This window comes from Rhinatrema bivittatum, chromosome 6 (assembly GCF_901001135.1).
Source record: "Rhinatrema bivittatum chromosome 6, aRhiBiv1.1, whole genome shotgun sequence".
NCBI lineage: Eukaryota > Metazoa > Chordata > Amphibia > Gymnophiona > Rhinatrematidae > Rhinatrema > Rhinatrema bivittatum.
The window spans coordinates 148,396,333-148,684,690 of NC_042620.1; the positions used below are offsets into that span (position 1 = coordinate 148,396,333).

At 46.3% G+C, this 288,358-nt stretch overlaps 3 protein-coding genes across 4 annotated transcripts; 1 reads left to right on the forward strand and 2 right to left on the reverse strand.

Moving 5' to 3' along the window:
* Window positions 1-763: 763 nt before the first annotated feature.
* LOC115093790 (MOB-like protein phocein) lies at window positions 764-77,338 on the reverse strand. Of its 2 annotated transcripts, XM_029606049.1 has the most exons (8): window positions 61,413-61,605; window positions 46,992-47,054; window positions 33,027-33,127; window positions 25,803-25,845; window positions 25,262-25,348; window positions 14,223-14,302; window positions 6,483-6,594; window positions 764-2,006 (listed from the first exon to the last, which is right to left on the reverse strand). In XM_029606049.1, exons 1-8 carry the CDS (start codon window positions 61,470-61,472, stop codon window positions 1,875-1,877), a joined length of 678 nt encoding a protein of 225 aa, XP_029461909.1. In that variant the 5' UTR covers window positions 61,473-61,605; the 3' UTR covers window positions 764-1,874. The 2 variants fall into 2 exon arrangements, with proteins under 2 accessions (XP_029461909.1, XP_029461910.1); XM_029606050.1 differs by lacking the exons at window positions 764-2,006; window positions 6,483-6,594; window positions 14,223-14,302; ... (3 more) ...; window positions 46,992-47,054; window positions 61,413-61,605 and adding exons at window positions 72,530-72,695; window positions 72,783-72,872; window positions 75,024-75,188; window positions 77,185-77,338.
* A 278-nt stretch (window positions 77,339-77,616) lies between these two features.
* Window positions 77,617-160,780, forward strand: HSPD1 (heat shock protein family D (Hsp60) member 1). Its single transcript, XM_029606048.1, has 12 exons — window positions 77,617-77,934; window positions 78,649-78,824; window positions 87,897-88,149; window positions 96,934-97,016; window positions 110,497-110,592; window positions 112,222-112,315; window positions 123,591-123,759; window positions 124,234-124,333; window positions 130,852-131,097; window positions 151,326-151,500; window positions 159,539-159,717; window positions 159,823-160,780. Exons 1-12 carry the CDS (start codon window positions 77,790-77,792, stop codon window positions 159,976-159,978), a joined length of 1,872 nt encoding a protein of 623 aa, XP_029461908.1. The 5' UTR covers window positions 77,617-77,789; the 3' UTR covers window positions 159,979-160,780.
* A 1,393-nt stretch (window positions 160,781-162,173) lies between these two features.
* COQ10B (coenzyme Q10B) lies at window positions 162,174-241,735 on the reverse strand. Its single transcript, XM_029606051.1, has 5 exons — window positions 241,584-241,735; window positions 198,180-198,326; window positions 196,512-196,704; window positions 180,998-181,099; window positions 162,174-169,708 (listed from the first exon to the last, which is right to left on the reverse strand). The coding sequence occupies exons 1-5, from the start codon at window positions 241,679-241,681 to the stop codon at window positions 169,541-169,543; spliced, it is 708 nt and encodes a 235-aa protein (XP_029461911.1). The 5' UTR covers window positions 241,682-241,735; the 3' UTR covers window positions 162,174-169,540.
* Between the last annotated feature and the right edge of the window lie 46,623 nt (window positions 241,736-288,358).

Below are 288,358 nucleotides of genomic sequence, written 5' to 3' on the forward strand. Positions count from 1 at the left end.
GTAGAGAATCCAGAAGGAGAGAAGAGGGAGGAGGAGAAGGGGGAAGACAGACAAGACTCCTCTTATTAAAAAATAGTTTAAAATCTGCCAACTCAAACCCTTCAAACTCAACCAAACCCCTTCTGGGGCTGGGAACCTTCTGAACAGGCCCGCTACCTTGGTATTAGAAAACCAGAAGTGTAGCACTAGGACACCAGAGAATCCTCTGCCTTACTCCAGACTCAAGGGCTAGGCATGCCTTGTCTCAAAAAAATCCTGCTGCACCACTAGTACATCCTACCATGTACTGGAAGTAGAGAATACTGAGGAATGTTTCTGAACTGCACCACATGTAAGTAGTGGTGATGACATCACAGAGAAAGCTTGGCTCTCTACCTCCCTCTGCTGGTAGGGAGGAACAAGCCACCTGTCTGGACTGGTGTAGCAGTCAAGCAGGGAGTAAGTCCTTTCATTCTACACTTTCTTGGCATGTTTAACTACAAAGGCTGTAGGAATGTATTTCCCTAGTACTGTATATTTAAAATGACAATACTTGAAAAAAAAATCTGATAATGTAATTGGCAGTTAAAACAAAATCCTGAAATTCTCCCTTTTCTTTCTGATCCCTATATTAAGGGTCTTTTTTATTTTTTTTTCAAAGCTCTCTTTCACTATTACGAATAAGTAAATTAGGTTGACATTGGCATCAACCCTATAAAAAAAAAAATAAACCTAGCATGAGAGAGGACTCGGAGGAAAGAAAAACCCATAACACAAGCTACGGTCACATTAAGAGATGCACACCTTTTATTCCAAAAGAGTGTCCAAAACATAAGCAATAAAGGTATATGGACAAAAAGAAAAGGAGACCTATGATCAGACCCATAGAGGAAGCAATAAAGCCAGGAAACAGGCAAACAGCGGTTTTGATAATCCAGTTTGTACAGTACTAGTGCTTGAATTCAACGGCATCCCCCGCTAGTGATGCATCCTCCCAGTTCTTTGCCTAGTTTATACATGTATACCAAGAAAATAAATCGTTAAAAAAAATTAAATAGCAATTTCCTTTTCTTTGCTAACGTGGCTAGAGTTGCTAAGATTTTTCGCCTTCCGTGTACAAGTATTTTAGAAGCCACTACTAAAAACTCTATGCAGGGAGACTTCTCTGTACAGTCTCTATCACGCCATTGTCACTGAAAAGCGTGGGAAGAAAACTAAAAGTAAATTAAAAAAATGAAAAGGGAGTATGCCCTTGAGGTACATAGCCACAGAATATACTTTTCAGCAGAGAACTGTTATCCTTTTAACATGCTCGACTTTTGCTTTAATGTGGACAGAGCGAAATCAAGTACACACACACCCATGACCATAAATATAATTCCATATCCTACAAAAAAACCACATAAGCGCTTAAAAATATAATCAATATAAAACAAAGACAGAGCCACTTTCAATGGAGTTTCTGAAACCTTCTTAACGTAATTATCTGTTTAATGCAAGACACCTCTGCTTCCTGGAGCACACGGATTTTATGAAACCGTGCTCTTCCCAATTACTTTTCCGGAGACAGATTCATTTTTCAAAGGATTGTGATCAAATGATTGTTTAGCAGCAACCTTACACAACTGTCAATAGTTTTATTAACAGGCATTATAAACAGATAATACTAATCTTATTTAAAAACCATGAGTGCCACACTGCTGAATATACAGTCCATGAATAACTTAAAAGCACTTCCCATTTTTAAAGGTAATGCATGCGGTATACAAAACCTACACTAATGAAGAAGCAGTAATACGGGTACATGATTGAGGTGGTCTAGATTTCTATATACAGTACGTAGTTCTGGTTAATTCCGTGCTCCATACAGTCGAGTTTATGTACTACATCCCCCATCATGCCTCGCTTTCCCCAGTCACTGAATTCTGCACCTCCTCTTCCAAAATCGGTACGATCAGGTTATCCTTGGACATCAGGTTATATTTCATCACAAATTTAGTGAAGCGGTGACACAAGAAGGTCTCATTCTGGGGAAAAGAAGACAAGAAATGCATCTTAATCCAGTTTTAAAGCAAACAAACATTTGCAAAGAATATCAAATCAGAATACAAACAGATTCAAAAAATTATTATTTTTTTAATGACATACAATACAATGTTGTACATACCAATGTTTTTGGATCCATTTGCACAGTATGTGCAACTTACAAAATAAAGGCACCCTCCTACAAATGTAGCATCTCAAAAGATGATGACTCAGTACTCACATTTTCAGATCTACCTTTGCTATTAAGGTCAAATGATACTCAATGAATGCTAGGGGAAAACCCCCTCCAAACTATTATAATGGATTTTGTATCTAAGAATTTCTTTGCTTCGGTGTTTACTGAAGAGGATGTTGGGGAGGTACCCGTAATGGAGAACGTTTTCATGGGTAATGATTCAGATGGACTGAACCAAATCATGGTGAACCTAGAAGATGTGGTAGACCTGATTGACAAACTGAAGATCACCTGGGCTGGATGGTAATCACCCCAGAGTTCTGAAGGAACTAAAAAATGAAATTTCAGACCTATTAGCAAAAATTTGTAACTTATCATTAAAATCATCCTTTGTACCTGAAGACTGGAGGATAGCAAATGTAACCCCAATATTTAAAAAGGGCTCCAGGGGCGATCCGGGAAACTACAGACCGGTTAGCCTGACTTCAGTGCCAGGAAAAATAGTGGAAAGTGTTCTAATCACAGAACATATAGAAAGACATGATTTAATGGAACAAAGTCAGCATGGCTTTACCCAAGGCAAGTCTTGCCTCACAAATCTGCTTCACGTTTTTGAAGGAGTTAATAAACATTTGGATAAAGGTGAACCGGTAGATGTAGTATACTTGGATTTTCAGAAGGCGTTTGACAAAGTTCCTCATGAGAGGCTTCTAGGAAAAGTAAAAATTCATGGGATAGGTGGCGATGTCCTTTCGTGGATTGCAAACTGGCTAAAAGACAGGAAACAGAGAGTAGGATTAAATGGACAATTTTCTTAGTGGAAAGGAGTGGGCAGTGGAGTGCCTCAGGGATCTGTATTGGGACCCTTACTTTTCAATATATTTATAAATGATCTGGAAAGAAATACGACGAGTGAGGTAATCAGATTTGCAGATGACACAAAATTGTTCAGAGTAGTTAAATCACAAGCAGAGATCTAGGCATCATAGTGGATAACACATTGAAATCGTCGGTTCAGTGTGCTATGGCAGTCAAAAAAGCAAACAGAATGTTGGGAATTATTAGAAAGGGAATGGTGAATAAAAAGGAAAATGTCATAATGCCTCTGTATCGCTCCATGTTGAGACCACACCTTGAATACTGTGTACAATTCTGGTCGCCGCATCTCAAAAAAGATATAATTGCGATGGAGAAGGTACAGAGAAGGGCGACCAAAATGATAAGGGGAATGGAACAGCTCCCCTATGAGGAAAGACTAAAGAGGTTAGGACTTTTCAGCTTGGAGAAGAGACGACTGAGGGGGGATATGATAGAGATGTTTAAAATCATGAGAGGTCTAGAACGGGTAAATGTGAATCTGTTATTTACTCTTTCGGATAATAGAAAGACTAGGAGGCACTCCATCAAGTTAGCATGGGGCACATTTAAAACTAATCAGAGAAAGTTCTTTTTTACTCAACGCACAATTAAGCTCTGGAATTTGTTGCCAGAGGATGTGGTTAGTGCAGTTAATGTAGCTGTGTTTAAAAAAAGATTGGATAAGTTCTTGGAAGAAAAGTCCATTACCTGCTATTAAGTTCACTTAGGGGCGGATTTTAAGAGCCCTGCTCGCCTAAATCCGGGCGGATTTAGGCGAGCAGGGCCCTGCGCGCCGGTGCGCCTATTTTACATAGGCCTACCGGCGCGCGCAGAGCCCCGGGACTCGCGTAAGTCCCGGGGTTTTCTGAGGGGGGCGTGTCGGGGGCGGGCCCGATCCGCGCGGCGTTTTCGGGGCGTGTCGGGAGCGTTTCGGGGGCAGGCCCGGGGGCGTGGTTACGGCCTGGGGCGGTCCGGGGGCGTGGCCGCGCCCTCCGGACCCGCCCCCAGGTCGCGTCCCAGCGAGCTAGCGGCCCGCTGGCGCGCGGGGATTTACGTCTCCCTCCGGGAGGCGTAAATCCCCCGACAAAGGTAAGGGGGGGGTTTAGACAGGGCCGGGCGGGTGGGTTAGGTAGGGGAAGGGAGGGGAAGGGAGGGGAAGGTGAGGGGAGGGCAAAAGAAAGTTCCCTCCGAGGCCGCTCCGATTTCGGAGCGGCCTCGGAGAGAACGGGGGTAGGCTGCGCTGCTCGGCGTGCGCCGGCTATACGGAATCGATAGCCTTGCGCGCGCCGATCCAGGATTTGCGCGGCTACGCGTGTATCTACTAAAAGTACGCCAAATCGCGCGGTTTGAAAATCTACCCCTTAGGGAATAGCCACTGCCATTAGCAATGGTTACATGGAATAGACTTAGTTTTTGGGTACTTGCCAGGTTCTTATGGCCTGGATTGGCCACTGTTGGAAACAGGATGCTGGGCTTGATGGACCCTTGGTCTGACCCAGTATGGCATGTTCTTATGTTCTTATGTTCTTAAGTGTTTTGGAAAAACCAGAACTTAGTTTCATGCAGGCAGGGTCCCATCACCCTGAATTTCCAAAGTGATTTTATGCACTTAAAATCACTCTGCAAATGCTCGGGCAAAAATCCCCTAAGTTCGCCCAGCTTACATGCAGACATTAAGCCCAGCTGGAAGCACGTGTAAGTCCTCTGCCTTTCCCCCCAGAATGTCTACCATCGGTTTACATGCAAGTCCGCTGGGCAATTTTCAAAGGGTTTTATGCACCTAAGGGGCTTTTAAAATTACCTCCCCTCATTAGCTGCTTCATTAGCACTAGCAAATACGTTCATTCCAAACGTAGGCTGCGTCTCAGCTCAATATAATATTCTGAACCTCCCACTTTACTGGTTTTGTTTTATTGGGGGGGGGGGGGGGGTGTAACAGTTCCTCCTTTCTTTTTTCTTTCAGCTCAAATCAGAGCCAGGGCTGAGATCTCCTCCCATGCCAGGGATTCTTCCCCTATTTTAATAGAGACCCCCGCCCTCTGACTCTTCCTAGTCTGGTCATGCGCCAGGTCTCCTTCAGGAAGCCTGCATCATGGGATCTTCCACACGGCAGTGCACAGCCACCGGGCTGGCCAGCTTCGGCTTTGCAAGCCTATATTTCTGGAAATATTGCCATTCAAATGTGTCTGGCTCTCTAACATATGCAGAGAATACCAAATATCGCTTTTCAGCATTATTGTCAGCATTTAACCAAATACTTGGGTTTGCAGATTCTCTCCCCCGAAATGGCTCCTTTTGGGGGTGGGGAGAGCAGAAATTTACAAATCAATCAGAACCAGGGCTGGATCTGGATCCATGAGTCTTCATTTGCAAGTACCTGGAAATGTTTACTCCCTTTTATGGTCCCCGCCAAACTCACCTAGCCCAGTCATAGCAGTGACAGCATTCAGTGGAATCCATGCACCAGGACTCCTTCAGGAGCCCTGCAATCATGGAGCCTGAATCTGGCCACTAAATGTCGCCATTAAGCAAAGACTAGGCCTCCTGCCTCGGCAGTATGCCCAGCTCTGGCACAGCTGAGGGGTGGGAAGAACAGAAGACTTCACCCAGTTCTTCCAGGCAGGCCTTCTTTTTTGCCTTTCAAAGAAATGGGAAGGGTTTGCCTCATTGCTCAGGCTGTACTACTCCCACAGACTGTCTCCTTTCTGACAGGGCCAGTCAAGGTCCTGGGAGGGAGAGACCACAGCTGCCGCTACAGGGACCCCTGCCAGTGAGAAGCAGCACTGGGGGTAAAGTCTCAGACATGACTTCCCTCCAGCCTGTCCATGACATGGCCATGCTAGAGGGAAAAGAACCGTGGCAGCGAGCGTCAGCAAACGCAGGGCTATCGCTGCAATCCGTGCACCCCACCACCAGCAGCACAGAAAGTGGCGATGCACTACCTCAGGCCAGCTTCCGGCTGTGTGTGCCTCATAGCAAGGTAGAGGGGAATAAAAAACTCCTCACAAAACCATGGGTGCAGGTTGGGGCTGTCACAGCCACCCTGACAATACATAAGCAAATCAGCAAAGGAACAAAAAACTGGCCGAGATTTCTAAAGAGATGCTTAGTGTTTTACACTGTCCTTGCTAGGTACTTCCTAGGCGCATATATCACCCAGAAAGAGAAGATTCACTAACCAGACAAGGCTGATCTAAACTGTGCAGTGCAGCTTTCTCCAACACACAAATCTCCTCCACGAAGGGAATATGCTTCAGGCCAATGAAGTGTATTTTAGCTCAATGTGAACACTCAAGGAAAAGACAATTTATACATTTTTAACCCCCAGACCAAGCGAGGACCCTCATTCCAAATGTTAGGTCTTCCCGTATAAAGCAAATGAAAAACATGGATGATTATAAACACAAGTGAATTCAGAGCTCACCTCATATTCATCGAATATCTGTCGGTGATGAAAATAGGCATGTGAAAATATTCTGTAAATCCTACGGCACACAGAGCCAAGTTTGGCTACTGACGACTCCTTTATGCTAACCCTGCAAGGAAAAAGTCAGTCCTTAAAGACAGCTCGACTGAGTGAGGACACAGACAGACAGACAGAAGGGGCAGACTAAAGAGGTACGAAATGCGGCAGTGCATCTCAGCCTACAAAAACAAGATGGGTTTCTTTAACTACTAATTCCCGGATGTTTTAATTCATTTAGTTCTTTAATGTCACCCTGCTCAGGGCCTCTCAACATTTTAAAACAAACTGACCACGGCAGTATAGCATAAAGTGCTAAGTCAACAGAAAACATGGCATGGGGGGATATAATAGAGGTCTTTAAGCTCATGAGAGGTCTTGAACGAGCAGATGTAAATCAGTTATTTACACTTTCAGATAATAGAAGGACTAGGGGGCATTCCATGAAGTTAGCAAGTAGCACATTTAAGACTAATCGGAGAAAATTCTTTCACTCAACGCACAATTAAGCTCTGGAATTTGTTGCCAGAGGATGTGGTTAGTGCAGTTAGTGTAGCTGGGTTCAAAAAAGGTTTGGATAAGTTCATTAACTGCTATTAATCACGTTTACTTAGGTAATAGCCACTGCTATTAATTGCATCAGTAGCATGGGATCTTCTTGGTGTTCGAGTACTTGCCAGGTTCTTGTGACCTGGTTTGGCCTCTGTTGGAAACAGGATGCTGGGCTTGATGGACCCTGGTCTGACCCAGTATGGCAATTTCTTATATTCTAATGCTCATACAATGGAATAAAAGTTTTTTTAAATCTGCTTTCTGACACATCATTTAAGAAAAGAATGGACATGGCAAACATCAAAAAGAAACAAGGATGAGAAAAGGGAGAGGCCTGAGAGTGTTATGTTTCTCTGAGAGGTAGAAACAGGGGAAAGAGTGTGCTGGGATGGAAGAGAGGCATTTTACTATAAACAATGAGTTAACACTCAATTTAATTATTGCTTCTCTGCAGACCATGGGGAGTATTGAGAAATTACTACTTACCTGATAATTTCCTTTTCCCTAATGAAGACAGGTTAATCCACAACCAGTGGGTCATGCACCTCTACCGGCAGATGGAGACTGAGCAAAGCTGACGTCATGGTATGTATACCCTTGCTCTGACATCAGCCTGCCAGTATACTCAGCAAAAGCCAACTGTGGACAAACTAACAATACTTGATTATAAGCATTAAAAGACAGCTGCTCAAGTACTTAGCAACAGAAAACACTGATCCTAGCCAAAGAGTGTAACATCACTAATCTAGGGTCTAAAACTGACACTTACCAGCCACTTAGGACAACAGAACTATAAACCGGTAGCCAAGGGCGGGAAGGTGGATTAACCTGTCTTTGTTAGAGAAAAGGAAATTATCAGGTAAGTAGTAATTTCTCATTTCTCAGCATTCAGACAGGTTAATCCACAACCAGTGGGATGTACCAAAGCTACTCCTGAACAGTCCACATACACAGAGGTGCGACCTCCTGAGCCTGCACATCCAGGTGGTAATACCTGGGAAAAGTGTGTAAGGAGGAGCATGTCACAGCTCAGCAAATCTGGACAGGAGAGTACTGCCTGAGCTCTAGTGGGGTGAGCCCTAACCTCTTTAGGCAACAGCTGCTCAGCATCCACATACGCGGCCGTGATAACCTCCTTAACCCAATGGGCTAATGCAGCCCACTACGCCGACTCCCACTGTTTACCTCCACCGTTGAGAACAAACAGGCAGTTTTATTAACCTCCAATACTGCATGAGAGGCTCCTGACTTCCAAGATCTTCAACAGAGGATATTCATCCACATCTCTCCTCCCTGTCCAGCAATGGCAAGGAAATTGATTGATTCAAATGAAAATCCAAGGCCACTTTTGGCAAAAAAGACGGAAAAGTCAGAGTTGGACTGCCCCTGGAGACATCTTCAGGAATGGCTCCTGGCAAAAAAGAGCCCACAGCTCAGACCTGAAGCGTGGAACAATTCACCATGAGAAACATAATCTTCAAGACTTTAACCCTCAAGGAGAGGTTACACAGAGCCCGAAAGGTGGAATCTGCCAAAATTCTCAAACTAGATTGAGGCTCCATGAGGGCACTGGCAACCGCAAGAAGAAGCCTCACCCCCTACAAAACAGAGCCACATCCGGATGAGTCAACAAGAGCCCACCACTCACCTGAGCCTTGAAAACAGGCAAAAGCTATCACTTGCACTTTCAAGAATTTAAGGACCTCGCCCTTAAGGGATCCATCCATCTTAACCAAACAAGGAAGCACGCCCCCTTCCTCACACCAAACTTCAATACTCTCCAGCCCGAATGTAATCTAAAGAGGGGAAGAACTTTTGTGCTCGAAACAAAGTGAAAAACACAGCAGTGGAGATTCCATGCTTCAGCAACCGAGCCCTTTCAAGGACCACACCGAAAGACAAAATTGAGACGAACCTACACCAAGAATAGGTTCCTGTCATAGCAGGCCCCTGTGAACTGGTAACCAAAAAGGCGAGTCCATCAGGAGCCTCTGCAAATCTGCATACCACAGCCTCCTGGGCCAGTCTGGAACCACCAGAAGCACCAGTTCTGTGTGTCCTTCAATCTTCCAATCACTCTGCTCCACATGGACAGGGGAAAAGACATACCGAAGCTTGCCTTCCAATCAGGAGAGAGTCGATGTCCAGGATTTCAAATACCCCCTTCAAATGAGGAAGGGGAGGAAACTTCACACTGAGCGATGACACCAATAAGTCTATTAACGGTAGGGCCCAGCGGTCCATTATGAGCTGGAATGCTTCGCCCAACAATTCTCATTCTCTTGGATCCAGACTGTCTTCTGAAAAAAAAAAAATCAGCTCTTACATTATCTTTTCCACAATGTGGGAGGTGTAACTTTTCTGAAGATGTACTTTCACCTATTCCAAGAGCTGGACTATTTCCTGCAACACTTGCAGGCTCCTGGTGTCTTCTTGGCTATTGATGCATGTCACTGTCATTGTAGCTTATGACATTACTCAGAGTGCTTGACCCTGCCAGCAGTCAACGAACCTCAAGCATGCCAACTGTACGGCACATGCTTCCAGATGATTGAAGCTCCAGAGAGACTTCTCTGCAGTCCAGTTCCCCTGTGCCATCAACTCCTGACAGTGAGCCCCCCAACCATGAAGGCTCGCATCAGTCATGAGTACCAGTCAGTCAGGTGTTCATAGGGAAATGACCTTCCTTAGATAATTCACTTTCAGCCACTACCACAATTAAGATGCTAGTCTTCACCGGGAACTGAAGCCGCATCGAGAAGTCCTAACTGTGGACTCAATCATGCCAGCAGTGTACGCTGAGGACACTGCATATGTGCACTAGCCCCCAGAAGCACTTCTAGGGTGGCTAATGTCAACCGAACACCTGTAGGTAAGACCATACCGCCAGGCGAATTGCTTCTGTCAACAATAGCACCTGCTCTATTCATTTCTGAATACGGTTTCCAGCAGGAACACCCTGCTTAGCTTCGTGTCAAAACGAACGCCAAGACACTCCAGTGTCTGAGGTGACTGTAACTTGCTCTTGGTCAAGTTCACCACCCAACCTAGAAACCACAGCAAGGAAACCACCTTGTGCAAGGCCTGAAGACTCTCTCCATGCCCTTGGCCCAAATTATCCAAATGTCTAGGGTGAACCAGAATACCATCTTGTCTTGACACTGTCGCTACCACCACCAGAACCTTGGAAAAGGTCCTGGGCGTGGAGGCCCAACTGAAAGGTAGCACTTGAAAACTGACAATGTCACCCCAAAACATCGAGCCACCAAAGCAATGATGCTCCAGATGAATGGGAATATGTTAATACACCTCTGATAGAGACATCAGAAACTCCCCCGACAGTACTACCATTATCACTGAGCTTAAGATTTCCATGTGTAAACAAGCCACTTGCAAAGACTCTTGACTTCCTTTAGGACCAGGATAGGCGAAAGGAAACCTCCTTCTTGTGCACAATGAAATAAATGGAATAACGACCCGTACTTTCTTGTGACTTAAGAACTGGCACCATGGGGGACCTCGACAATGTAACCTTCACTGCCAGCCTCCTTTCTGGAGAGTTGCAGAGAGACTCTATGAAGTTGTCCCGAGATGCAGAACTCCAGAGCATGGCCATTCCTTATCACCTCCAGAACCCACTGGTCTGACATAAGCTTGACCCACCCCCGTTAAGAGGAGACAGGTGAACCCCTAACTCCAGTTCTAGGAGGTGGGTCAGCACCCCTTCGTTGGAGGGGGGTGTTAAGAAGCATCTGCCATCCGAGCCTACGCCCTGTCTGGGCTACCTGGGCCGAAAGTACTGAGACCTACTCAGAGGTCGAGCCCTCTGAGAAGATGCTTCTCTGTAGGGTTGAAAATGTTAGAAACCCCTACCACAGCCCCTTGTGCTGAAAGAGTGTGGCGCCTGCTTTAAATCCTCTGGTAAACGAACTTGGGACTCACCTTGCCTAATGGCATTTACTCTAACTCACTCCCAGAGCAAAGTGTGATCCTATAAGACAATTTCATAAGATTATACTTTGAAATTGTAGCAGCTGACCAATCTCAGCCACAGTTGACGTGTGGCTGCTAATACCAAAGCCACCTCTCTGGAAGAGAGAGACAGAGACCAAGGCACAGCCCGCATCTGCCAAAAAGGCAGCAGCCAGTTCCATCACTGCCCTAGTATTCTAACCAATCTCACTGACTTCCTGTCTCATCGACTTCTTGAGATAGAAGCAAACGAGCGCGAGCCACCAGGGAGCCGCAAGAGGCTAACTGTAATTCATTGCCACCGCCTCCAGGCGTGCTTAAGGATAGCCACAACTCTCCTATCCTGTGCATCTCTGATGCCACTCCCCCTTCTGCAGGAAAGGTCATCTGCTTGGAGACTGCACACCCCAGAGCATCCACTTTCGGAAAACGCAACTTCTTTCTCTAGCTGCCAGATCCAGGGGGTACAGTCCTATCTAGGCTCATCCCCCTTTAACATTAGATTCCGAAGCGTCCCATTCAAGGCCAATCAAGGCACTACAACGGGAATCTTCTTTGGCTCAGATGTGGAACCAACACCTGGCACTCCCAGCATTGTCAGTGGCTGGGAGCTCAGAGCTGGCGACCCATCTATATAACTCCAAACCTGGAGGAAGTTCTCTATCCTCCAGGAAGTAAGGGTCGCCCTCGTCAGTGGGGGAAGCTGGGTCCCCAACAGTGGAACCCGCAGCAGGGCGGGGCATACTCTGATGCTTATCTGCAGCACCAGACTTGGGGAGATTCTGCAGCCTGCACTCCTGAACTTCCAGGTTCCGCTGAACAGTAGGAGGGACTGCAGCCCTTGAAAAAAAATTCCAAAACCAGGGAACATCAGAGAAGCATCCCCCGAGAAGCCTTCCCCTGCTGAATTCTAGTTAGGGGAGCCTCAAAACCAGGTGAAATTTCTGACAGATCCCCCTCCGGTCCCATTCTCGCATCCTGCTGGGAAGGGCTGGGCTCAGCCAAATCCGCAGGAGACAACGCTCCCTGAACCTTCAAGCAGCGCTGATAAGATTAGAGATGATGCCTTGCTAATATGCCCGAATAAGGCAAGCAGTGCAAATCGCAAGGCGCTTAGGATTCCTGCTACCAGCGCCATGGATAAGACGTCCACTAGCAACACGTTTACAAACAAGCATCTGACAAATGTGCATCCAATTGTGCATCCTGTTCTAGGCAAGCCTGGACATAGGTAGGCGCGTAAATGCCACTGTGGACTATCACGTGGCATCTCAAAACAGCCCGAGAGCAAGGCCTAGCCAAAAGGCTGCTCAACCTGCCAAAACTCCCACAATTCCCAAGCCCCTCACAGAGGGGGGAACGAACGTTGGATTGACACACTGAGGCTCAGAGACCAGACCAGAAGAGGGGGAGAGGAATTCCTTTCACTCGTGTATTTACTAATTATTATTTATTATTTTACATCCCCTTTCCTGAGCTCAGCCCATCTTGGACAAAAACAGAGTTGGTCTCCAGCCACATGGGAAAAGGGCTAATGCCTTCACCACCGCACCCGGCTTCCTGTACCCACTAGCCTCTCAGCTGATTCTCTCCTGGCAGCTAAATCCATGCTGGAAAACCAACTACCGGACCCAGGCACTCAACTGAGGGAGGGATCATGAGATATCACCTCAGGAGAAGTGGGGTGTGTGATTAATCTCCTCCTCCTTTTCTCTTTCTTTTTCCTTTTTAAAAAAAAAAAAATAAATAAAACATAAAACAAGCATGTCCACCATCTGCTGGAGACGGAGAATACAGGTGGGCTGATATCAAGGCAAGGGTATATATATACCGTGATGTCAGCTTTGCTACGTCTCCATCTGCTGGTAGAGGCGCATAATCCACTGGTTGTGGATTAACCTGTCTGAATGCTGAGCAATGTCCATTTCAGCCTTTTGCTGAAAGAAGAATGTTTTGCTCACTTCTTATTAGCCAAGATAACAGACAGCAGTCTAGATTTTCTACATTTTTTTCTCTTGAATTTGTCATAAAAATGTTAAGTGTGACTCCCAGCGATCCACGTTTAACGCTATGCTTGCTAAAATGAGATGAAAGTACCTTTCCAGCCATGTTTCCCATCAAAAACTAAACAAAAACTACTCCAAAGCCTAAAAAATGAAGTTACAAGAAAAGCCATCCTTGTTGGCTAATATCAGAGGTGCACAGCCGTGGCTCTCAGGTTTGGGCTGCTATCACATCTTGTTTTCCAGGTACTCCAAGCATGCAGATTAATCTGCATCTCTGAATAAGTGCACAATATGCCCAACAGTGGATATTCTGAAAAGCAAGTCTTGCTGTGGCCCTCGATGTCCAAGGTTGTAAACATTAACCCTGTACATACAATGCCCACTGACATTAAAGCGTGATGATTTCATACAAATCAGAATCTCCACCGAAAGTCAGTCTGTTTTTAGGGGCTTAGAAAAAGGCATAACTCCCATCTATGTCATGGCAAATTTATTAGAGGCCAGTATTCAAAAGCCACTTAGACGGATAACTGAAAACCTATCCATCTAAATAGGTTAGCCACAATATTAAAAAACTTGTCCGGCTATATTCTAGCAGGGTAACTCATTGTTTGGTTAGAATATAGCCGGATAAGACAGGGGCATTCTGTGGGCGAGCAGGAGCGAGGGAGGCGTTCTAGGGAGGAGTGGAGTTAGCTGGTTAAGTTAACCTAACTGGCTAACTCTAGTCGTGCTGTAGGACTTTCCTAAAATTAGCCAGATATACTTATCCGGCTAACTTTAAGATAGTTGGATATATTCAGCGGCGCTGCCATGCCACTGAATATCCCAGCTAAGTTAGCCAGATAAGTGTATCCGGCTAACTTACTGAGCCGCCCAGCAACTGAATATCGACCTCCACAGAGTTTTACTCACTATGATCCCTTCATAAATTTCAATGCATTACCATTTATGAGGGTCCTCCCTGCCTCCAAGCATAACCAAAGAAAATGAATTTCATGCTGTCAAAAAGACCCCATGATCACTTTTAAAAGACGTTAAGAGAAACCAAATTATCCAGCTAGCACTCCCCAGGGAGAAGCCCCATCACAATCCGATCATATATCAAACCCGGGACATTCTCGACTTAACACAGCATTTTGAACATCAGAAAAGTCAGTGAAAGCTTTACCTGCTGGGGAAATATTTATTGCTATTCAGAAGACATGCAGCTCCATCCAGCGTGTGTCTAGTGTAGTCTATAGCAGGACACTGCCAAAACAAAAAAAGAGGGGGGTGGAGGGAGACGTTTGAGTACCACGTTCCTAAACCAGTCAGTAGTTTAAACAAATTTCTGCATTATACACGCCAGAAGTCACCTTGGAGTCCCATATCACAGGAGTCTAGCACACACGTTTGTAAGCTGAACTCTAGTTACAGTGTTAGGACTTTCTGCAACCTCTTGCTTACCACATGTAACAAGTTTGGGCTTCAGATCTAAGTACTTATTGGAAATTTCTTGTAAACCACATCCTCGATCTAACAAAGGGAGCCTCAAAGCAGTGGAAACACAATCCCTACCTCGAAAGAGTTTGGAGAGAGGTAAATTGTTTCATGTGAAAAGGGCACCGCATGCCACAGGATGATCACTACTACAAGCGGAAGCCCACAAAGCCCTGGGAGTAATTTTGGTGAAATATGCCAAGTGTTTAAAAAAAAAGAATATAGACGTAACTACAGGGTGGCCCATGGAAACGTAGCCTGCCCCCGATACCGGCGCACTGAATCGTAGCCCGCCCCCGATACCGGCGCACTGAATCGTAGCCCGCCCCCGATACCGGCGCACTGAATCGTAGCCCGCCCCCGATACCGGCGCACTGAATCGTAGCCCGCCCCCGATACCGGCGCAATGAATCGTAGCCCGCCCCCGATACCGGCGCACTGAAACGTAGCCCGCCTCCGATACCGGCGCACTGAAACGTAGCCCGCCTACTTTTCCATGGGCCACCCTGTATAATAAAGAGGAAAGTTATCCCGCACCTGTGTATAAATGCAAATGAGCTCCTCTGCTATCCACCCCCCCTCCCCCCTGCATTGCCATGAGTGACAACAGGAGAGGTACAAGCAGAGCAGCCTTAGGAGCTGCAGTGGAGGAGAAGAGGCTGCAGAGCCAGCAGGCCCCCACCCTCCGCCCGCATGGGAGACACAGAGACCTGCGGCAGCACTGGAGAGGTCGGAGGACGGCTGGGCCCGCACCCCGAAGCGGCAGAGGAGATAGAAACCCAGAGTGGCGCTGGAGGTGACGGTGAGAGCCCCCACCCCATGCTGATAGAAGATGGAGAAACACCCGTGGAGGTGCTGCAGAGGCTGGCGCGATGGCAGGGCCTCAACTCCCCACTGGCAGACGATGGAGACCAGCCCCCCATCTCCCCGCTAGCGGAAGGGACAGAGATCCCCGGCTGCTGAAGACAGGACCACCAAATATGGGGAGGGAGGTGACAGGAAACTGTAAGGAAACAGAGGTGACAGAAGGGAGGAAGAAGAGGAAAAAGGAGGGTGAGAGAGCTCAGACTGCCCTGTTTTTGCACAGGTTTAGTACTAGTAAATATATAATGTTTTTAACCACTCTGTTTTATTATTTGGAAGCTTCCTGCTGTTCAGTGTGGGTGCTGGGTCCCAGCAACCCTTGTGAGCACTGTAAGCCTTCATTCGCTGTGGTTTATTTGCCCGGTTTAATCTACCCCCACATCCTCAGCCTACTCATTACAACTGCAGTCCTTAGCCAAGAGGTACAGATCACAGCTCTTGTACCAACTAAGCGTCCTTCCTTCCCTGGGGGATGGTTACCCCCAGCTCCAGCTGGTCTCCGGATCAACAGTCTATGCTTAGGAAGTGAAGCTGGAGAGCCCATTCAGTAGCCCTCCGTCCTGCCCTAAAATGTAAAGCTCTAAAATAAGCTGGAAATTGTGCTGGCGGCCATACAACTGCTTAAAAGGCCTATAACAAGAGCCTTCAACATGATGAAAGTCTAACCAGGACCTATAAAGGTTTGTATAGAAGTTTTTTTAATTAAACAAGTCTAGGCATTATTAAGCAGTACACTAAGGCTTTTATTCCATTCTCTGTCTAAGAGAAAAGACCTTGTAGTTCACAAAAAAAAAAAAAAAAAGAAAATGCAGTAGACCTAGAAATCAAAACACACAATCTATAATTGCTCCTTAAGATATTGTTACACTCTAGAGGACCATGTAAGAATGTGAGCTTGGTAAGCCCCAATCAAAAAGTGATCCACTGGCTTCTGTTGGGGGCTATCCAGCTCTACAAAAGGCAAAACGAGGGAGAAGAATGGAAAAAGCCACCACACGCTGGGGGCAAACTACCCCACAGCTCAGTGAACCAGGCTCATGAAATGCTTTTCTCCGCATCATGAAAAGTTGCTGGTGGTCAGTGCTGTGGAAATCCTAAAGGTGCTCCCCAGTGGTCCAAGTGTCCAGAAGCCATGGAATACCACGGCAGAAGAACCAGGGTTTATCCAAACTGTGCGCTTCAACTACTTCCAGCTGCTTCCTCCACACACCAGCATTTACACAAATACCTCACATTTAGGATGCACAAGCATCTAAGGCGTTTCTTATACATTAGTGACTTATATCTGCTTGAACGGTGTGGACCCTACAAGATGACCCAGGCTCAAAATATCCTATGGACAATCCAAAGACTGGGGAGCAATATCAATGCACTGCAAACCAGCAACAAAGAAAGCATCAAAAGTACTCTCAGAAAATGGTAAAGTTTAGGTATCCTACATGTGTGTAGCACGCCACGACAAGTCAGCCCTCATACACTTGCATAATTACGTATCGCAGGCCATCTATATCAAGTTTTTTTTTAATTGCTATTTTTACTCTTTTTGTAGTGAAACTTGCACAAAATGAGATCCAAAAACCCACACATCCGACAACGGCCGCATTTCAGCACTCCCGTGCGTGGCTCAGGAGATCCTCGTTATCCACGTCACTACCTCTCTCCCAAGGCTACTTAAAAAGTCCTCATAATCCATACGAGTATTTACAATTCACCAAACTTTAATCTGGACAGAAACGTCTCAGTCACGTGACCCTAATAAGCAATCATCCCACGCCATAGCAAGACAACTGCTGATTTATTGGCTAGGACGATTCGAAAGGTAAAAGCACCATTCAGCAAGCGATCTTAGGCCAGAGCTCAGTTCATTCATGAAACTCCATGAAAGAGCTCTTGATGGTCTCATCAGGTTTAACAGTATTTTCTTCTTCCTTAAATCAAGCAACAAATCTCCTAGTGTGACCACCGTGCTCAAGGAAATTATTTCTGTGAGTAATACACAGAAACAGATCTGAACTCACTGCTCTCCCATCAACATCCATACAATTATTAATGAGAATCCAAATGCTTTAATGTATTTGCCAGCTCTTATAATTCACTATTCAAGAAAGCATGTTGCTCTCAGAAAGGAATAAAAAAATTTTCTATAGGAGAATTCTCATCTTCCATTAGGAGTCACTGTAGGTAACACGGTAAATTCATTTTTGTTTACTCGGTAAAAACAAGGGTTCAGGGTCTCTGGTGCACCATATAACCTAGACACTACCAATTATGGGACACGAGAGCTCTTCAGAATAATGAGCTTTCTTTATACAATGACTTACTACAAGGCTCTGTCTTATTGGGACAGAGAGAACATCAATATCCCAATGTGAGTCTCACATGAAAAGCAGGGGAATATGTAGAGGCTGATGGGGAAAAAGCAGATTTGCTTAACACGTTTTTCTATTCAGTGTTCACTGAAGAAAGGCCAGGAGCAGGACCACATAATAAAAATAAATAAACACAAATAAGATTGGAAGCGAGATAAACCGCAAACAATTTTGAGAAAAGAACTAGCTAGATCAAGCCACGAGGTCAGGGAGGATACATCCGAGGATATTAAGGGCCACCGCACACTCTCTGTTCTGACTTCAGCTTTATCCACCAATCGTGCAGGTAAAGGTGACCCAAAATGCCTTCCTTCCACAGCATCACTGCCACCATTACTATTACCTTCAAAAAAAGGTTCTTGGTGCCATTGGCAGTCCAAACGGCACCAATTGGAAATGCTCCCCCAGCACTGCAAACTAAAGGAACTGCTGGTGATCTCGCTTTCTAGGGATCTGCTTCCGTCAGATTCAGAGAGGGCAGGAACTCACCTTGCCTCACTGCCAGAATGACAAACTTTAAAGTTTCCATTTGAAATGAGACACACACAGGAACTTGTGGGCAAGCTTCGGATCCAGAATTGCTCCAGAATGCTCCGTCCTTTTTGGGCACCCCCTCTTGGGCTTTTGGAATCAGAATCACTGCCTTCAAGCAGAGAAGCCAATTCAAAGTTGCTCTTATAGCCTCCTGCTTTAGCGTGCAATGACAAGGGGAACTCATGAAAGCATTGAAACCGAATAATCTCAAGCACCCAGTGACTGGAAGTGATTTGAGCCCAGCTCTGACAGGTGGGCAGGTGTCAAATTTCTCTCTCTTGAATCGGAGACTAAGCCACCAGGTTTTCATTGGGAATCTCTAGCAGCACCTTGACCTCCTTTCTTGGCTACACAAAAGGACGGATACCTTCCAAACATCGTGAATCTCCAAGACCCCGACAACCGCCCTTGCTTAAATCTTCTAGAGTCCTGAAACTTATTACAGGCTGGGAGAGACCAGGAGTAACGAATGGGTCTGTCCTCCCGGAGTCTAGATAACTTGGACTTAACCCAAGCCTTGGCCATCTTCTCAAGCTCCTCTCCAAACAAAAGTTGTCCTTTGAAAGGCAGGTTGGTCCAATTAGTTTTAATTTTGCAGTCACAGGAGCCTTTTTGCTGCCACTATCACCTCTAGTCTCCTGGCCACCTCTTGCACCAAATCAAAGGAGATGTCCACCAGGTAAAGCAGCCCCTGATTCTAACTGGAGAGACTCTTCCGCCAGTCCCTCCCGAGCGCGCTGCACCAGACAGAAACCTGACCTTGCCACAGTGTAGGTACAAGCCACTCTGGGTAACGCTAAGCTGGCTGCTTCAAAGGCCTGCTTTAAGACAAACTAGCTTTTTATTTGGTGCATCCTTTAGAGCCGGTCCACCTTCCACTGGTACAGTAATTTGCTTTGTGACCGAATAAACCAGTGTGTCACCCTTCAGACAGCAAAGCCTGAACCAAAGGATACAATTTGGCCAGAGAGCGACCTCCTTTAAAGTTAGCCTCTGGAGAAACCCATTCCAGATCAATCAGATTGTTCTCAGTCTGACGCAAGGGAAAACCTTTGGAAGGCTTCCTAATACGGACTATAACAGGATCCTCTGTCACACTAAGAATGCCATAATATGCAGCGTACATAAAGATTGTGCAATGAAAGTAACAATTCCTCCCTATGCAATGCTATCCTTTCTTTCAGGAGGATACGCCCATTCCTCCAGGTCCTCTGAAGAGGCAGCATCTGGCAAATTCTTGAAAACATCCAGAGAATCCTCTGCCTCAGATAATTTGTCCTAGTCTAAATCTCTGAAGTCATCCTCTCTGGGCTTTTTATTTTTTTTTTTCCCTCAAGCTTCCCACTTCGAACGGTTTGGAAAACCTGAAGCAGATCCAGAGATGCGCCCTGTGCCATACCAAAGGCTTGCTGGAAACATTTAAAAAATTCTCAAGAGGACGAGGACCAGCAGCTGCACCCATCAAAGCTGCTGCCGAACAGGCAGCCGTTGCAGACTCTCTCAGGGTTTGTTCTTCAGCATTGAGAGAAGGCAGGCCCAGGTCCCCGTCGCTCCCACGCGGATCCAAAATGACCACTGTACGGGTCTCCGACCTCCAATCTCCCCAGATCTATAGCACTCATTTGTCTGCCTGTCCCCTACAGTGGATCCCAGCCCTGCAGTTCTCCTCCCTCACTGATAAAGCCGCGGCACCGTTTCACTACTCCCCTGGAAGGCAGCCTTCTTACTTCACACCCAGAACAGAGCACGGTGTTCTTTTTGGGTTCTGCTGCTGCCACAATGGCTTGCCTGCTCCCTCACTACACCACCACAGCTGTTGAAAAGAACAGACTCCAGCTACTCATCCAGCCTGATCTCTTTGATGTAACTGCAATTGAGTTGCCAGGGAACGTTAACTTCACGTCTCCTGAGTCCCGAGACCTTCCTCAGTGTGTATCTTTCAATAAAAAAAATAAAATAAAATAAATTTAAGGACCAGCAATAAGGAAATTCAAAAAGAGAGCAGGAGGGACAATGTGGTCAGTGAAGAGGAAGAGAGGGAAGGAAGGACAAGATCTCAGATAAGACTGGAAGCCCCTCTGGCCCGGCTCTAATCAGGCTTCAGTCCACCACATGAGATGCGCACCTGTACCATCTGCTGGAGACAGAGAATAGTGGCAGGCCAGAGGCCGGGGTCAGCATGGATACACATAAAGGGATCATCAGCCATCCTGGTTTTCCTTTGTCTCCATCTGCTAATCGGGGTGCACAGCCCACTCAATCTGGACCAGTTTGACTGGATGAAGAGGAAAGTGCAGATTTTGGAATCCAATGGATTACAGGATCTGGTTTTAACAGAGGTAGGTCATCTCAGACAAATCTAATCAATTTATTTGCCTGGGAAACCAGAGAGTTGTATCAGGGGAGAGTGCCAAGTGTGATGTGCTTTGATTTCTGTAAGGCCTTTGATACGGTTCCACATAGGCGACTTATAAATAAATTGCGCGCTCTCAGTATGGGCCCTAAGTGACTGACTGGGTTAGAAACTGGTTGAGTGAGAAGTGACAAAACAAGGAGCTCACTCCAAAGAGTGGAGAGTTAATAATGGTCTACCACAGGGATTTGTCCTTGGACTGGGTTCTTTTCAACATTTTTGAAAATGATATTTCAGAATCACTAGCGGGAAAGGTTTGTCTTTTTGTGGAAGATACCAAAATCTACAACAGGGTAGACATTCAGGTGTGGAAAGCACACGGAGGGATCTAGGCAAGCATGATGAATGGTCTAGAGTTTGGAAGCTAAGATTTAATGCTAAAAAATGCAGAGTCAAAAATTTGGGCTGCAGAAATCCAAGGGAGCAGTACAGTCTAGGGAGTAAAATTTGTGCATGCGCAAAACAAGAGCAGGATCGAGGAGTAATCATAACAGGTGGATAAGGTGACAACAAAAGCCAGAAAGATGCATGGGTGCATAGGGAGAGGAAGGGTCAGCAGAAAAAGGGAGGCGATATTGCCCCTGTATAGGTCCCTGGTGAGACCTCGCTTGGAACACTGTGTTCAATTCTAGAAACCACACCTTCAAAAGGATACGAACAGGACGCAGTCAGTCCAGTTATCTTCAGTGTAAAACATATCTAAACATGTACACCCTAGGGGAGATATGATTGAGACACTTAAATACCTCAGGTATCAATGCACAGAAAATCCGGAAGGAGGGGTTATGAGATGAAGATGAAAAGGGGTAAACTTAGGAGTAACCTAAGGAAAACTCTTCTTTACAGAGAGAAACGTGGATGCATGCAGCAGCCTCCCAGCAGAAGTGGTGGAAACCAGGACAGTATCTAAATTCAATAAAGCATGGGACCAGCACAGGGGATCTCCAAGGGAGTGTTAGGGATTGTAAAGCTGAGATGTTGGAACCGACGAGAGAGGGAGCAATTTTAGATCTAATTCTCAGTGGAGCACAGGACTTGGTGAGAGAGGTGACGGTGGTGGGGCCGCTTGGCAATAGTGATCATAATATGATCAAATTTGATTTAATGACTGGAAAAGGAACAGTGTGCAAATCCAAGGCTCTCGTGCTAAACTTTCAAAAGGGAAACTTTGATAAAATGAGAAAAATAGTTAGAAAAAAACTGAAAGGAGCAGCAACAAAAGTAAAAAATGTCAAAGAGGCATGGTCATTGTTACAAAATACCATTCTAGAAGCACAGTCCAGATGTATTCCACACATTAAGAAAGGTGGAAAGAAGGCAAAACGATTACCGGCATGGTTAAAAGGGGAGGTGTAAGAAGCTATTTTAGCCAAAAGATCTTCATTCAAAAATTGGAAGAAGGATCCAACAGAAGAAAATAGGATAAAGCATAAACATTGGCAAGTTAAATGTAAGTCATTGATAAGACAGGCTAAGAGAGAATTTGAAAAGAAGTTGGCTATAGAGGCAAAAACTCACAGTAAAAACTTTTTAAAATATATCCGAAGCAGAAAGCCTGTGAGGGAGTCAGTTGGACCGTTAGATGATCGAGGGGTTAAAGGGGCACTTAGAGAAGATAAGGCCATCGCGGAAAGATTAAATGATTTCTTTGCTTCGGTGTTTACTGAAGAGGATGTTGGGGAGGTACCCGTAATGGAGAAGGTTTTCATGGGTAATGATTCAGATGGACTGAATCAAATCACAGTGAACCTAGAAGATGTGGTAGGCCTGATTGACAAACTGAAGAGTAGTAAATCACCTTGACCGGATGGTATACACCCCAGAGTTCTGAAGGAACTAAAAAATGAAATTTCAGACCTATTAGTAAAAATTTGTAACTTATCATTAAAATCATCCATTGTACCTGAAGACTGGAGGATAGCAAATGTAACCCCAATATTTAAAAAGGGCTCCAGGGGCGATCCGGGAAACTACAGACCGGTTAGCCTGACTTCAGTGCCAGGAAAAATAGTGGAAAGTGTTCTAAACATCAAAATCACAGAACATATAGAAAGACATGGTTTAATGGAACAAAGTCAGCATGGCTTTACCCAGGGCAAGTCTTGCCTCACAAATCTGCTTCACTTTTTTGAAGGAGTTAATAAACATGTGGATAAAGGTGAACCGGTAGATATAGTATACTTGGATTTTCAGAAGGCGTTTGACAAAGTTCCTCATGAGAGGCTTCTAGGAAAAGTAAAAAGTCATGGGATAGGTGGCGATGTCCTTTCGTGGATTGCAAACTGGCTAAAAGACAGAAAACAGAGAGTAGGATTAAATGGGCAATTTTCTCAGTGGAAGGGAGTGGACAGTGGAGTGCCTCAGGGATCTGTATTGGGACCCTTACTGTTCAATATATTTATAAATGATCTAGAAAGAAATACGACGAGTGAGATAATCAAATTTGCAGATGACACAAAATTGTTCAGAGTAGTTAAATCACAAGCAGATTGTGATAAATTGCAGGAAGACCTTGTGAGACTGGAAAATTGGGCATCCAAATGGCAGATGAAATTTAATGTGGATAAGTGCAAGGTGATGCATATGGGGAAAAATAACCCATGCTATAATTACACGATGTTGGGTTCCATATTAGGTGCTACAATCCAAGAAAGAGTTCTAAGTGTCATAGTGGATAACACATTGAAATCGTCGGTGCAGTGTGCTGCGGCAGTCAAAAAAGCCAACAGAATGTTGGGAATTATTAGAAAAGGAATGATGAATAAAACGGAAAATGTCATAATGCCTCTGTATCGCTCCTGGTGAGACCGCACCTTGAATACTGTGTACAATTCTGGTCGCCGCATCTCAAAAAAGATATAATTGCGATGGAGAAGGTACAGAGAAGGGCTACCAAAATGATAAGGGGAATGGAACAACTCCCCTATGAGGAAAGACTAAAGAGGTTAGGACTTTTCAGCTTGGAGAAGAGACGACTGAGGGGGGATATGATAGAGGTGTTTAAAATCATGAGAGGTCTAGAACGGGTAGATGTGAATCGGTTATTTACTCTTTCGGATAGTAGAAAGACTAGGGGGCACTCTATGAAGTTAGCATGGGGCACATTTAAAACTAATCGGAGAAAGTTCTTTTTTACTCAACGCACAATTAAACTCTGGAATTTGTTGCCAGAGAATGTGGTTAGTGCAGTTAGTATAGCTGTGTTTAAAAAAGGATTGGATAAGTTCTTGGAGGAGAAGTCCATTACCTGCTATTAAGTTCACTTAGAGAATAGCCACTGCCATTAGCAATGGTAACATGGAATAGACTTAGTTTTTGGGTACTTGCCAGGTTCTTATGGCCTGGATTGGCCACTGTTGGAAACAGGATGCTGGGCTTGATGGACCCTTGGTCTGACCCAGTATGGCATTTTCTTATGTTCTTATGTTCTTAATGGGCAAACTGGATGGGCCACAGGGTCTTTTGTGCCTTCCTTTTTCTCCGTTTCTATATAACCTTTTGTGCAGGACCTCTTTTAGTTTTTCCCAACATATAAGCGATAAGGATATAAAATAATCCACAATACCCAAAGAGTTACAGTGGGGGAAAAACGTGCCCCTTAAGTGATTGGAGCAAGGACAGAGTCCATATAATCTGGCAATACCACCTCCTCCCAGGTGGCTTACTACTAATGCAAACTATCTATTTCCAGCCACCAAGAGGATGGGACAAAGTACATAACACTTATTATATTTCCAGCACTTATACTTTTTTTTTTATATATATTTATATTTTATTGGATTTTAAACAGAGAACACATAACATTGCAATACATTAATACCATATTGTATGTAAAACACGGTACATCGTAGCAAGATTCATAGAGAGAGCATGAAATCTTCTTGTCAACAAACCGTGGGCAGACATGAACATAGCATATTACAAAAATGCAAAAGTGTAATAATGCAATAAGTGAACTCGCTAAGTTACAAACATCACGCAATAAACTAATGTATTTAAACCATGCTATTGTAGTCTCAATTTCTTATGCTCACATATCCTGTTCCCCTGGTATAATCCCCCACCCATTCCCTGCTCCCCCCCCCCCCAGCATTCTACCAACATGTCAAACTCGCCCGCTCCACATCTGGCGTGTCATTGAGAGAAACAGAATAGTGGCAGTTAAAGAGCGTGGGGTAAGTGAATTATGAGAATGTGGGATAATAACATTGCAATCTCTGAAACGATTGACTCCTAGAAAGCCTTTGTCGGCTTTTCGGACTTCGCCCCCCCTTTCATTAAATAGTGGTCTTTCCCGTCAAATATGGTTCCCATATTTTTTGGACTTTAGATAGCTGATCATTGCGGATAGCCGAGAGGTGGCTTAGATGCTAAACTTTGTCCAACCTGGCAAGCACATCGCCTAATGCAGGTGTCTCAGATTTCTTCCACCAGTATGCAATTTCGCACTGGGTTGCTAAGCACTTGTACTTCTAGTTAAGACAGGCCATACAAGGTGTCAGTCACACCAGCAGATTCTCGCTACAGAGTCATTAGAGCAGCTCTCACCTCCTTTGGAGTTTTATGGGCTGCACAAAGGAAAATCCATTGTTCGGTTGCTGTCATCTGAGTACACGTGTCTGGGTGGCATTCATTCTGTTTAGAGATAATTACAACAGCTTTATTTCCCACTATTTGAACACAGTCACAAAACTATTTCATTACAATGTTCACAAGCCCAGATAAAATACTGAAAGGGGTTTTATTGACAGCCAAGTGGTCTGGCAGTGCATCACGTGCCAAAGTGGAAGATCCGGGTGAAATGCTGCTGAAACAGCCCTTCCCACCTACAAGGCTCTCTACCGCTCTAAAGGAAGGGTGTATCTACCCCTGCTCACAGGAGACTGCCAGTGTGCGAGATGGCAGGCGGAGAAGAGAGGCCAGGTATGGGGAGAGGAGGAGATGGGATGAGTCTCAGGTCCCTAGGGTTTTTGACTTGTATCTAGTACAAACATCTGAAAAATGTTTTGCAACTAAAGATCTTCACTGAGTGAAAAGGACCAAAGGTTTGAAGGTACAATAATGAAAGAAAGTTCAACCAGAAAATTACCTGAAGTTTGACAGCAAGTCCATTCAACTCAAGGCAGAACTGTCTGAAACAAAAATATGTGACTGTCACCATTTATCCACATTAAAACTAAGGCTCTCAAAGGTTTTCAGGCTTCTCAATAGTCTCTACTGACATGTGGAAGCTCAAATAAAATATTAAGATGAGAAAAAAGAAGAACATCCAGCCTGGAGATTTATTTATTTCAGATACCCAGCAAGCACTGGAACCCATCTGAAGACAGCAGGCCCAAATCCGTGGCAGTGCTGCGCCCTGGCATGCAGAGGCCTGGGCCCGATGGCTGAGCCCAGCTTCATTTCCTCAGCTTGGCCAGGACTGGGGGTGTTGTGGAGGCAGAGCTCACAGCCGCTGCAGGGGGAGGGGGGCAGGGAATCTGTTGGGGTACCGGGGTCCCAAAGCAGTCCCAGAACGTGGTGATGGTGATGACTGGACTAGACAAGAGGAGGGAGAGGGTTATAAATGAGGAAGATTCCAGACTCATGGCATCATAGCCCCAGTAGAGGCAAGTCCTGACTGAGTTGGAAGTACAGAGGAGCAGGAGAAAACTACCAGGCCAAAAAAAGAAAAAAAAATAGATTAGACAACCCTCTGACACCACATTTCTTGTCTCTACAAATGTAGCTCTTGCTTGGTGGCAGAATGAAATTCTTCATAATTGCTTCCTATACCAAACCGTGCACAAGAAATAAAATACAGTTCTAGAGAAAGTGAGAAAACAAGCAAGTATCCCCCTTCAGTTTATCGAGGAAAGCAAAAACAAGGGAGTCCGTCATAGACAGGCGAGGGTTCAGGAACCCGCTTCAACTCTCCCTTTTCTCTTTAAACACAAGGACACCTCTCAAAAGCTGGGCACAGATCTATTAAGCAAGAACAATAAAAGGTATCACCTACACCTTATCCAAAGGGACTAACATGGCAACCGCAGCTCTTTAAAAAGAAAATTATTGCTTACCTGCTAATTTTCGTTCCTGTAGTACCATGGATCAGTCCAGACAGTGGGTTATGTCCCCAATCCAGCAGATGGAGTCAGCACAAGCTTTGAGGGGGCGTATCCATATATACTACTACCCCCTCTGCAGGAGTTCAGTATCGAGTATATCAAAGCCAGAGTAGAAACCCCCGAAGGATCAAGTTTGTGGAAACAGATAATGAAAACAATTGTAACCGCAACAAGTAACTGCAAACATCCTACCAACTTGTAGGGAGCTGTGGAAAACAGCGAAAAGAAACGACTGTGAAGACACAGAACACTGCGAGCAAGAAGTAGCGCAGAGCTGAGCAGGATCAAGAACCCAAACGCGGTGGGCGTCTGGACTGATCCATGGTACTACAGGAACGAAAATTAGCAGGTAAGCAATAATTTTCTTTTCCCTGTACGTACCTGGATCAGTCCAGACAGTGGGATGTACCCAAGCTTCCCTAAATCGGGTGGGGTCCTGCGAGGCCTGCTCGGAGAACCTGCTCGCCAAAGTGTCCAGAGACCGAAGAGGCGAGGTGCAGACGATAGTGCCTCGAGAACGTGTGTAACGATTTCCAGGTGGCTGCCCTACAAATTTCCTGCGAGGATACCGAGCGAACCTCCGCCCAGGAAGCCGCCTGAGAATGTGTAGAATGCGCTACGATTCCAGGTGGGGGAGTCCGACCCGCCCCAATGTAGGAAGCAGCAATGCCGGCCTTCAGCCATCTGGCAATGGTAGTCTTCGAGGCCTGAGACCCCTTCTTAGGACCGGCCCAGAGTACGAAGAGATGGTCAGAGGTCCGGAACTCATTTGTAGCCTCCAGATAGAGGCGCAGAGTGCGCTTGACATTCAAGAGACGGAGAGACTTCGGCGCTGAGGAAGAGAAGGACGGCAACTCCACCGTCTGGTTCACATGGAATGCATGAAACCACCTTCGGAAGGAAGGAGGGAACGGTGCGAAGCGAAACTCCAGAGTCGGAGAAACGGAGATAGGGCTCTCTACACGACAGAGCCTGCAGCTCCGAGATGCGTCGAGCGGAACAGATGGCCACAAGAAATACAGTCTTGAGAGTGAGATCCTTTATCGTTGCATTGCGCAGCGGCTCGAACGGTGGTCCCGACAGGGAGCGAAGCACAAGGTTAAGACTCCAGGAGGGACAAGGGTCCTGTAACGGAGGACGCATATGCTTGACACCCTTGAGAAAACGAGCAATGTCAGGATACTGTAGAAGAGAGCCCCCATCGCTCAACAGTGAACCAAGGGCGGCCACCTAAACCCGTAGTGAATTATAGGCGAGCCCTTTTTCTACCCCCGCCTGTAGAAACTGAAGGATCTGAGGTACAGAAGCCTTAGCGGGTCTCGTGGCCTGGCTGGTACATCACAGCTCGAACACATTCCAGACTCGAACATAGGCCGCCGACGTCGATGTCTTTCATGCCCGCAATAGCGTGGATACTACCCGCCTCCGGGTAGCCCCGACGCCGGAGGCGGCGCCTCTCAAAAGCCAGGCCGCAAGACAGAAGAGTTCTGCCTGCTCGAAAAATACCGGGCCCTGATGTAGAAGCTGGGGGAGGTGCCCCAGCCTGATTGGCCCGTCGATCACCAGCTGTAGCAGGTCCGCAAACCAGGGTCGCCTGGGCCATTCTGGGGCGACGAAAACCATGGTCCCCTGATGGCTTTCTATTCTGCGGAGCATCCTGCCCACCAGGGGCCATGGTGGAAAAGCGTAGCGCAGAAGATGTGGCGGCCACGGGAGGACCAGGGCATCCACTCCCTCTGCGCCGCGCTCTCTCCGGCGACTGAAGAAGCGTGGAGCCTTGACGTTGAGAGCGGACGCCATCAGATCCAAGTGGGGGTCCCCCACCGATGGACGAGAAGTTGCATCGCTTTGTCGGAGAGAGACCACTCTCCGGGGTCCAGCAGTTGACGACTGAGGAAGTCCGCCTGGACGTTGTCCACACCAGCGATGTGCGAGGCCGCTAGCCGGACGAGATGACGCTCTGCCCATTGCATCAGCAGCGCCGCCTCGAGCGCGACCTGCGGGCTGCGCGTGCCTCCTTGTCAGTTGATGTAGGCCACGGTGGTAGCGTTGTCCGATAGGATTCTGACTTCCCGGTTCCGAAGAAGCGGGAGGAAATGTCGCAGAGCTAGCCGGACCACTCTGGTTTCCAGACGGTTGATTGACCACTTCGCCTCCACCGTGGACCACGTCCCCTGCGTGGCGCTTCGATCGCAGACTGCACCCCAGCCTGCTAGACTGGCATCGGTGGTCACCACCACCCAATTTGGCAGATTGAGGGACACGCCACGGGCCAGGTTCGGCGGATCCAACCACCAGCCCAGACTGTCCCTGGAATTCTGCGGGAGCGGGAGTATCATCTGGTAGTCCTGCGATACTGGTTTCCAACGGGAGAGGAGCGCCCACTGTAAGGTCCTGAGGTGCGCGAAAGCCCAAGGTACAAGGTCGATGGTGGACCCTATCACTCCCAGGAGTTGCAGGTAGTCCCAGGAGGTGGGCTCTGGTGACGCAGAGAACCGTCGTGTGTGATCCCGCAAGGATTGAGCTTTGTCCTGGCGCAGAAAAACTTTGCCCAGTAGGGTGTCGAAGGTCGCCCCCAAAAAAAACCCAAGCGTTGCGAGGGCATGAGGGAGCTCTTGGAGAAGTTCACTACCCATCCCAGGGAATGTAGAAACCGTACTACTCGAGTCACCGCTGAGCGTCCATGATCGAATGACTTCGCCCGGAGGAGTCAATCGTCCAGATAAGGATGAACCAGGATGCCTTCCTTCCGGAGAGCCGCCGCCACGACTACCATGATTTTGGTGAAGGTGCGCGGCGCCGTCGCCAATCCGAACGGGAGAGCCGTGAACTGAAAATGCTGGTCCAGAATTTTGAAACGAAGGAAACGGTGGTGGTCCGGGCGGATGGGAATGTGCAGGTAGGCCTCCGTTAAGTCCAGGGAGGCGAGGAACTCCCCCCGATGCACCGCCGCAATCACTGACCGGAGCGTTTCCATGCGGAACCGAACGACTGTAGGGATTTGTTGACTTCCTTGAGGTCTAGGATAGGCCGGAAGGAGCCGTCCTTCTTTGGTACGACGAAATAGATGGAATAGTGGCCCGAGCCCACCTCTCCGAAGGGCACGGGCGCAATAGCGCCTATCTCCCGGAGTCTGTCCAGAGTTAGCTGCACCGCTCCTCTCTTGAGGTCCGAGCCACAGGGGGAAAAGATGAACCTTCCCTGCGGGGGGGCGGACAAATTCCAATGCGTAGCCGTGTTTTATGGTATCCAGGACCCACTGGTCCGAGGTGATCTGTGCCCACTCCGCGTAGAAATACGTTAGTCGGTCCAGGGGAGTGGGCGAGACTGGCATCATTGTGAAGACTTGGTATAGGGGTTCCCGGTTCCGGGAGTAGTGCGTGTGGGCCGACGCCCGCGAAAGGAGCGCGACCAGGGCTGAGACCTGGGGGCGGATGACCGGGAGCCCGCCTGTCTGTATCCCCTGTAGCGCCGTTGCGCTCTGGCTCTGGTCCGAGAAGAAGAAAAATGCTCTGGATGGTCGAAACCTATCCTCCGGCAGCCGATATGAACAGCGTTCTCCCCCAGGGACTTGATGATCTGGTCCAAATCCTCCCCGAAGAGGAACTTGCCCCTGAAGGGAAGAGAGCCCAGACTCGACTTAGAGGACGTATCAGCCGCCCAATTGCGTAGCCACAGTAGTCGTCGTGCTGCCACTACCGAAACCATGGATCTTGCGAGGACCCGAAAAAGGTCGTACGAGGCGTCCGCCCCATACGCCACTGCGGCTTCTAGCCGATCTGCCTGGGCAGCCTCATCGGACGGCAGGTTCTGAGACGTGAGGAGTTGTTGCACCCAAAGGAGGACTAGCCCGCTGGGCAAGCGAACTGCACATCACCGCCCGCATACCCAGAGCGGAGACCTCGAAAACCCGCTTAAGGAAAACTTCCAACTTACGATCCTGTGTGTCCCGCAACGCCGCACCTCCCGTCACTGGGATAGTCGTCCTCTTCGTGACCGCCGACACTGCGGAGTCCACCATTTGGGACCTTGATGAGGTCCAGAAAATCTTCAGGGAGCGGGTACAGCTTTTCCATAGCCCGGCTGCTCTTCAGGGAGGCCTCCGGGGTGTCCCATTCCCTGGTGAGAAGTTGTAAAAACGAGTCATGAATGGGAAAAGCCCACGCCCTCGGCCGGAGTGCCGCCCAGGACAGGATCTCCCTTCTTGAAGAAGTGACGACAGCGGGAGGCTACTGGGGCAGGCGGGTCTGGTGGCGGGTCCAAATCTAATTCTTGGATGATCTGCGGGATGAGGTCGTCCAGCTCTTCCCTCTGGAAGAGGCGTAGGGTTACGCGGATCATCCCCCTCCTGCGTGCCGTCCCCTTGTCCCCTGTCCGGGAGGTCAAGTCCATGTCCCGCTGGGTCTGACACCGCCCCCCACTGCCGCGGGCATGGATCGGACCCGGGTAGGAAGGCGGGAGGCCCCCACTCCTGGAGGGTCGGGGGGGGGCCGGCGTCGAGGGCAACATCCGAGGGATCTTAGGAGGGGGGGGGGGGTCCCACAGGTGCTTCCAGCCCCTGCAGATAAGCGGTATGCATGAGCAGGATAAACTCCGGAGAGAACCCCGGCCTGCTCGGGTGCGCTTCGGGGGCGGCGTGGTTCCTGCTCCCTGGCTCTGGGTGCTTGGTTCCTGCACCAAAATCGGGGGAACACCCCCGCTGGTAGAGTCCTCCAGGGATCCGTTCTCCCTCGTGGCCTGCACCTCAGGGCGCTCAGAATGTAAAATGGCCGCCGTTCCCGCCAAAAATGGCGGAGTGGCCGGCCCGCGCCGCCCCGGGCAAAAAAGAGAAATCAGTCAGGGACTGTGAGGTACCTTCCCCCCTGGGAAGGCATCGTGCACAGATGCCCTCCCGGGAAATCCGAGACCCCGGGTCTCCACAGGCCGCACAGCGGGATGGCCGCGGCATCAGGATCGCTGTAGGAGAAAAGAAAAAGCCACGGGGGGGGCCACGCGCACAAAAGCGCCGCTGCGGGGGGGCCCGGTCGGCCCGCACTGCCCGCTGTCCGAAAATAGAGGAGGGTGCCGCGGGGGGGCTTTCCCGGCCACACGACCCGCCCCAGACATCTTTCCCCTAAATGGCTCAGCAGCCCATGAGGAGCTGTAAATGGCCGCGGGTGAGGGAGTAAAGAGCGAAGAGGCCGGCTCCACCGGCTTTCGCGGGCACCGGGGGCTGAGCTGTGAAGGAAAAAAAAAAAAAAAAAAAACTACAAAGGAAAAACAAACTTACCCCTGGCTGCAACGAGAAATAAACAGCAAGGCCGCAGAGAAGAGACAAGGAAGATAAGCCACTCCCCAGAAGTTGAAAGAACTCTGCCTTATTATTATTTTTTTTTTTTTTAAACTTAATACAAACTTGATACAAACTTGATCCACAGAAAAAGCCAAACAACAAGCCATAATCAAGCAAGAAGTGAAGAAAAAGGAAAAGGAGGGGAAGCCTGATTCCCCTACTCGCATCTGCTGGAGTCAGAAGATACTGAACTCCTGCAGAGGGGTAGTAGAGTATATATGGATACGCCCCCTCAAAGCTTGTGCTGACTCCATCTGCTGGATTGGGGACATAACCCACTGTCTGGACTGATTCCAGGTACGTACAGGGAACACCACATTTGGGCCAAACTTTATATATTTTGCGGCAGCCGCCGATGAGGCTCTGCTGCGTTACAGGACCGTGGTCAGCCTTCGCACACAGTGTGAACCTAGGTGGTCCATTTTAACGAAAGCTGGCAGGAGATGGACTTGCCGCATCAGTGCTTTTCTTATTTCTGAACTAAGTAAAGCTGCTAATTAATTCATTTGATTAGTTTTCATATATTTTTCATGCTCTTAACGTCACAATCCATGACCATACTCAACTCCAGCTTTACAATTCTTTTGTAATTTGGTTTCAGGTATCTATTCATTTTATACAAATATAGGCACCAACTAGCATCTGACAGTGGCATTTGCAACAGACCCAGTAATGCTTGCTTCTCGGTCACAGGATGGTCATTGCAGTGAACAGACAGGGTGGGAGGGGGGTGAGAGAATACAAATGGAAGTGGGGCAGAAACACGGCATGGGTGAATGTCCACTCAAGGAGTTAGGGCACTTAAAGAAGCAGGAAGTAACTGCTGCGCAAAACCGAACTAAATGCACGCATGGAGCTGTACAACACTCCCTACCTAAGATGCTCATACTTCCATACACCTTCGTCTTGGCCTTCTGGGGGTTCGAGGATTTTATCAATGTTCGAACAGTCTGCTCGTATGTTTTGTTGGATGTACTGGAGAGAGAAAATAAACATGGCGCATTATTCAATCTGCAGAGAGGAGACATTTCTTTAAAAAAAGTAAGTCATTGGATGGAGCTGCAATGGTAGAGGTCACATGTACTGCCTGTAACCCATCACTGGGTTTCTATGCCATCACTATCTTCAAGAAATAATTCTAATATGTTATCCTTGAGAAATTGTTGCTGTTCATAAACATCCCAAGAATGGGCTTTTTTTTTGGCAGGGAGGGGCAAGCAGAAAATCATTTTAGGTTGAGAGGTCCCCCCAGCCAAACAAACTCCACCCCCTCATCACCTGCTCCCTCTGGTCTTGGTCTCTCTCTCTCCCTCACTCCTTCGCTTCTCTTGCCTCTACCCCCTTCTTGCTCTCTCTTACTTTCTCCCCCTCCCCCTTATCAAGCTAATCAGCAGTAGGAAGAGACCAGCGGTGCTTTGGACCATGTCCTTCTCCCTCTGCTGCCTGACCCGATGGCTGCTTTGAACTGCACTGCGGTACTGACTCCTCCGAGGTCAAAAGTAGCGGTTGGGCTCACAGATGGAGGGCATAGCCGATGCACCACTGCTCTCCTCCTGCTGCCTGTCCGACCCACTCCTAGATCTCTAGCAGCCGTGGCCCACCCCATTCCTACATCTCTGTGGGCAGGCATCTCCTTTCATGCAGATAGTGCATGACATACATATCCCCAGACTGAGCAGATATTTTTAAACGTTATAATGCTGGGTGTCTGACTTTTTACGAGATTGTAAATGAGTTTAGTCAAGGAATTGCTTTTATTTTATATTTTATTATATTTGATTTTGTTTTATTCTTACAGTTTTAAATTATTCTATTTTTATTGTTTGTAATGGAAGGAAGTGCGGAGGGGTAATGGGGATTGGTTATTTTGTTGTAAGTTTTTATTTGTTTAAGTGTTATTGTATAATTTTTGCTATACCTCACCCAGGTGCCTAGGTGATTGGGTGAGGAGAAATTTAATCTTACATTTTAAATTAATCCTGCTAGACCAGTCTAGATGTGTGGGTTTATACCTCCCTACCAGTAGATGGAGATAGAGGACACAACCATTTTCAGTGACATCATCACTGATATACAGGATGGTGCAGTGCAGGAAAGTACTCTGTCTCCATCAGATGGTAACATGTTCTGGACTGGTACAGTAGGATCCCCAGCAACCAGGTTTTGGTCTATGCCCGGTAAAAGACTTTTAACCTCACTCCTAAAGCAATAGCTTCTGCCATTTCCCTGGAAATGTTCCAGAAAAGATTGTGTCCTCTGTCTCCATCTGGTGGTAGGGTGATATAAACCCACGCAGGTCTGGTCTAGCAGAATAAGGAAATATATATCAATCCTAACTTTCAGAAAATACAATACAATGCAAGGTATGACAAACAGTGAAAAAAATACTAAAATGCTGCAGATGTATTTATTTGTCTGCTGCTTCTTTTTCATATATCCAGGATATCCTACTTTGAACCAGCTCTTTCCTATGCAAACTTTAGTTAACACTCTACATAGCTGTGGAGAGGACCAAGAGTCACATACATGAAGTTCATGTCAATCAAATAAGTGAATGGGACACACAAGTGTTTGGGATGTCAATGGCTACATCTATTGGTGGCAGAAACAAAGCAAAAGCCACTATTATCTAGCGATAGAAGTTGAAATTTATACTTACCAGATAATTTCCTTTCCTTTAATTCTAGCAGACCAGTCCATACCTGCTTGCCAGTAGGTGGAGGCAGAAACCTTTTTTTTTTTTTTTTTTGCTTATGTCATTCACACTTTATATCCTGGGATAGCTGGGAGGTCTCCTCAATAGCCTCTTGCCCTAGCCTATTAGGCTGATGTCCTGCATTTCTCTTCTTTTTTTTTTTTTTTTTTTTTTTTTTAAACTCCCTCCCCTTTTGTTTTCCCCCTTCGGGAGGGTACTAGGACTAAAGGAAAGGAAATTATCTGGTAAGTATAAATTTCACCTTCCTTTTCATCCTGCAGACCAGTCCACACCTGCAGGATGTACCTGTCAGTAACTAATTCGGGTGGGCTGAGGCCTTAGAGGCCCCCAACACTACTTTGCTAAACTTTAGATCCTCTTCTGCCTGCAGGTCTAGCTTATAATGATTTTGTGAAAGTATCCCAGGACCACCACGTGGCTGCCCTACAAATATCCTGAGGCACTGCAGCCCTACTCTCTGCCCATGAGGTTGCTTGAGCTCTAGTAGAATGGGTGCATCAGGCCCTCGGGGCTGCTTCCCTGTGCAATATATGCTACCCACTATCGTTTCCCTAATCCAGCATGTTAATTGAGGGCTTAGAAGCTGCCTGGCCCCTTCTTGTGGCCTTCCAACAGGACAAACAATCTGTCTGAATTCCTGAATTCATTGGTGAACCTTTAAATAATGAAGCAGCATCCTCCAGACATCTAGCGAGTGAGGACTGCCCCCCTGCTTGGCCACCCTCTGTCTTCCTCAGAGCTGGTTAAAACAATCTCCTGATTTGCATGAAACTCTGACAGCACCTTAGGTAAGAAGGATGGGATAGGATGAATAACTACCCTGTCTCTGTGAAACGACAGGTAGGGCTCCCTACAGGATAACGCCTGGATCTCTGAGACCCTTCGGGCTGAGCATATCGCCAATAGAGAGACTGCCTTTAAAGTGAGGTCCTTTAATGTTGCTCCTGTACATGGTTCAAAGGGTGCCATGGACAAGGCCCTAAGGATCAAATTAAGATCCCATGTGGGTATTACCTGGCATTTCGGAGGCCGTATGTGTTTTACTGCCCTCAAAAAATGTGCTATGTCAGGGTGACTCCCTAGGGAGCTTCCTTGCACTTGGCCCCTAAAACAGGCTAATGCTGTCACCTACACATTGAGAGAGTTTAGGGCTGATCCGATCTCTAGACCATCCTGCAGGAACTGCAAGATTTTCCTTGCTTTCGCTGTTTCTGGGGAGACATTTCTTCTCTTGCACCACTCCTCAAAAACCTTCCAGACCCTACCATACACCTGGAAGGCAGAGTAGCTCCTAGATCTTAACAAGGTGGCTACTACTGCCCTTGAATAGCTTTTTTTCTCCAACCTGTCCCTCTCAAGAGCCAGGCTGTAAGTTAATAACAATCTGACTTTCCCGACTTAACTGGGCCCTGCCTGAGCAGGCTCTCGGCTTTCCCTAGCTTTAGAGGTGCATCCCTGCTGAGCCTCAATAGTTCCACATACCACGACCTTCTGGGCCAGTCTGGGGCCACCAGAATGATCCAGCACCCGTGATCTGATGCTTTCCTCAGTACCCTCGCTATTAAGGGCCATGGCGGAAATACGTACAGCAGCTGGTCCACCAACCACGGCTAGACTAGGGCATCTACTCCTTTTGAACCTTGCTCCTGGTGCCTGCTGAAAATTCTGCCTTAGCATTCCTCCTTGTTACCATCAAGTCCAATTCTGGCCTTCCCCATCTATCTACCACTCTTGAAAACACTTCCTCCATTAATTCTCATTCTCCATGGTCTAGTGCATGCCTGTTGAGGTAGTCTGCCTGTGTGATCTCCTTCTCTGCTATGTAACTGGCTGTTAACCCGCCAGGTTCTTTTCTGCCCAACTCATTAACCGTTCTGCTTCTTCCCCTAACTGCCAACTTCATGTCCCCCTTGCCTGTTTATTTAGGAAACTGCTGTGATGCTGTCGGAAAGGACTGTTAACGGCTTTGCTCTGACCCTGGGCTTAGCTTTAGTATTTGAGCATCAGCCTTACTGCTCTCGAGCTCCAACTGGTTCGTTGAGGCCTCCCTCTCCTTGGTTGACCATCTGTCCTGTACCACCTGTTTTTCGCAATGCGCCCCCTCCACCAGCCTAACCTGCTTGGAGTCTGTCGCTAATGTCACCCAGTCCGGGAGGAACTAGCTGACCCCTGCTAACAAGTTGCTTTCAACTAGCCACCAACATAGGCTGGCTCTGGCCTTGGAGGTGAGCCTGAGCCTCTCTCCATATCTTCGCATGCTGGGGTTCCATCTTAAGAGCAATGCTCTCTGTAGTGGGCGTGTATGAGCCTTTGCCCATTGGACTACCTCTATGGTCGCTGCCATCGACCCCAGCACCTTCAGGTAATCTCTTGCTGCCGGTTTCCTGGACCCTGTAAGTTTCCTCACCTGGTAACTCAGTTTGTCTGCCCTCTTTTTTGTTAAAAACACCTTTGCCTGCTCAGTGTCGAACTGGGCTCCCAGGTTCACTAATCTTTGGGAAGGCTATAACCTGCTTTTGGCCTCCTCGAGGAGCTCCCTCACCCTCCTTTTGAAGCTGCTGCTCTCCTCCTCTGACCTGGTTCTTATAGGAAAATTGGTTCTTACCTACTAATTTTCGTTGCTATAGTACCACGGATCAGTCCAGACACCTGGGTTCATCTCCCCCTATCAGCAGATGGAGACAGAGAAAAACAACCTCGCTGACACCATTTCTAAGCAACCGTGCCACCTGCAGTTCATCAGTATATATCTATATCAAAGCAGATAATGGCAAAAAAATATGGAACCATTAAACAACAATTAACAAGAACATGGAATGCAACAGAGAACAATCTTACAGCTGAGCGGATGACTCTCCCCTTAATATAACTCCCTTCTAATTGGGAAGGCTCTGGACTGATCCGAGGTACTACAGAACGAAAATTAGCAGGTAAGAACCAATTTTCTTTTCCCTGTATGTACCCAGGTCAGTCCAGACACCTGGGATGAACCAAAGCTCTTACCCAGGATGGGACCTGGAGAGTCCCACTCGCAAAACACTCTCGCCAAAGGAAGGGTTTGCCGGAGCCCCGACATCTAAGTGATAATGCCTTGCAAAAGTATGCGGCGACTTCCAAGTCGCTGCTCTGCAGATTTCCTGTGGGGAAACAAGTTGAGATTCCGCCCACGAGGCTGCTTGCAAACGTGTGGAGTGAGCACGCAAGCCTTCTGGAACTGGATGACCCCGTGTAATATACGCGGAAGAAATAGCTTCCTTCGACCATCATGCAATACAGGCTTTAGAAGCCTTGAGCCTCTATTAGGACCACTCACAGGCACGAAGAGAGGTGATCAGACATCCTAAAGTCATTGGTAATGTCGAGATAACGCAATAAGCTCTCTGAACATCTAGAAGTTTGAGCTCCCTCGCATTAGGATCTGACACGGTAAGTTAGGAAAAGCCGGAAGTTCACTGACTGATTGACATGGAACGCTGAAACCACCTTTGGTAAAAGGAAGGATCATCCGTAAAGAAACTCCGGATTCCGAAATCTGAAGGAAAGGATCTTGACAAGATAATGCCTGTAACTCAGAAATTCTTCTAGCCGAACAAATCGGCGAGGAGAAAAATTACCCTTACGTTTCAAATCCTTTAACGTGGCCCTTCGATGTGCACGAAGGGAGGTTCACACAGAGCTTTAACGAACTAGATTAAGGTTCCAGGATGGACAAGATTTCCGAACTGGAGGACGAATATTTATCGTACCTCTAAGAAATGAAACACGTCCAGATGAGAATGAAATAGAGGACCTTCAATTTTTGCCATGGAGAGAGCACAGTGTTGCTACCTGCACTTTAAGAGAACTAAGAGATAAGACCTTGGTGAAGCCATCCTATAAGAAAGATAATATTTTAGGAATAAAGGCCCTAAGAGGGCGAATTCCCCTGACGAAACACCAGGACTAAAAAATGTTCCATACCCGAACATAAGAGAGGTTAGTAGACTTCCTTCTAGACTTCCTTCTAGACTGTAACAATGTGGTGACTACCGAGTCTGGGTAACCTTTCCTTTTCAAATGCCTCCTCTCAAAAGCCATGCCGCTAGACAAAAGCAAGCAGCCTGGTCGAAAAATATAGGACCCTATCCAAGAAGACACGTCAGGTGGCTGAAGTGGGCCGCCCACCGCCAGGTTGACCAGATCTGCAAACCACGGATGCCGAGGCCACTCCGGAGCCACCAGAATCACCTCTCCACAATGCTTTTCTATGCGATGTAGAACCTTGCCCACCAGCGGGCCACAGAGGAAAAACATATAGTAGACCTCCCTGAGGCCATTTTAGAACCAGACGTTGATCCCTTCGGCCCCTACTGTCTTCAGCGACAAGAATTGGAAGGCCTTGGAATTCTGAGAGGTCGCCATAAGGTCGACGTGAGGTAGACCCCAATGATCTCGAATTAACTGCCTGGCTATCTCTGAGAGTTCCCACTCACCTGGATCCAAGTGTGTGCGACTCAAGAAATCTGCCTGAACATTCTTTGTTCCTGTGATGTGGGATGCCGCTAATCTCTCTAGATATGTCGTTCCGCCCAGAGCAACAACCTCTGGCCTCCAAAGCCACTGCCTTGCCTTTTGGTTCCACCCTGCCGATTTATATATCCTACTGTTGTCACGTTGTCCGACAGAACTCGAACTGGACGATACAGTAGTAACAGCAGAAACTCCTTCAAGGCCAAGCGAACCGCCCTAGTCTGTAGACGGTTGATAGACCACACAGACTGTCTCGTGGACCAGGATCCCTGAACTGAATGGGACTGACAAACTACTCCCCATCCAGAGAGACTGGCATCGGTAGTAACCACCATCCAATCGGGAACTTCGAGGGCCATTCCCCGACTGAGATTGGAAGTCTGAAGCCACCATGACAGACTGTCTCTTGGCAAACCCTCGAGAGGTAAGCGGATATGATATTCTTCCTATACTTGCTTCCAGCGGGACAACAATGCCTTCTGAAGTGGTCTCATATGAGAAAATGCCCAGGGAACCAAGTCCAGTGTGGAGGCCATTCAGCCGAGTATCTGTAAGTAGTCCCAGACCTTGGGTACCTGCAACCGCAAAAACTAGCGGATCTAGGCCTGAAGTTTCAAGATTCCATCTTGAGAGAGAAAGACTCTGCCTATAAGAGTGTCGAACCGAGCTCCTAAATACTCCAAAGTTTGTATTGGTGATAGCTGACTTTTGTCATAATTCACTACCCAACCTAGGGACTGTAGGACTTCGAGAACTCGATGAAACGACTTGTGGCATAGAGATTCTGACTTGGCTCTGATCAACCAATCGTCCAAATATGGGTGAACTAGAATACCCTCCTTTTGAAGGAAAGCTGCTACCACCACCATCACCTCGGTGAAAGTCTGGGGAGCTGTGGCGAGACCAAACGGAAGAAGAGCCTGAAACTGAAAATGTTTGACCCAGAATATCATGAAGTGGAGAAAAATACCGAGAATCCTGATGGATGGTAATATGTAGATAAGCCTCCATGAGATCCAAGGAAGCCAGGAATTCTCCTTTGTGTACAGCTGCTATGACCGACCGAGGGTTTCCATCCTGAAGCGTGGCACCTTGAGTTTTGCATTGACCTTCTTTAAAATCGAGTATCGGCCGAAATGAGCCCTACTTTTTGGGACCAGAAATAAATGGAGTATCTCCCCTGATGGAGCTCCGCTCTGGGAACTGGTACTACCGCACTTAACCGACATAACCGGTCTAGAGTCAGTTGTACAGCCGCTCGCTTGACCGGATAGCTGCATGGGGAAATTAGAAAAAGTTCCCGTACGGGACAAGCAAATTCTAAAATGTAACAGTTTCTTATCACATTGAGAACCCACTGGTCCTGAGTGATCTCGGCCCACTTGTCATAAAAGTGCTGTAAGCAACCTCTTATAATAGGAACGATGGAATGGACCAGCCTGGCATCATTGGGTAGACTTACCTCCTGCCGAGAAGCCACCAGAGGATCCCCTAAAGGACTTCTGGCTCCATGAAAGGATTGTTCCCATGCTTGCCCCGTGAAAAATATCGTCTCTATGGTCCATGGGTAGGCCGCGATCTTCTGTCGGACCGAAAACAAGACCATGATTGAAAAAATCTCTTACCCTTAGGTTTAGCCTCGGGTAGCCTGAGGACTTTGTCTCCAAGAGACTGGATCAGCTGCTCTAGATCCTCGTCAGACAAGAACTTACCTTTGAAAGGCAAGGATGCCAATTATGTATTAGAGGAAACATCCGCCGCCCAATTGCGAAGCCAAAGCAACCTTCGGGCGGCCACAGCTGATGCCATTACTCTGGAGGAAGTATGCACCAAATCATAGAGGGCACTCGCACCGTAAGCCACAGCTGCTTCCACACGCTCAGCCGTATCCGCGTCCACACCTGATTGAGACAAATTACCTTGAAAACTGCTGTACCCACCAGAGACAAGCATGCTGCAAGAAACTTGAACAAAGCGCTGCACGCAAACCCAGGAACGCCACTTCAAAAATCCTTTTAAGGTGTAACTCCATCTTAGGATCTTGTACATCTTTTAAAGCTGCCAAACTAATAATCGGAATCATGGTGCGCTTAGTCACAGCAGACACCGGCCACATCTACTTTCAGGAGAGAAAAAATTCTAAATCCTGTTCTGGTAGAGGGTAAAGTTTCCCTATGGCTCTGCCAACCTTTAAACCAGAATCAGGAGGTCCCCCATTCCTCTTCTACTAACTTCCTAACCGACTTGTGGTAAGGGAAAGAAGTTGGAGGATCTCGGATGGCACCTAGTACTGGGTCCTTGCCGTCCAAATCCTGGTTCTCCTGAGGCATTTTAACCCCAAGAACCTGGTAAGCCAAAGGAAGCAAAGCCTCCAGCTCTTCCCTTTTAAAAAGGCAGACTACCTTAGGATCCTCCACCTCATGAATAAGAGAGTCCAGGTCATCCCCTTGACCCGCATCCTCGGTAGCCGGAATAACCGGAGCCAACAGGGGAGCTTGGCCAGACCCCGAACTAGTACCACCAAGAGCTATTATAGCGTCCTCCAGATCAACCACCCCAGCTGCATCACCCTGCGGGCGAAAAATTGAACCCTGTGCTGAGGGAACCCTATTACTGGGCATAGGAGACCTCCTGGGACCCCCCCCCCCCGAAGGACCCTCAGTGGACTGGACTGGTGGAATCCGTGGCTGTGTAGTCCCCCAAGCTGCCTTCTGTCTAGCCATATAGGCATCATGAAGTAACAAAACAAAGTCTTTGGAGAAAAGCCTCAATGCACCAAACCAGCATGGTCTGGTTGAAAAACAGGCAAACCAGAGCTTTCCTCCCCTTCTAGCCCTCCTTGCCCGTTCCCCAACCCGGAATGGACCGGAAACAGAGATAGAGAACCCTCCCCCAGCCCTCCCCAGAGACGCGGGAACTACCACAGAAAAATCGAAAATGGCCACCATTCCTGCGCCAGCCGGGTGAGGTAAAAAAGAAGTTGCAGCCGGTCCAAAAGACAATGATACTCGACGGTGTTTAGCGGGAGAAGGAGCCATAGACGAACCCTCCCCACCGTCGGCACGGTTAGCGCATAACCCCGACCTATTAAGCCGGGAAGAATCAGAGCCGCATGAATGGCATGCCCTGCCGCGAGCCATAAGATAGGATTTTCATTTTATCTCTTTCTCTGAAGGTACTCACCAAGACAGAAGAAAAGGTCCCCCAAACAAACAGCTCCTACCTAAGGGGAGGAAGTTGCTCTGGTGCAAACACAGTTTTGATTTGTTTTTTTTTAATTAGCTTTAGTTAAAAATGAACAACTTGTCCTGAAAAAATAGGCAAAAATAGCCAAAAAATCTTGTAAAGAAGTATTGTAAAGAGCCTGCAGCCGCCTCAGCAGCCTCGTGAAGGGAGGGATCTGGACAACCAGATTTACACCTCACGGGCGCCCAGACCAAGCACATACAAGGGTACCAACCCCCAGCTCGGCCGCCTCAACCGGACAAGGAAGAACCCTAAGGATTCTAAAAAAATAAAGAAACCCCTGGGAGGAAGGCTCAAAAGAAAAAAATTTGCTGGAAAAAAAAAAAAAAAATCAGTCAACTGCAGAACTGCAGGATTAACAACCTCTGCCATCTGCTGGAGACAGAGAAATACTGAGAACTGCAGGTGGCACAGTTGCTTAGATACGGTGTCAGCGAGGTTTTTTTTCTCTGTCTCCTTCTGCTGATAGGGGGAGATGAACCCAGGTGTCTGGGCTGATCCGGGTACATACAGGGAACAGCCAATCGTGCTGCTGCCACCATCACCTTCTTGGTGCTGTGGCTAGACCAAACGGCAGTGCTTTGAACTGATAATGGTTCCCCAGGACTGCAAACCTCAGGTATCTGCAATGCGATTCTCTGATGGGGATATGAAAATATGCTTCTGCTAGGTCCAGCGCAGTCAGAACTTCCCCCTTTCTGACTGCCCCAATGTTTCCATTCTGAACCCTCTCACCCTGAGGGCTCTGTTCACCCTTTTCAAGTCTAATACCGGGCAAAACGCCACTTCTTTTTTGGGTACTACAAAAGTATAGGGAGTAACAACCTGTGCCCCTCTCTGGGACTGGAACTGGTACTATTGCTTCTAGTGCCACCAGTTTGTCTAGGGGAGAACTGATTGCCTCTCTTTTCTCTTGCGATCTGCAGGGGGACTCCAAAAGGAATTCTGGAACTGTGGTAGCCAAATCCAGTGAGTACCCTAGGCACTTCCAGCACCCACCTGTCCCTGCTGACTCGGGCCCACTCCTTCAAAAATAGTGTTAGGCAATTGCCCACTCTAGGAGGTTCGGGGTGGGCCCCCTGATCATCACTTAGCCCCATTAAAACTCCTCTGGAGCTCTGGGGGCTTTCTCTATAACCCAGCTCTGTGTCGCTCAAAATGGCTCTCTCAGCTGGGGCCTAACTCCCTCACAACCCGGTACTCTCACTTGCCTAAACCCTCTAAATTCCTTGATCTTTTGTTTAGAGGGCCTTAAGAGACCTTTGGGACTATCCTCTGGGAGTCTCTGTGGCTTTGAGACTACCAGACTCTTCATTAGGGTGTCCTAAGAGGAGACGCCCTTTGAAGGGCAGGACGCGTAATCCTGCTTTCGAAGGTGCATCCGCCACCCAATGTCTGAGCCACATAAACCTCTTTGCCGCCACCACCACTGATGCCATTTGTTTGGCTGAAAGTCTAATGAGATCATACAGTGTGTGTCTGCCAGAAAGGCCGTCCCTGACTCTATTCTGGCCATCCTATCCCCTGGCCTTTCTCCTATCCCTAACGTTTCTTCCAGGAGCTGCTGGAACCATTTGATTAATGCCCTGGCTACGTAGCCCCTACACACCGCTGCTTGTATAGACAAACTGACTATCTCAAACGCTTTCTTTAAAAAGGCTTCTACCTTTCTATCCCGTGCGTCTCTTAAGGAGGCACCCTCTTCTACTGGTATATAGTTACACTGCTGCTACTGGGGCCTTTACCTTTGAGACTTTAAGTGACCTATCTACCTCCCCTTGTTGTAGTGAGTAAAGGGAGGTCATTAAGGATCTTGCGCAACCCATTTTACTGTATAGGCGCTGTATAAAACGCCTATACAGTAAAATGGGTTGCGCGGGCCTAACGCTTCACGGACGCTTCTTGGACGCGGCTTGCATTTGCAAGCTATTTAAATACAGTATCGAGCGGTAGGTGAGCCGGACTGTGCGTGCGGCAAACGCAGGTGCGCCCGGCACTAATGCAGCTCTTCCTACCGCTCCTTACTGTACCGGCCTGTTTCTTTGCCTGACTCCTGCATAACCTTTACTGTGAGGAGGCTCAGTTCTTCCTTCCTAAACAATCTCACTGCTACATCTCCCCCTTCACTCCCCTCCTCCTCCACAGGAGCTTCCTCTGGGAGTTCCAAATCCCCTTCATCATTCTCCCAACCACCAGGAAAGGGCAGCGGGAGCGGCAAAGGGGTTCCCTCTGTCCTAGGCATCGTTAAACCTGGCGTGCGCTGGGAGCCCAAGAGGGAACTGCATCCCAGGGAACCTTCTAATGTAGCAGGTTTGGCTTTCATTTTTTTTTTTTTATAGACCTGGTTCATTAGCAAGATAAATTCTGTGGCAAACTCAATTTCCTGCGCTAGGCCTTGCTTTCTACCCTCTAGGACTTCTCTCTCTAACGCAGGGCCTGCCTGCACTAAGGTTGCATCCCCCCATGATGGGCCATCTGACCGATCAAGCTGCTCTCGCGGCTCCCTCTGAGTCGGCGTTGGCGGGTGCATCTGCTTGCAGCCCACTCCTTCTCTCCTCACTTGCTCTCCACTGTCTGTTTTCTGGCGATTCACAGACATCACAGTGGGGGCAAAAGGAGCCCACGATGGAGCTCCTCCTTCTAGTCCCACATTGCATGGCATTTCCGGCCCCTCTTGGCCTTGCGTCTTGCCACTGAAGAGGGAGAAGCCTGCGTTCCCCGCCGCTGTGGCTAAGGTGTGTGCCTCCCCCTCCTGGAACTGCTCTCTGCAGACCATGGCTTGCTTAGGACTATTCCTTCAAAAGGTGAGGAAGGGTTCCCCCGGAGTATAACTACCTCGCCCTATTACTACTTCTCTCTATGGTTTTTTTTTTTTTTATAGTTCTAGCTATCCCAGCACACCTCCCACCTAATTGGAGGCAGAGAATGAGGAACCTCCCAGCTATCCCAGGATATATAGTGTGAGAGAATTAAGCAAAAAACAGAACTTGGAAAAAATGTCTCTGCCTCCACCTACTGGCAAGTAGGGGAATCCCGCAGGTGTGGATTGGTGGGCAGGATGAAAAGGAAAAAGCATTTATAAAACTCAGTGTCCAAACAAACAGTTTTTTGGAGCCAAGGAAATGTAACTTTTTTTTCCCTCTTCACAGTTTGCTCTTTATTTTATTGTCTATTTTAGGGGTTTCCCCTTTTATCTCCCCTTCCCTCTCCTCCATCCAGGGATTCCTTCCTCCGTTCTTCCACTGCTTCCAGGAATTCTCACCCCTTACTTTCCAAGCATACTTCTCACTCCCTCCTCCTCCCCCCTCCAAGCATTTCTAGCTCTCTTCCTCCTTCTAAGCACCCCACTTCCCCTCCCCCCAGAAACTCTCCTACGCGTTCCACCTCTCTCCCCCTCCCTCTTCTTCCCCTGGGCACAGCAATAGGGCCCTGGCACCCACCCTAACTCTCCTAGGCCACACTGTCAGCTGCCACCATGGTTCCCTCCAGCCCGGGCCCCACACCTCTCAAAGAGATTTCAGGCCCTGAATTTTAGGTGCCGGGGATTTTTCCAGCCCTGCCAATATCTGAAGTGTAAACTAAAGAATCCTACTCCAAATATTCCATATGTACTGTCACCAAAAAGAGCAATTCAAAAGCAAAGATGGTTAGTCTGAAGTCACATTTTCATCACAAAAATGTACCTTTGTTTTTCACTTCTACAAAGTATTCCACTTGTAAGTTTGAGCGTGCCTTCGTTGACATAGAATTCATTTGTAAAAGTTCATACTGAACTGTGCAGAAAATAGTTAGTCTTGGATTTGTCTGCCCGAATGCTATTTGTTTTTTACTTTAGGAATGCAGTACCATGCACACAGACCACGGATACAGACAGATGCTAAGAAGCCTGTAAGTTCAGTTGTCTCGGGTTTCCAAAATAACCATCTGGTGGATGGGTGTATTAGGATGAGGGGGGACGGAAGGACCGATGAGGGAAATATGACCACCTACTCTTTGGGTTAGATGAGGGGCACCACCACTCAGACTGGTTTAGAACAATTAGCTCCTAGTCTGTTACTTTCTATCCAAAGATTTCTCTCCTCCTTCTCTTTCCTAGACTGCTCCTGTTGAAATGCAGAACTTCAAGATTAAGTGGTCAAATTCTTTGGTCTCTTATGTTTAGCCTATACAACAAAACTGTAGATTCAAACCAAAGGCCAGCTTCCTTTCTTGGCTTACAGCTTTTATCTAAAGAAACACAAACTGGAGGTTCTTGTTGCCTTAAAAAGAAACTGATGGTACAGTGAGTCATGCTGTCCAAAGAGTTATTAAAACACTAAAGCATAAATGCACACTCTGGCATAGGGATTCTTAACAGGAGATTCTCACCTGCTGGACAGCAAGCGTGCTGTCCATTTCTTCAAAAGACTCATCGGGCCAATTATAGAAATCCTGAAAAAATTAAAACAGGGTTAAAAGTAAAACCACAATGTACAGGAAGGCTGACATCCCTCTAACCTCTGCATTTTCATTTTAAAAGAGAGAGGCGGCAAATTGCTCCACTTTAGGTGGGAGTGGAACCTTAGGCGTTTCCTCTTGACCCTTGGGGCTTCCAGATCAAGAAGACTCACTATACCATGACTCTTCATTTCCTGCTGCCCTTCACCTCCCTTCCCTCGCCCACCCCAATCATAATTCTTAGCTGAGGTCACAGACCACGGCTCCTTCCGAAACCCAGTAACATCACAAAGGCACTAACCTACATGCACATCAGAACAGTCTGAAATAATCACCCGGAGGTCAAGATACATGTTTTGAAACAAAATACCATTTATCATGGCATAAACTGTATTGAAGGCTTCTTTCTACTGTTCACCCAAGAATCACGCCTCTCATAAGCAAACAATCCCCGTCTCTGTTTATAACACAGATCAGAAAATGTCCAATTGTCCAGGAACGTGTGAAAGTAAATAGCCTTAAGCCTTCCTTGCTGAATCCCAAATGAACAAAATGCGTCCATTACTGGCTGAAACACACTAGGGTTTGGAGAACATTATTTTATTTGTATTTAGATTTATATATTCCGCTTTTCACACTTTTTTTCAGCACTTCAAAGCAGATTACATTCAGGTACTTTAGGTATTTCCCTATCCCCAGAGGGTAGTATAAACATGAGCTTTCTGCCTGAACTGATTCCTCAACTACTAAAACATGGATCCAGTCAGCAAAATATTTCCTCATGATCACTTGGGCCAGTTAATCAGTTCTCAACAGCCAACAGGGCCAGACATAAATCGTTCCCATAAAATGTAAACCAATAGAAACAGCCGCTTTATGACTGCTCTAAGTATAACTGTACATTTAATATATGCGACTTTAAATCCAGTATCTTTCTTTTGTACTATACGCATATTTTGGATATTATTCAAGTTGTGCCATTTTGTATTTGCGTCACGCGGATAACATTCTTAATCAACTCAGATTCACAATAAATACACTGAAACCTCAGGGATGCAAGGCACATCCCCTCCCACCATGTTTGTACGGCACCCTAAGGCAGTCACATCCATCTTTCTTAGCAACACAGAAACATAGAAAAAGACGGCAGAAAAGGACCAAACGGTCCATCCAGTCTGCCCAGCAAGCTTATGGAGTTGCATCAACAGTATGAAGGCTTATTGGTTAAGGGTAGTAACCCAATAATAAGAAAAAGAGCCCAGAATCTCCACCAACACCAATAGGGAATACTAAAAAGGAAATCCCCAACAGCCATCAAATTACCACGTTCGTCTTGCAAAAATAATTGAATGAATGCATCAGCAAGCCTGATTTTTAAATGCATAAGAAAAAAAAATGTATTTAAAAAAAAAAAAAAAAACCAGACTGTCGCAAATGATGGAGCTGTCCGGGCGGCCCATTGAGTGAGAGGGCACGCCGTCAGGCTTGCTGATGCGTTCATTCAATTATTTTTGCAAGACAAACGTGGTAATTTGATGGCTGCTGGGGATTTCCTTTTTGGTATTCACTAAGGGGCGGATTTTAAAAGGAGCGCGAATAGCCTACTTTTGTTTGCGCTCCAGGCGCAAACAAAAGTACGCTGGATTTTAGTAGATACGCGCGGAGCCGCGCGTATCTGCTAAAAACCTGGATCGGCGCGCGCAAGGCTATGGATTTTGTATAGCCGGCGCGCGCCGAGCCGCGCAGCCTACCCCCGTTCCCTCCAAGGCCGCTCCGAAATCGGAGCGGCCTCGGAGGGAACTTTCCTTTGCCCTCCCCTCACCTTCCCCTCCCTTCCCCTACCTAACCCCCCCCTTACCTTTGTCGGGGGATTTACGCCTCCCTCTGGGAGGCGTAAATCCCCGCGCGCCAGCGGGCCTCTTGCGCGCCGGGCCGCGACCTGGGGGCGGGTACGGAGGGCGCAGCCACGCCCCCGGACCGCCCCGGGCCATAGCCACGCCCCCCATACCCGCCCCCAAAACGCTGCCGACACGCCCCCGAAACGCCGCGACGACCGGGCCCGCCCCCCCCCCCGACACGCCCCCCTCGGAGAACCCCGGGACTTACGCGAGTCCCGGGGCTCTGCGCGCGCCGGTAGGCCTATGTAAAATAGGCTTCCCGGCGCGCAGGGCCCTGCGCGCCTAAATCCGCCCGGTTTTGGGCGGATTTAGGCGAGCAGGGCTCTGAAAATCCGCCCCTAAGGGTAGTAACCACCACACCAGCAAGTTACCCCCATGCATTTGTTTCTTGATTTCCATCCTCTAGCCTTTAGGGCTCCACAGTGTTTATCCCATGCCCCTTTGAAATCTTTCACCGTTTTTGTCTTCACCACCTCTTTTGGAAGGGCATTCCAGGCATCCACCTCCCTCTCCATGAAGAAATATTTCTTGACATTGGTTCTGAGTCGTCCTGCCTGGAGTTTCATTACGTGATCCCTAGTTCTACTAATTTCTTTCCAACGGAAAAGGTTTGTCAATTGTGCATCATTAAAACCTTTCAAGTACCTGAAGGTCTGTATCCATCTCCCCTGCACCTCCTCTCCTCCGGGTTCAACCTCTCCTCATAAATCATTTGATATAGACCCCCCACCATTTTAGTCGCCCATCTCTGGACTGCCTCCATCCTATCTCTTTCCCTTTTGAGATACGATCTCCAGAAGTGAACAATATTCCAGGTGAGGCCTTACCAAGGACCGGTATAAGGGGACTATCTCTTCCTTTTTCTTACTGGTTATTCCTCTCTCTATGCAGCCCAGCATTCTTCTGGCTTTAGCTGTCGCCGTGTCACATTTCTTCACCAACTTCAGATCGCTAGACACTATCACCCCAAAGGTCCCTCTCTTACTCCATGCACAACAGCTCTTCACCCCCCAAGCCACAGTCTTTTGGATTACCACATCCCAGATGCATGACTCTGCACTTCTTGCATTGAATCCCAGCTGCCATATCTTTGAACACCGTTCAAGCTTCCATAAATCACGTCTCATTCTCTCTACTCCTTCTGGCGTGTCCATTCTGTTGCAGATCTTAGTATCATCCACAAAAAGACAAACTTTACTTTCTATCCCTTCTGCAAAGTCACTCACAAAGATGTTGAACAGGACTGGTCCCAACACCGATCCCTGTGGCACTCCACTTAACACTGCTCTCTCTTCAGAGTGGGTTCCACTTACCATCACACACTGTCTTCTATTCATCAACCAGTTTATAATCCAGGCTACCACCATGGTGCTCATTCCCAAGCTTCTCATTTTAATCACAAGCCTTCTATGTGGAACCATATCAAAAGCTTTGCTGAATTCCAAGTAGATGACATCGAGCGCTCTTCCTTGATCTAATTCCCTAGTCACCCAATCAAAAAAGTCAATCAGATTGGTCTGACAGGACCTTCCTCTGGTGAATCCATGCTGCCTCTGGTCCAGCAATTCTTCTGACTGTAGATAGTTCACGATTCTTTCTTTCAGCAGTGACTCCATTACTTTTCCTACCACCGAGATGAGGCTAACTGGCCTGTAGTTTCCAGCCTCCACTCTGCTCCCACTCTTGTGAAGCGGGATCACAACCGCTCTTCTTCAATCACTCGGCACCACTCCCATTTCTAGGCATCTATTGAACAGGTCACACAGCGGACCGGCCAGCACATCTCTGAGCTCCCTCAGTATCCTGGGATGAACCTCATCAGGCCCTGTGGCTTTGTCCACTTTCAGTTTTCCTAGCTCTTCCCATACATTCTCTTCTGTAAACGGTGTTTCATCTACTCCCTCCCCCACCAATATCTTAACTAGCAGTTAACTTCTCCAGGGTCTTCTTTAGTGAACATCAAACTGAAATATTTGTTTAATATTTCTGCCCTTTCTTTGTCTCTCTCCACACGTTGATTCTTTTCACCTTTCAATTTCAATATACTACTTTGAACCTTTCTCTGATGTATCTGAAAATTAATTTGTCACCTCGCTTTACCTCTTTGGCAATCCTTTCTTCATCTTGACTTTTTGCTTTCTTGATTACTTTCTTCATCTCCCTCAGTTTCACCAGATATTCTTCCTTGTGTTCCTCCCTTTGGCATCCTTTATATTTCTTGAATGCTGTTCTTTTTGCCTTTATTTTTAATCAGCCACTTCCTTTTAGTTTGTCCCACCATCGTCATTTTCTCCCAGACTTCTAGTTCTCCCTCTAGGTACTTCCCCATTTCAACAAAGTCCGTATTTTTGAAAAGCAAAACTTGGGTCTTTTGAGTGACTTCTCCATATCCTATTTGCGATATCAAACCATACGGTTTGATGATCACTAGTGCTGAGGTAGGCCCCCCCCCAGACATTATCCCTGTTAGTGAGCACTAAATCGAGTATAGCTCCCTCCCTCGTGGGTTCCATTGCCATTTGTTTGAACAGAGCCCCTTGCAGGGCATCCACTATCTCTCTACTTCTGGTAGATTCTGCAGAAGGGATTCTCCAGTCTACATCCAGCAGATTAAAATCTCCAACACTTCTCCCTTCTTTCCCACCTTTTGGATGTCTTCAACCAGATCTCTGTCCAGTTCTTCCATTTGAGTTGGAGGCCTGTAAACCACTCCAGTAAAAATGGATGCACCATCATGTTTTTTAGGATGGCCCATGATGCTTCTTCTCTACCCCACATTCCTTGCAGGTCAGTTGCTTGGATATTGTTTTTGACATAAAGAGCTACTCCTCCCCCTTTTCTGTCCTCTCTGTCTTTCCTTAACAAGTTATAGCCCAGTATGGCCATATCCGAATCACGAGAGTCCGTGAACCATGTCTCCATAACAGCAACAATGTCCAAGACTGCCTCCATCATTAGGGCTTGCAGGTCTGGGATCTTATTGCCCAGACTACGAGCATTTGTGCTCATAGCTTTCCAGTTTTTCTTGTTAGGGTTACTGCTTTTCAATGGAATCTGTATCTGCTATTGAGTTTGAACTGCCCCTCCCCCAGATAACCTGACTACCTAGAAAATAGAGAAATTACAGGGCTTGCACTTCAGAAAAGCAGAAGAATATCACCAAGAAAGCAGTCTAAAACAAGGCTAACTTTAACTTTTTATTTAACTGGCCACAAGAATCTGTAGTTATGGCTGTCTCCTTGCAATCCAAATCAGACTGAGGAATTCTTTTTTTTTTTTTTATAATGTAAAGTTTATTGAACAGTTCGAACAACAATGCAACCATTACAATTGTGTATATGAACAACGCCAGACTAAGCGCACACTGATACAATACTAAAACAATCTTATACCATACAAAAAAGGCAGTTACTGATAAGCTCCTCAATAACACATAGAATGTAGACCACTGTACATTGGAAAGCTAAACATATAGCGGATGCGTAGGTAACGCTACCATCCAGACCCCCAGTGTAAAATGCAAAAGGAAACATATGCATGTGACTTGGAAACTAGAGAACGTACCAGATCTCAGTGTTGTATGAGCGTCTCCCATCAGGAAGACCCACGTACCTAAAGCTCAGGAATGTACTTACTGCTTGAATACAAAGAAAAGAGATAACCAGAAGACAACAAATTGGCGTAGAAATTAAAGAAACACATCTGGGGAACAAAAATCAGCATTGAGAGGCAGGTGACCCAGCCGTTGCCAACATTGACTCCCTCCAGGTAAGATACGGTTGCCACACCCTTTGAAACCGTAAAAGCTGACTTCGCTTTTGGGCTGTAATCTTGTATAGGGAACACATAGCATCGAGTTTCTGATAAAGAACTTCCTTATCAGGGACTCTGTCCTGCTTCCAGGAAGCCGCCAGGGTACATCGCACTGCTATACAATATTGATTAATTAACAGGCACTCATATTTTGAACCATCAACCGACATATTGAGTAATCCCTGAACAGGGGTTAAAATGATCCGTTGGTGCAAAGTACAAAAAATGGTATCCATAACATCCTTCCACAGTCTCTGAACATGAACACATTCCCACCATACATGGATAAAAGTTCCTACTGAGCCACACCCCTTCCAACATTGGGCATCAGAACTAAGACCTGCTTTGTGCAATCTATGAGGTGTCAGGTGCCAGCGAAATAGTACCTTGTATCCGTTTTCTGTAAGGGAAGTTGCAACGGAACTGCGTTTAGTATTGGAAAATATCTGATCCCACTCTTCAGGTGCCAATGACCGACCGAGTTCCATCTCCCACTTGTGGGCATATGCGGGTTTCCCTGGCAATGCACCCTGCAATACCATGTAGAGCTTGGACAATCCACCCTTGATACGGTCAGCTAGATCACACCAACCCTCAAATTGGGACTTACCCCTGCGAAGTTCCACCAGTATATGCTCTTCAGTCAAAAAGTGCCGAATTTGGTGGTAATAATAAAGGGTAGAATGTGGAATAGAGTATAGCTCCTGGAGGTGTGAAAAAGACAGTACCCCATCCCCATCACATAACTGCCCCACGGTGTGCAGGCCCCTCTCCCTCCAATAACGAGCTGAGGTTGAATCCCAACAGGGAGAAAATCGAGTGTGGTAATAGAAATGGGTGTGGCAAGAATAGTGTCTGTGCCCTATGATAAGATGTTTCCACTTTCCCCAGCATTGAAGAGTCGTTTGTAGAGGGTCAGTAATGCTGCCCCCTATCTTCAAGGTCGATCTAGGTTGCCAAAGAAGGGCTTGTAATGGTATGTCGGTATAGAAAAATGTTAAATAAATAAATAAATGTTGCCCACTAAAGATTGTTCGATGGCCACCCAGCCAGGCCTCTCAGCTTTTTTATACCAAGACAGAATACATCCTAGTTGAGCAGCAGCATGGTACCACTGTAAATTGGGGACCCCCATCCCTCCCCTCAATTTATGTCTGTACAGTGTCGCCCGTGCTACCCGAGGTGGTCTCCGTTTCCAGAGGAAGGCAAAGAAACGTCTCTGCCAGCGTTTTAGTAGGTTTGTCGGGACGGGAATAGGTAAGGACTGAAATAGATAATTAAATTTGGGTAGAATGGACATCTTCAATATAGCTATGCGTCCAGTCCAGGTAACTGGTAGACCATCCCAGATATCCAAATCCCGAAACACTTTAGCCACCAATGGGGTATAATTCAAGCGAAACAAGTCCGCCAGTTTAGGTCCTATAAAGATTCCTAGATATTTGAGTTTGGCACCCGCCCACTTAAAAGGAAACTGTTGTTTTAACGGAGCCACTTGGTCTGGGGGCATAGAAACATTCAACACCTCCGATTTAGCAAGGTTTAGTCTAAAACCGGAAACCAAACTAAATTCCCGAAGATGGGCCACTACCCCATGTAATGACTGCTCCGGGTTAGACAAGGTAAATAGAATGTCGTCCGCAAAAAGTGACAACTTATGATCCATCGCTCCCACACGGACTCCCATAATAGTCCCCGCTTCCCGAACTTTAGCAGTAAAGGGCTCTAAAAACAACGCGAATAATAAAGGGGACAACGGACAACCCTGTCTCGTTCCTCTCTCAATTGGAAAAGGGTCCGAATATACTCCATTAACTTTAACCCTGGCTCTTGGCCGATCATAGAGTTTAAAAAGTCAATTGAGAAATTTGGGGCCAAAATTCATTTTCTCAGACTGAGGAATTCTTAATGGCCCTCTGCAATGCACTATGAGTCACCTGCCCCAAAGGAGAAAAGCCCAATACTTTTTTTTGTTTTATTTGCTATAGAGGCATGTTATGTTTGCTAAGGAGGCAGTTCATGCAAATTTATCTCATGCATATTCATGGTGGATATCCTGAAAACCTAACTGGCTGGGGGCCCTCTAGGACAGGTTTGGGAACCACTGGTCTAATATTCAAAAGTAAATGTATGACATCAATGCACTTTTACATTATAGCAAAGATTGTTTTCTTTTTTAAACATCCCCTTGGACAGCCTTCCCTTGGTGGGAAGCAGGAGGAGAGTAGCTGCACAGCAAACCAGTGTTTATTATTCTTCAGATTGTCTTTCTGAAGTTACATAGAAACATAGAAATGACGGCAGAAGAAGACCAAATGGCCCATCCAGTCTGCCCAGCAAGCTTCACACATTTTTTTCTCTCATACTTATCTGTTTCTCTTAGCTCTTGGTTCTATTTCCCTTCCACCCCCACCATTAATGTAGAGAGCAGTGATGGAGCTGCATCCAAGTGAAATATCTAGCTTGATTAGTTAGGGGTAGTAGGGGTAGTAACCGCCGCAATAAGCAAGCTACACCCATGCTTATTTGTTTTACCCAGACTGTGTTGTACAGCCCTTGTTGGTTGTTTTTTCTTCTCCCCTGCCGTTGAAGCAGGGAGCTATGCTGGATATGCATGAAGTATTAGTTTTTCTTCTCTCCTGCCGTTGAAGCAGAGAGCCATGCTGGATATGCATTTAAAGTGAAGTATCAGGCACATTTGGTTTGGGGTAGTAACCGCCGTAACAAGCCAGCTACTCCCCGCTTTGTGATTGCGAATCCTTTTTTCTTCTCCCCTGCCGTTGAAGCTATGCTGGATATGCGTGAAGCATCAGTTTTTTCTTTTCCCCTGCTGTAGAAGCAGAGAGCTATGCTGGAAATGCGTGATGTATCAGTCTTTCTCCCATGCCGTTGAAGCAAAGAGCTCTGCTGGATGTGTGAAGTATCAGTTATTCTTCTCCCCTGCCGTTGAAGCAAAGAGCTCTGCTGGATGTGTGAAGTATCAGTTATTCTTCTCCCCTGCCGTTGAAGCAGAGAGCTCTGCTGGATGTGTGAAGTATCAGTTATTCTTCTCCCCTGCCGTTGAAGCAGAGAGCTATGCTGTATATGCATTGAAAGTGAAGTATCAGGCATATTTGGTTTGGGGTAGTAACCGCCGTAACAAGCCAGCTACTCCCTCTTTGTAAGTGCAAATCCTTTTTTTCACATTTCCTCTTGCTGTTGAAGCTTAGAGCGATGTTGGAGTCACAGTAAGCATGTGTATGTTTATTGAATAAGGGTATTGTGTCCAGGCAGTAGCCATCATTCTGGCGAGTCACCCACTCTTCATTGGCGGCCTCTTGACTTTATGGATCCACAGTGTTTATCCCACGCCCCTTTGAAGTCCTTCACAGTTCTGGTCTTCACCACTTCCTCCGGAAGGGCATTCCAGGCATCCACCACCCTCTCCGTGAAGAAATACTTCCTGACATTGGTTCTGAATCTTCCTCCCTGGAGCCTCAAATCGTGACCCCTGGTTCTGCTGATTTTTTTCCTACGGAAAAGGTTTGTCGTTGTCTTTGGATCATTAAAACCTTTCAAGTATCTGAAAGTCTGTATCATATCTCCTCTGCTCCTCCTTTCCTCCAGGGTGTACATATTTAGATTCTTCAATCTCTCCTCGTACGTCATCCGATGAAGATCCTCCACCTTCCTGGTCGCCCTTCTCTGTACCGCTTCCATCTTGTCTTTGTCTTTTTGTAGATACGGTCTCCAGAACTGAACACAGTACTCCAGGTGAGGCCTCACCAAGGACCTGTACAAGGGAATAATCACTTCCCTTTTCTTACTCGATATTCCTCTCTCTATGCAGCCCAGCATTCTTCTGGCTTTTGCTATCGCCTTGTCGCATTGTTTCGCAGACTTCATATCATTAGACACTATCACCCCAAGGTCCTCATGATGTAAACGTGCACTCACTGCATAGCGTTACAGGGCAACCAGCCAGGAACCCAACCACCCTGGGATTTTGAGCAAACCATTTTTATAATAGTCTCTAATATAATTTTCTACATTTGTATGTCACTCGCACTCCAAAAATTATCTGCATTGCCTTTTTGAGACAGTTAATGAAAGATTTGGTTTCCTTTGGGTGTACTTTTGGTATCTTACCAAAAATTGTGCCTTAGTAATCCTAACTGAAAGATGAAATACAATAAAACATTTCTGTGCTTTTCATGTAGATAAAAGCACTATTAACCTGCATAAATCGGCATTCTGCTCATCGCTCAGCTTCTGTGCAAGTAAAAGCATGCATATGTACTTTTTACCTTCTGGGAGAAGCGCGCCAGTTCAAGCAGCAAACATTCTTCTATATAACAGAGCATGTCCTTTCAGCTGCCAAGGGGACGAAAGGGGGAGCATGGGAGGTGACTGTACATATGTGGGTCTTTTTCTCGGTGGTTCTTGCATACTTTATATACAATTGTGCTCATAGGTTTACATACCCCTGGCAGAAATTGTAAGATGTGTACCATTTTAAGAAACATAAAGGGCAGGCAGAGTAAATAGCACACACATGTAGAGAAAATACAGTATAAATAATATGTGGCACACAATGTCAACTAGAATATATATATGAACAAACAGACTTTATTGTAAATACAGTCACATCAGTGGTACAAATTCAAAAGCGCAAATAATGATATATGGTTTCAGAGCAAGGACCCCGTCACGGCCGTGTTTCACATCAGGGCTGCATCGGGGGGACTGGAATCTCAAAAAAGATAAGGTTGCAATGGAGAAGGTACAGAGAAGGGCGACCAAAATGATAAGGGGAATGGAACAGCTCCTCTATGAGGAAAGACTAAAGAGGTTAGGACTTTTCAGCTTGGAGAAGAGACGGCTGAGGAGGGTGGGGGGATGTGATAGAAGTGTTTAAAATCATGAGAGGTCTAGAACAGGTAGATGTGAATTGGTTATTTACTCTTTCAGATAATAGAAAGACTAGGGGGCACTCCATGAAGTTAGCATGTGGCACATTTAAAACTAATCGGAGAAAGTTCTTTTTCACTCAACGCACAATTAAACTCTGGAATTTGTTGCCAGAGGATGTGGTTAGTGCAGTTAGTGTAGCTGGGTTTAAAAAAGGATTGGATAAGTTCTTGGAGGAGAAGTCCATTACCTGCTATTAATTAAGTTGACTTAGAAAATAGCCACTGCTATTACTAGCAACAGTAACATGGAATAGACATATTTTTTGGGTACTTGCCAGGTTCTTATAGCCTGGATTGGCCACTGTTGGAAACAGGATGCTGGGCTTGATGGACCCTTGGTCTAGCTCAGTATGGCATGTTCTTATGTTCTTAATTACTGAAGCGTTTCAATGTAAAATGACCAAATAGTTGACACTACAACTAAGGAGATGTGCAAGGGTTCAAACACAACTCTGTAAGTTCTGAGGTCACTGTCACAACCAGGACCATACAGTGGATTCCAACATCGGAAAACAATGAGGTGGTTAAAGAACCTTTGCCCCGGATTGACAGAGAAAGGACCGCCACTGCACGAGACAGACAGTAGATTAGGCTAAGAAAAGCAGCAGTAAACGTGAATCAGTTGAAAACACCAAACTGAGCTGGACTATGAACAGCAGGGGATTTTTTAAATTAGAAGGTATCAGCCTGAACTCAGGCAGTGACAAAATCTTAGTGATTTAATCGTTCAGGAGGGAGATCCTTATGAAGCTTTATGGCAATAAAGGGTTGGTAGCCACCCTGTGCCTTATTTAATTGTAATTAGTGTCTGTGAATAAATAGTCAATGAGTTTCTTAGCTCTTGCGAAACTCTTGTGCATTTCATCCAGGGCTGCACTAACTTTGGTGATTACTGAAGCTTGGGGACAGCAAAAGAACTGTCAAAGGATCTGCGAGCAAAAGACGTTCAACTTTATAAATCAGGAAAAGAATATAAAAAGATATCCAAAGATCTGAACACGCCAATCAGTTCTGTTCACTCTGATCAAGAAGTGGAGAATTATGGATTCTGTTAATACCAAGGTAGATCAAGAAAGATTTCAGACACAACTGCCAGGAATATTTGTTGGGATGGAAAGTAAAACCCACAAGCAACTTCTACTGAAATACAGGCTTCGCTGAAGCAAAGTGGTGTGGCTGTTTCAGCAATAAGGATATTCTTGAACAAAAATGGGCTGCATAGTAGAGCTGCCAGAAAAAAAGCCACTGCTGCACCAATGGCACAAAACAGCCCACTTACAATATGCCAAACAGCACCTAGAGAAGCCTCAAAACTTCTGGAACAAAATAATTTGGAGTGATGAGACCAAAACTGAACTTTATGATCACAACCATAAATACTATGAAGAGAATCACACCATCCTTACCGTGAAGCATGGAGGTGAATCTCTGCTGTTTTGGGGGTGTGTGAGCTACAGTGGCACAGGGAATTTAGTGAAAATTGATGGCAGGATGAATGCATCATCTTATCAGAAAGGATTGGAGGAGAATTTGCATTCCTCAGCCAGGAAGCTGTGCATGGGGCGCACTTGGACTTTCCAACAGGACAATGATCTGAAACCTAAGGCAAGCTGACCATTCAGTGGCTGCAGCAGAAGAAAGTGAAGGTTCTGGAGTGGCCATCACAGTCTCCTGATCTCAACATCATTTGGCCACTTTGGGAAGAACTCAAAATTGCAGTTCATGCTAGATGACCAAAGAATTTACAGGATCTGGAGGCTTTTTGCCAAGAGGACTGGCAGCTTTACCACATAAGAAAATAAAAGGCCTCATTCTCAACTATCATAAAAGACTGCAAGCCATCATTGATGCAAAAGGGGGCAATACACGATATTAAGAATTAATGGTATGCAAACTTTTAAACAGGACCATTTTATTATTTCTTTTATTGCTATGGTTTGTTTAATGATTGTGCTATTCTGTGATGCATAATAGTTTAATTTGAAATGCATTAAAAATTACAGACATGTTTTGTCTGATCACTCATGTTTTCTTAAAATGCTAACATCTTACAAATTCTGCCAGGTGTATGTAAACTTATGAGCACAACCCTATATGTGCATATACACACTCAGATCTCAGTGAATCTGAACATAGTCATCTTCAACTACCATCCCATAATTCAAGAAACAGAACACTTGCTTAAATTAATCAATAGAATAATATAAAACTTGCAAGCCATGTGTAGAAAGTTCACACAATAATCTATCATGTGGGCAGAAAAATACTTAAGATAGGCTGTGAGGTGACTCAAAGAGAAGTTAAAGAAGGAAAAAGAATTTAGGATGAGCAGCCTAGTGCAATTTGGCTTGTAAATCCTTCAGGACTGCTCTTAATAAAAAGTACACCATACAAAACTTATACCTTCCAGAAACTTTTTTTTTTTACTTTTTCTTTTTTCTATTTTCTCTTTTTAATTTTCTTGAATTAAAAAAAAAAGTAGACATTTTCTCTGAAGACAGTTGTTTCCCCAATCACATGGATCAGAACAGACACCTCAGCAAGCATCTCTGATGGTGACATCCCTGGCAATGTACCACTGTCCTTTGCTTGCACCCAAGAAACCACAAAGATCCCTCACTTCTAACCTAAATCATTAAGAGACTTACACATACCCATGATGAGTTTTCCATGGACATCTATTAGACAATCTTTAAAAATTTCACAATCTGTCAAACATCCAGTAATTAGATAGCTAATGGCAACCACAAAAAAAAAAACTATACCAACCAGCAGTTTTCATTTGCAAATAGTTATCCAAGTGTCAGAGAAGTTTCTGTCACAGTGTTGTGGCCTGGCTCATGGGGTGCAGTGAAGAACAAATCACCACTCCTATCACAATTTGAAGCAATATTTCATGAATTCTAAATACAGATTTTCTTTCACAACCATTTATTTAGATCCAAAAATGTAACCCTTGGGGTACCATCTGATGGCCCCATCACAGGCACAAAATTAAAGTAAAAGCTCTCTTTATAACAGCAGCACCCATCTTCTGTCACTGAGGGGCTGCAGTTATAATTCGTTTCTGGCATATCAGGTGAGAGGGGACCTGGCCACGGATGCGGGGGGATTTCACAATTACTGGGGGCGAGGGAGAGAAGATTATTTATTTTTTATTTATGTATTTATTACTGAAATGAACCTGAATAGCACTTCACTGACTCAAGAACGACTCATCGGATGACTCGGGTGTGTTAGGTACCAGCCCTCCAACTCGCTCATTCACTCTCAAAGGGCGATTCCGCAGATTGTTATGGTTTGTTTGTTTGTTTGTTGTTTTTTTTTTGGGGGGGGGGGTATAAAATCTGCCCAGTCGGGATGGAGGAGGCCGAGATCTGATCACCGGGGATTTAAGGAAGACTGTCACCAGTCTTAAAGAGACACACTGCACAGAGACCATGGGACTGGACTCTCCCAAGGCCTGCTCACTGCAAGTGCCCCCCACCCCTCATCCGGCCGGGCCTTCCTGATCCCGGGAGAGCGCTTCCCTCGCCGGGACGAGGCCTCACTGTCTCCTCCGCAGCGGCCCCGGGCCCGATCACCGCCGATCGGGAAAGGAGGTCGCCCGGGGCGGCCAGCTACCGGCCGGAGGAACGAGCGGAGGTGGGGAAAGGAGGCCGGGAGTGGTGTGGGGGAGTCCCGCTTACCTGCGCCTTGGTGCCCGGCCTGTTCCTCCTCAGCACTGCAGTCCCCTCCGCCATGACCATAGTGACAGTGTGCGGCGCAAGACCCGGATGTGCGGCTCGCGCTGCCGCAGCCGCCGGAGGAAGAAGGGGAGGGGCGGAGAGCCGCGAGACCGAGGAGCTAAGCCCGCCTCCTGGCCGGCAGCGCGCAGCCACGGCCTTGGGTTGGGAGGAGGCGAGCAAATAGAGAGCCGGCATCGGATCGCTGCAAATTTCACCTAAATCTGGTTATAGTAGCGACCCATGGATGGATTTGTTTTCAGTGAGAATTAGAAGATTTTGCATCACACATATACGTATTTACGTGCAGGATTTTATGATTTAATGAAAGAAAATGTTCTGGATTTTTTTTTAGTTTTTATTGGTGCAAAAATATCACTGATATAGCGAGTTTGGTTGTAAGAAATGTAGAAGACAAGTTTTTCAGTCGGTTGTTTAATTAGAGACTGATGCTTTTCTAACTAGCAGAAGTCTTTATTTACTATACGAGAGGAAAGCCCGGTATAAATGACAGAATGTCAGCGTTTGTAGTCCACAGGCAAGCAGGCCATGCCCGCTAAGGCTTGACGAGGCGTGCGCCGTGGAGTACAAGCAGTTTCCAAAGGCATCCTGCTGTTCCTGCTCAATTATTAGGTCTTTTCCCCCTTTATCGTTCAGTCCTCCCCACCGACCCTCAAACATCCCCTCCTTGGTGCCGCCTGTCCAGAGGAAAATTGTAAGCGTTTGCTGTGCCAGTAGGTGGTGCTCGGAGAAAGGAAGCAAGGCATTACTGGGAAAAGCTGGTAGATTTGTTTTTGTTTGTAGAGTGCTGCGTATATCGTTATAACAATGTTAAATAATAGTAGTAAAAGTCTCTGTCTTACTAAACCGCCTTCGCTCTCTTCTGTGAATGGATGATGTTATATATTGCCTCATATTATGTACATAGTTTCTCCTCACATTATTTACGATATGATTTGTTTACTGTACTTTCTTCCTTTCAGTTCAATGTAAGCCGGTATGATGTGCCTTACGAATGTCGGCAAAGAAAAGCCAATAAATAAATAAATGCCCCCCTTAGTTTATCATCCCCCTCGAATTTAATTCCAATCCTCCATCCCCTCCCACTGCTCATTCTCTTTTCTCAACAAAATGGGTTGACAGACCTACTCCCAGCTTCAACTGTTTCCACCCCCCAGTTACCACAAGTCTCAGTTCCTATGCTTGTAGGTATAGCTCCTTTCTACAAAGGGAACAGAAATTGGGGCTTTGAGCTGCTAGCTAGCAATCAGGCAGCCATCCGAGGACTGATCAGGGAGAGACTTTATTATATCAGCCTTCCTTTGTAGATGAGTGACAGAAATCAGGTTTTAGTGTAGGATGAGTATGTGACTGCTGAAGCTTACATGCTGCTTCTGATGTGTCCCTTAAATTTGTTCCCCCTGCAACTGATGTGACAACCTGTATTTTCCTCCCTGTAGCTTTTTTTGCATGTTACTACATCTTTGCTTTTAATAAAACACATTATTTCTCTTTCTTTCTGAAGTGGAAATCATTTCTTGACTGGGGCTTGAAGTTACAGGCACATGCCCTACTTGCAGCACCTGCTTGAAGCACGTTGAAAACATTTTGCAAACTGCTCAGTCCTTCTGACTCAGAAAAAGTTCTATTTTATCAGTATAAAAACCCCAAACTTTTCACTCCTTAGTGTGCCAGCCTCTCTACAAGATGGCATAAGCACCTTTCAGAAGATCTTGACTAATCTAACCCTGCAGCAATCAATATTAGCATCAGAGTACAGAACTCCTACTACGAATGGATGTGTATCCATAAATTGTTGAATACTCCTCCTATAGTTGCAATTCCAAACTTAGGTGTTTAACACAGAATACTCCTAGATCCATATATCTTTGGATTCTTAGTCCAATTCCAGCTATTGATTGGCCGAGACTGAATCCACCAAGGCAAAAATGTTTTCTCCATGTTCCATCACAAAAAGAGTTGCTTTGAAGGTGTTAAGGACATTGGTGCAACCTAAGATTTTTATTGTGACCATGTAGTTGCTACATCTGCCTCCATCTGATTTTGCTACTGCAACAGAGGAGATATTATGGTCTCCAAAATAGCTAGGAGCCAATGCAACAATCTTGGCACTCATAAAATGCACACTGGTTTTCAGCATGTTTTAATGCCAAGATTTTTTTTTTTTTTAGCTACTGCATCAGGAGTTAAAAAAAAACTAACTAAAACCTTTAAAATGTTTGGCACAGGCCACGTGTACATTTTAATTCAGAAAGGGAGAGGGGAATCATCCCCGACAGGCAATCCTGGAGGTGGCAGAAGCCACAGTGATCACTCAGCCAGATATTAATTTATTCATCCATCTGGCAATGGGAAGAAGGGCAGATAACATACCCAGCTAAGTTTCGGTGTTTTGCACCAGATAGGTACAGCCCCCATCAGGCTATATGGTAGCTGCTTCCCTCTGCCCGATGGATAAATCAGTATTTATCTGGATGAGTGGCAGCGACAGTACTTATGGGAGTAAGTGCCAATAGCTGCTACCACTGCTGGCACTTAAAAATGGTTACAGAAGATTTTTTGCTTTACTGTTTTTTCCTTAGCACTGGAAACTGCAGCTCTGACCCAGAGTTAAGTTCCAGCACTAAAGAAGGTGCGCTATCAAGATGCAGTCTCTCTACCTCAGGGAGTACTACTTAATGCCCTCATTTTTCATGGGATTTCCATGTAAGGATGCCAAGCAGTACTTCTGTTAAGGAACATGCATTTTCTGCATACAAAACTCCCTGCTGCAGTGAGTAAATTTTGCAGCCAGAAAAGGGATGCTCAAGTGCAAGAAACAAAGTACATTGAAATGAACACACCTTTCTGCATTGGCCTGCTAGTGAACTGTTGCATTCAATGCATAGAGCAGCCTTAGCACAAATGGAAAATTGCATGCTTTTATGCCAATTGATCCATCCATAAGTGATACACCAAACTCCAGCAATAGTGGTAGTCTTTGAAAAGTCCTCATTTCTTCTGTAAAGGCTTTAGTGAATTTATTACATAGGGCTTTGACTAGAGCCTTCTGTAGCTCATGAATTTCTAATTAATTTCTTTTATTGATTTTTTAAAATCACCTTGCCATAAAAATACTGGCTTTTCAGAAGGCATTTGACAAAGTTCCTCATACAAGACTCCGCAGAAAATTAAAAAGGCATGGGATTAGAGACAATGTCCTATTGCAGATTGGGCACTGGATAAAAGGCAGGAAACAAAGTAGGACTAAATGGACAGTTTTTTTAAATGGATAAAGTTTAAAATGAAGTCGCAGGGATCTTTACTGGAATCTGTGCTTTTTAACATATGTATAAATGATCAGGCATAGGGAACAAGTGATGTGAGCAAAGTTGAAGTAAGACTATTAAAGTTAAATCAGAACTGAATTGTGAGAAACTGCAGCAGGAACTTGAGCCTGGGCATCCACATGACAGATGAAATTTAATGCGACAAGTACAAAGTGATACAGATAGAGAAAGGGAATTATAGTTAAACAGGTAGAAAAGTGGTTGATGGCTGATATTTTGGACAATATGGAGACCTTACTACTCAGGTATGTCTCTTGTAAGAAGAAAGGTTTGGATAACTTCAGCAGGCCATGTTAACCAAGAGATGGAGGGAAATTTCAGACAGAGCCTTTACAAAAGGAACTGTCTCATTCCCCCCCACCCCCAACTCCTTCATGCCAGAAACCTCTCTCTTTGGTCCTGACCACTCTGCAGTCTCTCTGTAAAAGCATGACAGGTTTTTCCAGAACTTTCTACATGTGCCAGCACAGGCATTTGGAAAATATTTGCAGTGCCAGCACAAGATGAGATTGCAAACCAGAAAAGTGCAAAAAGGAATGGGCTCCCACAGCTTAGGGTAGATGAGGGGGGACATGAGCACCGCTGGTGATGCCCCCATAATCACCCTTGTACTGCTTCTGCCACACTATATACAGGTCATATGCAGAGGAGGGTGTGGATGTAGTTGTAATATGTAGACTCCAGCAGAACATAAGAAAATGCCATACTGGGTCAGACCAAGGGTCCATCAAGCCCAGTATCCTGTTTCCAACAGTGGCCAATCCAGGCCATAAGTACCCAAAAACCAAGTCTATTCCATGTTACCATTGCTAATGGCAGTGGCTATTCTCTAAGTGAACTTAATAGCAGGTAATGGACTTCTCCTCCATCAAAGTGGCAAACAGGTTGCTTTTGTTAAAAAGTAGGGCTGGGGAAGGGGAGATGACGACCATGGCTCTCCCACTTTTAGAAGTAGAGGGGGGGGGGGTGCGCATAGAAATGCCTCTCCCCACACTAACCTCACTTTTAGGGTTACTAGCATCAGGGCCTTCTTTTAACAAAGGAATTTTCAATACTAGTTTATTACATACTTCTGAGGTTAAGAGAGTAACTATCAATGTGGAGAGAAGAAAGAAGCAATCTATGACAGGAATTTGTAATAGTAGTGCTCAAGCCCTAGCAAGAAGGTCATTGAGTGCAGATGTTAAGGTAACATTTATTTTGTGCATCTAACACTAAGATAAATAAGGCAATATGCAGCAACCTGAAACTGGGACTGGGGTAGCAGGTGCAATTTCAGTTTTGTATATATTTGAGGAAAAAAATGGAGTCATTACTTACCTGTTAATTTCATTTTCCTTAGTGTAGACAGATGGACTCAGGACCAATGGCTATAAGTGTACTCCTGATAGCAGTTGGAGACAGATCAGATTTCAATCTGACTTCAGCCCTAGTACATATACCCCTGTAGGAAGTGCAGCTCTTCAGTATATCCACAATGCTTTCCGAGAAGAATACATGTGACTGACTAATTTGAATAACTTGATTAACGTGGACCAGTTGAATTGGCTATAGCAGGAGACCACCACTGCCCTCAACCGGGAAATGTCAACAGCTGGTAGGATGGGCGTCCTACATGAAGGAAAGCATGGCTTACCCTTGAATCACTCACTCACAGGGACGTCCCCTGAGAATTCCATGAGTAACGGCAGCCGTGGGTTGGGTGCAGAGTCCATCTGTCTACACTAAGGAAAACAAAATTATCAGGTAAGTAAATTCTCCATTTCCTAGCATGTAGCAGGTGGACTCAGGACCAATGGGATGTATAAAAGCTACTCCCGAACCGGGTGGGGGGCTGCCTGGGACCCACTTCGTACTGCCCTTGCAAATGCTGTGTCCTCCCACGCCTGAACATCCAAGCTGTAAAGCCTAGAGGTGTGGATGGAGGACCATGTCGCCACCCTGCAGATCTCGGCGAGTGACAGCAACTTTGTTTCTACCCAGGACATGCCTGGGCTCTAGTAGACTGGACCATGATTAGTAGAGGCAGCAGCTTGCCTGCTTCTACATAGACCACCTTGATGCCTTCTTTGAGCCAGCGGGCTATGATTGCTCATGAGGCCGCTTCCCCTTGCCTCTGCCTGCTGTGAAAGCGAATAGGTGGTCCGTTTTTCGTACGGGTTCTGACATTTCCAGGTATCTGGATAGGAGTCTGCCGATGAGGTGGCATAGACTTCGAGCCTCTTCCGAATGCTTATGCTCATTCAGCGATGGTAGCGAGATGGTTTGGTTGATATGAAGTGAGACACCACTTTGGGGAGGAATGAGGGGACCGTGCAAAGCTGGATGGTTCCCCGGGTGAGGCTGAGGAATGGCTCATGGCAGGACAGTGCTTGTAGTTCTGATATACGACGGGCTGAACAAACTGCCAGCAGGAATGCTGTCTTCAAAGTTAATAGTCTGAGACAGGCCACGGCGAGGTCTGAAAGAGGCTCCTGCTAAGAAATCCAGGACCAGGTTGAGGTTCCAAAGAGGTTCCGGCCACTTTAGGAGTCAAGCACATCCGCCCACCCCTTTCAGGAAGCGTGAAACATCCAGGTGACAGGCTATGCTGTCGCACTTGCACTTGGTTCCGTAGCATGACAATGTGGCCACTTGTACCTTGATGGAGGTCAGGGACAATCCCTTCTCTAGGACTTCCAAGACAGCAGGAATTTTGACTGAGTGTGGTATGATGTCGTGGTCCTCACACCAGGCTTCGAATACTCTCCAAATCCTTATGTAAGTTAGAGATGTGGAGAACTTGCGTGCTCTGAGTAGGGTGTCGATTACAGCCCCCAAGTATCCGCTCTCTCAGGCGAGCCCTCTCAATGGCCAGACCGTAAGAAAGAATAGAGCTAGATCCTTGTGGAGGATCGGCCTTTGTTGGATCATGTCTCTGTGTGGAGGTAGTGGCAGGGGGGTCCCTGTCAATAGTCTTCGCATGTTTGCGTACCACGGTCTTCTTGGCCAGTCCAGGGCCACCAGCAGTACTGGTCCCGTGTAGTTCTATCTTGTGAATGATTGCTCCTACTAGGGGCCACGACGGGAAGGCGTATAACAAGGGCTCCTGTGGCCAGGTCTGTAACAGGGTATCAATCCCCTGGGACTGAGGTTCGCGCCTGTGGCTGAAGTAATCAGGTACTTGGGCGTTGGACCGGTTTGCCAGAAGGGCCATGGTTGGTGTTTTAATGGCTCACTATTAGTTGGAACACTGCGGCTGACAGCTTCCATGCACCTGGGTCTAGACTTTCTCTGCTGAGGTAATCCGCTGTGATGTTGTCTTTCCCGGCGATGTGGACTGCCAAGATCTCCTGGAGATTCACTTCCACCCACGACATTAAGGGGTCTATTTCCAGAGACACCTGCTGGCTTCTGGTTCTCCCTGCCGGTTGATGTAGGCTACTGTTGTGGCATTGTCCGACATTACTCTGACCGCTTTGTCTCAGAGTCTGAGACCAAACCGTAGGCAGGCTAGTCTGACTGCCCGAGTTTCTAGGTGGTTGATGTTCCATCCTGACTCTTCTGTGTTCCACTGCCCTTGGGCGGTTAGCTCTTTGCAGTGTGCTCCCCATCCTCGTAGGCTGGCTTCCATGGTGAGCAGGATCCAGGTCGGTGAGGATAGTCTTGTTCCCTGGCTCAGGTGGCCGTCTTGTAGCCACCATCGTAGTTGGGTCCGAACTCTGCCCGGAAGCTGAAGATGTATGGCGAAGCTCTGGGACAGTGGGTTCCATCGCCATAGGAGTGAGCGCTGTAGGGGTCTCATGTGAGCTCGTGCTCAAGGAACTACCTCCACTATGGATGCCATGAGACCGAGAACTTGTAGGTAATACCATGCTGTGGGGCAGGGTTCGCTCAGCAGGGTTTGCAACTGGTTCATCAGTTTGAATTGCCTCGTCTGTGAGAGGCTGACCTTGTCTTCTTTGGTGTTGAATTGGACTCCCAAGTATTCCAGAGATGGTGAGGGGTGCAGACAGCTTTTGTTTGTGTTGACCACCCATCCAAGGCTCTCTTGTAGAGTTTTGACTGTTGGTTGCCTGGTGACATTCCTCTGGGGATTTCGCCCTGATCAGCCAATCATCTAGGTAAGTGTGTACGAGGATTCCTTCCTTCCTCAGTGTTGCCGCCACCGCCGCCACCACCACCACTATGATCTTGGTGAACGTCCGGGGTGCTGTGGCTAACCCGAAGGGTAGTGCCCAGAACTGGCAGTGACGGTCCAGGATTTTGAAGTGTAGGAAGCATTGATGTTCTTGATGGATCGGAATGTGTAGGTAGGCTTAGACAGATCCAGGGATGTGAGGAACTCTCCCAGTTGTATCACCCTTATTATAGAGTGTAGTGTTTCCATGCAGAAGCGGGGAATCCTCAGGTGACGGTTGACATACTTGAGGTCCAGGATGGGCCTGAACGTCCCCTTTCTTGGAGATGATAAAATAGATGGAATAATGCCCAGTATTTATTTGTTGTGGAGGCACTGGGGTGGGTTATGGCCCCGAGGGCCAGTAATCTGGGCACTGTAGCTTCCACTGCCACCCGCTTGGAGGGGCCGTGGCAGGGGGATTCCACGAACTTGTCTGGAGGGGTTCAGAGGAAATCCAGGTAGTACCCCTCTCGAATGATGGTTAGGATCTACTTGTCCTAAGTTATCTCAACCCATCTTTGGTAGAATAGGGCCAGTCTGCCCCCTATGGCTTCTTCCTTTGGACAGGTCGGCTGATTCTCATTGTGGAGTGTGGCTGGGGCCTGGACCACAGCTGGTTCCCCTTTTGTTGTGCTTATTCTGAAAGGACTAATTCCTGCCTGTAGGATGAGGCACTTGCTAAGTGTTTCTGTATGGATTGAAGCGCTGTGAACCTCTGTCCCTGGAGGGTCGGGGAAGGGTCATTGGTTTCTCTTATTCCTGTCCTCCGGTAGCCGCAGCAGTGGGGACTTGCCCCATTTGTGAGCCAGTTTCTCTAGTTTGCTGCCGAACAGGAGGGATCCCTTGAAGGGCATCCTTGTGAGTCTCGTTTTGGAAGATGCGTCAGCCGACCAGCTTCGGAGCCAGAGTTGCCTCCTGGCTGCCACAGCTGATGACACTCCTCTAGCTGTTGTGCGCACCAGATTGGAAGCAGCATCCACGAGGAATGATACTGCTGGTTCCATGGCTTCCCCATGAGTGTTGTTCCTGGTCTGTGATAGGCAGGCACGTGTCACCACAGTGCAGCAGGCCGCTATTTCTAGGGACATAGCAGTGATGTCAAAGGACCGTTTAAGGACGGATTCCAGACGTCTGTCTTGAGCATCTTTGAGTGCTGCGCCTCCCTCCACTGGGACAGTAGTACACTTCGAGACCACGCAGACCATGGCATCCACTTTTGGGCATGTCAGAAGGTCTTTGGCCGCCAGGTCCAGAGGATACATGGCTGCCATAGCCCGTCCCCCTTTGAATGTAGACTCTGGAGCAATCGATTCCAGGTCAATTAGCTGTTGAACGGCTTGTAACAGAGGGAAATGGCGGGAGGTCTGACAGAGTCCCTTCTAGCAGGGGATTCATCTTAGATTCCCCCCTCCCCCCGAGGCACTTGTGCCTGGGATAGCAAGCTCCTTCAGGCTGTGGGTGACAAGGTCTGGAAGTTCGTCCTTGGTGAAGAAGTGTCTCATGGTCCGGTGAGGCTCTGTCCCCGGAGGGGGGAGTTCCCCCTCCAGGGGCTCTGATTCCTCCTCAGAGTTGTCAGTGTCCCCGTAGGTGGGGCTTCTGAGCGGTGGATTCACTTCTCTGGGCCTAGAGGGGCCCAGGGCATAAAGGTCCTCTGGTGAAGGCTGTGACCGTGTTCTCAGAGGCTCCGTCTGCATATGAACAAAGGTGTGTAGGCCTTTGAAGAATTCCACCCAGGAGACAGATTCTGGGTCCAAGCTAGAAAGCGATGTCCCTGGGGGGCCCCGTTTGGGGGGGGGGTATCCCACTGGAATTTGCTAGGTCCGGGGTACTTATTGAGGAGCTAGCACTCAGTCCTGGATGGGGCTGGATCCCCCAGGGCCTCCTCACACTGGATACACAAGGCGCTGGCCTCTTCATGTTGTGCGGCTCTGATGAGGCATGCTGGGCAGAGGCCCCGAGCTCCTTTCCTGGTGGTGCCATTGATGTAGGCGCGTAAAATCTGTTATGCGCTCCGGTGCGTAGACTATGCGCACGTGGAATGGTTGTGTGCGCACAAGTCGCAGATATCTGCCCGGCCCACAGTAAGCACGTGTTATGCCCGTAACTTGTGCATGCAATGTTGTGCGCATAAGTAATTTGTGCGCCCGGATCGAGGCGGCGGACAGGGTAGTGAACAGGGCCAAATGGCGACGGCGACCACCTCGGAGGGTCTCCACATGGGAGGACCCTTGGATCTAATCAGGGCCTAGCCCTGCTAGGGCAGATCAACCCGGTGGCACTGGTCCTGGCTGACAACCTGTGTGACTCCTCAAGCTTCGGCGACCGGAGTCTTTAAAGAAGATTTCTACCTTACCTTGTGTCGGTGCTTCCCGGTGGTCTCCGGCTGCGGGGGGGAAGAGGGGAAATATCTTCACCACCACGCTCGAGGTTGCACCCGCTGCCTCAGCCACGCCCGAAATCGGGGTTTATGTCCCCACCCAGGCTCACCTCCTCGGGATCATGAAAATCACCTCGGGAATTCTCAACTGGGGAAGGGACACGAGGGTTTCACCGCAGGAGAGCAGGGCTCGTCTGTAGACATAAGATTTCTTCTTGTTTCGGGTTTTCTCCGTTAAATTTACACTAACACCGTGAGAGCGTGCAGGTAGTCCCTAACTGCTATGGAGACAGAAAATACTGAAGAGCTGCACTTCCTGCAGGGCTGACATCAGATTGAAATCTGATCCGTCTCCAACTGCTATCAGGAGTACACTCTACCCACTGGTCCTGAGTCCATCTGCTACACGCTAGGAAAGTATGTTTATTGTCACATATCGTGTACTGTCTACATTCTGGAGGCATGGTCAGAGGTTTGCAGAGGCACTGCCTTATTTAGCAAATTAAAAAATTCAAAGCCTTAGGTGACCATTCGGAATAAGTTTACCAAATACACTATGCCAGAATCTATTAAGTACAAGCAGTTTCTACCACCATACAAACTACTGGGTAAAGGAAGCAGAATGCAGTTAAATAAAACATGGTGTGGAAACAGCTGACTTATAGCTTAGTTCTCTCAACAATGTTCTGTAACCTTGACCCCCAGACATCATTGGCCAGTGCTCAACTATAAATCATAATTTGTAACAGAGAGCTTAGGATCATATCAATGAACAGCTACAACCACTATTAAAGGTTTAAGCTCTTAGCCGTCTGTAATTTTTAAAAAAGGTTTTGCAGTATGGTTCAGACCTATTAAAAGGAAGATGGCAGACATCTAGTACAGTGCATAGCAGTCAATTTCTCCTCCTCCCCTGAAAGAGCTGTAACACACTGGCTACACTCCATTTGCCACGAGTATTAGCTATACTTTAGTAAAGATATTTAAGAGCCCTTCTAGTTTTCTACTTTACACCTCACCCTCCATCCCAACTACATAAGTGTTGTATGCAAACTCACATGACAACAGAAGACTGTCTACATCAATTAACAGCATGAACACAAGTTGTCTTCATACACATCATTAATTTTAAACTAATCATAAAAATAGTACTGTATGATATAAGTTCAGCAACCTCGCAGGAAACTAGGAATACAGACTCACAGGATATCTTTATTATACCAAATAGGAACAAATTATTTACATAATGATTCAAGAGACTTGTTTCTGGAATGGCAACTTCATAATTCCACAGCAGTATCAGCTATTCAGTCCACATATTTTCCAAGTATATCACCATCCCTAAATAAGTAGTATTCCTGCAAATAAAAGGGGAAGATTACATTGTGGCACAGTTATGAAATTTAAAAAGATAAATATAAAAATTTACTTTAAAATCAACCAACCTCATCTTCCAGAACTACTTTAGTACCTCCATATTCAGGCAAAAGGATTATCTCACCAACTTTTACACTTACTGGTACAGTCTCTCCATTCTGTAAGACAACAGAAAATTCACTAGCTATTTACTGTATTTTAGTAAAACAAGCCATATATTAGAAAATGAGGAGCTGTTCAGCCAATCAAAATGCAAAATTAGTTAATTTATACATTTTAAAAACATTTAAAGATGCAAGCTTTTAGGACAGGACCCTGCTGATCCTGGAAAAAACCCCAAAACTTACATCTTGATACATTTAATCTTTAAAACACATCCATATTCTCTACTCAATTACTTCATTGGTTAACGAGTACATACGTAAAGTATTTTAAAAGCCAATAGCCCACATTAGCTGAAGGTTTTCCCTACTAGAGATAAATAGTTGAAGCAGTAGTCAAGCAAATTCCAAATGACAACCTGAGCTACACATTATTTGGTCACTACTACCACACAGAGCATAGGAGAACATTTACATACACATGGTAAGCAAATACATCTAATACAGAGTCTGTACATATTCTGAAAACTAGACTGATCATTGGGTCCTAAAGACTGTAGCTGTGAACCACTCGTACAGCTCTGTTCTACACAGATTAGATAAGAAGTCCCAACTCTATTAACAAATCCAGGCACTATTATAACATATACAAAGTTTCGCTCATTAGAAACAAGATAAAATAAAATAAAAGACCACTCCTTGCAAACATGACAGGTAATAAGATTGTCACATGACTTTCCACTTCTCTAACACCCATCAGAGGTTGAATCCATGGCCATCTGAAGATCCCAGTAGTGCGCACCTGCTCCTCTTGGAAGTCAACCATCCACCCACCAACTGGGGTTCCACTTGCTTTTGGCCAAGTACCCCACCCACAAAGCAATTCCCTGATAGATTTTTCTGTGGACAATAACTCCACAAATCTGGGGGTGCCACAATTACCAGAGAAGTGCTCATAGACCACATATTCAAAATTATACAATCACCCAGGTTCTCATTTACCTGGACTTCAGTCAGTCACAAGAACAGCAGCAATAAACTAAAGAGTTTATTTAAAAAAATGAGGCACAGTGAATATATCATCACAAACCTGCATTGCAGCAGACAGAGGGAAAGGAAGAGGGATTCCATAGTAACATTTGCTTTCTATTGAACCCAAATGCAGAACTAAGCACTGCTCCTATCTTAGTTAAAGGTTACTTAGAGCTGTTGCTGTTAACCGTCCAACCCCAACTATATTTCTTGCTTTGATTGCTACCAACTATCATGCTCTTCAGACAGCAACAGTGAAATTAGCAGCTGAGATTAATCACTTCAGCTCCTAGTGGTTACAGCAGCAGGGTTCAAACCACACTGCTGCTCCTAGTGCCCCTGGGCAAGTCACTTCACCTGCCATTGCCTCAGGCACATAACATTGTAAGCCTTTTGAAGACTGGGAAATACTGCCTGTACTTGAATGATATATATATATATATATACACACACACACACAAATATCTAGGCTCCTGTGTGATGATTCTCTAGCAGCACTATTTTGACTCTGGCCACCAAAAGGGCAGTCAGCTATACAGCACATCTGTTTAAGCATGCACTGTTTGTTCTCAATGCATGTACTTTACAAAGAACATGTACCGCAGGGAGCCATAAACTGCAACCACGCAGCTGGATGAGCAGCTAACATGGAAAACAATTGCAGCTGGAGACACAAGAGGAGAGAAAGGGGAGCCAAAGATTCCCCACTGAATTTTCAAAGGTCGTAGCTGTTTTGAATTAATTTTCTATTAGTTCAAAAACTAAGTAGGGTGTAAGAAGTTTTCATTTGATGACTTAGCTACTGTAAACACACCAAGAACTTTTAGTCTCCAAACTCACTCAATTGCTGCTGCTGCCACCACTAGCAAGCCCAGGAATAGACTCAACATGAACACCCTCTTCGTGCTTCTAGAAAGGTAAACTTTATGGAGCAGGAATGATGTGAAGATAGATAACAATGCATTTGATCTGTTAAAGTAGTGGCCCTGGCCCTCCTATTTTTTTAAAAACAGGTACAGGTGTTGGTATCTGTGAGGGTAGGCAGGGGGCATGGCAACTTGGCTCTCTTATTTGAGCACTGATGCACTAAACCCCATGAACTTGATGATCTTATATGCAAATAAGATTTTGGCATACTATAGGAGAAAAATTAAAAGCAGGAAGTCTTGTGGTTACCTTCCCTCTAGATCCTGATCCAACTGCCATCACTGTTGCTTGCAGGACTTTTCCCTGGGATTTTTCCGGAAGCATGATGCCTCCCTTTGTCACAGTCTCAGGTGCTAACCGTTTAACCAAGACACGGTCAAGGAGTGGAAGAAGCGTCTTAAATGCCTTGCCTGCCTATTTAAAATAAAAATAAAGAAAGCCTAGTATTGAAATTACACTTTTCCTACTTTAACAAAATCTGATTTAATATATAAAAACATAATTCTAAGTACAAAACAAATTTGCTTAATGTTTAAAAGCTTAATTTTCCTAAACTACGAACCAAGAAAAAAAAAAAGAGCCAACTTCTATTTGTCAACCTTTATTTCATTTTTTACTAAACAGACTAGTTGAATCCAAGATATACAATTAAGCCGGTTGGTGTAAACAGACAAGATGGAAATAAATGCTAATGTTTCATATTAACAAAGGCTTTATCTTATATCCAGTTGAGAAGGGAGCTTCTTTGTGGGTAGAATACAAATTACTAACACACAGCACACTCTCCTCACTGCAAATGCAAAGTGTTCAGCAAATAAAAAGGTTATAGGAACTTTAACTTATATACCTACCAGTCAATTTAGAAGTAAACTGAAAACCTTGATGTTTTGTTTTATTTATGGAGTTCAGAAAAATGCTGATATGCTTCACTCACATGTTTTCTACATGTCATACTTCAGGGAATTTCCAAACTCCATCAAGATACCAGATGAATATTCATAATACATTTGCATATATTTACTCTTAAACCCCCACCCCCCACTATGACGACATACATATTGTCACCCTGAAAACAAAATATGGTCAAGGATCCAGATGAATACGTTTGTAGAATCCTAAGCCACCAACTAGGTGCTTTAAAAGGAACAGAGGGCAGCTAGTTGCTGTGGCTGGCAGCATCCTGCATCCCAATCAATTCAAGAAAGCTTTTTTAAAAATATTTCTAGATTATGCAAATCAAAAATATTTTCTATGCATTCCAGAAGATTAACACTGGCAATGAACTACTTTACTCATTTCTGAAAGTAAGCTCTATGCATAACACAAAAGCAAGATACATAACATTTCTTCTCCCATTTCATGACCTGGCAGAGTTCCCAACACGTGCTGAAAATTATTTTTCAATACCTGCAGTCTTTCTGAAGCTATTAATTTTTTTATTTTTTTTTTTAAGTATAACCCTTGCAACTTCGGCACAGGTCATTACATCATGCCTCCAACAGGGTCAGATGGGAGAGCATTATCTCCACACAAACACACACTACAGGTTCTTAGCCAAAAGAAATCATCCTTAGTTCCTAATTCTGACCCCACACTTAGATCTTGTCCAGAAACCCAAGGCATGATGAAAGGAGAGCACTCTAAGATTGGGGTGATCAACTTGGATCCTCAAGAGTGACAAAAGGTCTGGTTTTTAGATATCCGCAATATACGTGCATGAACTCCCTTTTCTACAAATATACAAATTGATTGCGGATATCCTGAAAACCAGACCTATTTGTGGTTCTTGAAAACCATAATTGGTCATATGTCAAATGACTTTGTGAGTGGGTACCAAGCAAGGTCGTTTACGGACCATCAAGCTTGAGTTCTTTAGAATGTTTAAAAAAAAAAAAAAAACACCCCACGAAATCACTAAAGCCACACAGTTGCACAGTATACTCTGCAATAGTGTATCTCATTGTAAGAAAACTCGAGATAAAAGCAAGAAGTCGATCTGACTTAAAGGACCTTTTTGCATGCAACGTCACACAAAAGACCCTTTCCAAACCATTTCCTCGCTTTTCTTTCCTCATTACACAGTAGTTTTAAAGCAACTAACACCCCACCAAGTTCACCGTTTGCGAAAAAAGCGATGCTTTTGCTTCTTTCAGCCCTTCTGAGGTTTTGGGTTTTCTTTTTTTTTAATGCAGTTATTTTATCAGGTTTAGCTTCAACCCAAACTACGTTTTTATGCAATAATAGTTTTAGAAGGCAGTATGGGAGCCGCAAGTTCAACAGCGCTGCCTGTACCACGGGATTTTCCCCTTCTGCAGACGCACGTGGGGCGCCTCTCATAACGGGCCGGTTAGCTCCGTGCCAGAAAGGAGCCGCCCCACTCTCCCATCCGGATAGCAGACAAACTACTTACCATCCCTCCACCATTCACTCCTCTCTCCCCGCGTGTCTAACCTCAAGTGCGACCCCGACCTCGCTCTCACGCCAATACTAAGCGACCGTCCCGCGCATGCGCGACCCCTCTACCGCAACCACCCCCTCTTCCTCCACCCTGCCGTTTGTGTCCGGCGGGTAAAGAACTAGCATTCTACCCACTCCTATTTATCGCCCCACACAAGCATTTTATTTCTCCTACTCCTTCCCCTCAACTCCCGTTCGACCCCGAACCGGGAAAACAAACATATAGGGAGCCATCGGTCTCCGCGCTTAAAGATGACATTTCACAACGCCCCAGAAGTTGCGCAACATTACCTCTGACCTTGGCAACGTGATGCGTTTCCAGAACGTTCTGGAAATGGAACCCCGGACTAGGCATAGCGCATAACACGTGACCGCGCGATGATAGGAACGGAGCGGTGTCCCTATAAACGTTATTGCCTTTTCGCAAGACTCTCTTTTTGACTCCACGCCCGTCCCTCCTCCTTGACCAGTACGAAGAAGGGAGGGGGTCTTTTTCGGTAAGCGGTACCGGCCGCTAGCCGGAGGAGGGGCGGAGCTTCCTGGCTCCTGCACGAAGCTATGCTGGTTGCGGGGCCCCAGTTACCCGGATGTGGCTGTCCATGTGCGCGCGCGAGTGAGCATAGAAGAACAGAAGACCGGAACGAGCTCCTTGCAGTCCACCGCGTGACAGTGCCTCGCGTGCGCCTCCCTAGCAGCAAATACGGTGGGTACTGTTCCATGTACTGGGATCTCCAAGCCAGCGCAGACCGGCGATCCCCGTCATTTGGGGGGGGGGGGATAAAGTAGAGATAGTGGTGCTATGTGCGTGGTTGCACACCTAGTCTCTTCCCTGGCTTGGGGAATTCTCTTTGCGTCCAGGCTCGCAGTGACCTTGCTTTGTGTCTCTGGATGGAGACGCACATGGGTAGAGGCCTGCACACCCGTCTAGACAAGTTAGATGCACGATCAGACAGCTGCACTTTTAGTCTGATTCTGTGCTACTTTAGTTCTTTTTTTAACTTAGTGTAATGTTCTGGTTTTCAAAACTTAAACACAAGTAGTCTTAAAGGTGTCGTAAGTCTATTTGCAAGGTTTTTTTTCTGTTCCGATGTTTTAAGAGCTAGCTGTTCGTTTAAAAAATCTCGGCTCATGATGCTATGTTAGTAAGTTAGAACGAATTGTAGAAAAAGCTGATAAATAACTGATTGCTTGAGCGATTGTTCTATTTTTATTTTTTTTTTAGAAATCTGTTGTACAACATTTCTAAGTGTTTTAGTGATGAATTAGTTTCTGATCGTTGGGGAATTATGATTTTTACTGAAAGTTTAGATATTAAGCTTGAGTTTATTTGCATCTTATGTCAGCAGGTGGCAGCTTTGCATTGCACTAATCATTCCCTTCTTGGTTTCAGCTCTACTCTTGGGTTTTTCTCTTTCAGCCATGCTTCGTTTGCCTACAGTCCTGCGTCAGATCAGGCCGGTGTCTAGGGCACTGGCCCCTCATCTCACTCGATCCTACGCAAAAGATGTCAAATTTGGAGCTGATGCCAGAGCCCTCATGCTGCAGGGTGTGGATCTCTTGGCGGATGCTGTGGCACTCACCATGGGACCGAAGGTAGTGTTCTAATTTTGTGGTAAACGTTTGACAACAATAGTTTATATACCTACCAAATAGAGAAGGAGTACAGCGAAAATAGAACTGGGGTCCCCCAGTTTGCTTCCAGTATAGGCAAACTATGCAACTCTTCCCTTTTAACATTTTTTCATGATAGCCTAAAGTAAAAGGATTAAAAACGCAGCTGAAGTTTTGGCCTTATTTCAAAATTTCATTGCTATGATATTCAGGATGTCTTGAAGGATCCCATTCCTGGCATAAAGTTCTTGAAATTTGCCCATAATTTTGTTTTATAGCTCTTTGCTATAAATCAAATCTCTGTACTTTCCATCAATATTCCTTAACATTTGTACGGAATGAAAGATGGGAACCTTTAATTCTTTTTTAACTTTTTATTTAGCCAACAGCATATCAACAGTATTATATATGAATAGATCAGCTGACAATTAGGCAATTGAGAGCATATCAAAGAAAAAAATACAAAAATCAGGTACAATAATAATGAGACAAATACAAATTTAAGTTTTCAGACATTCAGTGCTTAATTGGCATGAGTCACATTATATTTCTAAAAACAGTCCCAGAGAGAATCCTGCTTGGATCTGTGTCTGGACAAATCTCTTTGATATCAGTAATGGCCCTAATATAACACCTTCAGTGTTTTAAATTAGAATTTACTTTTCCACATAGGGGCTATTGTGAACTGCTAACAGCAGCTGTGATACCAAGATCCTATACTTGACAGAAACACCTGAACCTGTCCACCAAACCAACAGTACTAGTGCTCTAGAAAGCTGGAAAGTACAATCTATAATGCTGGAAATTTTTCTTTTCATAGCTCTCAAAAATTGATTGACCTATACACACCACATGTGTATATAAGGTCCAATCTCCCTACATCTCCAGCAGCTGGCATCTGTATCCACATAAACATTAGCAAAATAACCAAGGGTATAGTAACTTAACCATTAATTCGACTCTCCTAGCGGATAGATATTATTTTAGGCACAGCAATCTATACATTTTTTCAGTGAGTGAAATATGTATGTACTTGTTCCATTTATTAAGTGTATATCTGTACCTGACCCAAATTTAGCCTGCAATAATCCTTGATAAATAACTGAAATACCGTGTGCTGTGGAATCCAAATCTGCAAGAAACTATTATCTTCCACTAAGGGTCTGGAGAGTAACAGAAATATTTACCAAGTGTACTAGCTCCCTTCATAATTCAAAATATGTCAGCGAATTTTCTTCCAAATGAACATCTTTCTTCAGGGTAGTAAAGGAGTTAAACCTAGTATCATCCTATGATTGAACAATAAAAAAAACAATCCCAAAAACTAAGTCTATTCCATGCCAACTTACTTAATAGCAGGTAATGAACTTCTCCTCAAGAATGTATCCAATCCTTTTTTAAACACAGCTATACTAACTGCACTAACCACATCCTCTGGCAACAAATTCCAGAGTTTAATTGTGTGTTGAGTGAAAAATTGGAGACAGTGGTGGGAGTTTTTTATCCGAAAGACCCCCAAAACTGAGTAACAGCCCATCATGCCCTAATAGTATGTGCAAGTATTGGATTATGACGAGACTATTCTAGTCTGGGGGGGAGATTCTGGGGTAAAAAAATGAAGGCCAAGATTTCCATCAGGATATCCATGGGGATCCACTCCCAGGTTGAACCATGACTTAAGACATATCAATCTAGAAGCCCAGTAGTAAATATGCAGGTTTGGAAGGGCCATTCCTCCTTGGTTCTTGGGCTCTACAGAGTATTTAATTTAATTCTGGCTTGCTTGTGTTGCCAGATAAATGTAGCCATAATTCTGTGCAAGTCATCAAATATTAAAGCTGGGATATTACAAGGCAATTGTTGAAAAAAGTACAACTAGCAGGGAAGAACTTAATTTTCAGCAAAATTTTCTTACCAGACCACTTAGAGAGATCGACCTTAATTTTAGTAATTATGGGATGACAATTAACTTTAAAGAAGTCTTTTTTAGAATGAACAACCTGAATGCCCAGGTATGTAAAACCACCCAGGGCAAATTTTAAAGTAGGACAACACTGGGAGAACCTTCCTTCTAGGACCTAACAGAAGAAGCTCAGATTTGGTACAGGTTATACTGTAAATTATACGAAATCTGAGCTCGCTCTCTCTCTCTCTCTCTCAATATCGGCATATAGAGAAATTGTTCAATAATGTGAATAGCCATCATAAGAGGGCTCAATAGCAAGGTCAAAGGGGATAGCAGGCAACCTTGGTAGGTACCACACTGTATGTCAGAAAAGGAAGACAGATTCATTAATGAGCAAAGGAGCCATCTGCCTAGTATACAGGGCTTTAATCCATGCAGCAAATCTTTCAGGAAGGCCAAAGCTCTCCAATGTTGCAAACAAGAATGGCCAATACAGCCGGTTAAGCCTTTTCTGCATCCAGAGAAACTATCATCCCAGGAGAACTTTTACCCCTCCCCCCACTGTCACAGAATAAACGTCTTACGTTAGCTGTTGAGGTCCTCCCTTTTATAAAGCCAGTCTAATCATTCTTAAAGTAGGCATAATATCCTCTAAACAGTGTTCAAGACCTTAGCTAAGATTTTCATGTCAGAACTTATCAAGAAATTGAGGCAACAGCTACATTCAGGACTATTTTTGCTATTCTTGTGTATAAGGGAATAGTTGGATCTGTTAAATCACTAGGATGAAAACTGTCATCCCCTGCAGAATTAAACAAAGCTATAAGGAAAGGGGCAATGTCAGCTAGCAATGTTTTATAAGAATCAATATGATACCCATCTGGGCCTGGTCAGTTTCCCCTAGGGGGAGCCAAGACAGCAGATTGTATTTCAGAAAGTGAAATAGGAGAGAATCTCTTAAGGTTCAGCTCTCCCAGAAGTAGCATACAAAGTGGCTTAATGATTAACAAAAGCTCTTTATAACTTGGCAAATATATGTGCTATGTGGCCAGTCTGGCCCCGAATAGAGGTAATAATCACATTACTAGAACTTAACTGCTCTGGCCATAAAAACACCTTTGTTCCTATGCATGTGGAACTTTAATCTGGTAAAACCTAAGAACCCGCTCAATTCTATCAACCTCAAGGGATGTTAGCTCAGCTTGTACCTTTTCAGAAGCATGGACGATTTTAGCAGAGTAGTACAACTTATGTTTGGTCTCCAGATCTTTAATTTTTTGGATTTAAGAGCTCTTAGCCATATGTTTTTTATGCAAATGACTGGCAAATGAGCTAATTTGTCCCCTGAAGTACACCTTAAGATTACCACCACAGAGTTGAATTATAATCTGATTCTGGGTGGAAATCCTCAATCTGCAACTGCTTTAGGCACCATTTCCTGAAAACTACTACCACCCCCACCCCCTTCCAAACAGTGATGTATTCAAACACCATGTACAGACATGAGATTGTACCCTGGGAGGGTCCAGTGAAAACCAGAATGAGGGATAATCGGACTGCAGGATACTAGTAATCCTACTAATCAAGGGACTCGAGTCAGCAGAAAAAAGTGAGAAATCCATTCTACTGTAACTTTGGGCATTATGTTCCCTCTAGATATCCATCAACCTAAAGGTTTCTATTAAGCCTTTCAACCCAGGGGTTGGAGGAGCCATCCCATGAATGGAAGATGACATGCCTCACTGCGTATTGGGGCATATGTTCCCTCCTACGATCAATGAAATAGGGCATATGTTCCCTCCTACGATCAATGAAATAGGGCCAAGAGCTGGTCCCTAAGAAAGATGCAAAATTCGGTTTGATTAGCATTTAGGCCATAAACATATCTGCCTTCAGGGTTAAGAATAGAGTGAGCGACCAGCAGTGGAAAATGGTTATTCCCTGTACGTATCCAGATCAGTCCAGATTCCTGGGTTTTGCCTGCCTGCCAGCAGATGGAGACAGAGTTTCACTGACACTGTACATAACCCAGTGTGCTACCTGAAGTCCCTCAGTATTTCTCTGTCTCAAGCAGATGGTAGATGTGCAATCCCGCCATCCCACTACCACCACTACGTGAATTATAGGAAGCATAGTTGCAGTTTCTCACCTTCCGGTTTGGTAAGGTGTGTATGTATGTATTTTATTTCTTTCTTTATTTATTTAAGGGTTTCTTATATACCGAGGCACGTTTGCAAAACATCACCTCGGTTCACAATGTAACATAACTTAGCAACAAGCTTTACAATAATAATAATAATAATAACTTAGAACAAGCTTTACAATAATAACATTAACAGGTAGCGGTTTATAGGGCAGGGGATGATAATACGAGATATATATATACAAATGTACATGTTAGTTTTAACAATAACGTTATATAAAGCAATCAGGAAAATCAGTAGGGTGAAGTGAACGATGGGGGGGGGGAAGATGAGGAGAAGACCTAAAGAGGTTGGGAGGAGGGGGGAGAGGATAGCGAGGGTGAGGGTCAATTGGGTAGGGAGAGAAAAAGAAAGGGCGAGGGTCAGGTGGGCGGTCGGTTGGGCAGTCAAGTCATATCTTAAGTGAGAGATATGACTTGACTTTTATTTATTTGATATGATTTTATTTATTCATAATAGAAACAAGCACCCAAAGAAATTTTTTGGGGAGTTGCAATATACAATCCAATTCACATTCAAAAACCCCCTTTATGAATTATTTTCAATAAAATCTTTAAACACTCAATGGGTCATAAACTGTGAATCTTGTCATTCAAAATTCCAATGCTATTCATACAGGAGGCTGTCGGATCTGTGTATTGACCCAAACTGGCCTCACTGTTTAAATTGGAAAAAAAATTTTGAGAGATGGAGGGCAGGTTTCATATATATGAGTTTAAAACCCCAACCAGGGTGAACTCAAATTTGTACATCTACCTTATAAATGGGCTCTGACCGACGGCCCACAAATGCGCAGTAGAGAGCAGCTCTACCGCGCATGTGCGGGCGAGCACGTCGGTCAGAGCAGTGCGTGCCCGAAAAAAAAAAATGGCGGTGGGGCCGCAGGAGCGGCGGCGAGGGGTGAAAAGCTGGAGTGGCGGCGGCCGCAAAGCAGGAGCGGGAGGAGAAGCAGCGGCGCGCGCGGGAGGGACCCCCCCGAGATCTGCCGGTTGTGGATGATCAGAGAGGGGAGGGGATTGAGAGAGGGGGAGTGACTGAGGAGAGGGAGGGAAGGTGAGAGAGAGGGGGAGGGGGGTGAGAGAGAGGGGGAGGGAGGGGAGGTGAGAGGGAGGTGGGGGAGGGAGGGGAGGTGAGAGAGAGGGGGAGGGAGGGGGAGGGAGGGGTGAGAGGGGGGGTGAGGGGGAGGGGGGTGAGAGAGAGGGGGAGGGAGGTGAGAGAGAGGGGGAGGGGAGAGAGGGGGAGGGGGGAGAATGAGGGGGAGGGAGTGGGAAGGAAACGGACCGAGCCCGTTGTTACGGGCTTAACGGCTAGTATAATCATAAACCAGACCTCCTCCATCCAATTTTTTAAGAAATGTGCAACCAGTTCAAACACCTATATCCATTTTCTTAGTGTGATTTTTCATTTTTTTCTTTTTTCTTTTTAAATATCATAAACAGCTGACTTCATGAAATAATTTTGAAAGTCCCGACTTATCTGGTAATAGTTGACAACCCAACGTAGCCACGTTTCTGGTCCGCGAACAGACCTTTCTTCAGGGGATGTTGTCCTGTTTCATAATCAGTCGGTGTACCAAGAGTCCTCTGTTAGTGTTACATTCTTTCTTCAAAAAGACGCCATCACGCGTTCAATGTTGTTGAACATTGAACGCGTGATGGCGTTTAGGGAGAGGACATTATGGCTAGTCTCTCTCTCCCTCCCAGATGGCTAGCCTAGTGCTCTGGGAACTTCACGCCTACTACAACAGGCCTTTCAGGAGACATAGCAAAATGCGCTAACACCTTACTGCCCCATAACGCAAGCTATCGCAAAGCTTAACGCTACTGAAAAAGGTGTAGCTAAAATCGGCGTTAAGTCCGTGCGGTAGGACTTTGCAAACTGGTAAACCCAGCCCACTCCCACCCCTAACTCCTCTTCCTCCTCTTTTTCGGATTTGCATCGCATCATACGATATGGTGCTTATTGCATGCGTCAGGGGCTTATCGCATGCATTAACGGGGCTTAGCGCATTTTGATAAATGACCCTTAAGTTGGAATCTGTATTCAACAGGCTCGCAGGAGAACCACTTGCAACCTACTAGCACTGCACAGGCTCTTTCTGGGGTGGGGGAACCTGTTCTTTTGGAATCTTTGGCAAGGACACAAACTTTCAATTCCCCAGTGATATCTTCCTCTGGAATTCATCCTAGTTTGCCCGAGATCCCAAGGCAGATTACTATGGAAATGTTGTAGACTGCCATTAAGGGATTAGAAATATCCCTTGGGACCAAATTGAAAATATCTCTAAGGCTGTTAGTTTTATCCAACCTCAGCTCATGGGTCACGATGAAAACATTAAGAATAATATAGAGCATATTATAAAACTGGAAAAACAATGTGACACATTAAGAAAATCTGATATAGCTTTGATTAAAGGGCAAGAACTTAACCAACGTAGGTTAGAAGCTTTAGAAAATAATTCAAGGAGATTGAATTTGAGGATAATAAATTTTCCTAAGTCCTCCACTATTTCACCTATGGAGATGCTCAGGACATTTTATGTGGAAGTACCCAAGGTTCCACAGGATACTATTTCCCCTATTACGGTACTAAGGTTTTTTATATTTCCTCTAGACCTGTTGAACCCTTAAGTACAACCTAATGTATTGGATAATTTAACAGCGTTACTTAATGATTTACAGATTGATATCGAGGGTTGTACTACTCTTTTGGTTGTATTTGTCCTGGAGTCTGATAGAATTTGGACTATGAAAATGTTTTTTCATACCCCAGATAAAAGGTTTTGTGGACAACAGCTTGCTATTTTTCCTGATTTAGCAAAAACCACCCAGACGAGACGGAAAGCTTTTCTGCAAAAAAGACAGCGCGGTTAGATATTGGTGCCACATTTCTTCTTTACTATCCATGTAAATGTTTACTTAAAATGGGTAGCACTAAGTGTTTTTCGAACCCGATCAGTTAGAGAGGTTTCTGCAAAATAGAGAGGGTCCCGCACCTATTCCTACTTTAATATTAATAAGTGTTCATGAAACAGTGGAATTATACATTTTTCTGGTCTTATTTCCTCTTGTATTTTCATTAGTAGTGCAGCACCCCACTATGGAGGTCTCACTAGAACACATGGCTTTTATGTTCTCTGTATAACAGTAATTCATTACTTTGTTTTGGGTTTTTTTTTTTTATTTCTTCTTATTGTTTGATATTTCATAAATGTCAAGATTTGACTATTTTTAAAAATTTTGAAAATAAAGAATTAAAAAAAAACAAAAACCCAACCTCATAGTGGCTTCTTTTCCTCTTTACTTTTAGTTTCCTAACAAAAAGGTTTCATTTTAATGTCTCCTTTTTTTAGTTTTTGCCCACTGCTTTTCTGCTTCCCCTTAAATTTTCCCATCCAGCTAACGACTCCTTGAGATATTCCCTCTCCCCCACTCCAGGAGAGAGGGGGTGCCAGCATGGCCATTTGGCTGGGGCCTACTTTTGTTGGGCTAAATATATCTATTTCTAACATGTATAAATAAAAATTTCAATAGTAATTGAAGAATTTGCTAACAAAAAAGCTTGTAAAGCCTTCTTAAATAAATAAAAATTATTTGGGAAATTTAGAAACAGATTTCTCTTAAGTATCACATCAGAACCTTACGTAGGGGCCTACTTTTCTTAGTTGGCATGGGCCTAATTCTGCTCTCTCCAGTCCTGCTCTCCCCACACACATTTTAAGAATTAATTTTCCTGAAGTCTAAATATCTCCCCCGTTCCACCAGTTGACCAAACATTTCTACTGCAGCCAGGATGACCCAGTCAACATCTGGTAGCAATAGTATCTCCCCCTTTCTTAGCAATTTTGTGAATATCCGCCATTAAATCTGTCGCATTTTTTCTGACTGCACATCCAGTGTAAATGGATGTGCCTGAATTGTGTATTAGGAAGCAGGCCCCCCACTGTATGTTACTAATGTTCGTGGGCACGCTCTCTCTCCCAGGCACATATACAGCTGAGTTGGGCAGTAGTGTTTAAGGGGCTGTGATGTCGACAAACCTGAAGGCAGAGGAAATTGCATAGCAAATGTAAAAACTCTGTTGCGCTGTAACAGTTTTTTTGTACCACTCCAATCTAGATTAAATACAATGTATTTAGGAGCTTTTAAGGGCAGATCCCTGAGCCTATATGACACTGTGCAAACTGAACTAGTTCAGTGCTGCCCCCCACAGCAGACTTTCCTGTGCAAGGGTGCTGACAATTTCAGAGGATGAAAAGGCATGCAAATGGTCGGCAGGTATCCGAAGGGTTAAGAACGAGTTAGTGAAGTGGGGCAGGAAATGACATCTGACCAGCCTGAAATTGTCCTTTGTGCTGAAGTTGGTTTTGATGGTCTCTGGTTGTCCTGCAGGGGAGGTGAGCATCCTGGCGCGTGAAGTCTGTTTATGCTGAAGCGGCTGCTGTCTGAGGCTATGGGCAGGAGTTGGACAGGATCCTGCTAAAGTTCAGGCTGAGAGGAGGCGTTGGCAGCTTTGTTCTCCAGATTGCATGGGCAGACTCACCATAGGAGCTTTTTTTTTTTTTTTTTTGGGGGGGGGGTGCATATGTTGGTTGCAGCCAAGCATTATTGATATAGGCTTGAGAATGCATTTAAGGATATGCACAGAAGCAGACAAACTACCAGTTACAGTACATCTGTATTGCAATTATGTAAATGCTGGGCTTGGGCCAATTTTATGTCCTTTTTGGGGTGTGGCCATGTCTGATGCTTTTTAAATAACACTCACTGGAAAACTGCATTCTCTTCCACTGGGTTCTTTTGACTTCTGATCCTGAACAGAAGTAAAAAAAAAAAACTGTACTGTTTTCTTCTTGAAGAGTAGTGTTCAAGAACTGAATGTGAAAGTATTGTCTTCTATTGGTAGACAGCCCCATCTAATCCTGATGTTCTTTCATGATTCCAGGGAAGGACTGTCATCATTGAACAAAGCTGGGGAAGTCCCAAAGTGACAAAAGACGGTGTCACTGTGGCTAAATCAATTGACTTAAAAGACAAGTACAAAAACATCGGTGCCAAGCTAGTGCAGGATGTGGCCAACAATACAAATGAAGAAGCGGGAGATGGTACCACTACTGCAACAGTGCTGGCACGGGCAATTGCCAAGGAAGGCTTTGAGAAAATCAGCAAAGGAGCAAATCCGGTGGAGATCAGGAGAGGTATGAATTCAAGCAACTCGTTCAGCTGGGAACCCTGACTTTTGTGAGCCATGGCTAGTATCTTCCCTACTCAGTCACCTGCCACCCCTAGAGAAATCTGCATGTAGCATGTCCACAAGGGTGCATGCTTTCTCCTTGATCCTGGCATGTTTACTGTATGCATTTCTGTAGGGGATGGTGTACCTGCTCCAGCGATGGATGGAGCTTGGAGTCTGTTATCTGAACTGTATGCCATTAAAAATATATACAAGTGTTCTTGATTCCAGCTAGTCTGGTAATTCTTATTTATATTCCGCATTCAGGTACTATAGGTATTTCCCTTTCCCCAGAGGGCTTACAATTGTGGCTCTGAGTTCTTTAGCAGCTCTTTAACAATCCTGTTCAGTACAGAATTGCTATAATCCATATTTTTATACTAAAATAGAACAGTTCTGCAGAGTTTATAGGTTGAGCAAATCATCAGCTTAAAATGCCTCAGGACTTAGTTTCTGCTACTGAAATACACACATTTTAAACTAACCTTTCTCTTGTTTAAAAAAAAAAAAATGGTGACTGATGGGTGTTGAGGAGGCAGGGCTAATGGCAACATTTGTTTTGAGAGATTAATGGCATGTCCAGAGCTGCACAAGTTGTTCTAGTTTTGGGGGAGGGTGGCTATAAGCCTGCCCCCATTGCTACTGCTATCTTGGATACAGTGTTTCTTATGACTGTTGCTCGCACAGCTGTTCTACCTCTGCTGGCCAGCAGCTGACACCAGGCAGGTAGCAGTTACTGGCAGTTAGAAGTGAAGTGGTTGTGGGTTCCTTAGGGTGGCGGGTACGTGGGAACTGTTACTCAGATGGTCTTTTGGAGAGAGAGAACAAGGAATGGTCGGCATTCACAGCCACACCTACCCCAGTCACTGCACAGTGATGCCTCCTGCTGATTAGTAGTGTAAGGGTATGCACGACACGAGTTCTTGAGCAGGTCTGGTCCTGGGGGGAAACTGGATTTCAAGATATACACAATGAATATGCATAAAAGGGATTCATATATTGTATGAATTCATCGTGGGTATCCTGAACACCAAACAGGTTTCTGGTCTACCACTCTTTCAGAGGGTACTGCAGTCTGTGACCCTGAGCAAAGGTGCTGCTGTGATAGCCAGGCTGTATGGTTGGGACCAGGTAAGAGGGCAGGTAGCCGCAATTGAAGGCTTGTGATATCATAAGCCCTATTAGAATTGGTTTTAACTGAATTAAAAAGCCCAGAGGAAGCTGCTGGGTCAGAAGAGAAGTTCTGGTGCCCTATGGCCCTCCTTCCAATAAGGGATTTAAAATAAAAGATGTGTAAACTGACTTTGTTCTGTCTGCTTGGTTATCTGATGCTAGATGAAAGGAGGCAGGGGAAAGTCCAGCACAGTACTATAATTTTGTTGGTCTGAGTTAATATATAACTTTTTTGTAGCAGTTTTGTGTCCCTTCAGGGGAGTTCTTTGAGTACCTTGACCTGTGGGAGACTGCAGAATTTTGTTTGAAATAGAACTTTTCAGGGGCAGTAGTCCTGTTCCCTGGAAATTTTTCTTCAGTTCTAACAGCAGAGGGACACTTAAGACACTAGCGGGGTTTGATCTAAAGACTTTGATTTAGGTATCAGTTTTTCTGTAGTGCTATTTCTGTGGTCACATTTGTGGTGATTTAAGGCCGTTTAAAGTGACCAGTAGATGTGGCAGAATGCAGTGTTCTGTCTGGGGGTTCGCAGTCTGTATGGACAGATCGTGTCTCAAAAGTGGGTTACACGGTTGGGTTTCCAGGTGCTCCTGATCATATCGGTAAACCATAAGAGCAACAATGCATTTTGGTTCTGCAGTTTTGATGGTCTTCTGTACAATAATACATAAGATAAAGGTATTAGAATGCTTTGAAATGCGAGTGAGGGGTCTTTTAAAGAACAGCTGATAGAGAACTCTGTACTATAGACAGAATCGGGGTGAAAGGAGACACAGTAAGGGAAGAGGTGCTTCCCAAACAATTTGTATTAAGTCCAGACATTTCAAGAATATTTCTTTCAAAGATCTTTATTCTTGATGCATTGCTGTTTACAAGATGAGATGGAGTACGATTCCCTTGTCAGAGAATAGTGTTTTGCAAAATGCTGCGTCTGAGAGGGTGTACATCTTGATCAGAATAAAAATTCATAAAGAATCTTCCCTTGTCAGAGGACTGGACTCCTTCAGTTAGGGGTCCTGACTTTTGTGATCCATGGCTGGTGTTTTCCCTGCTCAAACACTTGCCATCCCCTCGAGAAATCTGAATGTAGCACATCTATATGGGTGCTGCTTTCTCCTTGATCCTTTTGGCATGTTTCAAATCTTTATGCTGATCAGGATGTAAATCCTTCCCCCGATGCAGCATTTTGGGAAAACTCCATCTCATCTTGTAAACAGCGATGCATTAAGAATAACTATCAGGCCGATTAAAGTAAAGTCCACGGGAGAGCAGGCGAACGCCCGCTCTCCCAGTGTGCGCACTGGCCACTCGCCGGTGCGTGCGATGCAGTATTTAAATTAGGTCCGGCGGTAGATCCAGGCAAAAGGAGGCGCAAGGGACACTAGCGCGTCCCTAGCACCTCCTTTTTGACAGGAATGGCGGCTGTCAGCGGGTTTGACAGCCGACGCTCAATTTTGCCGGCATCAGTTCTCGAGCCCGCTGACAGCCACGGGCTCGGAAACCGGACGCCAGCAAAATTGAGTGTCCAGTTTTCAGCCTGACAGTCGCGGGCCGAATTCAAAATTTTTTTTTAAGTCGGAGGCTGCACAGAAAAGCAGTTTTTACTTTGGGTCGGCGCTAATTTTTGAAAGTAAAATGTGCGGCTTGGCTGCACATTTTACTTTCTGTATCCCGCGCGCATAGCTAATAGGGCCGTCAACATGCATTTGCATTTGAGGGCGCTATTGGTGCCGCGAGTTGGACGCACGTTTTCCTCCCCTTACTGAATAAGGGGTAAGGGAAAACGCGTGTCCAAGAGCAGGCTAACAGTGCGCTGTACTGTATTGGCCTGTATATTTGAAAGAAATATTCCTAGAAGAAACATCCTTAATCTTGACTAGACTTATACAATGCATATTTAGAAACTCTGTACAATACCATAACTTAATGTGAACGCTTGTGCACCCCTAGTGCCTCCTTGCTAATGAGAACCCGATCGGTGTCTGCCGTCCGCTAGTTAGGAAACAGATGCCAAGTTTATAGACATCAGTTTTCCTAAATGCTGCACAGCCAGAGGTTCAGGAAACGGATGCTTGGCAGTTGAGTATCATTGCGATATTAAGTAGGAGGTAGTACAGAGAAGCGCACTTTTTTTTTTTGCATCGGGGTGAATACCTAATAGCGCTCATCACATGTGAATGAGGCTTTTAGATTCACTCCGTTGTAGAGGTGCTTAGTGTATAAGGGGCTTAGTTAGCGCCTATACAACCCGCATTCAACTGCGGGTTAACAATGCGCTTGGCAGAGCACACTGTATTGCATTTGAGTGTTTGATGGCAATTTGAATTGGTGGTGACGTGTTAGGCTGTGGAACTGTTAGTCCGTAAAACACTTACATCTAGACTTTTTTGTGTGTTCCTTCAGCAAGTAACTCACCGTGTCTGAAGTCAAACTTGAATTGTGAGCTACAGGGAATAAAGACTGTTAACCCTATAACTTTGTATGGTACCATGCAAATTGGCATAGTATGTTTACTGTGTCAAACAATACATAGTCCCTCTTCTAGTTCTTTGACCTCTCCTGCTAGGGAGTCTGTTATTGAATCCCAAGCACATGGTGCAGTAATGGTGTGTTTCAGCATGTTACATCAGCTCATTTTTCTACTTATTTAGCATAGATCTATTTTGGGTTTAGCTCAGGCCTTTTCATTCATAGCTTAAGGTGAGTTACATTCTGGTACAGTAGGTAACTTCCCTGTCCCCAGAGGGCTTATAATAGAAGGTGACATGATTTGCCCAAGGTCACAAGGAGTGTTGGCAGTATTTGAGCTCTGGCTTTTCTGGTTAGAGCAGCAGGCTGAGAACCATGTTAGTCTGATTTTTTTTTTTTTTTTTTTTGACAGTTGATGTACATAGGTAACAGACTTTCTTAGCATTCAGACAGGTTAATCCACACCATGGGTTATGCATCTCTACCAGCAGATGGAGACTGAGCAAAACTGATGTCATGGTATATATACTCCTGTCTGCCAGTATTCTCCATCTCCAGCGGATGGTGGACATGCATCTCCCTACTGGGGATTGCTTAAAAAAAAATTGTAATTTGCCCCGCTCTCCTGTGGTGATACCTTTATGGTCCCTCACTCAGTTGAGTTTTCCTGTGGTGATATCTGCAGATCCCTCCCTCAGCAGAGTGCCTAGGTCCGGTAGCTGGTTTTCCAGCGTTGACTTAGCTATAAGAGAGAAATAGTTGAGAAGCTAGTGGGTGCAGGAAGTAAAGCATAGCGGTGAAAGCATTTGCCTTCTCCACCCCACAGCAGAGACTGACTCTATTCTCTGCCAGGATGGCCTGAGCTCAGGTTAAGAATATAAAAAAAAAAAAAGGGTTTCCATTCCCCTTCTGGTCTCCAAGCCTCGGTGCGTTGATCCAATGTACATTCCCATCTCAGGGGGAGTTTGAGTCGTGATTGAGCAGCCTTTTGGCTAGGTCCCATTCTCAGAATTTGCTTAGACGCCATGGTAGGCCGTGGCAGCGTTCATGCACTTTTCTGCACACAAGTCTGCTACGAAAGCCTTAATGTCTGTTCACGCTTGTGCACCTGGGTATGTGCTTAGGTGGACACTCAGGCAGGTGCCTAACTTGACTGCGTATTGTGTGCCTCTATTTTGGACGCCTATTGGATACATCTTGTTTTTGGGTGCCCTGTCCATGCCTGCACAAGTGAGCGTGCAGCTGGATGCACAATTGTCAGATTTCTTGGGTGTGTGCTACTAGCACCTTTATGCTGTTTGCCATATTCAGGCATCTCAGCTTGGTGTTCCCCCACCGTAACTTGTCAGCACTGCTTGGAGGCTCAGGGAGAGCTATCTCTGGCTGCTTTTACTGAGCCCGCCCTTCCCAGCATATGTGAATGGGATTGGAGGGGGATTTGTCAAGAGGTTTTGCTTGGGTTTGAGGCTCCCCTAACTGGTTCATCAGTGGAGGAAGGCTACTCAGTGGGTGCAGGACAGATGCCCCCTGACTTTGGTGTGGACAGTAGTCATTCATGTGCTTTTCTACACACCAGTCTGCCACAAAACAGTTTGGTTTCAGCAGCCTTTTGGCTAGGCCCCGCTTGCAGGTTTTGTTCAGTCGCCGACGTGATAGGCCTAAGAGTTCAGGATTGCAAACTGCAGATTCACTGATGCCTGGTGCCACAGGTAAGTGTTGGGAGTACGACTACACCTGCTGCAGGCCATGCTGATAGAGACCCAGGTGGCATGGATGATGAAGGTGACCTTACTCCCTAGAAGATGGGAAATTCCTCCGGGCTTGGATCCATGGAGCACAATGTTGCGTTTCTTCCATAGAGATGAGTTGCCAGCTTGGATCACCCAGGCACCAAAGATACTGGGGGTGCTGGGTGCTGATTCCATGTCTGAGCCAAACCAGAATCCATTTAGATTCCTTACGTAAAGCATTATGGATGCTATTCAAGAATTGCATGATCTTGATGGGGTGCCCCGGAAGCTAATTTTAAAGGGGGAATAGCCTTGGTAGCGCTGCATCCCTGGATCTGGTAGAGAGAGCAGTTGCACTTTCCGAAAGTGGATGTGCTGTCATGTGCCATCACCAAGCAGACTGTCATCCCTGTGGAAGGGGGGGGAGGGGGAGTGGCTTGAAGGAGGCACAGGATAGAATTGAGGCTATCCTTAAGCAGGCCTTGAGAGGGGTGGCAATGAATTGCAGATGGCCTCTTGCTGCTCCTTGGTAGATTCCTCTTGCTTGTTCTCTGTCTCTCAGGAAGTCTGAGTCTGGTTTGAATTTCAGTTCAATGCTCTATAACATCACCACCCAGGATGCACCTGATCTCAGAAGCTAAGCAGGGTTGAGCGTCAGCTATGGCTGATAAATTGGTGCCAAGACAATTTCAGAGTCTAATCTTATGAATTGACCTATTAAAGGATCACTCTGGTTTGGGAGTGAGTTAAAAAAAAAAAAAAAAAAAAAAGGCTAAGTGGGATGAGTCCCAGGTTCCTCAGTAACCAGAAGATTGAAAGCAGGCACCACACTCGTTTGGCTTGAGAGGTTGTGCTTAGGGTTTTTAAATGTTTGACCCCCATGAAGGAACTGCTTCTCAAAGGGCTTGACCTTTGAGTAGGTCTCAGTCCTTTGCCCCAGTCAGCCCAGACTGGATGTGGGCTCGAGTGGCTGTGACCCCGTCAGTGAGGGGTGTGCAGACCCACTCCTGGGGACAAGAGAGGGGGTCGACTGGCTCTCCTTTTTTTTATCGGAGGTGGGTCGAGGTCGCATCATACCAGTGAGTTCTGGAGGTGATAAGAGATGGCTATGCTCTGCGGTTTCTCAGCATTCCTTGTGACATTTTCATGGTGTTTCCCTGCAGCTGTCTGCAGAAGACGGTGGAGTGTATGTTATCAAGACTTCTCAGCCTGTGGGCTGTGATCCCAGTATCCATATGTCAAGAAAATACGGGCCGATTATTTCATTGTACCCGACAAGGAGGGTTCCTTTCACCCTGTCCTGGATCTCAAGGGAATCAACCAGCTTTTGCAAGTGGCTCGTTCCTGCATGGAAACTTTACACTCAGTGATAATGGTAGTACAGTTGGGAGTTAAGTCTCTGGATTGTCTGGCGTATCAACAATTTTCTGCATTTTGCTGTTTTGGGGCGACAACAGTTTTTGAGCCCTACCCTTTGGTTTGGCCACTGTACCCAGGACCACCTTTAAGGTCATGGTGGTAGTAGCAGCAGTGTTGAGAGAGGATGGCATTCTGATCCACCCATATTTTGACTGGTTAATTCGGGCCAAGAGCCATGAAAGTTTTCAGGTGTCACGCAAGATAATCTCCTTGCTACAGGAGCTAGGTTGGATGATGAACTTGGCCAAGAGCAATCTGCAGCCATCCCAGACACTAGTATCTCTATTTATTTTCAACACAAAGCAGGAACAGGGTCTTGCCGGAGGTCCGCATTCAGAAATTGATGGTGCAGGTGTATCATAGGTGGATATTAGATGGTTGTCTCCCGAATGAGATTTGCCAAGCTGCTACGTGGTCTTTCTTATGCAACTTCCAGGCATTATCACTTGGATGGGCAAGCCCGGGTGGACGAGGCCTTTGTGCATGCGATGTTTTTGGTCCATGGGCAGCCTCCCATCCTCTTCAGGACTAGTTTTGGTACATCCTACTGGTATGGATGTACCTGTCTGAATGTTAAAAGAGAAATTACTACTTACCTGATATTTTCTTTTCTTTAATGAAGACAGGCTAATCCACTTTCCCGCCCTTGGCTTCCGGATTTGGTGCTATTGTCCTCCTGATTGGCTGCGTTTCTGGGGATTACTAGTAAGTGTCAGATCAGTCCCTAGATTAGTGATATTACACTCCTTGTCTGAGCTCAGTGTTTTCCTGTTAACTGAGTTCTTGAATGATTGTCTGTTAATAGTTGTGTTCATGTATTGTTTAGTTGGCTTTTGCAGAGAATACTGACTTGCTGGCTGATGTCAATTCAGGGGTAGATATACTGTGACATCAGCTTTACTTCGTCTCCATCTGCTGGTGAAGGTGCATAATGCCTCTGTATCGCTCCATGGTGAGACCGCACCTTGAATACTGTGTACAATTCTGGTCTCCGCATCTCAAAAAAAGATATAATTGCGATGGAGGAGGTACAGAGAAGGGCTACCAAAATGATAAGGGGAATGGAACAGCTCCCCTATGAGGAAAGACTAAAGAGATTAGGACTTTTCAGCTTGGAGAAGAGACGGCTAAGGGGGGATATGATAGAGATGTTTAAAATCATGAGAGGTCTAGAACGGGTAGATGTGAATCGGTTATTTACTCTTTCGGATAATAGACTAGGGGGCACTCCATGAAGTTAGATGGGGCACATTTAAAACTAATCAGAGAAAGTTCTTTTTTACTCAATGCACAATTAAACTCTGGAATTTGTTGCCAGAGGATGTGGTTAGTGCAGTAAGTATAGCTGTGTTTTAAAAAAGGATTGGATGAGTTCTTGGAGGAGAAGTCCACTACCTGCTATTAAGTTCACTTAGGGAATAGCCACTGCCATTAGCAATGGTAACATGGAATAGACTTAGTTTTTTGGGTACTTGCCAGGTTCTTATGGCCTGGATTGGCCACTGTTGGAAACAGGATGCTGGGCTTGATGGACCCTTGGTCTGACCCATTATGGCATTTTCTTATGTTCTTAAAACCCACTGGTGTGGTTTAGGCTGTCTTCAATAAAGAAAAGGAAATCATCAGGTAAGAAGTAGTTTCTCCTTTCTTTTTTCATTAACATCAGAAGAAAATTCACAGTTTCGGGTGCTCTTCTTTTCAGCCAGAGGTGGGATGCGCTGGGCATAGTCTCCTCCTGTAATGTGAAGTGCCTATGAAACTGACAAATATCCTGTTTCCATGTAAGGTGCAGTTTTATTCATTGGTTACTCTGACTCTTCCTAAACATGGTTGTAATTCTATAGGTCTTACGTGCACTTCCTTTCCTTTTGGGATCATGTGCAGTAGGCGTTTTTTGTTAAATGCAGTTGGATGTTTCTAGTAGCAGGATCATTAAAATGTTCTCCCTTCTTCACTAGGTGTAATGCTGGCTGTAGATGCTGTCATAACAGAGTTAAAGAAACAGTCCAAGCCTGTCACCACTCCAGAAGAAATTGCTCAGGTACTGTTGAATGCTTTGTAAACATTAGGAAAGCATACTTTTTATTCTCCAATTTTGTGTCAAAGTGGGAATGGATTTAAAAAACTTTAAAATTGTCGCCTTTTTAGGCATTGAATGAGCTTCAATTCAACACCAATGTATTTTTCATTGTGACCACTACACGGTGGAAAAATATTTAGAAAACGATTGGGATTTTTTTCCTTTGCATTTTCATCTTTTATGTGTGTGCTCAGGTTTTTTGTTTCTTTATTTTTAAAACTAGGAGATACTCACAAAACCATTTTGTGGAGGAATTCTGTGCCCCTCCCCTCCTTCAGTCTGTCTGCACTGATGTGCCTGGTGGCTCCATCCACTGAGGCAAATTTGTCAATTGAGCTGTTTCAGGAGTGAGTGCTAACCAGTGACCTATTGTAGGCTGCTGTCCTGGGGCAATGCTGCCAGCAGTGCACAGACTGGAGGCGGACGCCTGACCTCCTGGAGCTATGCAGACGTGCAGCTCCGCGGGGTGTGCAAATGCTTTTATATGGAGAGTAGCTGAGAGCCTGGAAAATTTTTACCAGAGGTGGTGGTTACGTTTTCAAGCCTGGCTCCATCACTTCCATTTCATGCAGGCCCATTCTTTTCCTTCCTCTGGCCTATCTGAACACAGCCTTCACCAGCTACAAGTTCCTATACCTGTCTCCAGACTTGCAGCCCTGTGGCTTTGCAAAGAGCTGCACTGGCACACACACTGCACACGGCCAGAGCCGCACCAGCAGTCCGCAACAGATGCCACCTAAGCTTGTTACAGGTTTTGCTCTTCTTTGCTTTCTTCACCCTCCTAGGAGCCATCACCACCTCACTGCTTCCTGAGACATTAATATAGGAGTTAAGAATAGGGGGTAGTTCTTGACTATGTTGCTTTGTTCTGGGCCCTGTCTGCAACTTTGTGGTGTGGTGGCAGCAGATTCTCCGTCAGGACTAGGCTTCTAACAGCAGTGGTGTTTTGGCTTAAGCTAGACTCTTAATATTGTCTCTTCTGTGCGGTGTGTGCAGGAACTCTGAGCTCAATTTTAGTCATTCAGATAACTAGGTTCTCTGGAGTTTTTTTCAGCCCTTCTGTACCTTTCACAAACTGAGTGACTTCTTAATAAATGCAACGAGTGAGTTCCAGTGATCTCCTTTTGCTAGCATGGATCATTTCGGGACAGTGGGCTAATAGGAATGGTTGGGAGCTAAATGGGGAATTAAGCATCTCTGTTGCTAGTTTCTACTCTGTAAACGGTCTTCTAGGTTAAGCAAACATTTTTCTCCAGTTGGATCCATTGGAGAGCTGTGAATCCCAGAAATACCACTGGCAGGTAATGCCTTTGCCACCTCTAATGCCCATTTAGGATTAACCCTGTGGACACTTGGAGGGTCCTGCCTAATACTGCCATGGTAGGGGCACATGCTCTCATGGGTCTTTGAGATAAGCTGTGGTCCCCTATATGTACCCGGATCAGTCCAGACAGTGGGTTAAGAACATAAGAAAATGCCATACTGGGTCAGACCAAGGGTCCATCAAGCCCAGCATCCTGTTTCCAACAGTGGCCAATCCAGGCCATAAGAACCTGGCAAGTACCCAAAAACTAAGTCTTCCAGCAGATGGAGTCAGAGAAAAGCTTGAAGGGTGCTCTCTTATAGCCTGGAGCGCCCTCTTGCGTCCTTCAGTATTTCTCTGACTCCAGCAGATGAAGGTTGCAGAACATGCGGTTCCCCAATTCAGCTACAGCAGGATAGAAGTTTAGATGTCTCCCATTCCTTCTTAAATTCTTTCACTGTCTGGATAGATCAAGTTTAAAAAAAAAAAAAAAAAAAAAAAAAAGGGTTTCTGGCTTCTTAGTCACTTCCAAACTTGCAGGCAGAACTGGTAGCAGTATTACCTGGCATTTTTCAGAGTAGATTTGGTAAGTTTTTGTACTTTTTCCTTCTCAGGCTTCTCTGACTTCCAGGGGTGAATGTTGGTGGTCCAACCTCGCTGCCCGGAGATGCCGCCTTCCTCGGGGCGGCGCTAGCAGAGGGGCAACATTCCTCTGCTTTTTGTAAAAAGCCAAGTCGTCATCTTCTGAGCGGAGGTTCTCTTACCTGCTCCTGCAAGGCTCCGGGGGTGTTTCTCATTTATTTCCAGACTTTCCCTTCCCCCATGCCGTGCTCAGCGCGATGTGCTGCCTGCAGAGAGCTCAGGATGCAGCTTTCCTGCGAAGGCATTTGTTCGAGGTGCCTCCCCAAGGGGGAGGGTCCCTCGAGGCCGGCTGGACATTCATCTTTGCACTCCCAGATGCGACTGCTCAATGGGGGACCGGCCCTGATTCAGTCTAGTGCGGGAACGGCAGCCATTTTGTTTTTAGAGCCGGGTGCTCCTAGGCAGCCAAATGAGGATTCAGACTGCGGTTTTTCTCCTTCCCCCACCGGTTTTTAACTCCACTTAACCCCCTGGGCCAGGGGGGCAATGCCAGGGGACCTTCCTGCCATTCCTCACTCGGGACCTCCACCCGCCAGCCTTTTTTCAGCGGATTTTGTGCTGCTTTGCACAATGCTTATTTGGCCAGAACAGAACCAGGATGCATCTTCAGGCCCCCCCCACCCCCTAAGGTGATTAGATTGACAGATCCTCTGCAGTCTGCGGCAGTTCCTCAGGGGTCCACTGCATCTCCTCAGGGATCCTCCTGAGTCAGAGTGGTTCCCCATCTGGATCCTTCTCCCCAGGGTGCTCTGGGACCGGACTAGGATGATCTGATTATGCACATGGAAGAGGATGAACTTGATCCTCTCATCCCCCATGTCCTAGCAGAGTTGGTTATTGAGGCTTCACAGGATCCACCTGGCACCAGTACGGGGGCCATGCAAAAACGTTTGTTTCATCTTATGCTCCTTCAATTGCTATCCAGAGAATGGGATTCACCAGAGTCTAGTCTGAGATTAGGAAGGGCTATGGACAAGCTCTATTCTCTCCCAGAGGAATTCCTAGAACTCCTCAAAGGTAGACGCGTCAGTAACAGCGGTCACAAAAAGTACTACCATCCCAGTCACAGGTGGAGCCGCCCTCAGAGACCTCCAAAATTGGAAGCTCGAAGTCTACCTCAAAAGGATTTTTGAGGTATCAGCCTTGGGGTTAAGAGCCACAGTGTGCAGCCCTTTAATGCAGCATGCAGGTCTCAGATGGGTCCAACAGCTGCTCAGTGCTCAAGACCTACCACAAGAGGAAGCGCAACAGGCGGAACGCCTAGAGGCGGTAATAGCTTATGGAGCGGATGCGCTATATGACTTACTGCACGTCCTGGCCAGATCAATGATATCAGCAGTCTCTGCCAGGCGTCTTCTCTGGCTCCATAATTGGCTGATTCTTCATCTTAGACTCAGCTGGGATCTCTCCCCTTCAAAGGCAAATTACTGTTTGATGATCTTGAACAACTCATCAAATCCCTGGGAGAGAACAAGGTGCATAAGCTGCTGGAGGATCATCCTCGGACCTCCAGGACATTCAATTCTACTAGAAGCCGATTCCAGGGTCAGCGGCATTTTCGACAGTCAAGACCGGCCTCTCAAAGACCAGCTCGAGACAGCCTCCCTCAGGGGGCCTCTTCCAAGTCTTCCCAATAAAGAATTGCCAGTCCACTCCTACCTGGATGACTGGCTCATTCGAGTGAAGTCCCTGGACCTTTGCCAGTGGGCGGTCGACAGTCTTGCAGCTTCTCCACTCTCTCGGATGGGTTGTCAATTTTGCCAAGAGCAGCCTTACTCCCTCTTAGATGCTCGACTTCTTAGGAGCAAGGTTCGATACCAATTTGGGCAAAGTCTTGCTGCATCAGGACCGTGCTCGGTAGCTTATTTCTCAGGTACAGTGCTTCCGTTGCCTCTCACTCCCCATAGCATGGGACTATCTCCAGGTCCTGGGCTTGATGGCTTCAACTATAGATTCGGTTCCTTGGGCCTTTTGTGCATATGTGTCCTTTGCAGAGGGCGTTACTTTCCTGCTGGAAGCCAGGAGTTCCAGCAATCCTTCCAATGCAGGAAGTTGCCAAAGACAGCCTGAGCTGGTGGCTCAGTCTGGATCACTTGCTGCAGGGAGTGGACTTGGAGGTCCCACAGTGGGTGATCATCACCATGGATGCCAGCCTCTCCGGATGGGGAGTTGTGTGTCAAACGCAGTCTGCACAGGGACAATGGACGTCAGTGCAAGCGACATGGCCAATCAATAGTCTCGAAACCAGAGCGGTTCGTCTTGCTTTGAAGCATTTCTTCCCCCTAGTTCATCGCCAAGCCGTAAGGATACTCTCCGTCAATGCCACTATAAGAACGTAAGAAAATGCCATACTGGGTCAGTCCAAGGGTCCATCAAGCCCAGCATCCTGTTTCCAAAAGTGGCCAATCCAGGCCATAAGAACCTGGCAAGTACCCAAAAACTAAGTCTATTCCATGGTACCATTGCTAATGGCAGTGGCTATTCTCTAAGTGAACTTAATAGCAGGTAATGGACTGCAGGTAGGCATGTTACCAGGCAATCCTCACGGCCACCAGCCACCCAGCTATCTAAATTCCTAATAATTGAATCACCAACTACGACGGCCGCCCTAACCCTTCCCTTCCCTCCTGGGCAGTAGGCCTTGGGGTAGTGTACATCAAGGAGGAACAAAGAGCCGCCATGTCTCTCGGGAGATGGACAAGTTAATGGCATGGACGGCACTTCACCTCTCCCGTCTGGCGTCCCACATAGCAGAAGTGGACAATGTCCAAGCGGATTTCTTAAGCCATCAACACATAGATCCTGGAGAGTGGGAACTCTCTGAGAAAGCAGTGGCTCTCCTCTTCGCCTGGTGGGTAACTCCCCGTGTGGATCTGATGGCCACTCAAAAAGAATGCGAAGGCTCCGTGATTCTTCAGTCGCAGTAGGGAGTGTGGAAGGAGTGGATGCCCTAGTCCTCTCATGGCCGCGAAACCTCCTACTTTACGTGTTCCCGCCATGGCCCCTGGTGGGAAAGGTGCTTTGAAGAATAGAGATTCACCAAGGTCCTGTAATTCTAGTGGTGCCAGAATGACCACAAAGAACGTGGTTTGCAGACCTAGTCAACCTTGCGGTGGACGGACCTCTCCGCCTGGGACATCTTCCCAACCTTCTGCATCAGGGTCCTGTATTTTTCGACCAGGCAGATCGTGTCTGTCTTGCAGCCTGGCTTTTGAGAGGCGCAGGTTGAAGAGACTGGGCTACCCGGAGGATGTTATTTCAACCCTCCTGAAGGCTAGGAAGACTCCACTTCAACCTCCTATGTGTGGGTGTGGAAAGTCTTTGAGGCCTGGTGTGAATCCACAGGTGTATCTCCACTTTGCGCTTTAGTAGTCCAGATACTATCCTCCTTACAGCAAGGCCTGGAGAAGGGGTTGGCATATAATTCCCTGAGGGTTCAGGTGGCAGCCCTTGGTTCCTTCGTCCGTCACCTGGATGGAGCTCCTCTTTTGTCACATTCTGATATAGTCCAGTTTCTAAAGGAGTTCGGATTCTAGGTGGTCCTTCTTTCGAGCCGCTGAGAAGAGCTACCCTCAAAGACCTCACTCTGCAGACAGTTTTCCTGGTGTCCATCTGTTCTGCCAGCCGGATCTCGGAGCTTCAAGCTTTGTCGTGCAGGGAGCCGTCCCTCTGTTTCACAGATTCGGAAGTATCCTTGAGCACAGTTCCATGTTTCCTGCCAAAGGTGGACTCGGCCTTTCATTTGAATCAATCTGTGGAACTATCGTCCTTCCCTGACGAGGATCCCAGAGAACTTAGACGGCTTGATGTTAAGCGAGTCTTACTTCGATATCTGGATGTTAAGAATGAATTTGGCCTATTAGACCATCTCTTTATCCTGTAGAGCAGACCCAAAAGGGGGAACAAGGCTTCTAAAAGCACAATTGCTCGCTAGTTAAAAGAAGCAATCTCTTCAGCATACGTTGGTGCTGGTCGGCCACCTCCAGAGGGCATGAAGGCTCATTCGCTCTGTGCTCAAGCAGCTTTCTGGGCAGAAAGCCAGGCAGTCTTGCTGCAGGACATATGCAGAGCAGCTACCTGGAAATTGTTGCACACCTTTGCACGTCACTATCGCTTAAATCTCCAATCACCAGGTTTTGGCTCCTTTGACGCTCAGGTCATTCGAGCAGGGCTATCCGGGGCCCACCCTACGTAGGGAAGCTTTGGTACATCCTACTGTCTGGACTGATCCGGGTACGTACAGAGAAGAAAATTATTCCTTACCTGCTAATTTTCGTTCCTGTAGTACCGCGGATCAGTCCAGACGCCCACCCTAAGAGTAGATATGAGTTTTGGGATTGTCTACACAGTACTTTTGAATATCAGCTCAAATGATTAACAGTATGAGGACTGTTTTGTGTATTGCCAATGGTTCCTTTTGCAAGTTTGTACTCACTACAATTTCTAATCAAAACATTCTTGTACATAGTTACAGTTTGAGGTTGGTTTACTTGATCCATTCCATGGTTTCTTCTTGCTTTGATATACTCAATACTGAAGGGATGCAGAGGGCGCTCCAGGTTATAAGTGAGCACCCTTCAAGCTTTTCTCTGACTCCATCTGCTGGAAGGGAGACACAACCCACTGTCTGGATTGATCTGCGGTACTACAGGAACAAAAATTAGCAGGTAAGGAATAAGAAAATTATTTCCCCTGGTCAACCTTAATGGTTATCGACCCTTTCCTCCAGGAACTTGCTCAAACCTTGTTTAAATGTAGCTACACTAACAGATTTTACCACATGGTCTGGCAACAAATTCCAGAGTTTAATTATGATTTGAATAAACAAACTTTAAGACAACTAGGAGAAAATATAACCTAATAACTTCATTGCATGCCCCTTAGTGTTTGTACTTTTTGAAAGAAAAAAATGATTTGTTTACCCATTCTACCCATCTCATTTTATAGACCGCTATCATAACTCCCCTCAAACATCTTCCCTAACCTCTTTAACATTTCCTCATAGGTATGGCGGAACGATTCCCTTATCAAGTTGGTTGTCCTTCTCTGTACCTGTTCTAATTCTTTTTTGAGATGAGGTGACCAGAATTATACACAATACTTAAGTTAGTCTCTCCATGCAGCGATAAGAGGCATTTCTTAATTCCTAGCATTCTATTTGTTTTCTTGGCCGCTGCCCCAACACACTGCCTCCACAGTGATGCCTAGATCCTTTTCCCGGGTGATGACTCCCGAAGTGGAACCTTGCATTGTGTAGCTATAATTTGGATTGCTCTTCCCTACATGTATCACTTTGCACATTTCCGCATTAAATGTCATCCGCCATTTAGATACCCAGCCTCGCAAGGTCCTCTTGCAGTTGTAGCAGCACCATAGAGGAAAATACACACAACTTCCAAAATGATCCTATCACTGTCTGAGCAAGGAGTTGCTGTTGAAATAATTTACACTTTCCTAGCGTGTAGCCAGATAGACTCAGGACCAATGGGTATTGTGCTCTTCTGCTAGCAGATGGGAGTCTGAGTCAGATTTCAAAGCTGACGTTACTCTAGATATACCCCTGCAGTAACCTCAGCTCTTCAGTATCTCTCCGTCTCCTAGCAGATGCGGACACTATCCCACACATTAGAATAGTGTTAAGAATTACAGCAAAGAAGAAACCAATTTACCTTAAGGAAGATAGAGCCTCTCTCTCCTGCGGTGATACCTAAGGGTCTTTTCCCCCAGTCGAGAATTCCTGAGGTTGATCTCAGATATCCCTCAGAGATGTGCCTTGGTCAGGTAGCCGGTTCCCGGCGTGGACTTAGCCCCCCTGTGTGGCTGAAAGGCAGCGGGTGCAGAAACGAGCGCAGTGGTGAAGGTAATCCCCTCTCCCCCTGCAGCTGGAGACCGTCCGGCACATGATCGATAAGTGCCGAGACCAGGTAAGAAAAAATCTTTAAATTCAGGTCTCCGGTCTCCACAGCTCAGATTGCCTTACCGAATCCGTCCCGGTGAGGTTAGAAGGGAGCACCGATCGGGTTGAGCAGCCTTGGTTAGGCTAGGCCCCGATCCGGTGCAAGGGTCCACACACGTGGAGACCCTAGTGGGCGCCATCTTCCCTTCTCGCCAGCGGTACACACAGGGGCAGCTGGGCTCCTAACTTGTGCGCGTGTCCAATACAGATGCTCGCATAGCTACATGCACAGCCGCGTTTACAACTGCACGTGCGTAAACACATAGAAACAATGGCACCGGTGCCCAAGAAGGCCAGAAGGCACTCTTTGCATTGCCTGCCACATAAGAGCCGCGCAGCCTGAATTGGAGTCTTGCCTGTGTCAACATTGTGAAGAAGCCCAGGGGGAGCCAAGGCCAGTCCCTTACTGTCGGGGGAAATGGTTCCAGAACTACTGAAAATAGCTCCCCGGACCTTTGCATCTCCCCGGACCTTTGCATTAATAATCAGGCATTATGTAATGCCTGATTATTAATGTTTTGATGTTATTTTTATATTAGTTTATAACATGCCTTGTTGTAATGTAACGCCTTAGCCGCAATTGTTCTGTTTTAATGGAAACCGATTTGATTTGATATTTTATCAAGAATGTCGGTATAAAAGAATTTTAAATAAATAAATAAATCTCCGAGATGACTTCCCCACAGGAGGGCACCTCTGGCGCCCCTACTCCGACTCCCCCTGGGATTAATATGGACCCAGGGACCTTCTCCTGGTTGGAATTTTTCCAAGAGCTGCAAGCCTTTGTTCAGGCGCAATCAGCCCCAGCTGCACCCCAGACTCAACCTCTGCCAGAAGCACAAGATCCTCCCGGTCCTGCTCGGATGCCTCGAGACATGCCTCACCTAACCAAGAACTTCCCTAACAGGGACCTAGACACCTAGGATGATGAGTGACTCCCTGGAAGAAGGAGAAATTCCTCCAGGAATGGAACCATACCGAACCATGCTTCACTTCTTCCACAAGGACGAATTACCAGCCCTTGTTTCCCAGACTCTGAAGACGCTGGGTATTCCTGGCACAGACCCTATGGCGGAACCAAAGTAGAACGCCATCTTGGTGTCCCTTCTTAAGGCCTAATGCTACTTTCCAATGATGGAAGCCATCGAGGAACTGATTGACCTGGAATGGGATGCCCCGGAGGCCAGCTTCAAAGGGGGTCTGGCCTTGGAAGCCCTATACTCTCTAGAACCAGCGACCAAAGAACGCCTGCATTTCCCGAAAGTGGACACTATGGTCTGTGCCGTCTCAAAGTGAACAAAAATTCCCGTTGAGGGAGGGGCTGCATTGAAGGACATTCAGGACAGACGATTGGAATCCATCCTTAAGCGGGCCTTCGACACAATAGCAATGATGCTGCAGATTGCTTCCTGCTGCTCACTGGTGGCATGTTTCTGCTTGCTCCTCTCGAGAGAGAGGCAAATAACTAACATACCGGTGAGATGATGGAACCTGCAGCAGCCTTCCTCACGGACGCAAGCTCAGACCTGGTACGCACCTCAGCCAGGGGTGTTGCCTCGGTAGTGGCAGCCAGAAGACAACTATGGCTATGGAATTGGCCTGCGGACGCGACATCTAAGTGAATCTCACAAGAATGCCTTTTAAAGGATCTCTTGTTCGGAAGCGAATTGGAGAAGTTAGCCAGCAAATGGGGTGAATCCCCAGTACCTCAGCTACCGGAAGATAGGAGCAAAAGATCTTAGCGTCCCTCCCCCAGAAGAACCAAGGGCAGAGGATTGCCGCGTTTTAGACCCTACAGGTTCTCGCAGTTCCAGGCACTTCGTCCCTCCGGAAGGTCCCAGCCCTTTTGGAACAGACAGACCAAGCGAGGAGCATGCCCGGGGGCAGGCTCCAGCCGTGCTCCACCATGAGAATGGGCCGACCCATCCACAGGAAGAGGATATAGGGGGTCAACTTGCCCTCTTCTACCAAAGATGGATCGAGATAACGTCAGACAAATGGGTTCTAAACATCATTCGAGAAGGTTACTCTCTAGAGTTCTGCAGCATCCCTCGAAACAAATTGGTCACTCTGCCACTACCATTCCAAGAGACTGGCCGTAGAAACCACTCTAACAAGACTACTCAGTCTGAAGGCAATAACGCCGGTTCCCACGCCCCAACAAAATATGGGGCACTATTCCAACTATTTTATCGTTCCCAAGAAGGAAGGATCTTTCCGGCGCATCTTGGACCTCAAGAACGTCAAGTCATCAGCGGGTTCTACACTTCCGCATGGAAACTCTTCGCTCTGTAATAATGGCAGTACAACTGGGAGAGTTCCTAACCTCCCTGGACCTTTCCGAAGCCTACCTTCACATCCCAGTCCATCAGGATCACAAGCACTTCCTGTGCTTTGCGATACTGGGTCACCATTACCAGTTCCGAGCACTACCCTTCGACCTAGCAACCGCCCCCAGAACCTTCACCAAAATCATGGTGGTCGTGGCGGCAACACTGAGGAAGGAAGGGATCTTGGTACACCCTTACCTGGATGATTGGCTAATCAGAGCAAAGTCTTCGGAAGAGAACCGGCAAATGACCAGCAGAGTCAAGAGCCTAGTGCAGGAACTCGGTTGGGTCGTGAACACTGGCAAGAGCAGTCTGCAGCCCTCTCAATCACTAGAGTACCTGGGGGCCTGTTTCGACACCAAACAGAACAAAGTCTTCCTCCCTCCCCCGAGGAGAAGAAAACTGATGGAACAATTACAACAATTGATGACCAATGCACGCCCCAAGGTATGGGACTATCTTCAAGTCCTCTGCCTCATGGCATCAATCCTGGAAGTCGTCCCTAGGGCAAGGAGCCCATATGCGACCGCTCCAGTGCTCCTTACTGTCACGATGGAACCCACTGTCCCAGGATTACTCAATTCGCCTCCAACTACCAGCAGAGGTACATTCTAAGCTCCAGTGGTGGTTACAGAAAGACCACGTAAGCAGAGGAGTAAGCCTATCCCCACCGAACTGGATCTTGCTCACCACGGATGCGAGCCTGCAAGGGTGGGGAGCCCACTGTCAGGAACTGACAGCCCAGGGACAATGAAACATAAACCACCTGGAAGCTCGAGCAGTCAGATTAGCGTGCCTGCAATTCAGCCACAAACTCAGAGGCAAAGCAATTCGCGTAATGTCTGACAATGCTACAACGATTGTTTATACCGCCAGGGAGGAACCAAGAGCCAGCAGGTGTCTCTGGAGATAGACCCCCTCATAGTATGGGCAGAGATAAACCTACAAGGGATCTCAGCCTCCAACATCACAGGAAAAGACAACGTCTCAGCAGACTTCCTCAGCAGAGAGAGCCTGGACCTGGAGGAATGGACGCTGTCGACCACAGCCTTCCAGCCATGAACCTACTGGCCACCCGTCTCAGTGCCCAAGTCCCCAGGTTCTTCAGCCGCAGACAAGAGCCACAATCCCAAGGAATCGATGCTCTTGTCCAGACTTGGCTAGAGGAAGACTTACTGTCTGCCTTCTCCTCCGCCCCCCCCCCCACCCCATGGCCACTACTGGGCAGGGTCATCCTCAAAATAGAACATCACAGGGGACTATTTCTGCTAGTGGCCCCGGCTTGGCCAAGATGACCATGGTACGCAGACATGCAAAGATTCCTTGTGGGGAACCCCCTGTGCCCACCCTCTCCGGCAGGGCCCAATTCTCCACAAAGATCCGTCTCTATTCTCTCTTAGGTCTGAGAGAGGACTCTCCTGAAGGAACGCGGGTACTCAAAGGCCGAAATTGACACCCTGCTCCGAGCATGCAAGTTCTCCACATCCCTGTCATACATACGGATCTGGAGAGTATTCGAAGCCTGGTGCGAGGACCGAAGGATACTCCTGCGGACGGCCAAGATCCCCATGATTCTGGAGTTCCTACAGGATGGTATGAAAAAAGCGTTGTCACTCAACTCCCTCAAGGTCCGAGTAGCAGCCCTCTCCTGCTTGAGCCAAAGTGAACAGAATCAGTCTATCAGCTCATCCGGATTTGACCAGTTTCCTAAAGGGGTTAAGCAATTTCGGCCACCCCTAAAGTGGCCATTGCCCCTATGGAACCTAGCGGGGGCTTCCTTCAGACCAACGCATGGTCTGTCACTACGCCTCTTAACATTGAAGATGGTATTCCTGGTGGCAATATGTTCAGCTCGTCGCATCGCCAAACTACAGGCACTATCCTGTCGGGAACCATTCTTTATGTTCACTCCTGAAAACATACAGCTGCGCACCGTCCCCTCCTTCCTACCAAAAGTGGTTTCTGAGTTTCATTTGAACCAAGCCATCTCCGAATGAACATAAGGACACTGAAGACTCACGCCTTCTTCGCCATCTAAATATCGGCAGACTCCTGGTGCGATACCTGGAAAGATCGGAACTGGTGTGCAAAACGGATCACTTGTTTTTTCTCCACAGCAGGAAGAATCAAGGAGAAATGGCCTTGCGGGCGACCATAGCTCTCTGGATCAAGGAAGTAATCAAGGCAGCCTACATAGAGGCAGGAAAGCCCTTACCACTGCAGGTTAAGGTTCATTCTACAAGGGCCCAGGCAGTCTCCTGGGCAGAAACCAAGCTGCTGTCGCCCGCCGAGATCTGTCGGGCGGTGACGTGGTCCTTTATACACACCTTCTCCAGGTTCTACCGCCTGGATGTTCAGGCCCGGGAAGACGCAGCCTTCACAAGAGCAGTATTAAGTGGGCCACAGGCAGCCTCCCGCCCTGGCCGGGAGTAGCTTTTGTATATCCCACTGGTCCTGAGTCTATCTGGCTACACGCTAGGAAATGAAGAAATTACTTACCTGATAATTTCGTTTTCCTTAGTGTAGACAGATGGACTCAGCATCCCGCCCACGGCTGCCCCGGAGAAGGAGGACCTCTGAAAGCGAACCTTGAGACTAAGCAAATACAGGTAAGCCGTTGCCTACCTCTAGTTCAAGACACCCGCAGTTTGTCCGGTGTCTGCGTTAATTGGTTGAGTGCACTGGTGGTCTCCAGTTTTTTGAATCAGTTGAATCAGTTTAATCAAGTTTAATCAGTTTTAATCAAGTTATTTAAGCAAATATATATCCACAATGGCTTTTCGAAGAGAATACTGAAGAGCTAAGCTCATTGCAGGGGTATATCTAGGGTGACGTCAGCTTTGAAATCTGACTCTGTCTCCTATCTGCTAGCAGAAGAGCACATAACCCACTGGTCCTGAGTCCATCTGTCTACACTAAGGAAAACGAAATTATCAGGTAAGTAATTTCTCCATTCTAAACAGTTTAAGGGGCTGTAAATGTAGTTTAGACATTTTTGTGATGTTTGTTTTACCAGCCCTGACAGTGTCCATGTAAAGGTGGTCATGCTGTGACCATGGCTTCTGACCCCCAGTAAATAAGCTGCTGTTTTAATGGTAGCACTGGAAAATAATTGTCTATTTTTGGTCTTACAAATACTTCCTGACCATAAGTAGGCATACTAATAGTGGGTATGAATACATTATAAAATAAACTTGTATCTTCTTGCAGGTAGCTACGATTTCAGCAAATGGTGATCAAGAAATTGGTAACATTATCTCAGATGCCATGAAGAAAGTTGGGCGCAAGGGAGTCATTACAGTGAAGGCAAGTTCTCTGTTCATAAAGTAAACCAACAAAGGGTTAAGACCAGGAGAAGCATTTTTCTTGGTCATCCCAAGGCTACTGGGATGGAATGAACAGCATCATACAATGCTTTCTCAATCGCTAGAGTACCTATCCATCAAGCCATGTAATGTCCATCTCCCCATTTAGATGTATGTAATGGGTCAGCTAGGCCTTTCCTGTCCTTGTGACTTGCCAGCAAAGTTTGAATCTTCCTCTTGAACACTTTGATTTTGAAATCTGTTGCCATGTTGAATGGCTTTCATCACCCTCTTATTTCTGGTAACTTCTGCATTAGTTAGGAATTTCCCTAGGGCATCCTATAAAAAACTTTTTTCAGTAAGCATTAAAGGATTACTGAGAATTTTGTCCCTAAAAATATTACTGTAAGTGAACATTAATCCCTCTAGATTTTTTTTTTTTTTTTTTTTTTTTTTATCTGTTCTGTTGCATACCCTGATAGTATGAACTTACTTCCTGATGTCACTGCAGCAGGGAGCCACATTCTGCAGTGGCAGCAGATGCCAATAGGCAGTGCCCTGGTAAATATACAGAAAAACTCTTGGGGAAAGCAGGCACTGTATGTAAAACAGTGGCCATGTACATTTTAAGTAATATTTTCAGTAAACTGTAGCAAAAAGTCAGTTTCTCTCCTTTTTTTAAAAAATTCAAAATCAGGCAGCATATATAACAAGGGTGTACAATTCTGGTCACCGCATTTCATAAAAGATATAGTTGCGATGGAGAAGGTACAGAGAAGGGCAACCAAAATGATAAAGGGGATGGACAGCTCCCCTATGAGGAAAGGCTGAAGAGGTTAGGGCTGTTCAGCTTTGAGAAGAGACGGCTGAGGGGGGATATGATAGAGGTCTTTAAGATCATGAGAGGTCTTGAACGAGTAGATGTGACTCGGTTATTTACACTTTCGAATAATAGAAGGACTAGGGGGCATTCCATGAAGTTAGACTAATCGGAGAAAATTATTTTTCACTCAACGCGCAATAAAGCTCTGGAATTTGTTGCCAGAGGAGGTGGTTAGTGCAGTTAGTGTAGCTGGGTTCAAAAAAGGTTTGGATAAGTTCTTGGAGGAGAAGTCCATTAATGACTATTAAATCAATTATACTTAGGGAAAAGCCACTGCTATTAATTGCATCAGTAGCATGGGATCTTCTTAGTGTTTGGGTAATTGCCAGGTTCTTATGGCCTGGATTGGCCACTGTTGGAAACAGGATGCTGGGCTTGATGGACCCTTGGTCTGACCCAGCATGGCAATTTCTTATGTGATTTCTGCTCAGACCTGAATGAAAACCTCATTAAGTATTCCATAATGTGGGATTTTCAAGAATGTATTGAAAACAACTCCAAAAAGAAAAGACATGTTTCAGTGTGGGATGGACATGTGAGACATAGTTTTTGTCGTACTATCTTATTTGTATTTAACACTAGGCCAATCACACAACGGACACTGGCATAAAAAAAGAAAATGAGGGCATGAAAGTTGAAGCACTTTCTTTGCCTTTATAATTGGCCAAAAATATGAATTGGAAGTCAACTGTGCATGATTTTTAAAATGTTAAAAATGAATAGTATTAACTTCACAATGTATTGCAGGATGGAAAGACACTTCACGATGAGCTGGAAATTATTGAAGGCATGAAGTTTGACAGAGGCTACATCTCTCCATACTTCATTAACACTGCTAAAGGTGAATAAACAAAAGTCTTATTGCAGGTGCTGGTCGCCCTGCAGATAGCATTGTAACATGATATGAAGGAAGGGAAATGCACTGGTGTAGGTTCCTTCAAAAAAATAGATTGCAGCTAAGCAGTCCAGAGACCAAGGACAAGTAAAAAGTTAAACACCCTAAAAGGGTCTGGTTCTCTGGTTGACCTTCCTTTTTTTTTTTTTTAAATACAAAAGTGAAAAGGAAATCATAAAGATGGGAAAAATTCTATTCATAATAGTTACAAGATATTCCTGCATAAATGCTAATTTGTAGATGATGAAGCAAGTTTCCTTACGGTAAATGGTGTTCTCCATGGACAGCAGGATGAATTAGACATGATGTGGGTGATGTCATGTGGCGACACTGAACAGACCATAAAAAACAAAAACATGGCTCAGTGCTGATTTTAGTGATAACATCAGTATACAGTGTTACCCAGTGATCTGACGGTGGCCTTTTGAAACAAAACTTCTCAAAAGATTAAATGATCAGGGTATTGCAAATGGTTAGACATGGTCCACATTTCGCCACACAGGCTTCCCCATGGAGACTTAGCAGAGACAACCATTTATTTCAAAAAGTTATAAACGCTATACATTTTCCTAGCATGTGGACAGATGGACTTAGGACCAGTGGGTTTATGCTCCCCTGCCAGCAGATGGAGATGGAGCAAGTTAATGTCACAGTATATATAACCCTGCAGTGATCCCAGCCTGCCAGTATTCTCCATCTCCAGCAGATGGTGGACATGCATCTCCCTATGGGGATTGCTTTGAGCTTTTTGAAAGCAGAAATTTGAAATTCTAACTTCAGAAAGAGAGCCCCGCTCTGCTGGGGTGATACCTAAAGGTCCCTCCCCCAGTTGAGAAATCCTGAGGTGATTTCTGTGCTCCCTCAGATGTGTGCATTGGTCCAGTAGCTGAGTTTCCTGGCATGGACATAGCTGCTAATTCAGCTGACAGTCAGGAGGTGCAGGAGACCGAGCACGGCAGTGATGGCATATGCCCTCTTCCCCCTGCAGCCGAAGACCACCTCTGTACTCAGCCAGTAAGCACTGAGCTCAGGTAAGATTTAAAAAAAAAAAAAAAAAAAAAGTTTTATCTTTAAATTAGAGGAGGGGTTATAGGACTTCCTCCAGTCTCTGTCCTCGGTGTGCTGGTCCGACACTCGTTCCCGCTCCCGTTGGTGTTGGGGGAACTGGGCAGCCTGGTGGGTTGAGCAGACCCCAGTGGGCTAGGCCCTCACTTAAGCTTTTTTTCTTGCACACCGCATGGTAGGCTGCGATGGCGTCTTTTGTGCTCTGCTGCCCTCTACAGGCCGTCAGCTCTGTGCACGTGTTGTGCGCTCAGTTTTTGGGTACACTTTTTTTTTTACGTGCACAAATTATACACTGTTCACACACTTAGCTTGACGCATAAGTTGTGCGTGTGCCTCACCACACCTTCTTCTAGGTACCTATTTTTTATGTACATTCCCCTTTGAGCGTGAGCTGTTCAAATGCACGGTTACCGCTGCGATGGCACCAGTAAGCAAGAAGCCTAGGCGTTTTCCTATTTGTGTTGCTTGTCATATTAGGGCTTCTCAGCCTGACCTGGCTTCTAACCTGTGTCAGCGCTGCACAGATGCACAGGGAGAGTAGTCTTCCTTGGATTTTGCTAATCCTGGTTCCTCCCGTTCTGATGATGGGCTGGTCACGGCCTTGACTGGAGGGATGCCAGACCTTGGTTCTCCCTTGACTGGCTCCTTCGCAGGCGAGGGCAGTTCTGTGGGACCAGCTCCAGTTCCTTCTGGACTTGGTCTAGACCCGGCTGCTTGTTCTTGGGTAAAAAAAATTTTCAAGGCTTACAAGCTTTTCTTCAGGTGCAGGCCTCTGCTTCCCTCATACCTGTCTGGTCTGACCCTCATCACAATGAACCTAGAAGATGTGGTAGGCCTGATTGACAAACTGAAGAGTAGTAAATCACCTGGACCAGTTGGTATACACCCCAGGGTTCTGAAGGAACTCCAAAATTAAATTTCAGACCTATTAGTAAAAATTTGTAACCTGTCATTAAAATCATATTGTACCTGAAGACTGGAGGATGGCTAATGTAACCCCAATATTTAAAAAGGGTTCCAGAGGCAATCCGGGAAACTACAGACCAGTTAGCCTGACTTCAGTGCCAGGAAAAATAGTGGAAAGTGTTTGAAATATCAAAATCACAGAACATATAGAAAGACATGGTTTAATGGAACAAAGTCAGGTTGGCTTTACCCAAGGCAAGTCTTGCCTCACAAATCTGCTTCACTTTTTTGAAGGAGTTAATAAACATGTGGATAAAGGTAGATGTAGTATACTTGGATTTTCAGAAGGCGTTTGACAAAGTTCCTCATGAGAGGCTTCTAGGAAAAGTAAAAAGTCATGGGATAGGTGGCAATGTCCTTTCATGGATTACAAACTGGTTAAAAGACAGGAAATAGAGTAGGATTAAAGGGACAATTTTCTCAGTGGAAGGGAGTGGGCAGTGGAGTGTCTCAGGGATCTGTATTGGGACCCGTACTGTTCAATATATTTATAAATGATCTGGAAAGAAATATGAAGAGTGAGGTAATCAGATTTGCAGATGATACAAAATTTATTCAGAGTAGTTAAATCACAAGCAGATTGTGATAAATTGCAGGAAGACCTTGTGAGACTAGAAAATTGGGCTTCCAAATGGCAGATGAAATTTAATGTGGATAAGTGCAAGGTGAATCATATAGGAAAAAATAACCCATGCTATATTTACACAATGTTAGGTTCCATATTAGGAGCTATTACCCAAGAAAGAGATCTAGGTGTCATAGTGGATAACATATTGAAATTGTCAATTCACTGCTGCAGCAATCAAAAAAGCAAACCGAAAGGGAATGGTGAATAAAACGGAAAATGTCATAATGCCTCTGTATCGCTCCATGATAAGACTGCACCTTGATTATTGTGTACAATTCTGATCACCGCATCTCAAAAAAGATATAGTTGCGATGGAGAAGGTACAGAGAAGGGCGACCAAAATGATAAGGGGAATGGAACAGCTCCCCTATGAGAAAAGAGGTTAGGACTTTTCAGCTTGGAGAAGAGACGGCTGAGGGGGGATATGATAGAAGTCTTTAAAATCATGAGAGGTCTAGAATAGGTAAATGTGAATCGGTTATTTACTCTTTTGGATAATAGAGAGACTAGGGGGCACTCCATGAAGTTAGCAAGTAGCACATTTAAAACTAATCAGAGAAAGTTCTTTTTCACTCAAAGCACAATTAAACTCTGGAGTTTGTTGCCAGGGGATGTGGTTAGTGCAGTTAGTATAGCTGGGTTTAAAAAAGGATTGGATAAATTGTTGGAGAAGTCATTACCTGCTATTAATTAAGTTTACTTAGAAAATAGCCGCTTCTATTACTAGCAACAGTAACATGGGATATACTTAGTTTTTGGGAACTTGCCAGGTTCTTATGGCCTGGATTGGCCACTGTTGGAGACAGGATGCTGGGCTTGATGGACCCTTGATCTGACCCAGTATGGCATGTTCTTATGTTCAAGGAAGAATCCCATAATCTAGTGTCCTTACGTAAAACCTGTTTCTTCCCTGTGGATGCCATTTAGGAATTGATTGATCTGGAATGAGATACCCCAGAGGCAAATTTTAAAGGGGGGCGGACTTTGGAAGGCCTGTACCCCCTGGATCCAGCTGAGAGAGAGCATTTGTGTTTTCCCAAAGTGAATGCACTTGTATGTGCCGTCTCTAAGCAAATGACTATCCTCGTAGAGGAAGGAACGTCCTTGAAGGATGTACATGATAGGATTGAGGTTATTCTTAAGCAAGCCTTTGAGGCGGTGGCGATGACTTTACAGATTGCACCACAAATTCGCAACAGGAAGCAATCTTGTCTGCTTCTCTCTCAGGATGTTAAGTTTGGAGGGAATTCCAGAGCGGTTATGGAGCCTGCTGTCGACTTTTTAGCAGTCGCAGTCTGTTATTTGGTCTGTACCTTGGCCAGAAGAGTGGCTTCGGTGATAATGGCCAGGCATTAGCTCTGGTTGTGAAATTGGTCAGCTGACGCAGCTTCCAAAGCTAATCTTACCAAGATACAGTTTAAAGGCTCGCTCTTGTTTGGGGGAGAGTTGGAGAAACTGGCCACTAAGTGGGGAGAGTCTCCGGTTCCTTGGTTGCTGGAGGATAAGAAGCAGTTACAGCACCCCTTTGGTATGAGGGGATCGTCTCCAGGGTTCCAGGTGGCTTCATCCCTACAGAGGGTCAAACTTTCAGCAGACTCGGTCATTCAGTAGGTCTCTGTTCTTTCGTACCTGACAGCCTAATAGAGGAGTGAGCTCAGGTGGTGGACTTTCCTGATCTTCCCAATGAAGACTAGCCGACCCACCTTCCAAAACAAGAGAAACAGGACGTCTCTCTCTTCTGTTGGTGGTGGGTCGAGATCACATTAGACCAGTGGGTCCTGGAGGTGATACGAGAAAGATATGTGTTGGAATTTTGCAGTATTCCTCTGGATGTGTTCATGGAGTCTCCTTGCCACTCTCTGCAGAAGAAGCAGGCAGTGGAGTTCAAGCTTCAAACTTTGAGCTATGTCTATTCCTGGCCCTAAAGTCTGTAATTCGCTTTACTCCAACTTAAGACTGAAAAAAGACTTTCTTCGTTTTAAAAAGAACTTAGACCTAGCAATTTGAACATGCTTCTGAGTGTTATATAACGAAAACAGATTACAGTTTACGTGTCATGGCAATGACAAAAAATAAGAGATTGAGGTGCTATAATTGTTTTTATTTAAACAAATAATGGTGGTACAATCAGGAATTTCTGACCTCCTTGGATCTGTTGGGCTTACTTTCCTATTCCCATCCGATTGGAACACCGCTTTCTATGCTTTGCGGTGTTTGAGGCACCATTATCAGTTTCGGGTGCTGCCCTTTGGTCTAGCCACCACTCCCAGAACATTTTCCAAGGTTGTGGTGGTAGTAGCAGCAGCCTTGCAAAAAGAAGGGATCCTGATGCACACTAATTTGGTTGACTGCCTGATTCGAGCCAATTCTCAGGAAAGAACTTCCTGGTGACATGCAAGGTGATCTCCTTATTGCAGGAGCTGGGTTGTTGGAGTATCTGGGGGTCCGGTTTGACATGAGGCAGGTCAGAGTTTTCCTACCGGAAATTCAGATCCAGAGATTGATGTCCCAAGTGCGTCAGTTGGTGAACACCATACACCTGTGGTCCTACCTGCAGGTGCTCGACTTGATGGCAGCTACCCTGGAAGCGGCGCATATAGACCTCTTCAGTGCTCTTTGCTGTCTCATTGGAACCCGCAGTCTCGGGACTATACATTTCAGCTCCACTTGCCAATGGAAATCTGCTCCCGCCTCCAGTGGTGGTGTGGGAGGATCATCTGAGAAAGGGAGTTCCCTTGTCCTCACTGACCTGGTTGATATAACAGAGGTGAATCTCCACAGTTGGGGGGGGCTCACTGTCTGGCATTCCAGCGCTCCTGGGCCGGTAACACCAAAGACTCCCCATTGGAACATCAGTTGCCTGGAAGCTTGGGCGGTACAGTTGTCATGCTTGCAGTTCAGCCAGAAGCTGTGGGATCAAGCGGTTTGCATGATGTCAGACATCGTGACGATGATGGCCTGTATCGATCGCCAAGGAGGAACCAAGAGCCAGCAAGTCCTCCCCAGCCCTATTAGCATGTCTCAGGACCTGCCTTGCCCTCACCAAGGGTATCCCTGACAGGGGCGTAGACACCACGGACAACGAAGGGGATGCAGTTTCATTGGAAGATGGGAAATCCCTCCAGGCCTGGAGCCATACCGGACATTCTATGGTTTTTCCACAGATTAATTGCCGGCCCTGGTCTCCCAGACCCTGAAGACTCAGGGTCCGTGCCGGGAACTCCCAGTGTCTGAACCAAAGATCCCCATCCTGGTGTCCCTATAGAAAGCCTCTTGCTATCTCCCGGTGCTGGAAGCCATTCAGGAGTTGATTGAACTGGAGTGGGATGCCCCAGAAGCCAGCTTTTAAAGGATGCTGGGCATTGGAGGTCTGTACCCAGAGGCCAAAGAACGTCTGCGTTTCCTGAAAGTGGATGCCCTGGACTGCGCCATTTCAAAGCAAACTATCCCAGTAGGGTGAGGAGTGACCTTGAAGGATGCGCATGATAGGCGGCTGGAGTCCATCCTTAAGCAAGCCTTTGACGTGATAACAATGACGCTGCAGATCACTTCCTGTTGTGCCCTGGTGGCTCGCTTGTGTCTGCTTCTCGAGAGAGAGGCAGATAGTTCAGGGACGAATTCCAGAGAGGCGAGCTCAGGGACGAATTCCAGAGAGGCGATGGAGCCCGCTGCGGCCTTTCTAGCGGATGCAAGCTCTGACCTAGTGCGTAACTCAGCCACAGGGGTAGCCTCAGTGGTGGCGACCAGACCGCAGCTATGGCTGTGAAATTGGTCAGCGGAAGCAACCTCTAAGGCAAACCTCACAAAGGTGCCCTTTTAAGGGATCCCTCCTGTTGGGAAGCAAATTGGAAAAGTTGGCCAGTAAATAGAGTAAATCTCCAGTACCATGGCTACCAGAAGATAAGAAAATGAGGTCGCAGCATCCCTTGCCTATGAGGGGTCGAATCAGGGGCTCCCAGCGTTTTCAGCCCTACAGAAACTTGCCATTTCAGACTTCTCGACTTTCAGGAAGATCTCAGTCCTTTCAGAGCTCTCAACCAAAGAGGAACTGATTCGGGCTCAGGTTCGACCCGAACTTCCCAATGAAGTTTGGCCGACCTATCCACGGGATGAGGAGACTGAAGAGGGATAGTCTGCCCCCTATCAGCGGTGGATAGAGAACGTCTGACAAATGGGTACTGGACATCATACAAGAATTTCACAGCATCCCTCAGGACATGTTCATGATGTCTCCTTGCCACTCCCAGCATAAGAAACTGGCAGTGGAATCTATAACTCTGGTAGCTATACCCCAGTAAAATACGGGGCATTATTCCATCTATTTCATTGTACCCAAGAAGGAGGGTTCCTTTCGCCCCATTCTGGACCTCAAGAGCGTCAATTGTCATTTGCGGATAATTCACTTCTGCATGGAAACTCTTCACTCAGTCATAAAGGCTGTACAACTGGGAGAGTTCTTAACCTCTCTGAGGCCTACCTTCCTATTCCAATCCGCCAAGACCAGCGTTTCCTATGTTTTGTGGGACTGGGCCGCCTTTACCAGTTCTGGCGTTGCCCTTCGGCCTGGCAACCACCCCCAAAACATTCTCCAAAATTACGGTGGTGGTGGCAGTGGCTCTGAGGAAAGAAGGGATCCTGGTGCACCCTTATCTAGACGTCGGGCTGATTCGGGCAAAGTCGTTGGAAGAGAGCCTCCAAGTGACCCGCAGAGTCCCGTCCCTGCTTCAGGAACTTGTCTGGGTTGTGAACATGGACAAGAGCAGCCTCACGTCTCCCAGTCCTTAGAGTACATGGGAGTCCAGTTCGACACCAAGCAGGACAGTCTTCCTCCCCCCCCCCCCCTCCCTCGATGATAAGGAAGCTGATGGGCCAAGTGCGCCAGTTGACAAACCCAATTCGCCCCCAGGGTGTGGAGCTATCTCTAGGTCCTTGGCCTGATGGCATCAACCCTAGAGGTAGTGCTGAGGGCGAGGGCATACATGTGGCCACTCCAACGTTCCCTGCTGTCATGTGGAAACTCACTGTCGTAAGACTACTCATTTCGCCTCCACCTACTGAAGGAAGTATGTTCTCTGCTCCTCTGGTGGCTACAGGAAGTTCACCTAAGCAAGGGTGTAAGCTGAACTGGCTAGTCCTCATGATGGACACAAGCCTCCGAGGAGGGGGGGGGAGCTCACTGTCAGGAATTGACAACCATGGGGCGCTGGAATATAAACCGCCTGGAAGCACGAGCTGTCACACTAGCATGTCTGCATTTCAGCCACAGACTCTAGGGCCAGGCGGTCCGCGTGGTGTCAGACAACTCAACAACTGTAGCCTACATCAACCGCCAGGAAGGAACCAAAAGCCACCAAGTGTCTCTGGAAATAGACCCACTTATGGAATGGGTAGAGTTAAATCTACAAGGGATCTCAGTCTCCCACATCGCGGGAAAAGACAGTGTCTGAGCAGACTTTCTTAGCAGGGAGAGTCTGTCCAGGAGAATGTGCATTGTCGACCAGAGCCTTCCAGCTCCTGATAGATCACTGGGGTTGCCCATTCATCGACCTATTGGGCACATTGCACAATGCGAAAGTTCCCCGAGTCTTCAGTTACAGAAGAGATCAGTGCTCCCAAGGGATAGATACCCTGGTCCAGACCTGCCAGAGGTGGACTTTACTGCATGCCTTCCCTCCATGGCTAAGATCATTTGCAAGATCGAGTGCCACAGAGGATTGGTCCTTCTGGTGGCCCCGAATTGGCCCAGACGCCCGTGATATGCAGACATGCAGAGGCTTCTGGTGGAGAACCCCCTTTACCTCCCTCCGTAACAGGGTCCTTCTCCATCAAGGTCCAATCCTTCTCGAGGCCCCAACTCTGTTTTGTATTACGGTTTGGCCCTTGAGAGGGCTTGCCTGACAAAGTGTGGATGTTCGGCAGCAGTAATTGCCGCCTTGCTCTGTGCACAAGTTCTCAACATCCTTGGCATACATGCGGATCTGGAGAATATTTGAGGCCTAGTGTGAGAAACGTGGGCTCTGTCCTCTGTCGAGCCCTCATGATTCTGAAATTCTTACAGGACGGCCTGAACAAGGGGCTGTCCCTCAACTCCTTGAAGGTCCAGGTGGAGGCTCTCTCCTGTTTCAGAGGCGAGGTGAACGGAGCCCTCCTGTCAATACATCCAGACTTGGCCAGTTTCCTAAAAGGGGTTAAATACCTCCGACCACCTTAGTGGCCAGTTCCCCTATGGAACCTCAATCTAGTATTGGACTTCATAGCAGGGCTTTCCTTTTGGCCACTGCGTACTCTGTCTCTATGCCTTTTAACACTGAAGACTGTAATCTTTGTGACAATATGCTCAGCTAGTCGCATTTCTGAACTACAGGTGCTGTCATGTTGGGAGCCCTTCCTCTGTTTGACTCCAGGAATGTTGCAGCTTCTCACCATCCCTTCCTTCTTGCCAAAGGTAGTCTCGGAATTTCACCTGAACCAGCCCATTTCCTTACCATACCTAGATAGACGCAAGGACTCTGTAGACTACCGCCTCCTACGCCACTTTAACATCAGTAGGCTTTTAGTACGGTATCTAGAACATACAGAACCGGTGCACAAGATGGACCGCTTGTTTGTTCTTCACAGTGGAAGGAAACAAGACGAGGCAGCTTCACGAGCTACCATAACTCGCTGGTTAAGGAGATGATCACGGGAACTTACGTAGAGGTGGGGAAGCAGTTATCCTTTCAGGTTAAAGCTCATTCCACTACGGCCCAGGCAGTATCCTGAGCAGAAGCTAAGCTACAGTCTCCCATCAATATCCTCCGAGCGGTGACTTGGTCTTCCTTGCACGGCTTATCCGGGTTCTATTGCCTGGACGTTCGGGCCCAAGAGGAAACAGCCTTTGCAAGGGTGGTGCTAACCGGACTGCGGGCAGCCTCTTGCCCGGTCCAGGATTAGCTTTTGTACATCCTATTGGTCCTGGGTCCATCCAGCTTCACGCTAGGAAATGGAGAAATTACTTACCTGATAATTTAATTTTTCTTAGTGTAGACAGATGGATTCTGTATCCCACCCACGACTGCCCAAGTATGGTGCCAGGGAATCACCCATGAGGTGAATCTCGATTCCAGGAGGTTATGGGTAAGCAGTTACCCAATCTCTAGATAAGGACATCTATAATCTTGCTGGGATGCAGCGCTTATGTTTAAGTATTTATTTATTTATTTATTTTTAGATTTTTATATACCGGTGTTCCTATATGAAATAAAGATCACATCGGTTTACATTGAAACAGAACATGAAAATTGCCAAAAGGCATTACATAGAACAAGGTTATGAAACTTGGAACAGAGTACATAAGTTCAAAATTTAACAATAACGTTGTAACATTGATGACCAAAAGATAAAGGAAAGAAAAGAAAAAGACTTAAACAATTAAGTTGACAGGTCTTATTGAGCATAAAAATTATAACGTATAAGTGAGAAAGTCTCAAGTGTCCTGCAGCAAGAGATTAGATACCGAAGTAGGTAGTGGTATGGAAAATGGGGGTTTGTGAAGAAGATATGCTCTTGCTGGTTGGAGGGGAAAAAATGATGATCATGGTCCTGGAAAAGCTTGGCTAAAGAGCCAGGTTTTAAGTTTTTTTTTGAATGAAGAGTGGCAGAGCTCAAGCCGAATGTCTGGTAGGAGCGCATTCCATTGAATGGGGCCTGCTGTAGATATGGCACGTTTATAATGCGAGGATTTTGTTGAAGGTACATAGAGTGTGCCTTTATATGCTCCTCTGATGGGTCTAGAGGAGGAGTGAGGGCGTAGTTGGTTACATAATTGAAGAGGAGAGATATTGTGAATGGATTTATGAATTACGGTGAGTACTTTATATAGGATCCTTTGCTTTATAGGCAGCCAGTGGAGGAGCTTGAGAATGGGGGTGATGTGATCTCTTTTATTCGTATTGGTAAGGATTCTGGCTGCAGAGTTCTGTAGCATTTGGAGGGGTTTGGATGAATATGGAAGGCCAAAGAGAAGCGAATTGCAATAGTCGACTTTTGATAGAATAATGGCTTGTAGGACCATCCGAAAATCATTGAAATAAAGAAGAGGCTTCAATTTTTTTAAGACTTGTAACTTATAAAAACAGTCTTTGGTGAAAGACAAAGTACAGTTAGTTATTCATTTTTAATCAAATTTTAATAAGGTTTTTCAGTAGTATGTCCACAATGGCTTTTTGAAGAGAATACTGGAGAATACTGGAGGGCTGAGGTCACTGCAGGGGTGTATCTAAGGTGACATCAGATTTGAAACCCGACTCAGTCTCCATCTGCTAGCGGTGGAGCACAAAACCCATTGGTCCTGTGTCCATCTGTCTACACTAAGGAAAATTAAATTATCAGGTAAGTAATTTCTTCATTTGAGAACCTTATGCTACCACTGCTGTCTCTCCTGTTGGTTAAGCTGCAAATTTTAAGACTAGATTGTTTGTTTGTTTTTTTCTAAAACCTGTCTCGTATTGTCAGTATAGTAATAAAAATACAGAACCATAGGATAACGGATAAAAAACATAAACCTTTCTTTGAACTCTGCAGGTCAGAAGTGTGAGTTTCAGGATGCATACGTTTTGCTGAGCGAGAAGAAAATTTCCAGCATTCAGTCCATTGTTCCTGCCCTCGAAATCGCAAATGCTAACCGTAAACCTCTGATCATCATTGCTGAAGATGTTGATGGGGAAGCACTCAGCACTCTGGTCCTCAACAGGCAAGTCTTTGTAGCGGTGCACCTAATCGAGTCCTCCTAGGATGAGGCTACTCTGGTATATGATGGGAATTGGACAGGCAAGATAAATTGGAGGGATAGGTAGACTCAATGGGCCATATGGTCTTTCTGCTGTCCACGTTTCTATGTTTTCAAAAGCCATTCTAATTGGACCTCTCATAACTTTAGAAAGGTGTAAAGAAATGAGTAAACAGGCTGGTTGAGGGTTCCAAGGCTGCTTTCAGTTTAAAATGAACTGCCACAATAGATTTAATCCTTGGCATGGAGAGTTCCCCAGTAGAGTGCAGTGACTTAGGGTGGGGGAGTGCAAGTTGGGCACAAGGTGGTCCTAAATTAAGAGAGATCCTGACTTGAGTGGCTCCCCTTACTGTATCATAGTACATGGTTAGCAAGTAGAAGCATTTTTATCAAATATTGGCTATTTCACTTGTGCGTGTTCTTGTCTGTTTTTTTTAGATTGAAGGTTGGTCTGCAGGTGGTTGCTGTGAAAGCACCAGGCTTTGGAGACAACAGGAAGAACCAGCTGAAGGACATGGCTATTGCTTCTGGGGGTGTAGTAAGTATCTGGTTTTGATCAGCATGCCTGTGTACCTTTTATCACTTAATACTTCAGATGCTGTCATTAGTCTTGGATGAAAAGCCTAGCTAATACTTCTGATGCCCTATCCATATGAAAAATGCTAAAGAGGTGAGGGTATAGAGACCCGTGGTGGTGCTATACAATTTTTGAATTAAGAAGTAGCAGTTTGGCTCTGGTTCAGTGTATTCCTCTTGTAAGAGTGTACTTGATAACAGATAATCTCTTAAAACCAGAATTAATTGCTTGCTTGCTTGCTTGCTTGCTTCCATAAAGAAGTGACAAATGATTTTGAAGACTCCTTTGTGAGTGGAATTCACTGTGCTAGGATTTTTGATAGCATTTCCTCATTAGTCCTGTTTCCTAGATTAGTTTTTGTTTAAAGTATGCCTCTGCCAAGCCAACTTGTAAATTTACTGCTCAAATTTGGCTATGTTATGGTTCATATTAACTTCATTTACTTTGCAGTTTCTGTGATTGCACAGTAAATTGCACTAGGAAAGGATACTTTTTGAGGTGGTGTCATTAACAGTATCCATCAGCTCCTTTAAAGAAAATCTCCCTGAGCTTCTGTTGCATGGATTGTGATTGGAGCAGTGATTCCCTAACCTATCCTGAGGGAATGGCAGCCGTTCGGGATTTCAGGGTATCCGCTGTGAATATGCATGAGACAGATTTATGTGCACTGCTTGTATGGCATATTCACTGAGGATCTCTTGAAAATCTGACTGGTTTGGAGAAATGGACATCATCTCTAAGAGGTGAGAATATCCAAGTTACAGATGCCATTTCATTCTATTAAATGGAGTGCTAGAGACTTAGCCTCAAGACCACAGAAGAATAGGTAGGAAATCTGATGCCATTGCTCATGCAAAGTGAAAGAAGAACCAAGCCTGGATTTCTGCACTGGCACACTTTAAAGTGGCAAAAAGATCTAAGGGCAGCAACGGGGACAACATTTTGTTGTCTCTTGCTGCTCTGGATAGGCCACTGCAGATGTGTGACTGTGCTGCTGCCCCCCACCCCTGTCTCCACCTCCTGCCAATATTTCCTGCAGGGACTGAAGACCTTAGATTGGCCACCCACAGCAACTCCTTTCCCCCACCCCCCAGCATGGATAACTCACCTCTGCTGATCTGGGTTGACAGGAGAAAAGTGGTGATGCCTCAGATTGCATGCTCCTCTAACACCCCTACCATATGACTTCAACCACACGGGACATGATGCTGCTGCATGGTTCAAAGCGGAGATTGAGCCACAAGCTGCAGAGGGGGCCTGAGACAGGTTTCACGACTGTTGTCCCACTGGCTCAGATCAGCATCAGTGAGAGTTATGGCCTGGTGAGGGGGTGGGTGAGGGTGCAAAAGAGGGAAGGGATGTGTGTGAAGGGATAAACCCTGGGGAGGGGGCATAGTCAGATGAGAGGGAGTAGGGCTACAACTGTAGTAGGAACTCCTCCCTCCCCAGATCCTGGAAAATTCTGTTTTTCTCTTTCTCTCTCCATTTATGGCTTGTGTACCTTTTTGGTATATGCTGCATCATATTTTATATTTGTTATAAAATGGTTTTAAAAATTGGTTGCCCTGCTAGTTCACTTAGAAACGTAAAGATGAAGTAAACAAACAAGTTGTAATGGATACCTTTTTTTTTTATTTTATTTTTTATAGTCGCCTAATCTAATACATGCGACTAGTTTGGTTTTTTTTTTAATGAGACTGCACTGACCCAACAAAGCTTTTGAGCCATGCTCCCTAACTATAAATGTACCACCTATAAGATGCTTGGATTGTTTCAACTTTTATTTCTGCCTATATACGATATTGAAATCTTCAGGCAAAGCAGCAGTACTAGCTAGATCATTCAAAATAACTATCTCTGAGGACAAGGAGAATGTCACCATGGGTGACATCATCAGATGGAGCCCCGATGTGGAAAACTTATATCAAAGTTTTTAGAACTTTGACTAGCCACACTGAGCATGCCCTATAGCACACGTCCACGTGGGGTCAGTCTTCAGTCTTTTTTCCGCGGAGCTGTAAACCTTGCAGTCTGATCTCACCTTGGCTGTTTGTGACCTAGTGGAAAACCTAATTTTATTTTTTTTTTCACTGTGGTTTTTCACGGTTTTCGATATTGTTCCATCACCGGGTCCTTTTCAATGCCTTCCTGTAGTGTACTAGTCAGGGTTTTCGGCATTTCTGGTAAGTTTCTTTTCGCAGTCTATTTTCTCCCATGGCAGCGGTGCTCGCCGACCATTGCTGCTGCCATTATCGTTTAGTGCAGTGGTTCCTAACCCTGTCCTGGGGATCCCCCAGCCAGTCGGGTTTTCAGGATATCCACAATGACTATGCATGCAAATTTTCAGACCGACAGTCAGGTAGCTTTGTGGTATCTGAACAAACAGGGGGGAACTGGGTCCTTCACCCTCTGTCAGGAGGCAGTCCACATCTTTCATGGGCCATCAACAGTATCCTCCTCAGGGCAGTGTACCTCTCAGGGGTGGACAATGCCCTGTGGACTCCCTGAGCCATGCCTTCCACCCTCACAAGTGGTCCCTCAATCAAGAGGTAGCAGTCAGGATCTTTCGCTCATGAGGGACCCTGGACATAGACCTCTTTGCTTCCTTGGAGAACAGGAAGGTGGAGGCCGGAGGAGCAGCAGATAGATTGCAGATGCCTTTTTGATTCACTGGAACACCAGGAGGATGTATGCTTACCCTCCCCTTCCTTTCATCTCGAACGATCCAGAAGCTTCAGCGGGATCAGGGCACCATGATCCTGATTTGCCCCCTTTTGGCCCCATCAGGTCTGGTTTCTCGTGCTCCCCAGTTGGGGACGGCTCCGGTGTTAGTCTCTCAGGACCAGGGCAGGCTCCGCCATCCTAACTTCCAAGCCATGGTTCTCAAGGCTTGGATGTTGACTGGGTGACTGTACATTCCCTGGGCTTTTTGGAAGGGGTATCATGAGTCCTACTGGAGTCCAGGAAACCCTCCAACAGGAAATCTTAAAAATTGAAATGGAAGAGGTTTTCGGCTTGGTGCGGGGAATGCAGTCTGGATCCCTTCCTTTGTTCCCCACCGACGCTCTTAGACTACCTGTTTCTCTCAGAATCTGGCCTGCAGATCACTTCGGTGAGGATTCACCTGAGTGCCATTGGGGCATGGATGGTACCACGATCTCTTCCCATCCGCTTGTGGGGCAGTTCATGAAGGGCTTGTTACAACTAAAGCCCCCCCCCCCACTCACCCACCAGCAGTTTCCTGGAATCTCAACATGGTCCTGTCACAACTCATGGAGTCTGCGTTTGAACCATTGCGATCTTGCAACCTGAAGTACCTTTCCTGGAAGATCATATTCCTGGTCACTGTTACATCAGCTTGCAGGGTCATAGGAATATAAGAAATTATGATACTGGGTCAGACCAAGGGTCCATCAAGCCCAGCATCCTGTTTCCAACAGTGGCCAAACCTGGCAAGTACCCAAACACTAAGAAGATCCCATGCTGCAGCGGCCATTCCGTAAGTCAACTTGATTAATAGCAGTTAATGAACTTCTCCAAGAACTTATCAAAACCATTTTTAAACCCAGCTACACTGACTGGAATTTGTTGCCAGAGGATGTGGTTAGTGCAGAGTTTAATTGTGCTTTGAGTGAAAAATAATTTTCTCAGATTAGTTTTAAATGTGCTACTTGCTAAATTCATGGAGTGCCACCTAGTCCTTCTATTATCCGAAAAAGTAAATAACCGAGTCACATTTTCCTATTCTAGACTTCTCATGAATTTAAAGACCTCTATCATATCCCCCCTCAGCCATCTCTTCTCCAAGCTGAAAAGTCCTAACCTCTTTAGCCTTTCCTCATAAGGGAGCCGTTCCATCCCCTTTATCATTTTGTTCATTGTCCTCTGTACCTTCTCCATCGCAACTATATCTTTTTTGAGATGCGGCAACCAGAATTGTACACAGTATTCAAAGTGTGGTCTCACCATGGAGCGATACAGAGGCATTGACATTTTCCGTTTTATTCACCATTTCCTTTCTAATAATTCCCAACGTTCTGTTTGCTTTTTTGACTGCCGCAGCACAATGAACCAACTGTTTCAATGTGTTATCCACTGTAACGCCTAGATCTTTCTTGGGTGGTAGCTCCTAATATGGAACCTAACATTGTGTAACTATTGCATGGGTTATTTTTCCCTGTATGCATCACCTTGCACTTATCCACATTAAGTTTTATCTGCCATTTGGATGCCCACTTTTCCAGTCTCACAAGGTCTTCCTGCAATTTATCACAATCTGCTTGTGATTTGACTACTCTGAATAATTTTGAATCATCTGCAAATTTGATTACCTCACTCATAGTCTTCCTTCCAGATCATTTATAAATATATTGAAAAGCATGGGTCCCAATACAGATCCCTGAGGCACTCCACTGCCCACTCCCCTCCACTGAGAAAATTGTCCATTTAATCCTACTCTGTTTCTTGTCTTTTAGCCAGTTTGTAATCCACGAAAGGACATTGCCACTTATCCCATGACTTTTTTCTTTTTCTAGAAGTCTCTCATGAGGAATTTGTCAAATGCCTTCTGAAAATCCAAGTACACTACATCTATCGGTTCACCTTTATCCACATGTTTGTTAACCCCTTCAAAAATGTGAAGCAGATTTGTGAGGCAATACTTGCCTTGGGTAAAGCCATGCTGACTTTGTTCTATTAAACCATGTCTTTCTATATGTTCTGTGATTTTGATGTTTAGAACACTTTTCACTATTTTTCCTGGCATTGAAGTCAGGCTAACCGGTCTGTAGTTTCCCGGATCTCCCCTGGAGCCCTTTTAAAATATTGGGGTTACATTAGCCACCCTCCAATCTTCAGGGACAATGAATGATTTTTAATGATAGGTTACACATTTTTACTAATAGGTCTGAAATTTCATTTTGGAGTTCCTTCAGAACCCTGGGGTGTATACCATCCGGTCCAGGTGATTTACTACTCTTCAGTTTGTCAATCAGGCCTACCACATCATCTAGATTCACTGTGATTTGGTTCAGCCCATCTGAATCATGAAAACCTTCTCCGGAACGAGTATCTCCCCAACATCCTCATCAGTAAACACCGAAGCAAAAAAATCATTTAATCTTTCCGCGATGGCCTTATCTTCTCTAAGTGCCCCTTTAACCCCTCGATCATCTACAGTCCAACTGACTCCCTCGCAGGCTTTCTGCTTCGAATATATTTTAAAAAGTTTTTACTGTGAGTTTTTGCCTCTACGGCCAAATTCTTTTCAAATTCTCTCTTTGCCTGTCTTATCGATGTCTTACTTAACTTGTCAATGCTTATGCTTTGTCCTATTTTCTTCTGTTGGATCTTTCATCCAATTTTTGAATGAAGATCTTGTGCCTAAAATAGCTTCTTTCACCTACCTTTTAACCATACCGGTAATCGTTTTGCCTTCCTTCCACCTTAATATGAGGAATACATCTGGACTGTGCTTCTAGGATGGTATTTTTTAACAATGTCCACGCCTCTTGCTCACTTTTTTTACCTTTGTAGCTGCTCCTTCCAGTTTTTTTCTAACTATTTTTCTCATTTTACCTAAGTTTCCCTTTTGAAAGTTTAGCACTAGTGCCGTGGATTTCCCCCTTCCAGTCATTAATTCAAATTTGATCACTATTGCCAAGCGGCCCCACCACAGTTACCTCTCCCACCAAATCCTGTGCTCCACTGAGAATTAGATTTAAAATTGCTCCCTCTCTTGTCTGTTCCTGAACCAATTCCATCCAGAAATTTTATCTCTAGCATGTCCCGATGATACATTTACTCGGTCAATATTGGGGGTAATTGAAATCTAAGTCAATGGTGCAAGTACAAATCTTCAGTTCCACCAATTTTCAAATCCAAGTTAATGTTTATTTATTTTAAATTGTATAACTGGCAACTCCACAGATAACAAAGCAGTAACTTATCAGAGTCCCCCGACACGGTCCCATGTTTCACTGTGGCTGCATCGGGAGGAACCAAAGGTTTCAATAAAATCTTTCATACCAGTCACGGAGCGCTCCATGCTCCGTTAAATTTAAGAAGAAATTAAAAACCTGGTTATTCAAACGTGCCTACCCAGAATAGGACCTTGTTTACTTGCGCCCCCCCCCTGGTCTGCTTCCCCAAGATACTGCACATTAAGCTTCTACTTAAGTCTCTTCTGAGTTACCTCTTGTTGTTTTAACTATTCCTTCCATTCTGTTCTCAATTTATCCCCCCTCCTAGTTACGCTCCCTTGTTATTATGTAATTTCAATTCTGCTGTTTATTGTGAACCGGCATGATGTCCCTACTAATACCGGTATATAAAAGATGTTAAATAAAATAAATAATTAGCCTGCTTTTCAAACTATCATTTAGGACAGAGTATCTTATGAGATAACAGGTTTACAGTTTTAGTGTTGAGCAGTACATCAAAACACTAGAAGCTAACGTTTACAAACTGGACTTTTTCAGGTCTTCGGAGAAGAAGGGCTGAGTCTAAATATTGAAGACATCCAGACCCATGACTTTGGCAAAGTAGGAGAGGTCATTGTCACTAAAGATGACACCATGCTTCTGAAGGGGAAGGGTGAAAAGTCGAACATTGAGAAAAGGATTCAGGAAATCCTGGAACAGTTAGATGTTACCAACAGTGAATATGAGAAAGAGAAACTGAATGAGAGACTGGCCAAGCTCTCTGATGGAGTAGCTGTACTTAAGGTAAGACCTATCTGGTGTAAGGGGCAGCCATTTTTTTTTTGTCTCAAATCTTAATCATGGTGCAACTTTTTCCCCTCTGTTATACTTTGTGCAGCAATGGCTATATCTCAGTGTAAGGGTTTAAAAAAAAAAAAGTTTCCTGTCACAGTTGCTATCAAACTTTTTTGTATTCTAAAAGCTTAAAGCAATGTTCCTGTTCATACCCCAGATCAGTTCACACATGGTTTTTCATCTCTACCAGCAGATAGAGACAGAAGAAAAGCTTTACTGACACCATGCTACCTTCAGTCCCTGAGTATCTGTTTCCAGCAGATGGTAGAGGTGCAAGCCTACAGTGTGTCAAAGCGAAAATAAAATAGTACAGTTTAGGGAAAGAAGATCAGAGGTGTTAGGTACCTTTTGTGGGCCATCCCTCTGGTTGAAGGCAAGCAGAGGGTTGGATAGCCCCAGCCAGACTCTACCCTTAATTCCAGAGGAAGGGAAAGCCAGGGATCCTGGTTCCCTCTTTCCCCCTGAGGGCCTCCCACTCAAGCTGGTCTTTTGTAGCGTCCTGGAGCCCCAGAAGCAGGAGAGTATACCTTTTTGACTTTTCCTCTGAGGGGCTGGGGAGGCTGGATGTCTTTTAAGGGCTGTCGGTGAGTGTTTCTCCTTTCTGATGCTGTCAGCTCTGCATCAGGGTGAAGAGGGACTTGTGCGGCTCCTGCTGTCCATTCAGCACCTGGAGTCCGGATAGTGATGCAGCTGCGGCAGCTTTATTTTTTCTCCTCTTTATTTTTAGCTGCGAGCCGTGTCGTGTGTTCCATGCTGCCTCCTGCTGAACACAGGATATCCTGTCAGGCCTGCGGGTAGAGGCACTCTTGCCTCAGTGCAGCCTAACTCTACCCTGGCTGTGTCTCTGGAGGTGAGGGAGCCTTGACAAAGACTTCCAGGAGCAGACACTGCACTTGGGCTGCAGGAGATGTGCAGGAGGCCCGGGGGGGGGGGGGCAGCAAAGACAGGGGCCATTTTGTCTCCATGTGGCAGGAGTCCTGCCTTGTATAAGGAGGGCAGATACTCCCCTCCTCTGCTTTCTCCTGTGCTTCAGGAATTTATCCGACATTATCCGAAAGAGTAAATAACTGATTCACATCTACCTGTTCTAGACCTCTCATCATTTTAAGAACATAAGAAATTGCCATGCTGGGACAGACCAAGGGTCCATCAAGCCCAGCATCCTGTTTCCAACAGAGGCCAAAAACCAGGCCACAAGAACCTGGCAATTACCCAAACACTAAGAAGAACCCATGCTACTGATGCAATTAATAGCAGTGGCTATTCCCTAAGTATAATTGATTAATAGCCATTAATGGACTTCTCCTCCAAGAACTTATCCAAACCTTTTTTGAACCCAGCTACACTAACTGCACTAACTACCTTCTCTGGCAACAAATTCCAGAGCTTTATTGTGCGTTGAGTGAAAAAGAATTTTCTCCGATTAGTCTTAAATGTGTTACTTGCTAACTTCATGGAATGACCCCTAGTCCTTCTATTATTCGAAAGTGTAAATAACCGAGTCACATCTACTCGTTCAAGACCTCTCATGATCTTAAAGACCTCTATCATATCCCCCCTCAGCCGTCTCTTCTCCAAGCTGAACAGCCCTAACCTCTTCAGCCTTTCCTCATAGGGGAGCTGTTCCATCCCCTTTATCATTTTGGTTGCCCTTCTCTGTACCTTCTCCATCGCAACTATATCTTTTTTGAGATGTGGCAACCAGAATTGTACACATCTCTATCATATCCCCCCTCAGCCGTCTCTTCTCCAAGCTGAAAAGTCTTAACCTCTTTAGTCTTTTCTCATAGGGGAGCTGTTCCATTCCCCTTATCATTTTGGTTGCCCTTCTCTGTACCTTCTCAGTCGCAATTATATATATATATTTATTTATTTTTGTAAGTCTTCATAGACTGGAAGTGCCCCCTACCCTTAACCAGAAGGCTTGGAAGTAGTCTGCATGTGTTATTAGCTGCTACAACCCTAATTAAAAAAAAAAATTCCTTTCATGTAGACAGATGGACTGAGGACCAATGGGTTTATGCTCCCCTGCCTGCATATGGAGACTGAGCAAGCTGTCGTCACAGTATATATAACCCTGCAGTGATCCCAGCCTGCCAGTATTCCCTGTCTCCAGCAGATGGTGGATGTGCATTTCCCTATGGGGATTGCTTTGAGCTTTTTGAAAAGAGACATTTTGAAATTCTAAATTCAGGAACAGAAAGCCCTGCTCTCCTGCAGTGATACCTAAAGGTCCCTTCCCCAGTTGAAAATTCCTGAGGTGATTTCCGTGGTCCCTCAGAGGTGTACCTTGGGCCGGTAGCTGGGTTTCCCAGCATGGACTTAGCTGCTAATTCAGCTGAAAAGCAGCGCATGCAGGAGGCAGAGTGAGGCAGTGACCACAGATGCCATTTTCTCTCCTGCAGCTGGAGACAGTCTCTGTACTCATTTATTTATTTAATGTATTTAAAGGCTTTTATATACCGATGTTCATGCACTAGTACATATTGTGTACATATGAGTAAGCATATGTACTAGTACATATGCTTAGTCATCTGGTAAGCACTGAGCCCAGTTAAATAAACGTAGGACTCCTCAGATTCAGAGACTTGGAAGGGCTCTGGTAAATTTTCCTCCAATCTCTTGCTCAGCGAGCTGTACCAACAACATTCCCAATCCCATTGAGGCAAGGGAAGGGGATTTCCTAGCAGGTTGAGTGGCCTTCCAATGGGCTAGGCCCCACTTCAGGCTTGGGCATTCCACGTGGCAGGCCGCGGTGGCGCCATCTTGCGTGCAGATGTGTGGCTACATTTTTCCCCCATAGCTGCGTCAGGGTGGATTTGTGCATGCTTGAATCAAAGTGCTAGCCGGCTCAATGCACAAGCTACACTGAACTATGGCTCCGGCAACAAAGAAGCACAAGTAACACTCTTTGTGCTGCCTGCCATATCAGGGCTGCTGTTGCGTCAGTCGCTGCTCGACGCCCTCACTCTGCCCTCTTTACCTCTGTGGCGACTCCCTCCAGGTCTGACAGACGGTTAGCTGCCGCAGCGTCTTCTTGCTGTCTCCTTCCGGTGTCCCCGAACCATCTCGACGCTGCGAATCTGCCATGTTGCCTGATGTAAGGCGAGCGCACTCTGATTGATGTACCAGCAAGGGCACGAACCTCGGGGGCATCCCCCTGAGATGACGTCATCCGCTTCCAATATAAAAGGTCTCAGTATTCGCTAACGAATCGAGTTAGCAAGGGGATTGCTTCGGCTTTACTCCCAAGCTACTCTGCCTCCTCAGACTTACCAGGGGTACCCGCTCCTCAGGGGCCTCGCTCTTTTCTTTATTTCAGATTGCAGCTAGGAACAGATACTCGCTCCTCGAGGGCCTAACCCTTTCCAGCTACTGAGCTTCCTTAAGACCTTATGTGAGTTTTGTCATCCAGTTCTGACTATGAATACAACATACCTTGTCTACTCGCTATCTATAGTTTCTCTACAGCTCAGCAACCCTGAGGACTTCAGCCCTGCCGGGCATATCAGCTCACTACTGCCACCTCTGGTGGTTCTACTAACCTGTCTAATAAAAGAATTATCTGTGTCTGTCTCCATACCCAAGCCTAGCTGGTGGTCCCTCTCAGGATATCCTCCTGGGGGCACAGTCATCTGCCATCAGCCCAAGGATCCACCTATCCACATTCTTCTACAGCTGAGTGCCCTCTCCAAGCACTCCGCTGGTAAAAGATTGCTACTCCTTCCCCATCAGGAGTCTTCAGCAACAGATTCATAACAGACTGTTTACTACTCCCTCAACAGGAGCTGATCATAACAGATTAACTCCTCCCTTCTTGAGCAGTAGAGCACAAGAGATTGCTAACTCCTCCCTTCACAGGAGCCGATTCATAACAGCTGCACAGTCTGACCTGGAATCCTTTGTGTCATCACTGTGAGGAGGCCCAGGGAGGGCTGGACTCTCAGAACTTCTCCAAGCCCGGCTCCTCCCAGTCAGAGGACGGGTCAGCCACGACCTTATCCAGTAGCACCCTGGATTTAAGCAATCCTGGGGTTGCGTCGTCCTCATGAGACAGCAGTTCAGCAGTGCCTACCCCAGTTCCTCCTGGGCTAGGTATGGACCCGGCAACCTTTTCTTGGGTGGAATTCTTTCAGGGCCTTCAAACCTTTGTTCAGGCACTGCCCGGACTGAGCCCCAGCTAGGAAGACCTTGTCCTCCCAGCCCTATTAGCAAGCCTCAGGACATGTCTCGCCTCACCAACGGTATCCCTGACAGGGACCCAGATACCACGAACGATGAAGGGGATGCAGACTCATTGGAGGACAGGGAAATCCCTCCAGGCTTGGAGCCATACCGGACCATATTACGATTTTTCCACAGAGATGAATTGCCGGCCCCGGTTTCCCAGACCCTGAAGACTCTGGTAGTTCCCAGCAAGGACTCCATGATGGAACCAAAGAAGAATCCCATCCTGGAGTCTCTACGGAAAGCCTCTTACTATTTCCCGATGCTGGAAGCCATCCAGGAGTTGATTGACCTGGCGTGGGATGCTGTGGAAGCCAGCTTTTAAAGGAGGTCTGGCATTGGAGGCACTGTACCTGCTGGACCCAGCGCCAGAGAACGCCTGCGTTTCCCAAAAGTGGACGCCCTGGTCTGCGCCACTTTGAAGCGAACTGTCCCAGTAGAGGGAGGAATGGCTTTGAAGGATGCACACAATTGGTGGTTGGAGTCCATCCTTAAGCAAGCCTTTGATGCAACAGCAGTGACACTGGATCACTTCTTGTTGTGCCCTGGTGGCTCACTCATGTCTGCTTCTCTCTCAAGAGGTAGATAGCTCAGGGGCGCATTCCAGAGAGGCGATGGAGTCCGCCGTGGCCTTCCTAGCGGATGCAAGCTCTGACCTAGTGTGTACCTCAGCCAGAGGAGTAGCCTTGGAAGTGGCAGCTAGAAGACAGCTATGGCTGCGAAATCGGTCAGTGGACACTACCTCTAAGGCAAACCTCACAAAGATGCACGCACTTTGGCAAAAGTTGGCAAAATTGGCCAGTAAGTGGGGTGAATCTCCAGTGCCGTGACTACTGGAAGATAAGAAAGAGGTTGTAGCACCCCTCGCCCATGAGGGGTCTGACCAGGGGCTACCAGCGCTTTTGGCCTACTGAAACTCATCATGTCAGACATCTCGACCTTCGGGGAAAGTCTCAGTTCTTTCGGATCCGACAACCAAAAAGAGGAACTGGTTCTGGTTCAGGTTCAAATCGAACTTCCCAATGAAGTTTGGCCGACCCATCCACAGGTTGGGGAGATAGGGGGCTGACTATACCTCTTCTATCAGCGGTGGGTTGAGATCATGTCTGACAAATGGGTACAGGACATACGAGAAAGATTCGCTCTGGAATTTTGCAGCACCTCTTAGGACATGTTCATGATGTCAAACCGTCACTCCCAGCACAAGAAACTGGGAGTGGAATCTATGTTGATAAGGCTCCTCAGTTTGAGAGCTCTAACTCCAGTACCTACACCCCAGGAAAATACAGGGCGTTGTTCCATCTATTTCATTGTACCCAAGAAGGAGAGTTCATTTCACCCCATCCTGGACCTAAAGGGTGTCAATCATCTGCGAATAATTCACTTCCGCATGGAAACTCTTCGCTTCATCATAATGGCTGTACAACCGGGAAAGTTCTTAATCTCCCTGGACCTCTGAGGCCTACATTCATATTCCAATCCGTCAAGACCACCAGCATTTCCTATTCATTGCCCTTTGGCCTGGCAACCGCCCCCCAGAACATTCTCCAAAATGATGGTGATCGTGGTGGCGGCACTGAGGAAAGAAGGGATCCTGGTGCACCCTTTCTTAAACGACTGGCTGATCCGAGCAAAGTTGTTGGAAGATTAGCCTCCAGATGACCAGCAGAGTCACGTCCCTGCTTCAGGAACTTGGTTGGGTTGTGAACATGGTCAAGAGCAGCCTCAAGTCCTCCCAGTCCTTAGAGTAGCTGGAAGTCTGGTTCGACACCAAGCAGGACAAAGTCTTCCTCCCTCCAGGATAAGGAAGCAGATGTGCCAAGTGCGTTGGTTGGTGAACACAATGCACCCCAGGGTGTGGAATCTTCCCCAGGTCCTCGGCCTGATGGCGTCAACCCTGGAGGTAGTACCATGGGCAAGGGCACACATGCTGCCGCTCCAATGTTCCCTGCAGTCATGTTGGAACCCAATGTCTCAAGATTACTCGATCTGCCTCCACCTACCAATGGAAGTATGTTCTCAGCTCAGTTTGGTGCATAACTGTGATATGCCCGGTGGGTCTGGGGTTTTCCACCGGGCTGCAATCAGCAGACGGGCAGCTGTCGTAAAGAATATGAATATTTTCTGTCTCTCGTAGTCTAAGTCCTGGTATGGGAGCCTTAAAAGCCAATAATCTGCCTGTAGGGGGACCTGAACTCCTAACGCTTCATCAGACATTTGTTGGCATGAGGTCCAGAACCGTTGTATCCTGGGGCACTGCCACCACATATGCCAACACAAGCCAATTTGGGAACACTGCCTCCATCAAAGGAGGGATCGCCCTGGTAGCCATTGCGCCACTTTCACTACAGAATAGTGCTACCGATACAAAAGTTTATATCTGTTTTCCATCATGGATGCGGACATCGAAAACCATCCTGGCGTCCAGAAACACTCCTCCCATTTTTCCCCTCTCCACTGGGTTCCTAAGTCTCGTTCCCATGCCACTAAGTGTGCGGCTCTCCTTTCTTCACTATTGATAAGCAGTTGATAGACCTTAGATATACCCTTCTGTAGCTGTCCTGCCAGTATGCAATATCCTTCAAATATCGATCAAGGGTGTTGTAGGTCCTGACAGGGGACCCTTGGTACCCATAAAATGTCTTTATTTGTGTATAGGCTATAAAGTCCTCCTTTGATAATTGGAACGTATTTTGTAGATCCAAAAAGGGAACCATCCCCTGTCGCCTAAGTTAGTCAAGCCCCGGTCCTCCCATCTCTGAAAGGCTGGATTCCTCTGACCCATAGGGAATTCCCTAAGATATCGAATAGATGACAAAGCGGAATATTGCTTCGTACCTATTAATTTAGATTTCCATCATTTCCAGATGGTGAGTGTAGTTTGGAGACTTGGGGGGAATGAAGTCCATTCCCGCGGTGTGCAGGACATTGGCCAGTACAGAGCCTACGCAGTTTTGCTCTAACAATACCCATTGCTTAGAGCAGAGCTTCTCAACTGGTGTGTCGCGTGCTATCGGTCTCCTACTGCTCTTCCCCCCCCCCCCCCCCCCTTCCTTCACTGAGCAAGAGGCAAGCAATCTTCCACTGCTGCCATTGCCGCCCGGGCTATCAGCACGTTCAAGCTTGGATGGGAAAGGCGGCGGTATTAGTGGAGGCTGGCAACTGCAGCCGGGCCTTTTCTTCTTACCACACCTGCCCCCACCCTGGCCCGGAACAGGGCGTTGTGTGCAGTGGGGTGCGCGGGAAGAAGAAAGAGCCATGCTGCATGAAAAAGTAGCAGCGGCAGCCCCAAGCAGTAGTGTGGGCCTGAAACAAAATCAGAAGCAGCCAGAAATCGGCACAGGAGACAGCAGAATTAGCCTCCCGTAGCCGATGGGATTCTTCTTTCTTGGCCTGCGGGGGCTAGAGGTGGAGGCTGCTGCAGCTACCATTTGTGCTTGGGGTGGGAGGGGGCGGGAAATGAGACAGCCAGCCTGTCTATAAGTGTGAGAATGTATGTGTGATTGAGAGTGTGCATGTGTAACTGTGAATGAGAGCCTGTGTGTAAGTGAGAGCATTTAATTGAGATCATCTGTGTAAAGTGTGTGAGAGAGCATGTGTGTGACTGAGAGAAACTGGTCAGAGAGGTGGTGTGTGTGTGTGTATAGGAGAGACAATGGAAGTGACTGGTCAGGGAGATGACTGGAGTGTGTGTGTGTGTGTGTGAGAGAGAGAGAAAGTGATATTGGGAATGAGAGAGCTAGCATAGGAGTGAGAAACATGTGTGTGTGTGAGACACAGCATGGGAATGAGAAGCCTGTATATGTAAGATAGAACATGGGAGTGGGAAGCCTGTGTGTGCATGAGAGAGAGAGACTGTTCAGGGAGGTGACTGCTGTGTGTGTGTGTAAGAGAGACTGGTCAGGAGATGATTGTATGAGAGACAGAAACTGGTATGTGAGTGTGACTGGTATATGTGGGTGTGAGAGAGAAAGTGATTATGGGCATGAGAAGCCTTTGCATGTGGAGAGAGCTAGCATGGGAGTGAGAAGCCTGTATATGTAAGATAGAGCATGGGAGTAGGGTGTGTGTGTGCGCATATGAGAGAGACTGATCGGGAGGGTGACTGGTGTGTATGTAAGAGAGAGACTGGTCGGGAGATGATTGGTGTGTGAAAGGCAGAAACTAGTCATGGGGGTGTGTCAGTGTGTGTCTATGTCAGAGAGACTGGTTGTGGGCACTAAGGAAGAGGACCATGAGTACAGAGTTTGTCACTATTGCTTTTGGTGTGTGCTACTGGCCTGCATAGAAGAAGAGGAGTAGGGGAGCTGCTGGAGGGGGTTAGTAAAGGTGGTTTTTTAAGTTTATTTTTCTTGATTGACTGCCATTTTAATTACTGAATATTATGTGATGTGTCTGCTGTTTTGAAATATTTTATTGGTGTTTGGAGAATTTTAAATAATTTTTATGAGTTTTTAATTGTTGGATATTATTCTGTTCATAGTTGTTGTGAAACATTTATTCTGCTTATTAGTATAGTTATACAATTATTTCTGTGTTGGGATCTATAGCTGCTTGGCTAGTTCTGTTTTCCTAATAGGAGGTATATTGGTGTTTAGGGCCTGATATAATATTTGTAGGGTTGTTACTGTTTGAGTGCATTCCATAATACAAGTGTAACTGTGTGCGGATTAGTTTATGTGCATTACTGCAGATCCTGGGAGTATGTTAGGTCTGTTCTGTGTATGTGACTGAAGTGAGGTATTTACTGTATGTCTTATTTGTTGTATTTTCTCAAGAGGACATGTATTAGTGATAAACTGCTGTCTTTTCATAAGTAGGGCTATTGAGCCTGGTAGTAGGAGTTTTGTGTTGCTGTTACTGAGATGGCACTAGAATCAGAATATATTTTTTGTAAGGTGAGTTGGTCATGTGTTCAATCTGTCTATTATGAATTTTGATTGGGAAGCTACATAATACTGGAGCAAGGATGGCAGTCCAAGTCCCCCTGGCCTCCGTGACTTTTATAATACCTGCTGAGATACCCGTGGAGGTCGTCTGTGCCAAACAAAGTAAAATGTGCGGCCAAGCTGCACATTTTACTTTCAGAAATTAGTGCCTACCCAAAGGTAGGTGTTAATTTCTGCCGGCGCCGGGGAAGTGCACAGAAAAGCAGTAAAAACTGCTTTTCTGTGCACCCTCTGACTTAATATCATGGTGATATTAAGTCAGAGGTCCCGAAAGTTTAAAAAAAAAAAGTGAAAAAAAAATTTGAAATAGGCCTGCGGGTTGAAAACCAGGCGCTCAATTTTGCCGGCGTCCGGTTTCCGAACCCGTGACTGTCAGTGGGCTCGAGAACAGACGCCGGCAAAATTGAGCGTCTGCTATCCAACCCACTGACAGCTGCCGCTCCTGTTCGAAAAGAGGCGCTAGGGACACGCTAGTACCGCTGGCCCTAATTTAAATAAATTAAATTACTGTATCGCGTGCACAAGAGAGTGTTTTTACTGTATCGGCCTGATAGAAAGAATCTTAAAAAAAATTGAGTTCCCTTTCCCTTACCTGCCCTTTTACTACCCATTCTCGCCATTTCCTCGTGATTATACAGACCCCTCGGTACAGCTGAAAATGTTTTATTTGTGTAACTGGCTTCCCCACTACCTCATGTCTGCCCGCCCACCCTAACTGTGGACCCCTAACTGAGGAATGCCCTTCTGCCTCCTCCGCTTCCCATCTCCAACTTGCCCATGTTCTCTGTATTCAGTAACTCTATGTTCCCAAACTGGGTTCACTCAAGTCCCCCTCTCTCCCCCCAGGTTGAATGTTACAGAAACAGCTTAAACTGACAAACAACTTTATCAACTAAATGGTATTGGGAGCAGAAGTAGGAGCTTATCACGTCTCTATAGGTATTTCTGCTTCCCAGCTTGTTCTCCCCCATGGTGTCCATAATATTCTCTAGCCCGTCTCGGGGCAGCGATGTTGTCGAATCTTAATACCATATCCCGGAGGGTAGTCACCACATGAGTCCCACTCCAGCCGTTGTCCGGTGCCGGTCAAACTCGGGCCTCTATGTTCAGGAAGGCATCCCCAAATCGGCACTATCCGGTCCCACTGTGTATTCTAGTGAAGCGCCGGCCACCCTCCCCCCCCGCCCCCCCCCCACGATGTCACTGCGGTTGACTTTGGGCATTAGCTTTTAGTGAAGGTTTGTCCTTATATTTCCATGCCCGCTGCTTGTAGAATGGGGACCGCCTCTGCCACAGATTTTACTTGCGACATGACGCCATGAATTGTAAAGGCCAGGCCCCAGGGGTAGACCCATCTATATCGGATGTTTTCTTTCCTAAGTATCGCGGTCAGTGGTTGCACTTCTCTCTGACGGCACAGTGTAGCCGGGGCTAAATCGTTAGAGTTGGAGCTCATATCCTTCCCAACTGAAAGGAGACACCCGCCTGGCACATCGCAGCAGATCCTCTTTGATTAGATAACGCTGCAGGCAAGCGATATCATCTTTGGGTGCGTTGCGTGGGGCATTTCCCAGAGCCCGGTGGGTTCTCTCCACTACCACCTCAGTTCGTCTTGGAGTACCCCCCTGCTCCAGGTCCAACGCCAGCAGCGCCATGCAGATTTTCCGCGTGACCTCCATCGCGTTTGCAAAATCGGGGGTCTCTGATAGGCCTCTGATCCGAAATGTTGGACCGAGAACTATTCTCGGGCTTCCAACTTTAGGAGTGTTTCTTCATGTTTCCACTGGAGATCGGCAACGTCCATGGAAATCGCCGCTACTTTCAGCACCTGTCCTTCCATTATTTCCTTGGCATCCTCTGCACGACAGCCCAGATTACGCATTTCCACGCAGAGATTTTCCATATTTGCATTGACGTCCTCCTTTAAAGATTTGGATATCTTTTTATTTCTGCAAACCAGTTGTCAAAATCTTTCTTTGTGAGGGAATTCATGTTTGCATCCCGGTCTTGTGCATCTGGTGGTAACAGCTCGGGCTGTTCCTCGCTGTTGTGCCCAGCTGACTATGCTCCCAAGGCCACAAATCGGGATCCAGCAGCATCGTAGGAATATTGGGCTAGATCAACCTTCTTTTTCCTGCTAGTCATGTCTATTAAAGTCCTTTACAGCAGATGCAATGTTTTCGGGAGGGGATCGCCAAGTTAGATGGATAACGACGCTATAAAAGTGCTGCGGAGGAGGCAGAGAAACAGGGCTAGACGTCCATGCTGTTCAGTGACGTCATTTCCTCCCTCTCCTCCGCCTCCTTGATACCAGGGAAAGACCAAGCCGAGCACCATGGGAGATCCCATGGTGCTCGGCTGGAGCTATGCACTGACCAACGTCGGATAGACGTTGGTCGGTGCATAGCTCCAGTTCTGGCATGGCACTGGCGGCAGCGATACAAGTGTTCCCCACAGGTGCTGGGCAAAGTGCCAATTCGGAGACCCGAGGAAGAGCCACTGACGCCTCATCTCCTTCCCCCTCCCCCCCCCCCCCCTTCAGTCCTGGCCTCACCGGACTTTCAGGAGGAGCTGGATGCAGGGTTCAGACCTCCGTGCTCAGAACTCTTCACAGTGTCAAGCCTCCTGTGCCATTGGACCCCCAAGCCAGTGCCTGAGCCTCCATCTGTCCTAGCACCCCCTGCTTGAGCATCTGGACATCCTTTTAGGCACCCTACCGATGCAACAGATGCCCGAGGGCCCTTCGGTCCCCCAATGGCCACTGATGCCGATCATCAGATCCTCCTCCGAGGAAGATGCAGCCGGTGCCACGTTCCCAAGGCCTCTGTTCTCTGAGCTTTTACTGGCCTTCTGTGGCCGTCTATTCCCGCAGTGCCCTAGGATCCCAGGGCTGATACCCCTATAGGCTTCGCTCGCATCATGCTGGCTCTAGTGAGGAGGAAAGGCCTTATGACCATGGGATGATTCTTCGGAGTCTTCCTCTGATTACTAGGACGATCCTCTCTCAGAGCCTTCCCCGCCTGAGGAAAGGCATCAGTCTCTCCCCGAGGATATGTCCTTTGCAGGGTTTGTAAGGGCCATGGCCGAGGCTATCACCTTCCAACTGCTCTCAGAGGAGGATGCACGACACAAGATGCTGGAAGTACTCCGGTTTGTCGACACTCCTAAGGAGATTGTGGCGGTTCCCATCCAAGACATCTTCAAAGACCTCCTCCTTCGGATGTGGGATTACCTGATCTCTACCTCCTCTGTCAATAGGAAAGCGGATGCCACCTATTTGGTGCAGCAAGCCATGGGTTTGAGAAGTGGCACCTCCCCCACCAGTTGATGGTTGTAGAGTCCGCCCTCAAGAAAGCCTGTCAATCCTGTACTCAAGCCTCTGCCCCTCTGGGGCGAGAATATAGGGAGCTCGATGCTTTGGGCTGCAAAGTCTTCTAGGGTGCTATGCTTATCGCCCGGATTTCCGCTACCAGTTGTACATGACTCAATATAACCAGAACCTATGGAAGCGAGTTTAGAGTCTCTTGCAGAGACCCTACTACAGCAGCAACGGGAGGCACTCTCCGCTGTTGTCCTGCAGGGCTTCGAGGCTGGTGAGCACAAACAGTCCACCTATGACGTCTTTGAAACTGCAGCTCATATAGCTGCCATGGGCATCGGTGCCTGTAGGATGGCCTGACTCAGGGCTTCTGATCTCCGTCCAGAGGTGCAGGAGAAACTAGCTGACCTCCCCTGCACAGGTGACAACCTCTTTGGGGATAAGGTCCAAGATGCGGTGGCCTAAATGAAGGACTAGTATGACACCCTTCAACAGCTCTCCGCTAGTGCTTCTGACATCCCTTCCTCTGCCAGGAAATCTTCCAAGCCCAGTTTGAGGAAGCCCTCTTACAGGCAGAGGAAATATTACCCTCTGGCCTCCCGAGCTCACATGCCATGAACTAGCTTTAAGGGCCGCCCTCGCCAACAGCAAGCACCCAGACCTCAGCCAGCGCCCTGGCTACAGGGTTTTGAATGGCGGCGAGGGAGTACGAGTCAACTGAGCATACCCCTGACGCCAGATCCTCCTGTGGTAAGCAGGCTCCTCCCATAGCTGGGAGGAGATCACCTTGGACTGATGGGTCCTTACCATAGTTCATCAGGGATACTGACTCAACTTCAGCCGGCTCCCAAGGACCTCTCCCCCATGTTCATCATGGGGTTCGTCCTCTCAGCAGGATATACTTTGGACAGAACGCTCCGCCCTTCTCGCAGCAGGAGCGGTGGAGCCCGTTCCTTACCCTCCTTACCCACCATACATGAGGTATTTCCTTATACTTAAGAGGAGCAGGGGCTTGCACCTCATTCTCGACCTCATGGCGTTGAACAAGTTTCTCTGAAGAGCAAAATTCAAGAAGGTCTTTCTGGGGACGCTGATACCTCTCCTTAGAAGAGGAGACTGGCTCTGCTCCCTTGATCTCATGGAGGCTTACGCTCACATAGCCATCTTCCCCAGCCACAGAAAATACCTCCATTTCGTGGTGGGGAAGGCGTACTACCAGTACAAGGTGTTGCCTTTCTGGCTGGCTTACGCTCCTTACATCTTCACCAAATGTCTAGCAGTGGTGACTGCGTATCTCCGGCATCGTGCAGTTCACATCTACCCATACCTGGACAACTGGTTGGTCGAGTGATTCCGTCATGGGGGACCTGTGTGTTCTGACCCTAACAGTGTGAACACTGCAATCCTTGGGGTTTGTGATAAACTACCCCAAGTCTCAACTCTGTCCGTCTCCTCAGCTGGACTTCATAGGAGCCAGGTTGTACATGGTGCAGGCAAAGACGTTCTTGCCCCGTGACCAGGCTTTTGCCCTCACCTTACTGACAACCTTTATGCACAGCAGCCAGTGTGTGACTACCCGCCTCCTCAGATTGTTGGGCCACATGGCGGCCTCAGTCCGTTTATCCCTCTTGCTGGATTTGTGCATCCGCAGAGCGCAATGGCATCATGCCTCCCAGGATCTTGAGACTTCTCTCTTGGTCACAGAACCTTTTGAACATCTCTTTTTCCTTGTGGGAGAACATCTCCAACCTGCAGCGGGGAGCTCTTCTCCAAGCAGCTCCACCTCAGGTGGTACTCAACAACCGATGCCTCTCCTCAGCACTGGGGCGCCCATGTGGATGGCTTCCACATGCAGGATCTCTGGACAGCCCACTGCCAGATAAACTTTCTGGAACTCTGGGCAATTCGCTACGCTCTGTGGGTATTCAGAGACCGGTTGTCCCACCAAAGTCCTGATCTGGATTGACAACTAGGTAGCAATGTGGTATATCAACAAACAGGGAGGCATGGGCTTGTTCGTCCAATGTCACGAGGAGGTGCAGGTGTGGACCTGGGCCCTGTCGCAGGGGATGTTGCGTGCAACATACCTGCCCAAGTCTCTGAATGTGCTGGCAGACCGACTGAGTCGCTCCTTCCGGCCATACGAATGGTCCCTCAATCTGGAGGGAGCAGCCAATCTGTTTTATCGGTGGAGTACTCAAGATGTTCAATGTTAATTAATATGTTCAATGTTCAATGTAAACCGCTAAATGAAGCGATAGTTCTTGTTTCTTGTAAACCGGGGTGATATGTATTTTATACAGGAACCTCCGGTATATAAACCCTATAAATAAATAAATAAATAAATGTGGACCTCTTTGCCTCCTCGCACAATCACAAGGTGAGCAGGTTCTGCTCCCTGTCGGGGGAGGGGGGGGGGGGCAGACATCTGGCCTGCAATGCCTTCTCCCTCTACTGAGGGAGCGGTCTGTGTATGTGTGCCTTCCTCTTCCGCTCCTCTTGAAGACCCTGCTGAAGCTTCAACAAGACAGAGGGACCATGGGCTCGACAGGCCTGGTTCCCTCTCCTGCAGGACCTGTCGATCCGGTCCCCCCCCCATCCGACTAGGGACTGTGCCCGATCTGATCACACAGAACCAGGGCACTCTGCACCATCCGAACCTCCAGGTGTTGGTCCTAACGGCTTGGATGTTGCGCGTTTAGTCCTTCAGCCCTTGGCCTTCTCAGACAGTGTCTCCCAGGTGCTGGTGGCTTCTAGGAAACCTTCAACCTGGAAGTCCTACAGTTTGACGTGGAGACTATTCTCTGTCTGTTGTGCGGGGCATGGCTTAGATCCATTCACATGCCCCTTTCCCCAGCTGCTGGACTACATGTGGCACCTTTCAGAGTCTGGGCTTCAAACCAGCTCAGTCAGGGACCATCTCAGCGCTGTGAATACGTACCATCGAGGCATTGCTGGTACACCCGTATCAGTGTAGCCTTTAGTGGGTCACTTTGAGGGGCTTGCTCCAGCTGAAGCACCTTCTTCGGCCTCCTGTTGTATCCTGGGACCTCAACATTGTCCTGGCGCAGCTCATGCATCCTCCCTTTGAGCCACTGCGTTCCTGCGACATGAAGTTCCTCACCTAGAAAGTTTTATATTCCTGGTGGCATTTACTTTGGTTCGTAGAGTCAGTGAGCTTCAGGCCCTGGTTACATACCCGCCATACATGAGGTTTTTTTCATGATTGTGTGATCTTGTGTACGCACCCTAAGATTGTGACTGATTTCCACCTTAATCAGTCCATTGTTTTCCCCACCTTTCTTAGGCCTAATTCCTACTCAGGGGAATGGGCTCTTCATACTCTGGACTGTAAGAGGGCCTTAGCTTTCTATTTAGATCGCACTGCCTGTCACAGGCAGTCCACTCAGCTCTTTCTGTCCTTCTATTCAAACCAGATGGGGAGTGGTGGTGGGTAAACAAACGGGCTGGCAGATTGCCTCACCTTCTGCTATGCGCAAGCAGGCCTTCCGCTGGCTGGCAGAGTAAAGGCTCACTCTATGCGGGCAATGGCGACATCGGTGGCTCATATGCGAGCAGTCCGTCGTCGAAATTTGCTGGGCTGGAACGTGGAATTCTCTTCACACGTTTGCAGCTCGCTGCTTCCTGGACAAGGATGGGCGTCAGGAGAGTGCCTTTCGTCAATTCGTCCTGTGCAATCTGTTCCAGACCTGAACCCAACTCTTCCTGCCTAGTGCCCCTGGTGGGAGCCAGGCAGTCCCCTGCCGACCAACAGCACTGCAGTTGTTGTGCCCGTTGGCACTTTCTTCAGTAACTGTTTGTCTCACCTGCTAACAGGGACAGCCTGGATCTTAGTATTTACCCACATGTGAGGACTACCATCCTGCTTATCTTAGGAATAGCCACTGCTATTAATTGCATCAGTAGCATGGGATCTTCTTAGTGTTTGGGTAATTGCCAGGTTCTTGTGGCCTGGTTTGGCCTCTGTTGGAAACAGGATGCTGGGCTTGGAGCGCACTATACTGTATGGGCCAGCATGGCAATTTCTTATGTTCTTATGAGACAGCATGGTTGCTTACCTGTAACAGGTGTTCTAGGACAGCAGGATGTTAGTCCTCAGGAATCCCACCCGCCTCCCCATGGAGTTGGGTTCTCCTTCCGTTTTGGTTTTAAATTTTTTTTTTTTTTTTTTTTTTGCACACATTTTTATATTATGAGACTGAAGGGGGAACTCGAATGGACACACAGATGGTGGCAAGCTGGGCATGCTCAGTGTGCTGGTCAAAGCTTCTAGAAATTTTGACAAGTTTTCTGTGCTGTCCTAGTAAAAACACCTGTTAGTTAAGTAACTGCTCTGATCCTATTCACAGGTTTAGAGTTGGGGGGGGGGGGACGACAACTCATGTAATTTCATTATATGCGGATGACATATTATTTCTGTCACAACCTAGTCTTTCTGTTCTGCCTTTATCACTGTTAAGGGAACTTGGCAATGTAGCTGATCACAAACAGGCCGATACAGTAAAAACGCTGGAGAGCGGGTGAACGCCCGCTCTCCTGTGCATGCGATACAGTATCTTAATTTATTTAAATTAGGCCCGGTGGTAAAAAGAGGCGGCTGTCAGCGTGTTTGACAGCCGATGCTCAATTTTGCCGGCGTATGTTCTCGAGCCCGCTGACAGGCATGGGCTCAGAAACCAGACACCAGCAAAATTGAGCGTCCGGTTTTCCACCCAACAGCCGTGGGTCCATTTAAAAAAAAAATTTTTTTTTACTTCTTTAAACTTTCAGGACCTCCGACTTAATATCACCATGATATTAAGTCGGAGGGTGCACAGAAAAGCAGTTTTTACTGCTTTTCTGTGCACTTTCCCGGTGCCCGGAGAAATTAGCGCCTACCTTTGGGTAGGCGCTAATTTCTGAAAGCAAAATGTGCAGCTTGGCTGCACATTTTGCTTTCTGAATCGCGCGGGAATACCTAATAGGGCCATCAATATGCATTTGCATGTTGCAGGCACTATTAGGTTCGGGGGGGTTGCACGCACCTTTTGGACACGTTATTACCCCTTACTGAATAAGGGATAAAGCTAGCGCATCCTAATGCTGGCTAACAGTGCGCTCCAACGGAGCGCACTATACTGTATGGGCCCGAAAGTGAATTTTGCTAAATCTGAAGCTTTTTCCATTGGAGAAAGTGCCAACTCCAATCCTTGACAGCCACAAACAGGCCAGGTTTTCAAGATATCCACAATGAATATGCATGAGGTAGGTTTGTCTGCGCTGCCTTCATTGTATGCAAATTGCTCTCATGCAGGATTTTGCAGATCTTTATAAGCTTAACTATGCACCTGTGTTCACTCAAGTTCAGAGGGACCTGAGCTGTTGGGTCAGACACTATTGTTTCATGGGCTGGAAGAATTAAAGTCCTTAAAATGAACGTGTTATCGTGCCTCTTGTATCTGTTTCAGCATGAACTGGGCTACCTCCCCAGCCACTTTTTTACAAATCTTAATAGATTGCTTCTTCGATTCATTTGGCACAATAAACTTGCCAGAGTCAAACTGAAAACCTTATGGTGTCCAGAAGAGGCTGGAGGAATGGCGATCCCAAATTTGTAAGCCTGTTACTGGGCAGTGAGGTTGGCAGGGGTTTACACGTGGCCTCATAGGGATCTCAGTCCCTTGGTTCTCATTAGAAACTGCCCTGGCTGATGGCGTCAAGTTTGCCACACCTGTTAATGCAAACTAGGCAGGTTATGCAGGAGAGGGGAGGGCCTGTCATGCTTCTCTTCTTTTTGCCTGTGCCATCAAAGTGTGGCAGGCAATGTGCAAAAGCCCAGGGATCCATATACATTTCTTCTTGTCTTTCACCTCTTTTTTGGAAAACCCCCCAAAATCTCCACCCATATTTCCAGTGCAGAGGCCAAGGAATGATTAGGTTTGGTACTTCGTTTTTTGGGACAGTTGTATGAGGAAGGATATCTGAAATCCTTTAATACATTGCAGTCAGATCGAAGTGCCTGAATACTCACAACCATGCACAGGCATGTTACTGAAGGATGGACATGCACCCATCTTTCTGACGTGGAAGTGGTGTTCACAATGGAAGACCTCCTCCCTTTAAGTACCAGTTCCCAAATTCATAAAGCTATTGTGCAGACAGGACTGGCGAGAGAAGCTTTGCTCCCACTGGACCCAAGACCTGGGAGTACAGCCTGGGCCAGAGGGCTGGAAGTGAATCTGGAGGAATGACCACAGGGTGTCAACCATGAGCTCAGAGCAGCTTATACTGATTATGTAGAGAGAGCCATTGTTTTATTCCAGATTCAATCCATCCTCTTCCAAATTTTGTTGTAAGTGTTTGGGACCATATATGCACATATGGTGGCAGTGCCCCTTGGTCTTTTGATTTTGGGATAGAATACAAAAGGTGGTCTGCATGGCTTTGGAGGTGGTGATTTGAATGCCAGAACTGTTAGGCTGGTGGGGAAGTCATGTTATTGACAAATATAAAAAGGGGCTGTTCCAGCATTTTCTCCATGATGCCCAGCTTACTCTAGCCACAAAATGGAAGTCTGTGCCCATAATAGAACATTCCTCTGCATTCAGGAAGGAAAGAGTGCTGGGTACAGAACTTTCCTCATGTCGGTCTGTTTGAAGGTATTTATTATGCTGTGTACTGTGCATTGGACTCTTTGCAGATGGTAATGTTGACCAAATTGCTGTTGTGATCCAGATTTTATTAAAAACTTTGTTTGTTTTTAAGAATGTGTTTTTAGATGTATTTGGGAGTAGATGATTTTTCCAAGAGGACAGTCCAGACCTTACCCCCCACCCCTCCCCATCCCAAAACAAACTGCTCGACCCCCTCCTACAAGCACGACAGGGATGAAATGTCCCAGATTTATGCTCCAGAAACCTGGTAACCTTTCTCTAATCTCCTTCCCTCCCTATGGCAGGTGGAGAGCAGCTCAGTGCTTCTTACCAGTGTCCTCTGCCAGATTCAATCATATCTGTAGGCTTGGGGCCCTGTAATGTCACTGGCCCGCTAGTTCAGAATGAAGACGGCAGAATAAGCTGCACATGGGTTAAAAAGTGCTGTTCTCCTCCAGATGGAAGGGAAGAGAGGGAGTAATTGTGCAAAATTTGGTTCAGAGTGCCGTGAAAGTTGAGCAAACATGAAAATGTACCATGAAACAAAGGCTGAAACACTGGCCTAATTGATTGACTATGCTTTTTGCTTTCATTTTTTCAGAACTGAATGGGCAAAATATCCTCTCCTCTTCAAGGCAATTTTTGATAAATTAGATCAATGGTAGCAGTATCAGTGGTCAAAATTTTAAGATTAATGGCTTTTTTATGTTTTATGTTTTAACACCACCTCATCTGTAGCTGTTAATATAACATTTCACAGGTACTGGTCAAACTTAATTTAATTAGACAGCCCAAACCATTCAAAATGTAATTGTCTAGAAATGGTTTTTCTATAGCTAACTGTAGCCTAGAATTTAGCTCTGGCTGCTTGTCTCATCTTATAGTGGAACCAAAAAGCCAGTTCCTTACTTAGATCTGTAGAAAACAGTTTTATGAGATGTTTCGTTAGAACTGTACATGAAATAGATTCCTGTATGTTCAGTGCTTGCTGTTGTATGTCTTTGGTTTCATGATTTGAATTGTTGGCAGGTGGGTGGCACGAGTGACATTGAAGTGAATGAGAAGAAAGACAGAGTTACGGATGCACTTAATGCCACCCGTGCAGCTGTAGAAGAAGGCATTGTGCTTGGTGGTGGTTGTGCCTTGCTTCGATGTATTCCAGCGTTAGATGCCTTAGTCCCAGCCAATGAAGACCAAAAAATTGGTAAGTTAGATAATTCATATCCATTTTATGTGCAATTTGGGCGTTTGTATGTACTTAAAGTAGGTTACGTGATGCCAACAAAATAACTCAAAACATGCATTCCTAAATTGGAGAACCTTAATCTTTGCCAAATTTGATGGGTATGAAGGGGATGCATTCACTTTACTGATTTGATTACCAAAACAAATCTAGAATTGTAACTTTATAGTGTTTTCTAACCTTTGACCTTTATGTGCAATCTTGCAGTTGCCCTGTTGGCAGGGACTGGGGGCTCCCATAACCAGTTTCCTCTCTATAGCTAATGGGGCCCCACTGCTCTAGTACTTAGTTTAACTTTGCCTGTTGCCACTCTCCATCTGATGTGAATATCATAAATGGACAGGCAAAACCAAAACGATGAGCACGTTTCTAAAAATATGCTAAAAACCTCAAAATACTCAGGCAACTTATTGGAACAGAAGCTGCTTTAACATTTTAATACATATTTCTCAAAGGTAGTTTATTCCAAGTAGTTTTGACCCTTTATGTATCAATGACCCAAACACACCGTGCCACCAGATACATTGTTCTTTTATATCATTTTCACAAAGCATTGTTGGGCTACTAGGATGGTTAAGCTTTGCTTTCTCAGTCAATAAACAGGGCTGAATTTTAGCCAACACATTTGGATGACGTCATCCAATGGCACTGAAAGGCTCCATCTCTAAGCTTGGTGTAACATTTACTGGGCACGTGCAGCAGCTCCTGCACATGCGCTGCCTCCTGAGTCTCTCAGATTTTTATTTCTGAGCTCAGACCTGAACATGTGACCCTCACGTGTGATATTTTTTGTATATATCTTCTTTTCTACCTGCCCTGTTGCAGTTCTTTTTGGCTTGCTACTTTGGCAGCCTCTCAACAGCACTTTTAAGTGCAACCAGGAAAAAAATCTTCCTCCTTCCCAACAGCCTCTATGTATGGAGAGGAGCCCAAGAAGAAGCAGGTCTTTGGCATCTTCAGGTCCTGTGTCTGTGGGTGCCAGATGTTGATCACTGTTGCCCATGAGATCTGTTAAATGTTTTTTGACCCCCAACCATGACATAGCAAGCTACTATACATATGGGCAGATGTCTCCTAAGGCCCAGCTACCTTGGGCCTGAAAGACACAAGGACTTCAGAGTCCCAATAATCTGGTTGTGGAAGAGGGTCTTTGTCCCATGCCGAGTCGAGCAAGCGCTCCTTGTATTGCCCACTGTAGAAAAAGCTCGTGTCTACCCACCTCCTCCACTTCAGTGGCACAGGGTTGAGGAAAAGCGCTCAGTGCCAGAAAAGGCACTGAAGTCAAGTCTAAGCAAGATTAGTTCCTGAGGCAGAGCTCTTTGGAGCTGAGGAAGAAGAAAAAACAGATGCTGAAATCTGTTGGGGGCCCTGTTGGCACAAGTCTCCTTCATGGCATGAAAGACCTCCATGGGGACGGGTCACCTATTTTCTTTCCAGATGCTGGTGAATCCAGATTCCCGCCAGTTGTCTTGGCACAGAGTGTGCACTCTGCAGGGCTCATTGGCAGGGATACTTGAAACACTGGTACTGATTTTAGCCATGATTCATTTTGTTTATAAATGAATATAGTGTTTTGCCAATGTGGATGGCAGTGATTCTGCCACAGAGCTCTAACAGGTCTGCGTGGAGTGCTTTGGAGTCTAGTACTTAGGTTCCTCCTCCTCCTCCTGGAACAGAGCCAGTTTTGAGTCTCTGAAGAGGATATCTCTTTCCAACTCCCAGCCTAGAAAGTACGGCAGGCAGTGGTCCAGCTCACTGAAGTGGTGAATATCTTTGCCTTCTAGGTGCCTTAGAGCCTTTCACCTGTAAAATAGGTGAGGTGTACCCACAAACAGCTCCAGTACAAGGGATAACTCTATGCAAGAGTTGCCAGGCATGGATGTTGGCCCTCAGCAGTCAGGCAAGCCTTCACCTGTAGTTGGGAGTCCTACCCTGAGTTGGAGGAGGATAAGGGAGCTGCAGCTTAGATCAGTGTCCCTCCTGGGCATGTCTCCACCCCAATCACCTTCATCAGCAGCTTGGATTAGTGTCTCCCTATTGCCTGGATGGGAGACAGGTGCAACAGGCATGCCATTGGACCCCTTGCCAGAACTACTGCAACACTTGCCCCTTCCTGAAGACCTCTGCTATCCAAGTTTCTGGACAAATTGACAAGGGTATTAAATATGTGTCAGGCAGATCTTGAATCAGACAATCAGGTTGCCATTTTCTGTATAGACAAGCAGGGGGGCATGGTTTCTGTCGTGTAACACCTCAGTACCAACCTTAACGCCCATGCAGAGTTAACCCTGGGCTCCTTTGAAGGTCCTGCCAAGCACTGCCCAGGTCCACTTGCACATGTGCTTCTCTGATCCAGTACCCTGCCAGCAAGCTGTGCTCTGGTTTCTTGGGACACTAGAACCTTGCACAAGCTCCACACAAACTACCAAGAACATTAATCAGTACAAAACAGGCAGAGCTATATAAGTTTTATTAACACAAAGCAGGAACAGTGAACAGAAAAGGATTTAATCTGCAGCAGGAACATGTAAAACAAGGATTAAATAGCAAAAACTAGATAAATACTTTTTTCACTATTTTTATCTAGTGCCTGGGTAGGTAGGGGAAAGGCTGTCCACATGATCTGAACATAAGGGTCCCAGCACAGAGTCAAGGCACAAGGTACTATTAGCTCTCTGACCAGTGGCTTGCATAATAATAGTTTTCTGGCTAGTGGCACCGCAGGATGCTTGTTTTACAGCTTCCCTGAGGACATTGGGAGACTATACTGTTAAAGCCTCACTCAGAGTACAGCCAGCATCCCAAGCCTCAGTTAAATTGCAGAGATCAACTACCACCTGCAGGCCAGCACAAAGAAGAGTCCTCCAGGGAGAACACAGTAAAAAGGCAAAACAAATCGGTGCATGAAAAACCTGTTTCTCCATTGACTTCTCTGTTATGTTGAGAGGCTCTCAGGATCCAGGTGTGGGCTATCTACAATGGAGCTAATCTACAAGCAACATAATGCTTAAGATCCTAAAACACTCTGGTGAACCACTTTAGCAGAATTTTACTACTTCAAGAGTGGGCGCTGGATTAGCAAATGGCAAATAGTTTGCTTGATAGGGTTGGCTGACAATCAGCTTGTTTTGCAACAGAAAAGTCAGGTTTTTCTCCATGCTTCCAAGCAGGTTTAATTCAACTCAGCTGCTGATGCTTTTTTGCTTAGCTGGGATGCTGATCATCTATATCTGTGCTTTGCAACCCAGTCCTCAGGGTAGACTTAACTAGTCAGGTTTTCAGGATATCAACAGTGAATATGCATGAGAGATTTGCATGCACTACCTCCAATCTCACGCATATTCATTGTGGGTATCTTGAAAACATGACTGGTTTGGTGTGCCCCAAGAAGCATGGATCTATATGCATATTTGAGTACTGTTGAATGAAAAGTCGATCCATAAAATGCTTTGGAATCATGCAAGAATAATTCTAATTGCAATGGTGTGGCCAAGATAAATGTGATTTCCCCCTACAAACTTTGGTTATCCGAATGACCTCTGATTCCACTGGGGATGCCTCTGTCCCTCATCACTCAGGATGGACATCTCTACCATCCAGATCTAACATTATGAATATTGAATGTAAGGTAGTTTCCTTCTCTGTTCCTTCTAAAGAAGTAGAAGATGCCTTAATCTCTGCTGGGAAGCCTTTTATTGGGAAGGTGTATGGCTTCAAATGGAAAAGGATTTTCAGCTTTGTGCAAGGCTGGCTCTCTGGACCTGATGTAGCCCAAGAGACCCATTTCGCTACTTTTTCTTTACTTTTTTCGGATTTAGCATGTCCTCAATGAAAGTGCAGCATACCATCACTAGGTCGATAACAATTCTTCCTTGGGTAACTAGCTTTGAACTCTTTGGTAGAAAAGTGTGTCATGAAAAGAATGATGGTATCCAAGTTTATGAAAGGATTTTGGCACTCTAAATCTCCATGGCCTTGAATCTCACTGTCATTTTAATCTGCTTATGAAACCTTCATTTGAACCTCTGGCGTCTGCTGCTTGGAAGTTCTTCACATGGAAGTTACTGTTTATCTGGTTACTGCCATTTCGGCTCAATGGTTCAATGAGTTACAAGCTTTGGTGTTGTCATGCAACGCCTTGATGCCACCCCTAACACCCACTCAAGGTTAACCCTGTGGCAACTTGGCTGGTCCTACCAGGCATTTAATAGTCTAGGCATGGCAGTTGTCAAAAGACCCGTTAAATTGACTAGCTAACTATATCGTGTACTATTCAGTGCTGACTGGTCTACAAATCAGATCTGTCAAGGCTTAAACAATGAGAACCATGGTGACTTCAGTGGCTCACTTATGGGCCACATCTATTGAAGACATCTAAACTGTGGTCTTCTGTGCACACCACCATGATGTCCTCCTATCTCAACAATATGTTGAGAGATGACGACAGTAGTTTGTTCACCAAGTAGGCCACAGCATAGGTGGGGCTGGGTTGCTTGTCAAGTAAGTGTTCCACTGTGCAACCCTCAGCTTGGGACTCCCTGTGCGTCATTACTAATTCAGCCTGGCTTATGGACAAAGCAAGTTTGCTTATCCATAGACGGCAGGATGAATTTGCTATGCTTCTTTCCCACCCGCCTCACTAGAGACTAGAGTAGATTATCTTGCTAAAGCTCACAAAGCTGTGAAACTGACAGGGGCTCATGAGGCAGCACACAAGTTGGCACTACAGCATATGCTCTATTAAAGTGTTTGTACTAAGTTTGGTGCCCTCAGATGTCACCCACATCATGGCTAATCACTTGCATTTTTCATTGGCTGCTACGGTAATGCTTCCCAGCCTTATTGTGTTTCGTGGCACACCAGTTGCTTCCTCATCACTTTCTCTTTTCCAATGCCCCCCCTTCCCATTGGCATCCTCATCACCTTCCCTCTCCCCACCCCCAGCCCTTGCCACTATTACCTTCTCTTCTTCCACCCCCAGCATTATAATTGCCCCTCTTCCCTTGCATCCTCATCTTCTTTAGCCCTCCACCTCTTCCCTCCTATTATCACTGTGACCTGCCTTCTCCCTCACTTCCTGGCATCAATTCCCGTCCCTTTCCCACCCCAAATCCTTGAACAGCAGAAGTCTGGGGGGCAGGTTTACCAGTGCTGCTGCTTCCTCATTTGCCAGCTTCCCTCTGCAATAGAAACTGCAGGGGGCCCTACAGTCATGTAAGATCTGCTGGTCCCATGCAGTTCAGATTGCAGAGGAGGGAAAGCAGGAGCAGCTGCAGATGAGTGCTGCTCTCAAGAGCCCCCTGCTGGCATCCTGCAGGCCAGAAGGAAAATAGAAAATGAAACTGTAGCTGAATTTCAGCCAGAGCACACTGGTTGGGAAACATTGTGCCACAGAAGCTCAGAGCATCAGCACTAGGTAGAATGTTACTCCTGTGGGACATTCTGCGCAAGTGCAGGATTGAAAAGGCACTAGAAGGAAGAAGGGCTGGGGCAGCTGTCTCTGCTTGAAAAGCGAGGTACTGCAAGCCCACAGGAGAGCAGATGCTGTCATCTTCCTGCATTGCTTGGTTTATGCGCCGATAACCAGCTGTTCCCGGGAATTGCCTACAGTGCAGTTGGTGGTGAGCAGGGAAGGGCTATCGGAGGCTGACAGGTTGGGGGATGGGGCAGAACGTGCAGAGAAGGGAATATGGTGGGGGGGGGGGGGGGGGGGGGGTTAGCTGGGAAGGAGCCTGAGCAGATGTGGGTGGGAATGTGTAGGAAAGGTGGAGCAAATGGTTGGGGGTGGTGACATACTGATTTGAAAGGATTAGTCTTTATAGATGGGGCTTTTGATACAAGTAATTTTGGCTGTAGGTAGCACAGACTTTTTGCAGTTGCTGGCATTTGTGGCAATAACCATACGCTACTGTTGCAGCTCAAGTTAGGGGCATTCCAGGAACATATCTAACTTAACACCCCTCACTTAACTCTGATATTCAAAGTTAGCCAGCTAACTCCTAGAATTATCAAAATGCGTTAACGCGTTGATAACACCCGCGTTAAGAAGGGGCATGTTTAGGAATGTTTTAGAGAGAGAGAGAGACTGCAGTATTGAATATATCTCCAAAATCCAGCTGACTTTGCTATCTGACCTGTGTGAACATGTAGCAATATAGGGTCAGCTCAGTGGCAGTGTTTATTGTTCCAGCTTCATTACAATGTTAGATTTTCCACTGCTGGATCAGCTTGGGATATTGCAGAGGCAGCAATCACAGCCCCAAGAAGGAAGGGGAGAGGGAGTAGTGGCCATTGCTTAAGGGTGGTGCCTAGTTGCTGGATTCTGGGGCCATGATTACCAAGTTTTGGAAGGCACCCTAGTCTGTGGTTGTTGGAACACAACAGTAACAGCAGTGACTTGACTAGGTATGTTGGGAGATATGAAATAAGGGCAAAAGATTCCTGGGTAGTTGTGAGTGAAGGTTCATGGTGCTAGATCTTAACTGTAGTTCTGATTAAGCTGGAAGTACAAACGAGCAGGGGGAAAAGTGATGGGTCAAAAAAACCGCCAAACTAACTTATGCAGTCTATAATTTAAGGAGGCTGGATTTTCTTGTGTACACCAAGGACCAGAGATATTTAATACACTGCCTATAGAGGAAAGATGAAATTTTTTTATCCTTACCTGAATTTCCTTTCCTTGAATCCTACTACACCCGTCCAGACGTGGGTTACCTCCCCCTACCCACATGTGGAAACAGAGGGCACAGCATTGCTTGACATCATCACAAGTAGTACTTAGTGGTGCAGTCCAACCAAAGCCATTTTCCATTTCATCCTGCTATGCCAGTTCAATCAAGACCAGTGGGTTTATGTCCTCCTATGAGCACTACTTAAAGGTGGTACAGCAACAGGGGAAAACCCCAGTATTCTCTTCCTCTAGCAGAGGATAGGAAGTTGTGATGGTGCAGCAGGATTTCTCACTGGGCTTGCCTCCTTTCGATGCTAATTTGATTTTGTTACTAAATAATGCTATAAATATTTTGGTCAAGGGTTTTAGCAAATAGGCTTAAACAATTCTGTCCAGATTAATAGACCCTGCTCAGACAAATTTTGTAAATGGAAGAGAAAGGGTAGATAGTGAGATCTATAAATCTTATTTAGCAAGTTAAGGATGAGTCTTTTTTTTAAATTCAATTCTAGTATCCCTCGAGACTGAGAAGGCTCTTGACCATGTGTGAACTGGTTTTGGGCAGAGCTTTATAACTTGGGTAAGATGGTTTAGGTGGGTTTTGCTTGGGTTAGGATAGTCTGAGAGCCCTTTGACAAAGTTAAAAGGGTGGACCATTTGGATTCATGGTCACAGTATATTGGAGCTCTTCTGTACATTATTTGGCTCAGATATGGTTTTAGGTTAAAAGGAACCATTCGTTCACTGAGACAAGATGTTTTGAAACTTCCCTATTGTTGAAACTGTTTTGTTTCTACCATGTATGTGGGCTTGATGGAACCTTGGTTCTTACATGCTGGGTCAGACCCTTGGTCTGACCCAGCATGGCAATTTCTTATTGCTTTTAATTTAAAAAGGAAAAAAAAAAAGGCTTTGGTTGGGCAGTACCACTGTAATTTCCTTTTAGTGATATCATAAGTGAGGCTGTGTTCCATGTCTCCATCTGCTACTAGGGAAGAGAGAACCCACATGTCTGGACTGGTGAAAGTGTTAATATCAGGCTTTTTTTTTTTTTTTTTTTTTAAATTTCTGGTATATCATGGAGGGCATGTTAGCCAATCAGGACCAGTGAGATCCTGCTACAGGACCGTGGAATATCTTTAACTGGATCTCTGTATCTGCTGTTTTGTGATAGAAGCATTTCCAATTAAATTTTCAGTACAAAAATTCAAAAGCCTAAAATATGAAATAGGGTGAACTAATGAGGCTAATTCAAAAGTTATTTATTGGAGGGAGAATTAATACCGTTTTTCAAATTTAGATTAACTTTTTTGTATCCTCTCTTTGTAGGCATAGAAATCATTAAAAGGACACTGAAAATCCCAGCAATGACCATTGCTAAGAATGCAGGTGTTGAAGGATCTTTAATAGTAGAAAAAATAATGCAGAGCTCCAACGATGTTGGTTATGATGCAATGCTTGGAGAATTTGTAAATATGATAGATAAAGGAATCATTGACCCTACCAAGGTAAAAAAAAAAAAAAATATGTAAATTAATCTTTTTTTTTTTTCTTCTTAATTTATAGAGGCAAAATGTATTTATTTATTTATTTTTATTTTCTCCTCCTTTTAGGTTGTAAGAACTGCCTTGATGGATGCTGCCGGAGTTGCTTCTCTTTTAACAACAGCCGAAGCAGTGGTGACTGAAATTCCTAAGGAAGAGAAGGATCCTGCCGGCATGGGTGGAATGGGAGGCATGGGTGGAGGCATGGGTGCTGGCATGTTCTAGTTCCTGCTGTGCCGAGCTGTCGAAGAACTGAGCACTGGCACTCTTTTTCAGTAGGACCATGTTTCAACTGGGCACCATCTTCTCCAGCAGAGAGAAGTGACCATGCCAAGCTGTCCTCCACTCTGGCTCTAATGGCAAGTTGTGGCACATCACTTCTGATTATGTACCTGTTTACTGCCGTCATTGTCCACGCCTACAGATAATTTATTTTGTATTTTTTTCAATGAGACATTTGTACATTCCTGACAACTTGGGGGGAGGGGCAAGGCAAGATGCATGTACTAAATAATACTCTGCTGTTGATTTTAAGTGAGGCACTACGTCAGCTATTGTTTCACCCAAATTTAATGGTTTGGTATCAAGGAAGGCAGTTACTGCAGAAACCTTTTTCTGTAAAATAACAGACACAGTGTGTACAAATTAGCCAAGACTAAAACAATTATGTGACAACCTTTGTGTAATAAAAGAGAGTTCTTTAAACTGTGAACTGGATTATTACAGTTGCTTATTAAACCACATGGCTTGCCCTCTTACAAAACAAATACACAACTGTGCATCAAATGTTGTATCTAGACTTGCTATTCAAGTAAAAAAAACAAACTATTCTTATACTCAATTACTGCTGCAGTATAATAAGCAAAGATGTAAAAGTACAGCAGCACTTAAGCTTGTGCAAGGTTAATACTATTAAAAATAATTAGTCAAATGTTGCTTGCTGTAACAATCCTTCAGCTATAGTCAGCTTTTGTCATGCTCTGTACATATACTATACTGTACATAGTATTAAATATTCTTTATTGCACTGAATGTACACAATGGCATTCAAATCCATCAGCACCATAAAGCAGATCAGGATGATCCTTTCTCTTGCAATTGGAATATGTCACTCCTGTGTTTGCCTTCAGTTCCAACCATCTGCTGCATTCAGTTTTCCCTCTTCACTCCCACCTACCTCAGTTCCAGTGTCTAGTAAGAGATGGGCACTAAAAGGTCTTCTACCTCTGATTATACTCTGTCACTTCTTAGGAGAACAATCTTGGGAAAAGCCACAGTTGTCCTGCAGCTTAGTGCTACTGGTTGGCAAGCAGCTTCCTCAGGTTAGGTCTTGAGGGGTAAGGTACAACTAAATTTCATCATTCATGCAGACTAGTCCAGATGAGTGGGTTATGCTCACCACCTAACAGATGGAGACCAGAACAAAAAGCCTTGCTGATGTCACCCCATATAGGCATCGGTGCTGACCTCAGTGTAACTGTATACTGTCTCCAGTAGATGGTAGGCAAGCATGCTGGGCTGTGGACTGAGATCTGCATGGGCATAGCTTAAACTAATTGGGGGGCTACTCCCTCAATTGAGCATATTCTTGGATCCTGTTGGCTCACTGTTCGGCTACTCCTTTGGTGAAAGACCGTCTCCTTCATCTAATTGAGTAGTGGCATGACCAGGGAGAATTCAGCATCGCTGGTAGGATTTGGAATTTAATTTTTCTTTATCCCCCTTCTCAGCTTGCTAGCCTTTCAGGAGTTGGACACTTTCTTTGTTAGCTCCTCTTTCAGAGCAGAGTTGAGGGTGCTGGTTAGTTTCAGCCATGCAATAAAGTTTTTTTTCTTTTTCCATTTATAGCTTTTATTGGCATAGAATATAACAATAAGGCACCTGATACAGAATAAAATGCAACCATAATAAAACACAGAGTGCAGATACGCTGCATTCCATATGCCATGCAATAAAGTTTAAAGGAAAAAAAATATGCAGTAGCTAGAGCAAAGCAGCTGCTGTTTATCAGTGCAGCACATTGGGAGGAGTTCATGAGTGCCCATATTTCTTTTGTTCTCTGCCAGAGAAACCGAAGTTAGTCAGGACATGGGCTTTTTCGCCCATGCTCTGTAGAAGACAAATGCTCAGTAAGTGCAGGGGCCAGAAGCTACACTCTACATCTCCAGAAAAGTTTTGCAGAGGTTGTTTTGAGTATCCAGGGCTTAGCAGGAGCAGCGACTCTGGCTTTTCAAGTGGGTTCTATACCAGTACAACAAGTGGTAAATTTTCCTCCCACTACAGCCTGGTTGCTACAGTAGCCATCTTGGTATCAAGGGTGAGTGAGATTGAAGACTTTTGCAGTGGGTAGTAAAGAGGCAGGATTGGTTCCTCTTCTGTATCTAGGAAGGCTATTTAAAATGTTTTCAGCAGTCCTGTTGAAAGGCTCAGTTTGGTCCTATCTGCTCTTTTTTTTTTTTTTTCCTTCTCTTATGGAAGCAGCTAGCTATAAAAGGTCCAGACAAATGCTTAAGCCCAAGAAAGAGAATGTGCTTTGATTCACTCTGGAAGCTGTTAAAACTCTAGAGCAGGGATGGCGAACTCCCATCCTCGAGCGCCACAAACATGCCAGGTTATCAGGATATCCACGAGCACGCATGAGAAAGATTTGCATCCAATGGAGGTAGTGCATGCAGATCTTTCTCATGCATATTCATTGTGGATATCCTGAAAACCTGGCCTGTTTGCTGCCCTCGAGGACTGGAGTTTGCCGTCCCTGCTCTAGAGGATACGTGAAGAGGGAGAAGCCCCCCAAAAGGGAGGATGATCCTCCATTCTTTTTCATAGGGAGAAAGTTTCCTCTGATCACCAAGGTCTTAAGGACTCAGAATATTACAAAAGAGAAGGCGGCAGTTTCTTCAGCTGAGGTTGCAATTATGGTTAGTGTCAAAGCCCCCTAGATCCGGTCCAGGATTTCACTGATTTGGAATGGTGGCATCCTGAGGTGAATTTTAAGAGGGGAGATGCTGTAGCCTGTGGTACCTGAGCCTAAGGAGATGTTTAGATTCCTGACTGGAGGCATTTGTGTGTGCCCTGCCCAAGTAGAATACCAGTCCTGTAGAAGAGGATGCTACCTTGAAAACATGCAGGACAAAGCTTCAGAAATGCTTCAGCTGCTTTCCTCCTCCTCCAGGCATTTGATAAAAGGTGAGCTAGTTGTTGCCTTGGTCTTGGATGTTGCCTCTGCTTTTGACACAGGCTCAGATAGTCTTGCTGTAGAGACTAGAATCATTTGGAGTATGGTTCTGATCTTAAAGACCAAGGTTATGAGTAAGTTTAAACAGGCACCAGGCTGATTAGTTTAATATCCTATGTGGGGTTCTACACAGTGTGGTATTGGCAGCAGGCCTATTAATGTGTATGTAAGACCACTTTGTTCATGCCTGGATGCTCATGAAGTCCCATTTAGAATTTATGCGGATGACATGCACCGCTATTGTTGTAAAAAGAGTAGCTGCACAACCTTGAACTGGATTTCTTAGAGCATCCAGGAGATAAATGATTGGATAATTCAAAACCATTTTATCCTTAATGTGGATAAAACTGAAGCCATTTGCTTCTCACACAAACGTGATTGTCTGGACATCAGATTACTTAGTTTTGCTATTCTTGGTTTTACTCTCCCATTTAAAAGCTCTGTCTGTAATCTTGGGGTGATATTTGATAACCGGTTGCCTTTTAAAGCTCATATTGCTCAAGTATTAAAATCTGGATATTTTAAACTTCAACTTTTTGAGGTATCTCAAATATGTCTGAGATACATGAGGTCAAGTGTAGTGCAGGCAGTTTTATGTACTGATGACTACTGTAATTCCCTTTTCTTGCGGCTGCTGCTTTGCAGAATTCTGCCAATACTTATCAAATTTTACTGGCTACTGTAGTGTTAAGGGCCATTCACATGTAATGCTTTAAAGATTATCTGGCAACCATTTTACAAATTTATATCCCCAATCTAACAATCCTCAGATAAGAATTTCAGTGCTTTCTATCAAGATTGTACATTTAAATGATACACCTATGGTCCTTTTGTGGAGCAGGCCCTGATCTGTGGAATTCACCACCTTTTGGGTCTCCGTGTTGAAGATATTGATGTATTCAGAAAAGGTTAATTTTTTTTAAACTTTTTCCAGTTTTGAGTTTGATATGCTTTATCTAACTATTGTAATCGGCCTAGCATGTTATGACAATATATACAGAATAAACTTTTTTAACATATGCTTCTGCAAATAGCTTCCTGGAGCTAGTTATGGCAAGGTTTAGTTTACACTTGTCTCAGCATGTCCAAGGGCACCTTCTGTAATCCACAGCTAATTTTCTGGAGCGTATGTCATGGTTGGAAGCAGGGGGCAGCTTATTTGGATGATGCCTCTTTAGATTAGATTAATTTCATTTTGGAAGGAGAATAGCATAATTGTGGCAAGCATGAGACTCCTTTTTGTTTCTGAAATTGGGCAGCAGACTTTTTTAAAGACACATCTAGCAAAACTTCCCTGGGCAGGTATGCTTTTGTATACCCTCAAAATCAGCCAAAAAGGCCAGAGGTTACCAGTACACCACCCTAGAGCTGTAGTTTATACAGCCCAGGGATGGAGTAGGTTCCATCATATACAGTGGTTCCCATCCTGTGCTGGGGACCCCCAGCCAGTCAGGGTTTTACAATATCCACAATGAGTATGCATGAGAATTTGCATGTACTGCCTCCATAGCATGCAAACTTTCTTGTGCATATTCATTGTGGATATCCTGAAAACCCAACTGGCTTGGGGGGGGAACCACTACATTAGAAGCTAGGAAGGACAGTCTTACAGGAGACAGGACCTTATGGCAAGTTTCAGTCCTTTCAATCAACCAAGAGAGGTGGAAAAAAGGGAACGTGGTGGATGGCTGGGACACACAGTCATCAATAGAAGGGGGTCAACAACACCTGTTTTCAAAATGGAAATACTGAGTTCCTGAACATACCTAGATCAGTCCAGATCAGTGGCTTGTGCATTTCTGCCAGCAGATGGAGTTAGTTATTAGGGAAAGGTTTTTTTTTTCCCTAGGATAGGCTAGTTTGTAGTTAGTAATGTAGCTTCCTGAGGTGTTAGGCACCTTCATGGGCCATCCCTCCGTTGAAGCAGGGCATCCGGGGGGGGGGGTTGGATACCCCTGCCTGTGTCTCGATAACCAGGGGCTCCTGGTTTCCTTAAACACTGAGACGAGGATTCTCTCAATCCTTCCCTCAGACTCCAACTCTGTCAGGGTAGTTTTTTCTTAAAAAAAAAAAAAATTTTCAGAAAGGGAGGGGAAAGCCTTTCAAGGTAGGAGGAGTTCATTTGGGGGACGGGCTGTGCCATTTCGTAAGCAGGCCAGCTGGAGTGATGAGCTTAACCACGCGGCAAGGTCCAAGCCTGAACTTCAGTCCAGTTTTTGTCAGGATGGAATTAGCTGTAGCTTCTAGGGTCCATGGGAGTAGTGCTAGATCTGGTCCTCTGGGCAAGGTCACAGAATGAAGTATTGTCAGAGCACTGCTGGGGAGGTGGGGCCTAGACAGCATTAATCCCTCAAGGTACCGGTTCCTTTACAGCTAAAAGGCAGGCTTCACTGCTGGTTTTAACACCACTGTCTTGATCAGAGCAGTTAGTTGGACCCTCCTGTGGGTAGCATGGTGACAAATCCTACTGTGTCTGGTTAGGAAGCTCAAAGGGATGTTTGGGCACATGCAGAAGCAAAGTTATCAATAAAATCATTTGAAAACATAGCAAAGTTGTTAACACTGCTCAGTTTTGTGTTTCTCAAAGAGCATACCCTCCCTCTTCTACCAATGCTAAAGCAGTAGCTTATGCTTATCAGAGAAGGATGACGAAGTCACAACTCTAAGAAAAGGGATCCTCAATAGGCAGAAAAAGGTTCGAGATGGCTCTTAGCCTTGCATGTTCCTGGAATGGAAAATGTTAGTGGAGTATCGAAGTTGGAATGTCACTGACTCAAGGGCATGGTCCCTTCTCAGACTGCTTTTGGGCTGAGAGAACAGAGATAGGGCACTCTAAGGATAGAGTTAATAGCAACTGGCAGGAATGCAAAAGCATGAAGTTTCTATAGTTAATTGAGAGAAGTAATAGCAAGGCTGGCTGCATTTTGTTCAGTTTTGGGCTTCAGGGGCTCTGCTATAATGTCTTTCTCCATGGTTGATAAGGGGACTTCACAAGATTTCTCATCCTCCCACATTAGTGATTCTGGTGGCTCACAATTAGATAAACCATAAAAATACTCTGATAAACTTAATGAGGTGATAGTTTGTATCTATTTATCAGTTTGTATCTATCAGAATTAGATAAGACATCCTTATTATACCAACCACATCCATCTGTTGGATAGTCATCCATTAAGACTGCTTAGAAAGAAGACATCTTTCTCAGGGCAATTTCTGTACCAGGACCCTACTTGATTTTGTGGTAGAGTCTATGATAGATCTATTACTGAAAGCAAGAGAAATTTCTACATCTTTAGGATAGAGCTGGGTTTAAAAGACCATTGGGCTCTGGCAGGAAAAGAATTCCAACATCTCTCCAGTGCTTGTATTTTGAGTTTTTGCAGGATGATTGTGAAGGGATTGGCCCTGTGTTCTTTGAGGGTGCTAGTGGCAGCCATTATAGGAGGCCATCTTCAGAGCAAGGCTTTGCTCGTTCATGGGGGATGAGTCCCATTATTTAAAAGGGGTTAAATATATTAGGTCTGAGCTAGGCATCCTGTTCCTGCAGGGGAATCTGAACATGGGTTTTGGAACATTCTCCTTGAGGTCCTTAATATTCCCTTCAAGCTGTCTACCTTAACATTTACTACCAGAATGATTACTTTAACTCAGGTGCATTTTGGAACTTCATGCCTTGCTGGTAGTGGTGATCTTTTTCTTGGAGAATTCCTAGGGCATGGTAAAGATTCACACTGTTCCCTCATTTCTTCCCCAAGCAATGGCCATTGTCCACCTCCATCACTACCCTCCTTTGAGTAGATAGCATTTGTCCAACCGATGTAGCAGTCTGGCTAGTAGTAGATATCAACAGTGGTATTTGAAAGAAAGCAATGGTTTGTTTTACTTGATGGTGATTGTAAAGGTCAAGCAAGGGCTACTCTAGCATATTTGTTTAAATAGGGCATGACGACAACGTATCAGCAAACACCACAGCCTTTGCCACAGTAGGGCTCAAGCAGCTACTGGAGCAGAATTAGTTAAGTCCTCCATCAGAAATAAGGCAAAAAGTAAATATTCTTACTTTTTTTTCCCCAAAGCATTATCATTGGGCTGTACAGCCCAAGCAGGGATCTGCCATTTGTGCAGCAGTATTGCAAATGGGTCTGGTAGTTTCTGACCCAGGTAAGGAAGAGCTTGAGTACACTGCACCTGGCTCAACCAGGATGCATGGGCCAAGAGGAATGAGTTTACCCTTATCCAATACTATACTTTGCTCAAAGCCAGGCAAGCTAGTACACACCCTCCCTCTTTATAAAAAGGGAAAAACAAAGCAGAAATCAAAAAAGGCAAAAAGTAAGCAGCAAAGCTTGGCTTTTGTTGATGCTATAGTACAGCTGCTGTGGGTGGTATTGTATTTTTCATTTAGATTTGAAACTGGGGGGGCCCTGTGGTTAATATGGATACCTAGATGAGGCACTGATTTATCTCTTGGGGCTGGCTTCCAAGCAATGACGTTATAAGGGAAAGAAAGATGTATACTGAAGGTGGCTTTCTAGCTTGCAGCAACAGAAGTGGAAAAATAAACCTAAAAGGTCTGCCTAAAACATAGGAATTGTTCTAAAATGTTTTTGCCCATTTTATAGTAATACATCACACCAAAATAAATTAGATGAAGACTTTTGGATATTATATTCATAGCCTTCTCCTAAGAGACCCTCTCCTACAATGAGCCTGTCAATATAGGGAGATAAGCTTGGTTGACTACAGCTAGCCCACCTCCCTCCTATAAAAGAGGAGGTGACAAGGCCTCTAACTTTGCCTAGTTTTGATTCTAGCTAGTTAAGCTGTTCAAAATAGTGGAGGTTTTCTCTACCACAGCAATATGTGCTTTTTCTCCTTCAACTTTACATAGCACTGGCCGATCAAATGGTCCATTACCTCTGCCCAGGAAGCTTCGCATGGCAGTAACTGCTGCTCCTTACAGTTCACCCCCACCCTTCGTGTAGATTTAGGATTAAGAGGTGCAGTGTAATGGTTTAAGTTTTAGATGAGGTTAGGTGAAGGCATCAAGGGTAAAGAAGTGATAGCTAATTTGGTTTCTGACCATGTCCTTATAAGTATAGAAAGGTTGAGTAGCTCTTACTCGTTTAAGGTCACGCCTCATACCAGAAAAACAGCTAAAGCCTCACCCCACAACTCCCATTCCACTGTAGGGAAGAGTTGGACTATAGCAAAAGGAAGAAGTGTTTTACCTTTAAGAAAAAAAATGGAGGTGAGTTTATAAAAAGGTGAAAATAAAACCAAATGCTCTAAATATTATAATAATGTAAGTTTTCATAGATAATATGTAAATGCATGATATCTATAGTTTTAATACAGCTCAAGGCCAGCACTGGTACTAAGAGCCCAATATGCTAATTACAAGCTCAGCTGGGCCCAGGCAGGAAACACATTTACATGTAAGCAAGCTCTAGCCTCACTTACCGTTGTTAGAAAGCTTGATGTAATAGTGTGTGCAACCCTAACCTGGTACACAGGGCCCTCAAGCTAGGCCGTGCTAGAGGATACTGCTAAGCAATATGTATGAACAATGTTTGCAGAGATAAAGGAGTGTATGCAAATAAGTATGCATATTCAGGAGACAGATCATGAACCCATGACAAGGGAGGGAGGTCCAGGACTGGTTTGTAGACACCTCTGGTAAGTTAGCAGAAAGCTGAGTGCATTCTGGGGTAACTAGTTTTGTCTTATAAACCTTACAGATGCTGCTGAAGGAGCACTGCAGAAATAGAGTGGCTCCTTAGTATATTACTTTATGCTGAGTAAGTAGCTGCTATAGCATAGGACATTAACTTCCCTTTTTCTGCCCCTGCAGTGGCTTGATATAGGCTCATATTACAACACGGCAGGACAATAAGTTACAAATGGGCATAAGTTTATATAGTCCCAACAACTACAATAATCTTTAATACATAATTATGGCAGGGATAATAACTCCAGTCAGTCACAGATGCCAGCTTTTCAGGATATTGACATAGAATATATGTATGAATTTGAATACAATGGAGAGCGCTATATCCACTCTTTCCTGCATATTCAGTGGGGAGACCCTGAAAATATGGCCTGTTTGTGGCTCTCAGGGACCAGAGTCAGCCACCCTGCTACTATGCCACTAGTCAACATTTCTCCTACGGTAAAGGCCACAGTTTCCAAAATTCTGGTACAGGACTTGAGATTTAAAAGAAAGTCTTAAATGGCAGCATAAAGTAGAGATGTGTCAGTTGTACAAGTTTCAGTAACTGCCACGCCACACACAGTTGTACATAAAATAAGTAATGCATAACACTTGAAATTGCACTTAGTTTTAGCTAAAATATTCCTCTATGTACAGAAAGTTGCATATTTTACATGTCAATGTTTGTACAGTGGTGCACCTTAAACTGCATTTTTATAAAAATGTGCCACCAAATATCCAGGAAAAAATACCACAAAAATAAAATTGACCTGTTCTTTATATAAATAAGGTATACAAATGTGTTTTCACTAAAGGCTGCTAAGAGCCTGTCTCTCACTTTAGGTGTGGTGAATTTCATGCAGCATGAACTCGCGAGGTATACTCGTCTCAGGCCCATACAGTTTAGATGCTCTTCTTTCAAAAGCAGCCACCATTTGCTTCACAACTTCATCAAAAAATACTGTGGCAAGCTGTGAATGGAGAAGTGAGCGAAACTCAAAAGAAACCTGGCAAGAGACAAGAAAGAAAAAAACCAAAAACACACATTTCATTCCATGTTCATTGCTAAACTTTTTGCCAAAGGAGGCTGGATCATTTCAGACTGCAATCCTGAGCCTTAAAGCAGAAGTGTTGTAACTGAATGTACTCCATTATGGAACAGCCACCCATTACTATAGCATATAAAGTGGGATGGGTCCCCATTTAAAAAAAAACAAAACACAAAAAACACACACCCCACACAACCCTCGAGCAGCAGACATTTTTAGTTTTAAAATCAGCTTGCCAAACCAAAAGATCTGGGTGGTGACCACTATAGGTTCATATATTTATATTGTCCACAATCCTAATAATGTGTATTTGGTGTCCTATCCACTCCAAATTTTAGAACAGAGAGTGCTAAGACAATACTAAGACTAGGATTTTTTTTTTTGTGGGGGGTGGTCAAGGATTTCATGTAGATGTATGGAAAATGGAAATGTATAGGTATATCCTGGAGACTAGACTCAGTTATGCATAACAAGAAAACAGTGTAAAAAGTATATGCTGTATTGTAACCATCACCTCTTAAGTTTCCAACATCATTGTATTTGCATCAGAACAAGGTTATTACTCATCTCCCGCTCAGGCTCCTACTATTAAATACTACAAAGTTCAGCCAGCTATTGCATAAGGGACACTGAAAATAGTACTGTCCTAGAAGGACCGGTGGAAAATTTGGATTAAACTAGCCAATAGGCAAAGTTTTTAATAAGACCCAATTTCTTTCTGTATGTAGTAAAAGCAAGTGTTCTCCCAACTGCTGCATGGTCATTGCCCATATTACTGGTTTTAATTAGGTTGGAGGTTGCATTTACTACAGCGCCACCTCTACTATTAGGCAAACTAAGAGGTTGCCTTGAGCACCAAAGTTTGGAGGGGTAGCAATATTGCTGCATAGGGGGCTGCCCGTACAAGAGCTGTAGGAACAGGCACCAGGCCAAGGCTCCAAGCAGGGCTGCTAGGCTGGAAACATTGCAATCTCTTCCAAGCTTGAACTCAAAGAACAGACTGGCTGAAAGCACTGTCCTGTCGACCATCCTTGTCTAAGCAGTAATGGGCCGCGAACGTGTGAAGGGAGCTCAATGTTGCTGCGTGGCAAATTACAAAGGGGACCTCTTGCAAATGAGCCATGGCCTGCACAGAGTGAGCATTGACTCAGCCTATCAGCTGAAGGCCCGCTTGTGCATAGCAGAAGGCAATGCAATCTACCAGCCAGTTGGAAAGAGAGTGTGTTAACCCACTGCCACTCCGTGCCGACTGGTATCGAAGGGGGACACCTTGCTGGGTGGACTGCCTGTGACCGGATGATGTTCTAAACAGAAAACCAAGTCCCTATTGTAGCCCAAAGTATGAAGAGCCTGTTCCCCTGGGTGGGAGTGAGGCCTGGGAAAGAAGGTGGGTAAAAACAATGGACTAGCTGATGTGGAAATCAGACAACCTTAAGCAGGAACTTAGGGTGTGTACACAAGCCCAAACGATCATGAAAAAAAGCTTCATGTAGGGTGGGTATGTAACCAAGGCTTGAAGCTCTCTGACTGCCACAAGGAATATCACTTTCCAGGTGAGGAACTTCAGGTCACAGGAGCACAATGCTTGAATGGAGAACACATGAGCCATGCCATGACAATATTGAGGTCACAGGAAGCCGAAGAGGGGGCTTCAACTGGAGCAGACCTCTCAAAGCAACCAACTAAAGGCTGCACCAAGATGTGAGTGCCAGCAACACCCAGATAGTACACATTAACAGTGCTGAGATGAACTGGGCTGGTTTGAAGCCCAGACTCTGAAAAGGTGCCACAGGTAGTCCAACAGTTTGGTAAGGGGGCAGGTGAATGGATCAAAAAGGCATGCACCGCACACTATGAGGAGAATCTTTTCCATTTCAAACTATAAAAAAAAGACTTCCTGGTGGAAAGCTTTCTAGAAGCCACCAGCACCTGGAAGACACTATCTGAGAGGTCATGGGGTTGAAAAACTAGGCGTTCAACATCCATGCCATGGAGGGCTAACACTGAAAGGTTCAGATGGCACAGAGTGCCCTGGTTCTGAGTAATCAGGTCAGGTGCTGTCCCCAGCCAAATAGGGAGCTGTTGGTCAGGAACCCCAAGTAGAGGGAACCAGACCTGATGGGGGCCAATAAGGTGCCACAAGGATCATGGTCCCTCTGTCCTGTTGAAGTTTCAGCAGGGTCCTCAAGAGAAACGGGAGGAGGATGATATGCGTACAGCAGACCCTTCCCCCAGTGACAACATCACAGGCCAGATTCTGCCCCTCCTCCCCCCGGTGACAGGGAGCAGAAACTGCTCACCTTGTATGGAGGTGAAGAGATCCACATCTGGGTTACCCCACTAATGGAAGATTCTGGCCACCACCTCCAGATTGAGGGACTAGTCATGCAGCTGCTTAGCCGGTCCACCAGAACATTCAGAGTACACCTTAGGTACATCATTCGCAGCGACATCTCCTGTGCCAGAGCCCAGGACCACACCTGTACCGCTTCATGGAGGAGGAGCGATCTCATGCCTCTTTGTTGATATACCACATAGCCACTTGTTTGTCCATCCAAATCAGGACTCCCAGTTCGACAACTAGTCTCTGAAGGCCCAGAGGGTGTAATGGATCACCCGAAGCTCCAAGAAGTTTGACAGTGGGCTTCATGGGCAGTTCAGAGTCCCTGTGTGTGGAGGCTGTCCACATGGGCTCCCCAGCTCTGAAGAGGCATAAGAACATAAAAAATTGCCATGCTGGGTCAGACCAAGGGTCCATCAAGCCCAGCATCTTGTTTCCAACAGAGGCCAAACCAGGCCACAAGAACCTGGCAAGTACCCAACACTAAGAAGATCCCATGCTACTGATGCAATTAATAGCAGTGGCTATTCCCTAAGTAAACTTGATTAATAGCAGTTAATAGACTTCTCCTCCAAGAACTTATCCAAATGTTTTTTTGAACCCAGCTACACTAACTGCACTAATCACATCTGTGGTGAGGTGAGGCAACCTAGAAAGGAATCCCCTGCTCCAAATTAGCAAGGTTTTCCCACCAGGATACACACATTCTCAGAGGTTCCATGATTGAGATACAGGTCTAGACGTCCTGGGAGGCCTGTTGCCACTGCGACCTCAAGGACCATTGTGCCCTCTGCATGCACTGGTGGGTGAGAGGGGGGTAACATGGACCAAAGTTGCCATATGCTCCAACAAATGAAGCAGAAAGCAGGCCATCAACTGCTGCACAGGTGAGGGCCAGAGCTTTTCCCTGCACAGTGTCCAGCCTGGATTCTATAAAGTCCAGCTGAGGAAACAGGCAGAGGTGACACTTCGGGTAGTTTATTAAAACCAAGGACTGCAGAGTCTGCACCATCAAGGCTAATGTGTTCATTGCCACTGTGTGGTGGTCTCTCTTGATCAACCAGTCATTAGGTACAGGAAAGAGTACACCGTGCGATGCCTGAGATATGCAGCCACCATCACTAAGCATGAGGCCAACCCAAATAGTAGCACCTTGTTCTGGTAATGAGCTCTCCCCACCACGAAGCGGAGGTATTTTCTGTGGCTGGAGAAGATAGCTATGTGAGCATAAGCTTCCTTTAAATTGCGGGTGCAGAGCCAGACTCCTCTTCTGAGGAGGGGGATCAGAGTACCCAGAGAAACTCTTGAAATTAAGAGAAATTTGTTCGATGCCCTGAGATTGAGAATGTGTGCAAGCCTCCATTTTCTCTTTGGTATGGGAAATACCTCTAATAGAACCCCCAGCCCTGCTGAGGGTGAGGAATAGCTCTACCACTCCTGCCGAGAGAAGGGTTGAGAGTTCTGAAGTATGGCCTGCTGGGTAGACGAACCCCACGATTGACATGGGGAGAGTTCTCTGGAAGCTGTCTGAAATTGAGCAGCACCCCTGACAGACTATGGTAAAGACCCATTGGGCTGAAGTGATGGCCCTTCCAGTGGTGAGTGAAGCTAATAAGCCTGCCTTCTATTGGGGGTACTTTTGGCTGACTTGTGCTCTCACCGCCAGTCAAAAACCCATGGGCGGGGCTTGCCGTGGCACTGGCTGATAACTGGGTGCCCATTGCTGATGGGGGTGGCCCTTAGAACCAACACAAAGTGGGCAAGCTCGAGAAGCTGGTGGATAATGCTGCTGCCGCCTGTAGAAGGACTTCCTGGAGCTTGGCCTGGAAGATTTCCTGGCAGAGGAAGGTGTCCAAAGTGCTAGCTGAGAGCTGCTGGAGGGTTTCATTGTGGTCTTTCAATTGGGCCACCGCATCCTGGACCTTGCCCCCAAAGAGTTTGTCACCTGTGCAGGGGAGGTCTGCCAGCTTTTCCTGCACCTCTGGGCGGAGGTCAGAAGGCCAGAGCCAGGCCATTCTGTGGGCACCTATGCCTATGGCGGCTACTCGGGCCATGATCTCAAGCATGTCGTAGGTGGACTTCACCTCATGTTTGCCAGCCTCCAACCCTTGCAGGACAATAGCAGAGAGCGACTCCTGCTGTGGCAAGCCCTCTCCAACGTCCAGGACCCATTTCCAGAGGGAATGGGTCCAGGAAAACATAGGGAGCATCCAGTTCCCTATGCTTTCCGCCAGAAGGACAGAAGCATGAGCATGGGAGCGTTTAGCCTTTGAGGGCAGATTCTACAACCACCAACTGGTGGGGGGAGGTGCCACCTCTTAAATCCCTGAGCCTGAGGTACCAAATAGGTGGCTTCTGCCTTCCTATTAACTGGAGATAGAGATCGGGTGTTCCCACATCCGAAGAAGGTACTTAAAGATATAGTGTATGGGAACATCGACAAACTGGAGCACCTCCAACACCTTATGCCACCTATCTTCTTCTGTAAGAAGTTGGAAGGGGATACAGCCATGGCCCTGACAAACTCCCCAAAAGGAGAGATCCTCTGATTTGGGGTGGGAACAGACTGCCTTTCCTCCAGTAGAGAAGACTGACAGGGAGTTGTCCAAATACTCTGTGGAAGACTCAGAGGAATCACCACCCCAAGGGTCCTAAGGCCCTTCCTCCTCACTGAAGCCACTGCAGGATTGCAGTGGGTGATGCTTGTGGAGGATCTGAGCCCTTGGCCTAGAGGGCCCCACTGGAATCAACGGCTTCCCTGGCAACAGGGGAACAGAGGGTTGCGAGAGGCCAGGCAAAGGTTCAGGGAACAGAGGCCTCGAGAACATGGCACTGGCCGAGTCTTCCTCCTCAGAGGACCCAATGATAAGGATCACTCCTGGAGGGGGGGGGCATCAGTGGCCGGTGGGGAACCAAAGGTCTCTCGTGCACAGGATGCCAAGAAGGATGTCCAGATGCTCGAGCAGAGGTGCTAGAATAGATGGAGACTGCTCTGGCACCGGCATGGGGGCTGGTGGCAGGGACTGCTCGATGCTGTGCAGAGCTCTGAGCACAGTGGTCTGTACCCTGCGGTCCAACTCCTCCTGAAAGTCCAGTGAGGCCAGGACTGAGGCTGGGAACGAGGCATCACGAGCTCTTCCTTGATTCCTTTGAGGTGGCACAGTGCCTGGCACTAATGTGGTGGGGGAACACCTAGAACTCCTGGGTACATTGAAGGATGGGGCCTCCGAGGACCAGGGTCACTTTGGTGGCTGTATGGCAGCCACCGGTATTGCCCCAGAACCAGAGCCATGTGCCAATGGTGACTGGTGTCTATGCTTGTGGGATCTCCCTCACTGCTTGGCCCGGTCTTTCCCTAGTGCAGAGGCGACGGAGGATCCAGATGTCCTGGAAACCGGAGGGCAGATCACTGTTCCCTCGATTTTTTGAGGAAGAGGACAGAGGAGTGACAAGAGGAAGCATAGAGGGGCTCCCTTCGACCCCCCCCAAGCGTCGATGACTCCAACATGGCTGTGGATAGAGGGGATTTTCTAGGACCGAAAAGTTTCTCCATCTTATCAAGGAGTGCACAACAGCCTTTAGGAGTCAACTGGTCACACAGCCGACACCCTCTGACGTTGTGCGAAGCCCCTAAGTACGAGGACTCCTTCCTTCTGCAGTATTGCCGCCACTACCACTATCACCTTGGTGAACGTCCGTGGTGCTGTGGCTAGCCCGAAGGGTAGGGCCCAGAACTGGTAGTGATGGCCCAGGATCTTGAAACGTAGGTAACGCTGGTGTTCCGACAGGTCCAGGGAGGTGAGGAACTCTCCTGGCTGTATTGCCTTTATTACGGATCTCAGGGTTTCCATGCGGAAGCGGGGGACCTTCAGGTATCGGTTTACGGATTTGAGGTCCAGGATTGGTCTGAACGTTCCCTCTTTCTTGTGAAAGAAAATATATGGAATAATGACCAGAGTTTATCTCCTGAGGAGGTACTGGAGTTATGGCCTCGAGGTTCAGGAGCCTGGCCAGTGTAACTTCCACTGCCACCTTTTTGGTGGGGTTGTGACAGGGAGACTCCACAAACTTGTCCGGGGGGGGGGGGGCGTATGAAGTCCAGGTAGTACCCTTCCCGGATGATGGCTAGGACCCACTTGTCCGAAGTTATCTCGACCCATCTTTGGTAGAATAGGGCCAGTCTGCCCCCTATGGCTTCCCTTGGATGGGTTGGCTGATTCTCATTGTGGAGCGCGGCCGGGCCCTGAGCCCAAGCTGTTTCCCCTCTTGTTGTGCTTGCTCCGAAAGGACTGGATCCTGCCCGGAGGGTGAGGCGCCTGGTAGCTGCTCCTGTATGGGTTGAAGCGCTGCGAGCTTCTGCCCCTGGAAGGCTGTCGCTGGACTCTTCTTGACTTGTCTTCGGGAAGGCGCGGTACTGGGGATTCGCCCCATTTGCCCACCATCTTTTCTAAATCGCTGCCGAACAGAAGTGATCCTTTGAATGGCATTCTTGTGAGGCGTGTTTTGGAAGATGGGTCGGCCGACCAGCTTCTGAGCCAGAGCTGTCTCCTGGCCGCCACTGCCGATGATACTCCTCTGGCTGCTGTGCGTACGAGGTCTGAGGCTGCGTCCGTTAGAAAGGAGAGTGCTGGGTCAAGGATATCTCCTGGTGTGCCGTTCCTGGCCTGGGATAAGCAGGCACGTGTAACCACGGTGCAGCAGGCCACGTCAAATGACTGCTTAAGCATAGCTTCCAGCCGGTCATGCGTGTTCTTGAGGGCTGCTCCTCCCTCCACCGGGATGGTGGTGCGCTTGGAGACTGCGCAGACCATGGCGTCCACTCTTGGGCAAGCGAGCATGTCTTTGGTTGCCAGGTCCAGGGGGTACAAACTGGCCAAGGCCCTTCCCCCTTTAAAAGCGGACTCTGGGGTGTTCCATTCCAGGTCAATAAGCTGTTGAGCGGCTCGCAAGAGTGGGAAATGACGAGAGGTCTGTCGAAGGCCTTCCAGAAATGGGTTCTCCTCTGGTTTCTGAAACCGGGATCGCTAGTTCTGCCAGGCATTGGGAGACCAGGGCTGGGAGCTCCTCCCTTGTGAAGAACTGCCTCATGGTTCGGTGGGGTTCTGTCCCCGGAGGGAGTTCTCCTTCTAGAGGTTCGGCTTCGTCTTCTGAGTCCATGCCCTCGAAGGTAGGACTACTTGGCGGTAAGGGCCTATGCCTGGGTCTTGAGGGGCCTGGGGCATAGGGGTCCTCCTGCGGCATATGCGGTTGGTCCACCCGGGAATCAGTTTGCATCCGGACAAAGGCGTGAATCCCCTTGAAAAGTTCCACCCAAGATATAGATGAGGGGTCCACAGTGAGTGGCGCTGTTTCCCTGGGAGCCTCCGGCTGGGAGGGGATCCCGCTGGGGGTTGCTAGCTCCAGGGAGCCCCCTGAGGAGCTAGTTCCCGGCCCTGGGCGAGTCTGAGCTTGTGGTGGATCTCCCAGGGCCTCCTCGCATTGGGTGCATAGGGCATCGGCTTCCTGGCTCTGGGCGGCCCTGAGGTGGCATGCTGAGCAGAGGCCTAGGGATTTTACTTCAGACCTTGGCGGTGTCGAGGTTGCCTGGGCATACATGTTCGCTCCAGAGCGCCTGGTCGCGTGCGTGCACTTGGGCGCGTATCTGTGCGCTTAACCCTGGATGTGCGCGCCGGTAGTCGAGTGCGCGTAGTCCGTGCGACTGGGACTTGCGCGTGCCGCTTATGCGTCTGAGTGTTCTTGTGTGTGTATCTTAGGCGCAGAAGTAGGTTTGTGCGCACAGGTAAATTTTGTACGCTCGGCCGGCGGCGAACAGAGAGATTAAGCCAAGATGGTGACGGCGACCATGCGGGCAAGATGGCGACTACCTCGAAGGGTCTCCACGTGGGAAGGCCCTTTGAAATGCTGGGGTCTGGCCCTGCTAGGGCGGATCAACCCGGTGGCGCTGGCTTCGGCCGATGGCCTGCGCTCGTCCTCAATCCTCTGAGACCGGCACAAGTAAAGATTTCTACCTTATCTTCGGCGCTTCCCGGTTTCGTCCCGGGCGGTCTCCGGCTGCGGGGGGAGAGGGCAACTACCTTCACCTCTGCTTTTGAGGGTGCACCCGCTGCCTCTAAGCCGCGCCCGAACTCGTCTCGCTCGGGGGCTAAGTCCTCGCCGCGAACGGCTCCGGACCGAGGCTGCCTCTATGCTGCGCCCAAGCCCTTCTCACTCGGTGGCTAGGTCCCTGCTGCGATTTGGCCACCGGACCAAGGCTCTTACCTCCGAGGGACCACGGAAATCACCTCGGGAAACTCAACTGGGGGAAGGGACCCGAGGGTATCACTGCAGGAGTGCGGGGCTCGTCTTCAGGTAGGAATTTTTTTCTTTAAAATTTTGGTAGAACGCTCAGCGAGCGTGAGATAGCTCCTAACTGCTTTGGAGACGGAAAATACTGAAGATCTGCACTTCCTGCAGGGGTATATGTACTAGGGGCTGACATCAGATTGAAATCTGATCCATCTCCAACTGCTAGCACGAGTACACTATACCCATTGGTTCTGAGTCCATCTGCTACACGCTAGGAAAACAGATGTTCTAACCTCCGTGCCGAGGAGGCACAGACTGTGAAGGTGGGACCCAACAATAGAATTTGAAAAAAAAAAAAAAAAAAGAGAAAAAGAGCAGAGCTCCACGAACCATGAGGCAACTGCACTGCAGAAAAAGGGAGACTGAAGGTGGACCTTGTGTGGGTGTATGGATAGTAGCATGCTCCACATGCTCAGTGTGCTGGTCAAAGCTTCTAGAAACTTTGACAGAAGTTTTCCGTGCCGGGCTCCATCGGACGATGTCACCCGCATGTGAGGACTACTATCCTGCTTGTCCTAGGTGAATGCAGGGGATTCATAGTCCCTAGAAATACACCTATAGACCACATACAAACACACCAGGATACTACTTTCAACTAGATTTCAATCTGTTCTACTTATATTCGGGCCGATACAGTACAGTAAGTGCGACAGTACAGTGCGCGTTTGAATGAGTGTTTAACCCCCCAAAACCAATAGCGCCTGCAACATGCAAATGCATGTTGATGGCCCTATTAGTTATTCCTGCGCGATACAGAAAGTAAAATGTGCAGCCAAGCCGCACATTTTACTTCCAGAAATTAACACCTGCCAAAAGGTGCCAAATTTTAAAAATCAGCCGGCAGCCCGTGGGTCAGAAGACGGACCCTCAATTATGCCGGCGTCAGTTTTCTGAACCCGTAGCTGTCAGTGGGTCCGAGAACAGACACCAGCAAAATTGAGCGTCTGCCGTCAAACAGGAGGTACTAGGGACGTGCTAGTGTCCCTAGCGCCTCTTTACCATGGGCCCTCATTAGCATATTATTCCCCCCTGAATCGCGCTCACAGGAGACTGGCGTGTGCACGTGCCGGGAGAGCAGGCGCCTGCGACTTTTACTGAATTGGCCTGATTGTGAGGTGTGGCAGTTTAATCTCAGATTGATTTTTTGCTGTTACAAAATCAAATATTTTAAATTAGTGTGTTTAATACAAAATACAAACATCAATACATTGTTTTTGGAAATTATGTCAAGTACCCCTTACAAGCATACTACAATACATACTTACAGGATGCTTCTTAGAAATTTCATGCTGCAGTTCACACATTCTGGGACATTTGGATTTAAGGTTTTTATCTTTATTTTTTTAGTTCAACTCTAGCTCCCTTATATAAAACAGCATCAAGGAAGTTTGTTGTATACTTCTTAGAACTACCCCAGGTTGGTTGAGTTCCCTATTTTTACAACCTGGGTATTAAAAACACATACTTTGTGCATTTTTTATAGTGCTCTACATTGAATAGAACAGGTCCATGTCCGTAACAGTTAACAATCTAAACAAATAAACGGGAGCAAAGGGGAGAAATACTTGCCCAAGGTCACAAGTAATGACAGGGAGAAGCAGAATTTGAACCTGGATCTCCTGGTTCCTAATCCATCTATCAGTGTGCATACAGCAAAAAGGCCAGTTGCCACAGAAGATGGATATGCACTGTAATGACATCAGCAAGATCTGGCCTGCCTCAGTGGCACTCCGGGGGGATGGGGGGCAGGAACTAGAGGAAAAAAAAGCGATGGTCTCATTTCCTCAAAGGACAATTAAAGTTTAGGGGGAATTGAGGAGCGATTCTTCCCTTACTCTTTATAAGAAAAAAAAAAAACGAAACAAAAAAAACCCCAAAAAAACCCAAACTCTTGTACCTCCACTATTTTAACTTTAGCAATTAAAGCCTGCTGTAACAAAATCAGGGGTCAGTCTAGCTGAATTGGAGCTCTGTACTGCTCCAGTTCAGTTCTGTTGGAGCCAGAAGGAAAAAAATAAGTATACATTTTTATTTTAACTGGTAGCTAACCATAGACATGAAGTGGTTACATTTTAAAGAACAAGTCAAAATTATTTTAAGAACTTCAAACCAGATGCAGCGTGGTGATTGTGCCTAGCCCCGCAGTACATCTCTGGTATTCTCTAAGGACATCTCAAGCCATGCTAAATACACTACAACAGTAATGTGCAAACAAAACACACAAAAATGTTACTCTTCATCCTTTGAACAAGCTCTTGATAAAAATTTAGAACAAAAATGACTACACAGAACTGTAAATATTTTTGGTGGGTTTTTGTTTTTTTTTAGCTCAAGAACATGCTCTACATCAGTGTCTTCATATAAAGCCATAAGGATTTATAAAAATAAAAAGAAGTTGTGCTGTTTCACCTCTTTTCCAGGCTGGGAGCTTTGGATACAGGAGTTGAGGCTCTCAGAGGATGCCCATGTTGCTTTGTACACCTGTTAGCTGGGGACCTATTTCACAGTGCCTAAATCTGAGCGAGAACTAGAAAGTAGTTCTGATGCAGCGTCATACTTACTGAAAAGTCCAAAGTGCATGTCCTAGGGTATCCTGGGATTCCCGGGCTGAAGCGCCAAACTGTTTCCAGGTGATTAAACAACTTCCCATCCGTGCAAGATGCCTGGAACATGGATTTAAAAAGGGCAATTAAATCCAAGTGTTTAAAAGTAGTATCTAGAACATTTGACTTACGATTCTTAATAGTGAGCATGCCCGCACAGCACTGCCCAGATCTGAAAGAATTTTTAAAGCTCTCTCTCATGCCAAGCTGTGAACATATTTACTGACATGGGAAGGGAAGGCCTTTGGTGCAGTGTGGGGCAGGCAAGTATTCCCAGAGCTGCGATAAACAGAGTACAGCTGGGCATTTCTATGAAAAACCTTTTCTGGCAGAGGGAAATGCAGCACAAACACATGCACAGCCCTAGAGTCCCCTTCTCTTCCATTCGAAATAAAGGAGGACAGCTATTTAAAATCAGTGTCCTACCTGAATGTTATCTATTTCTCAAAAGTAACTGGCTGTCACTACAAGGTAACCAAGCAGCAACAATTTCACCCAATTTAAAAGCCTTCCTTTCTTTTGTAACATGTTTGGTTAATCCAGTCTTTTCTTGTAGCTCCATGCTGGGCTTGAGCTGGGTGAGGAGGCACTCTTGGCTGGTCTCAGATTGTTCATGCTCCCACCCATAAAAACTCAAGTCATACATTAGACCTTGTTTTTGTTAATTCAATTTTATCCACATGTGCTCACATTCTGTAAGTACTGTTCCTTGGTCTGATCATTTTTTGATCAAAATTTCAGCTTCCTATTTCTTCTGACTACTACTTACCAGTTACCATCTATGTATGCTCATCAAGGTCTGGCTGATACCACAGTGTTCTAATTCAAATCTCACCATTACTCACTAAATCTATCCTTTGATAAGTTAGAGGATGCCCTAATCCAATGGAATTCAATCTTTAACTCTGTGCTTGATCAAATTTCACCTCTTAAAAAACAGTTACATCACAAGTCTAAACTGTCTCCCTGGCTTCTCTCCCCTTCGGTCAAAAAAGCCAGTTGTGTGTTGGGGAGATGGCTTTGGTCTCTGTGGTGGCCTCAAAAGCCTGCAGCCGGTCCTGTCTGCGGTGGAGGTTGAGGCCTAGCAGCTCTAGGTTGTCTGGGCTGAGATCTTTGCTGCAGACGAGAAGATCTGCCCCTTGATGCTGGAGGGTAATAACGCCTCTGCCTGTATAAAGGCCTTAGAGATTCCTTCCTTGGAGGACGGCGAGATGATGCAGCAGAATCTTGCGGAACTGACGACAGTTGGTGCAAGGTTTCCGTATGTTCTTTCAACTGGGCCACAGCATCCTGTACCTTTGACCCAAAGAGGTTGTCACCTACGCATAGCAAATCAACCGATTTTTCCTGGACCTCAGGCCTGAGATCAGAGGCCTTCAACCATGCCCAGCGACGTGCACTGATGCCTGAAGCCGCTACTCTGGAAGCAGTTTCAAAATTGTTGTAAGCTGTTCGGACTTCGTGCTTTCCAGCTTCAAGCCCTTGTGTATTATGGCTTGAGCTGCTTCTTGGTACTGCTGAGGTAGGGAATTGGAAAGTTCTTGCATCTGTTTCCAAAGATTACTCTGGTATTGTGTCATATATAGCTGATATGACAATCCTTGAATTGAGCATGGCTCCCTGGTACACTTTCCTGCCCAAGGAGTCCAGGAATCTGTGGTCCTTCCCAGGAGGAGTGGAGGAATGAGGTCTTATTCTCTTAGATTTCTTCTGTGCAGACTAAACAACTGATTGATGTGGCAGTTGTGATTTTTGGTATCCAGGAACATTTTGGACTAAATAAGTGGTGTCCACTCTTGTTAATAGATGGTACTGAGCACGGATGCTCCCAGAGTCTATGCTGTAATTCCAACAGTACTTCGTGGACAGGGATGGCCAGGACTTCTTTTGGAAGTTCTACAGTTCATGGACCCTCCAAAGTTTGCTGTCTTGTGTCCTTTTCAGATACCAAGGTAAATGGTATGGTGTCTGCCATATACTTAACAAAATTAGTGAAAGATAAGTCTTCCGGTGGGGATTTCTTCCTTCCGGAGGAGAAGGGTCAGATATAAAACTCTCAGAAGAAGTATCCATATATGTTTGTCCTCCCAGGAATCATATGGGTCTTCTCTACAAGGAGAAGTGGGAGAAGACCTTAGTGGTTGAAAAAGCCTCGAAAGACCTGGCTGTGGATCATCAAATGGTGTCTGTCCAGGGACTTCATGTGGTTTGGCTGGAATCTGTTTCGGTGGTAGAGCACCGACGATTGTGTCGAATCTGTTCATGAGAAATTGAAAGCACTAATTCTGGTTGTTCTGGGGCCCCAGGCACTGGTGTCTGAATTGACAACTGGTTCCGGCATTGGACCGGGCATCTGCGATGGTAGAGGCATCTGCGTCTGTGCAGGCAGTGGCTTTGGTATAGGTACCGGCATCAGTATTGACTGTCGATGATCCTGCAACACCTGGAGCACCGCTTGACGGATAAAATCTCAATTCCTCTGTGATAGCTGGTGCAGGCAGAGCAGCTACATGTGGTGGTGGTGTTGTTTGTCCTTCCACAGGGCCCTGTGGAGTTAGATGGTCGGCACATCAAGAGGAGGTGAACACCTCGGCGTTGAAGGCCTCAGTATTTTTTGAAGGAGAGGCAGTTTTGCAGTCGATTTCTTTGGGGAGAGAAGCACCTCCGGGATCGATGGGTGGCGATGCCGATGCTTCGGTCGATGTTCCGCCGCTGACCTGTCGATGAACCATCCCCCAGGCCTTCCGGACGACTTTTTTTGAGAATTAGACGTTCTGAAACTCCGGCCGGAGATGACTGAGTGGACGTCGATGGGGGAAGGCAAAAGTTGTAGATGGAATAAGTGTGCCATCTTTTCTTGTCAGGCCTTTCGACCCTTCGCGGTTGTTTCAGCACACTTTGGACAAGATGTTACATCGTGTGTTTGACCTAAACAAAGAACACACTTGAGGTGTGGATCTGTAATGGAGATAGTCCAATTACAACTGAGACATTTTTTGAATCCCGTGGCCATATTTTCCTCAACAGCCATAGATGAAAATGAGAAGAAAAATATTTTTACTCAAGAGTGAAAATGAGACAAAATTTACTCACTGGCCAGTGGTAACACAGGAGACCCAGATATGGGAGAGAAATAGTTGTTTTTAAATCCGATTTTTAGTCAGACAGTATGTGAGAAAGCTCAACACAGGCTCCTGCTCTGCGATGCCAACAGCGGCGTGGAAAAATGAAAACTGAAGGGAGACCCCTGTGGCAGAGCATATCATGGCATGCTCAGTGTGCCAGTCAAAAGTTTCTAGAAACTTTGACAGAAAGTTTTCCGCAATAGGGCTCCATCAATGACGTCACCCATGTGAGGACTAGCATCCTGCTTGTCCTGGGATAAGCATTGTTCCTGTTCCTTGGTCTGATCATTTTTTGATCAAAAATTTCAGCTTATTTCCTCTATGCTCATCAAGGTCTGACTGATACCACAGTGTTCTAATTCAATCTCACCATTACTCACTAATCTATCCTTTGACAAGTTAGAGGATGCCCTAATCCAATGGAATTCATTCTTTAACTCTGTGCTTGATCAAATTTCACCTCTTAAAAAACAAACAAACAGTTACATCACAAATCTAATAGCAGTCTAATCAAAAACCTTGCCTTAATTTTAACATCTGTTCTTAACTCCAGCCTACACTATGCTCCATAACGTTTTCCTTTATGTTGTTATCCCCAGTTCCCTGTACGTACCAGGATCAGTCCAGGACACCTGGGTTGTGACTCCGCACCAGCGGGTGGAGACAGAGCAAAACTTGTGGGCGGAGCCATATATAAGCCCCTGTGCCAGTCACAGCCCCTCAGTCTTACTCTGTCTCCAGCAGGTGGTGCAGGTGCAGTCACAGCCTCTGCCTGCACTGATTGTTGTAGTTAGTCAGGTTTTTCAGATTTTTCTCTCTTAAATTTAATTTTCTTTTAAATTTGGTTGTTTTTAGTGAGTGGTGTCCTGTCTGCCCTGCCTCCCAGGGGGGTTGCGAGGTTCTGAGGGGACCACCCCCCCCTGGTTGAGGCCGCTGCTAGGGTCGAGGACCCGGCTTACTAGTAGCAGCGTTAGGGGTTGACACCGGGGAGCCCGGTTCACTCACCCCTCTTGCAACAGGGCTTCAGGACCGTGGACAGCGACAAGCGGTAGGAAATTAAAAAAAAAAAAAAAAAAGGTTTAAATTTTTTTCTTGTTTGTTTTCTTGTGCCGGCTCTCTGCTACTTAGCGCTGCCGCTCCGTTTTCGTCGGGGGGGAGGCGCAGGTCGCAAGGGGGTGCTCGTGCTGCTATTTTCTTTTAAATTTTTATTTTTCTGTCAGGCCGTTTTTTGCTTGTGTTCCCGCGTTTTTTCGCCGCTATGCCCCGAGGCTCTGCTTGCCGGGCCTGCGGCTCGGCGCGCGCGCGTCTCTCGAGGGAAGGCCTCTGTGCCTCGTGTATCCCGGGTGAAGAAGGCTCGTCGGGGGCGTCTCGGGGGGCCCGTTCTCGGACCGCGCGTTCGCCACCGCCTGCCAGTGTCCTCACTGACAAGCAACAAGATCTTTTCCCGCTCAGCGCGGGAGTGGCGGCCATTTTGGCCACAGGCAGGGAAATTTCTCGGGAGCCGGCAGGAAATTCTGCCGTGCCTCCCGCGCTTTCTCCGCAGTCAAGTCGTGCTGGGGGGGTCGCTCCGGAGGGGTCTCAGTCCCGGGAGGGCTCCGAACCCGATTTTTCAGACTCGAGTTCTTTTTCTGAAGATTTTGCACTTCTTCTGCGCAAAGTTCTTAAGTTTAAGCGCAGTAAACGCAGGCGTAGAGGGGCCCTTGAGGGGGGTTCTGGCCAGCACGCCCCAAAGAAAAGGAAGACTAAGGAAGTTGACGGATCCGCTTCTCATCCCCCGCGAGGGAAGCGGCCTCTAAGGGGCGTCCCTCAGGCCTCGGAGTCAGATTTTTCTACTGCAACAGATACGGATTCCGCTGAAGAGCCCCTGAAGGGGGCCGATGGAACAGCAGCGGACGGCCTCTCTCAGCCCGGAGCGAGCAAAGGTGCTCAGGCCGTGGAAGGGGATGATCCCAAAGTGGTCCGCCTCTTTCGTAGAGAGGAGCTGACCCCTTTAATTCCGGCCATTCTTCAGGAACTAGGAATTGAGGCTCCGCCAGTGGCGGTCCGTCAGGAAGCCAACATGGATCCGGTTCTGCTAGGTCTCACAGGACCGGCAGTGGCTTTTCCTTTTCATTTTTCTTCGACCGATATTTTATTTAAAGAATGGGATACTCCAGAACTGGGACTGAAGGTTAGTAAGGCCATGGATAAATTATATCCACTCCCTGAAGATGCACTGGACCTACTCAGATTTCCGAAGGTGGATTCGGCAGTCTCGGCGGTGACAAAGAGGTCTACCATCCCGGTTACGGGAGCGACAGCCCTCAGGGATATCCAGGACAGGAAGCTGGAAGTACAGCTTAAGAAGATTTTTGAGGTTTCCGCCCTAGGGGTGCGGGCCGCCATCTGTACTAATTTTGCAATGCGGGCTAGCTTGCGCTGGGCCCAAGTAATTCAGGCGAATGCTGGTCTATCCCCGGAGGAGGCGTCTCAAGCTGATCGACTAGAGGCGGCAATAGCGTATGGAGCAGATGCTCTACATGATCTATTGCGAACCTCTGCCAGATCCATGGTGGCATCCGTTTCGGCACGTCGCCTTTTGTGGTTACGGAACTGGTCAGCGGATGGCTCTTCTAAAGCTCACCTCGGGGCATTGCCTTTCAAAGGCAAGCTACTGTTTGGCAAAGAGTTGGATGACATCATGGTCTCCCTAGGAGAGAACAGGGCGTTTAAATTGCCCGAGGATAAGTACAGACCGCGGTCCTCCTTCTCCTCCAGGTCACGGTTCCGTGGTTCCAGAAAATCACGTCCACCACGTTCTTCGGGTCCCTCGTACAGGTCTTCTTCCTCTCGGACTCCTCAGTGGCAGCAATCCTTTCGAGGAAAGCGATTTGGCAAACAGGGAGGAGCCTCGGCCGCGGGAGGTCACAAGGGGCCGCAATGAAATGCGGTCGGCCCAATCCTCGCCTCAGTATCTGCACGAGATCCCAAATGTCGGGGCACGGTTAACGTTGTTTTTCGAGGATTGGGCCAGGGTTACGTCGGACCAGTGGGTCCTCGACGTGATAAGACACGGTTACGCATTAGATTTTGTTCGAATTCCAGCAGACAAATTCCTAGTCTCTCCTTGCAAAGCTCCGGACAAGAAGGCGGCGGTGCTAGACACCATCCGGCGCTTGGAAAGCTTGGGAGCTATCGTTCCGGTCCCGATCCATCAGCGCGGCGAAGGCCGTTACTCCATTTACTTCATAGTCCCAAAGAAAGACGGCACGTCAAGGCCGATCTTGGACCTCAAAGGCGTAAACAGATGCCTACGCGTTCCTCACTTCAAGATGGAGACGATTCATTCGGTCATTGCTTCGGTAAGGCCGGGCGAATTCTTGGCCTCTCTGGACCTCACGGAGGCGTACCTGCACGTGGGAATTCGGCCGGAGTTCCAGAAATTCCTACGGTTCTGCATTCTGGGGCGACATTTTCAGTTCCGGGCGCTACCGTTTGGTCTCGCAACCGCTCCTCGCACGTTCACAAAAGTGATGGTGGTAGTAGCGGCACACCTACGCCGAGAAGGTCTCCTGGTTCATCCTTACCTGGACGATTGGTTGATTCGCGCAAAATCCAAGCCTCTGTGTCAGCAAGCAGTTGCCAGAGTCCTCCAGGTGTTACAGTCTCTAGGCTGGGTGGTCAATTTCAGCAAGAGTCAACTGGAACCGACTCAGACCCTAGAATACCTCGGAGCTCTATTCGACACAAGGCACGGCAAAGTGATCCTGTCCCAGGAACGCAGGGACAAGCTTCAGTCTCAGGTGCGAAGATTGCTCTCTCTTCACACTCCTCGAGTTTGCGATTATCTGACTGTTCTGGGTTCGATGGCTTCTACTCTAGCCTTGGTTCCCTGGGCGTTCGCTCATCTGCGGCCGTTGCAGTCGTCCTTACTATCCCGATGGCGGCCGGTCTCGGAGGAGTTTTTCCTGCCTCTTCCACTCAAGGGCCAAGCGAGATCCAGCCTCCACTGGTGGCTCGACTCCAAGCATCTATCTTGTGGAGTGTCCCTGCTGGTACCCAAATGGACGGTACTGACCACGGATGCCAGTCTCTCCGGCTGGGGAGCAGTTTGCCTAGGAAGGTCGGTCCAGGGGCTATGGACAGCGTCTCAAACACAGTGGTCTATCAACCGGCTAGAGACCAGAGCGGTCCGCCTAGCTCTTCAAGCCTTTTCACCGTTACTAAGCGGAAAGGCGGTCCGAGTACTATCGGACAACGCAACCACCGTAGCCTACATCAATCGACAAGGAGGGACGCGGAGTCCACAGGTGGCTGCGGAGGCACAGCTCTTGATGACCTGGTCAGAACAAAATCTCAGCAACATAGCAGCCTCTCACATTGCCGGGGTCGACAATGTACAGGCAGATTTTCTAAGTCGTCATCACCTCGATCCCGGAGAGTGGGAGTTGGCGGACGAAGCCTTTCGGCTCATCTGCAGAACATGGGGAGTTCCTCATATGGATCTCATGGCCACATGGCACAACGCGAAGGCTCCACGATTCTTCAGTCGGCGTCGAGAACGGGGAGCAGAAGGCGTCGACGCGCTGGTACTTCCGTGGCCGACGGATGTACTTCTTTATGTGTTTCCCCCGTGGCCGATGATAGGCAAGATTCTTCGGCGCATAGAGTTGCACACCCGTTCCATGTGATCATGGTGGCACCGGAATGGCCACGTCGTCCGTGGTTCGCAGATCTCATCCAGTTGTCAGTGTCATTACCCATTCGTCTCCAGGGGTTCGCGGGGCTCCTACGTCAGGGCCCCGTCTGTTTGGAGGATGCGGATCACTTTTGTCTCGCGGCATGGCTTTTGAGAGGAATCGTCTGAAGAAAAAAGGTTACTCAGACGCGGTGATAGCTACTTTGCTGAGGTCCAGGAAACAGTCTACTTTTCTGGCTTATGTCCGGGTCTGGACGGTTTTTGAGGATTGGTGCGTGCAGCGAGGGTTGGATCCCTTTTCTGCTTCAGTCTCAGATATTCTAACGTTTCTTCAAGCCGGTCTAACCAAAGGTTTGGCGTGCAGCTCGCTACGGGTCCAGGTGGCGGCTCTTGGTTGTTTGCGGGGTAAGGTCCAAGGAACCTCCCTGGCTCTTCATCCTGATATTGCCCGTTTTCTTCGAGGGGCAAAACACCTCCGTCCTCCATTGCGTCCCCCCTGTCCGTCTTGGAACCTTAACTGGGTTCTTTCCGCTCTAAGCTCCGCTCCTTTTGAGCCATTAAAGCGTACAACTATTAAGGACCTTACTTTGAAGACGGTGTTTTTGGTGGCAATTGCCTCTGCTAGGCGTATTTCCGAATTGCAGGCGCTGTCCTGTAGGGAACCGTTCTTGCGGATTTCCGATTCCGGAGTATCCTTGAGGACGGTTCCTTCCTTCCTTCCTAAAGTGGTGTCGTCTTTTCACGTCAATCAGTCAGTGGAGTTACCGGCCTTCACGGTCGGGGAGTCCACTGATCCCCAGTTCAAAGAACTGCGAAAGCTGGACGTGCGAAGGTCTCTTCTTCATTATTTGGAGGTTACTAATCCGTTCCGGGTATCCGACCATCTGTTCGTTTTGTTCTCAGGGCCAAAGAAAGGGGCCGCAGCGTCCCGCACAACGATTGCGCGTTGGCTTAAACAGACTATTGATTCAGCTTACTTGGTAAAGGGTAAGCCGCTTCCGGTGGGTCTTCGGGCTCATTCGACTCGTTCCCAGGCTGCGTCCTGGGCAGAAGCTTCACAGGTATCGCCTCAGGAGATTTGCAGGGCGGCTACCTGGAAGTCCATGCATACCTTTATCAGGCATTACCGATTGGATGTCCGGGCTACCGATTCCGGGGGATTTGGAGAGAGGGTACTCCGAGCGGGACTCTCTGCTTCCCACCCTCGGTAGGTTTGCTCTGGTACATCCCAGGTGTCCTGGACTGATCCTGGTACGTACAGGGAAAGGAAAATTAGTTTCTTACCTGATAATTTTCGTTCCTGTAGTACCAAGGATCAGTCCAGGATCCCACCCGCAGGGCTTCGCTACAGTAACGGAGAGTCCGCTCATAATTTCTTAAGTTCTGCTGTTCGCTTGTTTTAGCTCTCCCGGTTGGGGAGCCCAGTTCAAGTTGGAGTTTTTCGATGTTAGTTTGAATTTTTCTAGCCAGTTTGTTACTTGGTTGCATTGCTGCTTTGACATTACGTATGACTGAGGGGCTGTGACTGGCACAGGGGCTTATATATGGCTCCGCCCACAAGTTTTGCTCTGTCTCCACCCGCTGGTGCGGAGTCACAACCCAGGTGTCCTGGACTGATCCTTGGTACTACAGGAACGAAAATTATCAGGTAAGAAACTAATTTTCCTTTATTTGTATCCAAGTTCTACCTTCCTGTTTATTGTAAGACAACAATTTGTCATGGCTATTGTTTAAAATGTAAACAGACTTGATTAGTAATTCTGTTACTGGAAAATCGGTATATAAAAGTGCTAAATAAATCAATCTAAACTGTCTCCTTGACTTCTCTCTCCTTCAGTCAAAAAAGCCAGACAATCCCTCAGAAGGGCCAAGCATCTTTAGAGAAAAGCCTCCATCCTGTGATGGCACTCAGTACTTCTGTATTCTATTTCGTGAATTTCAACCTTTAGTTAACTCAGGAATGAAGGATCAATTCTCAAAAAAAAAAAAACCAAAAAAAAAACCTGAGGTTGGGTACAGTCCCAAATTTCTCTTTAAACAGTCAATATTTAAGCTAATTCAACTTCATCTCAATTGCCTTCAGCTAAATACACCTAGTGTGAAATCTATTTCAATTTAAAGAAACTCTGCCTTTCCTTTTCTTCTGAACTGGCACACTAATCCCACTCAGCTTACTTCAGTCTGGGAGAACTTTGAAGCTGTCTCAGAGGTAGAAAACAATTTCAAAATCTAATCTTATTTTGTACTCCATCTGTTAGACTTTAGTTTTCAGGGCCTTAAACAATTTGTCACCTATTTTCACAAAACTGATTACTCTCTCTCTAAATGAGTGTCATTCCTTCCTCCCTTAAAGCTGTAGTCCAACCCTTACTGGGGAAAAACAAAAAAAAAAAAAAGCCACACTCACTAGATCCATCTGACCCTAGCAACTACAGGCCCATCTCCTCTACCGTTCCTAATCAAAATCCTAGAAACTGCTGTTCTTTTCCAACTGACTGAGCATTAGGGAAAATTTGAACTTAGACCCACATCAATTTGGCTTTAATACTCTCTTAATACCAAAATCCTTCTCACAGATTAAGAGGTGGTCTTGACTCTGGTCAAAAATTTCTACTCGTTTCACTAGATATTTCCTCAGCCTTTGACACTATCGATCATAGTATTTACTGTTTAGTCTACAAGAATTTGGCCTGGCACAGTCCTCAAATGGTTCAAAATCATATCTAATGGATCACATTATCAATTTCAACACTCTTTCCTCAGATTAAAAGAAAATTATTCCTTACCTGCTAATTTTCGTTCTTGTAGTACTGCAGATAAGTCCCGACAGTGGGTTGTCTCCCCCTTCCAGCAGATGGGAGTCAGAGAAAAACTTGAAAGGTGCTCTCTGCATCCCTTCAGTATTGAGTATATCAAAGCAAGAATGGATCAAGTAAATCAACCTCCAACTATGTACAGTTTGAGGTTGATTTACTATGCACAGTTTTGATTAGAAGTTGTAGTGAGAACAAACTTGCAAAAGGAACCATTGGCATTACACAAAAGTCCTCATACTGTTAATCATTCGAGCTAATATTCAAAAGTACCGTGTAGACTATCCCAAAACCCATATCTACTCTTAGAGTGATAAATTGCAGGAAGACCTTGTGAGATTGGAAAATTAGGCATCCAAATGGCAGATGAAATTTAATGTGGATAAGTGCAAGGTGATGCATATAGGGAAAAATAACCCATGCTATAATTACACAATGTTGGGTTCCATATTAGGTGCTACAACCCAAGAAAGATCTAGGTGTCATAGTGGATAACACATTGAAATCGTCGGTTCAGTGTGCTGCGGCAGTCAAAAAAGCAAACAGAATGTTGGGAATTAGAAAGGGAATGGTGAATAAAACGGAAAATGTCATAATGCCTCTGTATCGCTCCATGGTGAGACCGCACTTGAATACTGTGTACAATTCTGGTCGCCGCATCTCAAAAAAGATATAATTGCGATGGAGAAGGTACAGAGAAGGGCTACCAAAATAAGGGGAATGGAACAACTCCCCTATGAGGAAAGACTAAAGAGGTTAGGACTTTTCAGCTTTGAGAAGAGACGACTGAGGGGGGATATGATAGAGGTGTTTAAAATCATGAGAGGTCTAGAACGGGTAGATGTGAATCGGTTATTTACTCTTTCGGATAATAGAAGGACTAGGGGGCACTCCATGAAGTTAACATGGGGCACATTTAAAACTAATCGGAGAAAGTTCTTTTTTACTCAACGCACAATTAAACTCTGGAATTTGTTGCCAGAGGATGTGGTTAGTGCAGTTAGTATAGCTGTGTTTAAAAAAGGATTGGATAGGTTCTTGGAGGAGAAGTCCATTACCTGCTATTAAGTTCACTTAGAGAATAGCCACTGCCATTAGCAATGGTAACATGGAATAGACTTAGTTTTTGGGTACTTGCCAGGTTCTTATGGCCTGGATTGGCCACTGTTGGAAACAGGATGCTGGGCTTGATGGACCCTTGGTCTGACCCAGTATGGCATTTTCTTATGTTCTTATGGGTGTCTGGACTGATCTGCGGTACTAGAGGAACAAAAATTAGTAGGTAAGGAATAATTTTCTTCCCTGTACGTACGTGGATCAGTCCAGACAGTGGGATGTACCAAAGCTTCCCTACGTCGGGTGGGCCCCGGATAGCCCTGCTCGAATGACCTGTGCGCCAAACCAAATCCCAGTGATTGGATATTTAAGCAATAGTGATGTGCAAAGGTGTGCAACGATTTCCAGGTAGCTGCTCTACATATATGTCCTGCGGCGAGACTGCCTGGCTTTCTGCCCAGGAAGCTGCTTGAGCACAGAGCGAAAGAGCCTTGATGCCCTCTGGAGGTGGCCGACCAGCACCAACATATGCTGAAGAGATTGCTTCCTTTAACTAGCAAGCAATTGTGGTTTTAGAAGCTTTGTTCCCCCTTTTTGGGTCCACTCCACAAGACAAAGATGGTCCGATAGGCGGAATTCATTCGTAACCTCCAGATATCGAATGCACTTCACATCGAGCAGTCTAAGTTCTCTGGGAGCCTTGATAGGGAAGGATGGTAGTTCCACAGATTGATTCAAATGAAAGGCCGAGACCACCTTTGGCAGGAAAGATGGAACTGTGCTCAAGGATACTCCCGAATCTGTGAAACTGAGGGAAGGCTCCCTGAACAAAGCTTGAAGCTCAGAGATCCGGCGGGCAGAACAGATGGACACCTGGAAAACTGTCTTCAGACTGAGGTTTTTGAGGATAGCTGCTCTCAGTGGCTCGAAAGGAGGACCACCTAGAATCCGAACTCCTTTAGAAACCAGACTATATCAGGATGTGATGAAAGAGGAGCTCCATCCAGGTGATGGACGAGGGAACCAAGGGCTGCCACCTGAACCCTCAGGGAATTGTATGCCAACCCCTTCTCCAGGCCTCGCTGTAAGGATAGTATCTGGACTACTGAAGCACGATGTGGAGATACACCTGTGGATTCTCACCAGGCCTCAAAGAGACTTTCCACACCTGCACATAGGAGGTGGAAGTCTTCCTAGCCTTCAGGAGGGTCGAAATAACATCCTCCGGGTAAGCCCAGTCTCCTCAACCTGCGCCTCTCAAAAGCCAGGCTGCAAAACAGAAGTGTTCGAAAAATACAGGACCCTGACGCAGAAGGATGAACAGATATCCCAGGCGGAGAGGTCCGTCCACCATGAGGTTGACTAGATCTGCAAACCACGGTCTTAGTGGACATTCCGGTGCCACTAGAATTACAGGAGCTTGGTGAATCTGTTCTTCAAAACACCTTTCCCACCAGGGGCCATGGCAGGAACACAAAGTAGGAGGTTTCGCGGCCACGGGAGGACCAGGGCATCCACTCCTTCCACGCTGTGCTCCTTTCTGCGACTGAAGAAGCATGGAGCAGTCACGTTCTTTTGAGTGGCCATCAGATCCAGATGGGGAGTCCCCCAGCGGGTGAAGAGGAGAGCCACTGCTTTCTCAGAGAGTTCCGACTCTCTGGGCTCTATGTGTTGACAGCTTAAGAAATCCGTTTGGACATTGTCCACTCCTGCTATGTGGGACGCCACCAGGCGGGAGAGGTGGAATGCCACCCACGCCATTAACTTGTCCGTCTCCCGAGAGACATGGCAGCTCTTTGTTCATCCTTGACGGTTTATGTACACTACCGTAGTGGTGTTGACAGAGTATCCTTACGGCTTGGTGATGAACTAGGGGAAGAAACGCTTCAAAGCAAGATGAACCGCTCTGGTTGAGACGACTGATCGGCCACGTCGCTTGCACAGACGTCCATTGTCCCTGTGCTGACTGCATTTGACACACAGCTCCCCATCTGGAGAGGCTGGCATCCGTGTGATGATCACCCACTGTGGGATCTCCAAGACCACTCCCTGCAGCAAGTGATCCAGACTGAGCCACCAGCTCAGGCTGTCCTTGGCAACTTCCAGCAACAGGAGTGCTTGGAACTCCTGAGACACTGGCTTCCAGCGGGAAAGTAATGCCCTCTGCAAAGGATGCATATGCACAAAGGCCCAAGGAACCAAATCTAAAGTTGAAGCCATAAAGCCCAAGAGATAGTCCCATGCTGTGGGGAGTGAGAGGCAACTGAAGCGCTGTACCAGAGATAAGTGATCAAGCATGGTCCTGATGCAGGAAGACTTTGCCCAAATTGATATTGAACCTTTCTCCTAAGAAGTCTAGTGTCTAAAAGGGAGTAAGGCTGCTCTTGGCAAAATTGACAACCCATCCGAGAAAGCGGAGAAGCTGCAAGACTGTCGACCACCCGCTGGCAAAGGTCCAAGGACTTTGCTCGAATGAGCCAGTCGTCCAGGTAGGAGTGGACTAGAATCCCCTCCCTCAGTAGAGCTGCTGCCACCACAACGACCTTGGTGAAGATGCAGCGAGCGGTCACTAGGCTGAAGGGTAGGGCCTGAAATTGAAAATGTTTACCAAGGATTTTGAAGTGAAGGAAGTGTTGATGTTCCTTGAGGATGGGGGATGTGGAGATAAGCCTCCATCAAATCCAAGGAGGCTAAGAATTCTCCACAGTGTACCGCCGCTATTGCGGAGCGTAATGTCTCCATCCTGAGGGACCTGTTGACCATCTTGAGATCCAGGATTGGACAGAAAGAGTCTTCCTTTTTGGGGACGACAACGAAGATGGAATAATGGCCTAACCCTTGCTCCTTTCGGGTGTACCGGGAGGATAACACCTAAGTCCATGAGCCAGTCGAGCATCTGGCATATTATGTGTTTCTTCACTGGGCCGCAGGGAGAGAAGAGAAACCTGTCCCTTGGGGGGGGGGGTTGGCGCCGAAGTAAAATGCAGCCACGTCAGACACCAGCTCCCACCGGCACACTCACCCAATTGCAGCCACTGACCAGCCCACCAAAAAACAGCAATGGTAAACAACGGCCCCCCCCAAGTCTATGCTGCTCACACCTGGAGCCCCAGGCTACCGGCACACCTGCACAGAAACAACTCTTCCACCCCTCAGCAGTGGCCAACAGCATTTGCTGTCAAGGACCACCACAGACTACTGTAGACCGCCTTCCCTATAGAAAAAAAAAAAAAAAAAAAAAGGTTAAGAAAGGCTTAAATACTTCCTGACAGATCAGTGGTGACAGAGGGAAGCATCAGAGGTTTAAAGGAGCCAGATCCCCTGGCTGTCAGACCTTCCGTATGCAGTGGACGAAGCCCAGTCAGGGGTATCCAACCAACCCCCTGGTTGCCCAGCTCCACCTGAGGGATGGCCCATGAAGGTGCCTAACTCCTCAGGTAGCTTCTGTCATCCTCTATCGCTCTACACCTAACACTTTATGACCAAAAGTTAACACACACCTACTCTGCAGGTTTGCACCTGTAACATCTACTGGAGTCAAATACTGAGGGACTACAGGTGGCACTCTTATGTAGCAGTGCCTCAAAGTTTTGTTTCTCTGACTCCATCTGTTTGTAGTGTATCTGTCTGGACTGATCTGGGTATGTTCAGGAAAATCAGATTAAAGGATATTAAATTTAAACACTGCTAAAAACCATGAGGCTCCTACAATATCTAGAGGTCCACTAAAAACATGGGAGCAAGCTCCTGTCCAGATACATAAATTCAAAGCAAGTCCGTGAGAATCACAAAAAGCTTACCTTAACCAAATGTGGTCTCACTAGCGTAACTACTGATGTGTACCTCTCCACAATAGGGGGAAATCCAATTTCTAAATGAGCTTTGCAGTATCCAGCTCGTTTGGATATTATTTCTGATTTTTTGCACCAAGGTACAAAAAGTTTGTATTCTTCCACAACTGCTACCACCTCATATATCTCCTGCATAGAATAACTGAAAAGAAAAAAAGGAGTCATTAAATCTGCAATGTCTGCCTCAGTTTTGGTTTTTTTATAAAGCTTGCTTGGGTTGCAGATGTAGGTCTCTATGTCAAGCCGGCAACCAAACAGATGAAAGCACTAGAGCCAGAAAGCGCAGACCAGGGTAAGAGGACCTGAAGTAGTTTACACTTCTACAAGTAACTAGGTCACATTTTGACAAATACAGACATTTAAACCATCAAGTATATAAAGAGTTCTACTATAAGCTGGTGTGTACAAGCCACAAAACACCCCCCTCCCCCACCATCATAGCCGAAGTCAGGATTTCATTTTAGCAACAGAAACAGCCAGCCAAGCATTTATTCACCACTTAAAGTAGCATCTCTTACTTAAACAGAAACATTTGTAGTGAGAATAAAAATTAAGGGGGGGGGGGGAAGTCTCTTCTCTGTTTAAGGCACACGGGGAGAAACCTCTGCCATGTGAACACACACTCCTCTTCTGGCGATTCAGCACATGCCAAGCCGCTCACCAGTGATAGCTTCCTTTCTAGGCCTGCCCTCCCCCCTTTAAACGTGAAGGAAGCCTCTATGAGCTGTCCTGGCAGCACACTGCACAATTCTGAGCTCAGGTATCAGAAGTTCACTCATCGGCTTCAACCCTTCCCTGTATAAACTGCACTGGCTGAGTACAAACACTTGAGCCTGGATAATTTTGATTTTGTAAGCTGTAAGTGAACATCAAAAGTGATTGGCCAAGCAGCCGCTAATTACATGAAATCCCAAGGTACTGGCTTACTGTTCATGTGGGCAAATAGCCTGACCTTACTATACAAACAGTTCTTTAGTGTGGGAATGGCTTCTTGTTAATACAGTTCCATAGGCTAACTCTTCAGGAAGGAATGACTTATGAGATTTTTGGGGTTTTTTTAATATAAAAGTTTGGCTGTTACAAAGTACTTGCTACCACCATATGTCATTTTCTTCTATTCTTTCCCCTTCTCCTCCCTATATTATATTTACTCTTCCAGCCTTACCTGGCATCAAATAAAAGGCCACTTTCAGCTGAGCTATGCTGCATGGTTGCAATACTCCAGAACACCAACTAGCTACCTTCCAGTGATGAAAGCTGTAAACCTTTTCCCCCTCCCCAGGCTTCTCCCTGCTCCTCGGCAACCTCTGATCTAGCAGCACCTAAACCTTAAGTAGCCTCACTGGCCAAAAGTACTTTAAGTCAGCCACTGCATAGCTTGTAGAGTACGAGGCATGACAGGTTTTCCCAGATCAAGCAGAATCCAATAACCAATGTCATGCAGTCTGTTCAAAGAAATGAATACTTTTTTTTTGCATTAAAAACTATGGTTATAAAAAAAAAAAAAGCTTTCAAGTTTCATGAAGTCAGTCAGTGAATAGTTATGCGCACTGAAAGAAAAAAAGGAGATAAATGCTAGATGATACCTGGATTACTTAGTACTTGAGAAATACAAACCCTATAATTCTTCTCTCTGAATATTCTTTCCTTTTGTTTATTAGTGGTCCAGCAAGGTTGAAGAAAGTCCTTCTCCAGCAGATATGATGAGGCCCGAATGCCTGGAGAAAGGAGGCTCTGGTCAGAATGCCACTGGACACCAAACACCTGAAATCGAGAGGGAATCAGTGTAGTTTACTCATTAATCACTTACAGTAAGCATAACCCAACTGGCAAGCCAGTCCGTTTGGTAGTTTTAGGTAAGCATTTGCCTTCAGAGACACAGGCATGCCTGCCCTATAAGCTGCTCATTAACCTAGCCCTGCCATCTCCTTCTCACATCTTATGCAATCTAAAAATAAACTAGCTGCAGTCACGAGAAAAGATAGCTGGCACAGTGCAACATTCAGACATTTCCCCTCTGCATGCTAGTCCATTGAAAGGCCACAGTCAATTGTGCGGTCCACTCAAAACATTTTGTCTGCCAGTTTATAGTCGGTATGCACAGAAAGCAAGTTTGCTTACCTGTAAGCAGACAGCAGGATGAAGTAGCCATTACATGAAAGAGGAATAGCCCAGTGGTTAGAGCAGCAGGCTACAAACTAGGGAAACTAGGGTCAAATCCCACTGCCGCTCCTTGTGACCTTAGGCAAGTCACTTACCCTCCAGTGCCTTAGGTATAAACTAAGGCCTAGATGCATCATTTTGCTATAATTCTTGCATGAATACTGCCCACAAAAAAAAAAAAAAAAAGGCGTGGTCAGGGTAATTTGAGTTACCACAACCCACTCTATTTCAGCACGTCGCATAGGTATTTTACCACAACCCGGGTTAAATTTATTGCACTCCACAGCTTGTGAAGTGCCCAGACAGGCATTTCCTTGTTTTGGGCTGCTCCTGACAAAAGAGCAGGAGTGAACGTGAGCCTCTTTAGAAGGCTCTCGTATAAGTTAACTATTGATACCATTGTAGGAGGGTCAACTAGTAACTCAAGATGAGGTTTTGGTGGTGGTCTAGGGTGCTGGGGTGTTTTACATTCACAGTGAGATGTACGAACAGCACGGTGAACATTTGATGAGATTTGGAATGAGAAAAAGTACACAAAGATGAGATTTCTACAATGTACTCTCACCCTATTTATTTATACCACTCTCAGTGGTATAAATAAATAGTTGACTGTGTGCCATCCCAGAGGCTCTTTCACTCCACTTGCCTGAAACAGGATTTGTGATAAATATTGTAAATATGTTTCAGGCATACTGCAGTTTAACACCAGGAAAAAAAAAAAAAAAAAAGAGGTAGTTATTTTCAGGGATAAAACATGGAATAATGTGTGTTATGCTATTGCAGGCAACGTTAAGTGTCCCCCATTTTCATAAATCCTGCCCAAACTCCTCCACTTGACTAAAATTTAAAGTTTTGCATGCACATCTCACAATGCAATAAATAGCATATGCGTTACAGCATTATCTCGGGCGTTAGGGCCTTAACGCCCTAATACATTTTGATGAATGATCCTGTTACATTGTAAGCCCTTTGGGGATAGGGAAATACCTACAGTACCCAAACGTAATCTGCTTTGAAGTGCCAGAAAGCAGAATATAAAGCAAATAAATCCAACAGTGCTGACAGGGAGCCAGCTCTCTGTAAAAGTTTCCAAGAGACTATGCTTTAGCAAGGTTGTCACCTCTCCGGTGAGGCGAGCAGGTATTACGTAGGATTAGTTCATCCTGCTATCTATGGAGACAGGTAAGCAAGTTTGCCAGAAGAAGGAACCAGAGTATGCACAGGCCAGTGGCAATCTCCACTGGTTCTCTAATCACGGAGCTTACCATAAAGCATTTACAAGAAAACAAAGAGGATGGTTGCACTATTTCAATTCAAAACAAAGTGGCATGTCGCCATTAAAAGTTTGTAATATCTCTGAACAAACAAATGACTCAACGAAATAATGAACTTCCAGGCATAGAGGTGTGAATCTTTATGTAAATTTGCTAACTCTTGCCACAGAATCTAGAAGAATCTGCCACAAGAAACAGAGGATCTGAAGGAAGAGATCAAATGCAAGAAGGATTTGAAGGCTGGATTAGCTGTGGGGGGAATGACAGAGGATGTAAGAGGAGCTTGAGAAGAGAAGGGAGCCTGGGAGAGGACAGAGCTGGTCTGCTACAAGTCCCTACAGAGAAACTACACGCTGGCCAAAAAACCTCACCACCGTCACACAGACCATTATCTAATACAGAATAAGGAACTACAAATTAGAAACATACAGATAAAACTAAAATGGAAAGCCTGAGAAACCAGAATCACAGAAATACCAAAGAAAAAGCAAGATATAAATATAAGAAATGCACATTCCCAAAGATGGCAAATTTACAAACTTTTTGATCTGTGTCTAATATTTTTCTAATCTGCTGATCCCAGTCTCTTTGTGCCCCTGATCTGTCTTCTCCCAATTCTTTTCAGGGTATCTTATTCTGTTTCTCTGCCTACTCTTTTCCTTCCTCCTTCATACACAGCACTCTCAAACAGGCTCCCACTCTTGCATTCCCACTCGCAGGCTCCCACACTCTCCACGCCATGTTCACACACACACACCCCCCCTATTCAAAACAAACAGACCCAGGCTGTCTCTCCATTGGAAGCCTGTTCTGCCTCTTCATGTGCTGGCCCTGCGCTTTTCAAGACTCACAAGGCTAGCACTTCCTCTTTGCTATTCTCTTGCACCGCGAGATCAGCATAGAACACCTACTAGCGTCAAACGTTTTGAACTCCATAGGGTCAGCATGAAGGCGAAGCAGGAGAGCCAGCTCTCTTCAACTGCAGGTAGGATGGGGGTCTACCAGCAGCCTCACAGGCCACCTCCTCTTTGGATGCCGCTCCCGGGGGTGTGCGCACACCTGGCAGTGCCGGCTCTGTCCGCAGCAGCCCTGTGACAAGGCCTCTTCTCCAGCTGCTGGGCAGCACAAATTGAGCGGCCCACAGCCCACCCGGGGCTATGCTACTGCTTCATGTTAGAAGACCAACAGGAGGTCATCTTCCAAATGTCAACATTCCCTAGCTGTGACATCAGACTTGGATGGGAAGTGGGCCTGCAAAGACATCAAGTTAGGATGGAGACAACTCCGTAATCCAGGTTATAGCTTCCTCCCTGCTATTGTGCTAGTTACACCAGCACAAGTATCATGTAACTAACTGTTGTGTTTATTTCCCCCCCCCAGTAATGAATCTTGACATGCTGCCACAGTAAGCATTTCTTCTGGAGCATAGGTCTGCAGCATCTACCCAGTTCTGACCCTGAACAAGTAGGCTGGACTAGAACTGGTACCAGCAAAGGAGAAAACTGCGATCATTTACCACATCCTCCCAATTCTTCTCCTTCCCATTTCAATCCCATCCCAACATACTTCGTCATTCAGGAAAGCACTTCCTAAGTTTAACTCTGTTCTCCTACGACTTTAAAGGAACGTTTGGCTGTGTGTCCATAACCAACGGGTAGGAGTGCAAGAGCATTGGCACATGTATATAGTGTAAGAAGTAGGCAAGAAGAAAACGAAGAGATTACTTGTACTTAGAGGAAGGCAGCATGCACGAGTGGTAGTTAGGGTCTAAGGCGGCATTTAAAAAAAAAAATCTGCATGGCACAAACTGTACTGTGTCAAAGCCACTTTTTTAAATTTATGAACCTTGTACATTTAAAAATAGTTATATGTATAACAATGATAAAAACCAATACATAGAGCATAAAAATCTGATTTTGAACAAAAAGGAGATCCAAATTAAAAAAAACCAAACACACATCTATCAGTATGCCAACACGGAGTAAGAAGGAAAAGTGAAGCCCAGCTTTCATGAAGTTAGCATGGGGCACATTTAAAACTAATCGGAGAAAGTTCTCTCTCACTCAACGCACAATTAAACTCTGGAATTTGTTGCCAGAGGATGTGGTTAGTGCAGTTAGTATAGCTGTGTTTAAAAAAGGATTGGATAAGTTCTTGGAGAAGTCCATTACCTGCTATTAAGTTCACTTAGAGAATAGCCACTGCCATTAGCAATGGTTACATGGAATAGACTTGGTTTTTGGGAACTTGCCAGGTTCTTATGGCCTGGATGGCCACTGTTGGAAACAGGATGCTGGGCTTGATGGACCCTTGGTCTGTCCCAGTATGGCATTTTCTTATGATTTTCCATGGGGAGGGGGAGAGAAGAGGGGGAAAAAAAAAAAAAAAAAAAAAAAAAGATACATACCCCCCCCCCCCCCCCCCCAAACAAACAAGTCCTAAGCATAGGGGCAAAATAACCCTTTGGGGCCGATGCAGAACAGTTCGCACTGTTTAGCCCTTTATGCTAAAAGGATTAGTGCATACAACCCCTCCCCCTCTCCAGCAAAACACCAATAGCACTCATCACATGCAAATGTATGTTGATGAGTTATTCATACCAAATTTTTTTTTTTTTTTTTTTTTTTTTTTTTTTTTTTTTTTTTAAGCGTCCAACCTGTATGTGTTTACGCTCAGAAATTAAAGCCTGCCCGGAGCAGGCATTTCTGAGCACCCCAAAGAAGTTTCAGAAAAGCAGAAGATACTTTTCTGTACATCCTCGACTTAATATTGTGGCAATATTAAGTCAGAGTAACCAGAAAGTTAAGATTTAAAAGAAACACTGGTAAAATTGAGCGTCCTCTTTCCTAGCCTGCAGACTGCTGACCTCTCCCAGGTGCCCACTGCCAAGGAGGTGTTAGAGGCATGCCATTGACCCTAGTGCCTCCTTGGCAGCTCAACCCCTCATTTATATATTGCATTGCACACCCAGAAGAGGTGCCTGAGCACCCGCTTTCTACACATTCATTGCATCAGCCCCTTTGCGTGTTAGGTCCAATCTACAACAATCACCCCACAATCAGTCCCTCTCGTGATCACTTAAAATAAAATATAAAAATAAGACTGTAAGACTATCCAACATATTGCACTAAATTATAGGCAGTGAGAAGGGCTGGAGGAGAAGCCAACAGGGGATGAGAGTGAGGAGGAAATGAGGGATGGAGAGTGGGAATGAGATAGTATTTTGGGGGGGTTGTAAGAAGGACTGAGAGATGGAGGCAGTCTAGGGAGGTGAGAAGGTTAAGAGCAGAGGTCCAGAGTAAGGATTGATTAGAGAGGGTATCAGCTGGAATTTGGGATGCTGAGAACAGAGTGATGGTTGAGGGAGATCACACTCCTGATTATTTTGGTCATCCACTGGGGTCATGTGACTTAGAATGCTAAATGGGGTCACCTTGGCTAAAAGATTGGGAAGCCCTGCAGATCTCTAAAATTGGTACACCCTTCAGGTGAGCAATGGAGGTTGCCGTGGCTCAGATTTGATGTGCCCTTACTGCGTCTGGGAGTTTGTCTGTGTGACAAACAGACGTTAACAGTGGAATAATCAAGTAGCTAGGGTATATTTAGAAACTGGCAAACCTGACACATTCAGGTTGAAGTAAAGAAAATTGTGAACTATAGTTTGGGAATTGTTCTTTGAATATAAAGAGCCAAAGCATGAAGAGTGTCTTTCCGTAGCATGTGGCTTCGGGGAAAAAAAAAGCTGGTAAAGTGTTTTAGATGAACCACTGAGACTATTTTCAGGAGAAAAGCTGGGTTGGTTGTTAGGGTAACTATCATGGTAGAATTGCAGGTATGGAAAGTAGTGAACTAAGGCTTATAATTCACCGACTCTTCATGCTGTGATAGCTACTAGAAATACTTTCCATGTGAGGGATTTCATTGTGGAGGAGTGTAACAGTTCAAATGATGGGTGCATGAGTCTTTCCAAAAACTATGTCCCAAGGATCCACTGGTTTTGTGATCGGGGTGGGGGCAAAGTCTTATAGCCCTGTGTATGAAATAAGATCTCAGTGGATGTATAGAAATAGATTCTCCATCCAAGGGAAGGTGGTATGAGCAATAGCACTTAGGTGTACCCAAATGGACGATACCGCTAATCCAGAAGAATTTGCTGTGGAGAGCTATAAAGTGGATCGCTGCATTAGTACACTAACTGGAGTACCTCCTCCCATTTTCCAGCATAATTCTTACATGTAGATGTTTCCTAGTGGAAATAAGAAAAAATGTTCAATATCTGTTGGAAGAGAGAGATGTCCTAAGGCCTGCCTTTCAATCTCCAAGCAGTCAGATGTAGAGAGGAATGTAGGGGGTGAAGTATTCCCAGAAGGGATTCTCTTTGGTCAGAATTTACATTTGATTGTGCATTTAAAGTGAAAAAGTCTGCTACTCTTTGGATAGAAAGTTATGAGTCCACAGAAGTATATTAGAGCTGGAAAACACAGCCACACTAACAGAACTGAAGCTTAAACAGCCCACCCTCAAGCATTAATACAGTTCTCATTTTTCCTGAGATTTACGGTCCTCTTGGTTTCTCCAAGTGCATTAGTGCACACGGGAGGTATACCATTGTGGTCTTGGCCATACTAGTGCAATGGGAATGAGATCCGATTCGTCTGTCAAGCACTTCTGGATTACTCTTCCCAACACGGGTAATGATGGATAAGCATAACAGGTATTTTATCCAGGGAAGTAGAAATGATCTTGAACTACTGAGTACTGGGGTAAATGGAGCAAAACTGTGGTAGTTTTGTTGGTTTCTGTTGCAAAAAGGTCTATGTAGGGTGCTCGCTATTCCTTGAATAGACCGTCTGCTACCTCCTGATTTAATGCCTTCTCGTGGGGGTGGAATATCCGGCTGAGCCTGTCTGCCTCTGTGTTCCGTATTCCTGGAAGGTGTGATGCTTGTAGCTGGATGGAGTATTTCAATGCTCATTCTAGTATGGGCACTGCCTCTTTGCAAAGTGTCCACAAACCAGACCCTCTCCTTTGTTTATGTAAAACATGGCCACTTGGTTGTCCACATAAAATTACTCTTTTTCCAGAGAGGATACGTACAAAAGGTGTGGATTGCATTCTTTATAACTCTTAGCTCTAGCAGGTTTATTTGGAGGAGCTTTTCCTGCTGTGACCAAAATTTGAATTTGCAGGTGTAGTACATATGCCCCCCAGCTGTGAGTGGATGCATCTGTTGTCATAGTGATTTGGTATTCCAGTGATCAAAATGGCACGCCCATCTATAGAACCTGGGGGAAGCCACCAATCTATATCTGAGGTCATAGAGCAAGTCATAAGAATTCAACGAGACATTGGTTAGTTGTGTTGTGACCACTGAGCCTTTAGTCCCCATTGTAGTCTATGCATATGGAGCCGTGTGTTTGGTACTACAAATAAGGCTGCTGCCAAATGACCCAACATTGTGAGAGTTTGGCGAGCTAAGGCACTCGAGTGACTAATGCAGAGGCTAGTTTGCGAATGGTTTGGATTTGTTCTACTGGAAGGAAGGCTCTGCAGAGCTTGGTGTTTGTTAGCACCCCAGTGAACTGGAGGACTTGGGTGGGAACCTAGTGACTTTCTGTAGTTTGCTATGAATCCCAACTTGTCCAAGCATATAATGATCTGCTGAAGGCATGAAAGGAGTATTTTTGGATTTTAGGAGACTAGAAGCCAGTTGTCCAGGCAGGGAAAAATCTTGATGTCCTTTCTGCAAAGATGGGCCACAGCCACCACTAGGCATTTTGTGAATACTCTGGGAGCACTTTGTACTGATGTGCCCTGTTCATCTGAAAGCGGAGGTACCGCCTCGAGGTTAGATGCATTGGAATGTGAGCATAGGCATCTTTGAGATCCAAAGAGCACATCCAATTGTGTTACAGAAATGGTAGAATGGTTTTGAGAGATATCATCTTGAATTTCTTTCTGAATAAACTTGTTCAGAGCCCGAAGATCTAAAATATATGTCTGAGACCCCCCTCCTTTTTTGGGGAGGGAGGGAAGTACTGGGAATAAAATCCTTGGCTGTGACTCAGCAGTTGTATGGCATTCTAATCCAGAAGGGCCTGCACTTCCTGGTGAAGATCTATGTTGCGATCTTCTTGTGGATGATCCCAATAAAGTCGATAACTGTTCTTTACAATACTGAGCAACGATCTGATGTTTCAGAAGACCATTCCTAGTAGGAATATATTCTTCCCCCCCACTGCGCAAGGTGGCTGTGGCCTTGCTCCACTCAAAATTGCTGAGGCTTCTGGTTAAGGCTTTGTGCCTGCTTTTGTTGGCACAAGGTTCTTTGGCGATTTCTTGCCAGGTTTGCTGTCTCCGATTGGCAAGTTGGTGTGCGATATGGAGTAAATGGTCTGTATTGCCATCGTTGGTAGAATAAGCGCTATTATCCCTAAAAACGACCAGAGGGGTATTGCTCCATTGGGAATGTGAGTGACTATACTACCACACTCTTCTTTCAACTGAGTTTTGTGCAACCTGTCCCCAAAAACATAATCTCCTTTGCAAGGGAGGTCAATAAGTTTTTCATGGACGTCATCCCTTATAGCAGTGGTTCTCAACCTTTCTTTCAGGACACACCTGACCAATGTTCTCACATGTGTGACACCGAACACATGACCATCATAGGGCTAAATGTAAAAGTACAGTTTGCATCCACAGGAACCCCCGAGACCCACAATTATGTATGTAAAGCAGAATGACAACATTCCCTGTACAACTCATCATACAAAAAAATATATTCTGGTTCTAGTGTCATCTCAGTAACACCAACACAAACTCCTACTACCAGGCTCAATAGCCCTACTTATGAAAAGACAGCAGTTTATCACTAATGCATGTCCTCTTGAGAAAATACAACAAATAAGACTGATACAGTAAAATACCTCACTTCGGTCACATACACAGAACAGACCTAACATACTCCCAGGATCTGCAGTAATGCACATAAACTAATCCGCACACAGTTACACTTGTATTATGGAATGCACTCAAACAGCAACAACCCTACAAATATTAAATCAGACCCTAAACACCAATACACCTCCTATTAGGAAAACAGAACTAGCCAAGCAGCTACAGATCAACACAGAAATAATCGTATAACTATACTAATAAGCAGAATAAATGTTTCACAACTATGAACAGAATAATATCCAACAATTAAAAAAAAAAAACTCAAAAATTTAAAATTCTCCAAACACCAATAAAATATTTCAAAACGGCAGACATCACATAATATTCATTAATTAAAATGGCAGTCAATCAAGAAAAATAAACTTAAAAAGCCACCTTTACTATCCCCCTCTTCCATGCAGGCCAGTAGCATACACCAGAAGCAGTAGTGGCCAAAGCTCTGTACTCATGGTCCTCTTCCTTAGTGCTCACAACCAGTTTCTGTCTTTCACACACACCAATCATCTCCCGACCAGTCTCTCATACTCACACAGGCTTCTCACTTCCATGCTGTGTCTCACACACCCCCAGGTTTTACTCCTATGCTAGCTCTCGCCACATGCACAGGTTTCTCATTCCCATAATCACTTTCTCTCACACTCCAGTTATCTCCCTGACCAGTCACTTCCATTGTCTCTCCTATACACACACACCCTCTCACACACTTACATAGACTCTCAATCAAATGCTCTCACAGTTACACATACACACTCTCACTTACAGACAGGCTGGCTGTCATTTCCTGAACCCCACCCGAGTACAAACAGTAGCTGCAATAGCCTCCTCCTCTAGCCCCCGCAGGCCAAGAAAGAAGAATCCCATTGGCCACGGGAGGCTAATTCTGTCTCCTGTGCCGATTTCTGGCTGCTTCTGATTCGGGCCCATGCTACTGCTCAGGGCCGCCACTGCTTTTTTGTGCAGCATGGCTCTCTCTTCTCACACACACACACACACACACACACCCCCCCCCCCCACTTCCTGTTCCGGGCCAGGGTGGGGGCAGGTGTGGGAAGAAGAAAAAGGCCCAGCCGCAGTTGCCAGCCTCCACTAACACTGCTGCGTTCCCATCCAGGCTTGAACGTGCCATAGCCCGGGTGGCAACGGCAGCAGTGGAAGTTAGCCTGTCTCTTGCTCGGTGAAGGAAGGGGGGGGGGGTTGTGCAGTGGGAGACCGGTAGCACGCAACAACCGGTGTTGAGATACACCAGTGTGAGAAGCGCTGCCTTATAGCATTCTCTCAAAGCCACGCAATTCCAAGTGCCACAATGGCAGCTGCTGATATTCCTGCGGAAGTAGCAAAGGCTTCATATACTGTTCTAAATCAGATGGCATAAACCTTCTTCCATATCTGATGTAATTTGAGCCAGAGTTTGTGCATCTAGTTTGCACTAGAGAGACTTCTGTGTTTCCATCCTTGCAAATACTGAGTAATGCAAAACTGGTGTTGTATCCTCAAATTCAGCATAAAAACAGTTTTCTTTCCAAAGTCATCCAGGTACTTTGTGTCCTTACCTGGGGGGGGGGGGGGGGGTGAGTACAGCCTTGTTTTCTTTGCTTTTGTCATTGCAGACTTAACAGAAGCATGTTGTAACTACACTGCTCCATAGTGGGTGGATTTGCATAGTCAAAGTTTTACATCCGTTTTCCTAGAGATGGTAGGATTAACAGAAGTCCAAGATTTTTCCAATAAATCCTCTATTACTGTTGGGGGCAGGGGGAAGAAAGTGCCATGGGCTCTGATGGTATGTTGAACATCTTTAATATTCCGAGAATGTGTCTGTGGATCCAGTATCATCTTTATTTCAACTGAGAAAAGGCAGCTACTTTCTCTATAAATTTAGAGTATGCTGGGCTTGGTCTGACCCAGTGTTACGTGCCCGACCTGCGGAGGAAGGTCTGGCCTCCCCCCCCTACCTCTGGGTAGCTACGGCAGCGTGGCCTCCCCCCCCCCCCCCTACCTCTGGGTAGCTACGGCAGCGTGGCTGAGGCCTGGTCGGGCTTGCAGCCTCTGGTGCGGCATCCCCTCTGCAGGGAAGACACCGCCGACGTCTTTTCAGGCTCTACCCCCCTAGGCACGCACAAGGCCCGGACATTTAAAAGGCCCAGCGCAGGAAAGGACGCCTCCATCTCTCAGGAGGACGTCAGATGCTGCAGGTATAACACCCTGCTGGACACCTGTCTCCCTGGCCTTGCAACGAGGTTCATAGAAACATAGAAATGACGGCAGAAGACCAAACGGCCCATCCAGTCTGCCCAGCAAGCTTCACACACACTTTTTTCTCTCATACTTATCTGTTTCTCTTAGCTCTTGGTTCTATTTCCCTTCCACCCCCACCATTAATGTAGAAAGCAGTGATGGAGCTGCATCCAAGTGAAATATCTAGCTTGATAAGTTAGGGGTAGTAACCGCCGCAATAAGCAAGCTACACCCATGCTTATTTGTTTTACTCAGACTATGTTATACAGCCCTTATTGGTTGTTTTCTTCTCCCATGCTGTTGAAGCAGAGAGCCATGCTGGATATGCATCGAAAGTGAAGTATCAGGCACATTTGGTTTGGGGTAGTAACCGCCGTAACAAGCCAGCTACTCCCCGCTTTGTGAGTGCGAACCCTTTTTTCTTCTCCCCTGCCGTTGAAGCAGAGAGCTCTGCTGGATGTGTGTAGTATCAGTTTTTTCTTCTCCCCTGCCGTTAAGAGTTGCTGCTTCTGATACTCTGGCTTTCAACTCCGGCTTCCATCCACAGACTTCCGACTCAGCTTCATCCTTGGCTTCCGACGGCCAGGAGGCCTCGCCTAAGTCCAAGCGGCTCGGTTCCTCACAAGCTCCTCATCTCCATTCCCTGGATACCACTCATAAGTCCAAGAGGCCCGGGTCCTCGGGTCTCCAGTGGTGAAGATCCCTTGGTCTCCTGTCTGTGCTGCCTCCCGGCTTAGACATCCACTGGATATCTCCTCAGTGAGCCACCAACTGTCCTAGTTGGCCCAAGGGTCCACGAATTCAATAGTATTCAACACCCAGTATGGCATGTTCTTATGCTAATCTCCTGTTCAGAGTCCACCTGGGTCAGCCTTGGGGCAGATTAGGAACACAAAGAGAACTGGACTCTGCCATCCTTATGGCATCTCTACCAAGAAAAGTCCCATCTCAAAGTAGCCAAACGGGCCATATACCCTGCCCCAAGGGGGAAGACTGCTTGCAAAGCTGCGGTCTTCCCCCTTGGGGCAGGGTATATGGCCCGTTTGGCTACTTTGAGATGGGACTTTTCTTGGTAGAGATGCCATAAGGATGGCAGAGTCCAGTTCTCTTTGTGTTCCTAATCTGCCCCAAGGCTCTCTGTGGTACTTCTGTCTCTATCAAAAGGTTCCTGCAATTGGGGTTCTCTTGTGTTTTGCTACTTGTGATAAACCCAAGTATACAGTATCCCTTGATAGTGAAGACGACCTGTCAGTAAAGCGGACTAACATCCACATCAGAACCTGTTTCCAATTCCTCCTGGGTAAAACACTACTTGTGTGTCTGGCCTCCATTGCGCTTGATTAGCACCTGTGGATCAGTTCCTGGTTTTGTGATGCTGCGACTGCAATGAAGTACCATGCTTGCATACATGACATGAAGGGACTTGCATTGGTGATGTGGCATGTGTCAGTCAACGCAATTCTTGCTTCAAATGTGTGTTGTGCATGGATAGGAGGCAATGTCCTTTCGTGGATTACAAGCTGGTTAAAAAAGACAGGAAACAGAGAGTAGGATTAAATGATCAATTTTCTCAGTGGAAAAGGGTAAACCGTGGAGTGCCTCAGGGATCTGTACTTGGACCAGTGCTTTTCAATATATATATAAATGATCTGGAAAGGAATAAGACTAGTGAGGTTATCAAATTTGCAGATGATGCAAAACTAGAGTAGTTAAATCACAAGCAGACTGTGATACATTACAAGACTGGAAGATTGGGCATCCAAATGGCAGATGAAATTTAATGTGGACAAGTGCAAGGTGTTGCATATAGGGAAAAATAACTGTTGCTGTAGTTACACGATGTTAGGTTCCATATTAGGAGCTACCACAGAGGAAAAAGATCTAGGCATGATAATACTTTAAAATCAGCTCAGTGTGCTGCAGCAGTCAAAAAAGCAAATAGAATGTTAGGAATTATTAGGAAGGGAATGGTTAATATAACGGAAAATGTCATAATGCCTCTATAATCGCTCCATGGTGAGACCACACCTTGAATACTGTGTACAATTCTGGTCGCCGCATCTCAAAAAAGATATAGTTGCGATGGAGAAGGTACAGAGAAGGGCAACCAAAATGATAAAGGGGATGGAACAGCTTCCCTATGAGGAAAGGCTGAAGAGATTAGGGCTGTTCAGCTTGGAGAAGAGACTGCTGAGGGGGGATATGATAGAGGTCTTTAAGATCATGAGAGGTCTTGAACGAGTAGATGTGACTTATTTTCACTTTCGAATAATAGAAGGACTAGGGGGCATTCCATGAAGTTAGCAAGTAGCACATTTAAGACTAATCAGAGAAAATTCTCTCACTCAATGCACAATAAAGCTCTGGAATTTGTTGCCAGAGGATGTGGTTAGTGCAGTTAGTGTAGCTGGGTTCAAAAAAGGTTTGGATAAGTTCTTGGAGGAGAAGTCCATTAATGGCTATTAATCAATTTTACTTAGGGAATAGCCACTGCTATTAATTGCATCAGTAGCATGGGATCTTCTTAGTGTTTGGGTAATTGCCAGGTTCTTGTGGCCTGGTTTTGGCCTCTGTTGGAAACAGGATGCTGGGCTTGATGGACCCTTGGTCTGACCCAGCATGGCAATTTATGATCTTATGATAAATTGGAGAAATTGCTTACCTGATAATTTTGTTTTCCTTAGTGTAGACAGATGGACTCAGGACTAATGGGTATAGTGTACTCCTGCTAGCAGTTAGAGACTGATCAGATTTCAATCTGATGTCAGCCCCTAGTACATATACCCCTGCAGGAAGTGCAGCTCTTCAGTATTCTCCGAGAAGTGTTGTGGATATGTGTGTGACTGATTAACTTGAATAACTTCATAAGAACATAAGAAAATGCCATACTGGGTCAGACCAAGGGTCCATCAAGCCCAGCATCCTGTTTCCAACAGTGGCCAATCCAGGCCATAAGAACCTGGCAAGTACCCAAAACTAAGTCTATTCCATGTAACCATTGCTAATGGCAGTGGCTATTCTCTAAGTGAACTTAAAGCAGGTAATGGACTTCTCCTCCAAGAACTTATCCAATCCTTTTTTTAAACACAGCTATACTAACTGCACGAACCACATTCTCTGGCAACAAATTCCAGAGTTTAATTGTGCGTTGAGTAAAAAAGAACTTTCTCCGATTAGTTTTAAATGTGCCCCATGCTAACTTCATGGAGTGTCTCCTAGTCTTTCTACTATCCGAAAGAGTAAATAACCGATTCACATCTACCCGTTCTAGACCTCTCATGATTTTAAACACCTCTATCATATCCCCCCTCAGTCATCTCTTCTCCAAGCTGAAAAGTCCTAACCTCTTTAGTCTTTCCTCATAGGGGAGTTGTTCCATTCCCCTTATTTTGGTAGCCCTTCTCTGTACCTTCTCCATCGCAATTATATCTTTTTTGAGATGCGGCGACCAGAATTGTACACAGTATTCAAGGTGCGGTCTCACCATGGAGCGATACAGAGGCATTATGACATTTTCCGTTTTATTCATCATTCCTTTTCTAATAATTCCCAACATTCTGTTTGCTTTTTTGACTGCCGCAGCACACTGAACCGACGATTTCAATGTGTTATCCACTATGACACCTAGATCTCTTTCTTGGGTTGTAGCACCTAATATGGAACCCAACATCGTGTAATTATAGCATGGGTTATTTTTCCCTATATGCATCACCTTGCACTTATCCACATTAAATTTCATCTGCCATTTGGATGCCCAATTTTCCAGTCTCACAAGGTCTTCCTGCAATTTATCACAATCTGCTTGTGATTTAACTACTCTGAACAATTTTGTGTCATCTGCAAATTTGATTATCTCACTCGTCGTATTTCTTTCCAGATCATTTATAAATATATTGAACAGTAAGGGTCCCAATACAGATCCCTGAGGCACTCCACTGTCCACTCCCTTCCACTGAGAAAATTGCCCATTTAATCCTACTCTGTTTCCTGTCTTTTAGCCAGTTTGCAATCCACGAAAGGACATCGCCACCTATCCCATGACTTTTTACTTTTCCCAGAAGCCTCTCATGAGGAACTTTGTCAAACGCCTTCTGAAAATCCAAGTATACTATATCTACCGGTTCACCTTTATCCACATGTTTATTAACTCCTTCAAAAAAGTGAAGCAGATTTGTGAGGCAAGACTTGCCCTGGGTAAAGCCATGCTGACTTTGTTCCATTAAACCATGTCTTTCTATATGTTCTGTGATTTTGATGTTTAGAACACTTTCCACTATTTTTCCTGGCACTGAAGTCAGGCTAACCGGTCTGTAGTTTCCCGGATCGCCCCTGGAGCCCTTTTTAAATATTGGGGTTACTTGGTTAAACGTTAAAAAAACTTGATTAACTTGAACTGGTTGATTGACTATGGCTGGAGACCGCCAGTGTACTCAACCGGTAAGCATAGACACCCGGCAGGGTGGATGCCCTAGGTAAATGAGAACATGGCTTACTCTTGAATCATTTGAAGGACCATGCGTGATGGCAGCCAAGGGTGGGATGCTGAGTCCATCTGTCTACACTAAGGAAAACGAAATTATCAGGTAAGTAATTTCTCCATTTCCTAGTGTGTAGCAGATGGACTCAAGACTAATGGGATGTATAAAAGCTACTCCCAAACTGGGTGGGAGGCTGCCCGTGACCCACTTAGTATTGCCCTTGCAAATGCTGTGTCCTCCCGAGCCTGAACGTCCAGACAGTAGAATCTGGAGAAGGTATGGATGGAGGACCATGTAGCCGCCCTGCAGATCTCGGCAGGTGACAGCATTCTAGTTTCTGCCCAGGATACCGCCTGGGCTCTGGTAGAATGGGCCTTGACCTGTAGGGGTGGTGGCTTGCCAGCTTCTACATAGGCCGTCTTGATGACTTCCTTGATCCAGCGGGCAATGGTTGCCCGTGAGGCCGCTTCCCCTTGTCTGCAAAAAAACAGTCTTTAAGGTTAAGAGGCGGAGGGACAGGCCTCTGAGGGGTCTGAAGGCGGTTCCCGCTAGGAAGTCCAAAACGAGATTGAGATTCCACAGAGGTACTGGCCACTTTAGTGGTGGGCGAGTGTGCTTGACTCCTTTCAGGAAGCGTGACACGTCCGTGCAAGAAGCTATGCAGTCGCCCTTGGAGCCGTAGCATGACAATGCGGCCACCTGTACCTTGATGGAGTTGAGGGACAGACCCTTCTGTAAGAATTCCAGGATCACAGGAACTTTAAATGAGCGTGGCTTGATGTTGTGGTCTTCGCACCAGGCTTCAAATACTCTCCAGATCTGTATGTACGTTAGTGATGTGGAGAACTTGCGTGCTCCGAGAGTGTTTATCGTCCCCGAGTATCCGCTCTTAGGCGAGCCCTCTCAATGGCCAGACCGTAAGAGAGAATTGAGCTGTGTCCTCATGGAGGATCGGACCTTGTTGTAGTAGGTCCCTGTGTGGAGGCAGGGGTAGGGGGTTCCCTGCCAGCAGTCTTCTCAGTCTGTATACCAGGGTCTTCTTGGCCAATCTGGAGCCACCAGAAGAACTAGTCCCTTGTGTATGATTGCGCCCAATAGTAGAGTCCCCGGGGGCCAGGGCATCGATCTCTTGGGACTGCGGTTCCCGCCAGTGGCTGAAGTATCTGGATACTTGGGCATTGGATCTGTTTGCCAGAAGGTCCATGTCCGGTGTCCCCCTCTGATTCACTATCATCTTGAAGGCTGTAGACGATAGCCTCCATTCTCCTGGGTCTAGACTTTCCTGGTGATGTGGACAGCGGATATCTCCTGGAGGTTTGCTTCCGCCCACGCCATCAGGGAGTCTATTTCGAGAGACACCTGTTGGCTCCTGGTTCCCCCCTGCCGGTTGATGTAGGCTACTGTCGTGGCGTTGTCCGACATTACTGACCGCTTTGTTTCGAAGTCTGTGAGCGAACCAAAAGCAGGCTAGTCTGACTGCCCGTGCCTCTAGGCGGTTGATGCTCCATCCCGCCTCTTCTGTGTTCCACCGCCCTTGGGCGGTTAACTCCTCGCAGTGTGCTCCCCATCCTCATAGCCTGGCATCTGTGGTGAATAGGGTCTAGGTCCCCAGCTCATGTGGCTGGCCTGCAGCCACCACTATAGCTGGGTCCGAACTCTGCCTGGGAGTGATAGACGCATGGTGTAGTTCTGGGACCATGGGCTCCACCGTGATAGGAGGGAGCGCTGTAGGGGCCTCATGCCCATGGCACTACTTCCAATGTGGATGCCATCAGCCTGAGGACTTGCAGGTAATCCCATGCTGTGGGATTAGGATCGTTCAGCAAGGTTTGCAGCCGGTTCCACAATTTTGATCTCCTTGTGGCAGGCTGACCTTGTCCTCTTTGGTGTCAAATCAGACTCCTAGGTATTCCAGCGACTGAGGGCTGTAGGGAGCTTGTGTGTGTGTGTTGACCACCCATCCTAGGCTCTCCAGTAGAGTTATGACTCTGCTGGTTGCTTGGCAGCTTTCCTCTGGTGACTTTGCCCTGATCAGCCAATCATCTAGGTAAGGGTTAACAAGGATTCCTTCCTTCCTCAGTGTTGCCGCCACCACTAGTATTACCTTGGTGAACGTCTGGGGTGCTGTGGCTAGCCTAAAGGGTAGTGCCCGGAACTGGTAGTGTCGGTTCAGGACTTTGAAGCGTAGGTAGCACTGGTGTTCCTGATTAATTGGGATATGCAGGTAGGCCTCCGAAAGATCCAGGGATGTGAGAAACTCTCCTGGTTTTATCACCCTTATAACGGATCATAAGGTTTCCATGCGGAAGCGGGGGAATCCTGAGGTGGCAGTTGACCGACTTGAGGTCCAGGATGGGTCTGAATGTTCCCTCTTTCTTGGACGATAAAATAGATGGAATAATGACCAGTATTTCTTGTGGAGGTACTGGGGTTATGCCCTCAAGGGCCAGTAGTCTGGACAGTGTAGCTTCCACTGTTGCTCTCTTGAAGGGGTCGTGTCAGGGGGACTCCACGAACCTGTCTAGAGGGATTCGTAGGAAATCCAGGTAGTACCCCTCCCGAATGATGGCTAGGATCCACTTGTCAGATGTTATCTCGACCCATCTGCGGTAGAAGAGGGCTAGTCTGCCCCCTATGGCTTCTTCCCTTGGATGGGTCGGCTGAATCTCATTGTGGGGTGCGGCTGGGGCCTGCACCCAAGCTGGTTCCCCTCTTGTTCTGCTTGGTCCAAAAGGACTGGTTCCTGCCCGTAGGGCGGGGGGGGGGGGGGGGGGGGGGGGGGGGGGGGGGTTGATAGTTGCTCCTGTAAGGATTGAAGCACTGTGAACCTCTGCCCCTAGAGGACCTGGGGAAGGGTTGCTGGTTTCTCTTAGTCTTATCCTCTGGCAGGCGCAGCAATGGGGATTCGCCCCATTTGTTGGCCAGTTTCTCTAGTTCGCTGCCGAACAGGAGGGATCCTTTGAAGAGCATCCTTGTGAGGTGCGTTTTGGAAATGCGGCCGACCAGCTTCGGAGCCAGAGTTGCCTTCTGGCCGCCACCGCAGATGACACTCCTCTGGCCGCTGTGCGCACTAGGTCGGAAGCAGCGTCCACGAGGAATGATACTGCTGGTTCCATGTATTCTCCAGGGGTGTTGTTCCTGGTTTGTGATAAACAGGCACGCGTCACCACAGTGCAGCAGGCCGCAATTTGTAGAGACATAGCGGCTACGTCAAATGACTGAGGATGGACTCCAGACGCCCATCATGTGTATCCTTGAGCTCAGCTCCTCCCTCTACTGGGATAGTGGTGCGTTTAGAGATCGTGCAGACCATGGCATCCACTCTTGGGCATGCGAGAAGATCTTTGGACAGGGCTGCCAAGGCTCGTTCCCCTTTGAATGTGGACTCTGGAGCACTCCATTCCAGGTCAGCTGTTGTGCTGCTTGTAACAGAGGGAAATGTCGAGAAGTCTGAGACCCTCCAGCAGGGGGTTCGGTTTAGGTTCCCCCGAAGTCCCTGGGCCCGGGATAGCGAGCTCCATCAGGCATTGGTTTACCAGGTCCAGGAGCTCGTCCTTTGTGAAGAAGCGTCTCATGGTTCAGTGAGGCTCTGTCCCCAGGGGGGAGCTCCCCCTCTTCTAGGGGCTCGGCTTCCTCTTCAGAGATGTCAGAGTCCCCATAGGTGGGGCTTCTGGGTAGTGGAAGCCTGTGCCTAGGTCTTGAAGGGCCTGGGGCATGAGGGTCCTCCGGTGGAGCATGTGGCTGGACAGCCAGAGGTTCAGTTTGTATTTGAACAAAGGTATGAATCCCCTTGAAGAACTCCACCCATGAGATCGAAGCAGGGTCGAAGCTGAGTGGCGCTGGATCCTTGGGGTTTCCCATCAGTGGGGGGGTCCCTCTGGCTAGGTCTGGGGTACCCCTGAGGAGCTAGAAATCTGCCCTGTGTGTGACTGGCCCTGAACTGGATCTCCCAGGGCCTCCTCACAATGGGTGCACAGGGCGTCTGCCTCCTTGCTTTGTGTGGCTCTGATGTGGCATGCTGGGCAGAGGCCTTGAGCTTTTCTCTCTGTTTCTGGGGGTGCCATGGCTGTGTGCACGTAAACCTATGCGCACCGGTGCGCTTAAGGTAAGCGTGTAGTTGTGCGCCTGGCTCTGCACGTGTAACTTATGCGCGCAAGACCTGATGTGCGTGTAAGGCTATGCGCACACGTGCTTTGTGCGCCTAGGTCGGAGTTGTGCACTGGAGCCAAACGGCAAACAGTGCGAATAGGACCAAAATGGCGACGGCAAGCACGTGGGCAATATGGCAACCCCCTGAGGGTCTCCACGTAGGTAGACCCTTGGAAATAACCGGGGCCTGGCCCTGCTAGGGCGGATCAACCCGGTGGCATTGGTCCCGGCCAGCAACCTGTACTCCTCCTTGAGCCTCTGAGACTGGTTCAAGCAGAAGATTTCTAACCTTACCTTGTCTTCGGTGCTTCCCAGTTGCATCCCGGGCGGTCTCTGACTGCGGGGGGAGAGGGCAAATACCTTCACTACCGCGCTCGAGGATGTACCCGCTGCCTCTCAACCGCGCACGAGGGTTGGGGGCTAGGTCCTCGCCACGATTCGGCTGCCGGACCGAGGCTTACCTTGAGGGACCACAGAAATCACCTCTGAAATCTCAACTGGGGGAGGGACCTTATGGTATCACCGCAGGAGAGCGGGACTCGTCTTCAGGTAGGTTTGTTCTTTAAAATTTGGATTTTCTTCTTTGAATTTGTTCGAACGCTGTGAGAGCATGCAGATAGTCCCTAACTGCTATGGAGACGGAAAATACTGAAGATCTGCACTTCCTGCAGGGGTATATGTACTAGGGGCTGACGTCAGATTGAAATCTGATCCGTCTCCAACTGCTAGCAGGAGTACACTAAAACCCATTGGTCCTGAGTCCATCTGCTACATGCTAGGAAATTGCCGCTTCATGTGTAGAGTTTGCTCCCCTTGGCCTGGATGCATCGACACTTCATGCATCATATGAGTAGACACTTCTTGCACAGAGTGCACTGATTGACTCATGCACTTTGCCTTGGTCCTTGTCCTGCTTAGCAGTTTGTCTCCAATGCTACCTGAGGGTTTCTATCTCCTGAACCATTTTTTTTTATCCTTGTTGGGATCCTCTGTACACTTACGTTTTGGCTGAGACTCTAGAGATGAAGATCTTCTACCTGTTGTGGATTTTTTCTTTTCCACCAGTAAAGATTGGGTTGATCAGTTAGTTGCGGTATACGAACATGACTGGTTGCCCCTCAGCTTCATTATTTCGGCCCTTTGCATCTGAGCTTGTGGAGACATCCAGCTGCAGTTGCAGCAGGATGTCTGGCCCTAAGCAAATGTAGCAATAATTATGCCCGTCAGTGACTGACATTTTGCCACAGGCACGCAGATTCAAGTTCTGCCTGCCTTCGGAGGCATAGTAGTACTTAAAAGGGCTTTTTTGGGGGTATACTATATATAGTGTGTAAAAGTGATAAAAATAGAAAAAAAAAACCTATAAGAAATTGCCATGCTGGGTCAGACCAAGGGTCCATCAAGCCCAGCATCCTGTTTCCAACAGAGGCCAAACCAGGCCACAAGAATCTGGCAATTACCCAAACAATAAGAAGATCCCATGCTACTGATGCAATTAATAGCAGTGGTTATTCCCTAACTAAAACTTGATTAATGGCCGTTAATGGACTTCTCCTCCAAGAACTTATCCAAACCTTTTTTGAACCCAGCTACACTAACCACATCCTCTGGCAACAAATTCCAGAGCTTTATTGTGCATTGAGTGAAAAAGAATTTTCTCTGATTAGTCTTAAATGTGCTACTTGCTAACTTCATGGAATGCCCCCTAGTCCTATTTGAAAGTGTAAATAACAGATTCATATCTACTTGTTCAAGAGCTCTCATGATCTTAAAGACCTCTATTATATCCCCCCCTCAGCCGTCTCTTCTCCAAGCTGAACAGCCCTAACCTCTTCAGCCTTTCCTCATAGGGGAGCTGTTCCATCCCCTTTATCATTTTGGTTGCCCTTCTCTGTACCTTCTCCATCACATCTTTTTTTTTTTTTTTTTTTTTAGATGCGGCGACCAGAATTGTACACAGTATTCAAGGTGCGTTCTCACCAAGGAGCGATATAGAGGCATGACATTTTCAGTTTTATTAACCATTCCCTTCCTAATAATTCCCAACATTGGTTGCTTTTTTGACTGCTGCAGCACACTGAGCCGACAATTTTAAAGTACTATCCACTATGATGCCTAGATCTTTTTCCTAGCTGGTAGCTCCTAATATGGAACCTAACCGTGTAACTACAGCAAGGGTTATTTTTCCCTATATGCAACACTTGCACTTGTCCACATTAAATTTCATCTGCCATATCTTCCAGTCTTGCAAGCTCCTCCTGTAATGTATCACAATCTACTCTGAATAATTTTGTATCATCTGCAAATTTGATAACCTCACTCGTCTTATTCCTTTCCAGATCATTCATATATATATTGAAAAGCACCGGTCCAAGTACAGATCCCTGGGGCACTCTGTTTACCCTTTTCCACTGAGAAAATTGACCATTTAATCCTACTGTTTCCTGTCTTTTAACCAGTTTGTAATCCATGAAAGGACATCTCCTCCTATCCCATGACTTTTTAGTTTTCTTAGAAGCTACTCATGAGGGACTTTGTCAAACGCCTTCTGAAAATCCAAACACACTACATCTACCGGTTCACCTTTATCCACATGTTTAACCACCCCTTCAAAAAAAAAAAAAAAAGTGAAGCAGATGTTAGGCAAGACTTCCCTTGGGTAAATCCATGTTGACTGTGTTCCATTAAACCATGTCTTTCTATATGCTCTATGATTTTTGATCTTGAGAATAGTTTCCACTATTTTTCCTGGCACTGAAGTCAGGCTCACTGGTCTATATAGTTACCCGGATCGCCCCTGGAGCCTTTTTTTAAATATTGGGGCTACATTAGCCACCCTCCAGTCTTCAGGTACAATGGAAGATTTTAATGATAGGCTACAAATTTTAAGTAATAGATCAGAAATTTCATTTAGTTCCTTCAGTACCCTAGGATGCATACCATCCGGTCCAGGTGATTTGCTACTCTTCAGTTTGTCAATCTGGTCTTCTATATCTTCCAGGTTCACAGTGATTTCGTTCAGTTCATCTAACTCATCACCCCTGAAAGCCATCTCCAGAACTGGTATCTCCCCAACATCCTCATTAGTAAACACGGAAGCAAAGAATTCATTTAGTCTTTCTGCAATGGCCTTATCTTCCCTAAGAGCCCCTTTAACCCCTCTGTCATAATGGTCCAACCGACTCCCTCACAGGTTTCTTGCCGCGGATATATTTTAAAAAGTTTTTGCCTCTGTGGCCAACTTCATTTCAAATTCTCTCTTCGCCTGTCTTATCAATGTTTTACACTTTACTTGACAATGCTTGTGTTTTATCCTATTTTCTTCAGATGGATCCTCCTTCCAATTTTTGAAGATTTTTTTTTGGCTAAAATAGCCTGTCACCTCACCTTTTAACCATGATGGTAATAGTTTTGTCTTCCTTCCACCTTTCTTAATGCATGGAATACATATGGACTGCGCCTCTAGGATTGTATTTTTAATCCATGTCCTGTTGAACACAAACTAAAGTGCAGCTGCGAAGGTTTTTTCTAACTATTTTCCTCATTTTATCAAAGTTTCCCTTTTGAAAGTTTAGTATGAGAGAAGAGAAGCATGACTGAGCTGCGTGGGATAAATGAAAACTGAATGGAGGAGGGTAATTACGCAGGAACAGCTGCACAGGTGTGGAGCACAGCTCTGTATACTTTGAGAAGATTCTGTGTCAGGCTGCCAGGAGAATGTCCAGAGAGCATGGCTAATTCAGCCTGCTTATTTATGGGAAAACAAGGAGGAGCTATCTGGATAATTTAGCCAGATAAGTAGTGATCTTTTAGACTTATCTGGCTAAGTTAACAGATCTAAAAATTAGTCTGATAATTTTAAAACAAGCCAGACAAGTTTATCTAGATAATATGCTGGGTAAGTTAGCCAGCTAGCTTCCCTACCTAGCTGCCTTTTGGAATATGGACTTTGTAGAGCCAAAAGTAAAAGCAGTTGTGAGAGCTCTAGGTGCAGGACGCCACCATCCTAACCTTTTGTCAGTTCTTCTAGCTTTAATGCAGGGAGTGATTCTGGATCACTTCCATCTTGCAGACAGGCTAATTACTGTATGTATTCTGATGCAATGTATTCTTGGCTTGAACAATGAAGCTGATCCAAGATATTAAACCAGAAACTCCTAAAGCCAACCCAAGAACACATGCACAACACCAAGGCTGGTTTTTACTCCGAGCAAGCCTGGACAGGAAACGTGGCAAAAAAAAAAAAAAAAAAAAAGACAGGGCACATGACAATTTTATTTTTGTTCCTGAGGGGAAGGAAGGGGGCAGGAACACCAACATATTGCTGTTCATGTTAAAACTGCTGCTATTAAGTAGCTAGTATGAATTGAACAGAGCTCATGGAAGCTGGATCCAACTCTTTGCTTACAAATATACCATATAATTGCTCCTAATCTAAGATTAGCACAATCTCTCCCCTCTTACCACTTCCAATTTAGAACTCCATTACCTTCTAACCATCTCCCTTAGCTTTTACCTATTCCCCTTGAACCCTTTTACTCTATAGTATTGTTTTTAATTCAGCTCAGTTAAGTTACAACTAAATGATAGTTCTGTTTTTTTAAAAAGATTCTACTTGTTTTATGTTCAAATATTTATATACCTACCTTTATTTGTATAACGCTTATATAACCCTGTTAAATGTAAAATGCTCCGGCGTAAGTTCCTGTTTACTGTACACGACGTGATATAAAAACTTATAAATAAATAAAATAAATAAATACAATGCTCTAGCCCTCAGACACTGCTAGAAGATAAACAGGGGAAAAAACAGCTGAGGGCAGCAAAGCTCTGATAGCAGCATCTTCATCCCAATCCTTGTCTATACCCAAGAAAGGAAAGTGGGGCAGTGCCCTGACCTATAGTAATCTGCTAAGATCCTGCTGTGTTAGGGTATAGGACAGGATCGCAAAACCCAGTCCCCCCCACCCCCCGTTGGATATCCAGAAAACCAGACTGGCAAGGATACTCCAGGACAGGACTGAAAACCTTCTGTAGGATACAGCAAAGCAGTATCACAGGAACCATAAAATAGGGAGGCAGAATCAGGATATTTAAGCATTTACATGTTTTAAGTTTCTTTAAGAAAGTTCTGGTATTTTGCAGTAGAAAGTATGTGAAATCCTGTTTTGTAAATTAGACAGCATAGCCTGAGTGACGATATACTTCTCTACAGTAATATCAAATAAATCCACAAAACTAGCAAAAAGATGCAATTAAAAAAAAAAAAAAAAAAAGTCATACATCAACTGCAAGGAAATCTGTTAAGCTACAGAAACTAAGGGACATGCCCAGGAGGCTCGTCCGTCTACAATAAACTCTTTGCCAGAAGGATCTGGGGCCTGGGTGCTGCAGTACGTGTGTTATAAATACTGCCCCTTACAACAGCCGCACTGTGCAGCAAGGTTTAAAGTAAATCATGTTAGGAATAGAGAACACCTCTATTCCATGGTGCAACCACACAGAGCACTGCGGGCAATTCTGGTCACCGCATCTCAAAAAAAAAAAAAAAAAAAAAAAAAATATATAGCAGAACTGGAAAAGGTTCAGAGAAGGGCAACCAAACTGAGGGAATGGCTCCCCTACGAGGAAAGGCTAAAGAGGTTAAGGTTCTTCAGCTCAAAAGAGAGGACAGCTGAGGGGAAGCTATGAGAGATAGATAAATCATGAATAGACGGGAACAGGTAAATGTGAATCAGATGTTTACACTTTCAAGAAGTAAAAAAGACTAAGGGGACACTCCATGAAATTACTAAATAGCATATTTAAAAAAAAAAAAAAAAAACCACCAAACCTGAGAGTACTTTCACTCAATGCACAATTAAACTCTGGAATTCATTGCCAAGGGGTATAGTAAAGGCAGTTAATACACAGTTTGGTTTAAAATAAGGTTTGGAAAAGTTCCTGGAGGGGTGGGGGGGGAAGCCTATAAACAATTAACCAGAGAGACTTTGGGAAAGCCACTGCTTATGCCTGGGTGTTAGCAGTATGCAATCTAACTGCTATTTGGGATCCTGCCAGGTACTTGTGACCTGGATTGGCCACAGTAACTGGACTTGATGGACCCTTGGTCTGACCCAGTATGGAAGTTGTATTTCACAACCATGCATGGGTAAGAACTGAAATACCATCAAAGCACCAGACTTGAAAATAAGTGGGAAGGAAAACCAGGTTTGCTTATCTGTATGCAGAGTTCTTCATAGACAGCAGGATGGCATCAGCCATAATGTGCGGGCTGTGTCATACACTGCCAACATGGATCCACCCCTCAAAGCTCAGTGAAGTCTCACTGAGAAACTGCTGGAACTCTGTACACCACCTCATAAGCCCTTTCTCTTACAGAGCTTAAGTTTTAGTGAGGTGTTTATGCTCCAGGGAGGCAAGTATTAAGTATGGTCAATTCACCCCATCTACAGATAACCTTTTTACAGGGGAACAAACTTGCTTCCTGTCAACAAGTGGGCATGAATCAGCCACAGTGTATTGGGGGGGGACGACACTTCCAAGCTGAGGGTTATATGGAGAAAATTTAAAAGGCAACTCTGGCCCACCAGGTAGAACATGGACTACTTGTCCCTTGTCCAAAGTTGTCTCTCCAAGGTATGTGGTCCAAAATAGTAGTGGGACATGAAGTTAGACAACCAAGTAGCAGCTTGTGTCTTCAATAGAAATGGCCCTCAGATAAGCCATTAAAGTCACCACAGCTCATTTAATGAGCCTCAGTCTATTTTGTGGTAACAGTGCACGATGCAGTCCACAGGTCAACGTGACAGTTTGGCAATTGCCCTTCCCAAGCTAATGAGATCAACAAGGATACAAACACTTGAGAAGCTGAATCACAAGTTTGAATCATCTGGAGGAAATTTGTCATCTTGAACCTCTCAATCTGTTCAGCCCTCCTAAGTCTAGGATGAGCCTCAAACCTCCTCCCATTAACTTCTTAGGGGATTATAAAGCATCAGATGTAGAATCCTTAATCATAAGGCTAAGGCAGAAAAAAAAACTTGAATTGCCTTCTACTGAAGGCAAGACTACTTCCAACTGCAGCTGAGCATTGAGGGGTTAGAATTGAAGATTCAGCCCCATTTGATCAGAGGAGAGCAAGAGATATGCAAGTGGTATTCAGACTCCACAATTTTCTGGAGTCTATCCTTGTTGGTGCAGGCCCATTCCAGAAGATATGGACTCTTCTCACCAGGAGATGCAGGGAGTTGGGTCTCAAGGCTTTCAAACTTGTTCCAGGCTTAAGACTCAAATGCTGCTGGGCTTTCGGCTGATACCTCTCCCTTTGTCGATTTCTATTGGACAGCTGTGTCAGCAGCTCGATGTTGAAAAGACTGGAAGGGGCATCGCTGGGAAAATGGCCCCTTGTAGGCAAGTACTGGCATTGGAGCATCAGGCTGATTCCCTGATGCAGCAGACAAACTGCAGAGTGGACTGATGCTTGGGGACAAGGCATGGTCTTCTGTGCCTTGTCCCCAAGCAAAGTTTCTCTTGTACACAATGCATCTGGCAGGAGTTTACATCTTTGCAGAAGCCACATGCTCTCAGCCACACAAGCCTCCATGCACCTCAGCTGTGACTAACACCAAACAGGCATATATAAGATGCTTCTCGTGCTTCTGTATATTCCTTAGCATGGCGAAAATCAGAATGACCCAGGTCCAGTCACTGGCAACAGTTTTAGCTTCTGGACACACTGATACTGCACCATGAAAAGCTGGGGGGTGGGTGAGCCACAGTCTGAGCACCAAGCATGAAACCCTAGAAAGTCTTCCAGAATGTATCCAATGCCTTAGGATCTTCCCCAGGAGATATGTTAGTAGTCCCACATGAGTTTTGTCCTTGCCAAAGGAGTGATGCGGAGGCTGGACTACCCCAAACCCAAGTGAGGCTTAAACTCAAGACCTCAAATCTTTTTTAGGCTACCAGAAAACGTCAGGGCCTGCTACATTTCAAAAATGTATATTCCACTGATCCACAAATCTCAGCAGATTTCTAAGAGACTATGGATGAAAAGTCTGCCAGAGGTTGAAGAAATAGCAACAATATAAAAAAAAACATCTATTAGCAGGTCCTGCTCCTTCCCCATATTGATGGATGTCTTTGTTAACTTCCAAGATCAACTACTACTGCTTTCTGGGTGAGACATATGCTGAGATAAGTCAGGTAGGAGATCTGAAAGAACCTGCATGGTGTCCTCCTCATCTGAGCATCAAGGAACACTCAACCTTGTTTCCAACAATGAGGAAGGAGACCTTGATGGAGAACTCTGCTGATCCAAGACAGAAACCACCAGTAGAAACTTAGAATGAGCTGATCTTCTTTCAATCTATGAAGGGTCTCCCCTTGGGGAGGTGACTCCCACCATCTCAGAATATGGACTCACTCCCATTGCTTAAAGGCTTAAGGCAACAAATGAGCCTATAAGACTCTGCAGAGCTCCACCATGAGGCAAGAGTTCCTTCATCCTGGCTAGGAGAAGCTCAACATCTTCTCTGGTCCTCAGGCCCTAAGGGAGGAGTTAAGACATTCTTCACAAAGTCCAACAAGATGGGCTCCCACAGGTTGTGAGACACTTTACACTGAGCTGGAAGGGAAACATCCACTTCAGATACCCATATAGGTTAATCCTCACTGAAGGCCATTGATGCTGGATGTGCCAAAAGAATTCTAAGGCCACAGCAGTTGCATACAATGCAGTTAGGAATAGGCACATACTGCACTATTTCAGAGGCCTGCTAACTAGCAGTGTAACAGACTATCAGCACCTCTTTCCCCAGAGAAAAGGACAGGTCCAGCTCTGAGGAAGAGGGCCCTGGAGAGGATCCCTCACATTGCTCAACTGCTTTTAGCACCATGGCCTTCCATGCCACGCTCAGCCTGACTTGTCATGGATCTGGGAGCTGGTGCCACATGGGGGGGGGGGAGGAGCCTTCCCTTTTGTGGGGTGAAGAAAGAATCCCACCTCAGCTTATGGCAGGGGTGACCTCAAGAGCCACAATTAGATCTGGTTTTCAGTATAGCCACAATGAATAAGCATGAGATTTACTTTCTTGCACTGCCTCCACTCTTTGCAAATATCTGCATACAAAGGGGCAATGCAAGCAACTCTCTCATAAGCACATTTTATTGTGGATATCCTGAAAACCAGACCAGTTTGTGGCTCGAAGCCCGGAGTTGACTACCCCGTCTTATTACATGCAGAAGACAATATCTCACTCTGGGATATGGAGCAGCTTTGCTGCCCTACCTTGTGCTGAGGTTTCCCACTTTTTATCCAATGCTGCCTTCTATTAATCAAGTTGACTTAGGGAATAGCCACTGCTATTAATTGCATCAGTAGTATGGGATCTTCTAGGTGTTTGGGTACTTGCCAGGTTCTTGTGGCCTGGATTGGCCTCTGTTGGAAACGGGATGCTGGGCTTGATGGACCCTTGGTCTGACCCAGCATGGCAATTTCTTATGTACAGTGCCTCCATCTTCCAGTTGCAGAGACATCCCACCACAAGTGGAACAGCAGGAAGAATCATCAGGGCCTAGGCAGTAATAGTACACAGAACGCTTATTTTAATGGACATCTAGCATCTTCTTTGTCCTTTGATTTTTCTTTTTGTTTTAAAGAAGTAAAATTCTGGTGAGGGATTGCTGAGGCAGCAGCAAGAAAAACAAATGCAACAAGGCAGAAAAGCAGGATTGAAAAAAAAAAAACAAAAAAAACACAAACCACAAGGCCAAAACAAAACGGAAGAGATTAGGATATCTGAGTTATCACACAGTTGAAGAAAGACTGAGGGACTCATGAGGCAGCATGCATGCGTGGGAACTGCTATGCATGCTCTGAGGTCTTTACAGAGGTCCCCCACATGTTATGGCTGATTCATGCCTGCCTAAAAATGAAGTTTATCATTTCTTGATTTATGGAAAAAAAGTATAGCAATGTGTAGACTGTGCTAATGGGTACATGCCCTTTCCCCCCTCCCTCACCTACATTCCAAGGCTTTAAGTGTTCTCCATCCTTCCAAGAGCTTGTTCTTCACTCAGGTGCAGAAAGCTTATCCTTCCTCTTTTAGGAGTCTCTACACTCTCAACCTAACCTATTTCCTAGCTCATCATCATGTTTTCTGTCTAACAACTCTCCCCCTCCCCACCCCCACTTATGACAACATTGAAGAGAGTCACACTCCGTGTACCAGCAACTGTCGCCTCCTGTTCAGAGGGGGAACTGCCCAGTGGGATTCTGCCAGCTGTAGCAGCACCGCCTACATTCTTTGGCAGCCAGTAAAATATTCTGTGAGCACAACGGGGTGTCCTGCGTTGGCCACAGCAGCAGCTTTTTCATCAGCTACTACAGCAACAGTTCTGCCAGCTGCTGGCACACCACTAGCAGAGTCTCAGCAGCAGGGTGCCACCCTGCACTCAGACAGCAATACGAGCAAAGAGCTTAAGGAAAAGCTCTTGAAACGTCATCTCCACGACACACAGCATTAACCCAAGAGCCAGAGGAATGACACTGCCATCTGAAAGACTGCCAACAAGGCAGCATTGGGAAAATGTATGGAAAGATGTAGATAATGCACACTGGCTCCCTGGTTTTCCAGATCTCTGTAATAAATATGCAAAAGACTACTTGCATATGCTGGGTCTCCAACATATGCAACTCTCTCATGCATCTGCATCCTGGCCATCTGGTAAACCAGGACAGGATAGGGAATCACAGTTCTTTCCTATCAGGCCGATTCAGTAAAGTCCGCGGGAGAGTGGACAAACGCCCGCTCTCCTGGTGCGCGCACCGGCCACTCGCCAGTGTGCGCGATTCAGTATTTAAATTAGGTGGTGCGGTAGAAACAGGCAAAAGGAGGCGCTAGGGACACTAGCGCGTCCCTAGCGCCTCCTTTTAGCCCGGAGCGGCGGCTGTTAGCGGGTTTGACAGCCGATGCTCAATTTTACTGGCGTCGGTTCTCAAGCCCACCGACAGCCACAGGCTCTGAAACCGGACGCTGGCAAAATTGAGCATCCGGTTTTCGGCCAGAAAGCCGCTGGCCCATTTTAATTTTTTTTTTAAGAACATAAGAAAATGCCATACTGGGTCAGACCAAGGGTCCATCAAGCCCAGCATCCTGTTTCCAACAGTGGCCAATCCAGGCCATAAGAACCTGGCAAGTACCCAAAAACTAAGTCTATTCCATGTTACCATTGCTAATGGCAGTGGCTATTCTCTAAGTGAACTTAATAGCAGGTAATGGACTTCTCCTCCAAGAACTTATCCAATCCTTTTTTAAACACAGCTATACTAACTGCACTAACCACATCCTCTGGCAACAAATTCTAGAGTTTAATTGTGTGTTGAGTAAAAAAGAACTTTCTCCGATTAGTTTTAAATGTGCCCCATGGAGTGCCCCCTAGTCTTTCTACTATCCGAAAGAGTAAATAACCGATTCACATCTACCCGTTCTAGACCTCTCATGATTTTAAACACCTCTATCATATCCCCCCTCAGTCGTCTCTTCTCCAAGCTGAACAGTCCTAACCTCTTTAGTCTTTCCTCATAGGGGAGTTGTTCCATTCCCCTTATCATTTTGGTCGCCCTTCTCCATCGCAATTATATCTTTGAGATGCGGCGACCAGAATTGTACACAGTATTCAAGGTCTCACCATGGAGCGATACAGAGACATTATGACATTTTCTGTTTTATTCACCATTCCCTAATAATTCCCAACATTCTGTTTGCTTTTGACTGCCGCAGCACACTGAACCAACAATTTCAATGTGTTATCCACTATGACACCTAGATCTCTTTCTTGGGTTGTAGCACCTAATATGGAACCCAAAATTGTGTAATTATAGCATGGGTTATTTTTCCCTATATGCATCACCTTGCACTTATCCACATTAAATTTCATCTGCCATTTGGATGCCCAATTTTCCAATCTCACAAGCTCTTACGTATAATGGTCAGATACTTCCGGTGCCTTATAGTTCAGATATGTGTTGCTCTGATAAGCTTTCTTTTAGCTTTTTTTTTTTCCCACTCTTCGGGACCTCCGACTTAATATCACCATGATATTAAGTCGGAGGGTGCACAGAAAAGCAGTTTTTACTGCTTTTCTGTGCACTTTCCCGGTGCTGGCAGAAACTAGCGCCTACCTTTGGGTAGGCACTAATTTCTTAAAGTAAAAATGTGCGGCTTGGCTGCACATTTTACTTACTGTATCCCGCGCACATACCTAATAGGGCCATCAACATGCATTTGCATGTTGAGTGCGCTATTAGGTGCCGTGGGTTGGACGCGCGTTTTCCTCCCTTTATGAATAAGGGGTAAGGGAAAACACGCGTCCAAGGGCAGGTTAACAGTGCGCTCCGTGAGATATGTTTCCTGAATTTAAGATCCACAAAAAAAAACCACCACACAAACCACCCACTTTGCATAAAAAAAATGGAATAGAAAGCAAGGCATCAAAAGAAAGATTCCCAGCAAGGATCAAACTTGTGGGTCCATCAAACCTGTCCTGACCCCTCCAGACAACTGGTTTTCAGGATATCCACTATGAGTATGTATAAGATCGATTTGCATACAGAGACCCAGTATATTCATTACCCAACTGGTTGTGGGGTTAACTGAGTTACAGAGTCTGCAATAGCATCTTGGGATTTAACAACAAAAGATAGCGAATAAGATATGCCCTATTAAAAAAAGAAATCAAACCATATTATAAATATAAAGCTCCATGGTATACTTCTGAGTTAAAAAAAATCTTAAAAGGGCCCTTAGAAGCATGGAGAAGAAATCCTACCCCTACAACACTTGGGACCTATAGGGCCTTACTCAGTAAATAGAGATCAGATATCACAAGATCAAAGCATGATTTCTATTCTAGAAAGACCCACGAACATCAATTCAATCCAAAAGGTTTTATTTTCTTAGGTGTCAGATTTAATTAAAACAAACCAACATTCTAACACTCAGGAAACTTCAGAACAAAAATGCAACGAATTTGCATACTTCAGAGATAAGGTTTCGAAGTTAACATCCCCTTGTCAATCATGACAAAGATTACCTTACCTACTACTCCTGAACTAACATGGTCTACTTTAGAGAATGTATCAGTCTGAAATAGAGATTAGTTTAAAAAGTGAACCCCACGGCCCACCCTCATACAATTCCTATCAAGATGCTAAAATTAGTATCCAATATTATTGCTAGACCAATGGCCAACATTATAAATGTCTCCTTAAATCGAGGAAACTTTCCTGAGAACCTGTGATTAGACCAATTCTTAAGAAGCCAAATGCAGACATGTCTAAATCTTGCTAACTTTAGGCCTGCTTCAAATCTCCCTTTTGTGGTGAAACCAACAGATAAAGTTGTAAATAAGCAAGTTACAGAATCTCTAGAGAATAAATATTTTATATCCTGCACAATTCGGCTTCCACACATTTTTCAGCATAGAGACCCTGCTTGTTTCCCTCACAGATACAATCCTTAGAGGACTGGACTGTGGGCAATCATCTTTTAGTGATGCATGATATTTCGGCAGCGTTTGACAATTAATCATGAAATCCCGATAAATAGGCTTATCAAAATTGGTATATCAAATACAACACTTCAACGGTTTGAATCATATATGAAAAATAGATCGTACAAACTAAAGATCGGAGTATTTGCATCTGATCAGGTAGATCTTAACACTGATGTACCACAAGGTCCTTGTCTGTTCTCTTCAACATATATATATGTTGCCTTTGTGCAAATTACTTTCTGGACTAGGATTAATTTATGTATGCAGACAATGTCCAAATATTACTTCCTATTACAGGTGCTCTTAAATTCTTTAAAATTATGGGAAATATATCTTGCTTCTATACAACAGCTCCTAACCCATATGAGTTTCTCTCTAAACCAAGCAAAAAACAGAAATACTCCTAATATGCAATACTATCTCCCAGACTGGCGCATTTAAATAGCATAAGAGAAAGAGCTTTCTCTCTAGCAGGATCCAAATTATAGAACTCATTACCACTGGAATTAAGCCTGGAGGCAAATCTGCAGACATTGAAAAGAAACTGAAAACTTGGCTATTCCAACAAGCATTCACGTGACCAAATCCGATACCTGGATCTACTGATACATGCTGAAATATAGTATTCTTAAGCTAATGCTTTTATACTGTCGTTTTAGATTATGATTTTTAGGATAGCTTGATCTATTTTTGTTTTAATTTGTATGTTTCTAATGTATATTTTATTAATGATGTATTTTATTAATGTTTATTATAAACAAAGATTTGTGCTATTCATCAAATCCTCAGATATATATGTGTGGGGGTCGCATTGAGTGGAGCACTCAATGTTATTTGGAGGTAACTTGCATTGTCTATTCAAGTGAAATCTTTGTGTGTACTATTTATATATTTTTCATTTCACGGGTTTTTATATAAATCATGTATGGCATTGTACAGCAAGGCAGTACATCAAGCTGGCACAGTCTGCTGGGGTGGATGCAGAGTTGGTTGGCTCCGGCACAATGGATCAGTTTACAAAAAAAAAAAAAAAAAAGAGGGGCGGATGCTGCTATTGCTGCTCCAAGGCCTGGGTGTCAGAATCTAGTCTCTGGGGCAGGTCCTGGGTTGAGCCCAGTAAATGCAAATTAATCTCATGCATATTCTTTGAGGCTATATTGACTGGAATAAGCGAAGTCTTCATCGACAGAAGCCAGAGTTAATATTGTTGGATTTTCTGCAGCTCTTTATATCCAGGGACCTGCTTCCTGTCAGGGTTTATTCTGCTATCAATGGGACACTATACAGGAGGCCAGGGTAGGAGCATTTGGCACCCTAGGCAAATCTTTGGTTATGCACCCTCTCCCAAAGCACTCCCTCCTATCTGCAGTGGCTCCAGATCATTACTCCCTTCTTTGATGGTATTACATTTGGCACAGCGCCACTCATGCTGGCAGGATTTTGCCACTCCCAAAACTTTGGTGCTCAGTCTAGGCAAATGCCTAGTTTACCTAATAGAAGCACAGACCCTGGGAGTTAGTGACTATTCTGTGCAATGTACAGATGTTGTAACCTGACAACGAGGGTATGTAAAACTTCTAAATAAAATCCTCAGATATATCAGTGCACAGTTCCCCACCCAAGGCATGCAGGGAGGCAAATACTCTAGATTTCCTTCATTTTAACACTATGGTCTCTTCTTGTGTTACTCCTTTCTACTCCAGTTCTTCTACAGCTTGGCACAAAAAAATTTTAACACATTTGCCAACTCCTTTGTTACACTAAACTAACCATTTGTAGTCAGACCTAATGCAACCCGAAAATGGGTGACATGGAGCCTTAGTGATAAGCAGCACCGCAACAAGCACTGGACTTACTAAGTTTAAAATGGTACTTGTCATGCAGTATTCGAGAGTATAAACATGGGACTGGCCTGGTGGCAACTGCTGCAGACAGTGATGCAAAGGACCTGGGCTCAAATCCCAGATCAGGCTGCACTTCAGGGTGACTGAGGCTGCTACAGAGGCAGCATTCACACCTCTGGGGGAGAAGGCTCAGTCATCACTAGCATGAACTCCAAGTCTGACCTGGTGGCCAGTGTTAGCCAGATTTCAGAGGGAGTTGTGGTTTGTGATCTGTAGCCGAGGACTGTCACTGCGATGGATGGGCTGAGTGGGAAGGAAGAGGGGGGCTAAAACCCTGGGTAGATACAGATAAAGGCTCATGGTGCCATTGGCCAAGAGTCTATAGACTGCAAAGAAATGCGAGGGAAGGCAAAAGATCAACTGATGTCTATGGCACTGCACCAGGAACGGAATACAGCAGACTAAGGCCTCATCCTCGAGCTACTAAGATACTGTGTTGAGAAGTAGTTTCAGATTAAGCTAGAAGCCCAAAAAAGTGAAGAGAGGGTGCATCATCATGAACCCATGTACAATAAAACGCCACATGCAGATGCCACCAAGGCACATTAGAACACTTCACAGAGCTAGGCATAAGCCCATCTATTCGCAAAGGGCTTAGAATACTGACCCCCTAAGCTTGGAAGGGATCCTTTTTCCTCCAACTCTGAGCGCAGCCTTTCCTTCAGGTGCTCAGAGTGTGCATCACGGAAAAGAACACAATAGATTCCCCCTACTGATAGGAACACCAACTTGAGATTTTTTTTTTAATTTAATATGTATTAACTTTTCAATATTCACTTTAAGTAAACATTATACAATGTGTAGATTTATAATCACAAATTAAATTCAATATCAAACTTTTCATTTCTTACTCAGTTAAATCTTCCAAGTTCTCATCTACTATTCCAAGCAATCCTAAGGGGGGATTTACATGGCGGTTTACAAGAAATCAAAACATACTTTTCATAATATTAGACCGTCGCACGACTGCAGCAGAACTTACAATTCAATGCTACGATTATTCCAGATTCTGGGGATTACTAGGTTCAAGAAACTTCTGCAATTGAGCAGGTTCAAAGAAAATATACTTTGCATTCAAATATTTAACACTTACTAGGGTACCTCAGGCTAAAACTGGAGCCCCTTGCCACTACTTCAGGCCTCAAAGACAGGAATTTCTTACGTCTCTCCTGGGTGATACGAGATATGTCTGGATAAATCCAGATTTTTCCCATAATAAACTTCCTCCCTATTTCGCATGAATCTCTTTAAAATCAGATCTCTATCTGCTGAAAAGGTACATGAAAGGAATAACGTCACTTTTTTTTAACTTCAGATTCCAATGATAGTTCCAAAATCTGAGTCAGATTTAACGGGTTCTCTTCTTCCTGAGCCATTTCTTTAGCTTTTTCTCCCTTATTCGGAAGGTAGTACACTCTTGATAACACCGGGAGCCCTTCTGAAGGTATTTTCAATATTTTTATCATATAATCCTTTAGCATTTCATAAGCAAAAATCTTTTATAAATGGAAAGTTCAATACTCGGAGACTTAAGTATTTTGTCTTATTTTCCATATTCGAGCTTCTTCACATTTGTATCTTCCACTCTCAAAATCTCAGTTTGAATATTTTCCACTTTATCCATACGTTGTTCCATCCCATGCAATTTATTAACCTGTTCAGTCATAGTTCTTTCAATTTTCACAAACCTGTTAGACTCCAATGTGATATTGGTCAGGTTGACAACAGCTCTTTCCAGCCCCTTCATAGCATGCCACAGGGACTCCATAGGAGTATATTTTTCCAATAACTGTTTGAGCCAATTCTCCCCCTCCTGGAGTATTCCCACTCACAACCTCCCAGATAGCTCTATTCTCCTCGTCCCCGCTGGTTCTGGGTAAGCCACTCCTATTAGATTTATCAAAGTCAATATTTCCTGGTAATACATGTAACTCTGGAGGATTTACCCCAGCTAAGACAGCTTCCGACGGGACCGGGGGGGGGGGGGGGGGGGTTATCGGAGCGCTGGGACTTAATGTGATCTCCTCGACCAGCAAGGCCGACATCCGCCCTATGTCGGCGTTTGCAGCGGCCACATCCACCGGCAAATTTCCTGCTGCTTCAGCGGTGAAAAAAGTCTCTATCCTCGTTTGGCCAGCCTCAGAGATCGGTGATGAGGCCACTGCTTCCCTGAGCTTGGCTTTTCTTTTTGAATGCGGCATTTTCAAGTAAAGAATTTTTTTTTTAAAGAATTCAGGGAGAGAGCATTTCACCAGCTTTTTCACGTGGCGGCCATCTTGGAAATCCCCCCCCCCCCCCCCACTTGAGATATTTTAATGAACATCTGTGCCCAGGAAGCAGCCTTCTATGTGCATTGCCTTCCCAGACTCCTGAGATAGGCAGGAAGCAGCTTACTTTTGACCTTACCATACAATTTACATCATTAGGAAAATGCTTGTTATAGATTTTTTTTTTTTTAGTACACAGATCTAAAGGATACAATAACCATGTCAAACAGATAACAGAAGTCCAAAAATACAAAGCCCAGTGCATGCCTTAACGTTGCCAACTATTAGCATGCAGCCATGCTCACAAGCTACCTCTTTCACTATGAAAAAGCAGCTTCAGCATTGACTGCTACAGACTCTGACCAGGACTGGATCACTAAGGCCTGGTGCCCCTTTCATTACCTACATAGAACTGGGCAATAAAGTTAAAACAGGCTCTCCGGGAAGAAGCAGGGCTGTGTCCGGCCATCAAACATCCGGGCTTACAGTGATCACCAGCCAGGATCCACAGCACACCTCAAACAAAGGCCAATGTTACTGATTGGAGGTACGGGGTAGCTTATGAATACCAAGTTGGGCAACAGCTGCAGCAGCCCATGATTGACCTATTAAAACATTTACTAATATTACCCAAAGCTGCAGTTTACCCACTTCTTTCCAAACTATTTAAAAAGATATGGCAGAACAGAGGGGCCATACTCACGTGAGCAGAGCGGGAAAAAAAAAAAAAAAAAAGCCACACATGCTACCCTTTCCTTGCCAATCCCATAATGAGTCTCTTAAAAATGGCTGATATGACAGACTTGATTATCATTCATCAAGATTTTTCTGTGTCAGCCTGGTGCCCTGGGAAGTCACAAAAGGTTAGTGAATGGGGGGATTCAGTGCGCCCACTACTACGTGCTGCACTAACAGCCTTCAAGGACAATTCTACAAGATCACTTGGCTCCAGATGAAGTTTAGGTACAAAGTACGCACGTCAGAGTACACACGGAGATTTCAAAAAACACTTCCCAAATATGCTTTGACTTCCTCCACCCCTTTTTAAGCAGGTTAAAAGTATGGACACCCAGGATGTGCAGAACTGTGAGAATCACTAACAATTCAGGCCATAATTCCTCAAGCTACATTTCTCCTAGGTCTGTGAGGAGAGCCTGTCAATCAGAAAATAGCTGGAAGAGAAAAAAAAAACCTGCATGACAGGCTAATTGCTCCTCTATGGGCAGTGTTACCTTTAAACAGAGTAGACCTTGTGGATTCTCTCTGCGGAGGCTTCCCATCCCCACCCTCCCAGCACACTGAAGCCCAAATCAAACACAGTTACCAAGCACCTGATGAACACAGATCTCTGACCTTCAACAAGAGGAACAGCTTTCAACACAACATTCAATCACCTGGGCTCGCATAGGCCCTGATGTAATACTGTGAATATATTTTTACATTAGCACGAGTTTCTTTTGTTTGTTGGTTTTGGTTTTTTTTTAATTTAAAAAAAAAAAAAAAAAAAAGAAAAACCTCCAGATGCATTGGAATCAACTTTTTTTAGCATACAAATAAAGAAACCACATGCCAAAGTTTACTTTTAAGTTGCCTTATTACAGCAGAGCCTTATTTACTATGGGCCTGACAAGTAAAACAAAAAAAATGCATTGATTTCAGTACACTTTAATGCACATGCCAAAATGAGTTAACTCCTAATACAGTGAACTAGCATAATGCAAATACAGCAGGAGTTAAAAAAAAAAGGGAGGGAGGGGGAAAGCACCTAATCCCAAAACATGGTTTCTGTGCATTGCCTTGTGCATAAAAGTTGTTCTCAAATATGGGGTGGGAGCACAAATCATGTTTTATGTGCATAGATCCCACAAAGGGGATACCACACGTACCAGAAGCTCCAAGTTCAGCCCATAGACTAGGGATGTGAATCGTTTTTGAACGATTAAAATTATCGTCAGATAATTTTAAAATCGTCCAAAATCGTTAGAGTGCACGATACAATACAAATGCCCCCGATTTATCGTCAGGGGCATTTGTATTGTATTGTTAAATAGGGCGCGGGAAAACAAGCACACCAAAACAACCCTAAAACCCACCCCGACCCTTTAAAACAAATCCCCCACCCTCCCGAACCCCCCCAAAATGTTTTAAATTACCTGGGGTCCAGTGGGGGGGGTCCCGGTGCTATCTCCCGCTCTCTGGCCACAGCTGCGTTAAGAGAAATGGCACCGTGGCCCTTCACCCGTATCATGTGACAGGGCAAAGGTAGCGCCAGCACCATTTTGGTTCCTGGCTCCCGACGTCACGAGTGCAGGAGATTGCTCCCGGACCCCCAGGGACTTTTGGCCAGCTTGGGGGGGCCTCCTGACCCCCACAAGACTTGCCAAAAGTCCAGCGGGGGTCCAGGAGCAACCTCCTGCACGCGGGCCATATTGCCAATATTCAGAATGGCGCCAGCGCTACCTTTGCCCTCACTATGTCATACGGGGGGTTCGGGAGGGTGGGGGATTTGTTTTAAAGGTTCGGGGTGGGTTTTCGGGTTGTTTTGGTGTGCCCGTTTTCCCGGCCTCCCCCGATTTACAAAAAAAACAAAACAAGACTATCAGATTTCCCTCCCCCCCAGCCAAAATCGATCATTAAGACGATCGATCACACAATTCACACCCCTACCATAGACTTAAATCCACCTCTGACCAGGAGTTAAATTCATAGCATTATGAAGACATCAGGTAAGCCTATGCACCTCTCTGTATTTACTCCTAGGGGAATTCTGCGCAAAAAAACCTGAAAATTCTGCAAACTTTATATTGGTCAAAACACAATTTACATGACAGTAAGAAATTACATTTTAAATTATTACAGAAAAAAGTTGTTACTTAAAGTTGCAGAATTTTAAATATTTTGAGCAAAATTTCCCTAGAAATTCACTGTAAGAGTGTCTCTTCCACATACACACCCCCTCATACAGGCTTCCCTCACTCTCTCGCACACATATCCCTTCATACAGGGCCCTCTCTTGCATACACACCCACACACACCCTCATACAGGCTTCCCTCACTCTCTCGCACACACATACCCCTTCATACAGGGCCCTCTTGCATACACACCCACACAAGCTCCCTTTCATACATACGTCCTCACATAGGCTACCTATGTCTCTCTCACACAGCCCGTCTCACACATACACAATCCCTTCACATAGGCTAGCACCCTCACATACACACGATCCCTTTTTCATATACACGAACTCCCAATCTCACACACATACACACTCCTTCACAATCTCCTCATATAGGCTCCCTCTCTGAAACCCACTCAAGCATCCCCCCCACCCACCCCACCCTCTTACCTCCCATGCTCTCACACCCTCCCCTCTCACACACACACATTCTCTCTCACCGACATACCACAGGACACGCTCCGTTTGCGGCATGCTGGAGGAGGTCTCCTCTGCTATTTTCTGCGTGGGGGGGGGGGGGAATTCTGCATTCCGCAGTAGCGCAGACTTCCCCCAGGAGCATAATAGCTAATGCCTCAACATGAGATTTACAAGTACAAGATCAATTTCAGTTAATTTTTTTTTACTTATGTTTGCACACATGTTTTGGTGCACCAACTACTTTTTAAAATCGGGAGTTAAGTTTGACAAACAAAAAAGTATACACCTACCTGCATTGCACATTACAGGACCTCTGAGGGGCAAATTAAGCCCAGATAGGCTGAAGGGTTTCTGCCACCATTTTTAAACAAACAGTGTTGAAGTTACAACCACTAATCCTTAAAGCAATGCTTCCTAACTCTTAAACATGTTTCGATGTAAAGCGATGTGATATTTCGATCAAATGTCTGTATATAAAAAAACAAATAAACAAAAATAGCTGAAGATAGAAAAATCAGGTAGGTGAAGCTATCCTAAGATTAGCCCTTTTGAAATAATGGAATAAAGCAAGACAAAGTAGGAAATGGTGGAGGAGCAGCCTAGTGGTTAGAGTAGTGTGCTACGAACCAGGGAAACCAGGGTTCAAATCTTACAAACTGGTCCTTGGGATGGTCATTTCAACATCCATTGCCTCAGGTACAAACTTAGGGGCCTGATGCAAAAAAAAAAAAAAAAAAGGTTGTGCTGAAAGCAAGCACTGTGTGTTCAGCACCCACTTTCATAACGTGCCCCCAGGCACTTCTCCTGGGGGCGCGATGCAATATTTAAGTTAGGGCTCAAGCTGTCGAGGAGGCGCTAGGGGCAATTGCGTGCCCCTAGCGCCTCCTTGACAGCGGGAGCTGGAGAGAGGTCCACTGTCAGTGACTGTCCGCCGGTTAAGAAAAACAGACACCGAGTTTATCAGCATCCCATTTTCCAAACCAGCACAGATGCAGGGGTTAGGAAAATGGACACTGATAAATTCAGCGTCCATTCTCACAACCTGATTACTGGCACCAGGAGTGTATAACTCAATATTAAAATGTCTGGCACTTAATATTAATTTTTTCACTCCTTCACTTATTGCAGATTGGTCCCTTTACTATCACGTCAGTGAAAAGGACCAATGTTTCACTCCGCGTCAGACTTGCGTTGTAGAGGCGCTAATCCCCTATACAACCCGTGTCCAACTGCAGGTTATACAGTGCGCTGGGCTAAGTGCACTGTTTTGCATAGGTCCCTTAGTTGGGGACAGAAATACTTCCAGTACCTACATGTAATCCATTTAGGGCCAAAAAGTGGAATATAAACATACATACTCGCTATCTTCCAAATGATGCCATCCATAAAGCAAGGTTTCTGTACAAGCTCTATCCTGAAGAAAATAACTGGCAAGCACCTGGCGAGCCAAACCATCTCCCTTTTGCTAGCTGGGAAATTCCATTATGATTCTGGTCTAGAAAGGAACATTAAAATCTACAACGATTGATGGAGTTTACATAAGCCTGGATAACGCAGAATAGCCTCCAGGGAAACCGCAATCTGTACAGATACGCCCTTTCCCCGAGCTTTAAGAGCCATCAGGAAACTGGTTGCATCTTCCCAGTGCACAGAATCGGAGGCCAAGCCGAGCTCATTCGTGAGTGTGCGTGAGGGCGGAGCTCAAGCTTCCTTACCCGGCAAGGCAGGAGGCGGCTCACCGCTTTTTTTTTTTTCCACTCGAAAGATTGCTCCGGGGGAAGCCGAAACCGGTGCACAGGATGATCGGCCACTTTGATCCACAGGCTTTCGATTCGTTTGCAACAATTCGGCAGATTTTTTCTAGCCCTAAAATAGAAGAGTCTAACATGGGCCCTCCAGCCCATCACGGAGCAGACATCAAAAATCGCTCCGCTTTTGTTTAGTAAAAAGCTGCTTCTATTTTGAGGGCAGAGAGTCAAAGGGAGACTCCCACCACTATTAAAGCCTGCCGGTAACAAAACTGGCAACTTGGGTCGGCAGAGGCGAGGACTTTATTCGGGGGCGGAAATCGATGCCGGGCTTCCTTTGTGAACACCGCCCGAGAAGCAGATCCGAAAGCTTGTACCGGGAGGGCGGGGGGAAATAACATGATCCAGGACTAGAAGCTAAAACGCTACCCCAACTCCAGCGACATTTTCTGAATCAGGAATAATCCGGGTAAACATGCACTAAAGTCTGCAATTTCATCTGAGACTATGGGAAGCGTCCGTCCCATGACTCGCGCGCACACAAACTTCAACCGACCAAGCAAATGCATGTTATGAGTAGAATTATTACATAACCCTATTAGATCAGAGTAGTTTTGCCCACTTTAAAGTAACAGCCAGCACAAGCATTTTGTCGGTATTCTTTTCGCAAAAGAAAGCCTCCAACCAAAGCTCCATCCTAAGAGGCGAAAACCAAAATAATTAAAGAAAAAAAAAATCAAGGGATGCGTCCTCAGCCCGCCCAGGCAGGGCATGCGTGCCGCTGGACCTTTTAAGTACTAGATGCCAGCCGAACCGAAAGCACCTCCTAGACGTCCCGGCCCGCGAGCGATCACCAACACAAAGCTGTCCCCGAGCAGCAGCAGCAAAAGTTCCGGTTCCCCCACCTACCTGCCAGCAGAGCGGACCATATTCCCCCGGCCACAACGAGCCGACAAATGGGCCAAGTCCAGCAGTACTCGCCGCAAACTCTTATAACTCCTCGCCATGATCAGCCACCTAGACTCCCATAACCGTCGCTGACTCCCTTATCCGCTCCCTGCAGCTCGACCCTACCCAACCCCGAACCCCGCCCACTCGGGGGGGCCCCGCCCCGCACGAGCCCAGCCTGGCCTATCGGAGGGCCCGACGGCTTCACACGCAAGGGGACACCTTTTTTTCTCCGCGCCCCGCCCACCGCGTGCACACCTCCCTCCAGCCCTCTGCCGCCCAATCCCTGCTCTGAGCACCGAGCCCCCTCGCCTCCCCCTTCGCTGAGCCATTTCGGTGGAACGTATCACGAGACTCGTGGATCAAGTTGCCGGGTTATGTAAGAACATACCAAAAGAGGAGGGGGAGAAGGGGGTCATTGGCTCCAATATGTTATTTCATTTAGATTTAGCCAAGGAGTGGACGTGAAGTCTGTTTTGTTTGGAGCAGTAACTGCGTTGCCGGGGATTAGAATAGTATTTATCTTTGTTGCGTCCAAAATAAAGTGAAAAAGCAAATTCCATTTTGAACGAGTAGGAAAAATAGACCTAACACCTTACAGACAGAACCAACAAACCAAAGTTTGATACACAAAGAAACTTGCCCTCTCTAAGTGTCCGACCTTCAAAGGATTTATTTTGCTCTTGGACGCGAAATGGGAAAGACCTTTTAATATATTTGGTTCATGGAGTTGGAGGAAGTATAAAAGTTGCTCTGCCAAAAACAGCCGGCCTGCTGACATTAACTGGAGAAAGCTACCTCATCAACTACATTTAGCGAGGTGGAAGACGTAACCCTGGCGTTCCTGTAGTTCGATCAAACTTTAGTGGCTTTTGATCGGGAAGGAACTTGAAGCTTAAAGTTAGATTTTTAAAAGGCATTTTTAACTCCATAAAATTCCATTTGTGGTCTGCAAATCAAGTGTAGGCCTTTGCAGGGGTCTTTTTTAGCCCTCCTGTTTTTACATGAAAATTGGAATTCGAGAGCATAACTCTTCTCAGTCTAACAAAACCAAAACTTTTTCAGGAATTCTCTGGTTAGATTTTATATGGGAACAGAAAAGCTTCTTATCATATTACTAACTTAAAGCCTTTGAAAGCCTATTGTGTAAACAGATTTTTAAAGGAGGATGGCAGTTGGAAACCCTGCTAAAAGGCAAAAAAGACACTTAAAACCCATATGGGATTAGGGCTATTGTAATGCATTTTGAGTGTAGGCTTGGCCCTCAAAGCCACCAGTAAAGTGAATTACAATTACAATATAGTAAACCTCCCCTACCAAAACAGCAGTAACTGCCAGCACTCAAACAGTAACAACCCTACCTATGATAATGCAATGCTGTAAATATTGCACGAGGCCCTAAAACACCAATATAACCTATAAGAAAACAGAATAAACCTAGCTGCTATAGAACCCTACACAGAAGCTACACTCTAGCAGAATACCACAAGTTTGATCACGCATGCAGAACACAGACATACTCTCACCAAATACAGAATAAAGACCATAAATGAAAAATGTGCAGACAAAAACTGAATTGGAAACCACAACAATGGGAAAACAGAATCAATTTTTTAAAAGGTTTGTTCGGACCTTGAAGTTGAAGCTTTTTTTCAACAGTAACGCAGTAAAATGTACAAGATATGTCAATGGTGACCCCTCATTCTCGTTGGAACTCACCCGGATCGATTGATGCCTTAATTCAAAGTTTTGCAAAATTGGTGTGTATAGACATACAAGCCATTAACCAGCAACCTTCAAGAGTATTGCAGAATCTTACTCATACAGAAAGGTTGGCATTGTCCGACTTACAAAATGATGCCAACATTTTAGTTAAGGCGACTGATAAGGGGGGGGGGGGGTGCGCAATAGTAGTATTAGATAAAGATATGTACCAAGCAGAAGCACTTTGGCAATTAAGTGATTAGAAATTTTATGTGCCTTTGTTAGAAGATCCAACACTGGCATTGAAACGACGAGTGGATTAAACACTGATCTTTCAAAAGTGTTCAGAATTTCATTTTCTTACAGATGATCATCCTGTAGTACCTGTATTTTACTATCTACCAAAGATACATAAATGTTTAGATGGGCCTCCTGGACATCCTATTATTTCTGTTAAAGGATCATTGTTTGAACCTCTGTCCACATTTGTGGATGTGTTGCTTTGCCCTTTGGTGGTTCAACTACCTTTGTACATACAGGATTCAGGAGATATTATCAATACATTGCAGAATTACAGTGGCCCATTTCAAGATCTTGCATAGCAACTAGTGAAATAGTTGTGCTATATACTAATATACAGAATCACCCCACAAACAAAGAGAACCTTAAATATTATCACATATATAATCATAAAAACCACACATTTATTAAGAATAATACATCCTAACACAGCCCAACTAAACACATATAATACTAATTAACCTCACATTGTGGGGTTATTCTGTATATTGGGGTACCTATATTTGATTCATTACCCTCAGTAATTGTATATACTAATATACTGCAAGATGAAGTTTTGGCTGTTTTGCATGATAGATAAAGTCCTGCAGATTATATTGTTGAATTAGCCGCTGTAGCCCTAAAAGAAAATTATTTTCTGTTTAATAGGCAGTATTACAAACAGATAAGTGGGACAGTGATGGGAGCCATGATGGCCCCCAGCATGACTAGTCTGAATGTAGGAGCCTTTGAGAAGCCATGGTGTCCAGAGTCCATTTGTGCAGTTTGTACGCTTGGTGGAGATTCATTGGTGACATTATAGTACTGTGGACAGAGGGTCGACCTTTATTTGAACAATTTATGAAATGTTTTTTCTATGAAGATAAACCTCTGATAACTTAGCAAAGAAGTCAAAATATTCAAGATCAGGTGGTAAGTTCACAATTTATTCAATGATTTGAAGACAATGAATTGGCAGAGAATGGTCATATGCATGTGGGGGTTGTTCCATTTCTGTGCAAGCACAAACTAACAAAAATTAAATTTTTGAGAAGCTGGGATCTTATAAATCCAAAGTGAGAATTACATGTTCCTCAAATAAAGTAGTATATATGATTTGGTGTTCCTATAAGTTGGTATATGTGGGGAAGACTATACGTACAGTAAGAACCCGCATGGTAGAACATCTGAGTGCTATTAAATGCCAAAGGTTTGAGGCTCCATTGGTGGAACATTGTTTGAAAAGTCATGTTTTTGGAGATTTATTTTTTATAGTGTTGGAGGAATTAAAAATGGATGGATGGGGGGAGGAGTGTTATTGCTCACCCTGCCAGGAGGGCGGAGTTAGCAATCTATTAGGTTCCAGCTCCTCTGGGAGGAATAGTTAGCAAACTGTTGTGGCTCAACCTGCCAGGAGGGTGGAGTTAGCAGTCTGTATCGACCAGCTCCTCCGAGGGGAGGAGTTGGCAGTCTGATATGGCTAACCCCGCCAGGAGGGCAGAGTTGGCAACCTGGTATGCGCTGGTTCCTGTAGAATGAAAGAGCTAGCACTCTGTTATAATTCTGCTTTGGAATTGAGCAATCTGAGACAGATCCGCTAGGGAGTTAGCACTTAGTATAATCTCTGTACTAAAGTAGCAATCTGTTATGGATCTGTTTCCTTGAAGAAGGAGTAACAGTGATGATACTCCGTAGGCAGAATAGTGAACTAATGTGGTTAGCTCCCACAGAGTGGTAGATGATATAATACCGCTCTATTAGTGTAAGGAATGATGAACACTTAGTAGAAATGGTGAATCCCTGGGCTGATGGCAGATGACAGAGGAGATCCTGAGAGGAACCATCAGCTAGGCTGGAGTATTGAGACAAACACAGATAGTTCTTTATTAGACTGGAAGTAGAACCACCAGAGGTGGCAGTAGTGAGTTGATGTGCTCGGCAAGGCTGAAGTCCTTCAGATACTGGAATAGTGATCTCTGAGTTGCTGAGCTGTAGAGAGAGTATAGGTAGTGAATAGAGAGGGTATGCTGGATACATAACCAGTGATGGATGATACACTCACAATGATAGATGTCTGTAAGGTCCTCTTATGCCACAGAGTCTTCAGTATTCAGGAACAGGAGCCACAGGCGAGTACTGGTTCCTGTAAGCTGTCTGAAATAGGAACTCACAATAACTGTGTATGAGATGGCTTCTGGAATAGAAGAGAGTTGAGGAGAGTTGAGGAACATAGGCCCTCATGGAGCGAGTATCAGTTCCTATCTGCAATCTGTAATAGCAATCCATAAAATATAGGTATGCAATATCTTCTGAGAAAGAAGACAGTTTGTGAAGGGTTTTAGAAACATGGGCCCTCGTGGAGCGAGTACCGGTTCCTATCTGCAATCTGCAACAACTCACGATCTCCGTATCTGCGATAACATCTTAGACAGAAAGGAGTCTTTGGGATTAGGAGTGTAGGCCCTCATGGAGCGAGTACTGGTTCCTATCTGAATAGAACTCACAGTGTTCACGTCTGCAATCGCTTCCAGGCAATAGGAGTCTTCTGAGTCTTCAGGAATGTAGGCCCTAGGGGAGCGAGTACCAGATTCCGTCCTGTATTTGAAATCAAGAAGAGAGAGAGCGGGGCCCCCGAGGAGCGGGTACCCCTAGGTAGGTTTGTAGAGGCAGAGCAGCGGAGAAAGATTCCTCCTTGCTAACTCGATTCGTAGTTGCAAGCAAAGACCTTTTATGTTGGAAGCAGATGACGTCACTACGGGGGGACGCTCCCGAGGTTCGCGCCCTTGCCTGTACAAACTCTGGAGTGCGCGCGTGCACCCTTACATCATCAGGAACATGGCGGATCCATAGCGTCAAGCTAGCCCGGGGACTCTGGGACACAGAGGCAGAGAGAAGCTGCGGCAGCATCTGTCCGTCAGAGCTGAAGGGAGTCGCCACAAAGGTAGAGAGGGTGGAGCGAGGGCGAGAATAGGCACGAACGCAACAGGGAGAGATCTCAATCAGCGGTTGTTACAACGTGAACAAAAGCAGATTTTTATGTTGCGGACGGTCCACCCCTCAGGGCTGAACAAGGAAATTGATTGTCGGTGTTTCTATGAGTGCGTGATGATGTAAACATTGTTAGATTGGCTAAGAGTGTGGGTTGGCATACCTTTTAAATTTATGAGGTTGGTGGCAGCAAAGAAAGTCAACCACCATCTTTTGAAAAACCGTTATGACGAGAGGCTGTTTTCTGTGAGTATGTTTCCTCTGGTAGTCTTTATAATGGTGTGTGTGTGGGTACATTTTTAATTAGGATTTGATATTGTCTATATGCTGTGCTCTTTTGTAGAAATCGTGAATGAATCCCCTGATGAAGGCATCGGAGGATGCCAAAACATTATCAGTGTCAGAATCATATTTTTGAGCTCTTGAGCATGAAAGGAGCACGTTACAAAGATAAGTAATAATTATATTTTTAATGAATTTTTCAAGAAATAATAAAAGTTTTTGAAATAAAATGTTTTGGAATTGAAATAAGTTCTTGGGGAAAGGTGTATGACATGAGCTTTGGTGCTTATTTTCGATACTGGTTGAAGCCCATTGCGTGCAAGAGCCTGTAGCTTAAAGGTTATAAGCAGATTTTTGACTGATACTATTTCCTGAATAAAGAGATTTTATGATTGTTTAATCTCAAAATTTCTTTTTGGAGTCATTACCACTGCAACTAAGGGTCCACACTATGCCACAAACACAACATTTTTTTTTGTGTAAAACAGAAATATTGCCACTCTTCATACAATATCAAATAAAATCAAGAAATATCCAACAATAATAGTAAAATGTTCCAACTCCCAAAATTATACTGAAAAAAACAGCACACATATTAAATATTAACGCCCAATGATTAAAACTAACAAGACTATAAAATGAACCACTCACTATACCTGGGAACTTTTGATTTCAAAATATCCTAATATTGTTGTGAATTAGCTAATAGAGTGAAAAGTGGGGTTGTTACACATACATTTTCTCTTCTCTCATCTACACATACATGTTCATTCTCACACACACATACATGCTTTTACCACACACACACACATGCTCTCTCACTTATGCACATACACACACACACATATGCTCTCTTGCTGACACACCTCTTCCTCACATACACACACCCTCATTCACTCAGATAGTCTCCAGCTCTCTCTCACATACACACACACCCTCATATAGGCTCCCTCCCTCTCTCACTCACACCCTCCCTTCCTACTACACACACACATATGAGCTCCCTCTCTCATAGAGGTTTCCTCTCACTCTCTCATACACATCCTCCTGTCTCTCTCTCTCATACACCCTCTCACCAGACACTCTCTGTTGCACACACCCATTCACACAGACTCCCTCTCTCACACAAACACATTCACCCAAACTGTCACATACACATTCACACAAGCTCTCTCTATCACACACACACACACACATGGCAGCACTCTCATTCCCTCACACACAGACAGAAGCACCCTTTCAGTCTCTTTCTGGATCACATGCTGTCTTGGTCTCTTTTTCTGGACCTTTGCTTCTTTCTTCTGCAGGCAATAAGGGCTCAGCCCCAGCTCTCCCCAGCCTCTTTCTTCTATCTTCTGCTGTTCCCAGGCCTGTTTTCTTTCTGTCTTCTGCTACGGGCAGGATGGGTTCCACCCACGGCCCTGCTGTGCCTCTGACTGTCTTTTGTTGTGGATGGGATAGGCTCTGCCCACAGCCCTGTCTGCTAATCCTGGCTGCAAGCAGAATGAGCTGCACTCACAGCCTCCCGGGCCTGTCCTTGACCGCAAATGGGATGGGCTCTGCTCGCAGCGCTACATGGCTGCGCTTGCTACCCCCTAATGGACAGTGCTTTAGGCCACTGCCAATTTTGCCTAATAGAAGTGCCGGCCCTGGAGACAGCTGAAGATTTGCTTACTCTCAGCTAAACTAAATCTCACTTAGCAGAGAACAACCCTCTCCTTGCTCATGCTCCTCACCTCCCTTCCCAAGTAGTTTGCGGGGAATAAGAGGAAAGGGGCAGACTATCAGGCAGCATGAAGCAAAGAAGATCTCATTTCTGCTCTGCTCCCTAATCCAGCCCCTCCCCTATTAATTTTCCCCTATTCTCTTGTCCTGCCTAAGGAACAAGAGGAGAGGGACTTAGGCTGGAGAAGACAAAACAAATGGAAGAGAACTGGTGATTCTCACTGATCACGTGAGAACCAACCGGTTTGATATCATCTCTATGGTCTTCCAGTTCAGCGTGTTTGCTTGTGTGGTTGGTGCACATTGTAAGGACAGGAAGATTTCTGTTACTCATATTCTGTGTCTTTACAAAATTGTTCTCAGAGGTGAAGAGGAACTTATCATGATTACTGAGTTTAATTATCAAAATGTCAGAGCAGGCTCCTATGACCCTGAGTCTTTTCAGTAGCTAGGAACACCCGTGGCTGCCAGCACTGCCCACTTCTCCTCTCACTCCTAATAAGGCCTGTGTGTGTGTGTGGGGGGGGGTCAAAACCTGCACCACCTCCTGTTCTTTCCTCCATATGTGATGCATGGGAGCCGAAGACTTTTCATTCTGCAGGCCGCCCTCCCCGATCCCCACTTTCCCTGGCACCACCTCTCATCACTACTGATCCAGGTCGATAGGAGAAGGAGAGTACTGGTAGTTCCTTGGGCTGCATCCTCCTCCTTTGCCAAATGGGGCCCCGTTGCCACTTTAAACATCATAAGATGCTTTGGTGCTGCACAGTTCAAATCAACAGTCTGGAAACCGTTCCTGCTGCCAGAAGCATGGGGGTGGAGGTTGGATTGGCGAGAATGGGAAGGGGATTACTGGGATTGAATAAAACAGCACTGGGGGATTACATGAAGGATCAGCTGAGAGGCTAAAAGATCACTGCGGAAGGAAGAGGGGCTGGGGGTGAGCAGGGGATCAGACAGGGGAAATTGTCTCTTTGTGAGAGAAGGGGAACAGGAAGAAATGATTGTGTGTATGCAAGAGAGAAGGAATTGGAGCCTGTGTGTGTGTGTATGTGCCCGATACCATATATACACACACAGACCAATTCAGATCCTCTCTTCATCTCAGATTCTGTCCCCTGGAACCTTTCCTACCTCTCCCTTCTCCCTAGGTCCTGGAATTCCCCCTTCAGCCCCTGCTCCCAGATCCTCCCTTCTCTGATCCCCATCCTACTCCTTTCTCTGCTTTTCCTCTCCCTCCATCCCAGATTCCCAGTCCTCCCCCACTTCCTCCATCTTACCCTTCTTCCATTCTCTCCATCTCTGTTCTTCTTTCACTCTTCTCACCCCATTCCTGATTCTCCTCCCTCTCCTTTTCACTAGTCCCTGGCCCTTCCTCTTCCCTTCCCTGGTCCTCTCACCCTTCTTTCCCCACCCCCAAGTTCTTCTTTCCCCACCCCCAAGAACTCCCTTTTTCCTCACCCAACAAAATAAATTATATAAACCCTAGCAAGTTTAGAAAACTATTTTTATAATGTAATATAAGAAATGGAAATATTTACCAATGTGCTTTAGAATTTTTGTATTCTTGCTGAAGCTTATACCCCTGAACTGCCTCAGGACACCATAGAGCGGTGACTTACATTTTCTATTCCTTGTTTGATCTTCCAGCGATTAGGGTGGGGAAGAAGGCACCAACACGGCCTAGGAGCAGCAATATTTAAATCTATCACTACCTCTCTTCCTCTCTTTTGTCTCCTAATCTGTGGTTCTGCGGCCCTCACCCTTCTCCTCACCCTGGCCAGCAAGAGGAAAGTAGAGTTTCATACCCGCCTCCTGCTGACTGGCACCTCTGGCCGTGCTGTTCTTAGCTCTGTTGCTTGAACCATGCAGTGCCCCATAAATGAACAGAGCACTGCACAGTCCAAGGCAGGGAGCTAAGTTCATAGTTGAAGCAGATATAAGAACATAAAATTTGCCATATGGGGTCAGACAAGCCCAGTATCCTGTTTCCAACAGTGGCCAATCCAGGTCACAAGTACCTGGCAGGACCCCAAGGCATAGACAGATTCCATGCTGCTTATCCTAGCGATAAGCAGTGGATTTCTGCAACTTCACCTTAATAATGGTTTATGGACTTTTCATTTACGGAACCTGGCCAAACCCTTCTCACCACAGCTTTCACCACATCCTTTGGCAATGAATTCCAGAACTTAATTATGTGCTGAATAAAAAAATATTTTCTCTTATTAGTTTTAAATGTACAACTAAGTAACTTCATTGTGTGTCCTCTGGTCTTTGGACTTTTTGAAAGAGTAAACAACAACCAATTCACGTTTACTTGCTCCACTCCACGCATTTATAGACTTCTGCCATATCTCCCCTCAGCAGTCTATTCTCCAAACTGAAAAGTCCTAATTTCTTTGGTCTTTCCTCATAGAGGAATTGTTCCATCCCCTTTATCATTTTAGTCACTCTTCTCTGAACCTTTTCTAATTCTGTTATATCTTTTCTGAGATGTGCTGACCAGAACTGCACTCAATACTCAAGAGGGAGGTCGCATCATGGAATGATACAGAGGCATTATGATATTCTCTGTTTTATTTTCCATTCCTTTCCTAATAATCCATAGCATTCTATTTGCTTTCTTGGCTGCAGCTGCACACTGAGCAGAAGATTTCAACGTATTATCAATGATGACACCTAGATCCTTTTCAGGAATGGTGATTCCTAATGTGGATTCATTACCAAATCAAATGCTCACTGGTCTCCAGAATTAATAATTATTTTTATATTATATTTTCTTCAAATTTTAAATATTTTTAGAAGTTTTCTCTTTATATACTGCATCAGATTAAGTATATATCAATCATCCAAATATGTACTTTTGCACTTCATTTCCTCCAGTCGCTAGCACTTTGCTGTTTTCATTGAACATCTACTATTTAATAAAAAAAAAAATGAGCCCGATTAGAAATTCCTCACCAGGGTCTTGGTGATCAGAACTGGGTGCTTCACTTTCATCTTCCCTGTCTGAAGGGTGAGCCATGCCTTACCTCTGACCTCCACAGGCATCCCTCCATACATCCCCAAGTCTACTTCACACGGGACTGCTCTTGGAGAGTGCACTTATTATCCAAGGAATCAGAGAGCCTGTCAAACAAGCTCTATGTGATTAGGGTAACCTCGGACCCCGAATCTAGAAGCCTCTTCCAATTGAACATAAATTGTATTCTGATAGGGATCGTGTAGTGGAGTCCCTGAAGCTTTAAATTTCCCTAAGAAATACTTATGCTTCCTGACAGAGTCCACATCCAGCAGGGGCGCAGGGCTCTCCTGCGGCTGGATATCACCTGGCAATGCAGAGGTATGGGCATCTCTGAGTTCAAACTAGGGAAGGCTCCCGGGCACTTATGGTAGAGACCTGGGGAGAAAAAAAACAGCACGGGTTAGTCATTCTGTGCTAGAGGAGGACCCAGAGGTACTGGGGCCTTCTTTTGGTGTGCTAGGCCTGCTGTGGCATGAAGATTTTGCCCCACCTCCCCCCTTCCCCACAGAGAGAAGATGGCAGCAAGTCTCAGCCACTGCTGGCAGACAAAGTCTTCCTCTCTAGCTGTCCTCCCACAGCTCTGCAAGATGGCCTCCTGCCAGCAGGAGGAATCGGCAAGCAGTGCACTTTACCAGTTGCTGCCTCTTCCCGCCTAAGTCAGAACTGTGCAGGCCCGCCGGATCTCATGAGAGACTCTGGGGGCCCCCCTGTGGTTCCATCTTCAGTGGTAAGCTGGAAGAGACAGCAGCAGCAGGAAGGGAGTGCTGCTTTCTCAATGGTGATAATCCTGAGAGGAGTGGCGATGATGCCAGGGGTGGGAGGAGGGAAGGACAGGGAAGGTGATCGTGTGCTGCGAGAAAGTGAACATAACGCTGGAGGTGCCACATCATAAAAAAAAGGCTGGGAACCACTGCTTTTAAGTAAGACATTTGAACACCCATAGATTTGGTTCTCTGTCAAATGCAAGGTCAAACAGTTTTCAAGGCTGATTTTGTCCATCTTGCTGAAAAAGAGAGTCAACATCAGGAAGATATGAAACACAATTTATTTAATATCCAACATCTTCCAAAAGGAGTTAAGCCACTACATATTAGCTAGTTTTGCAGATAATTATATAGGGAACAGACTCTAACTGTTATAACTTTCTCTACAATACTTTCAATCTTTATTTTTTGTCACTTTCAAATGTACAATTAGCAGGAATATGCTACAAAAAAAAAAAAAACACACAGGATATATAACAATGAAAAAATCAGGACATCACAACATTGACAATTAATCTGCTATTAGACTTCAAAATACCTGTGGGAGGGGGAAGAAATTATAGGAGATTAAAAAGAAAAACTTTACAGAAATAATAAAGGCAGAACAATAGACTATTTATTTGTTTTATTTATAGTCTGCCTTAGTCAGACCTTAAGTTGAAATCGCCTCCATTTGTACAGAACTGGGTCCAGTGAGTTTCTTAGAATGCAGGAAAAACCTAGGTTGATTAGTAACAAAGAAAACATATTTCACATTGCAGTATTTACAAGGATAAAGCAGAAAAAAAAACATCGCCCTGAGTCTCTTGGCACAAAGCTAGAAATAACTTCCTTCATTCCTGAGCTGCTATTGCTAGAGCTGGAAAAACCCAGATTCTTTGTCCCAAAAATAAAAATTTGAGCTTTCCAAAAATACAGACGCGTGATCATACTTTAAATTCAAAGACAAAATCAAGTGGCTCTTTCCTGTTCTTCCAGGGAAGACCTTTCCAACATAGTGGTGAAATCCAGGCTACCCAACATAATCCGCACTGGTCCATGTTCCTCTCTCGAACTACGCACTCTTCTCCCACCAGGAAGGTAAAAAAGCCTCATTCATGCAGCGGGGGGAGAATTCAGCTGGAGTAGTCAAAACTGCAAAGAGATATTTCTTAAAAATAGCTCTAGGTGGGATGCCAGGGATCTTTGGAAAAGTGGGGAACCTGAGATTCACATGTGTTTAGTTCCACAGCTTTTCTCCCTTTCAGTGCAACTGAGTTTTGTCGCACACGCAGCACACAGCGCTTTCAAGCCCTTGATTGCTGTGGCGCTCTTTTAGTAATGTAACTATTTACCACGCAGAACGTAAAACAATCCTGGGGCTGGCTGGCTCACACACGAGTCTCTTTTCCCCGGGGCCTGGATCCTTTATTGGTGGTGGTGGTGGTGGTGGGGGGGGGGGGGGGAAGGAATCTTCCTTCAGGGCCCAGAGTGGCAGGGGTTGTCTTGGTAAAACTGTTTCCCTAGCAGAGGTAAAAAGTCTTTTTCTGCTGTGATTGCTGTCAGGGCCAATAACAAATGGAGAGCCCTTTTGAGTATCCAAAAACAACTCTTTACTGAAGGTGAATCAGATGGAGTAATGGCACAGTTCAAAACAGCTCTTACCTCACGGCAGATTTTTCGTTTACAGTCTTTCCTCTATTGGTGCGTTTGTCTCTTACTACCAGGGCAAGGGAACACTCCCTATCCAGGCGTGGATTGAATGAGGTTCCCAATGTGGACAGGGCATTCTCGTGTGCTCAGTGGTAACATGGTCTCAGCACAGAGAGTCTCAAATTCCTCTCTCCCCTGGGGCGAAGACTCCAAGTGAACATCTTCAATAGTCTCCATTTGGTCTTACTCACAGTTCTCCAATGTCTCTCTCAAATCCAGCGATAGAAGGGATCCCCACTGGAACACACAGTTCTTGATGGTCCTTTCTCCAGGGAAGAAAGGGTCGGCAGAACTCTTCTCTGGCTCTTCTAACCCAAAAGTTATTTTCCACAAAAACTGATCCAAACACTAGTAAACACTAGAAAATCTCTGCTGTGGGTCACCACCATTCTCCTGTCCTCCAGGAGGTTGCAAAGGGGCAGATCTTCCCTATCATAGGGGCCCCCCCAGGAGAGATTTCTCCATGACCTCCCTCCAGGCAACAATCAGAGGTCCCACAGGCTCTTTACCAAGAAAACGGAACATCCCGAAGGCAACTCTGAGAACTGGCCTCCAGTCAAGGTGTGGACTGAAGAGACAGGGGGTAAGCACAAAAAACAAAAGTGGAAACTCTCAACACCTCTTCTAACTTCAAAACCCAAACTGTACTGCCCACAATCTCTCAGTAGAGAGCTGGTTTTCTATTCTCTCAAGGGGATGGCCATCCCAGCACCCTCAAAGGGAGGGGATGTAACGAAAGGAGCCTCCCCTAAATTATAAACTACCTCTCCCTAGCTAACACGCCGATACAGTAAGGGCGCGTAAGAAAAAGTGCGGCAGTGCCGGGCGCCCGCTCGTTTGCTGCGCACACAGTTCGGATCACATACCGCTCGATACTGTATTTAAATGACATGCAAATGCAAGCCGCGTCCAAAGTGCGTCCATGAAGCGCAATCCATTTTATTGTATAGAGCGCTATACAGCGCCTATACAGTATCCTGGGTGCGCTGGTACCTGTCATTTCAATTGTCATTTGAAATGACAGGAACCAGGAAGTGGATGGTTCTCCTACGCTCGGGCATCGGGGATTGCCAGTCCTCTCTCCCCCCCTCCCGAAGCAAGGCGCAGGGCAAAAATCGACTCGACATGTTATTAAAGCAAATAGAAATTGTAACAAAAGTAAACTTACTGTATGCCATCCGGGCATGCAATAAGTTTACTGACAAAGTAAACTTACTGATGTCCATCCGGGCGCTCAGGTCACGGCGTGCGCTCATGCGCCTTCGCTGCTTGAGCGCCCAAATTGGACGTGCGTTCATGTACCTTCGCCGGCGAGGCTGCTGGAAGCCGCTTTCGCCACCGGCTGCCCCCGGGAGGCAGGGGAGCCACGGTGGGCGCCTCGGGAGGAGGGGAGAGAGGACTGGGGCTGCTGGAAGCATGCAGTAAGTTTACTTTTGTTACAATTTCTATTTGCTTTAATAACATGTTGAGTCGATTTTCACCCTGCACCTTGCTTCGGGACGGGGGGAGAGAGGACTGGCAATCCCCGATGCCCGAGCGTAGGAGAACCAGGCCCGAGCGTAGGAGAACCAGGCCACACCATGTTACTTGCTTGCTCCAACCCACCCACTTATTTGACCGGAGCCTGCCTATTGCTGTCACATCCCTCTAATGCCAGGGTCAGGGTAGGCGGTAAATTAGCGGGTTAAAGATGCGGCAAAACAGTTGGTTAAAAAGGCGATAATTGGGCCGCACGTTACTGTATGGGAGGGAATAGCTAATCCGATCGTTTACATATATACATGCCGCGGGCGGAAAGGGATACGCATTGATTTAAAGAAGCGGTAAAGATTGGTAAAAACGGATAGTGAATCGCGGGTTAGACTTACGCGGCCAAATTGTGGGTAGAAAGCGGGTTAGAAACAGGGTAACCGCGGCTGCGCTTTACTGTATCGGCCTGTAAAGGAGTTACATTAGGGCAATACAGTAATACTCAATTATTTTACATGTTCAGGTTTGGTTTTTTTTGTAATTATCTTTATTGGGTTTTACCAAAAATCTATACAAATAAACTTCCACTCAGACATCATGCTTGAAAGTGAGTGTAATCTTCTACAAACAAGATTTTACATAATTTCCCAAGCCCTCCCACCCCCTTCTCTCCTCACCCCAGTTCTCCAACTAATGGGCCGATACAGTAAAAAACGCGGGAGAGCAGGCGAGTATGGAGATCCCTTTTGAGTATCCAAAAACAACACTTTATCAGATGGAATAATGGCACAGTTCAAAACGGCTCTTACCTCACAGCAGATTTTTCGTTTACAGTCTTTCCTCTATCGCACGCACAGGACACTCAATTTTGCCGGCGTCGGTTTTCGAGCCCGCTGACAGCCACAGGTTCGGAAACCGGACACCAGCAAAATTGAGCGTCTGGTTTTTAACCCACGAACCGCGGGCCTATTTCAAATTTTTTTTTTTAACTTTTTTAAACTTTCGGGACCTCCGACTTAATATCACCATGATATTAAGTCGGAAGGTGCACAGAAAAGCAGGTATTACTGCTTTTCTGTGCACTTTCCCGGTGCCTGGAGAAATTAGCGCCTACCTTTGGGTAGGCGCTAATTTCTGAAAGTAAAATATGCGGCTTGGCTGCACATTTTACTTACTGAATCGCGGGAATACCTAATTACTGAATCGCGGGAATACCTAATTGGGCCATCAACATGCAGTTGCTATTAGGTTCGGGGGGGTTGGATGCGCATTTTGGACGCGCTATTACCCCTTACTGAATAAGGGGTAAAGATAGCGCGTCGAAAACGCACGTCCAAATGCCAGCTAACGGTGCGCTCCGTCGGAGTGCGCACTCTACTGTATCGGCCCATAACATACAAACAGATTGATACCGTTGAATCCAGTTTCCATAATACATTAAATGCACAGACAGGAAAACCCTCCAAACATATCATCATCATATGCAACATTTAGAGTTGACTGTACTGGGTGCATATCATTCATTTACCAGATACAAGACTCAATATGTTCCATTGCTTCTGTTGCTATAGTACACAATAACTAATATATAGCCATACCTCTAATACCACTTTACTGTTCAGTTTTATTGTCACATGGTTTCTTTTAGGCAGCTATTTATTTGAGTACTATTTATTATTTTATAGCTCAGCCTGTATTATTTGTTTAGCATTTTGTTTGTTCTGGTTTGTTTTTATTTGCGTTTTTATGTATTTATGTTACTCTAAAATTTTATGCCTGTATTATTGTAAGCTACCTTGACCTTTGGATTGTGCGGTTGATAAATAATGCTAAATAAATGAATAAAATACTTCTCTTTAAATTCCCTTGTACAAGATTAATGGTCATAAATTAGCTTTTTCATAGATTGGACTAAGGAATTTAATATCAGAATAGCATTTAACCAATAAAGAGTCTAAATCACCACCCAAGGTTTGGCTGGAAGAGAGGGAGATAGAGTAACGGGTGTCAACAAAATCATCTAAGGAGCAGACCTCTTTACATGCCCCAAAGGTTCCTGGCTCAACTTAGAGCTCTCCTCCTCATTAACCAGCAAAGAGCCACCATGCTCTAACTGCAGACCCATTCCCTCCTCCAAGTCTACACTGTTCACTGGAGCTCTGGAACAGGAGAGACCTTCAATTCGCAAGTTCCAGTGCATATGCCATCCTGCAGTTCGAGGGTAAGTGCCAAGCTGAGTCTGGCCTCTCAACAGCAGTCTCTCAGGAGAGCTGAAAGAAACCTCTTCCCCAAACAGCTGAACTGCTCCTCACCTCGGTTAGTAAATTCTGGCAGATAATGACCAAAAAAAGGTCCATCCAGTCTACCCAGCAAGGTTGTTGGTTGGGTTTTTTTTAGTTAGGGTAGTGGCAGCTGCTGCTCAGTGCAGGCTACCCCCAAGCCTTCTGTTAAGGGCAGTAGCAGCTGCCACTCCATGCATGCTGATTGTGGGGTCAGCACCCTCCAAAAAAGCAGATTCACAGGAGAAAAAGCAATTGATCTTCTGCTGCACCATGGGACTACAGCGGGCTAGGGGGGAAAAACTAGTTTCCCCTTCCTTTTAAACAACATATCCAAAAAAGAGGTAAAATGAGCTTAGCAGTGACTGCTTGTACAACTGCTCAAGCTGCCATCTTGCTCCTCCCCCTTAAGAATTTTCAACCTTTATTACCATCCTGTAAGGTTGCATATTCAGGAAGCAGCATTCTGGGCTGAACACCCATATAAGCAAGTTTGCTTACCGTAAACGGTGTTTCCGTAGATAGCAGGATGAATTAGCCATGCTGTCATGGGAACTGTCCATCAGGGCCCGGAAGGCGGAGCTTTTGTAGCAGAGAGTTGATTTTGGTTCCCTCTGCGGCTGCGCGGCTGTTCCCGCGCAGGAAGTAGCGATTCTCCTCAGTCTGTAATATAGCTTTAGTATTAGATACTTCCGACTACCAGGGAGGTGGGAGGGTCAGCATGGCTAATTCATCCTGCTATCTACGGAAACACCGTTTACGGTAAGCAAACTTGCTTTTTCCCGTCGATAGCAGGGCTGAATTAGCCATGCTGTCATGGGAGTCCCAAGCAGTTGTGTACGCCTATGGATAAGCGTGCATCTTAGACATTGTGGTGGTCGGATGATGTGTTGTGCAAAGTAGGTAGAATAGCATGTCCCAATGCTGCATCTGTAGCTGATTGCCTATCTATGCAATAATGGGATGTAAAGGTGTGCACTGACGTCCACGTGGCTGCTTTGCAGATATTCTGTGGAGAGACTTGTTGTAAATTTGCTAGGGATGTGGCTGTGGCTCGCACCTGATGAGCACATGGACGTGTTGACAGTGGAAGGTTCGCATTGGTGTAACAATACTGAATGCACTGCGTAATCCAACTGGATATAGTCCTTTTCGCGACTGGTTTCCCTATTGCTTTTGGATCATAGGAAACAAATAATTGAGAGGATCTGTTAAATGCAGCAGTTCTCTGGAGATAAATTTGTAACGCTCGTTTACAGTCCAAAGAATGAAGGGATCTTTCCCTGTCCGTAGCGTGTGGAGGTGGAAAGAAGACTGGTAATTCCATCGATTGGTTGAGATGAAAAGACGAGACTACCTTAGGAAGAAACGATGGGTGAGTGCGCAAGAGTACTTTATTTGGATAGAACTGTAGGTAAGGTGCATAATGGACCAGTGCTTGTAGTTCACTTACTCTGCGAGCTGAGGTAATGGCTATGAGGAATATGACCTTTAAGGTCAAATATTTGAGGTGAGCAGAATCCATAGGTTCAAAAGGAGGAAGAAGAAGATGTTCGAGAATTACGTTAAGGTCCCAAGGGACCGTTGGTTTTTGGATCGGTGGTCGCAAATGGATTAATCCTCTGAAAAACCTCGAAAATAAGGGATGTTCTGCAACCGAGTGGTTATTGAGTGGCCTATGGTATGCCGCAATGGCACTGAGATGAACTCGGATAGAGGATGTTGTTAATCCAGACTGGAACAACGAATGAAGGTAGTCCAGTAGTTGTGCCGGTGCACTGTCCACTGGTGGAATCCCCTGTTGCGAGCACCAGGAGGTATATCTTTTCCATTTGAAAGAATAGTTCCGTATAGTAGACGGCTTCCTGGAAGCAAGGAGTACCTCCTGTGCTGCTGGTGAAATTCCTTGCGAGGTTAGCAACGTCCTTTCAACCTCCATGCAGTCAGGTGAAGAGACGAATGGAGAGGATGTAGTAATGATCCGTCGTTCTGTGTCAGAAGATCCGGTCTGTTTGGTAAAAGGATTGGGTCTTCGATTGAGAGACGTAGTAGAAAGGTGTACCACGTCTGTCTGGGCCAGGCTGGGGCAATGAGGATTAAGTCGCTGTTGTCCCGGATGCACTTTTGAATTGTCCTGGTAATCAATGGAATTGGAGGAAACGCATACAGTAGATGTGTCGTCCATTGAAGAAGAAAAGCATCTTGAGCAATGCGGGAGGTGCTCGGCCTCACGGAGCAGAATTTGGGTAGATGTGTGTTTTGTTGTGTGGCAAACAAATCTATCATCGGCGTTCCCCAACGTTGGAATAGTTGCTGTGTGATTTCCTTGTGAAGGGACCATTCGTGAGGCTGAAAGATTCGACTTAATTTGTCGGCTCTGGTATTTAGGATCCCCGGAAGGTACGTCGCTTGCAAGTGTATTGCGTGTTTGTTGGCTTGCTGAAATATTTGCAGTGTCTCGTTGCATAGGGGCCATGATCCCGATCCCCCTTGCTTGTTGATATAAAACATGGCTACTTGATTGTCCGTGTAAATCATCAGTCGTCGGCCTTTGAGTTGGGAATGAAAGGTTTGGAGGGCATACCGGATTGCCTTGAGTTCCAAGAGATTGATATGTAAAGATTTTTCCCTCAGTGTCCAGAAACCCTGAGTTTCTAAATCGTTCAGATGCGCTCCCCATCCCCATGGAGAGGCATCCGTTGTAAGGACTGCGTTGTGAGGAGGGGGGTTGAATAATGCTCCCTTGTCCAATGCGTAGTCCTTGAGCCACCAACTGATGTCTTTGATCATGGGTGCTGTCAGGGTGACACAGGTTCGTAGGGGTTGTGTATGTTGTCTCCACTGACGCTTGAGGTCCCATTGTAAATGTCGCATGTGCAGCTTGGCGTTTGGTACCGTGAAGTTTGCTGCTGCCATGTGACCCAATACTATTAAAATTTTCCGAGCAGTGGAAGTCTTGGAATGTAATAGCGCGGAAAGCAGAGTCCGAAGTGTTTCCTTCCTGTCGGCCGGTAGGTATGCCCTGTACCGGATGGAGTCCAGGCGAGCACCTATGAACTGCAGTATTTGTGTGGGCTGCAAGTTGGATTTTGGGTAATTGATAAGGAGTCCTAAGGATTGGAGGCAATTGATTGCTATATTGAGATGGGAGCTCAGCAGATTGGGGTCCGCTGCTGTGAGTAGCCAATCGTCCAGGTACGGAAAAATTGTTAGACCTTGTTGCCGTAGGTAGGCCACCACCACTATCATGCATTTTGTGAATACTCTGGGGGCTGAAGAAAGGCCAAAAGGAAGAACCTTGTATTGGTAATGGCCCGTGTGATATTGAAAACAGAGGTATTGCCAGGAGGACGGATGGATTGGGATATGCGTATAGGAGTCCTTCAGATCTATGGAGCACATCCAGTCCTTGGGTTGTAAGAGTGGGAGAATGGATTTTAGTGAGACCATCTTGAACTTTTCCTTCACGATGAATTTGTTGAGGTCTCTGAGGTCCAGAATAGGTCTGTGCCCTCCGGATTTCTTTGGAATTAGGAAATAGGGGGAGTAGAAACCTCGATTGTGGTCCCTTCATAGGAGAGGTTGTATTGCTCCTTGTTGAAGTAGAAGGGTGATTTCCTGCGACAATTGTGGTTGCAGGGTGTTGGGTTTCTGTTGAGAGTGATGTGGAAGGAAGGGTGGGCGAGTGAAGGGAATGCGATAACCCATCTGGACAATGTCCAATACCCATTGATCTGATGTTATTTTCTTCCATTCTGGCCAGCGGGCTGTGATCCTGCCCGGTGGGTTGCCCGAGATTAGTGGTGGCGGCCTGGATCTTAAAAAGAAGACGTGGCTTTTGGCGCTGTTGCTGTATGTTGTTGTTGTTGCGGCTGCTGAGATCTTTGACCTCTGGGTTTACCCCTCCGTTGTTGATTGGATGGAGGTTGAGCCTGCTGGCGTTGGTAGGTATTGTACGGCTGCTGTCTGAAGGATTGATAGGTTCGATAAGGACGTCTGAATGACTGACGACGATTTGGTGTATAAAACTTCTTTGAGGAAGAAGGTGTAGTCAAGGATTGGACTGCCAGTGCTTGGTCCTTCAGTTTACCAACTGTGTCTTGGAAACGATCTCCAAAGAGATTATCCCCCAGACAGGGAAGGTTAGCCAACTTTTCGTGTAAATCTTCCTGGATAGCGCTTGCTTTCAACCACGCTAGTCGTCTTGCTGCAATCGCTGTAGCAGATGCCCTCGATGAGGTTTCAAAACTCTCGTAGACAGCTCGTAGTAGATGGCGCGAACACTCTTCCATGTCTAAGATGGGTGTTGGAGTAGTATCTCCAGATGCAGTAAACATGCCTTTTGTTGCTTGCAAGCATTCATACATGTATTGAACCATGTAGAATTGATGATGTTGGATTCGTGCATTTAGCATGGCATTGTGATAGACTCGTCTGGCGAAATCATCCAGACACTTGTTGTCTTTGCCTGGGGGATTGGTGGCATGCGTTTTTGAACGTTTTGATTTTTGTAGTGCTGATTCGACCACGATGGATTCATGAGGCAGCTGTGGTGTCGAATATGTAGATGGCTTCTGTAGTTTAAACTTAAGATCCATTTTCCTAGAGACTGCTGGAAGTGTAAACGGGGTCTCCCACGATTTTTGGAGAACCCCATGTAGCATGGTGTGTGGGGGTAACGAGGTGGGTTCACCCGGTGTGTCAAAAATTTTTAGAAGCCCCAGTGTCTCTGCCCTAGGTTCTGGTAGCTTCTGGACTTCCACCTTCAGAATAGTACCCATTTTCTCTACAAACTTTGGGTAAGATAAGTCTTCCGGTGGTGAATATGGTTCTGCCGGTTGTTCGGGGGGGTCAGAGGGGTATCCAGTGGAGGATGAAGGCGAAGACTGAGATGCCAAAGATTCAGAGAGGGAGTAGATTGAAGGAGTCGGTGAAGTTGCATGTACTTGCCGCTGTTGTAGATCCTTCTTTGATTTTTGAGGTTTTTTGGAAGATGTATCCTCCTTAGGTTGGTCAGGCAAATTAAACGTCGATTTTACGGAATCAAAAAAGCCGGAGAGCGAGTGGGAAAGATCCCAAAAGGCTTTTTGTGTGGCCGGTGGCATAGTTCTGGTAGTATCCGCCTCTTGTGGCTGTATGGGAGTTAGTGGATCCGGTGTGGAACCTTGAGGTTCTGCCCCGGTGGGTTCCATGAATTGAGAGGCCACTCTGGATGAACTTGAGGAAGAAAAGGTTCGTGGTGTCCCAGGAGATCGGGTAGAGGCTCTTGTGGAACTATGCACACTTCTGAGTGAGGAACTATGACGTCTATGACGTTTTGAATGATAAGAGCCGTCCTTATCGCTAGAACTATGTCGTTTGGAGGAATCAAAGGTGTTCTTTGAGTGAGAGGAATGAGAGCCGGAAGAACGTTCTTTGTGAGAACTATGACTTGCATCACTGTCCTTATGTTTTCGTTTTCTACTAGTAGAGTGATACTGACTTTTAGCCTTTGTTTTGAGCGTCAGCTGTGAATCTTGCTGGCTTGCAGTTTCAGGCATACCGTATTCTTTAAACTTATGCCCCTCGTCCGGCACAGTACCTGTTGTGCGTTTTTCCACTGCTCTCTTTGGAGTGCGATTGGACGGCGCCGCTCTCGGCGCGGTCGGCACCGCTCCCGGCGCGCGATTAGGTGGTATCGCTTCTGGCGCGGTCTGCGCCACGTCCGGCGCGCGATTCTTATGCGCCGTTCCAACCGCAGTCGGTGCCGCTCCCGGCGCGCGCGTTCTCGGCGCCGTTTCCGGCGCGCGCGTTCTCGGCGCCATTTCCGGCGCGCGCGTTCTCGGCGCCGCTCCCGGCGCGTGTTCCTTCGGCGCCGTTCTCAGTGCCTGGGTCTTCGGCGCCGCTCCCGGCGCGCGACCCTTGGGCGCCGCTCCCGGCGCGCGGTCCTTGGGCGCCGTTCTCGGCGCTCGATCCTCGGGCGCCGTTCCTGGCGCGCGATCCTCGGGCGCCGCTCCCAGCGCGAGGTCTTTCGGCGTTTTATGTGCGCGGTCCTTCGGCGCCGATTCTGGCGCATTAGACTGAGCCGCCATTTTGTCTGCTTTGAGGGCTCCATGTCGTCTTCGCTCCGTTCTCGGCGCCTTCGATCTAGGAGTCACCGAGTGAGCAGAATCCGATGGTGAGATGGTCTGTACCGATTCGGAAGATGGAGATCTATGGCGACGACGTTTGACTGGCTCCTTAGTAAAGGACCTACCTCTTGATGTATAGGAGGAAGATCTTCGTTTTGAAAAAGGAGTCCTCTTTTCTTGTCCGGGAGAAGAATGTGTGGTGGAAGGCCTATCTGTAAGTGAAAGTTCCCACATTCTATAGGCCCTGTGTCTCCTTGCTCGGGGCGACATCCGAGCACAAAATTCGCAATTATTTTGGTCGTGCCTCTGTCCCAAACAGCGATAGCAGCGGTCATGGCCGTCAGTAACGGACATAACCCTACCGCAGGGACAGGGCTTGAAACCGGATGGTTTTTTTGACATTTTTTTTTTTTTGAAGAGAATCAAACTCCGCGTGCGTATCCGTGCGCGGAAAAAGACAGACTGAGGAGAATCGCTACTTCCTGCGCGGGAACAGCCGCGCAGCCGCAGAGGGAACCAAAATCAACTCTCTGCTACAAAAGCTCCGTCTTCCGGGCCCTGATGGACAGTTCCCATGACAGCATGGCTAATTCAGCCCTGCTATCGACGGGAAAGACATTTATGATCAGTTTTCCATTAATGCGTTGTGTCCCATGGAAATGTCTGACCATATACGTTGCTGCATGTCTTTTTTTTTTTTGCCTTCTCTCTCTTCGGGTGGCTTTGTAACATATTGAGAAGATATTTCTCTCTCTTCTCTCTCTTCGGGTGAGATATTTCTCTCTCTTCTCTCTCTTCGGGTGGCTTTGTAACATATTGAGAAGATATTTCTACCTTTAAAGTTACATTGTAAACCGGTATGATGTATGCATACTAATACCGGTATATAAAAGTTTTTAAATAAATAAATAAATAAATATGCAGCAGAATTCAAAGGAATCTAACAGGGTTTGCCATCTGAATTTTTCTGCTGTAGCCCCCAGAACTGAACTGAGACTGACCTCTCATTGTACACGAGCCTCCTTTTTAAAGGTCCCTTAGAAATTTAAGACTCTGTGGCAAGCCAGTCCCCTTGATAAAGTGTGAAAATTAAAATTCATTATATTAGTTCTATCTGCTGAAAGGAATGGATCTATCTTGGAATGCATCAGCACAGCCATGCATTTTGAGATGACAGGCTTTCCTGGTGTAGGGAGACCAGGCCTCTCATATGACTAAGGCAACACCTTCTTAAAATGCTGGGATAGCCCAGAAACCTTCCAAGTGGAATGAGGGTTGTTACTCTCTGGGTCTAACAATGTATCCTTTGTCCTGGAATGTAGAATGAGTGTCATTTTGGAAAGGTCTAGCAAAGCTTAGTTGGGTCCATACTCGGGTTATTACTTTTGTCCCTTGTTTGTTTAGATGTGTTAGAATATCATATATAAAATATAAATGATTAAGGGGATGGGAGGGAATGAATGGCAAACCTTGAAGTTAAGTGATTGCAGCCCTGTATTGCTAACGCTTCTGCATTACATCTGTAATTGTTGGATATATAGGAAAACACCTCTTTTTAGGGTCCAGTCACTTGCATCATTGTACTATCTATATTGCCAATTTGCCATGAGGCTTAATAGATCTGAAATCCCTTTCACTTGAACCTTTATCTGTCTGGATAGGCAACCCCAGAATTCTTTTGCTAGATCCCCTAAGGAGCATCTCATTCCTGTTGTGGTTGAGAGCCCAGCTAAGCTGGGGAACCACCACGGGAACGCAACAGGGCAAGAAAAAGCTAAGCTAGGGAATCTTCAGCCTATACCAGCCACCTCCCCTGCAGATTGAGCCCTTCAGTTCTGGCGGCCGGCAGAAATTAGACAGGGGCTTGGACTGAGGCTACTGCTGGACTGGAGACTGGAGTCACGGCAAGGCTGGAATTAAAGGCAGGCGTGGGACTGGAGCCTGAAACCAGATGCAGGGAGGCGTGGCACACTGAAGCAGGCTGGGACAGACAAGACAAATACTAGACCAGACAAGCAACACAAAAGGCCTGGGAAAGCCACAGAGCAAAACTTGGAACAAGAAGGCATAGGGAAGCCACAGAGCATTCAGAGACTTGGAGACAAGCAGACTTGATGACAAGGCCCTGAGCATAATCAGAGGCAGGGTTATATAATCTGGACCCTGCTGAGTCATGGGATCACAGTGAGTATGAGTGGAGAGCGTGCAAGAGCAGCTCCCCGAGGGCCTTTGGTGGTGGGGAGACTGCATAACAGGCAGAATCACAACATCTCCCAGCTTGTTGACATCTAACTGCCAAAACATTGTCCATCCTGGAAATGACTCTCACCTTGGGCTTTATCTTTTGCCAGACTTGATGGTGGATGAGCAGGCTACGAATTCCAGGTAGCTGATGAGGTGAGCCTACTGAGTGGACCATTTTTGCTGCACACACACTCCTTCACTTGCCTACATCCTGCTTCCCAGGCCTTCTAGCTGATATCAGATTCCTTCTATGCTGTAACCACATCTTCAACTCCTGCTTTGTTTCTGAGGGAAGAGGCCCCATGTGGCTGTGCCAGAAGTCTTGATGAAGGACTTTGTCCTTTAATCTCTCAGACACTTTGTAACAGTAGAGGAGCCAAGTACATCTGAGCTTTCTGGCTATTGACTGTAAAACCCACTCTTTCTAAGGAGGCTGCAGTCATGAGTGGTTCCTCTAGGAGTCTGATTAAATCTTATCTTGAGATATTCTTAATTATTGGAAATCCTGAAAAAAAAAAGTAAGATACAGGCATCTGTGTTGTGGGAAGGAAAGCACTGCTGATTCTCACAGATCTAAATAAAGTCACAGCACAGAAAAGGAAGAGATTTCTGGCAATGTGAGAGCAACTACAAAACACAAAAGCAAAGTTTGGATTATTCTGTTAGGTAAGGATAAAAATCATTGTGAATAATAAGACCAAAACATTTGAGGATTCTAAAAAACTAAAAGGTTATATTGATTCTTTTTCAGAAAACAAAATGAGGAGTTGGTGACTCCTATGTATAAAAGAAGGAGACAAATGGAGTATAACAGGGTGAGACAGCGACTTTTATGTACTGTAATCCTGGCAAAAAGTCTACATGGTGAACGTTGATTTGCACTGTTGTAATTGCATGCAAGAATCTGTATATGAATGAAGTAAGATTCTTGATTATATCAAGACAAACTATGAAAAATCTATGAATACCTGAGAGACATAGGAAGAAATTCTGTGAGTAGGGTCACGTGAAGCTTGTATAGTTTGAGAATTTCTGGTCTGCAGGCTTCCCACTGACCCATATTTCTTCGCTGCTGTCTATTCAAAATTCAGCTGCATGATTTATCTTCCTTCAACATCGTTATGACCATGTAACCTCCTCTTCTCAAGTCGCTACCTTGGCTGCCCATCTGGTTCTGCATACAGTTCAAACTTCTCTTGCTCACCAATAAATACATTCATTCTGCAGCTTCTCTTTACCTCTCTTCTCTTCTCTCTCCCTACACCTTTTCTTGTGAACTCCATTAATTGAGCAAGTCACTCTTATCTGTGCCCTTCTCTTCTGCCAACTCTCATTTCCACACTTTACACATTACCGTGTCACATGCCTGGAATAAACTTTCTGAATCAGCGCATCATGCTCCCTCTCAGTGTTGCGTGTCCCCGTTGCAGCAGGCCCGCAACCGGGTCTACTCACCTCCGGTGCCCAGCTCCCGGACTCGGCACGTCCTCCCTGGCGCCAGTGGCTAGCCGCTTGCGCTCCTGCATCCCTGCTACCTCCTCGGTCTTTCTCTGTTCCTCTGCAGGCTCCTCTGGCTCTCCCTGTTCTTCCATGGATTCCTCCAGTTCCCGGTGGGTCTCCCCACATGTGTCGCGGGGAGATGCCACCGTCCAGCGGCCTGCTTCCTCCTAGGCGTGCGTGCGCTTCTTCCACTTTTAAAGGAGCCACGGCAGGAATCCTACCCGCAGCCCCGGATGATGACATCATTGGGCCCTGCTACTTAAGGCAGGGCCCGCCACTCATTCCTTACCTTGGCAACAGGTCTCCACGCTTGTCGTGTACTCGTTGCTCGTCCTAGTTCCTGACTTCGTTCCTGGTTCCTGTTCCTGACCTCGTTCCTGGTTCCTGTTCCTGACTCCGTTCCTGGTTCCTCCCTAGCCTTGCTTGGACTGACTATTGGCTTTGACCCTTGCTACATTTGGACTACGCTTAGGACTGATTACTGGCTTTGACCCTCGTTTCGTTGGAACTATGCTCCTTTGACCCTTGCTTCATTGGAACTACGCTCAGGACTGATTTCTGGCTTTGACCCTTGCTTCGTTGGACTATGCTCAGGACTGATTCCTATCCTTGGCTCTCGCTCCACTGTACCTCGACTAACTCTGCCGCCTGCCTCGACTCCAGCCTGTTCCCGACCACGCCTTCAGTATCTCCTTGGACTTGGCCCTGTCAGACTCTGGCCTTCTGCTGCCCGGGCGTCACTTGCTCTTGTTTCTGGCCCATCCTTGGTGCCCGGGCCTCTGGATCCCTGCCTCATCCGGACCTTGCTTCAGTCCCTCCCATACCTCTTCTGGTCCCTGGCTACCTGCTACAACATCCACTGGGAGTCATCTGACAGAGGCCAGCCTAAGACCAGCCAGCCCCGGCACTCAAGGGCTCAACCTACGGGGAACATGGGCTGGTATTGGCGAAGCTCCAGTCGTCTTCTGTCTCCTAGTCTGCTCCACCTCCCGACGGTGGGGACCCGTGGGGCTTGCCCTACGGGCAACGTCAGCCCCACCTCAGGCCAAGGGTCCACCACCAGTGGAATACTCAGGTCGTACTCAAATCCAGTCTAAAAACTCACCTTTTTTATACTGCTTCTAAACCCTAACCACTTTAGAAATGAAAAATAGTAGTCACAATTATTGGAGATTTAAGTTTGTGTAAGAATTTACTGTAAAAATAAAGAAGTTCCATAGTGCTTCTACAGTATATAATGTAAAATATCTACAGATTTTCTGTGAAACTTTATGGGCAAACTAAGAAAAAATAAAGAGGCTAGCGGTGCAAATTCAAAATTTGGATATCACAAGTAGAATATTTGAAAGGCTATATATGGAGCATCACCATAAAAATTTTAAAAAGGAGTTATTTTGTCTCATGATTTTTTCCTTGCCATCTAGACAGTGAGATTTCACAGTCTTGGCATCGGAAGTCTTTTCCCCCTGAAACAAAAAAAAGTTTTCATTAAGATGGTGTGGATTTGAAAAAGTTTTGGTGTATAAATTGTTGTTTAATATTTTGGATTTGCACCACTAGCCTCTTTATTTTTTCTGAGTTACCTCATAATTGGGACAAAATTGGCAAGCAGCAAATGGAGCTGTGCTTTTAGTTGTATGCAAGAACATATTAATTCTTTATTGAATGAGACCTCATTGTTAGAAGATTCTTCTTCTGGCATCTTAGATCTTCCTAACTGAACTGAGATATTCAATATGCAAAAAACAGCAATTAGATTAGAGCTACCGGGTTTAACATTGTTTGAATACTGCAATAATGAGTATATACCAAGAGGTTTAAGGATTTTTAAAGAGCCCATATTTTTCTCAGAGGATACAATTTGTTGAACGGTGGAACTGCATATTAAACAAATGTTCTCTAGACTTTATTATCTTACTTATAGAGAAAACTAAGGAAGTGGACATCAGTTAAACAAGAATTAGATATCAAGTTACAAACAAAGTCATCAGTTGCCTTTGACATTTTTGATTCACATTATATGGATTTAAAAAAGAACATTCAAAATTTTAAGGCAGAATTGAAAAAGGACAAAACTAATAAATTTAAAAGAGATTGTGAAGATTATCAAAATGGTTTTGTGTATCCTTGGATAGCACAGAATAAGAAAAATAAGAAAGTAACATTTGAATCATCCGATGATTTGAGTGGTATCGACAATTCAGAAGGGTCTTCCTCTACATCTTTTTTGGACCAGGGTCAGAGATACAGAAGGAAAAGAAACACTGTTCAAGGTCCGTCGAAACAAATTTGAATCAAGATGAGAACATAGGTAATTTTTCAGTCCTTCACAGATAGTGTTTGTTACGGCTATGGCTGCTGTGCAACCGCCTCACCACCAGGGGTCCCTCTAGAGCTGGCTCTCCTGACAGGCCCAGTCTATCTCCCTTCTCCTCTCTATGTTCTGGGCTTTCCCTTATAACCCTGCCTGACAGTTCCCTCAGTGCTTCGGCATCGAGCTCGCCTGGGCTCCCTGCTCTAGCCTTCCTTGCTTGCTGTGCGTGTGGTCCTTTGACCTTGCTTTGCCTAGCCTTCGGGCCTTCTGTCTTGCCTTGCCTTGCGTGGCCTTCGGGCCTTCTACCTTGCGTGGCCTTCGGGCCTTCTGTCTTGTCTTGCCTTGCCTTGCGTGGCCTTCGGGCCTTCTACCTTGCCTTGCCTTGCCCTGCCTTGCGTGGCCTTCGGGCCTTCTGTCTTGCCTTGCCTTGCCTTGCGCGGCCTTCGGGCCTTCTACCTTGTCTTGCCTTGCCTTGCCTTGCGCGGCCTTCGGGCCTTCTGTCTTGCCTTGCCTTGCCTTGCGCGGCCTTCGGGCCTTCTGTCTTGCCTTGCCTTGCGCGGCCTTCGGGCCTTCTGTCTTGCCTTGCCTTGCGCGGCCTTCGGGCCTTCTACCTTGCCTTGCCTTGCCCTGCCTTGCGTGGCCTTCGGGCCTTCTGTCTTGCCTTGCCTTGCCTTGCGCGGCCTTCGGGCCTTCTACCTTGTCTTGCCTTGCCTTGCCTTGTGCGGCCTTCGGGCCTTCTACCTTGTCTTGCCTTGCCTTGCCTTGCGCGGCCTTCGGGCCTTCTGTCTTGCCTTGCCTTGCCTTGCGCGGCCTTCGGGCCTTCTGTCTTGCCTTGCCTTGCGCGGCCTTCGGGCCTTCTGTCTTGTCTTGCCTTGCCTTGCCTTGCGCGGCCTTCGGGCCTTCTGTCTTGCCTTGCCTTGCCTTGCGCGGCCTTCGGGCCTTCTACCTTGTCTTGCCTTGCCTTGCCTTGTGCGGCCTTCGGGCCTTCTACCTTGTCTTGCCTTGCCTTGCCTTGCGCGGCCTTCGGGCCTTCTGTCTTGCCTTGCCTTGCCTTGCGCGGCCTTCGGGCCTTCTGTCTTGCCTTGCCTTGCGCGGCCTTCGGGCCTTCTGTCTTGCCTTGCCTTGCGCGGCCTTCGGGCCTTCTGTCTTGTCTTGCCTTGCCTTGCCTTGCGCGGCCTTCGGGCCTTCTGTCTTGTCTTGCCTTGCCTTGCCTTGCGCGGCCTTCGGGCCTTCTGTCTTGTCTTGCCTTGCCTTGCCTTGCGCGGCCTTCGGGCCTTCTGTCTTGTCTTGCCTTGCCTTGCGCGGCCTTCGGGCCTTCTGTCTTGTCTTGCCTTGCCTTGCGCGGCCTTCGGGCCTTCTGTCTTGTCTTGCCTTGCCTTGCGCGGCCTTCGGGCCTTCTGTCTTGTCTTGCCTTGCCTTGCGTGGCCTTCGGGCCTTCTGTCTTGTCTTGCCTTGCGTGGCCTTCGGGCCTTCTGTCTTGCCTTGCCTTGCGCGGCCTTCGGGCCTTCTGTCTTGTCTTGCCTTGCCTTGCGCGGCCTTCGGGCCTTCTACCTTGTGCTGTGTATGGTCTTCGGACCTTCTGCCCTGCCCTGCCTTGCTTACTGTGCGTGCGGTCCTACGGGCCCTCTACTCTACTGTCTGTGTGTGTTTGGCCTACGGGCTCTGCCCTGCTTACTGTGTGTGGCCTATGGGCCTTCTGTGTGGGTGTGGCCTACGGGCCTTCTGACCTGCCTTGCCCTGCTTACTGTGTGTGGCCTATGGGCCTTCTGTGTGGGTGTGGCCTCTGGGCCTTCTGACCTGCCTTGCCCCGCTTACGGTGTGTGGCCTACGGGCCTTCGGTGTGTGTGTGGCCTACGGGCCTTCTGACCTGCCTTGCCCCGCTTACGGTGTGTGGCCTACGGGCCTTCTGTGTGTGTGTGGCCTACGGGCCTTCTGACCTGCCTTGCCCTGCTTACGGTGTGTGGCCTATGGGCCTTCGGTGTGTGTGTGGCCTACGGGCCTTCTGACCTGCCTTGCCCCACTTACGGTGTCTGGCCTACGGGCCTTCTGTGTGTGTGTGGCCTACGGGCCTTCTGACCTGCCTTGCTCTGCCTCCTGCCCTGACCCAGTCTGAACCTAGACACTGCTACCTGCCGCCTGCCCTGACCCAGCCTGGACCCAGACCCTGCTAACTGCCGCCTGCCCTGACTCAGCCTAGACCCAGACACTGCTACTTGCTGTCTGCCCTGACCCAGCCGGGACCCAGACACGGTTTCCAGCCATCCCTGTCTCTCTCCACCTGGAGCCACCCTTTTGGGTGGTGTTCACTACCCCTGAACTCAGCCCAAGCGTAACAGTATGCCGAAGCCATCAAATTTCCAGGGGAAGAGATAGGTCTGTGTGCTAAACCGGTGAGTCAACTTTTTTTTCACTATTACAAGATGCTTCCTTCAAAGTTTTATACCTGCAATTCCTGTCAGACCTTGAATTACCTAAGCTATCAGAACTGTCTAGCCTGTCAACTTGCTGGTCAGGAACACTGGTCGTGCAGTAACTGCAATAAGAGAAATGTCTCTGTCTATCAAGAGTGTTTAAACTGTTCTACTCCACAGCCAGGATGGTGGAAATGTTCATGTATCCTGTGCCTTTTGCCTCCAGGCGAACCCTGCCCCCGCTGCAAAGCTAACGGGCCATCTGTTTCTCCCAAAAGCTCAGCTAGTTCTACTACCGGGCGTTCAGCTTCTGGCCCAGTTAGCAACATTATTTCATGTAACAGTTTATGGATTAAGCATTCTAGCACTTCATCTCTGGACACTTTGGAAAAAACTTGCTACCAGGAAACAAGTATTAATTCTGAAAATCTTAGAACTCACCGGGTTAAGAAGCCTTCTATAACTTCCACGCTAGAGCCTCAGAAACGAAAGCTGAGAGAAGTAATTAACTCTAGCAGAGCTCTGCTTCCCACAGCTGCAGTTAAGACACTAACGAGCACCTTCCCTAGACGTCCTAGAACTGCCTGTGCCCTCTCTAAGCAGCTCCTCCAGAAACAAAAGCAGGAGCTTCTGACTCAAGGTATCAAGCCCACGGCAGTACAATCTTTGTCCTCCCTGCGCCTTAATTCTAACCTTGTTGCTCTGCCACCCAAGCATGCTGCATTACCCCATGAGGGGCCTGAACCTGTTGCATCATCCCGAGCGGGTTCCAAGACTGCTGCATTACCCCAAGAGGGGCCTGAGCCTGCTGCACCACCCCAAGAGGGGTCCAAGTCTGCTGCATCTCCCCGCAAGGGGCCCAAGTCTGTGGCATCACCCCGCGAGGGGTCTGAACCTGTGGCATCACCCCGAGAGGGGTCCAAGCCTGTTGCATCACCCCAAGAGGGGTCCGAACCTGTTGCATCACCCCAAGAGGGGCCTGAACCTGTTGCATCATCCCGAGAGGGTTCCGAGCCCGCTGCATCGCCTCGAGTGGAGTCCGAGCCCGCTGCTTCACCCCCGGAGGGGCTCGAACCGGTCCTGCTGCTGGCCCTGGAAGGATCTGAACCGGTCCTACTGACAGACTGTGTCTCTCAGCCGTCTGAAACTGCCGAACCGGTCTTGCTGCCGCCCCCGGAGGGGTCCGAACCGGTCTTGCTGCCGCCCCTGGAGGGGTCTGAACTGGTCCTACTGACAGACTGTGTCTCTCAGCCGTCTGAAACTGCCGAACCGGTCTTGCTGCCGCCCCCGGAGGGGTCCGAACTGGTCTTGCTGCCGCCCCTGGAGGGGTCCGAACCGGTCCTGCTGCCGCCCCCAGAGGGGCTCGAACGGGCTTTGCTGCCGTCCTCGGAGGAGTCCGAACTGGCCCTGCTGTCGTTCCCGGAGGGGTCCGAACCGGTCCTACTGACAGACTTTCCGACTCAGCCATCTGAGTCTACTGAACCGGTCCTGCTGCCGCCCCCGGAGGGGCTCGAACCGGTCCTGCTGCCATTCCCAGAGGGGCTCGAACCGGCCCTGCTGCCGTCCCCGGAGGGGTCCGAACCGGTCCTACTGACAGACTTTCTGACTCAGCCATCTGAGTCTACTGAACCGGTCCTGCTGCCGTCCCCGGAGGGGTCCGAACTGGCCCTACTGACAGACTTTCTGACTCAGCCATCCGAGCCTGCTGAACCGGCCCTGCTGCAGTCCCCGGAGGGGTCCGAACCGGCCCTGCTGCAGTCCCCGGAGGGGTCCGAACCGGGCCTGCCAACAGACTTTGTTACTCAACCATTTGAGCCTGCTGTACCGATCCAGCTGCCGACTCGGGAGGGGCCCGTACTGGTCCTACTGTCGCCGACCCTGGAGGAGTCTGTGCCGGCCCTGATGCCGATCCTGGAGGGGTCCGGACCAGTCCTGCTGTCGTCTCAGGAGGGATTACGGACTATTTCTCTGCCCCAGGTGGGGTTTATGTTCCCCTTCTCACCCCAGGAGGGGTTATGGAAATCTGCACCGCCTCTGCTACCCCAGGAGGGGTCTAACTCTGCCGCCTTGTCCCAGGAGGGATTATGGACTATGTTGCTGCCCCAGGTTGGGGTTGCATCTGCCTTATTACTCCAGGAAGGGTTATGGACTGCCTTGCTGCCTCGGGAGAGAGTTGAACCTGCCGCATCGCCCCCGGAGTGGTCTCACGTTATTATTGAGTACCTTCTGCAAAAATGGGATCCAGGAGGAGGGGGAGGCCTTGAGGGGGGGGTACTGTTACGGCTATGGCTGCTGTGTAACCGCCTCACCACCAGGGGTCCCTCTAGAGCTGGCTCTCCTGACAGGCCCAGTCTATCTCCCTTCTCCTCTCTATGTTCTGGGCTTTCCCTTATAACCCTGCCTGACAGTTCCCTCAGTGCTTCGGCATCGAGCTCGCCTGGGCTCCCTGCTCTAGCCTTCCTTGCTTGCTGTGCGTGTGGTCCTTTGACCTTGCTTTGCCTTGCCTTGCGTGGCCTTCGGGCCTTCTGTCTTGTCTTGCCTTGCCTTGCGTGGCCTTCGGGCCTTCTGTCTTGCCTTGCCTTGCCTTGCGTGGCCTTCGGGCCTTCTGTCTTGTCTTGCCTTGCCTTGCGCGGCCTTCGGGCCTTCTGTCTTGTCTTGCCTTGCCTTGCGCGGCCTTCGGGCCTTCTACCTTGTCTTGTCTTGCCTTGCGCGGCCTTCGGGCCTTCTACCTTGCCTTGCCTTGCCTTGCGCGGCCTTCGGGCCTTCTGTCTTGCCTTGCCTTGCGCGGCCTTCGGGCCTTCTGTCTTGTCTTGTCTTGCCTTGCCTTGCGCGGCCTTCGGGCCTTCTACCTTGTGCTGTGTATGGTCTTCGGACCTTCTGCCCTGCCCTGCCTTGCTTACTGTGCGTGCGGTCCTACGGGCCCTCTGCTCTACTGTCTGTGTGTGTTTGGCCTACAGGCTCTGCCCTGCTTACTGTGTGTGGCCTACGGGCCTTCGGTGTGTGTGTGGCCTACGGGCCTTCTGACCTGCCTTGCCCCGCTTACGGTGTGTGGCCTACGGGCCTTCTGTGTGTGTGTGGCCTACGGGCCTTCTGACCTGCCTTGCCCTGCTTACGGTGTGTGGCCTACGGGCCTTCGGTGTGTGTGTGGCCTACGGGCCTTCTGACCTGCCTTGCCCCACTTACGGTGTCTGGCCTACGGGCCTTCTGTGTGTGTGTGGCCTACGGGCCTTCTGACCTGCCTTGCTCTGCCTCCTGCCCTGACCCAGCCTGAACCTAGACACTGCTACCTGCCGCCTGCCCTGACCCAGCCTGAACCTAGACACTGCTATCTGCCTCCTGCCCTGACCCAGCCTGGATCCAGACCCTGCTAACTGCCGCCTGCCCTGACTCAGCCTAGACCCAGACACTGCTACTTGCTGTCTGCCCTGACCCAGCCGGGACCCAGACACGGTTTCCAGCCATCCCTGCCTCTCTCCACCTGGAGCCACCCTTTTGGGTGGTGTTCACTACCCCTGAACTCAGCCCAAGCGTAACAGTGTTAATGAAGAATCTTTGGTTTTCAATTTGTCTAATAGAGTACTGACAGAATCTGAATACTCAGTTCTACAAAAAGGTCTATCATATGTGACAGAAAGACCTAATGATCCATTTCAAATGAGGATTGATGTTGAACGTTTTATAAGGTGTTTGCAATTAAAGGTATTTAAAAAAAAAAGAAGAAAATTTTGATAGTGATCGATCTATTGTACGTCCTAAATCCTCCTGGACCTTTAGATCCCATTTTACATACCTTTAAGGATTCAGCTTTGAAGGATATAAAAATCTTGGAAAGTAAAAAAGGGTAGTCACATCATAATCTTACAAAGATTGAACAAGAAGATCTTATTGGTTTACAGTGGGATTCAACAATTGTCATTAAACCTGCAGACAAGGAGGGAGGGATAGTTATAATGAACAGTAAGGCATATGTACAAGAAGTTTTGAGGCAACTGGCTGACCGACAGGCCAATACAATAAAAGTGTGGGAAAATGGGTGCGCAGTGTTGAGTGCCCACTCTCCCAACACGTGCCCAGCCACCTCTCCTGGACACGCGATCCTGTATTTAAATGAGGGGTCACGCTAAAAAGGAGGCGCTAGGACAATAGCGAGTCCCTAGTGCTTCCTTATTAGTGGAAACCCAGGAGAGGAGGCTGTCAGTGGGTTCAGGAAACGGATGCTCAATTTTACGAGCGTCAGTTTTCCGAACCTGCTGACAGCTATGGGTTAGGAAAACGGACGCTGGTAAAATTGAGCGTCCACTTTCCTAACCTGACCAGCCGGCACATTTTTTTTTTAAACATTTTTCGTTCCTCCGACTTAGTATTGCTAGGATATTAAGTTGGAGGGTGTACAGAAAAGCAGTATTTTCTGCTTTTCTGTATACTTTTTTGGGCTGCTCAGAAATTAACACCTGCCTGGTATCCCGGGTTCATAACTAATAGCCTCATCAACATGCATTGCATGTGATGAGCGCTATTAGTTTCGGGGGGGGGGGGAGGTTGGACGTGCGGTTATGATGCACTAAACCCTTTACAGCAGTGGTTCTCAACCCTGTCCTGGGGACCCCCCCAGCCAGTCGGTTTTTCAGGATATCCACAATGAATATGCATGAGAGAAAATTTGCATACACTGCCTCCATAACATGCAAATTTTCATGATCTTAAAGACCTCTATCATATGCCCCCTCAGCCGCCTCTTCTCCAAGCTGAACAGCCCTAACCTCTTCAGCCTTTCCTCATAGGGGAGTTGTTCCATCCCCATACTAATATAGCAAAATAACAGGTACTGGTTAACAAGTACTAACTGATCTGCCCAGTTGTCTCTGCTTACACTGCTTTGGATAAAGATATCTCATAGAAAGGAGATTTCCTATCCAACTTGATTTTGTTGTCTCCTCTTTTTGATCCCCTGCTCTTCCAGATAGAGGGGTAGATATGTTTTCATACGACGCCCAACACTCAAGCATCAGTCTCTTTTATTCAGCCTCTCCCCATCCCTCTGTATCTGTCCCAGACATGCTGAATTTCTGTCACCAGCTCATCTGGTGGGCTCTATCATGCATGTAACATGGTTTCTGTAAAGAGGTATTTCCTCTGAGCCTCCCTTCAACTTCATCCCATGACCCTTTTTCTCTGAATTTCTTTTTCTACAGTAAATTGCTCCTACTGGTATTTTATTGAAGCTTGTTAAAAATTTAACTGTTTCTATCCTGTCAGCCCCTACGTTTATATTTTTTAAGACATTTCTTTATTAATTTTAACCATTTTATAAAAAATAATAAAGCAACAAAAACAGAACAAAGCAGAAACAAAGATTCTGCATTATTTGTTACGGTTCTGGCCACGAGCGCCACGACCAGACCCTTACCTCCGTGTTCCTGGACCTGTTCCCGCTTCTGTTGGCCTAGTTCGCGGCCTGTTCGGCGGCGTCCCCACGAGGGCCGCGCCACCGGGAAGTCTCCCATGGATGCCCTGCCTCTAGGCGCATGCGCGCGCCACTTGGGAGCTTTTCTAGGCCGTTTCCCGCCAGTGGTGACTCCGCCCAGTTCCTGACGTCAGACACCACGGCCTTGATAAGCCGGCCACAGACACTCAGTCTTCGCCTTGCAATGGGCTTACCATCCGATTCCCTGTTGCTCGGTGCCCCGGAGTGAGCTGCCTTTGGAACTCGCTCCGTTCCTGCTTGCCTGCCACAGTACCTGCTTGGTTCCTGCTTGCCTGCTACAGTTCCTGCCTGGTTCCAGTACCCGAGTCTTGCTACAGTTCCTGACAACTGTTCTAGTCTGGTTCCAGTTCTCTGTCCTGCTCATCAGCCTGCCCGCTCTGGTCTCAAGATCATCAACCCGCCTAAGTCCCAGCGGCCGGGCTCCTACGGGCTCCTCCCGGGGGGGCTTCGGCTTCCAAGGGTGAAGCCACCTAAGTCCCAGCAGTTGGGCTCCTACGGGCTCCTCCCCGGGAAGCACCAGCTTCCAGGGTGAAGAGCATCTACGTCCTGCCTGAACATCTGCCTCCCAGCCTGCGGTGTACCAGAGACATTGAATATCTTTCCCAGTCTCTTGCAGGTCGGCCCAAGGGTCCACTAAACTGAGATTCCATAACATTATTTTATACAGTAAGGATATAATTCCCCTAAATGTATTTCTAGTCAGCATCTGGAGGCAGCTAGCAGGAGGATCAGAAGCAATGGCAAGGACCATGGGGCCAATAGCAACTGCAAACCCAGAATTGTGGGCAGGGTCATAGCCCCATGCAGATCAGTCCTGCAGGAGGAGGGGAGAGGGAGGCTGTGGCATTGGGCCATGGAGCCAGCCAACAAAGCACTAAATAATGGCAGGAGTATGATGGACAGCTCCTACTGTGATCAGCCCGGCCCCACTGGCACTTCCAAAGTGATGTGGGAGGCAGGACTACTGTTGCGGTGGGGGCCCTCTAAAGCACGGGACCTGGAGCAATCGCCCACAATCCCCTCCCTCCTTCCCCAATCCTTTAAGCACCCAAGTATACTGTTAGCTTTCCCTGCTCCAGAGCGCCAGAGCCAATTTTGCCAAAGAAGGGAGTGCTGCGTTGGAGCACTGCCACCGGTAGGAAGGAGCACTGTGCTGGAACTGCCACCAATAGGTACATTTGTGTTACGATCCTGTTCGCGGACCCCATCCCGCGAGCAGGCCTCCACTTACCTCCAGCGCTGCCGCCCTGGACCGCCACTGTCTTGCGGCCGACGCCACTCTGCAGCAGGAGGGGCCGCCAATGTCTCCCTTCGCGGCTTGTGAGCCGCTGCTGCCGCCTCCATCTTTGCAGCCCTAGCACCATCGCTGCCAGGATCTTCAAGTGGCAGGAAGCCGCTGCTGCTGTTTCCATCTTCGTGGCTTGAGCACCGCCGCCGGGACACTCATGCGGCAGGAAGCTGCCGCCGAGTCTCCGCTTCATGGCCCAGTGGCCATCCAGGAATCCTCTTTGCAGCCTTTGCCACTCGGGAAGTCGCTGTCAATGCCATCTTGCGGCCTGGAGGCCGCTCCCGACGCCTGCCTGGTTTTCATCTTCGTGGCCTGGAGGCCGCCGCTGTCCACGGTCCTGCTTCACTTCCTGGGCCCGCCTCTAGGTGCGTGGCTGTGCCTCTTCACGGTATTTAAAGGGCCAGCGGCAGGAAAAGCCCGAGGCCCCACCGGAAGTCCTCTTCACTTCATTTCCTGCTTCAGCCCTATTTAAGGGCTCACTTCCAGTTCCTCGAGGCCTTCAGATTGGACTTCATGGTTGTCCATGTTCTTCCTTGCCAGTCCAGGTCCTCCGTGGTCTTCATGTGTCCGAGATGGTTCTTCGTTCCGTGTCTTGATGTTCCTGGTCTCGTTCCTCATCAGAGCTCCTTCGTTGCCTAGTCCTGATGTTCCAGATTTCCTTCGTTGTCTTGTCCTGAAGTTCCAGATTTCCTGTCATTCTGAAGTCCTGATTTATTTATTTATTTGATGATTCCAAGTTCCGAGTCTTCCAAGTTCCGAGTCTCCCAGCTCTTCGATTCTCCAGATGGTCACCCCAAGAGTAAATCCTTATGGATCTGGTTCCTGTTTCCTGTCATTGGATCCTCGTTTGATTGGATCCCCTTCTGGTGCTTGTCTTCCTCCCGCATGGTCCATGACCAGACTTCCTAGATTGTGTAAGGAGCGCAAGCGGACAGGGTGGTCCGTGACCAGCCCATGGCGGGCTGTGTAGGGCACCCTGAGAGACAGTGCCCACCTAAACCTTCCAAGTTCCAAGTCCTCGTCTGAGTCCTTCCAAGTTCCAAGTCCTCGTCTGAGTCCTTCCAAGTTCCAAGTCTTCATCTTGTTCCTGCCCTCAGCCTCCGTCTGGCCTCATGCACTCGTCGTTCCCAAGCAGCAGGTCTGGAATGGCTTTCGAGTGGCCAGAGGGCTACTCCTGAGACCAGCATTGCGTTGCTGGGTCTCATTGGTGCATGTAGGTCCAGTGAATGGCTGATCCTGCCTGGTTCCTGTTCCGAGTTCCTTGTCTCAGTTTCAGTCCTGCTTGTTCCTGCTCCGCCCATGCTTGCATGCTCTCACCTCCCATGGTGAGCCTTAGGGCTCCTCCTTGAGTCGTGTTGTGGTTCAGGGGCTCATGCTCTCCCATAAGCTAACGACCACGCCTCCATGCCCTTATCACCAGCCGTAGGCCGTGCCTGCATCAGGATTCGAAGCCTGCGGTCGCAATAATTTGGGAAGGGAGGTACATGAGGTGGGGTTTTTTTGGGGGGGTCTATGCTATTGAACAGACTGTGGACATGTACTCATATCTCAGAAAGCAGTCTAGATTAGTTCTGGGTGGAACCTCTTAGGATTTACGATTACAGTCTGCCACTTTTCCCCTGTTCTTTTGTACTGGCAATTTAATTGTAATCAGCCTGTACTGAGCACCATGAACCTTCACTCTCAACCAGAGGCATTTCTAGATACTGACACATGGGGATCATGTCTTGATTCTATTTGTCACACCCCAAATCTATTTGGTGCACTAGCTGGGTCCATGCATGCGACCAGTGGTTATAGGGTATTCCCCATCTCCCTCTTTCCCCAATAACAGTGATCAGATCCTCCCTTGCTCCTCCTAAAATTCCCTTTTCCACCACTTGGTGACCATATTCAAGGTGCAGCTAGTGCAAGGCATCCTGAAGAAGGTGCTGGAAGCTCTAAAGGTCCTGCTTGACAAGACATGCTAGGACATCATATCAAGCCTACAGAGCATAACCTCATCACACATCTCCCCAATATGGTTTACTATGCACTCAGATGGCTTCAATACCTTTCACTGTGATTGCAACTAGTCCATCTAAGATGAGCAAATGCGAGGAGGCAGTTCCTGAGAATCCAAAAAGCTGCATGCACAGGATAGATCCCCCTCTCTAGAAAAGACCTTATAAAGACATTACACTTGCACTTTAGGGTTTCTGAGAAAAAAAGACTATAATTAATTTGGCTGGAACTTATTTGATCTTTTGGTGAGTCCTGTGATTTTGTTTTAGCTCATAAGTGGATTGCAAATGGAAACATTTAGCAACTGCTCCGGACACCCTCCGACTGCCGCAACATTCCCACCACCGGCCGACCACGCTGAGACGACCGGACGACAGGACCAGCCCTCCTGAAGCGACGCCCTCCTGAAGCAACACTCCGCCCACTAATCTCATCGAAGACACGACGAGGGACAGATCGATTTAAAGAGTGGCAGCACACCGTAGGCGTCGCGCGCCGAAGGAGCACAACTAAGGGGCCTGTCCCCCAAGAGGACTGGAAGCGGTAACTTTGCAAAAATCCAAGTATACACGGCAGCCCGCTCTGAACAACAACAACAACAAGCATGCCAATTTATCACATCCCAACCAACTGTTGCGTCCGTTGGTCCTTGACGGCTTCGCCCTGTTTGCCTCACCTTATTCACGGCTCCTCCCACTTACCTGGGAAAGATGGCTACCGCCGCATCTATAAGCCGACCTCTCTGGCGTCCCCAGAACGGCTATGGTGCAGCCTCCCTCCATTGCTCCTCCCAGGAGCGCGCAACCCACATCTTTGTACAACCCTTGGCGCGAACCTCGAGGGCATTCCCTCATGCTGACATCACAACATCCGGGTATATTACCTTCACAGATTTGCTAGCTCGTTGAGTTAGCAAGGACTTGAATCCGTTCCTGTCTACGCTACTCTGTCGCTTCCATGCTGCCGCAGGAAGCTCTCTCTCTGCCCTTTGGGGTAATTGCTAACCTGGGTACCCACTCCTCAGGGCCCTCTGCTTTATTTCAGGTGCCTTACAGGGAACAGGTACTCTCTCCTCGAGGGCCTGCTCTCCCTGCCTCTGTGCCTGTATCTTCAACATCATACCTGGTGGAATCGCATACCAACAACTAACACCTAGCGAGTACTCTAACTCTCAGTCTATCTCTTCACAGTATCTCCTCACTGGGAGACCTGCTGTGGAACCTCCTGACGTCATCAAGGAGAGAAGGGCTCCCTCTGCCGAGGTCCCTGAGACTACAACTACAGACTGCCTCACTACTGCCACCTCTGGTGGAGATCTTCAAGTTGTCTAATAAAGAACTTTCCTGTGTTTTGGGTGTACGAGTCTAGCCCAGTGCTATGGCTCCTCATGGGGCTCCTCCCCATGGGCGTGGTCATCTCCACAGCACCCAAGGATCCACAAAACACACGTTATCATAACACCAACGGACAAAGCAAAATGGATACCACTACTCCTTGACTGGAAAACACACCGCATGAAGAACGCAGAAAACTCAAGAAAAAAAGTGAGTACAATCGATCAAACATTACATACAGGAATTTGAAAACTTACACCAAATGCATGATACTATCATTCATACTACTAAACGCACAATCCATAGTAAAAAAAATTGCCCATTCTCATGGATTTACTCACTGATAACAAACCAGACTTCATAGCAATCACTGAAACCTGGATCAAAAACTCTGACAACGTCTTAATTAATCAAATAGAAGACCCAACCTACAAAACTATCTCAATCCCCAGATCGAAAAAAAAAGGCGGAAGTCTCATGTTAATCAGCAAAAAAAGCTTGCAGATGAAATGAATCACTTCCAAGATATATTCCCCCCTTTGAAATCGCACTATTCGACTCGCCTAAATTACAAATCTGTCTGCTATACTGTCCCCCTAACTCATTAGAACAAAACTGCTCTCCAGTAATAGAATTTATCATAACCAACCAATAAGCCAATCATCATCTTAAGAAAATGGTTAATACTACATCCAAAGACTGTTTTTACAGACTCCAGGTTCTAAAACGACTCAAGCCACTTCTTTTTTTCAAAGATTTCAGAACAGTACTCCAGGCGTTGTTATTTTCCAAGATTGACTATTGCAGTGCCCTCCTCATTGGCCTACCCAAATCGACCATTAAACCGCTTCAGATGATTCAAAATGCTGCAGCGAGATTACTGACCAACACCAGCCGCGGAGATCACATTTCACCCATCCTCAGAAACCTACATTGGCTACCTGTAAATTTTAGAATCCTTTACAAAGCAATTACCCTAATACACAAATCCATCCATCACCAACTCCATCTCAGCCTTAAAATACCCTTCAAACTTCATTCCTCCAATAGGCCAATTAGAGATAATCATAAAGGTACTTTGAATTACCCCCCTACTAAAGCCTCACGCCTTTCCTCGACCAAAGACCGAGCTTTTTCAATAGCAGGTCCATCTATTTGGAACAACATTCCTTCAAGCCTCCGACTAGAACCCTGTCTCATTACATTCAGAAAAAAACTTAAGACATGGCTGTTCCACCAAGCCTTCGATGATCCTCCAGACAACCCTTAGTCTTCTTTATCCACACTTGGACGTAGAAGATTAAAGTCTTACAACCATTCAAACGAAGAACTCTGTCACTTACTGATTATAGCATCTTTTGCTTTAATCCAAATTCCTTTTGGATTATGCTTCTTTAATTATTTTTTGGCCTTTAACTTCCTTCCAGCTCTTAAGCTTCCCAAGTTTTTTACTCCTTGTTAAATGTAACTTTATCTTATTCTCTTCTCTTGTTAATTACTTTTATTTATTGCTTCTGTTATACCCTTGTTTTATGTAAACCGATCCGATATGGTTTATTTACTATGAAGGTCGGTATAAAAAGTGTTAAATAAATAAATAAATAATCTTGGGAGATTTCAACTTGCATATGGACACCCACCCTCTCACAACCACATGCAAAACAATCACAGATACACTAGCAACAATGGGACTAGAACAAATAGTCGAGGGACCAACTCACAAAGCAAGACACACCCTTGATCTAATTTTTATCAGCATGGACATCTGGGATACACACCAAACCAAAACAATTGAAATCCCTTGGTCAGACCACTCCCTCATCCACGCCTCCCTTACCTACAACATGAAACCCACCAAAAACGAAAACAACATAAGAACCTTCACATACCGCTCCCCCTTTGATAGTGAAACACTGCAACAAAATCTACAAGATGAACTCACGAACATTGACTTTACAAATGCAGAAACAGCCACAAACTCATGGCTCAACATCACCAAAGACATAGCAGATAGAATAAACCCCACCATCATAAAGTCAATAAAAAACCCAAAATACCAAAATCAATGTTACAACGATAGCATAAGATCAGCCAAATGAGAACTCAGGAAAAAAGAGAGATCCTGGCGCAAGAACAAAACTGACCCACTACTCAATGCCTACTGAACCCACCTAGCAAACTATAAAAAACTAATACATAATGCAAAAAAAGATTTCTATTCGAACAAAATAAATAAATACCACCATAACCCAAGAATGCTATTCAACATCGTACAAAGCCTCACCAAACCACCAAATGAACTAAGAACACCTTCCAGCACAAACAACAGCAATGAATTTGCAGAATATTTCACTGATAAAATAAAAAAACTAATAAACAACTCCATCACCAACAACAACATACACACCCAAACCCCAAAATTGCATTGGAAAATTACATCAACATGGACTAACTTCGACACTGCATCCTTTCTCAAAATCCAAAATATAATCAAAAAAATGAATCCAGCAACCACCCCATCGATAGTATCCCCATTCAGATAATTAAACTGATCGTAAACTCAATAAACAAAACAATAACAGACATAGTCAACCTTTCCCTCACTGAAGGGAAATACCCTGAATGCTTAAAATCAGCAATAATCAAACCATTAATAAAAAAGAACAACCTAGACCCGGAGAACATTCAAAACTACCGACCTATATCAAACTTACCGTTCATTGCAAAAATCTTAGAGAAAATCGCTCAAACCCAACTCTCCGACTACCTCGACATAAACAACATTCTTCACCCCTCTCAATTCGGATTCAGGAAAAACTTAAGCACAGAATCTCTCCTGCTCTCACTAAATGACACTGTGCTCAGAGGATTTGACAAAGGACAAAGCTACCTATTAATCCTCCTGGATCTATCAGCTGCTTTACTCATTTAAATGTTGGCCCTGCCCCCCACGCCCTTGACATGCCCTAACTCTACCCCTTTTTCTGTATATTGGGTTGCTCGTGCATGCGCATATACACACATAATTGTGCCATTTTAAAATATGAGTTGATCACGCTCGGCCCAGATACTCATATATATATATATATATAGGCCTTTTAATGAAAGCAACTTTTTTAAAATTCACCCTTAAGGCTTTTATTCAAATTCTGTGTCTATGGTCAAAAAAAAGGTTCAGTGAATCAGGTCTTTAATCTGCAACAATGTGAATTTCTAATATATGCCTGTTTTATTTTCATTTATGGTACATTGAGAATTAACTGCTATTAATCAAGTTTACTTAGGGAATAGCCACTGCTATTAATTGCATCAGTAGCATGGGATCTTCTTGGTGTTTGGGTAATTGCCAGGTTCTTGTGGCCTGGTTTGGCCTCTGTTGGAAACGGGATGCTGGGCTTGATGGACCCTTGGTCTGACCCAGCATGGCAATTTCTTATGTTCTTATGCTTTCGACACAGTCAACCATTCCATCCTAATCGACAGACTATCTGAAATAGGAATCATGGATAACACATTAAAATGGTTCTCCTCCTACCTATCACATAGAAATTTCCAAGTAATGTACAACAACCACCTCTCGAATAAAGTAAACCTCAACACAGAAGTTCCACAAGGATTCGATCTATCAGCTACACTCTTCAACATATACCTTCTCCCTATCTGTCATACACTAGAACGCCTTGGTCTGACCCACTAGTCCCTATACAGAATACTCTGGAAGATACATATGATAGAACAGCTATCTATCTCTCGGAAATCAAAAAGCAACTAAATGACCTGAAACTCATAATAGACATCGATAAAACTGAATTAATCATCCTAGACAAAGAAAACAACACCGCCCTCATGAAGCCGCTCAAAACAGAAAACCCAAAAACAGTAATCTCACCTGTCACCCATATGTGAAATCTAGGAATCACCATTGAAAAAGAACTATCCTTCAAAACCCATATAACCAATAAGATAAAGGAAGGACATCACAAACTACGGACACTCAGAGGTCTTAAACCATTCCTTACACAAGATGATTTCAGAACAGTCCTGCAATTACTCATCTTCTCCAAACTAGACTACTGCAATACCCTACTCCTTGGACTACCTTTCCCTACCATCCATCCTCTCCAAATCCTACAGAACACAGCCACCAGAATTCTGACTGGATCAAAAAAATATGAACACATCACACCAACACTCATCCTATTACACTGGCTCCCAATAAAATACCGAATAGAATACAAAGTACTTACAACCCTGCATAAAATAATCATAGGACAACAAAACAATTGGCTAAGCAAATCCATCTTTATACACACACTCCAAAATGGAACCTACACTCAATGAATAAAGGCCTCCGCAAAATCCCTCATGCAAGAACCACTCGACTGAACACAACATGTGAGAGAGCCATATCCATCACCAGCCCCACACTATGGAACTTAATACCAATTGGAATAAGAACTCAACCAAGCATCAAAATGTTCATAAAAGACCTGAAAACCTGGCTGTTCACCAGAACCTACTCAGATTCACTCAATCAACCAGCCTACCAAGTACACACACAACCCAATAACAAGAAAAATGCTACATCCCTAGTTCTACCAAAGAATGCTTAACAATGGATTACACAACCGACCTCATATAGTATATATTACTTCATCAGAAAGACACTTTGAATTGTCAAACCCCCTGCTGTTACAGATCCAAATGTATAATATCTCACCCTGCCTGTACACCTTCCCCTCTCCCTCACTTATTAACCCAAGCCTATATATAACAACAGTATATTTACTTCTCACTCCTCACTTATTAACCCAAGCCTATATGTAACAACAGTATATATGTAATATATTTGCTGTACATAAGATCTTTACTGTATATAATGACCCTTACAATTAATAACTATTATATGTAATCAACTTACACTACATGATAAGATGCTGTGATGAGGTTTATACAACCTGCTCCATGATTATGTAAACCGTTCTGATGGCGAAACCGAATGACGGTATACAAAACACAATAAATAATTAAATGTAACACAATCATGGAAGGTTGAGGAGTGGTCAGGGTACTCTATCATAGGATCAGCTTGCCAGGTAATCTGTTGAGGTAGGGGTGTAAGGGATGAGAAGGCAACGATTGAGGATGAAGTTTTAGGCCCCATTCCATCCCAAAGTAAGTAATTTCTGTGGTGTAACTTGGTGCAGAAATGGCTAGTGGAGACTGAAGGGGAAAGCTACAAAACTGTAAGTAATGCTCCTGACAGCACTAATAATCAAGTTACAATCCACCAGTCATATCATGGCAGTATCCCTTTCATTGTAAAATGTGGGATGAAGTTTCAATTATCCTTTCTAGGGTATTTAGGTAGCAATTCATTATTGATTACACTAAGTTAAAGGGAGGCTATTTGCATTTTTAGGATAGAATATAGAAGGTGCGTTCATATGTACTAAAAATGCTATAGAAAATGATGAAATGCACAGATCAATCTACCCACTACTTATTTTCCCCATGCCCAAATCTGCCATCCATCGTTTGGGCTATCTGGGCAGGATGTCAGACACTATAGGAAGAAATGTCATATCATGGGGACATTTGAATGTATTATTATGGAATGACAATATGATGATTTTTTTTCTTTTTGGCACAATGACAGCAAGAGAAAAATTAAGTGGCAAATAAATTATAAAAGGCTTATATAGCTTGACTGATTTGCCACAGAATAAGACATAAGACTTGTCATACTGGGTCAGACCAAAGGTCTTACATAATTAGCTCTGATTCTACATTCACAAGACTTCAAACGAGATGAGATGTTGGCAGTTGGAAGCT

Bases quoted from the DNA above. Each gene is read 5' to 3' on its own strand.
- COQ10B (XM_029606051.1), bottom strand. From the start codon at position 241,681: ATGGCGAGGAGTTATAAGAGTTTGCGGCGAGTACTGCTGGACTTGGCC. The intron at 196,705-198,179 runs GTTTGTATTTCT...TTTTCTTTTCAG, and splicing joins TCAGAGAGAAGAATTATAGG to TTATTCTATGCAGGAGATAT. The intron at 181,100-196,511 runs GTAAGCTTTTTG...TCCATGTTCCAG, and splicing joins TGAGACCACATTTGGTTAAG to GCATCTTGCACGGATGGGAA.
- LOC115093790 (XM_029606049.1), bottom strand. From the start codon at position 61,472: ATGGTCATGGCGGAGGGGACTGCAGTGCTGAGGAGGAACAGGCCGGGC. The intron at 25,349-25,802 runs GTAATTTTCTGG...ATCTCTAAACAG, and splicing joins GACTTGCTGTCAAACTTCAG to AATGAATGCCACCCAGACAC. The intron at 6,595-14,222 runs GTAAAGCTTTCA...TTTTCCTTGCAG, and splicing joins AATAAATATTTCCCCAGCAG to GGTTAGCATAAAGGAGTCGT.
- HSPD1 (XM_029606048.1), top strand. From the start codon at position 77,790: ATGCTGGTTGCGGGGCCCCAGTTACCCGGATGTGGCTGTCCATGTGCG. The intron at 77,935-78,648 runs GTGGGTACTGTT...TTTCTCTTTCAG, and splicing joins CCTCCCTAGCAGCAAATACG to CCATGCTTCGTTTGCCTACA. The intron at 151,501-159,538 runs GTAAGTTAGATA...CTCTCTTTGTAG, and splicing joins CAATGAAGACCAAAAAATTG to GCATAGAAATCATTAAAAGG.